The following is a 215934-nucleotide window of genomic DNA, read 5'->3' as shown; positions in this document are numbered from 1 at the left end:
TAGTATACTAAGTGTAACACTAAGTCTAGTAAAGCTACTACTACTCTATATAGTTAAGATTCTAGTTATAAGCGCCTTAAGTAATATAGAACTAGTAGAAATAATAGTAATTTACTTACTATTACTTTTAATTCTCTAACTAATATCTAAAATACTCTTAGCTAAGGCTCTAAGATTATCTCTCTCTCTACTATTTACTATACTAAGCCTAGCTAGTAAAGCACTTTTAGCTACTCTATACTTTCTAATATTATAGAATTAGATTAGCTAGGTAAAGACACTACTTTAGTAGAGCTTATAATAGTTTCTATTACTACTAATAAACTATATAACGTCTATTTTAGTAGCTATTAACTATAGTTAGTCTAAGATTAGTTATAAGTATATACTAAGCTAAGCTATAGTAATAGCTATATATACTTAGAGATCTTTAATATTAATAATAAGAATAATAATAAAACTAAATAGTATAACTTAAACCTAGGCTAAGAATCTATTATAGAAGATACTTACTTTACTATTACCTCTAATAATAACTTATAAGAGCTTACTACTAAGTAGTTTAGTTTACTACGTATGCTCTTTACTAAGATTATATATAAACTTAAGAAAGTAGCTTCTATACTATATATAAGTAAAGGCGCTATCTCTAAGAAAAACTTTAATAAGTATATTAGAGCTATACTAGAATTAGAAGCGTAAAATAAAAAGCTTTTTATTAAAGTCTAATACTTTAAAGCTAAAACTAAAAAACTTTAAACCTCTCTTAGTGCTGCTAAAGCTTAGAACTAGAACTTTAAGAATAATATTAATATTCTTTAAACTCTATTCTTCTCTATAAATATCTATAGTAATTCTATATATACTAAGCTATAAAAAAACTATAAATTTAAAAAGTAGAACGTATATAAGTTCTATATATTATATATAGAATACTATAAGAAGTATAATAACTTTATAAAGTAGCTAGTTAAGAAGAAAGCTTAGTCTAAGCGCTATTATAAATAACGCGCTAAGAAAGATAAGAATTATAAAAATATTTTATAGTAAAATAAAGCTCTAGAATAGTAGCTTATCTTAGCTTTAGATATAAATATAAAGTTAAATAAAGCTACTACTTAGTAGTTACGCTAGTATAATAATATACTCTAATATCTTTAAGTATTTAATTCTACCTTCTAACTCTTTACTATATAATAACGCGTCTTAGTAGAATCTAAACACTATACCTAGTGTATTAACTATTATACTATCTTTCTAAATTCTTACCTAAGCTAATAGAATATACCTTATACACTAGAGCTTTACTTTTCTTAATATAATACTTTTTATAACTAATAGCGTAGTTCTTATAACTTACTATTATAATCTTACTTCTACTTATATAACTACTATCTACTAGTAAATCTATTAAACTTAAACTTTTACTAATATATTACGCCTTTATATAATAGTACTTAAACTATATATAAAGTTATATCTACTATTAGTAGTAAGCGTATAACTACTTTTAAGCTTTTAGATATTAAAGTATAAAAAAGTAGTAATACTAGTAAGAACTACTTAAAGTAGCGCTATCTTATAGTTTAGAAGTATAAAACTCTCTCTATAGACTAGTAGATCTAATACTTAGAGGCTAAGATTAATAGTAACGCTTAGGTCTATATTAAAAACTTTATAGACAACTTCTATTTATATATAGATATTCTAGAGACTTTAGATATTTACTTTAGTTACTCTACTTTTAAGTAGGTCTAAAAGGCCTAGACTAAGATTAGTAATAGTTCTCTTATTATAGGTTATATAGAGAAGTTTACTAACTAGTGTAGTTATATTATAGTAGTCTATTAGCTAACTAAGATAGCTAACACTATTATAATCTTATACTATTAATAGTAGCTCTATCTATATCTTACCTAAGCTATATCTATTAGCTTTAATAATAAATAAAAGAATTTATTTATTAAGTTTCTTAACGCTATCTATAAAGTAGACTTAATATAGTAATAGATTAACTAAGGTAAGACTTTATTAGCTAGTGTAACTACCTATAGTAATAATAAATTCTATACCTCTAAGTTACGCGTCTATTTACCTAATAACTATAATACTAATTAGAAGAATAAAACTATATAAAGTTAGTAGTAAGAAGCTATTTTATAACGTACCTAAGTATAAAAGAATACTATAACTAAGGCGTAAGTTTACTTCTAATATAGTAATAAGAGTTATTAAGTCTATAATAAGAAGAGCTACTTTATATTAGACTAGAATAAAATTAAGGTAAAGATTAGTAGTATCTATCTTAATACTATTAATACTAAATATATAATTAACTTTAATAATAACACTAACACTAACGCTAACTTTAATATAACTACTAATAATAAGAAGAAGTTAGATAAGATAGGTAACCTAGTATTAGAAAACTAAATACTTCTAATACTAGTTGTATTTAGAAGCTAAACTAGTATAAGAATATCTAGTAGAACTATAAAACGCGTAAGCATTATAATTAACTTAAGGTTACTACTACTAGACTACTATTATCTAACTTAGCTCTAAACGTCTACGCTTATAATATTTCTAATTATTATATCTCTACTATAACTACTATAGATAGCTCTAGGTCTACTAACTAGCTGCGCTATAACTTATACACTATAATACCTTTATAGTAATAGTAATATACTAACACTTTTATTAATATAGAAGCTAGCGTCTGCTTTATAAACTAATAATAGATTAAGAATAATAGCTTACTAACTATAATAATATCTATATCTATCTAACTTTCTTTTACTAATAGTAAGATTATTAATACTCTTAATTACGCTATAGAGCTTTCTATAAAGTATAGTAGTTATACTTTAATAGTAATATACTTTATAGCTAATATTAGTAAGTATAATCTTATTTTAGAAATAATATAGCTTAAAAATTATAACTCTATACTTATATTTTTACTATAGAGTATAATATTTAACTTCTATTACTATACGTCTTTATATCTTAATTATAGCCTTCTAGAAATAGTTTATAGTAATAGTATATTCTCTAAATCTAAGTTAAGACGTGTAAGCCTATTAGATAAGATATATATTATTACTACTAAGGCAGCCTACCTAATAGCTACGCGTAACTCTAATAAAGCTATTTAAATCTAATCTAAGAACTAGAAGAAGCTTACTAATCTACTAGATAATAGTAATAACTATAACTTAGAAGCTTTTAAACGTAAGATTATAGATTTTACTACTATAAGTTAGAAAGACTATAACTATTATATAAAGAAGATAGATAGCCTTTATATTAGTAAGGCTAAAATCTATAAGTTAGTCTCTAACTAGTTATATAGTAAGATACTAAACTTATTTAATCTAGTTAATACTAGTAAGCTAGCGCCTTACTATCTAGAAGTTAACTATAAGATTAACACTAATAGATATATCTATAAGCCTAAGATATATAGTCTAATATAAATAGAAACCTACACTATTAAGGTATATATTAATAACATACTTTTATAGAGCTTTATCTAACTATCTACTTTACTATATACTTTATCTATTCTTATTATTAAAAAACTAGATAGTAGTTTTTATATTTATATTAATTACTATTAACTTAACACTATTACTAAGAAGAACTATAACGCTTTACTATCTATTAAGAAAACTCTTACTTATATAGTAAAGGTAAAGTAAATAATAATTATTAATATTATTACTATATTTAATACTATTTATATTAAAAAAGATAATAAGAAAAAAACTACTTTTCTTACTTATTATAGGTTATATAAATACGTAGTTATACTCTTTAGATTATATAATATACCTAGTACGTTTTAGACTTTTATTAATAAGACTTTATATAAATATCTTAATAATATTTACACTATCTATCTTAATAATATACTTATTTATATCTATAATAATAATAAAGCTACTTATTAAGCTAACGTTCTTAAGGTTTTTACTAAAATCTATAATACTAGTCTTTACTTAGATTCTACTAAGTGTAAGTTTAAAGTTAAGAAAGTTAAGTATCTTAGTTTTATTCTTACTATAGATAGCATAGAAATAGACTCTAAGAAAGTTTCTATAGTGCTTAAATAGTAAGTGCCTTATTTAGTTAAGAATATCTAATTATTCTTAGACTTTACTAACTTCTACTATTACTTTATTAAGACGTTCTTCTATATTATAAAAGTACTAATAGAGCTAACGTATAAAAATAGTAATAGAAAGAACTAATATTATTAGTTCTCTTTAGCTTCTAATAGTAAAGTAGTTATTATATTCTATTAGCTTAAGAATACTTTTAAAACTATAGAAGTTCTTATATACTTTAACCTAGATCTAGAAATATAGTTAGAAACTAATATATCTAACTTTATTATAGCTACTATTCTCTTCTAGAAGAATACGCTTAGCGTTTTATATTTAGTTACTTTTCTATTATATAAAATAACACTAGCTAAGTATAATTATAAAATTTATAGTAAGAAACTTTAATTAATAGTTAACGCCTTTAAGAAATAGCGCTTTAAGCTTTCTAGTACTAATAATTCTATTAAGATATTATCTAATTATTAAGCTTTTTAAATATTTATAACTATAAAGTATCTAAACTAATAATAGATATACTAGACTAAGTTTCTTATAGAGTTTAACTTTCTTATTAAGTACTACTCTAGAAAGTAAAAGACTAAGCTAGATACTTTAATAAGACGCTTTAGTAACTTATCTAAGATACCTAATAACGCGCGCTAATAACACTAGCTTTAGATTATTATTAAGCTAGACTAAATTAACCTAGAAGCTTATATTTATTTAATTTATATTACTAAGAATAGAGGCTTACGCTATATAGTCTATCTTACTAGCCTAGAATAAAACTATTATACTTTTTCTAAAAGTATTTCTACTATTATATAAATATTATATTAACTTAGTAAAGAGAATAATATCTCTAAGCGCTATACTTTACTTACTACACTATCTAGAGTTAAGTCTAGAAGAGAAGAAAATAGTGTTCTAGCTAGCTTTTCTACTAACGTTATAGCTAATAATATTATAGTCTTGTCTATTATAACTTTATATAAATCTATAGCACTAACTAACTCTATAATACTATTAACTATAACACTACTAACTATAATACTACTAACTATAATACTACTAATTACAACGCCTATTACTACGCCTATAGTTATACTACTAGTTATATCTTCTATTATATTATCTATCTTACTACTAACTAATACTCTAATTAATAAGTAGCTACTTATTACGCTTATACCTATATCTACACCTACTAAAATATTAATTAAAACCTTACTTAATAATATTAAGAAAGTATATAAGAATAATATAGTACTATAGGTAATTATTAAGGCTAAGAAGAATAGACTACGTAGACTACTATTTAAGCTTATTTATAGTAAAAAATATCTTAGATTAGAGCTTAGTAATTATAAGATTACTAATAATCTACTATATATATAAAGTAAAATCTATATACTTACTAGAGTTATATATACTTAAGTTATTAAGCACGCCTATAAAAGCGTATATAGTAGCTATAGTAGTAAGTATAAGTTATATACTAAGCTCTTATATTAGTATTACTAGCTATATATAACTATAGATATTACTAAGTATATCTATACTTACTTAACCTATAAAAGAAGTAAAGCTTATAAAAAGAGTAAGTATAGTTTACTTTATCTACTTCTAGTTTCTAATAAATACTAGTCTAGTATCTCTATAAACTTTATTACTTACTTACTTTCTTATAAGTATAATAGTTAGATATTTACTAATATTCTTATAATTATTAACTAACTTACTAAGAAGAAGAAGTTTATTTCTATAGCTAGTATAACTACTAACACACTAGTAGTTATATTTATTAAATATATCTAGTAAGAAGAAAGCTTTCTAGAGAAAATTATTTCTAATTATAGGTCTTAGTTTATATTCTACTTCTAGAAGCGCCTTTATTAACGCCTTAGTGTATAACCTAAATTCTTTACTACTTATTATTTCTAAACTAATAGATAGATAGAAAATACTAATTTATATCTTAAGTAGTATCTCTAGTTATATATAAACTATAACTAGAATAACTAGGCGCTATTTTTACTAATAGCTAAATTTAAAGCTAACTCTAGCACTAGCTTAATAACTAGTAAGTTACTATTCTTTACTACTAAGAGCTATAACCTAAGAAGTAGTATTAAACTACCTACGCTAGTTATAACTCTACTTACTATACTTATATATAATAAAAGCTTAAATATAGATACTTTTATAAACTATATTAAAGCTTTATAGAATAAACTACGTAAGTTAATATAGTAGGCCTAGGCTAAGTAAGCTAAGTATACTAATAAAGGCTACTTACCTACACTATTATTCTAAGTTAGTAACTACGTTATATTAGATACACGTAATCTCTAGATACGTTAACTATTAGCTTTCTTAGACCTAAAGAACTATAGTCTATTTATAGTAGTTTACGTAATTAATAATACTATCTATAAGCTAGACCTTTCTATAAATATAAAGCGTATTTATAATATCTTCTATTTATAGCTTCTTTACTTTATTAATAAAGCACTACTTTCTAGATAGGTCTCTAATCTAAAGGTTTCTACTAAATTTAACCTAAATATAGAAAACGCTACTAAGTACACTATAGAAGCTATTAAAGACTATTATATTAATACTAGTCTTAAGAACTCTATATTATAAGTATAAAAGAGTAAAAGTAAGAAAGGCTAAAAGCTTCTTTAGTACCTTATATAGTAGACTAACTATTCTAAAGAACTTAATAACTCTTCTTAGAAACTTTATATAAACTTTATTAACGCTACTAATACTATAATTTACTATTATTATAATTACTCTAATAAACTTACTATACACTAGAAGTTTAATTCTTTTATTAGTAAGTAGAATATGCTAGTTATATAACTTTATAATCTTAACTATACTTAGATAATAGTTATTTAATAACTAGTAGTTATAATAATATTATTAGAGTTATTCTACCTATAATACTCTTAGTTAACTTAGTAACTCTATTATAAAGTAAGGCGTAAATAATTACTAAAAGCTTTATAGTAATAATAGCTAATAATAGTAATAGTAAAACTAGAACTTAGTATTAGTTATACTTACTAATATTAAGAGTATTAACTAGATTATACCTTTATAAGAGACTTACTAACACTATACTTATAGTAAGAATCTTACTCTATTAAGTTACTACTATTATAATAAAACGCTAGAGTTACTATACTATAATAGTTTATACTTACTATATATAAGCTAAACTCTTCTTTATATACGCGCGCTTATATATATAATATTAACTTACTACTATAAATAACTTACTTTTATAAATAACTATCTCTAGTATAATCTAAATAATATAAGTATACGCGTATAATAGTAGTATATATAATATATATAATTAAGACTATAATTAGTATAAATATATATAAATAGAATATAGTAATAGAATAGAATAGATAAAAAAAGTATATAACTTATTTAGCCTATTATAGCTTTTGCAAAATAGATATATCTTAATATAATAATCTTTTTATTTTCTTTATTCTTTAGATAAAATAGTTTAAGTATTAGAACTTACTTTCTTTTTAGAGAAGAGTAGTGTTATAGATTAAACTTATAACCTCTACTTACTAAGGCGCTAGTAGAGAGTCTATATACTAAACTTTAAAGTTTAGTCTATATAGCTCTTTCTAACCTATACGTAATATCTTACTTAGTACTCTACTTAATATAATTATCTTATCTATTAACGTCTCTTATAGATAAAATAGATAATCTAGTGTTAGAAAACTAAATACTTCTAATACTAGTTATATTTAGAAGCTAAACTAGTATAAAGATATCTAGTAATGTAATAGGCTTAGGCTTTGCCTAAGCCTTAGCTTAGTATATAAAGCAAGGCTTACTATAAGCTTTCTTTCTAAGAAATATAATATCTTTACTAACGCTTGTTATAGCTACACTTTAAGGCTAGTCTATAATATTTATATTTTTTCTTCTTATACGCTATACCTAAGTATTGTAATAGTAGAACCTAGTGTATAGAATACCTAAGAGTCTCTAGAGGTCTCTCTTCTTGCGTTACTCTATTAGCTCTCTAAGTAGATAGCAGCTATCTATAAAGCATAGGCCTAGAACTATATTATAATAGTAATGTTGCGCTTCTAGAACAAGAAACTACGCAACCTTATTACTTTAATACGCTTTGCGTCTAGCTCTACAACGTTACTGTCTATTACTATAACTATAACCTTATTAGTACCTACGCTATTCTTCTTAGTAGCTATAGTACTACTACCTCTAAGTTCTTCTACTACTATAGTAGCCTCTGCCTTCTGCTGTAAGGCCTTACCTCTAGAGAAGCTATTTACTAGTAATAGAATGTACTTTTGTTTATAGCGCATTATAATAGAATATAGATTAGATATAGACTAGAAGTTTATTAGAGACGCGAAGGCCTAGTTTATTTATATTTAGTAGTCTCTCTTAATTATAGTGTAGCGCAAAGTTACTCTATTCTATAAGCTTAGCGAATAGAACTATTAGAACCTTATTACTTTTCTAGAGTATCTTAAGTTCTATTATAGCGACTAGCACTTCTAGAAGCGCGTCTAGGTATAGTTAGATTACTTATAATAAGGTAAAAAGCAGAGCTTTACTAACTTTTTTATTTACTTTAGCTAGCTTCTTGCGTAGGTAGGTAGACTTAGCTAGAGTAGTAACTAGAAGCTTACTAGGCTGCGCTAGGCGCTTAATAAGTATATGCAGGTAGTTACTCTTAACTAAGGCGTTTAGCGTTTAGATTTTAATAGCGCTGTCTAGAAGTATAAGACTATTATAGTAGATATTAAGACTACTAAGGTAGAGAGTTTATATTGTAACTTTACGCTCTTAGCGCCTCTAGCTTATAACTATAATAGTAATATCTAGATAGTAAATGTAGGCGCTGTAAAAACTTCTAGTGCCTCTTTAGAGCGTAGCGTAGGTAGCGCCTGCGCTAACTAGATTCTCTAGAACGTTTTTAACGCTAAACGCGCTTTAGAGGCCTATACCTACTATAGTAAGTAGAGGTATCTTTACTAAAGCTGCACTAACGCAACTATGCTATAGGTAGTAGAGTTTAGATATACTATAATAGAAGAGAGACATAGTATTTTAGAAAACTAGTAGCCTCTAGTCTAAGTCTAGACTAGAGGTAAGTAAGTGCTAACTTAGCAGAGAAGTCTATAGGTAACCTTCTTACTAATAATATCTATAAGATCTAGCAGTCTATAGATAAGAGCCTATTTCTTATTCTACTACTACTAGATAGTATTAAAGTAGTGTAGGCTCTAGTAGACTTAGAGTATAAGTGCTATAGCGCTATTAGCGAGGTAGCAGCCTTATAGCTATAGGCTAATTATATTATAATTTCTTCTTAGACTCTTTACTAGGCTGCAGAGTTCTTAGAAAGAACTAATATTTCTAGACTTATAGCTATAATATATAATCTAGATAGTTAGATATTATAGCTAGTAGCCTATATTATTCTAGAACTTACTTATAACATTATTTTAGAAAAACTATAGATACGCTACAAAGGTATTATTCTTAATATACTCTAGAGTAAACTTTGCGTTAGAGTAGTAGAAGGCATAATTATAAAGAAAACTACTACGCGCCTATCTCTTCTAGAGCTTAGGCCTATAGTAGTATCTATAGTATTTACGTTTGCATAGAATATAGAGAATAATAGAGATATAGCGTAAGTGTTATAGGTAATAAACTTTTATAAACTTACTCTTACTATTAATACACTACGCTTTATTATATCTACCTCTATGCTATTTAAGAAGCCTATTATAATAGAGCTCTCTAGTAAGCTAGCAGACTTTTAGAACCTTTTTAATAAATCTAAAACCTTAGAGTTACTCTCTTATAGAGGCGCTATAGACTATTATATTAAGTTAGCTAGGTAGCCTAATAGAAGCTTACTTACGCTCTCTTAGAGCCTTCTTTACTCTATGTTGCGCAATTAACTATTAGAGCTATAGTAGTAGCTTATAGAGCTTATAGATAAAAGCTAGATCTATACTAGCTTTTCTACTATAGGCGCACTAGTACTTCTAGTTAAGAAGGTATTAGGTAAGTAGCGCCTCTGCGTAGATTACTGCTTATTAAACAAGATTACCTAGTCTAACTACTACCTACTTCTGCTAATTAAGAAAACTCTGCGCATAATATTATAAGTATAGTAGTTTACAAAAGTTAATATATAGGCTGCTTTCTATAAGCTCTGCGTAGCTAAAGAGAATAAGCACCTAATAGCGTTCTGCACCTATTTTAGTCTCTTTAAGTAGCTTATCTATCTATTTAGGCTAACTAGCGCCTCTACTACCTTTTAATAATATATTAATAGTGCGCTCTCTAAGACTCTAGAGTAATACTTAACTATATATTTAGACAACGTGCTAATATTTATAAGTAGATTATGTACTAATTATATAGTAAAGATACGCTAAGTACTTTTACTACTTTAAGCTACTAGTCTAAATTTAGATATAGAGAAGAGCGTGTTTATAATAAAGAAAGTGCGCTACCTTAGCTATATAGTTTAGGTAGAGAAGGTAATCTATCTAGACTTTAATAAACTAAAAGTAGTCTAGAATTAGAAGCTTCTACGTACTATAATAGGCGTTTAGAGTTTTCTAGAGTTTATAAACTTTTACTAGAACTTTATTAAGAGATTCTCTAAGGTAGTAGTACTTTTGTATTACCTTACTAGTTAAAATATTCTATTTAAGTAGAGTTCTACTAAGCATAAGGCGTTTAAGCGCCTTAAGGCATACTTTATTATAGAGCTAATATTAGTCTAGTAGAACCTATTCTAGAATACTATAGTTAAATGCAACTGCTTAGAAGTAGCTCTTAGTAGGTATCTATTATAGTATATTAATAGTATTCTTTACTCTATAGCGTACTACTCTGCTACTCTAATAGTAGAGTAGTAGAACTACACTATTTATAATAAGAAGCTTCTTATAGTAGTGTAGTGTCTAAAGGCCTAGAGTAGTAAGCTATAAAGTGTTTTTTATCTATTTACAGTGTTTACAAACTATAAGAACTTAGAGTACTTTATAGGCTTACGCAAACTTAGCAAGCGCTAAAGTAGATAGATAGAGTTACTATCTTAGTTCTACTATAGTCTTAAGTTTAGGCCTAGGCGCTTCTACGCGCAGCCTAACGCGCTAAGCTAACGCCTATAGAATTAGCTCTAGAAGAGCTCTAATAAGGTAGTAGTTATACGCTCTATTAACATTACAGCGCTTACGTTGTTAGAATATACTAGTAATATATATTAGCCTAAAGAGTATCTTCTCTTTATAGATATATATATATAATAGTTATAGAATAAGGCTATTGCGTAGAACTATAGTTACGTACCTAGACTATAGGCTACGCTAGATAGGTTCTAGAAGTTCTCTGCTAAGGCGCGTACTAACTAGTAGGTTAGCAACTATATAGTAAGTGCGCATAGTACACTTCTCTAGCGTAGTATTATATAGCTACTATTATAGAAGCTCTTAACTACTATAGTTATCTAGTGTACGTATAAAGAGAGTCTAGTAGAGTACTCTAGAAAAAATACTATATTCTAGCTACTACGCTATAACTATTATTAGAATAGTATATTAGCTAATGTAGCGTAATATGTCTGTAACTACTACTACTATAGCGTATATATCTTAAGAAAGAAACGTTAGAGTCTTCTATAGCTAATACTAGTTACTACGTAATATTAGACGTAGATCTCTATAGATTTTATAACTAAGCTCTCTTAGAAGTCTTCTAACTTACTATAGTACCTATTAGTAATAATAGACTAACTATTAAAGTATGTATAGTTAGAGGCTATAACGTTAATAGCTATAGAGTATTACGCGCGCGTTTTTTACAACACCTAGTAGCGTTTCTATAGTTTTCTAACTACTATTATTATAGACTAGAGTTCTAACTAGTTAGGCAGCTTTTAGAAGACCCTCTACTAGCTTATAGGTATTAACTAGCTTCTGTCTACTACGTATTACCTCTAGACTAATAGTAGAATAGAGCGCGCAAACTAGAAAGTTTAGGTAGTGCTTTATATAATAGTAAACTTTAAGTAGACTAACTAGCCTGCTTATCTCTCTACGTGTTAATTAGCGCTAAACAATAGAGACTTCTTAGTTATAGGTGTAAGCCTAAACCTGCTTCTAAATAGCTATATAGTAGACCTATTACAAAAGACACTAATTTCTAGTAAGGTAGATACTTCTCTAAGTAGCTTAGCTATAAAGTTTCTAGAATACCTATATAGTAGAGCTAAGTTAGCGCAGGTAGCTATTACGTTTTAGTAGCAGCGCTAGTAGAAAGTAACTAATTATAGCTAATGTTCTGTAGAACGTTTCTAACCTAGTAATAAGGTTTAGTTCTTAATGCGCAATATTAAGACAAATAGGCTAAGTAGTAAACTTAACTAGCTATAGGTTAAGTATATAGTAGTTACTGTGCCTACACTACTTATAGTTATATTAGACCTCTCTAGTAACCTTTATAAAACTATCTATATAGATTTAGTAAAAAAGGCTGCTAAAGACCTACTCTCTAGCTAAGTATAGGCTAATTTCTAGCTAGAGCCTACCTTAGAATTAGAAGAGACTAACCTAGCGCTGTAGAAATTTAGAGTAGAGAAAATTCTGCAAGCTAAGAGCGCGTAGAGTTATAGTAAATATTAAGTACTAGTAAAATAGGTTAGCTACGCTAACCTATTATAGTACTCTCTAGAGAATTTTCTAGATATAGCAGCGCTAGTATAGTTTAAAGCAAAGTATAGAAATATATAATATTATAATAGCGCAACGTAAGTTTAAAGAGAAAAGCTTTCTTTATTACTAGCACTATAAAGGCGCTAGACTTTGCTTATAATAGAGAATAGAGAGGTAAACTAAGGTTTACACTAGAAACTAGTATAAGAATAAAATAGTACTAGACTAAATTCTAGAGTTATAATCTAAGATTGCGCTATATTCTATAAGCAAGAACCTTGCGGCTCTGCCTACTAAGAATCTAGCTCTAACTAAGTCTTCTAATACTACTATAATAGGCCTAGCTAGTTGCGTTAGTAGCGCCTCTCTAAAGAAGATAGTAAATAAGACCTAGACTTAGAGTAACTATAACAGCTACTACGCGCGCTATTATAGAGGTAGCGTATAGAAGAACTAGAATAGCTATAGTAACGTTTATAGTAACTTTAGCGCGAGCTGTAGTGCCTACTAGAACTACTACTACTATAGTAGTCTTAGAAATAGTTATAGCGTAGTAGAGTACGTAAGTAGAAGTAGTAACGTAGAGAGCGCAAACAGTAATAGCTATAGAACCTAGACAAGAATAGAGAGGTAGCCTCTAGAAGGCGCTGCTAGCTAGTAGTACTAGTAGTCTAGTAAAGTTTAAGTTAGTAAGTAAAGCTAGAAGTTTGCTATAACAGCACTTACTATAATATTAGAGAGGTTAGTAATAGCATTGCTCTAGGCCTACTAAACTACTAATATTTGCGCTATTATCTTGCTTATATTACGCGTAATAGTGTTAACTAAGGCTATAGCGTTACTACTACAACTACAAGAAGGTATTAACAGAGCTAGCTAGACTTCTATACTACTACTACTCTAGTTATTACAACACTTAGTAGCGTAAAGAGGTACTAGAGTTATAATAAGGCTCTAGGCCTAAACTATCTTAAGAAGCTTAAAAAACACTCTAGCTAAGTAGTTAAAGGCGGACGTAAAGATAGCCTTCTAGCCTCTTCTTAGCTCTACGCTAGCGCTAATTATACTAGCTATTATAATATAAGAGTTATTGTTGTTAATACTATAATATACTAGTTTAAACTAGTAATAGAGGAGAACTTAAAGCTCTTTATTAGTAGTAAGAAGGTTATTAATACGCTTATAGTGTAGCTTCTTACGTAAGTAGATTTAATAAGTAATCTCTAAATAGTGTATTAGCAGTGCTATAATAGTAAACTTCTAGATCTAAAACTTATCTTTACTATGCAGGCAGCGCTAAATAGTTCTATAATTCTTAGTAAACTTAATGCAAAAAAGACATAGTATATTAAAGTCTATCTCTACTAGAATAAGATCTTTCTTATTACTATTACTATCTACTTTAAATCTATTAATAGCCTGTCTTTTGCGTATAATTCTACTGTTAGCTCTATAGCCTAGTATAGAGTTGCTAAGAGAATTGCCTAGAGGGCGCCTAGAAAGCTACCTACCTAAGGCTAAGCTATAGCTACTATTAAGTGCTGTTAGGTACGCTATAGTAATAGTACAGCGCTAATATAGAGTGTAATTAGAGTAGTAAAGGTGTAGGTAGAGTAGCGTAGTAGAGGTTACGTAGGTACGTTGTAGTAACGTGTATATAGTAGCGTATTATTATATATAGCCTAGAAAGATTCTTATATAGGCCTACTTAGCTAATAGTATCTTAGCAACATAGGCGCGCTAGCTATATACTCTACTACTATAACTTATATGTATAACTACTGCAGCGCGCGCGCTATAGGTTATAGAGTTTTCTAGTACTAGCTATAGTAGTATTATTATATATCTATTCTACTCTTAGAGTATGCGCGTAGAGAACCTATTATAGAGGCTATTTTTTATATTCTATTATTACTGCTTTTAAGCTATAAGAGTTGCGTAGTATCTTACCTCTACTATTATAGTTAAGAATACTTAGCTTTGTTCTTAAGTATTAGTTCTGTATAAGGTATTTTTTAGCTTATAATAGAAAATTATGTAGAATTTTACAGGTACTATAGAGAGTATATAATAGGCTTAGGCTTTGCCTAAGCCTTAGCTTAGTATATAGAGTAAGGCTTACTATAAGCTCTTTCTTTAAGAAATATAATATCTTTACTAACGCTTATTGTAGCTACACTTTAAGGCTAGTCTATAATAAGTAAAACTATAAGATGTATAAGTATTATAATTACTTTAAGGTTACTACTACTAGACTACTATTATTAAACTTAGCTTCTAACGTTTATATCTATAACGTCTCTAATTATTATATCTCTATAGTAACTACTATAGATAGTTCTAGGTTTACTAACTAGTTACGCTATAACTTATATACTATATACTTAGAGTAATAGCGTATAACTAATATCTTTATTAATACTAGAGCTAGTGCTTACTTTATAAACTAATAATAGATTAAGAATAATAGTCTACTAACTATAGTAACGTTTATATCTATTAAACTTTCTTTTACTAATAGTAAGGTTATTAATACTCTAAATAAAGCTATAGAGCTTCTAGTTAAGTATAGTAGTTATACTTTAATAGTAATATACTTTATAGCTAATATTAGTAAGTATAATCTTATCTTAGAGATAATATAGCTTAAAGATTATAATCTAATACTTACGTTTTTACTATAAAGTATAATATTTAAATTCTATTACTATATATCTTTATACTTTAATTATAGCCTACTAGAGATAGTTTATAGTAATAGTATATTTTCTAAATTAGAGTTAAGACGTATAAGTCTATTAGATAAGATCTATATTATTACTACTAAGGTAGCCTACTTAATAGCTACGCGTAACTCTAATAAAGCTATTTAGATTTAATCTAAGAACTAGAAGAAGCTTACTAATCTACTAGATAATAGTAATAACTATAACTTAGAAGCTTTTAAACGTAAAATTATAGATTTTACTACTATAAGTTAGAAAGACTATAACTATTATATAAAGAAGATAGATAGTCTTTATATTAGTAAGGCTAAAATCTATAAGTTAGTCTCTAACTAGTTATATAGTAAGATACTAGACTTATTTAACTTAGTTAATACTAGTAAGCTTTTACTACGCTAATAGAGAGTTAACTATAAAATTAATACTAATAGTTATATCTATAAACTAAAGATATATAGCTTAATCTAAATAGAAATCTATACTATTAAAGTGTATATTAATAATATACTATTACGTAGCTTTATCTAACTATCTACTTCTCTATATACTTTACTAGTTCTTATTATTAAGAAACTAGATAGTAGTTTTTATATTTATATTAATTACTATTAGCTTAACACTATTATAAAGAAAAACTATAATACTCTACTATCTATTAAGAAAACTCTTACTTAAAAAGTACAAGTAAAGTAGATAATAATTATTAATATTATTACTATATTTAATACTATTTATATTAAAGAAAGTAATAAGAAAAAAACTACTTTTTTTACTTATTATAGATTATATAAATATATAGTAATACTCTTTAGGTTATATAATACTCTAGGTATATTCTAGACTTTTATTAATAAGATCTTATATAAACATCTTAATAATATCTATACTATCTATCTAGATAATATACTTATTTATATATATAATAATAATAAAGCTACTTATAAATCTAATATTATTAAAATTCTTACTAAGATTTATAATACTAGTTTTTATCTAGACTTTACTAAGTGTAAGTTTAAAGTTAAGAAGATTAAGTACTTTAGTTTTATTCTTACTATAGATAGTATAGAGATAGACTCTAAGAAAGTCTCTATAGTACTTAACTAGTAGATACTTTATTTAGTTAAGAACGTCTAGTTATTCTTAGACTTTACTAACCTTTACTATTACTTTATTAAAAAGTTTTTCTATATTATAAAAGTACTAATAGAGCTAATATATAAGAATAGTAATAGAAAAGACTAATATTACTAGTTTTTTTTAGCTCTTAATAGTAAAGTAGTTATTATATTCTATTAACTTAAAGACGCTTTTAAAACTATAGAAGTTCTAGTATACTTTAACTTAGATCTAAAGATATAGTTAGAAACTAATATATTTAATTTTATTATAGCTACTATTCTTCTCTAGAAGAATATACTTAGTATTTTATATTTAGTTACTTTTCTATTATATAAGATAACGCTAGCTAAATATAATTATAAGATCTATAATAAGAAACTCTTAGTAATAGTTAATACCTTTAAGAAATAGCGCTTTAAGCTTTCTAGCACTAATAATTCTATTAAAGTACTATCTAATTATTAAGCTTTTTAGATATTTATAACTATAAAGCGTCTAAACTAGTAATAAGCTTACTAGACTAAATTTCTTATAGAGTTTAACTTTCTTATTAAGTATTATCTAGAAAAATAAAGAACTAAACTAGATATATTAATAAAACGCTCTAGTAACTTACCTAAGATACCTAATAATATCTACTAATAATACTAACTTTAGATTATTATTAAGCTAGACTAGGTTAATCTAGAAGCTTATATTTATTTAATTTATATTACTAAGAATAGAGGCTTACGCTATATAGTCTACCTTACTAGCTTAGAATAGAAATATTATACTCTTTCTAAAAGTATTTCTACTATTATATAAATATTATACTAACTTAGTAAAGAGAATAATATTTCTAAGCGCTATACTCTACTTACTATACTACCTAGAGTTAAGCTTAGAAAAGAAGAAAGTAGCGTTCTAGTAAACTTTTTTACTAATGTTATATCTAATAATATTATAGCTTTACTTACTATAACTCTATATACTTCTATAGCGCTAACTAACTCTATAATACTATCTACTATAATATAACTAACTATAATACTACTACTTATAATACCTATTACTATACTTATAGTTATACTACCTATTATACCTTCTATTATATTATCTATTATACTACTATCTAATACTTTAATTAATAAACTACTACTTATTAACTCTATATCTATACCTACTAAAATATTAATTAAGACCTTACTTAATAATATTAAAAAAGTATATAAAAATAATATAGTACTATAGATAATTATTAAAGTAAAGAAGAATAAACTATACTAACTACTAATCTTAGATTAGAACTTAGTAATTATAAGATTACTAATAGATTACTATATATATAGAGTAAGATCTATATACCTACTAGAGTTATATATACTTAAGTTATTAAGTATACCTATAAAAGCGTATATAGTAGCTATAGTAGTAAGTATAAGTTATACGCTAAACTTTTATATTAGTACTACTAGCTACGTATAATAATAAACGTTACCTAGTATATTTATACTTACTTAATTTATAAAAAAAGTAAAGTCTATAAAGAAAATAAGTATAGTCTACTTTATCTACTTTTAGTTTCTAATAAATACTAGTTTAGTATCTCTATAAACTTTATTACTTATCTATCTTTTAATAAGTATAATAGCTAGATATTTATAAATATTCTTATAATTATTAACTAACTAATAAAAAAGAAAAAGTTTATTTCTATAGCTAGTATAACTACTAACACGCTAGTAGTTATATTTATTAAATATATCTAGTAGAAAAAAAGCTTTCTAGAGAAAATTATCTCTAACTATAGGTCTTAATTTATATTCTATTTCTAGAAGTATTTTTACTAATATCTTAGTATATAACTTAAGTTTTCTATAGTATATTATCTCTAAACTAATAAATAGATAAAGAACACTAACTTATACTTTAAATAGTACCTCTAATTATATATAAACTATAACTAAGATAATTAAGCGCTATTTTTACTAATAGCTAAATTTAAAGTATACTCTAGTACTAGCTTAATAACTAGTAAGTTACTATTTTTTACTACTAAGAGCTATAATCTAAGAAGTAGTATTAAGCTACCTACACTAGTTAAGATACTACTTACTATATCTATACGTAATAAAAGCTTAAATATAAATACTTTTATAAACTATATTAAAGCTTTATAAAATAAACTACGTATATTAATATAGTAGATCTAGACTAAGTAAGCTAAGTACACTAATAAAGAATACTTATCTATACTATTATTCTAGGTTAGTAACTATATTATATTAAATACGTATAACTTCTAGATATATTAACTATTAGCTTTCTTAGACTTTAAGAATTATAGTTTCTTTATAGTAGTTTAAGTAATTAATAATACTATCTATAAGTTAGACTTTCTAGCTAATATAAAGTGTATCTATAATATCTTCTACTTATAGCTTCTTTACTTTATTAATAAAGTACTACTCTCTAGATAGGTTTCTAATTAAGAAGTTTCTACTAAATTTAATTTAGATATTAAGAATACTACTAAATACACTATAGAAGCTATTAAAAATTATTACCTTAATACTAGCTTTAAGAACTTTACGTTATAACTATAAAAAAGTAAAGAGAAAAACTAAGGTTTTCTTTAATATCTTATATAGTAGACTAACTATTCTAAAAGTTCTAATAACTTTTTTTAGAAACTCTATATAAACTTTATTAATACTACTAATACTATAATTTACTATTATTATAATTACTCTAATAAACTTACTATATACTAGAAGTTTAATTCTCTTATTAGTAAGTAGAATATACTAGTTATATAACTTTATAATCTTAACTATACTTAGATAATAGTTATCTAATAACTAGTAGTTATAATAATATTATTAGAGTTATTCTACTTATAATACTTTTAGTTAACTTAGTAACTTTATTATAAAGTAAAGTGTAAATAATTACTAAAAGCTCTATAGTAATAATAGCTAATAATAGTAATAGTAAAACTAAAACTTAGTATTAGTTATACTTATAGATATTAAGAGTATTAACTAGATTATACTTTTATAAGAAACTTACTAACACTATACTTATAGTAAGAATTTTTACTTTATTATAAGAATATAGCCTCTATAAACCTTATAGGTTTACTTAGAGCTATCTTCTTACTTTAACTTTAAATATCTCTATTTCTAAAGCTACTAGACTTTACTAAAGCTACTAGACTCTACTAAAGCTACTAGACTCTACTAAAGCTACTAGACTCTACTAAAGCTACTAGACTCTTTAAAAGAGATATTTACTACTATAAGCTAGTACTATCTAGTACTAGCTTCTACTAGCTTTCTCTCTCTCTTTCTATATAGATCTAGCTAGACTTTTTCTCTTTTAGATTCTACGTCTACTATTCTTAACTCTAAATATAAGCTATTTTCTAACTAGCCTATCTCTTTACGCGTAAAGTCTACCTTATATAATAGTAGACTTTATAAGTATTTTTACTTACTATAGACTTCTAGCTTTAATAAAAATAAGTAGCTTTTACTTATTCTTAGTTATTATATAGAATTATAGCTTTAGTTACTAGCTCTTTACTAAGTCTAGTGCTTTTAGATAGTAGAAGAGCACGCTAAAATTTTAGCGCTCTAATTACTACTAGCGTAGATTAGATTTAAACTCTATTTTAGTACGCTATTAGATAGAAAAGAATAGCTCTCTTACTATAGAATAGCCTTTACTACCTAATAGTCTAGAGCTATAGCCTTTACTCTACTTATCTACCTACTTTTACGCGCTTATACGCGCGCGCTCTATTTCTAGCTATAAACTTTTAAGTTTAGTAGGCTAGTAAATTTTAGAAATTTTACCTATTACGTAGATAGGCACTTACCTACTACTACCTTAGGCTACTCTACTTTTGTAGTTTAAGAACCTACGTAATTAAAACTTACCTTTCTCTACCTACGCACTTAGATAGAACTCTTAACTAACTTTAACTTTATTCTAAGTTATTTCTTATAAAGTTACTACTAATTTTTCTATCTTTCTTAAAAGGTACTATACGTAATAGCTAATACTAGTAATAAAGATAAGTTCTAGCGTAGCTATAGCGTTTCTACGTAGCGCTAGATATTCTTTAATAGCTCTCTTTCTAAAGGTTATACCTACGCTAAAATCTACTCTTAGTTCTATAGCTAGTTACGTAAAGCTTCTATAGTTTTCTACTTAGCTTTTTCTACTTCTAACTCTAAGAACTCTATAAATACTAAACAGCCTACTATTAAAGTTACTAAGAAGCTTTTATAAGAGATGTTAATAGATAAGATAATTATATTAAGTTAAGTACTAAGTAAGATATTATATATAGGTTAAAAAGAGCTATATAGACTAAACTTTAATGTTTAGCGCATAGGCTATCTACTAGCGCCTTAGTAAGTAGAAGTTATAAGTTTAATCTATAACACTACCTCTTTCTAAAAAGAAAGTAAGTTCTAATACTTAAACTACTTTTACCTAAAGAATAAAGAAAATAATAAAACTATATATATAAAGACTTATCTACTTCGCGAAAGCTACTATAGACTAAATATATTACTTACTATATTCTTCTATTCTATTACTATATTTCTTTAATATATTTATATACTAATTATAGTCTTAATTACGTATATTATATATCTATTATTATGCGCGTACGCTTATATTAGCTAGATATATTATTATATTAGAGTATTATATATACGTAAGCGCGCGCGCGTATAGACTTAGATCTATTTCTATATAGTAAGCTTATATTACTAGTAGTATAGTAACGTTAGCGTTTAGTTACAATAGTAGTAACTTAATAACTAGTTCTTACTATAAGTATAGCGTTAGTAAGTCTCTTATAAAGATATAACTTAGCTAATACTTTTAATTATTATAAGTATAACTAATTATTCTAGTCTTACTATTATTTCTATTAGCTATTATTACTACAGAACTTCTAGTAATTATTTATATCTTAACCTATAATAGAGTTACTAAGTTAACTAAGAGTATTATAGGCAGAATAACTCTAATAATATTATTATAACTACTAGTTATTAGGTAACTATTAACTAAGCGTAGTTAAAGGCGTAAAGTTATATAACTAGTATATTCTATTTACTAGTAAGAGAGTTAAACTTCTTATATATAGTAGGCTTATTAGAGTAATTATAGTAATACTAAATTATAGTGTTAGTAGAGTTAACTAGGTTTATATATAGTTTCTAGAAAGAGTTATTAGAACTCTTAGAGTAGTTTAACTACTAGACTAAATACTAAAGAAGCTTAGAGTGTTTCTTCTCTTTATAAAAGTAGGTAGTAGAGTTCTTAAGTTTTATATTAATATAATAGTCTTTAATTACTTTAACTATATACTCTATATTATCTTTAACTTCTAGATTAAACTTAGTAGAAATCTTAGAGTTCTAAGTCTAACTAGAAAGTAGGTTGTCTTTAACTAAGTATAATAACTATAGGTAGAAGACGTTATAGATGCGCTTTATATAAGCTAGTAAGTTAAGTTTATATATAGTATTATTAATAGCTTATATAATAGTAAAGAAACTATAGTTTTTTAAATCTAGTAAAGTAGAGAGATAGCGCGTTCTTAGGTTACGCGTATTAAGTATTACTTAGTTACTAACTTTAAATATAAAAGTAGAGAGCCTTTCTTTATTAGTATATTTAGTCTACTTAGTCTAAGTCTATCTTATAAAGAGCTATAACTTATTCTAGAGTACCTTTATCTAATTAGTAAAGATATTAGTATTAAGACGTTCTTATTAAGTAGGCGCTATTAATATTATTACTAGAGCTAGAGCTATAGGCTTAATACCTCTATAAGAGTAGTAGCCTTTAGTTGTAAAGAAAGGTAACTTACCTATAGTAGAGCTAACACTAGAATTTACTTTAAACTTAGCTATTAGTAGAAATAGTATCTAGTTATCTTGCTTATAGTTAATATAGAACCTAAGGTACTATTTAAGATAAGAGTTTACGTTCTTAGTCTAACTATCTATTTATAGGTAGTAAGTAGTAGAAAACTTTAGTTAGATACTTAGTTACTAGTAGAGGTATTTCTAAAAATAAGAAATAAACTATAAGCCTTAGTCTAAAATAATCTTCTTAGAGAAGCTTTTCTTGCGCTAGATATACTTAATAAAGGTAATAATAAGAGCGTTAGTAGTTATACTTACTATTAGAATAAACTTTTTCTTTTTAGTAAGTTAATTAATAATAACAAGAATATCTATAAAGGTCTAGCTATTATATTTATATAGTAGTAAGTAGATAATAAAATCTATAGAAATATATAACTAGTACTTATTAGAAACTAGTAGTAGGTAAAGTAATTTATATTTACCTTTTCTATAGGCTTTACTTCTCTTATATGTTAGGCAAGCGCGTATATACTACGTAACGTCTATAGTTATATATAGCTAGTAGTACTATTATAATAGCTTAGAGTAGAGTTTATATTTTCTACTATAACTACTATATACGCTATAATAAGCTTATTTAATAACTTAGGTTTATATAACACTAGTAGAGACGTAGACTTTATTCTATACGTATAATAAGCTATTAGTAATCTTATAGTTACTAAGCTTAAGCCTTAGGTATTTCTTACTATATATAAGTTTAAATAGTAACTATTATAATCTATTCTTCTTAGCTTAGATAATTACTTATAGTACTACGTTATTTTTATATATAGCCTTAACGTTGTTAAGTAAGGTTTTAATTAGTATCTTAGTAGGCGCAAACGTAGGTAGTGTTAGAGTAGTAGGTAGATTATTATAAAAAGTAGTAAGTAATATAATTAGTAGTGTATCTAGTGTTACGCTAGATAATGTAACGCTAGGTATAATATAGTTTAGTAGTATTATAGTAGATAGTGTTATAGAGTTAGGCGTAATTATAATATATAAAGTTATAGTAAGTAAGTCTATAATATAATTATACGTAATAATATTATTATAATTAGCGTCTTCTTCTCTCTAAGGCTTAACACTAGGTAGTGTAGTAAGAAACACGTAGCGTTTAGAAATATTATACTCTTTACTAAGTTAGTAAAGTATTTATATAATAGTAGAAATAGACTTAGAAAGATTATAATAGTTACTACTAAGGCGCGTAAGATAGAGTATATAGCAAGAGCCTCTATTCTTTATAATACTAATAGTATACACACGTACCTTAGAATTAACCTAGTTAGACTTAATTATAATCTATACTTAGTGCTACTAACAAATGTTATCTAGAGACTCTAGTAGATTACTAGAACGTCTTATTAAAGTATTAGACTTAGTTTCTTACTTTCTAGGTCTATACTTAATAAGAAAGTTAAACTTAGCTAGAAATTTAGCCTAATATACTTATTAGTAGTTAAGTTACTTTATAGTTATAAAGGTTTATAGCACTTAATAATCTAAGAGAACTTTAATAGTGTTATCTATTCTAGAGAGCTTAAACCTCTATTTCTTAAATATATTAATAATTATAAGTAGTTTCTTATTATAAATCTTATAGTTATACTTTACTAGTATTATCTTATAAGAGAGAAATATAATAGACTATAAAACACCTTCTAAATTCTTCTGTAAAAGAATAGTAGTAGTAATAAAGTTAGAGGTATTTATTTCTAGCTAAGTCTTAAGATTAGAGTTAAAGTGTATAAGTACGCCTGCTATCTTAAACGCGTTCTTAAGATAGTAGAAGGTAGTAACTACTTTACTATCTAAAGCTAGAGAAAACTAATATCTCTAATTCTTACTATTTCTATTCTTTTATGTAAGCTTAGTTAAGACCTTAGTAATATATAAGAAGCTCTTAATAAAGTAATAGTAGAAATTAGTAAAACTAAGAAATAACTATACGTCTTTAACTAAGCAAGGCACCTACTATTCTAATATAGTAGCTACTTTCTTAGAGTCTATTTTAATACTATTAGTAGTAAGAATTAGACTAAGGTATTTAACTTTCTTAACTTTAAACTTACACTTAGTAGAGTCTAAGTAAAGGCTAGTATTATAGATCTTAGTAAGAACCTTAATAATATTAGCTTTATAAGCTGCTTTATTGTTATTGTATATATATATAAGAATGTTATTAAGGTATACTATATATATATTATCTAAGTATTTATAAAAAGTTTTATTAATAAATATCTAAAAAGTACTAGGTACGTTATATAAGCTAAATAGTATAATAACGTACTTATACAGCCTATACCTTATAAGAAAGATAGTCTTTTTCTTATTACCTTCTTTAATATAAATAGTGTTAAATACTATAACTACGTTAATAATAGTTATCTACTTAACCTTAGCTATTTATAATAGAGTCTTCTTAATAGATAGTAGTGCGTTATAGTTCTTCTTAGTAATAGCGTTAAGCTAGCAATAATCTATATAGATGCGCAGACTACTACTAGACTTCTTAACTACTAATATAGGTAAGGTATAAGATAATATAGAAGAGTAGATAAAACTATAGCTAAGTATATTATTAATATAGACTTTAATTACGCAAGTCTTAGTGCGCGTTAATCTATACATCTTAGGCTTATAGATATAACTATTAGTGTTAATTTTATAGTTAACTTCTTTGTAATAGAGAGCTAGCTTACTAGCGTCTATAGAATTAAATAAGTCTAGTATTTTATTATATAGCTAGTTAGAGATAAGTTTATAAATCTTAGCTTTAGTTATATAAGAGCTTTCTATCTTATTTATATAATAGTTATAGTTCTCTTAACTAACTATAGTAAGGCTAGTAATCTTATGCTTAAATATATCTAAGTTATAATTCTTATCTAGTAGGTTAGTAAGCTTTTTCTAGTCTTTTAGTTAAACCTAGATAGCTTTATCTAGATTACGCGTAGCTATAAAGTAAGTAGCCTTTACTATAATAATATAGATCTTATCTAAAGAACTAGAGCGCTATAATTTAGATTTTATAAGTATACTATTACTATAGATAGTCTTAGAAAGACTATACTTAAGATAGAAGAAAGTGTAATAGAGTAACTTAAATATTATACTCTATAGTAAGAAAGTAAGTATTAGGTTATAGTTCTCTAACTAGGTTATATCTAAGATAAGATTAAACTTACTAATATTTATAATAAAGCAAGTTACTATAGCTTAGTAACTACTATATTTAATAGGTAGTTCTACTACTTAATCTAATATATTAATAACTTTACTATCTATAAAAGAAAGATAGATAGAAGATATTATAGTTATAGTAGTTAGACTATAGTTCTTAACCTATTACTAATTTATAAAGCTAGCACTTACTTCTATATTAATAAGAGTTATAGTCTTATACTATTATTTAGATAGTAATAGAGTATAAGAGTTATAGTAGAGTTAATTAGTAGAGTAGAAATTACCTTTAATAGTAATAGTAGAAATGTAATAATCTAAGACGCTAGTAGAGTAATTCTAGAAGAGTAGTCTAGTAGTAGTAACCTTAAAGTAATTATAATATTTACACGTTTCTTAATTCTACTATATATTCTTGCGCTAGTTTAGCTTCTAAATATAACTAGTATTAGAAGTATCTAGTTTTCTAACTTAGACTTACCTATATTATTTATATTACTTTTCTTATCTATTATAATATTAGAATTATTAGTATTAGTGTTATTATTATCTTTAATAGTATATTTAGTGTCTACTACGTTAAGGCGCACGCTACTAATCTTAGCCTTAATCTTATTCTAGTCTAAAATAGAGTAGCTCTTCTTATTATAAGCTTAATAATCTTTATTACTATAGTAGAAGTAGATCTAGGCTTTTACTATTATATTCTTCTAAGCCTATATGCGCTATAATATAGCTTTACGCTATTAGCTACATCTAGACTTAGCTTTACGCTCTAAGTTGTAATTATTAGATAACTAGTTATAACTCTTTAGTGTATAGACCTTATTAGTAGTAGTACTTATAGTAGTAGCTTTACTATTATTAATTTACTTCTATATTAGGTCTACCTTATAGATAGTATCTAAGAACTTTATAAAAGCTTCTTCTTATTAATTATTAAAATTAGATAACGTAGAGAAAGTAAGTTATAGGTAAAGCTATTAGTAATAATATAGAACTATAATAGAGTTAGAGAGTTTAGTTAGTTAGTGTATAGCTATAATATAACTACGCTAGTTAATAAACTTCTCTAATTAGCCTATTACTAAAGAGCTATTACTAATCTTTATTTACGCTTCTTGCTAGCGTTTAAAAGTAGATTAACTAAAGTATTTATCTAGAGCTTCTAGAATATTAAGATACTTATAGAAGAAGCTAACGCTATTCTTAATATATATCTAGGCGTTACTATTAATTCTAGTTTCTAAATAGGCTATACACTTATTCTTAGAAAGTAATTTATACTTCTAGAGGGCTATATAACGCTACTTAGAGTAGTTCTTACTATTCTTATTATCTTTCTAGATTTCTACGTTAGAGAGCTTAAAAGAGGTATAACCTATTCTACTAACTATAGACTCTACTAGTTAAGTGTATACCTAGTGTATAACCTAATATCTATTATAGAGTAGTAGGTAGTAGCTATAAGGCTTAGTGTTTATTAGGTTTATATAGTATTATAAGTAGAAGTAGAAGCGTAATAAGAAAAGTAAATATTACTAATAGTTATAAGAGTCTTATTAAGAGTAGCGCTTAGGCTCTTATATATATTAACTTAGGTATAGATTTAGAGAGGTAGTATAATAGTTAATAGTGTAATAGTTAGTAGTTTATTAATTATTAGTATAATAGTTACTATAGTTAGTGCGCTTAGTGCGCTTAGTGCGCTTATTACGCTTAGTGCGTTACTTAGAGCTACGTTATAGTATAGTAAGTAGCTAATAGTTAGGCTTAAAAGCTTAAAAGCGTTAGATAACTTTATTATATTATTACAACTACTAGTTAAAGTCTTTTTTTAACCTATCTATATTATTATTAGCTAAGAGTACTTATTTCTTAAGGCTTTTATTCTAGACAAGAACGTCTTTATAGTCTTAATTCTTCTAAGTATAATTTTAGAACTAACGTAGTAAGTAAGCTTTCTTCTTAGTAAGCTACTTAGAGGTAGCCTAGTGCTTATTGTAAAATTCTATATATAACTTATAGAACTTATTAGCCTCTTTTTTATTAAGAGTAGTATTAGCGTATATAGAATTAGTATATAGAGTATTAGAGAAGAAAGGCGTATATAATATATTAACTTTATTCTAGAGCTTATTACGTTAGCGCTCTAGATTATTATATAACTTAGTAGTTATAGTAAGATAGTTTTAAGTAGTAATAAGATAGTCTTAAAGACTAGTAGTCTTATTCTTATAGAAGTAAACTAAGACCTAAAGCTTACTAAGTTACTTTTCTATTTCTAGAATAATAGAGACAGCTTTATTAAAGTCTTTCTTAGTAATATTACTAGGCTAGAGATTATATAGATTTAGTGTAGTCTTAGATAAGCCTCTTATAATTTTAATAAAGAGAGTTTGTAGTAGATCTATAGAGTATTATACTACTTTAAGAAGGTCTTTATTATTATAGATAGTATAGTAGGTTTCTTCTAAGAGAGATTCTTAGCCTAGGTTTAGACTATACTATTTCTTCTTATTATTAGTATTATTATTATCTTTAAGTTTAATAATCTCTACAAAAGTAAAGTTAGAGTAACTAAGTTTTATATATACTTAGAACTTATTATAAATAGACTAAAGATAATAGCTACTAAAGAAGACGTTATATAGATTTTTAGTAGGTATAGAAACTATTATAGGCTTAATAGAGATAATATAGTTATTTTATAGATCTTCTTCTAGATTTAGAAGAGTAGAGTAGCTAAAAGTACTCTATTAGCTAGGCTTAGTATAGTAGATAGTAGAAATATTGTTAGAGTTACCTTAGCTAATAGTTTATTAGGTATTAGTCTAAGTTAGAAAGTTAGTAATAACGCGATTGCGCTGTTGCTATTACTTATAACTTAAATCTTAACTATAGAATAGCGCTTATAATAGCGTTAGAGCCTAGTACTTATAGCTAGATTCTTAGCTACGTAAAAGAGTAGAAGCTTTACTAGTAGTAGTTTTAGAGCTACGCTTAGTGTAGGTAATTAGACTATTAGATAGAGCTACAGCCTTAGCTACAGAAGAATCTATAGTTAATTAGTAGTAGCTAAGTATAATATTAGTGTTAATAAAGTTATTACTATTAGATATTATAATAGTTAATAGTTAAGTATAATAATATTAGTAGTTAAGATAGATAGTAGAGAGAGAGAGAGAGAGTATAAAGGTAAGAGAGTAGTGCGTTAAATAGGTAGAAGTAGAGTAATTATTTACTACCTATAGTTCTACTTACTTATTATAAAGTAGTAAGCTAAACCTTTTACTATTTACTAAGAAATAGTATAGTAACACTATAAATAGTAACGTTATTAACTATAAACGTTTCTACGTAGTAATATAATACTCTCTTAGAGTTATAATATACTTAGTAATATTCTTTAATAATAGGCTTCTAGCGTAATACACTATCTATAGTTAGTGCGCGTACGCTACCTATATAATAAGTTCTACTCTATAGTTATATAATAGAGCCTTATAGTAGTATAATATTAGTAGCTAATCTAGAGGTATAACTAAAGATAGAGAATATATTATAAGAGTGTAAGATTATTATCTTAAGTATAAAGTTGTAATTAGTAGCTTTATAAAGTTATGTAAATGTTTACGCGCGCGCTCTAAGTTCTTTAGTATAGTTACTTACTACGCATATTCTAGGTACTATAAAGTAGATATAATATAGTGTAAGAGATATTAATAGATAAGATAATTATATTAAGTTAAGTACTAAGTAAGATATTATATATAGGTTAAAGAGAGCTATATAGGCTAAACTTTAATATTTAGCGCATAGACTATCTACTAGCGCCTTAGTAAGTAGAGGTTACAAGTTTAATCTATAACAGCCTTAGCCTATTACTAAGGTTACTAAGAAGCCTTAGCCTATTATTAAGGTTACTAAGAAGTCTTAGCCTAAGAGCTATAACTCTTTTTATAGGCTTAACACTACTAGTTAAGTCTATTTTAGTTAACTCTCTTTTATTAAGTCTACTAAAAAGCTTTCTAGCTTTAACACTACTAGCTAAGCGCTCTCTAATAAGTTTCTATCTTAAGAAATAGCTTTTAGAAAGCTACTTCTACTAGCTACTCTACTCTACTACGTTAACTCTAGTATTAATATAGCTTAGAATATTTAGAGTTATATAATTAAGTTACTAGATTTACCTACTAAAGTTCTAGATTCTAAACTTTTTTACCTTTCTTTTCTATTTCTAGATAAGAATACTTTACAGGCTAGCTACTCTAGCACTTTACTCTCTTACTCTAAGCTAGAGATTACTATCTCTTAGCTTTCTACTACACCTAGCTATTCTAGTAAATAGCTTTTAGGTATTAATAATCTATATACATTTTACCTACGTTCTATAGAGGCTATCTAGAACTACCTTACTAAGTATATAGCTAAGTTTAATCTAGATAAGTAAACCTTTCTAAGCTTTTATTTTATGCACCTACTAGAAGCTACTAATCTATCTACGTTTTTTACTTTAGACTATAACTACCTAGCTACTCTTACCTCTAGTCTCTTTTATACTCTAGCTAACTATACTTTAGAGTATTATAATACTAAGAACTACTATATCTACTTAAGTAAGAACTTTAAATTACTTTAAAAGAACTTTAAGAACGTTTCTACCTATTACTTTTACTTAATTACGTAGCTTAATAAAGAGCGTATCTAGTATAATAATACTACTAATAACACTAAGACCTAGTAAAAGTAAGCTACTAAGCTATTAGCTTTACTTACTAAGATAAAAAATACACTAGATTTTACCTAACGCGATACTTTTCTAGAAGAATAGATAAATTTATAGCTCTTATAACTTTCTTTATCTCTATTAGATAATTTACTTACTTAAACGCCTTTAGTTATACCTATTTCTACCTCTATAGAGGCCTCTCTAGATTTTACTTCTAAATTTCTATCTTTAATTATATAACGTAGTAAACCTACTTTTACTATCTAGCTCTTTTCTTTTACTTAGCTAGTATCTATAGTTACTAAGAATAATAAATTTATTATTATTAAGAGTTAGGTAGTTATTCTTCTACCTACTCTTTGCAAAATAAAGCGTCTTGTAGATAATATATAAGTCTACGTAGACGCTAATAATAGTAGTCTACCTAAGCTACGCCTTTTTAAGAGTAACTCTATATTATTAAACTTATTTTTTTTAAATATATTTACTTACTAGATAGCTAAGAGTAAGTAGTTCTAAGATTCTAAGACTTAGGCCTAATCTATCTACTAGTATACTAATAGATTAGCTTATATTACTCTCTCTTTTCTAGAATTATAGTATAGCTATACTTTCTCTACTAAGATAGAGTGCTTTCTTATTCTATATTAGATCTAGAGTAACTTTAACCTCTTTACTATAAATAAAAATAAGATATTCTAGCTTTAATACCTCTATATACTTATTAATATTTAGACTAACTCTAAGGCCTAGGCCTCTTTTAAGGTTAACTTTAGTATCTTAGCTATAGACCTTTATATTCTCTATAAGTTACGTAGTATTAAGATTATAAGTAAGCTTCTATTACGCTACGCTAATTTTCTTAATATATTACCTTAGGCTACTTCTACGTTAGAGACCTTCTACTAGCTTCTAGAGTCTATTATAGTCTATATATATAACTTTAACTATACTTCTAGAGTAGCTTTCTATAAGCGCTTTTAGAATTATAATTACTATAGTTCTACTACTACTAATAACGCTACTATAGTAGAGAGTTCTAAAGCAAAAGATACTTCTATATATTAAGGTATAGGTTAGCTAGATACTACTAAGCTAACCTTCTTAAAGTCTTGCACTTCTAAGCTAGCTAATAATAAGTCTAAAGTTTATTTTATCTATTACTAGTCTAGTTATATTACTTGTAATTACTCTAAGAAGTTTAAGAAAGAACTAGTTAAAGCTACTTAGCGTTAAGCTAGATTTTTTCTAGAGCCTAACTATAGTAATAACTAGTTTAACCTTTCTAATATAGAAGACGCTTCTAAATCTAATTTAGAAAACTACTAACTTTAGAAGGTAGGCTACTTTCTAGAGTTAAACTATAGCTATAGTAAAACGCTCTAGCTAAGTTATTTATAAGCTTTACTATCTATAATACTAGTGCGCTACTTTAATAAATCTAGGTCTAGTAGTAGAAAAACTACTACTTAACTCTAAGCTTTACACAATTTACTTTTATATCTACTACTAGCTCTAGCTATATTACTCTCTATAATTTAGAATAGTTTACTTTTTCTTTCTTTATTAGCTTTACTCTAGTAGTTTCTTATAGGTATAAGACCTTAGCTAATAATAGCGTAAATAGTAATTTTATTTTAAAGAAGTTTTTAAACTAAATCTACGCCTTTACTTTAATTCTACTATTATAACCTATTATATATAAGAGCTATAATAGTAGAGCTACTAAATTAATTACCTACTAGATTAAATTCTTTCTTAAAATAGACACCTACGTAGAATACATAACTACTTATATAGTAGAATCTTATAGTCTTTTTAATCTTATACTTAGGTTTAAATAGAAGAGGCTCTACTAACCTAAACTTAATTACTATATAGAAATAATTAAATTTACTAACTAGTACTATTACTAGTTATATTAGCTTACTAGAGTTATACTATTAGTTATTTATAAGAAAAAGAAAATAGGCTCTATTAGTCTACTAGATTTCTATTATACGCATAACCCTCTAGAAGTAGAAACTTCTTCTAATGCCTAGCCTTCTAGTTACGCTAGATAGAATTTTAGTTTAATAGACTACAGCGTTACTATTAAGAATATAGAATCTTTACTACTACTCTAGTTTTCTAGTTACGTAGAGGTTCTCTCTAAGTCTATAGATTCTAAAGTGCTAACGCTGCTACCTAAGCCTACTTCTAAAATTAACGTTTAATAGGTTTTACTTAAGGTAATACAAAAGCTATACAAGAAGTAGAATTTAACTATTTATCTAATAGCTACTAGAGAGCTCTAGAACTCTTAATTTTAGCGCGCTATAGTAGATAAAGACTATACTAAGTTTATAAGTACTTCTACTAAGGTTACTCTTAAGAATATTCTAACACTAGAACTTTTTAAAAAATATACTAATTATATTCTAGTATTTAATAAGGCTACTACGTCTTAGTTATCTAAGCATTCTAAGTATAACTATAAGATTAAATTACACTCTAAAGCTAAGATCTCTAATTACTATCTATACCTCTTCTCTAGCTAGCAAGAGAACGCTATCTAAGTATATATTATTAAAATAGAAATAAAGAGTTTTATTAGCCTCTATAACTCTTCTATCTATAACTTTCTACTTATTATTAGTAAGCCTAATAGTAGTATTAGAGTATATATAGATTTCTAGAACCTTAATAACGCTACTATTAAGAACTAGTACCTAATTCTCTTCTTCTATAAGACTCTAGCTAAGCTAAATAAAACTACTATTTTTTCTAAGTTTAATATTATTTACGCTTTTTATTATATTTAGATAAAACCTAGTTCTAAGTAGCTTATAGCTTTTACTACTTAAATAAGCACCTATAAGTATAAGGTTATACTTTTTAGCTTTTGCAACGCCTCTACTACCTTTTAATAAGCTATTAATAGTATACTCTTTAAATACTTAGATTAGTTCTACACTACTTACCTAGATAATATTCTTATCTATTTAGAAACTATTAAAGAGCACGTTACCTACGTTAAGAAAGTTTTAGTCTATCTAAAAGAATAAAGCTTTTATATTAACTCTAAGAAATCTAAGTTTTATATAAATAGAGTTAAATTCTTAGAGATAATTATTACTAATAAGAGTGTAGAGATAGATCTATTTAAAGTAGAAGCTATTTATAACTAGAAGTAGCTATAGAGCGTAAAAGAATTACTAGCTTTTCTTAGCTATATAGGCTTCTACTAGTAGTTTATTAAGCGCTACTTTTCTATTACTTTTCTACTTACTAAGTTAATTAAGGCTAAAGTTATACTAAACGTTAAGAATTCTAGTAGTAAAGTACGTACTATTTATAACCTGCTAGTATAGACCTCTAAGTATTAGAAAGCTTTTAACGCACTAAAAGCTACCTTCTATAAGAGTTTAGTGCTTTAATATTTTAACCTCTCTAAGCCTATCTATATTACTACTAACGCATCTATGTAGACTACTAGTAGAGTTATAAAGTAACTTAATAGCTAGAGCGTTCTGCAACCTATTACTTTTTTCTCTAAGAAACACTTATCTATAGAATATAACTATAATATCTATAATCTTAAGCTTATAGAAATTATCTAGGTATTTAAAGAATAAAAGTCTAAACTTATAGATTCTAGCTACTCTATTATAGTAGTAACTAACTATAAAAACCTAGAAACATTTATAACTACTAAGACGCTTACCTAATATTAGGCCTACTAGTTCTTATTTTTATTCTAGTTTAACTTTAAGATAACCTACGTACTTAGTATTAAAAATGTTAAAGCTAATATACTTAGTTACTAACTCTAAAATGTTTTCTTAGACTCTAAAGATCTATATTATACTATTACCTTAATTATTCTAGAGCTAAAGACACTTTTACTAGGTATATAGCTAGCAATTACTACTACTCTTTATACGCTAGCTTCTACTATATAATCTAATTTCTCTTTAAATCTAGAATAGTAGTATATTCTTTATATAGTTTTTACTAATAAAAATACTATTTTTAATAACTTAGATACTCTACTATCTAAAGGCGTCTATAATTCTAATCTTTCTACTTATAAAGATAACCTCTGCTCTACTAAGAACCTTTTAGATACTACTTATAAGAATAACTCTATAGCCTAGTAAGCTTTTACTACTATTAATAGTTATAATACTAAACTTTCTAAATAGTTTTATAAAAACAGCTACTATTTTAGTATAGCTAATTTTACCTCTATTAGTACTAGACGTAGCTATTAAATTTTTATTAATTAAACTAGGCTTTATATCTCTAGAGACACTAGACTTTAGAGGTAGATTTTTAACCTATACTATAATTATAAGATTACTAGTTATAAGAGTCTCTAGTCTATACTTTATCTAATATACAATTACTACTACTAGCCTAAAATAAGCTAGTCTATTACGTAGTATTACAACGCTTATACTACTTACAAATATATAAAGAGCTTATAGAATAGAAAGTATAGCTACCTATAGCTACTTTCTATTCTCTACACCTAATAGTTAGACCTAACTATTAATTTTATTTAAGACCTGCCTCTATTCTGCCTTAATAGTAGAGAGTATTAAAATATTTTAGTTATTATTAATTACTTAACTAAATAAAAGCTCTTCTACTCTACTTATAAATAAACTACTTATAAGGCCTTACGCTACTTTATAAATGTATTTAAAAATTATAAGCTACTTCTTACTATTATATTTAATTATAGTACTAACTTTATAGCTCTATTTTAGAGGTATATCTACTAGAGGTTAAGAATTAAACGCGTTCTGTCTACTACTTACTACTCTAAGATAGATAGGTAAACTAAGCGCGCTAATTAGTCTCTTAAGACCTACCTATAGTAATATATTAACTATACGTAAGATAACTAAACTACCTAGCTTTACATTACTAAGTTCTAGATAAATAATATAGTTAATTTAAGTATTAGTATAACTTTATTTTTTATAAACTTAGACTACTACCTTTATAGTAGTGTCTACCTAGTTAAAGATATTAAAGCTAATCTCTCTCTATTTACCTAGAACTAATAATTATAGGCTAAGAAAATAATAAACTACTATAGTAACTTAGTAGTCTATTTAAAGAAATAACTTCTATAGTTATAGTAAGAATAGAGTGCTTAAGCTAATTCTACTTACTATATAGTTTTACTATACTCTATTAGTAATAAAGTCTATATAAGTATAACTAACTAGTAAACTAAGTAGCGTTCTAAGAAACTTACATATTAATAGGCTAGCTTTTATATAGTTATCTATATTATCTATAAAGAGCGTGCGTATAAATTAAAACTTTCTAATAAGATACTTTAAAATAGTATATTTCTAGTCTTCTACCTCTAACTACTACGCTTATTAGCTACTAAGGCTCTTTCTAATTAAGCTTACGCTTAACTAGTTAGCGTAGAAGTAGTAGATAGTACTAGTAAGTATTATAAAGAGTAGCTTATAGATTTATTTAAGAATATAGCTCTACTAGAAGTAAATAAAATCTAGAGAGAGTAGGCTTACTTTATTAAGTAGACTAATTTCTTTAAAGCCTTCTAGTACGTAGCTAGTAACTATCTTAGTTACTATAATACTAAACTTTTCTACTAGAAATTCTCTAATAAGCCTAAACCTTCTAGCCTTAATATACCTCTAGACTAGACCTTTCTACCTAAAGATATTAGTAATTAGAAGCTTAATTACGCTAGTAGTAATAAGATTTTAGCGTAAAAGCCTCTAAAGAGGCCTATATACGCAAGAGATAAAAGCTACTTTTATATCTACTATCTAAACTCTACACTATTAATATATACTATACCTAATTATTAAACAGCGCTATAGTTAACTATTAATTACTTAGTATCTCTACTCTACTATCTTAAGTCTTCTAGAATATAGTTTTAATTAAGATACTATTTCTTATAAAGTGTAAAAACGTTATTTAGCTTAAATTTTACGTTCTAGAGTTAGAGTAGTAGAAAATACCTTAGAGGTGCGCTTTTTTATATAAGAAACTATATAGATATACATACGCTTATATAAACTATAAGCTATATCTAAGAATTTTTAATATAGTTAAAATTTTAACTTTTTTCTTTATTTTTTCTTTTCTTTTCTTTTACTATTAGTAGATCTAGCTAGAGAACTAGCTATAGCCTTTTTAAAGAGAGAGATATATATAAGAATATAGCCTCTATAAACCTTATAGATTTACTTAGAGCTATCTTCTTACTTTAACTTTAAATATCTTTATCTCTAAAGCTACTAGACTTTACTAAAGCTACTAGACTCTACTAAAGCTACTAGACTCTGCTAAAGCTACTAGACTCTTTAAAAGAGATATTTACTACTATAAGCTAGTACTATCTAGTACTAGCTTCTACTAGCTTTCTCTCTCTCTTTCTATATAGATCTAGCTAAACTCTTTCTCTCTTAGATTCTACGTCTACTATTCTTAACTCTAAATATAAGCTATCTTCTAACTAGCCTACCTCTCTACGTGTAAAGTCTACCTTACATTTATTAAGTTACTACTATTATAATATAATACTAAAGTTACTATACTATATTAGTTTATACTTACTATATATAGTAGAACTTTTCTTTATATATATACGCTTCTATATATAATATTAACTTATAGTTACTAATAACTTACTATCTATAAATAACTATCTCTAAAATAATCTAAATAATATAAGTATATACGTATAATAGTAGTATATATAATATACGTAATTAAGACTATAATTAGTATATATATAATATATAAATAGAATATAGTAATAGAATAGAATAGGTAGATAAGGTATATAATATATTTAGCTTATTATTACTTTCGCGAAATAGATATATTATTATATAATAGTTTTTTTATTTTCTTTATTCTTTAGATAAAAATAGTTTAAGTATTAGAACTTACTTTCTTTTTAGAAGAAAGTAGTATTATAGATTAAACTTATAATCTCTACTTACTAAAGTACTAGTAAAGAGCCTATATACTAAACTTTAAAGTTTAGTTTATATAGCTTTCTTTAACCTATACGTAATATCTTACTTAGTACTCTACTTAATATAATTATTTTATCTATTAATATCTCTTATATATTAAGCTTAAAGAATATATTATAGTTTTTCTAGTTTTAAAGTAGAAGTTCTTTTTAAATATTAGAAATAAAAGTACTTATAAAGTTTATATAGCGTTACTTTTTTAGATAGTTACTTAGTTTACTCTAAAGTATATTAAGATAGACTAAAAAAGAGTTAGAATTCTAATCTAGCTTCTATTTAGCTTATTTAAGTCTATTATAAACTATAAAGTATTATAATAACTTAGAACTAAGTATATTAAGTATAACTATCTTAAGTTTTTTCTAAGTAAATATTTAAGATACCTTAAGTTTTATATAGTTCTAGAAGTAGATATTCTAAGTAAAGTAAGTAGTTTTATTAAGAAATTTTATAGTAAAGTTTACTTTTTAAGTACTTAAAAAAAAAGTAAAAAGTACTTATTTAAAGATAGTTTTATAATTATATACTTAGTAGTTATACTATAAGTAGTTATATATAGTAAATATCTTTAGATTCTTAGAGTATAAAGCTTCTAAGTTTAACTAGAACTTACTTTTTAAAGTTAAAGTATAGTAAGTAATATCTTTTTTAAGAGCTAAGTAGTTACTTATAAGTATTTTATACTTTAATTCTCTAAAATAAACTATATCTTAATAAGTATACTTTAATTATTTCTACTTATATAATATTTTAAGTTTATAAATTAAAATAGTTTATTTATTTTTATTTTTAGTAGTAGTAGCTTATAAAAGCTTAGTTAGCTTTAGAATAGACTTTAATAGTATATTACTATTTTAAATAATTAAAGCTAAGTTAGTAATACTTAAAAAAGCTTCTAATAGATTTATAAGTTTCTTAGTAAGTAGTATTACTACTTCTAGAAATATAAAAGCTAATTTCTTTTAGTTATTATCTATTACGTATAAAAATAGTATAGCTTACTTACTACTATATTATATTACGCTAAAAAAATTTACTTTAGAGCTTATTATATCTAAATAGTATATATAAGAGTATTATAGAGTAGAGTAATTTAAATATTAAATAATAAAGTTAGTTAAATACTAGATATTTAATATTAAACTATAATTAAATATATTATTTTAAATAGACTATTAATAAATTACTACTAAGCTATAATAGCGATTCTAAGGTATTTATAGCTAGTGCTAAGTTAGCCTAGACTTTTTAGAGCTAGAATCTAATATTTAGATTTATTTAAAAGCTTCTATTCTTTTAATAGATATCTTAGAACTATACTTTACTACTATATATTAGATAGACCTATCTTACGTACCTTATCTACGCGCTTACGTGCATTAGGTAATACTATGCAACTGTCTTATTCCCGGAGACGCTAAAGGTTAACAGGCTTACGAAAACCAACTCGTTCTGCACGTCCCAGATTTCTATTCACTAGCATCCCCCACGGTATTAAACGTCTTTCTTCGCCCGTAGTTAGTCTTTATCGCGATTACCCTGCACAAATGGCCAGTCAACGCGTCGACGCGAAGGAGGTTGCAGACTTGAACACTGTCATGGGTCGCAACCTTCAGACATGGCCTGGCGCGCGCGACATTGGGATACAAGAAGCCACCCTGAATGCTGAAGCTCGCCATCAAGATGCACAGCACACACACGACAAGCCAAGCCAGCCTGCTCTCGCCCGCGTACTTTCGCGTCGATCGGCAGCTTCATTCGACCCAGGCCCCGCTCCCGATGGTGGCCTCACAGCTTGGACCCAAGTCCTATGCACGCACCTAACTATCCTGACCACCTTTGGCTTCTTCACGTCATTCGGCGTGTATCAGACCTACTACGAAAACACACTCGGCATAGCTTCCTCGACCATTTCCTGGATTGGATCGCTTCAGGTATTCCTTCTCTTCTTCCTTGGCACTTTTACAGGCCGTGCTACGGACGCTGGACTTTTTCGCCCGGTCTACATCGCTGGTGCGTGCTTTCAGCTACTCGGTATCTTTACCTTAGCGGAGAGCAAAAGTGTTTGGCATGTCTTTCTCTCTCAGGGCGTATGTCTGGGAATTGCAAATGGGTTGCAATTCTGTCCGTCCATGGCCCTTGTCTCCACTTACTTTGTCAAGCGTCGTGCTTTTGCGCTGGGCTTCACAGCGCTGGGGTCCTGCACTGGGGGCGTCATTTTCCCGGTTATCGTGCAGCAATGTCTACCCAGCTTAGGCTTTCCATGGACGATACGCATCATCGGCTTTATCATGTTGCTCATGAATGCCATCACCATCGGCTTGTACCGTACCCGGCTCCCTCCCAGGAAAAGCGGTCCATTGGTCGACTGGGCGAGCTTCACAGAACTGCCATATGCTCTGTACTGTGCTGGTGCCTTTTTCAGTTTCTGGGGGTTGTATTTCGCTTTCTTCTACATTGGAAGTTATGCGCGAAATGTTCTCGGTGCCAGTTACCAGCAAAGTATCAATCTGCTTCTCGTGCAAGTATGCATGGGGTTTATCTTTCGCCTACTGCCGACCTACTATGCCGACAAGGTTGGTGGGCTTAATGTTCTTATACCGTTCGCGTTTGTCTGTGGTATCATGATGTTCGTATGGATTAGAATCAACTCCATCGTCACCCTGTACATATTTGCTGTCATATATGGAAGCGGGAGCGCCGTTATCCAGGCGCTTTGGCCTGCGGTAATCGGAAGTATGAGTCAGGAGAGAGATCTGAAGAAGTCTGGGGTGAGGATGGGCATGGCCTTCACCGTGGTGAGTATATCGAGTTTTACAGGTCCGCCACTAGCTGGAGCGATTATCCAGAGTCACAATGGCAACTACACGTATGCGAATGTTTGGGCGGGTCTGTCTTTCTTTGTAGGAGGGTTTCTTTTACTTGCTACTAGGGTGTCGCTGGTAGGCTGGGACTGGAAGGCAAAAGTCTAGAGGTAGCTTGCATTGAGCGTTCCTTGGCCTACCTTTCGTGCGTTGCCGCGATGTGTTCAGGATGACTAGGATTGGGGGGGTACAAGGGAACATGTTCCGTGCGATCTATGGGAAGATCATGACTTGCGACGTTCTTGCACTATCCTTCCTATTTATCCTTGAGCGTAGTGACCCTTGCTAATAGGCCGGGGTCTTCTCTCTCTTTGTCCATCTTGGCATGCCAATCCGCCTCGGCCTTGGCTGCATTTTTGCGAACCCGCGCAGTGTTCCACTTCATATAATAACAGCAAAGCGGGAAGAAGATTGAGTCTACCACAGCCCAGGCAGATAAGATTCCAAAGTTCAAGCCAACTCGTGGATGCAGATCGAACAGGATTGACCGTGTGAGCTCGACGATATTGTGCATCGGCCAACCATAGCCCCAGCGATAAAAGCTCGGTGCAAGCTCGAGGGCATAAAACCCAGTGGCGACATTGCTGATGACCCAGAAAATGAGCCACAACGCCGTCCAAGGGGAGCCCAGCAGCATGGCCATATTCTCGCTCGCAAGGCCAAAAGCAATCATTCCGATCCAATTGCCCATCCAGTATACCAAGAAGTTACCTCTGCCATACGCGTTAGGGTTACCGGCAGGCTGATTGTGGGAGGCAGTAGGACGGTCCATGGGCATAAGGTAGGCGAGGCTGACAAAGGAGTAGACGAGAGAGAGAAAGAAGTAAGATGCGACCGTCGCGATGTAGCGCCACACGATAAGCTGATAGAAGTGCAGCGGTGGATGACCTTTGGGCGAGAGGTACTTCAGATGGATAGGTAGGAAGAACGTAAAGCTAAAGAAGGAGATGATGACTAGATAGCGGTGTAAGATATTAGTATATGTCACATGCGGTTCGTACAGGAACATTGCTCACTCAGGTATATAAGGCCAATGCTAACCGCGGGTGTAGCAATAGGCGGTCCAAAGGGGCGCAAGTCGTTGACGGTGAACTCAATGCCGGGAGAGAGAGCTTGGGGTGCGATGTCTAGGCGCATGTCCGTAACTGAAACGTTGTTCTGGAGAAGATGTGCGATCCACGCGCGGCCAAATTCGGTGACTACGCGCTTCTGGAGGGTGTTAATACTGGGTACAATGTAAGTCGAGGTGGTAATTTGATCGCGCGCCGAATTATAGATGATCTGGCAGGCACCCAAGGGATCGTAGCTCGCGTTCCCCAGTTTCACTGCGGCATCGAGCATTGCTGTGGCGTTGGAATTGATGATGACGGCCGCCCAGGCATGGAAGTCGTAAACTTCGTTGCGTACGTTCAGCGAGTTGTTGTTGAAGTCTTCGGGAGACGCAAAGGTGTAGCCAGGCACCACTCCATCTTCCTCCATAATGCTGCGAACAGTGCGAGTGACAAACGGACCCACGAAGGGTGCGACCCCGGTAAACGGTGGCTGGCCATCGAAGTCTACAACGGAGATGTTCAGACCCCCCACGTTTGCATTTTGACGAAACAGTGCACCCCAGAAAAGGCAAAGAAAGGCCATGATGGCAATGGCGAGAATGAGATTTGTACGAAGCCAGAGCCTGATCACGTGTAGCCTGACACCGGCCATGGACGAGTGAAAGAACCCGACAGGCGCCTGTTCTTGCACGATCCTGCGGCTACTCTTTGTGCGGCCACGCTGCAGCGTTGTTAGCCTATTGGGAGCGGCGGTGGTGCCATGCACTGTCTCAGTCTTGACACCCGTGGTCTGCTGCTCCAGAGGAGTAGAGCTGGCGGCGGCGGAAGCTTGTATTCCCAGCTCGGACTCGCTAGATGAGCTGAAATCGTATTCGTGATGATATCGTGGGGCGATCTGACATCCAAGTGTGGAATGAGACATGTTGGGCGCTATGATTGATTACCTACTGGACATTTTCACTGCTTATATTTCCTGAGGCCCTGACACTTAGTGCTTGCTGTGGGTTGCTGACGGATGTACGCTAAAGTGACGCTAGTTCATTTGCAGTGAGATGATTCGACGGTTCCGTCTCCAGTGAACGCTACCTACCTATGTAGTTACCTACCTACCTAGGTAGATAAGCTTCACTCCCGAGGTCTTGAGTTACGGCCGATGTGGCTGATGCCAAAATCATTGCTCAGCATTCTAGGTAAACTGATTCGAGCTATTTGAACGGTTCAGTAGAGTTTCCGCTTGTGAGCCCAACGATCAGAGCTGCGCGTGTGGTTCCCAGATGGTACGAAACCCGAAATCGGTATAGCTTGGTGGCTGACATAAGCCCGGGAGAATCCAGGAACCACCTGAGCACGGATCCGCTCAATCGCGCCGCATGCCAACCGCTCAACTCTCATCATGACGGACGCGGACACCTGTGGCTTCAATTACTGCCTTTGCGGGGAATCGGGCCTTCGGTGCATCGCTTCAGACCCATCTACAGAATAGGCATGTCGGGCAGGGGGCGCAGAGGCGGTCGCAGCGCTAGAGGTGGCAGAGGACGAGGCAGAGGCAAGACGCGAACAGTATGCTACCGCCAAATCGCGAGACAATCGTGAGACAATCGCCACAACCAAACACTACTAAAATGTGCGCAGTGGGAGTGGGAAGCATACACGCCTGGCGCCGAGGTGTACGACCAGTTATGGCGCATTCGCAAGGAGCCTGCCACTGTCACCGCACGACTACCTAACGTCTGCCCTATGTCGAACGCACGAACGCGAATACTCCATCGCCGACAGACCGAGGACCGCTTCAAGCGGGAGCTATACACCGTAGAGGTCACATATACGGGCGGACCGGGGAGTGCACGGGACGGTATTGCCCTTACACAGCTTGAGGATGTGGACCTGCAACGCATACTGCAGTTCGTTTCTCCAGCTGAACTGGAACGATATGAAACTGAGCAGTTCAGGCTCGAGGCAGAGGCAGAGGCCATTGCTATGCGCACCGAGGCCGAAGACCTGGCGCGTCGCCAACTGCGAAAGAATGCCAAAGGGCCAAACGCCAGCAAAGGGAGCCGCATGCTCAGCGCACTCGCCTTCTCTGTAGAGCCGACCCCACGTTCACGGGGTCGACCGAGAGCCACACGCGGAAAATGCAGGGGAAGGGCGAGAGGTGTAGAGCCAACAAGAGGCCTCGTCGTAAGCTCCCGACAGCTCAAGAACGACATGCACGAGCAGCTGGTAGACAGCGAACCTATGGTGTTCGATCGCACAACCGAACACATCGGACAACCCACGCAGACATCGCCCAACACCACACGCTCGGCTTTTGTCGCCAACAGCGCTCTTTCGGTATCACCAATACCCAGGAGAGTATCCATCTCTGTCCCTCGACGGGAACTTTCAGAAGTTTCCGAACCAGAAGATGTGGACTACTTAGCGCTCAGCGACAATGATGCAAAATCTACAAGAGGCGACTTACCATCGCTCGCAATCGAGGTTGGGAATGCGGGCAGCAGTAAAGATCGTCCGTCCTCTAGCCCATCCGGGATCGAGAGCACTCTTCCATGTCAACTTCACCCCATCATACCCGCTTTTTCACCGTCTGCTGATAACGTGCTCCAAGAAGCTCCAACGGCAGCTCCATTTTCCGCGCGAGACTCTGGCTCCCCAGCTCCATTGGATTCCAGGGTGGCGGACGTCCTTCTGCAGACAGCGTCTTCCTCTAATTATTCAGCGCTTGCTGCATCAGACCAAGACGACATAATACCCCCACAACCCGCTTCGCCGCAATTTGAATCGGACGGATACGTCGGCAGCCGAATAACATCTATGCGCACATTGTATCCGGGACAACAGTCGCTCGAACACAACAACGAAGACGATGCAGAAGCGGATGCAACGGAAGAGTTTGCTGTAGAGGCCATCGTGGCGCACTTTCACGAGCACGAGAAGAACTACTACCTCGTCAAGTGGGAGGGATACGAAGACAGCCATGATTGGCTTCCTGAAGAAGACCTTGAGGGCGCTGCAGACCTGGTCACTGAATACAAGGAGCGGATTGGATGGAGGAACAAGAAAGTCGAAATAAGATGACATGATGTAACGAATGGGTTGAATGTAGATATGGGCTTCAATCTCTTAGTTGGTCGTCAGAAGACCAGGCATGTTGCCATGTCCCAATGCCTCATCTGCACCGTATCCATGTGCCTGCATCAGACGTTTCGAATTCCATCCACAGGGCTAGTGTAAAAGAGGGGTGCGTCTCGGACAGACCCGTGTGTTGATCTGCTTACGTATATTGACTTACCTCCCTTGCTTGTTTCAGATCTGATGATGTCGTCGCAGGATAATGTGGTTCGTGGGGCAACAAAGCGAGGTCGTCCCGGTGAACTCGTCAACATTGTAAGTTTGCCAGTAAGTTTGCCACACTGCACACCAACAAGATCGTCCCACCGCGTCATGCTCCTCATCTTCAAGTACTAGTTCCAGGTTCCCATGACGCCCAGGTGAACTCCGAGACGCTCCAAGGATTAGACATGACGCGAATTGATCGCGCCACACTGCAATGGTCCGCTAGAACCTTGCTCCCGAGGTCTGAAGCAGATTGATGATCAAGGCCTTAACAGGCTTCTACGGTAACATAGCAGACTAGGGTGTAAGTTGGAGTATACATTAGATGTAACATATGCAGAACGCGACCGGAGTTCTATAAGCCGCCGGAGCGAGTGCTCATAAGTCAAACACGACACGTGACGCGATGTCTCCAGGGTTCAGCCGAGGTCGTGGCTGAGCTGCGACATGCAACAACACAACACAGCGACCACCGTCACTCTTGTACGCGACACAAGCATGTCGTCTTCTACGCGCTACGCCTACCCCTTTGCCGCCTCTCCCGACATCATTCGCTCGCACCAGAAAGACGCCTACTTCTCCGGCGTGCTTCTCGATCAGCTCTCGACGCTGTTGCGCAAGCTCTATGGCGCGCGCACGTCGCATACGTATGCGTCCGAGACGCGTGTAGCCGGAGAACTCCTTTACCTCGGTCTGACGACGCTGATAGGGAACCGGACCCTGGGCGAGGAATACACAGACATTGTCCAGGTGGAAAGCGAAAGCGGACGCCTGCCGGCGCTGGGCCGCAGAGCTGGATACATACTCGGCTGCATCTTGGGGCCATATGTGCTCGGGAGGGCATTGCCGGCCTTGAGGCGGCGAGTGCGCGCAAAGCTCGAGGCGAATTTGCGGTGGCATGCACGACAACAGGCACAGCAGAGTGGGAGCAAGACACAGATAGGGCGACCGTTGGGCATGCGCGTACAAAACTACCTACTCCGAAACCTCGACACCATTACATCGCCATCACCCGTGTACGCTCTCTCGTTGGCAACGTTTTACTTCTCCGGGAGCTACTACCACCTCTCAAAACGGATATGGGGGCTCCGGTACATCTTCACGCGCCAGGTGACCGAGGGCGACAATCGCGCAGGCTACGAAGTCCTGGGCGTATTGCTAGTCCTACAGATGGCTGTACAGGCTTACCTACACGTGCACAATACTGTCACCTCTTCGACAGCGGCAGTGGGTGGCGGCCACCCGCAAGGCACGTCGGCCATTGTCGGTGGCGGCGCAGAAGTGTCTCTGGATCCCAATGCTTACAGCGCCAACAACGCGCTACTATTCGACGCAGCGTCGGCGGTGCCCATAGCGGCGCCGTCCGACGTGCAAAAGTGGACACAGACACCAGCGTTGGACAAGGCAAGATACGAGCTGGAGGGGGAGGAAACAATGGGATGGATTGGCGGCGGCAATCGGAAATGTACGCTGTGCCTGGAAGAGATGAAGGATCCGAGTGTGACGACGTGTGGTCATGTCTTCTGTTGGACGTGTATCGGGGACTGGGCGCGGGAGAAGCCCGAATGCCCGCTTTGTAGGCAGACGTGTCTAGTGCAGCATGTGCTCCCGCTGAGGGGGTAGGCGGGTGGCGTGTACAATCACAATATCTTCTCGGCCTCATCTATCAGTCGCTCTACCTGGAATGCGCTGTCTCCGCGGGTGAACATGTCGAGAAGCTGGCTGCGGCCCTTGCCCTCTTCCGTCTGCACGTAGAACTTCTGCATGCACATGACGAGCCATCTGGCGTCGTCGACGGATACGCCCCTGTTCTCAGTGACCAAGCCCTGGCCCAGGACCAAGTTGTGGGTCTCGGCGAGCTCGTGGTGGAAGGTGACGGTGGTGTGGGGACTGGCGAACTCGCCCCTGAGCTTGAACTCTGCCAGTGTCGTGAACATGAGCGTGGTGGTATCGACGTGCGGGTGGGAGAACTGGAGATAGTGCAGCTCGGCGGCTTGCTGCGTCTGAGGCGGCTGCTGCGAGGCCGATGGGGCGTCGGCGGGTATCTCGCGGGGGACAGGGAGGACGAACGAGGGGTGCTGTTTGGCGCTGCGAAGGAGCTGGGAGAAGGTGGTGGCGGGGACAGCGAAGTGGATGCTCTGCGGGTTGGCAGCGTGGCGTAGGCGCCACAGGGCCTGGACTTCCTTGCTGGGGAGCGCCTGGACTTTGGCGAGGTCGAGGAACGAGTTGAGCGTCTTGACGCCCGGCGGCGGGGCCGTAGGAGAGCCTGGCGCAGCGGGCGGCGGCGGCGGAGGTGAGGGCCAGGGAGTCTCGGGCGGCGGCGTCAGGGGCGCGGTTGCGCCGGGCACTATGGCCTGCTTGCGCAGCTCCTCGATCTTGTCCTTGTACTGCTCCTTGAGCTCGTCGAGGTCCTTGAGGCCCTGTTGGCGCGCCTTGTGCTCGAGCTTGTCCCGGTACTTGGCGAGGATGCGCTCTTGCGAGTCGTGCGTGGCGAGGAAGCGGACGTCGTGCACCTGCGCCCAGCGGCGCTGGACGGCGCGCGGGCTGGCGAGCGGCTGGCGCAGGGCGTGACGCAGCGTGGGGAGAAGCATGGTGGGCGTCGAGGAAGCAGCAGCGGGGGTGCAGAGTGAAGGGAAATTGCTGCGACGACGACGGCGGACGTGCGCCCATGCCCGCCGCTAGCGCGCGGGAGTAGCCACGGCGCCAATGCTGCTACTGCGACAGATCACGGCATATCGTACATCGCATATCGCATATCGCATATCGCATACCGCATATCGCATACCGCATCGCGCACCGCGCATCGCGCAGACCGCCGACCGCCTATCCATCCCGCCTCCCCTCGTCCGCCTCGACGGGCTGCTGCCAGCGGGCATGGGCGCAGTCAACAGCAAGGCCGGCGACGCAGGCGCCCTCTATCTGCGCGACCAGACTCGATGTAAGCCGCCGCCTCGATCCAGCTCGCCCGCTCGCCCGCTCGCCCTGCTAACCCTCGCGTGCAGTCTCCGTCGCCGCCCTCACCATCACCAACGCCCGCAACCGCACGCTACTCCACGTCTCGCCCAACGCCTTCCCCGCCGCCCGCTATGCCGCCAAGCGCGAGCCGGGCGACGACACCCTCATCGACTTCGTCCAGGACCCCGACGCGCTGCCCTACGCCGATGGCCCGCCCGCCTTCCTGCTGCGCCTGCCCAGCGACGACGAGCTGCTCTTCCACTTCACCTTTGTCCTGCGCCAGCACCTCGCCGTCCCCGCCACCTACACGCCTCCCCCGACTGCCCACGGCGCCCCCACGGGCCTCGTCGACACCCACATCCATGGCCTGACGTTTGTCTTTGCCTCGAGCGAGCGCGACCTCGACAATCTCGTCACGCGCGAGTTCCACGCCAACCCCAACCTCCACAAGAACCCCCAGGTCGAGCTGGTCGGCGACTACTCCACCGCCGGCCACTCGTCGGTCCAGTTCCAGTGGTCGTGGAAATGGACTCCGCCCCGCGCCCCCGAGTCGCGCCCCGGCGGCTGGCGCACCAGCTGCAGTGTGTGTAGCCCGCCTCGTCTGCCACTCCGTCGCCGCAACTGCTGACCCCCTCCAGTTCGTCGAGTATGACCAGCGCGCCCACCGCCTCGAGACGCTGGCGAGCTTCACCGTCTGGGTCCAGAGTCCGTACCATCCCCCGCCCTGCCCCCAACATCCGCTGACTACAACAGACACGCCGCGCCAGCTGCAGAGCCCAAAGTCGCCCTCGCCGCGCCTCGAACTCGGCGTCCCTCCCCGCCTGCGCGTCCCCTCGGCCCAGTCGATAGAGTCTCGCGTCAGCGACTCGGCAGGCGAGGACCGCGAGTGGGACGCGATACCTCCGCGATCGCCCATCTGCGAACCCATACCCGAGCACAGCCTGGGCCTCGTACCGAGCCACACCACCACACTGGCGAGCGGCACCGCCTCAGTCAAGCTCGACGTCTCACGCCCCGGTGAAGACCTCAGTCAGACCGACGATGGGCCGCTGTTTCGCGCCACCATGAAGTCACTCGAGCAGAAGACGGGCAACATGCGCACCAGGTGGAAAAAGGTCCTCAAACGCGCCGAGTCCGCCATGGAGGCCCAGGTCGCATGCAACAATGCCATGGCCGACCTCATGGACGCGCTCAGAGAGGCCTCGTCGTCCAATGCAAACGCAGTGCAGCCGGCCATTGACCACTACTTTGACAAGATTGCCAAGGAGATTCTAGGCTACGAAAAGTCCAATTCCACAAACATCCAAAAACTCATCATTGATCCCATATACAAGCTTTACAATATCGACATCAAGCAGGCCGAGACGAAACGCAAGGACTTTGAGGAGGAGAGCAAAGACTACTATCAATACCTAGGACGATATCTCGGCCAACGGCAAGACTCACTGAAGGAGAAGAAGCGCGCCGAGACCGACTCAAAATACCAAGCCAAGAGGCGCAACTTTGAGCTGAAGCGCTTCGACTACTCCTCATTTATGCAGGACCTGCATGGAGGTCGGAAAGACCAGGAGGTGCTCTCCCACCTTACGCAATATGCCGATGCCCAAGCCAAACGCTATCTTGAGACGGCGAAGAAGATTGAGACCATGTTGCCGCACCTAGAGGCCCTGAGCTGCGAGGTCAAAGAGGCAGACAAGGAGTTTCAGATCCAGAGGACCGAGCGCGAGGAGAAAAGACGAGCGCTGGAGACGATTAAAAAGACTTTCGATGAGGTACCCGTGCCCTCCCTCACATCTCCCGCAGCATCAACAGGCAGTGTGCCGAAAACAACGTCGAGGTCAGATCCAGAGCCGCCTCCTGGCCGCAAGGGCAGTCTTGTACCCATGTTTCAAAGCACAGTCATGCCGCCCCAGACTATCTCATCTACAAGCATTCCCTCCTCCATAGCGTTACCGCAGAGCCCCGAGGCTACCAAGGCGAGCCTGGCCATGGCGGCCCCGCAGCCGGACAAGTTCAAGGGAATCAGAGATCTCGAAGAAAAGGACCCCGCTGCAATGGCCGAAGCTGGTTCGGGTGCGCACCGCAAGGAAGGTCTTCTGTGGGCCCTCAGCAGGCCCGGAAGCCATGTGGATCCCAAGGGCCTGAACAAGCAAGCCTGGCATAAGTAGGTATAGCCTCTTTCAGTCGGAAGCCTGCTGACATTATCCAGGTTCTGGATCGTCCTTGATCAGGGGAGGCTTTCAGAGTACACCAACTGGAAGCAGAGTCTAGAGCTGCACATGGAACCAATCGACCTCCGCATGGCCTCAGTAAGGGAAGCGCGCAACGCAGATCGCCGGTTTTGCTTCGAAGTCATCACCCCCCAATACACGCGAGTGTACCAGGCAACCAATGAAGAAGACATGAAGTCGTGGATCAGTGCAGTCAACAATGCTTTGCAGACAGCTGTTGAGGCGACAGGAAAATCGGATCGGCCATCAACAGACTCGCTGCCTGGACAGACGCACCGAGATATTGCATCAGTGCTCACGGGTAAGAGTCCATCAATGTCAAGTCATCGAAACACGTACGGCTCCAAGGCACCGGCGCGGCATGCCACAGTAGGTGATCGACCTGGCGGATACCGGCGAGAGGAGGCGTTTGGCGATGAAGGTAAGCTGCTTAGGCAGGTAAGAGACGCGGATTCCAGCAACAAAATGTGCGCAGATTGCGGTACGGAGATCAAGGTGGACTGGGTTTCCATCAACCTCGGCATCATCATTTGTATCGAATGCAGTGGCATACATCGGTCACTCGGCACCCACATTACAAAGGTGCGTTCTTTGACTCTGGATGTCACGTCCTTCACTCCCGATATCATCGAGATACTGCTCAAGATCGGCAACCGCGTCAGCAATTGCATCTGGGAAGCAAGACTGGAACCCGGGCTGAAGCCGGGGCCAATGTCGACAAGAGAGCAAAGGCTGCATTTCATTACTTCAAAGTACGCCGATCGGACCTACGTAGCACCCATAACACCGACCATGTCACACTACGCAAATCCAGAGGAGACGCTTCTAGCGTCGGTTAAGAAGAACGACATTCAGAACGTGCTCTACGCTCTAGCTCTGAGGGCAAATGCAAACGCACGCGACCGATCACGAGGCACACACGCCGTGTTTCTAGCGCTTGCAGCCGCCGACCCAGCATCTCCTTCAGCGACGGCATCACCAGCAAGCTCGCCAAGCTCAGCGGCTCGCCCAGGCACAGCGCAGCCTAGCCGCAAAGCGTTCCCCGTAGCGGAGCTGCTGCTGCAAAACGGGGCCGAGCTGCCAATGCTGCCAGCGCCCATTCCCCTCGGCCACTCGGCACGAAGCTATCTTGACTTCAAGGCAGAGCAGCGTGCTGGCAAGCGGCCGGCACCCATGGTGGGCAGTCAGGCCGCACCCAGCGCAGAGAAGGCTCCGTCTTTGCCGCCCATCATGGCGGGCAACGGCAGCTCTCCGTCGGAACGAGCGCGCGAACGGGATGCGCGGCTGCAAAAGCGAGTCTCGGCGAGCGGAAGGTTGGTCAAGACTCCGAACGTCGACTTGAGTGAAGGTAAGCGCGGCTCGTAGAGCTAGCCGATGCTTACATGTTGTGTCTTGCTGTAGTGTCTACCTTCCCTGGGCGGCGTGCGGCCTGGTGCGATGGGCGTCAACGGGCTGAGGGTGTCCTGGTGCATGTGACGAGACGAATGGGGGCAATCTAGTGCACGTTGGATCAGGCGCATTGCGGTTGTGTTGGATAGACCATGTTTCGCGGGCGGCAACTGGTTTTGTTTGGGCGTGTTGTGTGTGTACTGTAGTGTAATGAGTAATTCACGACGTGGCCAGCCTGCGAGCCAGACGGGCGTGACTGTGGTGAAGTGTTGGCGCGGACCTCGCATGGAGCTAACGGGCCCGTGGACCCCACTCGAGGGCTAGCGCGCACCAAAATTACCTGGGTCGCAAAGTTATCCAAACCGCACCCCGCCGCTGTATTGTAACTACGACCGCAACCATCACCGCAACCATCACCGCAACCATGGCCTCGGCATACTCGAACCTGCCCATGGACGGCGACGACGAATTCGACGAGAGCCAGATCGACTTTACCGACATCGAAGATCAGTTCCAGGTGCGGCTCGACGAGGGGCTCGACGCCTTTGTCGTCATCGACGGGCTGCCCGTGGTGCCCGAGGACAGCAAGGCCAAGCTCGTCAAGTTCGTGCTGAGGAAGCTCAACAGCGTGGGCAAGGTCAAGGACGACGGCGTGCACATGCCCGTCGGCGAGGCGGGCAAGACGGAGGGATATGCCTTTGTCGAATACAGCGCGCCCGCCGAGGCCGTCGCGGCGGTCAAGCAGCTCAACGGGACTGCCCTCGACAAGAGGCACACCATGGCCGTCAACAAGCTCACCGACATCGACCGCTACGGCAAGGAGGGCCGCATCGACGACGAGTACCACGCCCCCGAGATCCCGCCCTTTGAGCACAAGGAGCACCTGCGCTGGTGGCTCGGCGACCCCGACAGCCGCGACCAAATGGCCATGTACCGCCAGGACAAGGTCGGCGTCTTCTGGAACGACAAGGAGGACCAGCCCGAGCAGGTGGTCGACCGCGAGAACTGGACCGAGTCCTTCATCCAGTGGTCGCCCCAGGGAACCTACCTCACCTCCATGCACGCCCAAGGTGTCCAGCTGTGGGGCGGCAAGGCCTGGAGCCGCCAGAAGCGCTTCGCCCATCCCGGCGTCAACCTCGTCGACTTCTCCCCCAGCGAAAAGTACCTCACCACCTGGTCCCACCGCCCCCTCCAGGTCGACGAGAACCACCCCGTCCCATCGCTCTCGCTCGAGGAGGACGGCAAGAACTACATCATCTGGGACATTGCCACGGGCAAGCCTCTGCGCTCCTTTGCTACCATTGACGTCCCTGGTGGCATCGATGCCGAGGGCAACCCGGTCAAGAAGAAGCTGCAATGGCCGACGTTCAAGTGGTCCTCTGACGACAAGTATGTTGCACGCATGACCCAGGGCCAGTCCATCTCCATCTACGAGCTGCCGCGCATGAACTTGCTCGACAAGACTTCCGTCAAGATCGAGGGCGTCATGGACTTTGAGTGGGCCCCCGCAACGCCCCGCAGAGAAGGCATCAAGACGTACGAGCAGCTCTTCTGCTACTGGACCCCCGAGCTCGGGAGCAACCCCGCCAAGGTCGGCCTCATGTCCGTCCCGTCGAAGGAGATTGTGCGCACCCGAAACCTCTTCAACGTGTCAGACGCCAAGCTTCACTGGCAGTCGGAAGCTGCCTACGTCTGCGTCAAGGTCGACCGCCACTCCAAGTCCAAAAAGTCTCTCGCCACCAACTTGGAAATCTTCCGTGTCCGCGAAAAGGGTGTGCCTGTTGAGGTCGTTGACTCCATCAAGGACACTGTCATCAATTTCGCCTGGGAGCCCAAGGGCAACCGCTTCGTGCTCATTACCACTGGCGAAGTCATCCAGGGCGCCGCTGTTGGCCCCAAGACTGCCGTCTCTTTCTTCGCTCCCGAGAAGCTCAAGGGTGGCGCGCCAGGCAACTTCCGTCACATCCGAACCATCGACAAGAAGAACAGCAATGCCATCTACTGGTCGCCCAAGGGACGATTCGTCGTTGTCGCTGCTCTACAGTCGCAGCAGTCATTCGAACTCGAATTCTGGGACATGAGCTTCGACAGGCCAAAGGAGGAGTCCGAAAAGGGCGACAAGGAAGTCAATGCCAACTTGCAGCTCATGGATACGGCCGAGCACTACGGCGTCACCGACATTGAGTGGGACCCGACTGGCCGCTATGTCGCCACAGTCGCTAGTGCCTTCCGTCATCGCGTATGTATCATCATCACCATTATGCTCTTTTGTCTCTGCTGACACGCACTAGATGGAGAACGGTTACCACCTCTACGACTTCAAAGGCACGCTGCTCCGCGAAGAAGCCATCGAAGGTTTCAAGCAGCTCCTGTGGCGCCCACGGCCCCCGACCCTCCTCTCCAAGGAGGAACAAGCCGAAATCCGCAAGAATCTGCGCAACTACTCCAAGGTCTTTGATGAACAAGATATTGCGAAGAAGAGCTCCGCCAACAAGGCTGTGGTGGAAGCTCGCCGCGAGATGCTGGATGAGTGGCGCAGGTGGCGCGAAGAAGTTACACAGAGGCTACGCGATGAAGGCGCCGACCTTGAGCTGGCATCTCTCAAGGGTGAGACGCCTGGTCAAGCGGATGATGGACATCAGGAAGAGATTGAAGAAATCGTAGAGGAGATTATCGACGAGACCGAAGAGGTTGTCAATTAGGTGGTTAAATGAGTAGAACCGAGTTGTGTGACAGCAGTTTCAACCAGCATGCTAGCAGCACATTGTTCCGGGCATATGGAATAACGAAGGTTACTAAGCTCACGTCCACTCACATCCGCCTTCTCCAATGTGTCCCTTTGAATGGCGTTGCCGGCTTGTTTTTCGAAGACCGATTATGGTGGAATCAGGACTTACTTGCGTTCTACTTCGAGTACGTGTGATAGTGTAACAATGTGCACACGAAGCTTCAACGCAATGTCTGCAGGAGCTGCAACTTGAAGCAAGGCCTAAGCCGTCGTTTGAGCGTCTGAGCCAGCCTTTGTCTCGCTGATGGTCCGCAGCTCGGGCGTCGCTCTTTGCTTTGATGCTGTCTGACAGCTTCCCGGCCTTACCTTATGAAACAACGTAATGGCAATGTGTACATAGGCGAGGCAGTTAGTGACCAAGCGATGTCCTTTAATTAAGGCTTGTATTGATATAAACTTAGGCTGTATTAAGGGTGCTTACGTGAAGGAGTGGGGACCTACTTTCTATTAGACATTAGTAATATGTAAGAGAGCGTTGCTGCGATTACATAGGATCTAAGTAACCGCTACACAGACTTAATTTTACAAGCTTGTACACCTTACACAGACGTGCTATAATAATTATAAAAGTTACAAGTATGTTACAGTCTAGCGATTAACCTATGCAATGTACCTAAACTTACTCTAGACTACGGTAATCTAGCTTATTTTCTCTTCCGCTCTTCTAATTTTGCTCTATAATCCTACTCGTGTTAGTACACTCTAAATCTCGCTCACTCTTTAGTCTCTGTGTGCTTACCTGACAGCTGATTCTTAAGCCCTCTTCTAAGCCGACTCGAGGCTTATATCCTAGCAGTAACCTCGCCTTCGAAATACTAACATAGCGGTCCCGACATCCGTCACTTACAATGCCCCGACTAAGCACACCCTCCGTCCCTGTCACCCAGCTAATCCATTCGGCACAATAGCCCAAACACCATGTCAATCCTTCTGGAACCCGGACATGGAACTTTGGAACATGGCCGAACTCTTTCCACACAGCTATGCAAAGATCCCTCGCCGTGACCGGCTCGCCGTTGGTAATGAAGATGGCCTCTCCAGCAGCTGTTTGCGAATTTAACAAGTTTCCAACGGCGAGGACATGAGCGTCTGCTATGTTTTCTACGTAGACGAAGTCCTGGAGATTGGTCCCTGTGCCTAGAATAAAGGGTGTCTGGCCGGCTGGGATGCATGAGTGTATCGTAGGGATGCACACAGTGTCGTTGCGACCGAAGATGGGTGCTGAGCGCAGGGCGCAGGTGGCGAAGTCATTCGTATTTGCGGAGAGCACAAGGGATTCAGCGAGTGCCTGCTATGCATGAGTTGGTTATACAGTACGGAGGTGAAGTGTGCGTTGTCGTGGCTAGAGCAGTACAGGGAGGTTTCATACAAATTGGAGGAAGAGCAACGGTGAATCGGCAGTATTCTCTGCACATAGGAAAGAGAACGTGAATAGAGTAAAACTTTGTTACCTTGCTTTGTCCATAGCTCGTATGTACACCTCCCGTGGGCCAATGCTCATCTACATTCCTGAAGTCGCGATCCAACTCGTCCAACACGACAGTCACGCTACTGGTATACACAAAGGCTTTTGTACCGCACTCCCTACTTGCTTCGACAACATTCCTTGTTCCCTCGACGTTTGTCCTGAAGATGGCCCCTTTGCCCTTCATGGAATAGCGCTTCGTCCCCAGAGGGAACACACCCACTGTGTGAATGACGACGGCAGGTCGAGCTTCGGAAAAGACGCTGTACAAGGAAGATGGGTCCAGAATGTCGCAACGAACATAGCGTACAGTGTTGGTAAAGGTGGTGCTACCGAGCGAAGGCGGGTTAACGTCTATGACGGTGATGGCGTATCTTCGGGTGCTCAAGAGTGCGGAGACGACGGCGGTGCCCAGGAAGCCACAGCCACCCGTTACCAGAACGCGTGTTGGCTCCATTACAGCGCATGGAAATTATCGCGGATGTTATTGCATAGAACTTGGTATGTTGTGGTTGCGCGCCGTAGTCGTTGGCGGTCGACGTCGCGGTGGACCTCGGGAAGAGCAGGATACATGATAGAAGCGGGTCGCGTCCGAGGATCGCCGCGCTTTCCCGCTTCGCATCAAACGCTTGTAATGCCAAACGTGCATTATCGTTGCATAGCAAATATACACGTCTGGTATATCATAATTAATTGTACGTCATGCCGGGCAATTTTTAAGCGATGCGAAAGTCTGCAGTTTGTCGCTGGTGTTACACTGCCGCCAAATCAACTTTCCTATAACGTGGACTGAGCAGACAGAGGTTGATAACAGCTATATCAAGCGCAACTCGACGTCCATTTTACGCAGGTGTGCATTTGTTGTAGTGCAAGAATTCTAGTGAGTTGGCTTTTACAGCTTTGAATACCGCCTGTGCAATCTCTGATTGATTTGCGATGCAGGAACAACATCGATCACCAAAGAAAAATATTGCTTGATTGCCGGCGCCATGAGAGTCAACGAAAGCGAAGGCATGTAGTGAAAAGATCTGAACCCATGCTACGAGGCTAATTTTATCTAGCCATCTTGACACCTCGTCTGATCCTTGTGCCTTATAGCTTGCACCATGTCCCCACATACCACGAATGGATGCAAGATGAGGTAAGGCCTACCCAGCCTCCTATCTCTCCTAATATACGGCTGATTAGTGTGTAGGAATTGCAAACGCTTACAGCTTCTGAGCCGCTGACGCTTTCGGAGGAGTACGCTATGCAGTCCTCGTGGCGACGGGATGCAGATAAGTTGACTTTCATCATCTGCACTTCGCCACACACACCGCAAGCACTGTCGGATGTCTCTATACCTATTAGAGTCATTGGCAAGATAGACGACACGCCCAATCGTATGATTGGGGATGTGAACCTGTTTTTGTACCCGTCCGAGGACTGTAACGATGGCGCAGGGGAACAAGGCAAACACGAGACTGGGGAGATGGACGCGGTGGGCGAGTTGGAGATAATGATTGCCCGGCCTGACGCACGAGGAAAAGGGCTAGCAAAAGAAGCCCTACAGGCGTTCATCTGGTACATATCTACCTCGCTGCCAGCCATCCTGGACGAGTACGCGAAGGGAGCCAACAACAAAGACAAGCCCAAGTCTCTGAGCTACCTCCGTGTCAGAATCGACAAGGACAACATCCCGAGCCTCAGTCTGTTCAAAACGTTGGGCTTCAGCCAAGTTAGCGAACCTAATTACTTTGGGGAAGTGGAGCTACGGTCAGAGGTTGCAAGGCACGGGATAGACAAAGCTTGTTTGTTGGCGAAAAGCGTCTCGTACGAAGACTGATGAACAAACATGTCTGAGATGAGTAAATCCAAAATAGGAGATTGCATGACACGACGCAAAGAAATGTCATTGTTAAAAGCACCTGGCAATGTACACGATATAAAACACACGCTTCCGCTACCGGGTCTCCTGAAGCGCGCAAATACAGACCCCCTCTCCGTCTATTGGTTCGTCTTGCCGGAAGTGTTTGGCTTGGGGACGTGGTCGAGAATGCTCTTGTTTGGCGGTGGCTGGTAGACGATCTTCCTCGTCTTCAGCGGGGCCCACTTGTACCTGTCGTGGCTGTTAGTCATGTGGGTAAAGTGGCGGAGCTGCAAATACTTGCCTCTTGACCCAGACACTGAGGGCGAACAGAACACTGGTGACGGCAAGAACCTTCCAGCCCATCTTCTTACGGTCGTCCATCTCGGGCTCGGCGGTCCAGTTGAGGAACTCGACGACGTCCTTGGCCATCTGCGAAGTCGAAGCCTTGGTGCCATCATCGTATTCAACCAAGTCGTCGTACAGAACACGGGCCATGGCGATTCCAGTGCCGGGGAAGTAGGGGTTGAAGTTGAGGCCTTCCTGGACAACGGCACCAGCAGGCGGCTCCTCGGGGTAGCCGGTTAGCAAGCTGAAGATGTAGTTGCAGCCGCCGTGGCGGGCCTTGACCATGAGGGACAGATCCGGAGGCAGGGCACCGTTGTTGGCAGCGCGGGCGGCCTCGTCGTTCTTGTAGGGAGCGGGCATGTAGTCGGACAGCTTTCCGGGGCGCTTCTCGATTTCGCCCTGGTCGTTGGGCTCTGTGTCGTATTCGTTCTCCTCGGCCAGGGCCTTGGCCTCGTCAACCGTCATGAACTTGCCGACGACGGCGCGGTAGGGCACACGCGAGATGGAGTGGCACGAGGCGCAGACCTCGCGGTAGACCTGGAAGCCGCGGCGGAGACTGTGACAGGTTAGGGGGCGGGCATGTGCGGTGCGGTGGGGAAGACGTACGCTCCGTGGTCGAAGGTCTTGTGCCACTTCTCGTGCTCCCACGGGTATTGGGTCGGGTGGAGGCTGTACAGGCACGACGTCAGTACATGGCCGCGGGCCGGGCTATCTGGGGCGCACTCACCCTTCTTCGGCGGGGGTCATGGCATCGACGTGGCGTCCGTAGAGGTGCCAGTACCAGGCAGTCGAGCCGACGGCGAAGAGAGTCGCTCCGGCGGGCAGGGCGTTGTTCTTCCAGGCCGAGGCGGCGCTGTCGGCGGAGGACCATGTCGAGGCGAAGCGCTGTATCACGCACTGGGTCAGCCAGATGATTCAATGGAAGCGGGGGCTGGCCCGAGTATGGCAGCCGGGCCAGCAGGGCGGCGACGCGGCTTGCGCCAGCTGCCGGAAGATGCTGGGCCATGCGGGAGGCGTACCGGTTTGCTCGAGGCATTGCGGGCGGCAGCGGCGGCGGAGCGTGCCGTACGCAGTGGTGAGCGAGCCAACATGGTCGTGGGAAGCTGGCTCGGGGCTGGGGGAGACGCGAGCAATGGGGTTGTCGGCGATGGTGATGCGGCGGAGAACTGGTGCGCGACCATTTTCCAATTTCCAAGCTAACTAATCCACATCACGTGCGCTATCATTGGACGAGGCTGCCATGACGCCTCCGGACTGTATTTTGCTCTCGCACATCGCCTTGCATGCGAAGGCGAGTGTACTCGAGAGGTGCAGGCTGCGACTGGCAGTGCGGCATCACATGGCATGGCAGGCAGTGCAGAGGGTCCCGCGTGGAAGAGACTTCGTCCGTGATACGCAGCAATGTAGCCCTACTTCTATACCCTTTCGCTCATGCAGGAATTGCAAAAGGGCTCAAACGAGGGCTGCTTCTCTCTAGCAAGACTGGCAGTGCCGGGGCAGTGCCAAAACACACGGCGTCCCCAGGAGCGGGAGACGTCGTCGAGCTTCTTGCGTGCTGCCGGAACGCAACGCGACGTCGGCCTGGCTTATATAGTGGACACGGCCCCGATGCGAGCTAGGCTGCATCTGGCCGCGAAGAGAGCGCTGGAGGACCTCGAGCTCTTGCGGCGCAGGGGACAGGTCGCGACACAGCACACGAGAAGCCAGATGCACCGCTTCACCTACCATGGACGTCTTCTGGCCGCTCCCAGCCGCCGACTGAAGCCACGGCGGACGCTACTGCACACGCTCACACCGAACGCGCGACTCTCTCCTCCCCCCACCAACAGCCCTCGCCCGGTCCCTCGTCCCCCACCACCCTCCCGTCACCCTGCCCTTGTCCCCGCAAGGCACTGTTCCCACCGACGAAATATGTGCAAGCACTTCGGCGCAGAGGGCCACGCGTCCATCGACATCACCAAGGGTCGCGAGGTGCTGCCCGCCAACGTCAAGCCCGTCCACTACGACCTCACACTCGAGCCCGACTTTGCCAACTTCACCTACCAGGGCACTGTCACCATCGAGTATGTGCCCGTCCGCCCGTGTGAGGAGGGCCCTGCTGACACTCGGCCAGTCTAGATGTCGTCGACGACACCACGTCCATTGCCCTCAACACCAACGAGCTCAAGATCCACTCGACCAAGGTTACGGCCGGCCAGCAAGTCATTACCGAGTCGCCTCATGTCACCACCGACGACGATGCGCAGACGACCACGGTCAGCTTCGACCAGACCATTCCGGGCGGTAGCCAGGCGAAGCTCACCATGGCTTTCGCCGGAGTGCTGAACGACAACATGGCCGGCTTCTACCGCTCCTCCTTCAAGGCTGCCGACGGCTCCACCACGTACATGGCCACGACGCAGATGGAGCCCACAGATGCCAGGCGGGCGTTTCCTTGCTTCGACGAGCCCGCGCTCAAGGCCAAATTCTCCGTCACCCTCATCGCCGATGAGAAGATGACCTGTCTCAGCAACATGGACGTAGCGTCGGAGAAACAGATCCAAAGCACCATCTCGGGCGGAAGGCGCAAGGCCGTCACCTTCAGCCCGACGCCTCTCATGTCGACCTACCTCCTGTGCTTCATTGTCGGTGAGCTCAACTACATCGAGACGAACAACTTCCGCGTCCCTGTGCGAGTCTATGCGCCAAAGGATCGGGACATTGAGCACGGCCGCTTTTCGCTCGAGCTGGCGGCAAAGACGCTGGCATTCTACGAAAAAACCTTTGACAGTCCCTTCCCGCTGCCCAAAATGGACATGGTCGCGATTCCCGACTTCAGTGCAGGTGCCATGGAAAACTGGGGCCTCGTCACATATCGTGTCGTTGACGTGCTCATTGACGAGAAGGTCAGCGGGGCAGCTACCAAGCAGCGCGTCGCCGAGACGGTGCAGCACGAGCTTGCCCACCAGTGGTTTGGTAATCTCGTGACCATGGACTTCTGGGACGGCTTGTGGCTTAATGAAGGATTTGCAACGTGGATGTCGTGGTATTCCTGCAATGTCTTCTACCCTGACTGGAAAGTCTGGGAAGGCTATGTTACAGACAATCTAGCCAGCGCACTCTCGCTCGACTCGCTACGAAGCAGCCATCCCATCGAGGTACCGGTAAAGCGCGCAGACGAGATAAACCAGATCTTCGATGCCATCTCATACTCCAAGGGCTCGAGTGTCATCCGCATGATCTCCAAATATGTCGGAGAGGACACCTTCATGGAAGGAATCCGCCGGTATCTCAAAAAGCACGCCTATGGCAACACAGAGACTGGTGACCTCTGGGCTGCCTTAGCGGATGCCAGCGGCAAGGATGTTGGCAAGGTCATGGACATCTGGACCAAGAAGGTCGGCTTCCCAGTCGTTACCGTCACGGAAGGCACTGATTCCATCCACCTCAAGCAGAACCGCTTCCTCCGCACTGCCGATGTCAAGCCAGAGGAGGATCAAACCCTGTACCCCGTATTCCTTGCGCTGCGGACCAAGGAAGGAGTTGACGAAGACTTGACGCTTTTCGATCGTGAAGCCGACTTTAAGCTCAAGGAACTCGACTTCTTCAAGCTTAATGCGGACCACTCTGGCCTCTACCGGACCTCGTACACGCCAGAGCGCCTACGGAAGCTGGGCATCTCGGCCAAGGAGGGCCTCTTGACCGTTGAGGATCGAGCTGGCATGATTGCTGACGCAGGCTCGCTGGCGGCATCTGGCTACCAGAAAACGTCTGGTATACTCTCGCTCCTTGACAGCTTCAAACACGAAGCAGAGTTTGTCGTCTGGGGAGAGATCACGGGTCGTATTAGTTCCCTCCGGGGTGCATGGATGTTTGAGGACCAGAAGATCCGGGACGCTCTGAAGAAGTTCCAGTTGGAGCTCAGCGCAGAGAAGGCACATGAGCTGGGATGGACATTCAATGAAAAAGACGGTCACATCGAGCAGCAGTTCAAGGGTCTCATGTTTGGTGCTGCCGGTATCGCTGGCGACGAAGAGATTACCAAAGCATCATTTGACATGTTCGACAAGTTCAAGGCAGGCGACAAGTCTGCCATTCACCCCAACATCCGCGGCAGCGTGTATGCCATTGTGCTAGCGAATGGTGGGCAAGAAGAGGTAAGCAGTGCTACGAGGATGAATGGAATGCAGACTGACCAGACGCAGTACGATGTCATCGTCAACGAGACTCGGAATGCCGCCACAAGCGACGAGCGCAACTCGGCTCTTCGCGCACTAGGCCGTGCCAAGTCTCCAGAGCTCATTCAGCGCACGCTTGCCATGGCTCTCAGCGACGAAGTCAAGGGCCAAGACATCTACTTGCCCATTGCAGCATTGAGGTCACACGCGGAGGGCTGTCATGCGCTCTGGAAGTGGGTCAAGGATAACTGGGAGGAGCTGGAGAGAAGGCTCCCCCCTAGCCTGAGCATGCTAAGTTCGGTGGTTGCCATTACAACATCAGGCTTCACCCACCGGGAACACATAGAGGACATTGAGGCGTTCTTCAAGGGCAAGAGCACCAAGGGCTTTGACATGGCGCTGTCCCAGAGCATCGACGCCATCAGCGCCAAAGCCGCATGGCTTGAGAGGGATGCGGACGATGTGAAGACGTGGTTGAAGGAACACAAGTATCTGCAGTAGGCGCCCCTGTCGGTGCACTGTTGTGAGAAATGGCTGTACAATATAGATGAAGAAATCAAAGACCCATGCCGCCAACGGTATGAATAAGAGTGCGCGATACCCAGGGAGCCGGTGCGTGATGAAGCTAGCATGTACCATGAATCTGTCCAGAAGGGTGGCTACGTCAGCTTGCCGAACGTGGGACCGCCAGTTCGGCCATGCAGGTGGCTCTGTGAAGAGTACAATCGGAACGCCACCACCTCACGTTGACTTTGTGGCGCTCGAGCATTGTATCGCAATAGACACAGCGCCAGCCTCCACGATACTTCCAAGGGTTGTCGGAAGCTCGGTATCGAGTTGCGCGCAGCCGCCAGAGCCGTCATGGCGCAAAGGATGCCGCGATCCGGCACACGCGCAGACGCGAACCCAGACGCAGACGCAGACGCGCTCGCGCTAGATGACACGGTAGAGCTCGAGCAGTTCCGCCGCTCACCCCATCCATACCTGCGTCACGGAGACCAGACACAGAGGCAGTCACCAGGCCCGACGCATCGCGCCCCTCGGCCCTCGCAGTCGCGACCCTCTTCCGAGCCTCCAGGCAAGACAATGCACGACAAGGACCGCAGGACACGCAGGAAACGGGCACCGCACTCCCCGAGCGAAAGCGGCACCGAAGCCGACGACGAGGGCTACAGCCTCGTCAAGGCGCTGCCTGCTCCTCCCCTGCGACCGCACAAAGGCCTCCGCGAATCGCGGACGTCGGGCCCAGACGAATGGGCGAGTCCGCTGCTCACTCCCACACAGATCGACGACGAGGGGAGAAAGCTCTTCGAGGGCTACTTCGCTCGCACCAACCGGACGAGGCGCAAGGGAGACGCATACCACAGCGACGACGACGAGGCGAGGAGGGCCAAGCAAAAGTATCTCCAGCGGCGGCGCAACGAGCTGGTCAGGCGAACGACCGAAACTGCATTGCTCGCGGGCATTGCCACGCTCGCCGTCCGCGGTTGCGACTGCTGGGTCAATTTGCTGGCATGGCATAGAGGTCAGCTCACCCCCCACGCATGGGCCCAAGGTCGTTAACCCGTGTCTAGTAGAATTGTTGACGCACGTTGCAATCATGGCCGGCGTCTTGGGACTGTATCCGCTTCGTCTTCTGTACTACTCATGGAGAAATCACTCTCGTCTCCGGCTTGGCCGTCGAATACATCTACCAGCCGCCTTCGATCCTGCCACCATCCTCTACCCCCCAATACTGCCCGTCCTCATTGCGCTGTCACTCTTTGCCTCATCACCAAAGCCTCTTCTACCCAACATGTTGCTCGGCTTAGCTGCGTTGCCAGCCAGACTTATTCCCTTCAGGAGCGCTACCTTGGGCTACTCTCCTCTGCACTGGCTGGTCTCCATCATGCCCCTGATCGCTGCCGAGAACACCGACATACCGTCTCGGCTGTTTGCACAGACACCATACAAACTCAAGTTACCCCCGCCTAACCAAGGTCTAGATCCCGAACTTCTGGTGACGTTGTTTGCTCTGCATCAAGCGCTGCTACCGCCGCTATACTACCTCACCACTACGAGCCTTCTACAAGCAGAGCTGCACCTGCTTTCAATTGGGCTTATCAACCTCCTCTTGTTCTCAGACACCCCTCAAGCAGCCATACTCGGTGTCTTACTGTGGCTAGGCGGGCTGGGGGTGTTTTTGCTCTGCGGCAACATCTTGAAGTGGGGCGTTGCACTTGCACGCATTCCGCGATGGAGGCTTCGACGTGCTGGCCAAGTCATTCGAGCTCGACAGAACTTCTTGCAGGTCTTGACCCGTAGTCTGGGATCCAAACGCGATGGAAGCGATTCCTGGAAAGATGTGAGTGACAGTGATGCGGATGAAGAACCCAGATTCGACAAGCCCCTCCAAAAGACCAAGAGCCTTAAAGTCAACGTTTTAGACTCGGTCAGACACATCAGACCCTGCATGGAGGGCAGCGAGCCGCGGTCCGCCGCCGAAGCGACAAAGACTGGTTTTCAGCAGTCTACTTCTGCAGCAGGGTCCACTCCTAACAGTGGACGTAAGCGTAGGAATACCCTCCCAGTCCTCGTTGCTGAAGACCATACGTCACAGCATCGATATTCGAACCGAAGACAGTCGGGATCGATTGTGCAGTCTTATTTATCGCTCACGCCCACCGAAGCCACAAGGAGGAAATGGCTCTACGCTGGATACTTCTACGTGATTGTGGTAGGCCTGATACTGGGACCAATTCGGTATAGTATCGGCAAATATGCTCTTCACCAACACGAACCTTTTGGATGGGCCATCAGCTACCTCTTCGGCAATATATCACGCGTGCGGTGGGAAGTGTTCACGTGGGATTTGAACTGGTGGGTTCCTCTGCCGACAAGACGGCACGCAGATGACATGGCCCGACTCACACACCATCTGTCGTTGGCGGAATATGTTCGCCGCATAGTACTGGGAGAAGCGACTACGCGTCTCTTGCTGTGCGTGTACTGTGCAGGAACCATACTCGCTGGCCTCGTAGCGGTCTTTTCGCTTTCTGCAGTGGTAGAAGTCGACACACGCAGAAAGGTGTTCCACGGCACCATGGTGGCGATGCTCCTGCCGACCATCTTCATCGACCCTTGTTTTGTTGCGCTGGCGCTTGCACTGGTACTTGCGATATTCCTCCTCCTCGATCTGATTCGCGCCTCGCAGCTTCCGCCGCTGTCCAAGCCCATTGCCAGGTTCCTGACGCCGTACGTGGATGGCCGCGATCTCCGAGGCCCCGTGGTGGTGTCGCACATCTTCCTCTTGATTGGGTGTGCGATCCCGCTGTGGCTATCGCTCGCAGGAGTGGAACGGGCTGGCGAGGAGCCGTGGCAAGGCTGGGAGGTGGAAGACAGGGACGTGAGTATGGTGGCGGGAGTTATATGTGTGGGCATGGGCGACGCAGCAGCATCCCTCGTCGGGCGGCGCTACGGGCGGCGGAAATGGCCCTGGGCGGGCGGCAAGTCCCTGGAAGGGTCCTTGGCGTTTGCAGTCGCAGTGTCGGCTGGACTCGTGGTAAGTAGAGTGTGGCTCCGCGTCGGGTGGGAAAGCGGTGCGGCAGGGCACAGGACAGAGGGCGAGTGGGCTCACGACGCATTGCTCACGCTGGGCAAGGCGGCTCTGTGCGCGACGGGCGCAAGCCTCAACGAGGCGGTCCTCACAGGCGGCAACGACAACGTGATCGTGCCAGTGATACTATGGGTTCTTGTGAGGGGTGTCAGGCTGTAGGCAGTCGACGCCGCCGCATCAGGCGGGCTGCAGGTACGGCGTAGATAGACGGGTCGACCCGACCATGAAGCCGGCCACATGGTCGTTCGCGCAGGGGAGCATGACTTGCATTCAGAATGCGTGCGACCAGACAAGAGGCATGTTGGAGCGTGCAGGCGGGCGATGTGGTGCTAGCGCATGAGGGGCACGCGTCGTTATCAAGCATCCCGGCCGGCTTCCTGCATGTGACACGCGCACGCCTGCCTCGAGCCACGGCGTCGGCCTCTTGTACTGCCTGTGGTGCTCCTCGCTCCCCCGACACGCTGCGCTCGCGATACCCTACATACCCTCCCACTCGTCTCTGCCGCCCTGCGCCGAACCTCTTCTCTCCCGCGCCCAGCTGCTCGTCGCGCCCTGCATCCCCGTCCCTCGGCCATCCATCACCACCATCGGCCGCCCTCGACCACCGCCCACCGCCCGCCTCCCGCCAGCCCATGTCCAACGCCCTCACGGCCGCGCTGTACCCACGTCTTCGCTGGTAGCTGACGCCCGGCTGCTCAGCCAGCGCCGCCGACCATGGCAACACCCCCCAACCCGCTCGCCCCCAGGCGGTCGGGCGCGTCGCCGCCAGTGTCGACGCCCGCAGCCACGGGCTCGGAGCAGGTCATCGGAAAGTTCAAGCGCCTGCATCACATTGGCAAGGGCAGCTTCGCCGAAGTCTACCGCGGCATTCACATTGTACGTTGCTGCCCTCCCTTGCCCGGGGCGTGCACCGAGTGCTAACTGTCTCGCCGCACAGGAGAAGCGCCAGTCCGTCGCCATCAAGTCGGTCAATATGAACAAGCTCAACAAGAAGCTCAAGGACAACCTCGTCTCGGAAATCTCCATTCTGCGCAGTCTGCACCACCCGCACATAGTCTCGCTCATCGACTGCCACGAGACGCCGTCCCGCATGCACATCATCATGGAGTTCTGCGAGCTCGGCGACCTGTCAGCCTTTATCAAGAAGCGCGCCGACCTCGTAAACCACCCGCAGACGCAGCGCATGATAGAAAAGTACCCGAACCCGACCGTTGGCGGCCTGCACGAGGTTGTCGTCCGCCACTTTGCCAAGCAGATGGCGAGCGCCCTGGAATTCCTGCGGTCCAAGAACTACATTCATCGTGATCTCAAGCCCCAGAACCTGCTCCTCAACCCCTCCTCCATCTTTTACTCGCAGAGTGGCACCCTCGAACGCATGCCTCTGGCTGCCAGCGCCAATTCCTTGATACCCGCCACCGGCATCGCCTCGCTGCCCATGCTCAAGATCGCTGATTTCGGCTTCGCTAGAATTCTGCCGACTACCTCGCTGGCCGAAACCCTGTGTGGCTCTCCCCTCTACATGGCACCTGAGATTCTGCGGTATGAAAAGTACGACGCAAAGGCCGACCTGTGGTCTGTGGGAACTGTGCTCTTCGAAATGATGTGCGCCCGACCGCCATTCAGGGCGAACAACCACGTAGAGCTACTGCGCAAGATTGAAGAGCGCAAGGACCAGGTCAGATTTCCAGAAGGCCTCGTCTGCACCAGGGCCATGAAGACCCTTATCCGCGCACTCTTGAAGCGAAAGCCAACCGAACGCATGTCATACGAGCATTTCTTCTCAGATGCCGTCATTCGCGATGAGATTCCAGACATGGTCGATGAGGACCTTCCGGGTTCTATGCAAGCGTCTGAGCGCATGCAAACCTCCGTATTAGAACCACCCATTGAGCCACCCCAGCGAGTCCACAAGGCGCCCCTCGAGCTGGAAGCTAGGCCTACTGACAGTCCATACTCGATCTCGACCAGGGACAGGACGACAGGCCTTGGGACAACACCACCTTCACGGCCGGCTTCTCGACCTGTATCCGGCAACTTCTCAGGCACTCCACCGCAATATCTGCCTGCAAGACGAGCTAGTAACGCCCCTATTGAGCCCAACGACGGACGCACTCCAACGCGTGAGCATCGTCGGCCTACGCTCACCAACGCTGCAACCGCACCAGGACGTACTGCGACGCTGCAAGACCAGACGACAGCACCTACTGCCACCAGCCACAGGCGCAAGTACTCTCGCGACGAACAAGGCCCGCCACACATCGGTCTCAAGGAGCACCTGGATCGCGAGCGAATCCCACAGAGGACGGAAGCAAACGTGTTGAAAGAGGCGGCAGAGCGAGCAGCACAAGATAACGCGCTTGACGAGGGGTTTGTCTTTGTGGAAAAACGCCGTGTGGAGATTGACGCACTGGCAGACGAGATTGCGAATAGTCCACAAACACAGCGGGATCGTCCCCTCCACCGGGAAGCAGCAATGAAGCGACGATCGACAACGCAAGGGTCGCCAACATCAACCACTGGCGCAGTCCCCTCGAAAGCCATCCAGATTCAGCAAAAGCCTACCATTACGCACCAGCGCACAGCTTCTTACAGCCGGCGACAATACCGCCCAAGCTTTGAAACCGCCACCTCTGCTCTTTCCAAGGCTATGAACATGGTCAATATCCGAGGGCTTGGTCTGTCTCCGCCGGTCATGAAGGGCGTCTCACCCCCACAGGGCTATTCCGCATTCCCAGCCTATCCCACTGCGCAAAGCAGCATGCTAATGGTCGGCGATGGAGGCAAATCCGTTGGCAAAGATGAAGATACCATGACGGTCAAAAGGATTGAGGATCTGGCCCAGCTCAGCCACGTTGTATATGGCTTCGCTGAAGTCAAATACAGTCAGCTTGTTCCGGTTGCACCAAGCGACCCAGCTTTAGGAGTCGGTTCCACTGGCGTTGCTCGCAAGCCCAACAGCGATGTGATCGACGATGACGATGACGACGAAGATTTGACGCCTGATACTATTCTCATCATTTCCGAGGAAGCGCTGGTACTCTTCGTCAAGACGTTGGCAATGTTGAACAAGGCTATGGACCTGACTGGCAGCTACTGGAATCGCGCCCGCCGTAATAGTGGCCCCGACGGAACAAGCCGAACCAATGCAAAGCTGGGTCAGGTGGTCTCATGGATGCGAGATCGATTCAACGAATGCTGCGTCAAATCTGAGATTGTCGCACGTAAGCTCAAGCAGGCACAGGGGCAGCTACCGGCAGATCATCCAAGCCATCCTCACAATCAATCGGCGGCATCCAGCTCTGCAACTGCTGTAGGTTCCGCGGAGAACATTCTACTTACGACTGGTGTTACCGCTGAGAAACTATTATATGACCGGTCGCTAGAGATGAGTCGCCAGGCAGCCATTGATGAACTCACTGGACACAACCTGGCGGACTGCGATATCAACTACTGGACTGCCATCACGATGCTTCAAGCTGTTCTTGAAGAGGAAGAAGAATCGTCCAACGAGAAGGCTGATGCCGAGGAGATTAATGGCCTCGACGGCGAAGATCGGCGCTCGATCCAGAAGCGTAAGTCTCGCTACAGTGTCCCCAAAGTGTACCCAACTAACCAACGCAGTCCTTGAACAAATGAGAAGCCGGCAACGGGCTCTTAAGAAGAAACTCGACGTTGTCAAGACTCAAAAGCGCACTTCTATCACTAGTGCGCCTGCACAACATTCCGTGGGACGCAGCTCTTCTTCCCAAGGTGTCGCAAAGTAGTCATGCATCGTACAAAACCACCTTTTCAAGTATCAAACTTACAACTGCTTGTTTTCGCACCTAGGGACGGCACTATCCTTACGAGCCCCTGCTCTCTGTGTATGGGTTTATCATTCGGTATTCTTTGCGTGGTTTGGGACAACGGGGCGTCATGAAAGGCATTGGCGCACTCGCATTCGTTCGCATATGATACCAGGATCTTGAATAGCAACGACGTGCAATTTTTCTCATTATCAGGCGTTTGAAATGAATAGCGGGTTCAGGCGCACGGTTGGGTTGGCATTCTGCTATGGAGGGACAGTGCTTGCATTGGTTGTGGGCTGGCCTTTGAAGCAATAGAACGTGTATCGAGACTTGCACGAATTATTAGTAGCTGGGGAATAACAAGAAGTGGTCAGTGTATCGAACTTGCAGACCATGCAGCAGACATGAAATGTGACACCTGCAGTCTGAATTCCCTGTTTACCATCATACGCGCAACCTCAGGTAGTGCCAGTAGATACCGGAGCTTTGCAAATGTTCAGCCCACATGACCATCCAAGCTAATGTACAAGCATGACGTTGCTCCACGCAATGAGCTCGGGCGTCCGTCTCGAGACCGCGTTTTCAAGAAATGGAAATGCTTATGATCTTAATATCCTCCTCCGGCTTCTCTTTGTATACTTTGGTATTCTCGATTTTGTGAATAACATCCATCCCAGCAATCGCTCGTCCGAAGATGGTATGCTTGTTGTCAAGCCAGGGCTGCATACATGTCACAGTCAGCGCACCGCCTCATCGTGAAACTGAAAGTAAACGAGAAGACAAGGACTTACCGTCTTTTCGGTGGTAATGAAGAATTGACTTCCATTCGAATTTGGGCCGGCATTCGCCATGCTCACTGTGTAGGCTTTGTCGTGTCTCAAGTTGGAGAACTCATCTGCAAACTCCTTGCCCCAAATACTCTCTCCACCAGTGCCGTCACCAAGTGGGTCACCAGTCTGTATCATGAATTTGCGGATCACGCGGTGGAATATGACGTTGTTGTAGTAGTTGTTGCGCGCGTGTGTGACGAAGTTTTCCACGGCCTTGGGAGCGGCGTCCGGGAAGAGACGGATGGTAATATCGCCGTAGGTGGTGTGGAGAGTAGCTGTAGTGCCTGTTGCGGCGAGTGCTTTGTCGTCTCTTTGTTTGCTGGAGGCAGCAACGCGAGGCTTTTCGTTCTGCACATCACGGGTCGACTTGGTAGCGCTGGCATCGTTAGTGTACATGTAGAAACGGACCTTGCTAGAACCTGTAGTGACGAGCATGGCATCTCTGGCCTCGGCTTCCTGTAGTAACGGGTTCTCGCTCGCTGCCATTTCGACAGTGACAACACCCTTTTTCTCTGGTTGCCCTTGGTAGAGGCACAGCCATAGCGGTCTGATGGATTCTTCCTGGCCGTACAGCTTCACAAGCTTGTTGGTCAGTGTGTTGATCACTTTGACGCCGTACATGCTGCCGTATAGGATGAAATTGCTTGTCTCATCAAATGTCACATTCATGCGACACCTCGTCATAGGCTGGTCGAGCTCTCTTTCGATGGCTATGCGTCGACCAAACTCCATGTCTTCCAGATGCTGGACAGCGGTACCAGCCTGTTGCATGCTGGTGATGGTCTCGATTGATTCGTCGTACGTGCGATGAAGTTTGCCGGTGGCAAAGTCGAAGACGCGGACCTTGCGATCCGGGAATGAAAGCGTCGCAAACTGCTTCCCCGTGGGAGATATGGTAAGCGACGAGGGCACACTTTTTGACTTCTTGAAGTCGAACAGACTGGTAGAGCTCTTCAGCCTCCAAACATTGTCTGGCTTCTCAAAGTTTCCATTGGGCCTCCAGTATTCCACCATACCACCTTGATCGACGCTCACAACACAGTCGAATTCGCTATTGTATGCCATTAGGTTCACTGACACCCTGTGAACGCTCCTGAGCATGTGTAACGGCTCTGGATTCTCCCCTCTGCCATCGTAAATGCGGATCCAACTGTCTTCTTCGGAGCTGACGGCCAGTTGAGGAAAGCTTGCGCCTCGGCCGTGCAGCCAGCAAACCGCTCTAGGCGTGTACTCGACGCTCAGCATGGCCAGCAGATCGAAGGTGACGACATCGAAGATCTTGATTGTCTTGTCCGAGCCGGAGGTAGCAAAGCTACGGCCGTCGGCGCTCACGTTGACAGACTTGATCTCGCCGGTATGCGCCCTGAATTCTTTGACAAACTCTACGCCGCCAAAGTCCTTTTTCCAGAACTTGACCACGCCGTCGACAGAGCTCGTTATGAGGAAGTCGGTGTGGGGGGTAAAGGTGGTAAAGCACAATTGCTCGCGGTGCATTAGCGATTTGGAGTAGCGGGTCGCGCCGGGCAGCGCAGCGACGTAAAGCTTCTCGTAGGGCAGTTTGCGCTTTTTTCGCTTCGGCGCTGAAGACGGAAGGGCGGGACCAAAGTCATCGTCGGAGGAGGAAGTATCGTCTGGGGAGGTTGTTAGGAACTTGACGCGCAACGGATGCACAAGGGACATACCGTCGTCCAGAGCCTGCACAGGAGCTTTCTTTGCAGAGACGGCGCTGTCAGCCTCCATTTCGGTACGCGAGCGCTTTGCCTTGCTCGGCGACTGAGACCCGTCCATTTCCATCATGGGCATGCAATTGAGACCGCCGGGGTGGTGCGGGTTGGTTGTCGCAGGCCCAAGCTTGGGATGATCGAATGATGCCGCGTCTAAACGCGTGACGTTGCACTATCACACGCGCTTGTCGGACAGTCGGAGAGTTTTGCGGGATACGTCAGGTACGCTAGCACGCCGTTCACGGGTATCCATGCATTGTGATCACGCCTCAGCAGAATACTGTTGTCATGTTCGCAGACGGTGTGGAAAGCCCACCCATTGCTTTCTTTTCTCTTGTTTCAATTTCAAGTGCTATCATAACGCAAGGGCATCGCCTGCTCTTCTGGCGCTGTGCGAGGAAATGTATGTACGCATTGGACTCATCACGAATCGGATAAACAGAGTGGGGCAGACGAATCATTGCTCCAGCCTCTTTCTATGATGCTATCGTACATGATGCCCATGGCTAATCTTCACATCATCATTACCATCCAAGCGTAGGTGCTGGCTCATAGCTTCTGGTAGTCCAGCTTGCCCTCTAGCTTCTTCGACTCGGCCATCTTCCGCACTGCCTTGTTGAAATCGTCCTGGTTGATCGAGTCTCGGTAGTCTTTGATGGCGAAGAGGCCGCTGCGATGTGTTAGCCATGTCACAGTTACACGGAAGAGACACTTACGCCTCGGTGACAACGTTGCGAAGGTCGGCACCGTTCATGCCATCGCTCATCTTCACAATGCTCTCGAAGTCGATCTCGCCATCCGTCACTACGCTGCCAGAGTGAATTTTCAGAATCTCGAGACGGCCCACTTCGTTGGGTAGGGGGATTTCGAGTTTGCGGTCAAGACGCCCGGCGCGAAGCAGAGCGGGGTCGAGCGTGTCGGGTCGGTTCGTCGCCATGATGATCTTGGTCTGCCCTAGGTAGTCGAAGCCGTCGAGCTGGTTCAGCAGCTCCATGAGGGTTCGCTGAATCTCACGGTCTGCCGACGTTCCCTCGGAGAAGCGACGACCGCCAATAGCATCAATCTCGTCCATGAAGATGATGCAGGGCTCGTGCTCCTTTGCGTACCCAAACATCTCACGGATGAGACGCGCCGATTCTCCGATGTATTTGTCGACAATGGCAGAGCTGACGACCTTGAGGAAGTTTGTCTCGAGACTGCTCGCCACGGCGCGTGCCAGGAGTGTCTTGCCCGTGCCTGGCGGTCCGTAGAGTAGCACTCCCTTTGGCGGTTTGATGCCTACCCGCAGAAACAGCTCGGGGTTCTTCAACGGCAGTTCGATGACCTCGCGTAGCTCCCTAATCTGCTCATTCAGGCCGCCGATGCCGCCGAAGCTGACCTGCCCTGGGTCTTCGAGCGACATGTTGTAGACGAGCGGGTCGACTTCGCGGGGAAGCATGCGCATGATGGTGAGTGTCGTCATATCGAGGGCCACGCGTGTGCCTTGCTTGAGCTTGGCCTTGTCGACCTTGGACCGGCATCCGACGACGTAACGGGGCCCCGAGGATGCCTTGACAATGACTGCGGCGACGTTAGTGTGGCGTCTTTTGGCAGGATGCACACGTGCACGTACATCGCTCCTCGTCCAACTGCTTCAGCACCTCTCCTATTATCTGGCCGACGCTCTGCAGCGCCTTGATGTTGTCTTCGGATACGTCGAAGTCGTGCTGCAGGCCCTTGATGTCCAGTCGCAGCGCCTTGAGCTTGGCCTCCCATTCTCTAGACTCGAGCAGCTTGGACTTGTAGGCCTCGAGAGCGTGCTCGCGCTCCTGGTCGCCGCTTCCGCTCATGGTGGACATGTGCGGCGGCGTGGGTGACGTTGCGGAGGAGCGGCGGCGTGTGGAGGCGGAGGTGATGGCACGCGTGAGGGCGGCGGGCGGTACTTTAAGGCAGCCGAGTTTGCTGCAGAGTCAAGACGGCGTGAATGTGTGCGCAGCCAGCGAAAGGGTCTGTCCGCGTTGGGTGGAGTGAGTGTCGGAATGGGAGACGTCGGTGGTGATGGCCACGGCGATGGCCTTGGTGTTGTCCATGTATGTGAGCGAGCTTGGACCAAGACGCCATTTCCGCGGCGAAAGTTAGCCTTCGAAAAAAGTTGGCCGATCAAATTCCTGCAACCACACCCGCAACCGCAATGTCGTCGTCCTTCTTCACCGCGCCGGCCTCACAGCGGAAACGCAAGCGCAGCGAAGCCACCGCCGGCGCCCCCAAACGACGCACCACAGACGCGCATGCTCGCCGCATGCAGCGCGAGGAGTCCATCAGCGGCAGCGACACATCCGAGGGCGACGGCGCACCCACGTTCGACGGCGGCGACGATGCAGACAGCGGCGCTAGCTCTTCGGAAGACGAGCACGAGACGGCGGCGGACAAGCGCCTCAGGCTGGCCGAGCGCTATCTCGACAACATCCGCAACGAGGTCGAGGAGGACGTGGGCTTCGACGCCGAGCAGATCGACAAGGACCTGATCGCCGAGCGGCTCAAGGAAGATGTTGCGGAGGGCAAGGGCAGGATATACCGGTCCATCGCTGCTGAGCTTGGGTTTGAATATGCATCACACGCCACGGCCTACTCAGGGCTGCAAAAAGCCACCACCGGATGCGCTGTCAAGCTGCCGCACGCCTGGACCATCAGCAAGGATCTCGTCGTCGAGAAGTGGGCAATTGCAGACCCGAAATCGTATGCGCCCGACCCCAACCGACCGTCCAACCTGACGCCGCGCACCACTCCCAAGAGGCTCCTGTGGCGCAAGGGAAACAAGAACAAAAAGGGCGACCGCGCCTTTCTGGGTCACACGGGCGAGATTGTGTCTATAGCCATCTCCGACTCGGGAAAGTACCTGGCCACGGGCGATGTGCATGCGCGTCTGGTCATCTGGGACGCCGACACCCTCACGCCCCGACACCTCTTTACTCGCCATCGAGATGCCGTTCTCTCACTGTCCTTCCGGAGGGGCACCGAGCAGCTCTTCTCTGGTGGCGCAGACCGAGCAGTCATTGTCTGGAGTGCGCCTGAATCTGCGTACATTGAGACACTGGTCGGACACCAGGACGCCGTCATTGGTGTCGCAGGCGGGTTGGAGATGAACCAAGAGACATGCGTCAGTGTAGGCGCCCGCGATCGCACTGCGCGCCTGTGGAGGGTCGTCGAGGAAAACCAGCTCGTCTTCCACGGAGGCGGTACAGCCAGGCAAAAGGGCTTGGACAAGCTGCGCAAAGGCCGATTTGGCAAGACTGTTGACGGAGACGACAAACAGGATCAAGACGTCGGCGCCAACCTCGACGACGATGCGCCCATGGCATATGCCGAAGGCTCCATCGATTGCGTCGGCCTTCTCGACGCCGGCTTGTTTGTCACAGCATCGGACAATGGAGCCTTGTCGTTGTGGTCTGTCAACCGGAAGAAGCCCCTTTTTACATATCCACTTACCCATGGCCGCGATCCACCGCTCTCGCCCGAGCAAATGTCAGCCAACGACGACGCCGCAACATCGACAAAGCCCGGTCCGCGGCTACCGCGCTACGTGACTGCGCTTGCTACCGTTCCCCTTGCCGACTTGATCCTCACAGCGAGCTGGGACGGCTGGATACGCGCCTGGAGGATTACAGCCGACAAGAAGAGCATTGAGCCCGCGGGCAAGATAGGACGTGTGCCGATTGCGGAAGACGAGTCCATGGTCAATGGCAGCTCTAGGGACGATGCTATTCTCATACGAGGCATTGTGAATGGTCTTGCAGTTCAGGAGAGAGGAGACAGAGGCAAGGATGGGCTGTGCGTGGTGGCTGCCGTGGGCAAGGAGCCCAGGTTAGCCAGATGGATGTCTGCAAAGGCCAAGAACGGCATTCACGTTTTCGAGGTACCGAGAAGAAGCCTGGCAAACGGCACAACTGAGGGCGAGGAGGAGGGTTAGGAAGCATAGGCGAGAAGTCACTTGCATTGCGAGGCGTTTGTGGATGCATATTAGATACCAATTCTCATGACGCATTTAGTGACGACTTATGGTCGCCTTCTTACACTGGGTGCAGCGAGACTCGGTCTCACAGATGGCTAGGGTATGCGTGATGAATGGCTCTGAGCTTGCTGTCTTGACGTTGGGTGTCGTGATGGTGGGCGGGAACTCGTTGCACGCCAGGCCCACAGCCTAGGCCAAGTCGACTGCCGCACCGGTGACGTTGGTGTCGAAGAAGCAAGCAGTGGGCGCTACACGTGGCCGTCGGCATGAGTGCATTTGAGTCGGGCAGCCAGGCGGTCAGTGAGGCTGCTGAGCTGGACACGTAGCCGCCTAGACGAGGCGTGGATAACTCGCAGCAGTGCGAGGCGGGTTGGGTGAGGTTAAGAGGCAGATGGCCGTCGTCGTCGTCGTCGGACTCCAGCTGCGTCTGCCCACGGCTACATCCACGGCCCGTCGCCAGACCATGCACGCGTCGGCACACAGCTTTGCCCGACATCTGCATCAGAGTTGGAGAGTTGGGGCAGCATCGCCTTTTCCGTGTTGGCCAGGTGGACGCGCTAGCACAACGGCAGCGGCCCAACCCAACTGCAGTGCTGGACTCGCTTCACCCGCTCAGCCGCCCAGCGCTCTCTGCTCTCCTGCCCGCCCCAAGACACCGACTGTCCCGCACGACCGCCGTCTGCCGGTCGCACCCAGCGTGTGTCGTTGCTGTAACTGCTGTACAGACTGTTGTAGTGCAGCGCTTCTGGCCCTCGCGCCCGCACTTCGCAGCCCCTCGACTGCTCCACCTTGGCCGTTGCATTGCTTCCCATCCCCGCCCCTCCCATCCCATCCATCCCATCGCCCGCACCCCGCCGCCCGGACAAGGTCATGCCGTTAGTCCTAGCCCATCTGCCCCACGGTCGCGCCCTGCCCCAGGCTGCGTCGCGCCGCTATCATGTCAAGGGCGACACTAACGTGGCCATCAGACTCCGGAAGGGAATCACTGTCAACAACCACACGGGCGCCTTCGAAGACGACGACGACGACTTCACCGACGACGACTCGGCCGGCATCCAGGTAGTCTCGGCCAGCGAGGACGAGTACAGCACCTCGGACGCGACCGACGAAGACGCCGAGGAGGAGCAGAGCGACGACGACATCCCAGAGGACGACACAGACGACAACGAAGAGGACGAGGGCTCGTGGGACTACATCGACGAGATCAACCCTTCCGACTCTGCCTCGCGCCCTCGCCTTGTCCACCGTCAGCCTGCGCCGCACCACGCGATCCCCCCACCTGCTGTAGCCCCCCCGCGAGCACCTCGACCCAAGCCCTCGCACCGCGACCGAGCCTCTTCGCGCCACGCAGCCCCCGTACCAGACCCTCCCTCGCGCCTCCCGAGCCACAGCCGCAGCCGCAGCCGCAGCAAGCTGGAGCGCGCACGCAGGCCGCGGCGGCCAAGGCCCCAATCCGTCCACCACCAGGACCCTCTCGACGGCGAGGATGACGACGACGACTACCCATACGCCCCGTCGGCCCGCCCTGGCCACCCTCCCGGCCATCCCAGTGCTGGCTGGGGCCACATTCCCCAGCATGCCCCCAACGGCTACGCCCCAAGCTTGATGTCGGATCCACGCTTCCCATATGCCTTCCCCGGCGGCGGCACCCAGTCGCCTGCGGGCCAGCTGGTTCCGTTTGGCCACGACACACACGCCGCCTATGCCCAGAATCCCTTTGCGCCCAATGGCCAGAATCCCTTTACCCAGGGCCCCCCTTCGGCTGCAGATCCGCGAGCCGGCTACTTTCCCGAATACCAGGACTCGCGCCATCAGGACTCGCGTCCGCCACGCAGAGGCCATCGCAACTCCATGCCGCCAGCGCCCCCGGGGGACATGATGCCTTATTCGCCAATGGGCTACTACCCACCATACGGCGCCCCGCCGTATGGCATGCCGCCTCACATGTATCCGCCTTATGGACATGCACAGCATCCCTCCCCTCCGCCGCAGCACCCTCCCTCGAAGCGCCCTACCCCGAAGCCCCAGCCCGAAGAAGAACACCATCCGCCCGCCGCGCCTGCTCCACCCCCACCACCCCCACAACCCCAGCCCCCTCAAACTCCGGCTATGCAGATGCAGCTCCAGCCAATGCAGCAGCCAATGCAACAGCCAATGCAGCAACAACAGATGCAGCAGCAACTCATGCAGCAGCCCATGCACCAGCAGCTCATGCAACAGATGCACCCCATGGCCATGATGCCTCCGCCACCGCCTCAACAATCTCCGCAACCCGACCCAAAAGAAGAGGGCATGCTCTCCAAGCTTGAGAAGCTCTTGCTAGGCAAAGAGGAGGAAGAGAGAAAGGCAGCCGAGAAGGCGAGAAGAGACGCCGAGCTGGCCAAGTTTGATCGCCTTGAGAACCTGCTCATCTCTCAGCAAGAAGCCAAAATAGAGAAGGAGAAGGCAAAGAAAGAGGCGGCTGAGAAGGCTGCACAGGAAGCTGCCGAGGCAAAGAAGAGGGGCGACGAGGATAAGCTCGCCAAGCTCGAGAGCCTTATCCTTGCCCAGAAAGACGAGCAACTCAAGCGTGAGGCGGCCGCGGACGCGGCTCGTGCAGCCGAAAAGGCAGCCGCAGATGCAGAGGCCACCAAGATTGCCGAGGAGAAGAAAGCCGCTGCGGAAAAGGCAAAGTCACTGCTCGAAGCAGCGCAAAAGGCACGCGAGGAGGCCGAGAAGAAGGCGGCCGCGGAAGCCGAAGAGACCAAGAAGGCCCATGAGAAGGCTTTGGCAGAGGCAAAGGCTGCTGCAGAGGAGCTTGAAAAGGGAAAGAAGGCCGCGGAAGAAGAAGCTGCGAAGCTGAAGCCTTCCGACGCTCCAAAGGCCCCGATCAAGTTCAAGGACGCCGTTGGCCGCAAGTTTAGCTTTCCGTGGGAACTATGCAAGACTTGGAAGGCATGTCCCACCAACAACGAGTTCAAGTCCAATGCTAACATTCTATCAGGGTATGGAAGAACTGATCAAACAAGCTTTCCTGCATGTCGATGTGATTGGTCCTCATGTGCATGAAGGCCACTACGACCTCGTCGGACCTGATGGCGAGATCATCCTGCCCCAGGTTTGGGAAACCATGATTCAACCCGACTGGGCCATCACCATGCACATGTGGCCAATGCCTGAGCCTCCACCACCTCCGCCCGAGCCGCCTAAGGAGGCATTTCCTCCGCCACCGCCCCCTCCACCGGATGCTCAAATGTTCATGTCAAGCCATCTTCCACTAAAGGGAAAGGGCAAGAGGGACAAGAGCCGGAAGCGAGAATCTCTGTCACATGCACACATTGTGCAACTCCCACCTCCTCCAGTCGGCTTGCCTGCGGGAGCAATGGCTCCTCCACCACCACCACCGCCACCTCCTGGGCATTCTGCTGGCGGTCCGCTACCACCCCCACCTGCAGTTGTTGTCATGCCTAGCGGTAGTGGCAGCTCTGGGAGTTCTTCCCGCAAGAAGCCCGCCCCATCACCGTTCTTCAGATGGGCTGCTGGTACCACCGCTCGCAAGGATTCTGTCAAGAAGAAGAAGTAAGATTGAAACACATAGAAACAAAGCAGTTGCAATTGCAGCGGTGGTATATTGCGATCGATCCCACGGCACACCCTGTGTTGTGTTCCTCGTTCGCGCCTTGTTTGTCATCGTGTACATGCGCTTGGCTGGTCTTACGTCTCTTAGCCGTTTCCTCCGTGCTTCCTTCGCTCAGCTATGCACATGCTGTGGCAGCGTCAGGAACAGCGTGTTTTTGCTTTGCAAATTATTGTATGTGGACTTGGGACTGTTTGTTTATGATTGTGCAGAAAAGCTCAGATATACCATGGTCGTTTAGCGTTGTACATTTCGTATTGCGTATCGCTTTGGCTTCTGGAATACGCCTTCTGCTTCGGCGTTGTGCTCAAGTTTGATTCGTCCTTTTGCAATCGCAAACGAACGCACGGACGACGGACTGGTGATTTTGATTATCGCGTGCTGGGACTGATGAAAGGTGACGAGAATATGAGAAATGGATCTATACAAACGAAAGCGCATGTTCTCGCTCCCATTGCACCGTGACCGGGAATATACGCTTGAAATAAGAGCAACATCACAACGTTGCCCAGATAGGCGTATTGAATAATGTCGAACTAATATATAGCCGCCCGGAAAGTCCACCAGATCGCTTTCAAAGCTGCTCTTCGCAACCCCGCTCATTCCGATCTCCTAGTTTTGGAAGAATTTCTAGCAACAGACGCAAAGGTATACATGGTCATGACACCAGAGCGGAGCTCCAGAATGTTCATAGCCATGAAGTCGGCTATGAACATGTTGGTTGTGATGGGGAAAGTCCTGGAGCACCAGATACAAGGAGTCAAGAAAGACAAGCCAGGACTTGCGGAGAGAAGGAGCAAGTGGGACCAGGACCGCAAAACGCAGAGTGGAGGAGAGAAGCAGAGGCCAGACAACCGAAGGCGATGACGAGAGGTTGGGATTTGGAACGGTGTAGCGTGGCGAAGGGCAGGACACGTGAAGACTGCAGGTGTCCACTAGCGGGGGTGTGAGGCAACGCAGGCTGTTCTATTTGCAGCATTCCAGAAGCATGTATCACGCATCTAGGTAGGTAGCATCGGCGACCAAATCTTGGAACCGACAGGTAGCCAGAAAAAGCTTGTTTGCTTAATTACTTCTGCCCGGTATTGTTTCTGCGGGGTACCTTACCGTACCAAGCTTCCGGAAGGCAGGCTCCGCCCCTGAGCTACCAGTCGTGCGCGACACTTCTACCACATTCCGGGCACACCTTTACGCTCGAGCAACATGTTTTTTCCCGATTCTGCGTCTCCACTCGTGTTTCTTGTCGCGAGAATCGTTTCTGCAGCTGCATCATGTAAAGGAGGCGCCTCCGTCCGTGACGTTCGGATGTGGAGCTGAATCTCCCTTGCACAACATGCAGAAAGCGACCCTGGCGCTGATCACTTCCTTTCTTGCCTACCGCGTGCGGCAAAGCAACAGTGTGATGTTATTTTTTGAGGCTGCTCAACAAACCGATGTCTGAGGCATAGCTTCTCGTCGCTAAGGACGCGAGCCAGCCACGGGGATGCGCACGCACGATGACAGCACGAACGCCCCTAGACCTACCGTGTTACCACAAAGGCATGGGCCAGTAGACGGGCATATAATCTGCAGAGGTCTGCACGTCGGAAACGGCACGCTCGTTCCATTTCGTCCTGCTCAATATGAAGTGGACTTCTTCTTTAACGCTTGGTGCTGCCGTCTTGGTCACCTTCTCCACAGCGCAGGATAACACGATCAACGACCGCCAGCCCACAGTGAGTGCACCGCATGAAAACCCGTGGAAGACCCTTTCCGAGGAGGAAGCTGCTAGTGTCAATGAACTTCTCCAAGAGCGAATGAGCTTGACTGGCAACCAAGGATCTAGCCGTGATAGTTACGTGTAAGTCGACCATTGCTAGACACCTCCCACTCGCCGGACACTAATGCGATATCAGAGTACAGCTCGCTCTTCTTCATCCCAACAAGACGGATACTCTTCCCTTCCTTGACAGCAATGCTACGGCTCCAAAGCGCTATGCGCGAGCTACTGTTCAAAGCGGTACCACCAACTCGACAGACAAGCACTGGCAAGAGTACATGGTGGGACCATTGCCAGCAACCAATGCGACTGCGGTCGAACCGTTGACTTTCCCGTTCCAAAACTCCCAACCAGGTCGAACACAAATGCATCCCATGTATTCACCCAGCGACGCGACGAGTTTCTTTACGAGGTTCGCGACAGAGACTGAGGATATCTCAATGCAATTGTTCAACACTGTGAGTGGAAGCCAGCCACAACATACAACAGCAAAGGCTTACATGCATGCAGACTTTTCTTACTGGTAGCATTGGTCTTAGATTTGGAAGCCCGTTCTGGGATGAAGAGGGCCGAACCATCTCCTGGGCAGGAGCATTTGCGGACCCTGGCACCAATCTCAGCAGTGTTACCGTCGAGCCACTCGGATTCGCTGTGAAATTTGACTTGACCGGACCAATCTCGGATACCTGGAAAGCTGTCGGTTGGTACTCGTATGGCAAATTTTATGCCAGCACAGAAGAGTTCCGTGCCGCAATTAACGCTCCCGACTATGAGACGCCACCACCAAACGTACTGGGAAACTGGACGTCTACCGACAGGCAGGGAACGCCCATGCCTTTGGACAACCTACCGCCGCCGGCTTCTGTCGCTGAGGGCGACCAGCGATTCAAGATCGATACGGAAGAGGGATATATATCCTGGATGGACTTCACCCTCTATCATGCCGTCTCTCAGGACCTTGGCCTGTCGTTGTTTGACATCAAATACAAAGGCAGACGCATCATTTACGAGTTGTCCTTGCAGGAGGCTCTGACATCATACTCCGGCTCCGACCCTTTCCAATCACAAGCGACCTTCTTCGATACCACGAGTGGTATGGGATCGACCTTGCAGCCTCTTGTCAGAGGCTATGACTGCCCTAGTCATGCTACATACCTACCTGCAACATGGACAGAAGGCGACACGGTCAAGACACAAGCCGACGCTATATGTTTGTTCGAATTTGACGCGGGCTACCCAATCCGTCGCCATTCCTTTTCACCATCCGCGCCACACACTAGCGTAGCAAAGAACATCCAGTTTGTCATGCGCACGGTAGCCACAGTGGGCAACTACGACTTCCTCATCGACTACAGCTTCTTCTACGATGGCGGTATCGAGGTTTCTTCACGCTTTTCTGGATACATTGCCGCTGCTTACTGGGAGGATCAGCCTGAGTACGGCTTCCATATACACGACTTCCTTTCGGGTAGCTCGCACGACCACACCCTCACTTTCAAGGTCGATCTTGACATCAACGGCAGGAAGAACAGTGTACAAAAACTACAGTTTGTGCCGACTTCGACAGCGTATCCTTGGAGCCAGGGTCGCGTATACAATACATTCAAGGCTGAGCGATCTTGGGTAGCCGACGAGAGCGAGTCCATGATCAATTGGGCCGAGAACGATAACGTGTTGTACGCCATTGTCAATAGGGACACACCGAACCCGTATGGCGAGTACCCAGGTTACAGAATCAAAAGATCTGCCGGCACCATCCACCTTACACAAACAAACTCGACAAACACTGGCAAGACAGGTGCCTTTGTGACTCACGACTTCTATGTCACACAGCAAAAGGACACTGAGCCAAGGGCTGCGGATGCCAATAACCAGTTCTCCAAGGACGATCCGCTTGTCAATTTTGAGACTTTCTTTGACGACGAGAGTCTGGATCAAGAAGATTTGTTCGTAAACCCACCTCCTTTCTCCATCTATTGTTGATACTGCGCCCCGTAATATATCAATTACTAACAGAACACAGAGTGCTTTGGTTCAACCTCGGCATGCACCATCTTCCGCACACCGGCGACTTGCCCAATACTATGTTCAGCTCTGCTCATTCGGCCATGAGGTTCGAACCGCTCAATTACCTTGTAGGCGATCCCTCTGTCTCGAGCAACCAGCAGGTCAGGATTGAATACGATGCAGAAGGTGCTGTCCTGAATGTGGATGAGTTCGGCAAAATGGCTGCCAACAAATCCTGCATTTGATTTACTTCTACATGGATGTCTACATACTGTTGATCGCGCAACATTCCGTCATTACTGTTCATGGTTCTCATTATTCAAAAGTTCTACTACAAGCTGATACCCGCTCTGAAGTGCTTCCGTCATGGTTCCAAGCTGTGATAAACGTGATGAAAGGTGGCTTTTTGTAATTATCTAGCTCTCGCCCTAACTCCCAATCAGATCATGACTGCTTCAAATATGAGGGGTACATCTTTCATCGGAACGCCTTCTCGTATACGTACATGCGAGAACAACTTGATGCGGGTAAAATGAAATGTGCCGCCCACAGGATCCAGGCCCTCGCCTTCCAACCCTTCGCCCTCAACAATGAGTCGGACTCGCTTATAAGTCCTGCTACGATCACATGTAGGTTTCATTCCGCGGACGATGCCTTATTGCATTTCCCAACGTGTCATCGCTGAGTACATCATAGACCGATACGTAATACATGTGCAGCACCCGAATTGGATAAGCGCAAAGTCCGTGCGGACGACGTGTCATGCGCATCCGTGGTGCCCGCAATCAGGTGTTTTCGATCGAAGCCGTGCACACTTCTTCAATAACGAGGCAGTTTTGTAAACTTTGTGATTGTCGCTACTAGCATTACAAAGCGATGTTCGTCTCAATTAGATTTCGTGAAGCTTTACAACAACTAGTATGCCCTGTCTGTGCTTGACAAGACGACTACATTCACTTTGGAGCCTTTCTCATCGCACACCTCTTGTTCCAAATATTAATCTTCAACAGTCCGTCTGCTTGGAAGGTCGGACTTCCGGATATCTGTGCATAAAACCACGGTACAGTGCAATGCGCCCTGTACTTTCTATCTGCCCATTGCAATCTTCAGGACACACTCAGCGGCTTGACGTACTGTTTCCAGATGTCTAAGAACGCCATCCTGTCCTTCCTGCTCTGGAACTTGATCTCTAACGCCGAATACCCAAACCGATTCAGATTAGCAGCCCTCGAGAAACCACCACCACCTCCCGATATATCTTTCAAAGGAATCGGCGAGCCGCTCAACGACCCTGAAGTAACGCTGTCTGATCGAGAAAACCGTAGCATTTCCATAGAGTCGTTGCGTTTCTTGCGAGACGGATTCGCTGCTTCGGAATCCGTCTGTGTGGATGACTTGCGGCGTTTGAAAAGCTTATCAGTCGCCCAACGCGGTGCGTCTTTTGAGAAGAGAAGCGTAAGCTTGTCACTGTCTTTCTTATAGACCGACTCCGTGAGCCATTCGAATGCGTAGTGCGGCTCCTCGACCCAGTGCCCGTCCTCTTCCAATGCGCTCGTGTAAAACAGCAGGATCAAGACCTCAGACGTAACGAGCCCACCATCCGCTAGATGCGTCTCGGTACGCCGCCACAGCCGCAAATTTCTTCCACGACATTCAGTCGGATTGTGATCCGAGGATATGCTCAATATGGGTCGATCAAATTCGAGATTAGCAGAGTCGGCACCGTTGTTGGTGTACAACAAGGTCTGGAATCTGTTTGCTGATTCGTGGCCAATGAACGTGTACTTAATGTCAACATACTGCTTGTTGAGTTTCCCGAACGAGCTGCGCGGAAAATCGACAGATACTGCACCGTCAACATACGTGGTAGTCAAGGGTATCGCTGGCCCGGTAGCAGGAAAGTGCTGTTCAGTCCATGTTCGAAGCTTCCCGTCTTGGCTAGAGTGATAGACTGTTCGCAGCGAGATGCCAGTATCTTCTCGATATCGCCACCGAACCTCGCACTCGTGATTTTCGGATCCGTACTTCAGAGACTTTCGTTCGACCTGAACGTTGCGACATATTCGCTTCCAGTCGAGTGCAGCGTCTCCTAATGCCATGGTTGCCAGGGATGTGCGCGAGAGACTGCGCCGCAAAGTGGGAGATAAGGGCTTCTCTGAGGCAGTACCCGTTGACGACGGTGATGCGGGCGAAGAGCTTTCGCTACAGGCAACTGTGGAACTAAAAGGTATCCTATTAGGCTCAAGCGATGTCGGTCTAGGCGACTGCGACCAATCGACTGATCCAAAGTAATCTGGAGACGATGGCTGTAGACTCAAGGTCGGGCGGTTGCTGCCCGTGGAGTCACTCAAGCTGTCTTGGCCAAACATGGTGAAGTTCCCGGAGTGATCTGTCTCGAGGGTATAGGTTCGCAATGGAGCTGGTGGCATGTTGCGGACCTGCTGCTTCATCGCGTCGCTTGGGACCAAGTGTGAGCGTTTCTCCGCCGTAGCTCGCTTTGCGCGATTCTCCTCGATGAAAATCGCGTCATCGACCTGCCGTCTCAGATGATATAGTACAGCAGCTGTCTGAACATCACCAGTAGAAAACGTAGCAGGTGTGTCTCCCAGAGAAAGAGGCCGCGATAGTCCCGCTTCTTGAGCAACACGTTCGTCCTCACTTTGCAGCCATCGATCAAAGATTTTCCATTCGCTGAACAACGGGTGTTCGTCGGAAGACGCGAGTGCCAGTGGTGCGCGGTTGCTTGGAACACTAAGAGTGTTTGTGGAGTAAGCGCGGCCGCCTAGATTTACTGTACGAGACGGCGCAGCGTCGAGAAGACGCTGAGTCTGCTTGGTTGCCTCGAGATGTAGCCGCCTAACGACGGTCAGCGACTGTTGTTTCGAGTACGAAAGAGGCTTACAATTGCAGAAAGGAAATGCACATGTTCAGCGCTTGGTAATGGCCGCTGATCTGTTTCCTCAGCCCATCGATCTCCTTTTCCATCCCGATGTATCTGATCGTGAAGATGAACTTCTTGACGGTCATCTTCTTATCGACGAGATGTTCAGCGTATGGCTCCAGGGTCTTTTCACACTTCTTCAGCGTGTCTTCGAAATCCTGGACAGGGAATGCTGCGCGTTGTTATCTCGCGTCAGTGCATGCCGCAAATGTAGTACACAGATGAACGCTCACGTAGCGGCTGGCCATATTGTTTCATTAGCTCGCCCAGCTCTTTGAGACAGCCATGGAATGTGGTGAATTCCTTAACAAGCCCACTGACTTGCGCTTCCGAATTTTCGTTGGCATCTAGTGGCAATGATGAGCGAGGTGGTCCCTGATGACTGCCACCAGAGGGGGGTAGCTGGCGCCATACCTTTGAACGCAAGATATACACGGGTCGAAATCTCCAACAATTTCAGAACATCGGACGGACTGCACCCAACCTTGGAAAGGACATATTCGTAGGGTTGCGCCGCGCTCAAGCGCAACAGAGTTTGTGTAAAGACTGCTCATACGTTATAGAACTGTTGGTGCACAGTAGGGACAATCATCGTCCAAGCATCAGGCTTCCATGAAAAGGACAAGCAGGTGTAGTAAGAACCACCTGAGCTTACGGCGTCCGATAGAGCTAGCCTAAGGTAGACCGCTCCGGCATCTGGGGGGTGGCTCACGGCGCTGCTGACATCCTGCTACCGCTCAGGCACGCAAACTCGTCGAAGCCTTCTACTGTCGGCAGCAATCAGGGCAGCCCAGGGCAGCCATGAGCTTATCCAAAGGTGGCGGACAGCTCGTGTTTGTGCATGTGGCGGTATTAGAATGGTACGCCTAATTCGGCATAGTAGCTTTTGGCGTTCAATGAGGTTGCGAAGATTAACACGTGGGGGAGCGAACGGCCATGGTCGACTACCAGACGGGCCAGCCAACTCCAGGGCTCGATTCAGCCACGCGTGGCTTTCCCTTGGAATCTCGGAACATGTTTTGATGCAGCCTGCACGAACTCACAAGGAACCGGATTTCATAAAGCAAGATGCTGTTGCCCACTCATCGCAGCGTTCGCAGCTGAACGACCTCGGAAGCATCGCAAACGGGAGGAGCCGGAGAATGCACCATGATTTAGACATCAGCAGCAACCACACATTCCAAAGGACTCCAGTGATGAAGGCCTGGACGCTTGGATCGCGGCAATGAACGCCACCAAGCCTGACTTCGGCGAACCAAACGAGATTGGATGCGCTGATTGAGAACGCACGAATAGCGCCAGTTCGCATGCGTCCTCTTCTGTTGACCGGTTTGCCTTGTGGTATCGGGCTATGCACGCTGTCTGAAATCTGCCTTCGGTAGTCCGTGTCATGGTGGAGGCTGAAGCTTTGCGCATTCACAATATGAAAGATGCTGCCCCAAGGCGGTTCTGCACGACAGACCCCGTTACATACTGACTATTGCCGAAACCCTCGCACGTAGGTACAACTACCATACTGTTACAGTTCTGTCACCCCTATCGCTACAATGGGCCTCCGTAAATGGATCATGCGTCCAATGAGAGGCCATCAAGTTGGGGTGCCGGACATAACAACAGGCGGGAGCGGTATACCGGTAGGTTTCCCTCTGCCACTCGTAGTAGTCCTAGGATCGATCTTCTCTCGCTAATCCGATGGACAGGAGATAAGGCGTCGACGGTGGACTCTCGCGACGATTGATTCAGCGCCCTTCCAAGTCTGGGTAGTAGTAGTAGCTGGGATCGGCTTCCTAACAGATTCGTTCGGCCTTTTTGCTTTGAATGTCGTTACCCCCATGCTCGGTTATGTCTACTGGCCTAATCGCAACGAAGGCGGTATACCCTCGGTGCCGTCCTCTGTCAAGACAGCCATGATGTGTTCCACACTAGCGGGTACAATGGTCGGCCAGATAGGATTCGGCTTCGCGGCAGACATATTGGGCCGACGAAAAATGTATGGTCTTGAGCTGGTAATCGTCATCGTTGGCACAATGCTGCTGCTCATGAGTTCGAACGGGGAGAAGAACAGCATGGCAATTGGAGGATGGCTGATCACCTGGCGAGCGATCATGGGTAAGAAGCGAATTGATGTACGAATGCATCGTAAGACTGACGATAACTAGGGATCGGTATCGGGGCGGACTACCCTTTGAGTGCTGTAGGTATTGTTTCCAACGTGACCGTGCTGATGCTAATCGTGGGTTCAGGTCATTACTGCCGAGTTCGCACCTCGCAAACATCGTGCGCGAATGTTGAGCTGGGTTTTCTTCGCCCAACCTGTTGGACAGCTGCTCGCCAATGTTCTATCACTTGCTGCAGTGGAGTCGTACAAGCCATGGATCAAGGAGGCCACGCAGTCTTGTCAGCCTGCCGACTTGGAGTGCTTCCGAGCTATCGATCGACTTTGGAGGCTCGTAGTTGGGATCGGCATTGTGCCGGCTCTCATCGCTCTGCTGTTTCGATTCACGATACCAGAGAGTCCGAGGTATACGCTGGACATCTTGCAAAACACAAAAAGCACCCTCGAAGATACGGCGAACTACTTTGGTGCGCCCGGAACAGACCCCGAACATGGCGAGAGGGAACTGCTAGATCTGGCTGCAACACAGGAAGTTTCGAGGCCTGTATCGAGGCAATCGACCAACGCTTCGGTGATTGCACCCGACGAGGAGATTGAGAGCGACAGTGACTCCGGACACCGACTCAGTGACGTACATCTTCGTCCCGCCGCAGCGCCTCGCGGCCGGCTTCCTCCAGGCGACCCGGATTTTGTTCCTCCACTTGCCTCGTGGGCCGACGCAAAACAATTCTTTATAGCGGAGAAAAACTGGCAGTACCTTCTAGGAACGTCGTTGGCCTGGCTGTTTCTCGATTTCGCGTGTAGGTACACTGCCAGACCACTGCGGTAAAACCACTAACTTTGAGACAGTCTATGGGTTGGGCCTCTCTTCACCAGAAATTGTCAGCCACATCTGGCAGGGAAACAACAACAGCAGATCTTCCGTCTACCAGACGTTGAGTGATAATAGCAAACACACCCTGGTGATGGTTTCCATAGGGACAGTTGTCGGCGGCCTGCTAATGATCAAGATTGTCAAGCATGCTTCGCCAAAAGTGATTCAGTTCTGGGGGTTCTTGGTTCTATTCGTTCTCTTCATCGTAACCGGAAGTGCTTGGACCAACCTACTCGACAGCAGTCGCTCGGGACTCATTGTGCTTTACGTGCTCAGCCACATCGCCTTCAACCTGGGACCGAATGTGACGACTTTTAGTAAGTGATATCCGTGTGCGACCTGTTGTGAAACATCTACTAATTTCGTGCATCAAGTTATCCCTGCCGAGATATTCCCTACGAGGTACCGGTGCACCTGCCACGGCATAGCTGCGGCTAGTGGCAAACTCGGGTGAGGACAAACCGCGGAAGAACTGCATATGAGACATTTACTGACTTCGAAAACTCGCACCATAGGTCTTGGGTGGTGCAAGTCTTTCTGGCATATGCATTCCAATCCGACAAATCCGAACCCACAAGCGATTTTGAATGGGAACGCAAGAATTTCGGACATATCCTGCAAGTAATGAGCGCTTTCATGCTAGCAGGTGCCGTAACAACATATTTCTTGGTCCCGGAAACAAGAGACCACGATAACAAGAGTCGGACACTGGAGGTTTTGGCGTGTGGCAAGAAGGTTATCGATGAGCTGAACCGCCAGCGGAAGAAGGAAGATGAAGACGACTGAGATGGATTGTACCAGAATGAACTTGATGAAGTTAGGGAAGATACGGTAGTCGGTTGCAGATGATGAAGCAATGGACAAGCGTAGTAGCGTAGTCGGCTGAATGTTGATGATGCGGTACCCAGCCACCCGGCCCCACATCCCTCCAGGGCTCGTCAATGACGCAGGAGGCACGTTTGGCGCTAATTTCGTCCGGAGCTACGCAGCTTCTTCTGACCCTCACGTGCTGCTATCTTGAGTACCCACCATTGCGAAGCCTGGGCCCCGAAGACGATGGTGTGCTTCCTTCCATCAGATTCCATCGGAGGATGCTAGGAAAATGACACGGACATGTCTCCTTCTCTCAGTCAGGACGTTACGGGACCGTCCGGGAGGGGGATATAAGAGAAGAGGCTTGATGGGCAATGTCCGAGATGTTGCATAATGAATGATAGTAGAACAAAAAGATGACTTGGGGGAACCGATAGCTGCCTGCCCCTGTCGTACAGCTCTTCGAAGCGCCTTCGCGTCTATTGCCAAAGCAAGGTGATTTTCTTCCACCATGGCCCTTTCATATTCATTGTTCGCGCCGGCACCTCCTCAGCAAGCACCTGATCCATACCCGTCTTCAGATCTACCTCTGCTGGATCATAAGCCCAACTATCGCTCCAGGCCCAAATCCGATGCCCCCCATAGAACAGGAAGAACATGGGAATACCCACGTACGCAGTAAAGAAAGAGCTAACGTCCCACTTCTCAGGCCAGAAGACATCGAACCCGTTGACCAAACAGAGAATTGTAAAGCTGATGATGACGCACCAAGCACCCCACTTGTTCACCGGTGAGCGATATGGAAGATCCGTGATGTTTTGCGTTTCGCAGGCTTTCCGGAAGCGCAGAAAGATGATGCCGCAGCAGATCCAGGAGATGAATCCAGACGTGTTTGTTAAATTCACGAACCAGTTAAAGACGACCGCACTCTCGCTGCCTACGTTTAGGTATGCCAGAACGCAGAACAACGAAGAGGCAGTAACAGCCCAATACGGTACACCGGACTTGGTGCATGCTTTGAAGACGGAAGGTGCGTTGCCAGACAGGGCGAGCGCGTATAGCGAGCGCGAGGACAAAAATAGGAAGGAGTTTCCGGACGACCATGCACTGATGATGATACCTGCGTTGATGATGCTGTCCAGCACGGGGATGCCAGCGTTCTTAATTCCCGCAACAAAGGGCGACGAGCCAGCTCCAGAACCACCAGACGTAATGATGGGGTCGTCGGAGGGGCAAATGATTCCGATAGCCAGTACGCTGCCAACATAGAAGAAGAGTAGGCGGTATATGTATCTGCGTGCCGCAGTAGGCAAGTTGCGACGCGGTGACTGCATCTCGCCACCTGTTGCAACGAGAAGCTCGGGAGCAAACGTGAAGGGGAACTAGACATGAGGGTCAGACAAGTAGATATAAGGCTTCGCCGGAAGCATGCTTACAGCAGAGAGTACCATAGTGGATAAGAGGGCCACAAATCGCCCAGCATTTCCTTCTTCTAGATACGTATTCGCCGCGCCAGGGTTCTTCCAGTACCGGAAGCCGAGTCGGTCATGCTGTGGACCGCCGCCTTTAAGATAAATGTATAAAGTCAGTGGTTGTATCATACGCAGTTTGTGCAGGGGTATTACTAACCCCAAAACAAAACAAATGACAGAATCAGGAGCCCTAAAATCATGATAACCTTTGTTCCGGCAAACCAGAACTCTGTCTCGCCGTAGAACCTGACTGGAAAGCAGTTCAGTCCAACGATGACAATGATCATGACTGTGATCCACACTGCGATGTTCACGGGCGGGTTCCAATACTCAATGACCAACCCGGCTGCCGTGATTTCGTAAGGCACAAGGATACCGAGCGAGTAGAAGTATAGCCAACCCAGGCCGAACCCCATAGAGCGCGACACATAGCGGTAACCGAAAAGGTTCTGAAGGTACAAGGTCAGTCGTGTGTCACATGCCTTGGGTACGGCCACAAGTTACCATGGAAGACCCCGGGGTCGGCAGATAGGCCGCGACTTCAATGATACCCGCAACGGTACAAAAGATCAAGAACGACATGGCGATGTACGTGGACAGGATGAAGGCCGGGCCGCCACGAGCGAGGGTTTGGCCTGAGCCGACAAAGAGCCCAGTACCTATTGTGCCACCCAACGCAATCATTTGAGCATGTCTACGTTCCGTCAGTCTTTGAGGATATAGGGTATCAAGAGGGGTCTACTGACCGTGACTTCAGACCACGCTGGGTAGTCTCATAACGCTCGTCGAATATCTCTCCCGCAATAATCTCTGGATCGACCGCGGAGCTTTTCCTGCGACTCGCCGTATGCGACTTGCGAACATGGCCAATGCCATAGTCCACGCTCTGTTCTCCGATAGCCGAGTCTTCTGCCTTCTTCTCGGACATGACTGCTTTTGGGACTCTGACGGTAAACAATCAGTCAAGAAGTAGAAAAGGGAGTTGAATTGTAGATAAGAGTCTTGCATGCAGTCGGATCAAGTAAACCCGGTCAGCATGCTAGCCGTGTAACCAAGGAATGCTTGTCCAGCTGCGATACGTAGTCCCACGCGGATTCACCAAGCCGGACATGATAACCCCAGATGAACGCTGATATGGCTTTCTCCATACGCTCACGTCAAGCCGCGGACGATGGTCCGGTGGAACGAGTCGAGACTGGCAAGGATACGAACCAGGGCTGAAGATAGGCGCCGATAAGGACAACGGCAAGAGAGTACAAGAGCTGATAAGCTTCTTCAGTGTTCATAGACGAGCTAGGCTACTTGTAGAGATGTTCGATTCCATCTGCACATCCATGGGTGCAGCATGGAACTGCGCAGCTGCGTAGAAGTGCTTGTGTGCAGGTGGTCTCGGAAGGCACGACAAACACGCTCGCACATAGAACATGCCCAGGTGTGCTTGGCGAGCCTTACATCTTGGTATCGAATCAGGAATTGGAGTACGAGATATAGGCCTACAAGAAGTAGTGATGCACCAGGGATGCCCACTAACACGGCGTGTTGTTATCGCAATCGTCCGAACAGCGCCGTCCAAGCCTGTTTCGGCTAGCAATCCATCTAGCTGAGAGAGGCAGCTACGGTTGTCATCATTCCGCCATACATGTTCCAAGCGTAGGCAACACGCTTAAGTTTCGGAATATGAGTGATGTAGAGCAGCTGTCGTAAACGCGACCAGCAAGATTAGCGCACTTTCCGCCAAGGGCTTTTCGCATGTGGAGTAGACGGGCCAAGGTACGATGGCTATTGAGCACCATGCCAAGAAGGTGTTACTGCATGGATATGGGAGTTGCTACAAGATTTCTACCTAGCTACATCTCGAGTCCACGGGTGGTGTTCTAGGTGTCGGGATAGACAGGCGTGTCGGAGACTCTGTGACCGATGCAACCCGAGTGTCTTTGGTGTATTCCTGCAAGAGTATGACTTGTTTCACGACACAACTTGATGGTTTGTGACTACAATAAACATCTCACGTTACTGTCTGGCATCAACTGACAACCTCCTGGCCTCACCATGTCAATTCCTTCTGCGGTCTCTTGACCATGTCTGGAGGTACACAACCCCACGAGCATACGCTAACTCTCAGTGGAAGAAAGTCACCTGAGCCCCGACTCCAGAATTCAACCCACTCGGCGCGTGCCACAACGTAATGCTTGCGACAGGCATGGCACTCGCGGAAGAGACCGTATCCGTCGGCAGCGTTCGCTTCTGCTCGCGAGAGAATGGCTTCCACCATGGGGAGAGCACACGGGCTGAGGTAGTCGCGTATTTTGTGGGGCTCCAAAGAGTGAAGTGCCATATGCAGGGTCGTTGTGAAGAGGGAGGAAACTTTGCTTGTGCACGGAGGGACGAACCACGGTGAGGAAGGTAGGCCGTATGTACCCTGATTCGTCTCGATGATGACCGGGTAGTGTTCCTGGTCGGAAGTAGGGAGCTTTGGAGAGCCCTTGAGAAGCTTGCCATCCTGCCCATAGTAAGAAACCAGAGTCCGAGCAATGTACCGTGGCGCGTGGGCAACGGCATCGCCCTCTACTAAAGCCTCTAGGCGCAACGAAGGGTGGTGCGGATAGAAGCCAACATCTTCAGCGGCGCACTCTCGGGCGTCGTCTGCACCGCCAAAAGAGTTGGCCCAGGACTCGAAATAGCGGATGCGCCAGACAGCCTGGTCGCGATCTTGGCACGTTCCCAGCGTTGGATAGAGATGAGCGAGCTGCTTATTTGCGTCTTCTCGTACGTCATCGAGGTGGCGAAGGGGCCCTTGGTGTTGCTTCTGGTAGTCGGTGAGGGAGAAGCGGCGGAAGGACATTGGCTGGAGCAGATCGGTACCCATGAGAGTGAGGCGGGTCATGTTTCCATGTGGGGCAAGAAGAGTGACGATGTCGAAGGGGAGGTAGTGAAGCTTGTTGAGGGATACATCGAGGGCCTCGAGCTTGCGCAGGCGGCTGATTTGCTGGGGAAGCTCGTCGATGTCGTTCTGGCGCAGATAGAGGCCAGTGAGATCGTCGAGGTGGAACAAAGCGGGCACGAGGCGACGGAGCTTGTTCTTGCCGAGGTTGACGTGGAGCCTGGGGAGCAGAGAGCGGTACTGGCCCGCCGTGGGGAGCTCGTTGTCGTAGACGGGAGGGTGGCTGATGACGGAATTGAGCTCGCCAATGCGTGTGATGTCGCGGTCGGCGAGGTCGAGGCCAACGAGGTCGTACGACTCGCGGTCCGCGGCAAGGCCGTCGTCGATGTGCCGGTTGAAGACGGCCGCTGGAGCGGCGTGTCTCGCCACGTCGACGTCGACGTCCATGGCCTCATCGTCGGCAGCTCGCGCGTGGAGCGAGCGGGGGAGCGAGACGGCGGCGCGGAGAGAGGCTGGCGGCATGTACGGGGGCAGGGGCAGGTCATCGCAGCTGCTGGTCGCGTCGCTGAGCATGTAGATGCCCGAGTCCAAGTTGCGCGCGAACTTGGTCTTCTTGACTTGGGGGCTGGCGTGGGCAGACGCGTGCGTGTCCCACCACGCGCCCTTGCGCTTGTTCTTGTGTATGCGCGGGGACTCGTAGTTGGCCACGTCGACCGACTCGCACGAGTCGTCGCTGGAGAAGACGGGCGGAGGGGAGCTCGACTTGGTGGTGAAGGCCGTGGGGTGCCGCTCAAAGAAGGGGCTGGGCGCGAGGTCGTCGGTGCCCGCGCACGGCGGCGAAGAGGGCGGCGGCGAAGAGGGCAGCGCCTCGTCAAAGTCCATGGCGAGCTGGTAGTCGGCGTCGGCGTCGTCGTCGTTGCGCAGGAGAGATGCCGCTGCTGTGGGAGGAGGCTGCGCCGACGCGTGCCACGGCCTCGGCAGCCACGAACCCCCCGTCATAGCTTCGTCCAGGGTGGCCGATACCACCCCATCACGTGACTATCCCAGATGAGCGATAGGTCCCCACCAGACCTCGGGAATCTGGAGAAGAGCTGCGTGCGTGACTGGGGCACACGAAGCCGAGCGGACAAGCATATCAAGACGCAAAGGCCTGGGTGAATATTCAACGGACCCAGAATTGATGTTGACATTTGGTTTAGTCTTCAATGTTCTCCTAGCATGAGGTGAGGTTGCGGCGACGGTGCACTGTAAACCACGCTGTCGGCACACGTCGGCCCGTCTGGGGCAGGTCATGGCACGATGGCCCTACCGCGTCGCACACAATCGATGACGCGACGGCAGACAGGACAGGAGGCGCAGCGATGCCAGGATGTGCACGCGAGGCTTGTCATGACTGGGCGCTGTCTGGGCGGATGCAGTCGCCGAGCCGCGCTCGAACAGCGTGCTCAGGCAGTGCCAGCTGTGGTAGACAGGCGTCGCGACAGACACAGACCTGGACCCAGCTACGGGAGCAGGCTGAGGTAAGCCGGGCCGCTGGGCAGGCACGCAGCGTGTTGGCACTTTCCAAGCTTGGCGCCCCATGTGGATCATGGCGACGGCCCTGGAGGGCTGGCGCGGGTCCAAGACGTCGGACAAGACGTCGTCTGCTCGGCGTCGTTCCGTATACGCTGGGTACGGGGCGCGGCATTGGCGTCGTCTCTTCGCCATCCATGCTTCAAGACGCTCTCTGCGCCCTTCCACTCTCCCAAGAGAAGCAGGATGCTTCCACGCGCGGCCTTGTAGCGACTGCGACCCCATCTCGAGACGACGCTCCAAGACTACAAAGCCACCATGGCGGGCGCAATCGTGAGCCAGACATGGATCCTCACCAAGAAGACGCTGCTCGTCGTCTTCGTGCGCCACTGGTTCTTCACGAGTGTCCGCGCATTCTGGGCTCCCATTATCTTTGTATGTCGACGCCTTGTCGCCCCCCTCCGCACAACAATGGCTAACCAGGGCTCTGCCGCAGATGTTCTTCATATCTTATGCGAAAAACTTCTTTGTCCCGCCGTCAGAGTACGGCATCGGTGAGCCGTCTCTCATCCGCTCCTTTCCCGACGCCCTCGGTGCTGCCCAAGGCGGCCGTGACAAGGTCGTCTTCGTCAACAACGGACACACTGGTGGCGACATTCAAGACGTCATTGCACAGCTATCCACCCAGGTCCGCGACGCTGGCCTGCAGGCCGTGACTATTCAGCAGGATGTTCAACTGCTTTCGACGTGCGAGAGCTCGCTGCGGGGCGCCAGCACATGCTATGGTGCAGTGTCCTTCCTTTCCAGTCCGAGCCAAGGCCAGGGCGAGAGCTGGAACTACACCATCCGATCCGACGGAGCGCTGGGAGAGGAAATCTACGTGGGCCAGGACGACAACGATGTCCAGATCTACATTCTGCCCTTCCAGCGCGCCATCGACCAGGCCATCGCCTCCGTCGAGGGCTCTGCTGCCATCCCCGCCACCGACGAGTACCCGTACACAGAGCGTACGCAGCAAGAATACGACGATCGCATCAGGACCCTGTACATGGGCGCACTCATCAACATCATGGGCGTGGCTCTGTACATTGGCGTGTGCGGCGTCACCTATCAGCTCACGGGGCAAATGGCCGAGGAGAGAGAACGCGGCATATCCCAGCTAGTCGAAGCCATGTCGCCCGCCAAAAAGCCATGGCACACGCAGTTTGCCCGTCTTCTGTCCATGCATATTGCTTTCGACATCATCTACTTCCCGGGCTGGGTCATTATGGGCGCCATCCTTTGGGCTCTGGCTTTCCAAACCTCCAACCCTGCCATATTGATCATCTTCCACATCCTTGCTGGCCTGTCCTTGACCAGCTTCTCCATCTTCGGCGCAGCTTTCTTCCGCAAAGCCCAACTATCTGGTATCACCATCGTCATCGTCCCGATCCTCCTGGCCATCATCGCCCAAGTCGCTGGACCTTTCAGCACAGCTGCTGTATACGTTCTGAGCCTGCTCTTTCCGTCCATCAACTACGTCTTCTTCATTATTTGCGTGGCCCGTTTTGAGCGACAGCTCGTTGGAATGAACCTCGTCCAAGCCGCGCCCGACTACCAGGACCACATCTGGACTACTCCCGGCATCGTCTTCTGCATATTTGCCATTATACAGACTTTTGTGTACCCTGTTCTGGGCGCTCTTGTTGAGCGCTGGCTCTACGGCACCGTTTCGGCCGACCGGAAGACTACAACGTCTTCGCCGGATCACAACATCATCCTGACAAACTTTTGTAAGCACTGGACTCCCAGTTGGTTTCGCAGCAACGTCCTTACCAAGTTCGGCGTCAAGCCACCGGAAACAGTCGTCGCCGTGCAAGACTTCAGCATGAAGGCGCGCAAAGGCCAGATTATGGTTTTGCTTGGTGCCAATGGTAGTGGCAAGTCCACCACGCTGGACGCCATCGCGGGTCTCAACTCCATCACTAGTGGAGCGATCGAGATTGATGGCACCGGAGGCCTTGGACTGTGCCCCCAGAAAAATGTCATGTGGGATGAGTTGACTGTTTACGAACACGTTCGTATCTTTAACCAGTTAAAGTCAACCGGCACCTACGATACCAAAGATACCATCGAAAACCTGATACGCGCTTGCGATCTGGGGCACAAGATCAGAGCACAGTCCTGCACACTTTCTGGGGGTCAAAAGCGCAAGCTTCAGCTGGCCATGATGTTCACCGGCGGTTCAAAAGTCTGCTGCGTCGATGAGGTGTCGTCCGGATTGGATCCACTCTCGCGAAGGAAGATCTGGGAGATTCTACTCGCTGAGCGGGGTGACCGCACCTTCTTGCTCACGACACATTTTCTCGACGAGGCAGATGTCCTTGCCGACTACGTTGCCATCCTTTCCCGCGGTATCCTCAAAACCAAGGGTACTTCGGTTCAGCTCAAACATGAAGTCGGCGCTGGATACCACGTTACGTATCCGAAAGACGCTCCTGTCAAGCCCCCAGTGGATGCCATCAAGAAACCGGCACCTTCCGAAGGCATGCTACAGTACCAATTCGAGAACGCACTGCCCGCCACCAAATTCGTTGATATTCTGAGACATCATGACGTCAAGAACTACGACATTGTTGGCCCGACATTGGAGGATGTCTTCCTGGCCAATGCTGAGGAAGTCAAGGAGTACAACCTAATGGACGCTGACCACGGTGGGCAAGCTGGAACCCCAACGTCGGACAAGGATCGAGACGTACCTTCAGATCACTCTGACACCGACAAGACGCTAGAAATGAGCAAAGGTCGTGGCACTAGTCTACTCAGGCAGATACTCATACTTGTACAGAAGCGTATCACCATTGTCAAACGCAACTTTTGGCCCTACATATTCGCTTTACTCCTTCCGATTGTGGCGGCGGGACTAGTCACACTGTTCCTAAAGGATTACGAGGCTGTGGGATGCGATCCTGGAGCCAGCGCTAACGACCCTACCATATTCTCGCTTTCCAACGTAGACGATGTCCCTCTCATCCCCATCGGTCCGGCAAGTACCGTCGGTCCTGCTATCGACACCATCATTCAACGAACAGGAGTCTCCGAGGACAGTTTTCACCTCGTGGACACACTCGATGAATTCAACGACTACGTCAACACGCGTTTCCGCAACATCACACCCGGTGGCTTCTTCCTAAATGATAACGGCCCGCCACTCATGGCTTACCTTGCTAATGGCGGTGTCATCGGTGGCCTCATCACACTGAATACTCTCGACAACATCTTGACAAACATCACCATCTCCACACAGTACCAGCAATTCGCCGTGCCATTTGCTCCTAATATGGGTGACACGCTACAGCTGATTTTGTATTTTGGCCTGGCCATGTGTGTCTACCCAGCGCTATTTGCTCTATATCCGACACAAGAGCGGCTTAGGAATGTCCGAGCGCTGCACTACAGCAACGGTATCCGGGCTGTGCCACTGTGGCTGGCATACACGGCGTTTGATTTCCTGTTCGTGCTTGTGATCTCTGCCGTCACTACAGGGATCTTTGCTGCAGTAAGTTCCTATTGGCACATACAAATCTGCATGGCTAACGTTGCTACAGGCTTCCGATGCGTGGTATGCACCAGGGTACCTCTTCGTGGTGTTCTTTCTCTACGGCCTGTGTGCGACGCTCTTTGCTTACCTAATCTCCATTGTCGTCACGTCGCAACTGGCGGCATTTGCCTTCGCTGCTGGAGGCATGGTGTCGCTCTACCTGATATACTTTATCGGTTACATGGCCATACTGACTTACGCACCCGCATACGCCATTGACTCCTACATTCAGTACTTCCACTGGACTGTCTCGTTGATCTCGCCCTCAGCAAGCCTACTGAGGACGCAACTGCTTTCTCTCAACTCTTTCAGCGTACTATGCGATGGCAATCAAATTCCCAGCTATCCTGGCGCTTTGACAGTGTACGGAGGACCCATTTTGTATCTCATTGTACAAATCATATTGCTTTTCACCGCTCTCGTGTGGTGGGACTCGGGCTACCGACCCGCGTTTCTCAACCGAGAAAAAAGCCGTCAGCAGCACTCGGAAGAGAACGTGGATACCATCCCTCCTGCTGTCGCTGCCGAGATAACACGCGCTGAGCAGAGCAAAGACAGCCTACGTGCGCTGCATTTACACAAAACGTTCGGCTCCAATCACGCTGTGAACGACATCACCTTTGGCATCCCCCAAGGCCAGGTTTTCGCTCTTCTTGGTCCCAATGGTGCTGGAAAGTCCTCGACTATCTCGCTCATCCGTGGAGACATTCATCCTACGACACACATCAACGGAGGTGGTGACGTTCTGATCGAAGACATCTCAATCATCAGCAAGCGTGCAGCCGCACGAGGTCATCTCGGTGTGTGTCCGCAATTCGATGCCATGGATTCAATGACAGTAACGGAGCATCTGTACTTCTACGCTCGCGCTCGCGGCGTCCCCGACCCAAAGACCAGTGTTGATGCGATCCTCCAGGCTACCAGTTTGGGGCGCTTTCACGACCGTCTCGCGTCCAAACTCTCGGGTGGTAACAAGCGGAAGCTCAGTCTGGGCATTGCATTGATGGGCAATCCGTCTGTTTTACTGTTGGACGAACCGTCCTCGGGTATGGATGCAGCTGCGAAGAGAGTCATGTGGCGCACACTGCTCGGTGTAGCGGCACCTGGGCGTGCCTTGTTGATCACCACTCATTCCATGGAAGAAGCGGACAAGCTCGCCACCCGCGTCGGTATCATGAAGCGCAAAATGCTTGCGCTGGGGACAGTCAGTGATCTAGGGCAGCAGTATGGCGATGCTTGGGTCGTACAGCTTGTGCTCAAATCTGCACCCGAAACCACAGAAAAAGAGATGGAAGCCGTAAAGCAATGGGTTCAGAGCAAGATTCCCGGTGTTCAGCTCGACAAGTGGGGTTCGCGAGGTGGAGGCCACGGACAACTCCGATTCAAAGTACTAAAGGCTGCTTCCCCCGAATCGACTGCATCGCCCGCGCATCTTGACAATGCTCAAGATGGCAAGGTCACCGAAGCAGAGGTTCATCAAATCAACACTTCGTCCTCAGCTGCTTCAGCATCTGATCTAGGCGGCATTCCCGGCCTCATCCAGTTGCTAGAATCTAATCGCCAAGAGCTAGGCTTGGAATACTACTCGGTTTCGCCTACCACCTTGGACGAGGTGTTCCTCCGTGTTGTTGGCGAGGAGGAGGAAGAGACGAGTGGAAAGAAACCAAAGGGTACAAAGAGGAATGGATGGGGTCGCTTCATATGCTGTGGCTTGCTGCCTGCTTAGAGTGTAAACACTGTCGCAGAGACAAGCTGCCAGGCAAGCAACGAGCAGTCAGGATAATGAGTGATTGGGAAACTTCTCCCTGAGCCTTGACGTTGTATGATACCACAGCATTTAGCTTCTGTATATAGCTTGTCTAGTTATCCCACTTTATAATAGTCGAGCCCTAGTCTTTTCGCCTTGAAGCTTGTTGAGCACGTTCCGCAGTCCTCACACGTCTTTTCCCAAATTCTCAGAATCGACTAGTGGAGTCTATGGGATGCTGGTGTTAAGATAACCCGACTTCGCCGTGAGTTCTCGGTAATCCTCAGCCCTTCTTTGTAGCGTCGCGCACCTGCTCACTCAACAGGCCATGTTGTATCACTCACTATCTGGTCGATATACTTCTTCCCAATAAAATTCATCATGCCTCTCATTTGAGTCATAGCTCTTACTGCTGTCGAACAGTGTCTCGGTGTATATTGCAATCTTCTCGGTACTGAGGTGCTGCTACGGGATTAACTGCTCTTCCTTTTCTCTCAGATGCAGCCAGCTCTCCAAGATATCGAAGATCATTGAGTAGACTTCATGTCTTGACCGTTTGTTCAAGCGACCCCGGTCGACAAGCGTTGCAGTTCGTATGCGTGTTCATCAGACGGCTCTACACACATAGTCAAGTCCAACCCAGGTTGCGAATGAGCGCTCCAGACATATCGAGGAAGACGCACATGTGTGGTGACTCTGGGGCAGGGGAACTCTAAAACGGATTTGAAGATTTATTTACTTATAATTATGTAGACAACGTAATGTAGGCTGGCCTGCAGCTACTATAATAGAGGAGATATAGATATATAGCGCATCATGTGAAGAGGAGTCTACACACCGACACTGGGGTCTAAGAGATGAAGTACTTTGCTTGCACCGCGCGAGTGGCAGCCCCCTTAGTAGCCCCCTTGGCAGCAGCAGCAGCAGCAGCTCCTGCTCCTGCTCCTGCTCCTGCTGCCGCTCCAGCCGCCGCACCACCAGCTGCCATGTTGCTCATAACAAATCGCGCGGCCTGAGCCGCGTTAGCACCATACGACAGGTGAGGTGCCAAGATGATAGGCTGGCCTGCACAGATGAGGTCGCCAGGTGCGCAGATGATTTTAGTGTTTGCTGCTGCGACTTTGCCGACCGGTTTGCCGTTGTTTGGGTCACCGAATATGACTGCGCTAGACACAAATGCCGAGTCCTCGGCACTAAGCATATCAGCAGCATTGTGGACAAGCTGACCACCTTGTCTAGATCTCTTGTTAGACTTGCGAATCATGTGAAAGATATTGAGGGCAGTGTGTTACTTACGAGTAGCCTGCCATTACTAGTGTAGTGTCCGGGCATTGGGCCCGAACCTGTCCGACCATCTGTGCCATGAGCTGGCTGCCTCCTTTGTCTCCACCAACAAGAAAACCAGGCACATCTGCTGGGTACTGGATGCCCTGAACAGCGACGTTACCAGCACCTCCCATCATCGCGCCAAGAGCGATAGCAAAAGGTGGTCCAGCAATTGAACCCATATTGCCCAACTCAGTCGTTCCGCGGGCAAAGAGGACAGTCATGGGCTTGCAGCCGCCGCCGCTCTTCACATCATTTTGTGAGATTGAGGCGAGGGCGGCAAGTGTGACTGATGGTAGGAAAAAAATAAGGAATTTCATAATGATAGAGTCGTCTCGCTATGTTCCGTCAAGGAAGCGATATTAGGGTATTACAAAGTATTATGCGAATATGGATAAAACAAGTACGGGTATTGGAAGAGAAGATGTGGAATGTATGGACTGCTGTTCACCACAAAAAGCATGCGACAAGCCCCTTTATAGTATCATGTAGCAAGATGCCATGGTTAACGCTGTTCATTTAACCACCGCTTTTTATGAGTTTGAACATGTAGTATACTCACCTGTCATGTTTTCACTTGTTTTCCAAAGACACATCAAACGTCATGCCAGACCGCATGTAGCACGCATACTGGCAGTCAAGAGTGTCGTGCGACATATTCTATGAGCCCTTCCATGTCGGTTCAAGCTCGTCGGGAACGGGGTTGGGGCTAGAGCTACATGCCAGTAGCCGTTGTCCCCACGCACCTGGCCAGGTCTGCGACAGCTGTTGCCGAGGTGGACGAGCGATGTGCATGGGCAGCAGGAACGATCGAGGCGACGAGCTTCACATGGCGAAGCTGCCATGAGATTTGTGGCGGTGTCTCCTGTCCCTGAGTCTGGTGCTCTGTCGTTCGCGTTCCTTGTCGTCAACTGCCCTCTGGATTGCGCTCAAGGCTCCCGACTTTGCGCTTGGACAATGTGAAGGGCCAATCGCATCCACATAAGTATGTCTGAGCTGAATCAGAGTTCTCGACATCTCACAACGTCATCGGCAACCTGGTGTTCGGCCAAAACCATGTCTCATGACTTTGGGAGTTGTCGCATCGCGTCACATGCTGTGGCTGTTTCAGAAACCCGTTCCATGCCTCCACACCTCGAATCGTCGTGCGTTCCAGAGTCCAGGCCAAGCAACGTTCCAAGCCTACGGTAGCACAACATGCCGGCGATGGAAACAACATGGTGCGCATATATCGTCGCGAAGATGCCGCGGTCCGCAAAAGCTTGGTGGAGTCTTGCAGTCAGCCATGCGGCCAAGGACTCGGGGAAGGGCGATGTCGAAGTAGCTGTGGGCCGACAGATCATGGCCCAACATCCTTGGCCACTGCTGTGAGTCTGCGCTGATCAGGCCCGTGCAATATGTCTCCATTTTGGACGTGTTGAAAAGGGCTGAACGCTGGTAGCAAGGCGAAATAAAGGGCGGCAGTGCCTCTTTGGTGTTGCGCGTTGGCCGTAGGAACCACCCCGCCTTCGCCCTAAGAGGAAGGTGCTAGCGACTGTGCAATATCCCCGTCTGTGGTGGTCCATTTGTATAATTGTCTACGACGCAGCCTCGAGTCCAAGTGTTGGTAACACACAGGCAACATGCCTCTTCAGGTCCACCGCATAACCTCGGCAGCCGACTTTGAAACCTTCGTCGCCATACAGATCGCCGCCTTTGCCAACGGCGGTGGTATCACTTCCCTGCTCACGCCTAACCCCATCACCGACGAGTACATCCAAAAGTCTATCGAAAAGCACGTCAAGTCTTGGCGCGACGAGCCTGACGTTGTATATCTCAAAGTCATCGATACCGACGCCCATGGCAAGATGATCGCAGGCGCCAAATGGCGCATCAACGAGCGGGAGCGCAGTGAGGAAGAAGCCAGCAAGATGTATCCAGTGCCAGATGATGAAGCCAAGGGAAGACAGGGCTTGCTAGACTTCATGGTATTCCTGAGTCGAGTAAGAAGGGAGTACATGGGAACGAAGCCCTTTTACTGCTAGTATCCAGCGCGCTACGTCGGAAGGTGTTGCTGACGGACAGCAGTTTTGCATATCCTCGTAACGCACCCAGATCACCACCGCCGAGGTGCAGGATCTATGTTACTTGAGTGGGGTACCAAGCAAGCGGACCGCGCGAGACTACCTGCCTTCTTGGAGTCGTCCCCGATGGGCAAGCCTTTGTACGGGAGAATGGGATTTCAAGCTAAAGAAGGTAAGTCTTGAGCCTGAAAGCATACATGTGCTACTACTTCTGCGTGTATGGCACACGCTAACTCTATGCTCTCAATGCTACAGTGGTCACGTGGGACTTGTCAAAATATGGCTTGGAGGGGACAGATACCAGTACAGTGATGCTTCGTGAGCCCAGCATACACGCGATATGAGGTGCTATAGATGCGACCTCGTGTGAAAGAGAAGCCGAAGGTTGTTGGAAATGGCGGGTAAGGACACGGCACCTCCAAGACGTGTGCGCCCGCACTATTCTCTCTAGCAGCCTCTCCACGAAAGCGACGTCGCTCCTTCTACATGATATATCTGTTCCCCACGCTGACTTGGACTTTCACGCCTCTTTTGCTCAAAGCCTCGACCCTTCTTGTGAACTCGTTCTGCTCTTCACTCTTTTCCAACGCCAGAACCTTCGCGGTTTCCTCCAAAACAACTTCGGTCAACTGGTCCATCTTATCTAGCGCAGCTAGGAAGCGCTCACTCCTATCTCCGCTTTGTTTGCTTTTCGGAGCAATGCAGGGCTGCACAAGAACAAAAGCCTTGATCTCGGAGATGGCTAGTCCCGCACACCAAAAGAAAAGATCCGCAGTCTGCAGGCCAAGGAACTTGAGGGAGAAATTGGCGCAAATGTAGGAGAGACATTCGGCCCGTATCTGGCGACAGACGCGGAAGGCAGAAAGATGCAGCACAGATGCGGCGAGATGCTCCGGCTTAGTGCAATTTGCGATCACGAGCGAAGAAAGCTCTGGGTAGATGGCCATGGCGTAGATCATATTTCGTATCTCGCCTGGTAACTCGAGAAATGCACCGTGTGTCTTTTGTGACTGCATTGGATTAGCTGGCTAGATTGACTCAGTAACGACACGTTGGGTGTATGTTATGTACGTGTGACGCTAACCCACTGACGCGGAGCTGTTTGTGGCGCAACCATTTGGTCCTCATCGTCTTCATCATGTGCCGGAGAGAGACGTTTCTGGTGGCAGGACAGGGACAAGGGATTGATACAGCTTTCGCAATGATGGGGACTGCGGGCAGCTGCCGCCTTACCGCATTAGGATAGTCCACCTTGATGATCGCAGCGCGCCTGGGTAGCTCTCTTGTTAAGGCGTGACAAGCAATTGCGGAGTTCTCGGAGGTGCCAAGACAACGTCACAAGTTTGAGACAGCGACTTGGCACTCTCGCTCCTCAACCAAGCTCGCCACGATGCTCTCGCGCGCGTGTACACGCTCAAGCGCTTTCCTGGGAGCTCGCGCTACACCATGTCCTTTTGCTCGCCCCCCACCAGTGCTGCTCCGACGCGGAAAACGCACCAAAGCCAGCTATCCCGATGGGTCGGAGCACGATGCAACGACGAAATCCAAGCCCTCGCTCCTAGGCCGGCTCAGAGGCTCACGCTCCATCTTCGAGGATGACGCGAAAATGGATCAGGCAATGCGTCCGCTGTCCGATGCCGAACTCGAACGCGACGATCTGCCCGTCATCAACTGGTACGAGCAGGACTTGGACAAAGGCACGCCGCAGCGCCTGATTGAGCGCATAGCCACGCCCGAAGACCGCAAGAAGGACAGAGACATGTACCTGATGATAGAAGAGTCTCGGAAGAACCCCGACCATGACGACGCAACTTTGAACCGGCGGCTCATCGACAGCCTCCTGACAAATCCAAACTTCGCCGAACTGACGGATGAGCTCCAGCTCATCAAAAAAGGCATCAAGTCGAGGGAGGAGCTCCAGCAACTGAAACAACAGGGCGCTGCCAAGGCAGAGGCAGAGAGCAAGCAGTTCAACGCCGGCTTACGGATGGCGACACTTGAAATACTACAAGACGTCCTCGAGGACCCGGACATCGGAGACGCAAAGGCCGACCTGCAAGCGTGCATCGACCACATGCCTGAGGTGGAAAACATAGACAATCCCGTGTTCCAGGCTATGCTGAACAAGGCAATGCACAAGCTTGAGGGCAACGAAGCTATGCAGAACAAGGTCGCCGCTATGCGTAAACGCCCCGACTCCGAATTGGAGCGCGAGTGGCAGACTTATCAGAGAGAGACCGAAGACGCCATTGCTCAAGCAGAGACTCCAGACGAGGACCTGACTATGGCGACACCCGAAGACATGCAGGACGTGGACAAGCTCCTGCACCAGATGCGGGATGTCATGAAGTCGTTGGGTGGCGATACCGGGCTCGAAGCCGAACTCGACGCAGCGATCAACGAAGACTCCACATCGGGCCAAGATGAAGAGGGTGTGTTCGAGCGTGAAATGGACCCCCAAGAATTGGCCGAAGAGCTGAAGAAGCTCGCCCAGTCCAAAGCATCGCAGCCCGGAGAGCTTGTGGAGGACGAAGAAGATGTTCCCGCTGAGCTCCAGGCCAAGGTTGACGAAATCATGAAAGACCCGAAGCTGATGGAGAAGCTAATGTACATACAAAAGCTCATTTCCGAGAACAAGCAACAGCAAGGCGATCTGACTTCTATCGCCCACGAAACTGCGCCTGACCCCTACCAACTCGCTGACAGCCGCACTGCGCCGCTCAGCGAGCGTATGGCTGCTGCCCTCCAAGACCCAGAGCACGTTGCCGCTCTCCAACGCCTCCGCGTCGACCTCCCCCCACCGTTCAACATTGCGCCCGCCCTGAAATCGTTCAATAAAGCCATTGAGCTTGCCTATATCGGCGCAAACGATGACATCCGCCGAATACTCTGGCGCTCGTACCAGAAAGCGCGATCGTTGCCCACGTTCCTACAAAACATTGGTGACGAGGCGTGGGACATACTGTACTACTCGCAAGCGGTCACCTGGGGCAGTAACCAGAACCGAGAGAATCATCTCAGGATGCTGCTGGCCGACCTTGAGAGCATAGGGAGAGATGGGCCACCTACCCATCCCAGTACGCTCGCTGATGGAGGTGTTGAGCAACTAAACACATGACCGGCTTGAAGACCAGGTGTAACTGTACGATATGACGATTTATATATGATACCCCACCCAATATATTCGCAATGGAATAGCCCTTTGCAAACGTTGCGCTGTCTTTACAACGCCCTCATCCGCATTCGTTTGCTCCACCATCTACCTTTGGTCTCTGATACCAGCTCTCATGCAGATAATCTTTCTTTGGTCCGTCCACCTTGTATCTGATCATGAACCGATCGATCTTTGCACCACAAAACTTGACATCGCAGTCATTCTGATACGTGTCGGGATCGCACCAATGGCAGCCCGTAGCCATCCAGCCGCCAGCCTGGTCATCAGGCGCGTGGAAGCGCCAGGTATTGAATAGCTTTCCGACGCTTTTTTCGTCGTCTTCAACAAACCATGCGGTGATCTCATCGCTTGTTTCGTTGTACCGATAGACGTAACGACGGGTCGCAGGGAATGACAGCCCAGCGTCCATGGTGAATGTCCCTTGTTCGATATACAAGTATTCGGAGGCGTAGGTCGCTGCATCGGTAGATTGACGCGGATGGAAGTGAGCTGTACCCACGAATGTGCCACCGGGTGTCTGGGTGCGTGAATCAATTTTGCGCGTCATCTTCCAGACACCTTGCATGCCTGCGAACACGGCCGCTGCAACAAACCGAGCATGCTCCTGGGATGCCTCGAGTATTCCGGCAACTTCGCTGACTACTGCCTTGGCTTGCAGACTGCTATCTCTGTGTCGATAGCGCGATGGGAATGCGGGACCCGATTGGCTACCGAATAGGGTGTCGTCACGTGAGACGCCCGTTTCTCGTGCGAACTCTTCCATTAGTCCAACGTAGTCGGCCATCCAGAACTGCGGCACTTGCAAGGACCTCTGACCCATGGCATTTTGCATATGCCTCGTATCATCATACGTGTACAAGGCGGATGAGAGAGACGCCGACTGCTCAGGCTCTCGTTTGGCCCAGCGTTGTGCCAGAAGTCGAGCCTGCATTTCCATCACGCCCCAGTAAGGGCCTTCGTAGAAACCCACGAACCCAATTGTAGGTATTTGCTGCGAAAAGACGGAACCACGTGACAGGAGATATGGTATGCGCGGATTCGGGTTGTCGCTGCCGTCAGCGAGAAGGGATTGGACACGGGCGTCGAGCCAATCGAGGTCGGCTTTGTAGCCTGTGGCTTCAATGATACCGACCACATCACTCAGTCTGCTCTCGCCCTGTAAAGTGTCAGCCTTTTCGATGCGCCTAGGCTCTCGAGTAAGCGGAGTACCATAGCTTTTGCGCCTGGCCCATGGAACCAGGGCTCATATTGGCCAAGACGAATCCCTAGGCAATCACCGTTGGCTGCCTGCTCGACGTGTTCAACCCATCCCCGGACTGGCACAATGATGCCACTTCTGACAAACTCCATATACGTGTCGGTTATACCGGTGTAGCCAGGGTGTCGTGTCTGGGTCGCCGTGTACGCGAGCTCTGAGAAGCCGACGTCGGCGTGATGGCAGCCTATACTTGATCGTAAGAAGTCGTGGCCTTTCTTTGCTTTTTCTGGTGGAACGGTGCTGATAGCTGCAGAGATGTCACCATGGCCGCGACGGGACAGGTTGTAGAGAATCAGATCAAGGGGAAGGAATCTGGGTGCTGGCTTGAAATGCCCGTCGTGGGTCTGAGGGTCTTGTGGAAGGTAGCGGGGCAGGCAGTAGAAGGGACGATTGATGACGTGGAAAACCCTGCTGTCGGCGTGGGAGGGTGTTATTCCACCAGGCGAGTGCTTTGCGTTGGAGATCTGAGAAGCAGCCTGAGAAGCAGCCTCTGAGCCGCTGATGCCGCCTCCAATCACGACTATCTTGCCGGGGGTTTCCGTCAGGGCAGAGAGAGTCCGAAATCGTGAGGAGTGTTGGATGTTTGAGAGAGGGTGGGAGGGAACGGGATTGAAGGTGTGGGCTGGCTTGTTAAAGAAGCCGCTGGCGACGACGAGTCGATCAAAGGTACGGCATGTTAGCTGACGGGTGCCGTCGGCACTGACCACTCTCCAAGTATGATCTTCTTGCAGTGATGCGCTGACAACTCGGTGCTCGAGGAGTATGTCGTCAGTTAAGCCAAGGGTTTCTGAATACGCCGCAAGATAGCGGCCCACGTGCCTAAAGATGCATGTACGAAGTCAGTAACTGTCTCACAGCATGCTGTACACGGATTCTACCTGCCACGCTTTGGGAAAGACAGGCGGAACAGCTAGTGGATCGGCAGCAGGGTTCGAGATATCTACATGTACCGATGTCCAAGCCAGATCAGAAAAGGCAACAGTGTATCTGCTCAGGTTGGTGCGCATCTCCGGACTGCACTTGTCGCCAAATTCCCCGCGGTCATGTCTCCACATGCCGCCTACACGGTCTGCGGCCTCGTAGACGGTGACTGCGAAGCCGTGCTGTCTGCAGATGTGTGCAGCCGCCAGACCCGCGGGCCCAGCGCCGACGACGCAGACGGACTGTTGCTCGACCGGGGCATCCATGGCCAGGACGGGGTTGGGAATTCGGGGCAGCAGTGTCTGAACAGAGGCTATTCGGAGAGTAGGCCAGCGTTGATGAGGGTGCCTTTGATGGTCTGGAACTGTGTCTTTCCATGCTGGGTAGGCGTCAGCAAAGGGCCAGGGCACGCTGCGGGGGTTCTGGGGCGGCGGACTGAAATCAGATATCGAATGTGGCCCAGGTCAGTGACGGAGCGGTGTTGGTCGAACTCGGAGCGTGCAAAGCGGCGCATGTCTCGTCGTGCGCCTGCGTCGGGGATGCTGGCGGTGCTGCGGACAATGTCTCGCCACAGGGCCAGGGCGCGCTGGCGCTGGATGAACTGCAGGACCGTCAGCGGGCGTGGCGCCGGGCCGGATGCGTCGTGGGACAGGTACGTGGTCCAGGCCCACGGGGGATTTTCCTCGTGCGCGCAGGCGGGAGGGCGGCTTGGAGGCGACGGTCGCGTAGGCGCGCAGCATGGCGGTGCGATGTGTCGAGGGCGCGTCCCAGTGCCCAAGGTTGGCGGTGGGCGGTGGGCGGTTGGTGGTGGGCGGCTGGCTGGCGGCGGAATCGTCACCTTACCTCACCACCATGCACTCGCCCCAGGCCCTCGCGCGCATGCAGACGGTGCAGACGCTGCTGCGCCAGGACGCCGCCCTCAGTGCCTACGAGGCGCCCCAGCGACCCTGCCCCGTCGCGTTCCACTGGGTCCCCTCTGCTCTCGACCTCCGCCCGGGCGAGCTCGACGCCTGCCTCGGCCTCGTCCACGCCACGTCGGGCCACGACTACGCGGCTTCGGCCATGGGCTGGGACCCGCGCAGGAAGCGCGACGAGATGCTCGACGCCGACATGATGTATCTGCTGCTGCGCCCGGCCCAGGGCGGCCCCGACGCCATCCTCGGCTTCACCTCCTTCATGTTCACCCACGACGACCCCCCGCACCACGACCGCCCTGTCCTCTACATCTACGAGATCCATCTCCACGAGCGCCTGCGAGGACAGGGCCTCGGGTCCCGCCTCGTCCAGTTCGTCGAGAGCGTGGCGCGCGCATGTCACATCCCCAAGACGATGCTGACCGTCTTCACCGCAAACACGCGCGCAAAGAGCATGTACCACAGCCTGGGCTACACCAGGGACGAGTGCAGCCCCGACGACAGGATCACGAGAAACAGCGTCATCCCCGCCGAATACGCCATCATGAGCAAGTCGATGGACTGAACACCATACATTGCTAGTCTTCATCAGCCCATCCTCACTCTACGGGAACAAACACCCTGTCAATGTCCGGCCCCCAGCCCTCATCCACCCCGCCAACCTTGACTTCGTTGACGCCCTGCTCCACGTTGACGTGCACCACTGAACTTGCCGGGCCTCCTCCCCCGTCTGGCAAGAACGCCGCCCTCTGCGATTTCCCATTCACACTGATGGCTGCATACCTTTGCTGTTTGTCGCCATTGAGATGCTTGATTCGCAGAGTCGTGCGCGTCGTTGCTGAAGATTCCACCTTGGAAAACGTGGCGGACCCCGAGGGCACGCCGCCAATGTACCCAATTGCCTTCGAGCCCGAGCACGAGGAGCATGCTTGAGATATAGCTCCGTTAGCAAGCTCTGCCGTCTCGCCTTCGTACATGTTTTCTTTGGGCCCGGCCCTGCTGGCTCCAGTACCGGGGTCCAGGATCCAGTTGACAGCGTTCTTCATGCTAGCCGTCGTTCCAGATATCTCAACCGGTAACCATACGTATGTGCTTCTCATCAGATTTTCACTGTGCCATCGGTCCCCCATGTACACGTACCCATCCCCCACAGACAGTACAAAGCTTGTTTGAGAAGCGTACGTGTTGGACCCAGAGTCGGCGAACTTTTGCCACGACGACCATGGACCCGAGAGAGACGTCGACGTGCTGTAGTAGTTGTCATTCGGGCTCCACCCCGTAAGCTGCGAGGCGAACATGAAGTAAACGCCTTCGTGTTTGATCATGGCCGGAGACTCGTATTTTTCTTTCCAGACGTAGACATTGCTGGAAACGCTGAGATAATCATCAGACAGTGCGTTGATGCGTAGGCCGTTGCGGCGCTGGCTTCGTCAGAAACAGATCCCTACTGTGCTACGAGGCAGTCATACGTCTTCGGTCAGTAGATAGCCCTTGCCGTCGTCATCGACAAACACGCCAGAATCTCTACTCTCGAAGCCCAGTGGTCGCTCGCTGCGTAGATACGAGTACTTTCCGCAAACGCTGTCGCCTATTGCGACCCCAATCTTCGCCTCACCATAGTCGGCGCTGTCAATGTGAGCCCACAGGACATACTTACCCGTTCGCTTGTTGTGCATAACTTTTGGTCTCTCAATAACACGATCGGGCCCTGTGTCGCCAGATGCAGTCCGCGAGATTAGAGCGCCTTCATAAGACCATTCGACAAGGTTGGTAGACGAATAGCAGTTGATGTTTGTGAAAGCGGTTCCGTTTGTTTTATCTTCGCCAATCCTGCGGGCGCATCAGCACCGGTAGAGGCCGCCCTTGCGCGTAGAGTTATTTACCAATACCACTTTTCGCCATCTTTGATGATGCCGGCGCCGTGAGCCTGAATGTGCTGGCCTGTGTTGGTCTGGTGTAATGTCAGTTGCCATTTGCTCATGGGTACGACGAAACGCACTGCTGTCCAAGTCGCGCCAGGTACAATCTGGAGCGTCGCATTTACGATCAAGCCGGACAGGCCAAAGCCTACGAGTCTGAGAAGTCGCATGGCGGTATTGTAAGATCAAGTCTCAGATGCCAGCCAGAGCAATTGTCTATGCAGAGTGCCTGGAATTTATAGGCGCATCAGCAGATCCTCCCGCAAGTTCCTGACAATCTGCCAACTGGGTCGACCGCGAAAGGCTCGTCGCTCATTGACGGAAAAGGGGCACTGCGCTACATAGTGTCACGAGCAGACATGACTGTTTCAATAATTCTGGTGGCGTATGACTACCGGGACAAGGGTAATAGACGAGTTGTGGGGAAGCTTTAGTCCCGGAAGCTATGCTTGATCGAACGTTACCCGTGTACTGCACGTACTATACTGTAAACTCTGCACACGACGCTGCCTAGGTATGCATCGCCTGGATTGGCAATCACCCGATGTCCGTGGCTCTTTCAACATGGATACACACTGGCCTCGGTAGCAATGGAACAGGCCGCCCTCCGAAGCGCAGATACTACTGGAAGGGGAAAGCATGCCGCATCCAGTCGGCACAATACTGCGACCGAACCTTGGAAGCAATGGGACATATGGGCTAACGAGTGTATGCTCAACGTATAACTTGGAATGCCTGGCAACAGTACCGAGGTAGTTTGCACCGGTCGAAAAAGGCACGTTGCTAGTTCTGCATTGGACAAGATGTTTGCTGCACTCGTACCAACGTTGCACCTGCGCAGGCAGCGTACGCAGCGCACCCACGATAGCGTCTTCGGGCTTGCTCATGCTTCTCGCCCGCAGTTTGACCCGCTGCTTCCTTTTGCGAAAGCTTGCCAGCGCCACGACCACAGCCTTCTGGGCGCGATTCCACGTATATCAGATACGGCCCAGCAACCTCAGCAATGATGTAGCGTTGTGTTAAGTTTACTGATCATGCATCTTCAGGGAACCTAGGGACCTGGATACTCTACAAGACATCAGAGATTGAACGTCAACAGACGACCATCGTTCACGTCCCTGATTTGAGCCATTCGCAAGTACCTTTGATGATCGGATAATTGCGAAGGGCCAACGACTTCGACATATTCCATACATTTGGACTGTCTCAGTACAATGCATTCCAGAATGTCCAGCACGTTGCGCTCTCATGTAAGATAACGGCACATCGTCTAAATAGGAGATTGTGTGTTTTCAAATCAGACGCCTCAGTTTCACATTCGAGCAAACCCGTGTAAGAATACCGTAAAGACTTTGTGTCAAATCGTTGAGCAGCAAGCAATATTCCACAGGCGCCAGGGAGCTTCCGAGCTAGCGTTTCCCGGTGGATCCATCCTGCTACTTTTGTCACAACCTTTGGTTACGTTATTGCACAATATCCTTGGCCACTCCGACATAGCCAGATCCATTCTCGATCCACGTATTCTTCCAGATCTGCACCAGCTCTTGCGAAAGTCTTGCCATGCCGAGGTTCCTCTCACTTGAACTCGCTAGTACCTTCCAGCCTTGCTCGTGTTCTGCGCTCACATCATCGATCATGTATGTGTACTTGTCGAAATTGTCGGAGCCCGCAATGAGCATGTCATTCACACCATTGGCGAACCCGAATGTAGCGAGAACTTGGTTGTAGCTGACCCAAGCGGCGTCTGTCATGGGAATGCTGACCTTGTAAACGATATTGGGAAGGATGCCATCGCGTTCGACAACAGTGTGTAACGAGTCGGCCATGTAACCGTCGATGAAACAATACAGTTTTTCCCGGTCATCCTCACAAAAATGGACCCCTGCTCTGCGAATCATGCGGAGGGGGGCAATGAGAACAAGACGTTCCCTTGCCTTGGAAGCAGTCAGTCGCGCAACTCAAGCAAGAAAAGGACTTTGAAGCTTACATCAGGACCAGGTGTAACCGTACGGCACAGTGAATCGGATTCAGGTCTGGGCTTCATCTCGTATGCAGGCGTCGCAAGAGGCGTCGAAGTGTAGAGTGGCGTTATGCTGTGAAGAGGCGAAGGCGAAGACAGCCCCGCAAAAGAGGCATGCGAATTTGATCTACCAGGAGGCGTGTCTCTGCCACCTACGGTATGGCCAGGGATGTGATAGTCGAAGGGTGACCGGTATGATCCCTTCTCCCATCCATGCTTTGGCGCACCGGGCGGGATCAAGGCAGCCCGCCGAATCGAGTTGGCGACTTCAGATGCAACCGAACCTACAGCGGTTGTATGTTCTGGACGAAGAGAAAGGGAGGGCCTCCGCGTGTGTACGAGGTTGCGCGCGTCGGCCAGCCGGTTGCCAAAGCCGACGTCTGCAAAACGCGTATAGTTGCGGTTCTCCACCAGTCGCGGAATTGTCGGTGAGGACGCTGATGGGGAAGTAGAATGTATGCGAGGGGGGACCGACATGCTTTCCTGGTTGCTGATGGCGGAGAGTGATTGCAACGCGTGTTTCGACTTCAATTTGATGGTAAGGAGCTGAAGCAGAAGCGAAAGGGGAAGCGAACATTCTAGAAACACGCTCTCAACTCGCTAAGAGGAAGCAGCCAAGCCTGTGACTGTTTGTGGTGACAAACACAAAGCTCCAGTGAAGGTGTAGCGCCATTCATTGAACCTTCAATATGTGTTCTGCTTTGGGAGAGGCGACATGATCGATCTAGTTGCACGAGAAAATATCGATGGGTTTCGTTGTCACTACAATTTGTTAATGATATTCAGATTGTGGTCCGTGTTGTTTACCTAGGTAGTCACTAGCACTAGCGAAGAGGACTCGACACCCGTGCTGCTATATCCAGTATAGTCTGTAGAAGCCAACTAACACAGTCCCAGTGTGAAATTTGGTATTCAGCCACCGAATGCGAAAGCTTCCCTTCGCCTTTAGAAGAGAGAACTCAGATTCGATCGCAACTTGATGTCTATACTGCTTCCTAGACCATGCACTGGCGTCATATCAAATGGCGGGCACCATGGCAAAAGCGCCATCTGTCGGTACTAGAGACTTTCAGGGCCGAAGAAGCAGCGAAGGAAAGCGCTGTTGTTGTTCGCAGAATTCGGGACGGGAATATTGAGGTATGTCCTGAGTGTTTTGATAGGGTCTAGAACATTCGTTTCTCTAACGCTAGCCAGTATGTCACTTACGGCCGCCTTGAAGACCAAGCAAGCATTTGGAATCGTTGCAAACGCTCACTACGCTACCTCCAGAATAGGCCGCGGCGGGTTTCATCTCAACAGTACTTTGAGCATGACTCAGGCTCAGTGAAGAGCGGTAGAGAGACTGTGACAATGAACGTAAGAGAAGACGCGCACAACGAGGAAACACAAGAGTCTGGCAGTGAGCCCTGGGAGGGCGACTATACTAGCTTTCTAGCCGAGTATGGTATACGATAGTTGCCCCATAGTTTCCTGATGGCTCCTCCGCCTTTATTGCGTCTTATATCATACCCAGGTAGTCATGTACACCACCACATTCTGTACTAGATAGACAATGCAAGATTCATGTAGCTACCAAAAGCACGCTTTGTCACTATGCTATTTGGATAATGTCTCTGCCGGTGTTGTCAAATAGGAAAAGCGATATGATAACGCGGCGAATCCCATCTGGGTACCCCCAAAGCAGCGACGAAGACAAGATCAACTACACCAGCATAAGTAGCTAGGAAATAGGAAACAATTTCGCATTCGAGTATAGATCTTCCAGTACTCCAATCACGTACGACCCTAATCTGATAGTATCAATGCTTGACTGTAATGAAATTGAATCCGGGCCTGTCTCGTTTTAGCAGCCGTACCGCTCATAGATGACGTATACTTTCCCTGGCCAAGACATTTCCCACCTCTGGATGTGGCCTCTGAAGTAAAGCTCACATCTATCCCGCTCCTTGAACCGTCGACTCAGCTCGTAGAGCCTTTACAGCCGTCTTTAGCCACTCTCTCGCTCAACTCGCGCGTCCTGCCTACGAGATGGACTCGCGGCTACCGCACCCTCGCCAAATTCAAGCACAGCTCCAGGCACTCGGCGACGAAATCCAGAGCATCCGCGAAGAACACGATGGCCACATTGTCGGGCTAAGCCAGCGTCTGCAACAAGCTGAGAACCGCCAGCGACAACTCCTACATCAGCTCCAAATTGCTACGAACCACTTTCCTGGACCGCCTGGCAGTAGTCATAGTGGTTACTCGAGTTCGACTGCCAACCTAGATAATCCTCTCCCTCTCTCGGAGTCTCTTATCGGTACTGGTCGCATCACAACACCTCCACGAGCACATACCGGTGGCGCCACGAGTAACGACAGGTATGATCGTACCCGCTTCTTATCATCAGGGGAGGCTTCTTCTAGACACAACAGCTATTCTAGTCGCCCATCCCCTGTTCAATCGGTGGATGCGAATGCTACACCACGCGCACAAAACGCTGCTCCCCAACTGAACCCAGTCCGCCCTCAGCAGCCAGTCATTGGTAGTAAAGACAACGCAGCTTATCTTCCTATGGTCATGGAGAATATCATGTCCGAGCACCGCCGCCACAAACGTGAGGGCACCTTGAGATCTTGGTGAGATGCTCTCTGAGCGAGCGCTCATGAATGAGTGATAGTGGCTAATGCATATCAGTGGATTCGTTTTTCCAGAAGGGCGGACCAACGATGTCAAATGCTCTCAAGACTCTTTCCATATACCCTGCTTTCGTGCCAACCACTTCTACTATTGCCGACAACACATGCGTGTCATCCCTGGTGGGAAGACGGTTTGTAGCCATAGGAACAAGCAGGACTGCTTGGTGGTGATATTTGGTACGTGTTCCAAACGTGGCTCTTGTGCTCATACGTCAAGACTGTTAGTAATCATCCACAGAAGATCACGATGACTGGGACCTGATCGTGGATGCTGCACTCGCGGCAGGCAACCTTGGCAACAAAGGAGTGGATGTCGAGGATCTGAAAGAGGCTCTCTTCCCTCCTCAGAACTACTCTGATCGATACATGAGCGCCCCTGGCTGATTTGGAAGAAGATAAAGTACCCGGTGGTATGAGAAGGGTTTTAGGGCGAGGAAGGGCAGAGAAACAGTTGCAGCGGTGGATCAGCTCTTCGCGTAATCCCCCTTATGACCCTATCTGAGCAACTACATCGAGCGTAGTGTTGCATACAGCCTGAATACGCACCTAGAGACAAACATTGAGCGTAGCGAGTGTCTTTCGCGGCACAGCCTCGGTGTCTTGGAGATGTTCATGTCTAAGGCAAGGTTCGGCGTTGTGTGTCGTTGGCGATATTTCAGTTGCGCCTCCGGGGCTATTGATCCCACGTAAATCATGGATACCGAGTATGGCGACGTTGGGAAGGTTTGCTGAGCCATGCTTGGTGTCGTTAAGATTGTAGGTTGCCACGCACGCTGTGGTCCATGTTTCGTTTTTTGGCAACGCCAACACGCAAGAAGAATACCTACGCACGGCTGCGCGACGCAACCAACGTAGGTGTTATCGTTCAACGGTCGGACAAAGCGCGCTCACATTTGGACGAAGTCGCCCATGCCCAGCTGAGTTAGACGAGAAGCGCGCGTCTTTGACACGCGCTCATGACGCTTGGGCCTTGTCGCGTGATTTGTCATCCCTCAACAAAATATCAAAGGGGGCCGGGGTGCACAGAAGAATTTGCTCTACATTGCAAGCTGCATGCAGACGCGCCTTGGATTCTTCTGCCAAGCGAACGACTATCGCTTCAGTACGCGACAAACCATGTGTATTAGACCACGCTCTCATGTCCCCCGTTCTCCCGACCTCGGGAACTGGAGGTCATCTTTTCCGCTGCAGCTCCCTCCCTCCACTACACTCCCTCAACCGAAGGTCGAGTTCAGTGGCCCGAACTTGATGTTGCTGTAGACAACAGTGGCATCAGCATGTTGGCTCTCAATGTCTGCCGGCACACCGCTCGTCGTCTCGCATTCTCCCCTGCCGGTACCTAGATCCGTGTCTGGATTCTTGTCTGTGGGATACGTAGAGTCAAGCCAAAGCATGTTGCTGTAATGGTCATCCCACAGGCTCATGACGAGGACCATGCCGTTTGCGAGAGCCTTTGCCATGTTCGCCATACCGCCCTTGTCTTTGAACGTGTATGTATCGTGGAACGCAGCTTTCTGTTCGTCGCAAAACTTAGTTGTGATGGAGTTCCCGTCTACGCCAGGAATAGTAGATGCAGGCTGCGCAATAGTCTTGCCGTTCTGGACATAGAAACGCTTGATCTCCATAGCGTCCCCGGTACCGACAAATTGTGTGACCACGGTGAACTTCTTTGAAGTGTCTACCGTCTTGCCCTTGCCATAGAAGTCTTTGACACCCATGCGGTAGCTGTTGAAGTCACAGCCGTCAGGATCGCAAACCCCGGCATAACGGTCGGCCGAATAGGTACCTCCGCAACCGTCGCCGTCACAACGAGACTGCTCGATTGTGGAGCACGAGTGTGGGGTGACGGCTGTGCTGACAGCGTTCGCTTCCCAGATGTCCATCTCTGCGCAGCACGAACCATGGCCCCCAACCCCTGCATTCGCATCGTTGGAGGACGGCTGCCAACCTTCGACATTTCCCTGCAGCATTCTGAGTAGCTGAAAACCAATTCCTGGAACCGAGCGTGACTTACCTCGCCGTTGATGAACTTCAAATCCCGTGGGCACTGGGCGTCGCAGTACCCTGTGCCGTATTTGGCGCCAGCCTTGTTCGTCGAGAATTTCTTCAATCCGCCATCTGCATCCATTGAAACAAAGTACAAAGCGCCATTGAATCCGCATGGCAGGTTCGACACGTCCACATCGAACGTGAACTCTTGGTTGCCGGTAAACTTAAACATCTGTTCAAATCCACGGATCAGTTGAGTCACTGTTTGTACCTACGAGAACGTTACTTACCTCGTAAGTCGTATCATCCTTCATGAGATACGTCCGAGAACCGATGTTTGTGGAGTAGGAACCCTTCGTAATGAACTTCAACTTCAGGGAGTTACTGCCCGCGGTGATGCCGTATGTGCCACTGTAGTCTGCGCCGTCAACGGCACAGTTGGCCGCACATGCCTTATTGTCTGGGCAGGCAGTTGCGTTCCACTCGTTACCTGTGTAACAGTTGTCATAGCTAGTCTTGTGTTAGCAGCTGAGTCAACCCAACAGACTGTGCCTATGCCATTACCCTCCTTTGACATGAAGCCATCGCCAATTGGCGTCGATGACAATTTTACCGTTCTTGGTTGTGCAGCTACCCTTGGCGGTGCAAGACTGCCATGTCATTCCTGGATGGGTTTCGGTTTGCTGAGTACCAACAAGCTGTGCGTGAACGACGTGGTAAAGCCACGCGGCAATGACGAAGTAGTGATACATGCCCAGATGGTGAGCAGTACAGGCTTTGGGGTTTCAGTAGTATCGTGGGCGAAGACTGACAAAGGGTTGAATCAAGATCATGGCAAGTGCATCGGCAGGCGTCTCTTATGTCCCTTTTCGCGGAGCCTTCTAATTACCCTTGGGCGTATGTACTCTATGTTCCATCTTTCAATCAATGTGTCAATAAATGCTAAATCACGCCCCAACTGCTGCAATTGGCGTTCAAAGCCTTTTCTCGCATACCGATAATGCGCGCCCCGTACATGCCATGTCGAGATTCATCTCACTGGAGGCTAGAACATGTCCGACCACAGACGCGGACAGCTTATGAGATGAATTGACTGCTTAGTGCGACGCGGACACCCATAGGTTTACAGGGCAATCTCCACGCAATGTAGGAATCATTAGACATCGTCATCGCAGCCAGAAGGTCACTCGGACAGGCGATGTGATGCAACAACCCTTTTGTTCGGCTGTCTGCCCGGCTAAGCATACCAAGCATCTTGAAGCTCACTGCCATGAGCTGGGCGCTGAGCACTATTAACTGGGTATTTCAATCCCAAGTCAAGAGCAGCTCCTGCACAGATGCATGCGCCTCGGCGCCTCAGACCCGGTCCCGTAACACCCTGTTAAACTACGAGTAGAATGCGTCTTAGGTCTTCGATGGGTCATGCTGTCACTGCACAGCGGAGAGTTCAACTGCCGAAGAAGATATGAAGGCAAGCCAAGCTGATCATCAATTATATGAAAAACAAGTACCGGAGAGGGGTAGATTGACGATACTGTTGATACCACGAGACTGGAAATGAGACATGACCAGCATTCCCCGCATTGGCACAAAGAGGGCCCGATGAGTGCGTCGAAATGCCGGCGATTCCATTTATTAATCGTCAGCACTGGTGACGCTACACTATCGACAGGATGGGTGAATGCTACCTAGCTGGAGGTATGGCGGCCTGAGCGTACCTGGGGACGCAATGGTTAACTGGGTCTGTTGCATCTCCGTCTTATATCCGAGTCTGTGCGCTCCAACCCATTGCCTCATCTCCACCTGATCTCCGCCTTGTCCGACCTCCAGCTGTTTCGCCATTGTCAACGCGCATCGCAGTCCCTAGTTGCCATCCGTCATATGCCATGTCCGCTCCCGGCGCCGAGTGGATTAGCGACAGGTCTCGCGAGGAATCCCCAGAAGGTCACGATGGCTTGTCGCAGCGACGCACGAGCAAGAAGCGCAAAGTGTTGTCGTGCTACGCTTGTCGCAACCGCAAGATGAAGTGTGATCGCGTCTTTCCAGTATGTGGCCGATGTCAGAAAAACGACAGAGGTCACGAGTGTACATATGACCCCCGGCTACTTCAAGAGTCCCACCGTGACAGGGGCGCTGCGTCTCTTGCGCTTACAGAGCTGCCAGTCGAGAGCGAGCCCTCCTCGGACGCATCGAATGCATTACAACGAAAACTCAAAACACAAGAGAGACGAATTGCCATTCTGGAACAGAAACTCATCAATCGAAATGGCGGTGGTAATCCCCCGCAATATGGGGAGTTTGTGCCCCATGAACCCAAGATCACAGAGGAAATCATGTTCAGAGGAAAGGGTTTCAGATCCCAGTTCAACGGCGCAACGAGTATCATGAGCATGATCTCCACGGTACAGTCCCAAGCCTGACGTCAACGTGATAGAAACTGACCACCACTAAGTATCACGAGCTACAAGCTTTTACGCGAGAGGCTTTGACCGTCGATCACTCCATCATGCGTGTCAAAAACGACTTCAAAGCCTTTCGCGATCAGAGCAAGAAGTCTGCGAAGAGGCAGGCCACTAGATGCTCTGACATCGACTCTGAAATACTCGCTATCCTTCCGGAAAAGAGCATAGTTGATACGCAGGCGGCTCTCTACTTCCAAACGTGGGAAACAAGTTATAGAATCCTGCACGGGCCGTCGTTCTGGGAGGATTATCGAAGTTACTGGGAATCAGATCGGGACGGAAAAGGACCGGTGAGCTTCGCCGTCTTGCTCGTCTTGCTCGTCGCAGCCACGAAGTGCCTTAACCCGAAAGATGATGTGTTTGTTGGTGACACGACTGCCGACAGGCAAGCGGCTCACGAGCTTATTAATTTATGCGACAGCTGGATCGCTGATCAGCCGCGCAAGCGGGTTACTTTAGCTTTGTTCCAGCTACAGTGCCTGTCGTTACTCGCGAAGCGTGTCAATTGCGTGCGCCTGAAGCAAGACTGGGTCGCATCGGGTGACCTACTGCGACTCTCCCTTGCATCTGGTCTACATCGTGATCCCTCTCTGCTCGGACATGGTACGATGACAGCTTTCGATGAGCAAATGAGGAAGCGTCTGTGGATTACCGTCATGGAGCTGGAGCTCCAGTCGTCCGTTGAGAGTGGCATTCAATCTTCGCTCTCCGGACTATACTGGGACTCGCCTATCCCTGATAATCTTGGCGATGAATCCTTTTCGCCAGATATGCAGCACATGCCGGCGGTATGTAGAAACGAACCTCGGAAGAAAGCGTTCCCTGTGAGACTGACACCGTGCAGTCCGACGAGAACTTCACATCAGCTTCGTACCTCATCGCAACTACAAAGTCACTTGCACTCCGTATCCATTTGACGCAAGTGTTAAACACCCCTTCCAGTGCTCTCGATTACGACGACGTGCTGCACTACGATGCACGGATCCGCTCTGCATTGGCCGCACTACCCGTCTGGAACGATGATCGCGCACTCGTACCTTCCGCACTCCTCCAGTTGCAGTTGCGACAGTATCTCTTATTGGTGCACAAGGCCTACGCCAGACTAGCCTGCACAGACAATCGCTACTTGTACTCGTTCACAACTTGTGTAGAAACGTGCAGCTCTTTGGTCACCACGCACGATCGCCTGCTATCAAGAGGCGTTCTAGCGCTGAACAACTTCCGCAACGACGTCATCAGAGCTGGTCTGACACTTTCGCAGATTGTCTACCACAACTGCACTCTTCGAAAAGTAAAATCGTCCCGTACCCCTGCAACTGATTCTACGAATCACAGTGCAGACCATCACACTCATTTTGCAGACCTGAGTAGGCCACGGCGCTTGGCAGCCTCCGATACATGTCTAGACCTGTATCTCACGGCACTACCGCAGGAGTCGTTCCTTGCAAGAACACTATGTATATCTTCGATGGACATCCTAGAGCGAACGAGACAGATATTTGAGATGAAGGTCTTCCGGCTTGGTACAGGATACATGGAATGCTGGCTGTAAGTTATGTGTCAACAATTCACAGCAAGAATTCGCTGATTTTGGTTCTCGTATGCACAGCATGTCTGCTGCAGTAGGCATGCTACCTCCTCCATCACCTGCTACATCCATAGCCTACATCAACAACATCCACGATGACGTACTTTCAAGATGTCACAAAACGCTCGACTGGTTTACCTCGTTGGCTTTCAGAGTACTAGCTCTACAACAAGATCCCCTGAGTCGCTTGGCGTCTTCCCTTCGCAGTACCATGAGTACTAGGGAAGAGATCGTCTCGACGTCAATGACCGCTGAGAGTGCACCTACCACGTCACCAGATGGGGTTTGCGTAGAAGCCAACACAAGTAATAGTACGAAAGAAACGTATGGACCATTCGATTCACTACAGGACATACAGTCAGATATGAGCGGCTGGTCATTTCCTGACTTCTGGGCGTTTGACCTTGGCGGAGACTTCTGATCTTCATACATGCAATGACGTCAGATAGATACCGCAGCTATAACTACGTCTTCGCACATGTTAGCAGGTGTATATCATCAAAGACATTGCATCGCCCTAGCTCCTACTACTCCATGCTATTCCGGCGCCGTGAGTCTTCGAAGTGTGCTTGTTTTCTACTCCACACATACTACAGTTGTTCTTTTTTTTCAAGGTTATGTAGAGTCTCTTCACAGGTTCTCTTATTAAGTCGTGCTTTTCGACAGTACTCTATTATCATCTTCAAGAGGTATAATGAGCATTTACCCAAGACGCTTACGATGTCATCTAGCATTGCCATTATTAAAGGAAGCTTTATAGTTGCATGTTAGAGAGCTTTGTTACGTCGTACTAACAACAACTAGTGCGGCGAGCGGGATAGAGCTGTATCTACCGAAAGGACACAAGCTTATTAAGGCGCACTACCGCGAAGATTTTGAAACATACAAAGATTCAAAACGCCTAGACAGACTTATGTAGGGTTATCAGAGCTTGCTTCGTTATTTCCGTAGGCATTAGTTTCGCTGTAGAGCACATGGACTCAGCTCTCTACGCGTCACTGTGTTCGCAATGTGTTGGTTAAGACCCTGTCATTTGATTCACTCAATAGCGTCGCCCCAATAGTATATATACATAGCTTCCTCCCTCTTTCATAGGATACCCACATTGTACATCTCTTCTTGTTCTATACGATGCGCAGCTCTGTGCTGCGTCTAGTTTGACAATTTTTCTACGACTGGGGTCAATTAGCCCTTCTGGTTTCATCAAGCCACTGGGAAGGTAGTTCTTGTCCGGCAAGCGCAGACAATCAAGAACAAACAGTACATACGTAGACGGTGGAGGGCAGTCACTGCTACATGCGTTTAAACTACGCAAAGACTGTGAAGTCGAAGGGGACAGTGCTTGTTTCGAACTATGTCGGACTTTTTTAGTGGTATGCAGTTCCGTATCAGGTAAAAATGACATGTAACAAGCTAAGCGTTCTGCACTACATCCTAGAGAATCTTATCTAATCCTGCCACGAAGGCACAGTAATCGGCTCGACACATATCATCTAAATGTGCGTTCTGGGTTCCTATTTCGTCCAGAGCGTTCTCGTCTTGTCTAGATGCCCGCACGTCTTTGTAGTTGCAGGTTTCTGTCTTGTGCCGGGCAGGTACCTGGAGGCGCCCAATGACTGCGCGTGTACTTCGAGCTTCTATCTTTTCTGTTTTCTCGCGCAGGACAAAGAAAGACCCTGACCGTTCGAACAGAAGATCTTCTATTTTCATCCCATTTGGCGGAGGTGTCGGCGGCCAAAGCACAATATTCGGCACATCTGAACGGTCAAATTTCTCGATCAGTATCTTGTATGGCAGCGGCTTTGAGGCTTGATTACCCTTCCGACCGTGGCCGTATTTTCGCACAAGATGCGGCACAAGATCATCACCTGGTAGACTTGCCGTCTTTTTCTGGCCTCGTTTTGAGATCAAGTCCTTGAATGACTTCATTTTTTTCGACGGTCTTGTAGGTAGTAGTACTGCAAGCTTGAACAAGAGAACTTCGGCGAGGCAATTTAATACTGTTGGTGATGTGTTGCTGTTACAGAACAGTGTGATGCATTAGTGCATGCGCAACGCTAGCAAACACTTTGGAGCCTTCTCACAATGCTAGTCGTGAAATTGGAAGTAGCAGCGCTCCAAATTATACACTCAAACTTATTCTGGATTGAAGTTGAGTCCCAATCTTTTGCCATATGCAAGGAGTCGCGGAAGCAATAGACGTGGGTTGAATAAAGTGCATGCCGGTTTAGTCCAAGTGTTGGTCTTGGGACACTGTAAAGATGAGGTTTATTGCCATCACTCGCAAGACATGTACAAGACTACTGGCCCCAGACGACCGCTTACAAAGTTCATCATCACTTCCAAATTACTTGTGTACGCCTGTTTCATTCTGCGCGTCCCTGAGACCCGTGCAATCGGTACAGTTGGAGCAACTATCGCCGTCAGTCTTTCCGTCTATCGCATTGCTTCATACGCAGAATGCGCCACTTACTTTGTGCAGTCGTTGCAATCTACACAATTGCTGCAGTCTTCACAGTTATCACATCCGGTACAGTTGTGGCAGCTGCTACTATCATTGCAGTCGGTGCAATTTCGACACCCCGTGCAGTCTATATTCTGGTTAGCAGATGCTCGAAGTCTGTCAAAACTTCCAAGAGTGGCGAGTGTACGAATGCAAAAGTAGCCTGACCTTTGCAATCCGTGCAGTTTCGGCCTGAATGTGAGGGGGAAAAGTCAGTGTTGTTCTTCTCGAGACATGGTTTCAAACCTACAATCCTCGCAACCTGTACAGTTGGTATTGTTACGGTTACCATTGTTTTCGTCGCTGGATACGCGAAGCGATGACTGACGACAGCCCATATTTAACGTACGTGATGGGCGAAACGACGATTGCGTGTGCAGGTAACAGGACTCCGAATGTGAATGCAGGCAAAGTGGACATGTATGTATCAGTTTTCATGGTGGGGAAAATGAGACGGCAAGAGTATGCAGCCACGACGTCATTTCTGACGCACCTGGAACGAGTGTTGGCGAGCCCGAACACAGGTATCGATCCGAACAAGGCAGGCTAGAAGTGCATAATCATGATAGACACATGTAAGCTTGGCGGAACTTGGACTAGACGCCTGCGTCCATCTTCCAACAAGTCTTTCTACCCAAGAAATCACAGTCGATATAGTGTATAGCTGCTGTGGATTGTATATAAGAAAAAACAATGTTTAGCTAACATTGCTGCTATAACCTAGAACTTCTACAGCTACATTAAGAGTGGTGCTAACCAACCACAACGCGACTAGACTCCACCCAATTCTCTTGTCCATTCGCCACTTGCGCAAAGGCACTGCAAGGAGAAGTCCAGCTAGCGTCACGAGCAGAGTGCCTCCGGAAATGACCAAGGTGGTACTCACGGCAATGTGGTAAGGTCTGAAATGAACCGACTGGTCTGGGTGCTTCTCATGGCGGTGCTCGCCCTTGGTGATGATCATGTAACATCCGCTGAGGCCTACGCCGAGCAGGATATTAAGCATTGGGCCACCGAAGCAGGCTGAAAGTGCCATGATAGGAAACCCGAGCCGCGCAACGGTGATGTCGGCGACAAGATCACCAAGCGAATTGCCAACTGCGAAGATGGTCAAGCCGAGAATCGCGTCGGACATGTTGAGAATAACGCCCAAGGTACGCAAAACACCGACAACTTCGTTGGCAATAGTGCTAATCCATGCAATGGCAACGGCAAATCCAAGAAAGCACAACGCGGGCCGCCAATTGGGTGCTTGATTCGAGGCAGTGGTCAAGAGGAGGAAGACAAGAAGGCAGAGTGAGACAAGCATGCTGTAAAGCGAGTGGCGAAGCAACACAACTGGGTTGTCGGGTTCGACATTTACCCAGACGACTAGTACCAAGAAAAAGGGCGCCGTAAAGATCTGGACGATCACCAGCCAGCGGTTCCATTGCGCTGGCCCGATGGATGTGGAGGTTGCCGGGAGCTGCTCGGGCGATTGCGCTACGTTGTCGGAGCTTGTTATGTACACTTGCGGTGGTTGGCTGGTGGTGGTGCTGAAGGATCCACCGTCCAGCTGTCGAGGAAGGCTCGTAGACGATTTCGAGTTCGACAGGCCCGAAATGGTGGGGTCGTCTCGTGGCAAGACAAGGGATACACTGGGAGTTTGCGATCTCATGCTTGCATCACCTGGTGTAGCTGCGTGTGGCATACCGAGATCCAGGGAAAGCTGGGCATGGCCTCCGTCGTTCTCGTCTTTTTGCGGCTCGACCACCGGAAGCGTTATAGTAAGCAGGAATACAGGCAGACTTGCGACTAGCCCCAAAAGCTTATCGAAAACGTTCTTGTCACGCCAGTTGGTCAAAGTGGGAAAGAGGGTAGCAACCAGACTATGCGGGGTCGGTAGGAGTGCCGAGGGCCACCACGTGGGAACTTTTGTTGGTTCGAGCTGCCCAAAGGAATCTCGTGGGAAGTAGGTAGATTCGAGTGACACACTTGGCGAAGGCGGACGTAGACTCTGAGGTCTGGAAGTGGACTGTGCTGACCAAGGGTAATCGGTGTAAGGCGGGAATGGTATGGGTGGGGAAGTCGCATCTGGTACGGCCAGCTTCAGACTAGGCTGTTCGCGGCTATGGCCGGAGTTTGATGCCGGGCTTGATCGTAGATTCGGCGAAGGCAGGACTACACGAAGGGGCGCTCCATCCTCGGCACCTGGAGGCGCCAAATTGTTGGGTGAAAGCAGCCTATCTCTCGGTGCCGTAGGACTCGGGGCTCTAGAAGAGCGGGAGACTGGCGAAGATAACGAGATAGTTGGTGAGGGCGGCGCTTCCAACAATCCGTTGCGCTCGCTGGGAGTGGCAGACGCAAATGTTATGTCAGGCACGCATTGTCCTTGTAGGGTGCTTGGCTGTAGTTGAACATTGTCAATGTCATTGGTGGAGACAGCTCGCGCTCGGTTGCCTAGACTCTGCTGGATCTCGAGATTCGGTCGGCTCAGGTGGGGTGAGGTGGAGATGTTGGAGGCAGAAGAAGGCAGGTCAAATGGAGGCCGAGTCGCTGGACCTGTAGTCTGTCCGATGTAGGATTGCTGCTGGGCAGTAGTGTAGGTAGGGTCGTCGGAATACCGTCGCAGGCTGATTGGCATAGACTGGATGTTGCGCGACTTTTGCAGTGAGGAAAGTACGGCTCGGAACTCCAAAGCTCCTACTAAACTGGGTCGGATCGGGGTATGGGTGTTGCGCCGCGACACGCTTGGGCGGTTGACGCGCATATTGTTGGTCAACTCGCCCATCCAGCGCTCACGTTCCTCCTCGTTGTCATCGTCATGTATCGTATTGTCGCCTCCTGCGCGTTCGAGCATGGAAAAGTCGTCAGCGGAGGCGCCGTACGCAGGGGTCGCAGAAGCAGCGCTGATTTCGTCGTCGTGGTACTCTGGAAACTCCTCCTCTTCACCGCCGGGTGTTACGTAGTGGCTCCTAACAGCGGCTGCTCGCGCGCGTCGGGCTTTCCGTAGGTTGAGCCACCAGTGCCAGGCCACAACAAAGGCGACGTAGAAGATGTAGAAGGCCACCATGCTAACGGACTCCCACAGGTGGAGTTTGCCGTCGACAATGAAGCCCATGCTAAAGGCAGCAGCAACAAGAAAGAAGCCGACGTCACGGACAAAGCTTTTGCGCGCAACCTGAAAGGGGCGGATCAGGGCCATGGAGCCCGAGACGACAGCGGTGATGAAGCAGGCAGCACCGATAAGCTCGCCGACAGCCAGACTGGCAGCGTGGGTGCGGAAGGCGGCAAAGGTGGAGAAGACATCGGGGCTGCCGTTGCCAAAGGCGAGCAGGGTCACGCCGGCCAGGCTCTCGCTCATGCCCAGCATGCGCGCTATGGTGTTGAGGTTGATGCAGAAGAAGTCGCTTGCGGCAATGCCAATGGTGCTGAAGAGGAGGGCGAGCCAGAGCGTCAGCAGGACAAAAGCGACGGGCTTCGCGTGCGGGAGGCGGCAGTAGTAGAGGGCGAGGTAGGACATGACGCCAGCCTCCTCATCGGGGCAGTTTGCGCGCACAAAGTCGCATTGGTCCAGCGCATGGTGGACGAGGCGGCACTCGGCGTCCTTGGTCGAGACGGCCCCCCTCGTGTGCAGAGCACGCCCGGCTGGGGCTTGCGACCGGGCCCATGCCAGCAGCGAAATGAGGGATATGGCGAGGATGGTGAGGGCGAAGGGGCGCGCCGAGTAGCGGGGGCGGCGCAACCGCTGGGCGTGGGCGAGGATGGTCAGGTCGTCCATGGCCGAGGCATGTTGGTTGACGAGTCGAGGAGAAGACGGGTTTTAGGCGGTGCGAGGCGTGAAGGCACAGCGGGCGGCGAGCCAGCGGAGGGCGGTGCGTGAAGCGTTTGGGCTGGCGGCTGGTCCGGGGAAATGCCGCCACTGCGCTAGCGCGTGGCGGTGCTGCCGCTGCCTGTCTGGTGATAGCGGCGGGGCATCTGTGGCGCCCAAACAAACAACAGCAACAGGGCATCGACGCCAGAACGGCTGTTGCAGCACCACACCCATCGCCCAGCATGGCGCGCTCCACCAAGTATACCACGGCCGCCTCGCCCCAGAAGACGCCTGTCAGGTAGGCCCCAACGCTCCGCGCGGGCGCATTGCTAGGCTAACCCGTCGCTCGCAGAGTGCCGCTCAACGACGACCGCCAGGAAAAGGCCGCCCGCCGCCATGCGCACCAACAGGCCCAGCGCGACTCGATGCGCGCCTCGACTACGACTGCGACTCCCGGACGCCGCCGCGTGTCGCTTGCCGCCGCCCACGACACGCCACGCACCCCGTCGCAAGATGGCGACGACATGCCCGATGTTACTGGCACTGCTGTCACACCGGGCACCCGCGTTATGCCGCTGCTGGCCAACTTCGAGGAATGGATGAAGATGGCGACGGACAACGTAGGCATGCGCACGCCCGTCGTCGCTGCTCCAAGCTAACGCCCCGCTCAGAAAATCAACGCGAACAACTCGTGGAACTTCGCCCTCATCGACTACTTCCACGAAATGTCCCTGCTCAAAGAGGGCGACGGCGTCAACTTCCAGAAGGCTAGCTGCACGCTAGACGGCTGCGTCAAGATCTACACCAGCAGAGTCGACAGCGTTGCGACCGACACGGGCAAGCTGCTCAGCGGACTCGCCGAGAATGTGGGCAAGAAGCGGAGAGGACACGGCGACGATGCCGATGGGAGCGACGAGGACGAGGGCGACGGCGAGGAGGCTGAAGCCGGAGAGCATGGCCAGAAGAAGCGCAAGAAGAGGGCTGCTCGCTCTGCAGAAGCCACGCTCGCGTCGTCCTTTGCCCAACTGCAGAACAAGAAGATGGAGCTCGAGTTCTCGGTTGATCCGCTCTTCAAAAAAGCCTCGGCCGACTTTGACGAGGGCGGGGCCAAAGGACTCCTTCTTAACCACCTGGCTATAGACGGGAGCGGCAGGATTGTCTTCGACAGCAGCGATGACGCCAACGATGCCGCCACCCAAGATTCACTCCCCACTCATGACCATCAACTGGCCCCCGACGCCATCGATGTTGACATATCCGGCCTGACTGCCAAGTACTTCCACGATCTTTCCCAGCTCGACCGGCAAGACGTGTGTCCGTCGATGAAGACGTTCGATCTCGGCGATGTGAATGGCTCTATGGACCTTCCCTTCCTCAAGGCTGCTGACAACTCCTCCGGTGAAGACGGAGCCAAGCACGGAGACGACAACGCAGGCAGCCAATCAGGTCTTTTTCTCGGCGACGATAACCCCATGGAATTTGACGACGATCATGACCTGAATATGGGCGGGTTTGATCTGCCTCCAGAGACGGGCTTTGGCGAAGGCGGGGAGATCTGGGCTCGTGAGGCTATCCAGCATCCACAAGCTCGCATCCACACCATGGACCTGAATGGCGACGAGAACACAGACAGTGCCGACGCTCAGTATGGCGTGTCCATGATGCACGGCCGCGACCAAGAACAAGAGAACATCCTTAGCTATTTTGACCAAGCTCTTAAGAAGAGCTGGGCAGGGCCTGAGCATTGGCGCATCTCACGCGTCAAGCATTCCGCAAAGACAGCACCGGCGACGAAACGGAAGGAAAGGGAGCCATTCGAGATCGACTTCACAGCTCCAATGACACAGACACTAGCAGATGTGCTCTACACGCCTGCGACATCCAACTCCGCGATATCTCTACCCAAAGCACAATGGAAGTCCAGGTCGCGCAACCTTCTCCCAGACGACAAGCACTTCAACTCCAAACAGCTGCTGCGTCTTTTCCTTAAACCCAAGGCGCGTATGGGCTCACGCAAGGGAGGACGCCGTGCACATGCACTCCCTGGAGATTCAGCACGCGTGGACGAAGCATACTGGGCTCACCAGGGTCAAGAAGGCGACGGTGACGATGCACAGGGAAACTACGACGCCGACTTTTTCCAGGATGATGGTCTCCAGATACCTAGTGGCCCTCTCGACGATGACGATGTGTTTGCAGATGCGCGCGATCACTTCTCGCCGCCGCCTGACGCACCTGAAGCTACACTACCACTCGACGGCATGCAACCGGGTTCGCAGACCGACGCATTCGGTGCTCAGCTAGTGACGCAAAGCCGACGATTTCGGCCTGAATACGTCCAGTACGCAAGGGTCGCAAAGAAGGTGGACGTGAAAAGATTAAAGGACGAACTCTGGCGGGGTATCGGGTTCGATGGCGTAAGTTGTATCTAGCCGTCTTCATCTGACTCGCAAGCTCACAACCATCAGATTTCTGCGCCTCCTCAGCCCAATGTTGCCGACGATCCAGCAAACAAGGCCGTGGATGGTTCGTTGACCTTTACCGACGTTGTCAACAGCCTACAGGCCGTCTACCCAAAACAAACCCTGGCTGATATCTCCACGAGCTACTGCTTTATTTGTTTGTTGCATCTGGCCAACGAACAAGGCCTGGTCATCGAAAATCAGGAAACCTTTGAAAATTTGACGATTCGGAAAGACTTCACGGCGGACTTGGACGTTGGAGGATCGTGAGGAGATTTTGGATAGCTTGCATGAATTGTGTAATAATACGAAGAGAAAGCGAACTATTCTGCCCACAAGTCCTTTCCATCACTGATGTCGCAACTTACTTTTTCCTGCTAGAAACCCGACGTTGCGCCCTAGTTGTGGCTGTATTAGCCTTCAACGCGGGTTCCTTAGCGGCCTTGCTCCGAGGTGACACCCGACGTTCCGTCACAGCTTTAGCCTTCTTCTGGATCCTCTCCACAGGTTCCTCGTCCGCCTTCCTCTTGGGCGCTGTCTGGGTAGCTTCCTTGTCCTTCGTGGCGTTGATAGCTTCAAGCGCATCTTGCAGTCGCTCTTTGTAAGACTTCGTCTTTTTCACCCGGTGGCGCATGCGGCGATCCCTAGGATCGTTATTTTTGCCGTCGATCCACGCCTTACACTTAATCAACTTCGGGGTTACTCGGATCAAACGCCGCAGATTCTCTGGGCAAGTGTTCGAACAGCTCCGGTGGCCCAGGCAACGATGCCCAAAGCCAGGTGCGTCTGGGATGTCGCCGCAACGACATCGCTCGCCACCCTCACACTGCTGTCTAGCCAGGTTCTCGAGATGAAGCTCGATGATGATGTGCGAGGGACGCACGCAGTGGCTGTGGCCGCACAGATGGGATACATCCCATCTCAGACCCTGTCGTCGCGTAGTACAGTATTTCAGGAGATGTCCATACCCGCGTACAATCATCGAGAACCAGTTGTAAGGTACATGTACATCTACTTTGGACTGCTAGAAATGCAAAGTTAGTATAGTTTCGGTATTTGCACCGAAAATGTAGTACTTACCGTGACATGAAGCCTAGGGCGATCCTTCGAGCGAAATCCGTACGGGTAGTCCTCGCAAGCCGTCTTTTTTGCAATCCAGCACCCGCCATTTACAACGTTAAAGTTGTCCTCGAGATAGGCCCACGCCTTGTCCATCATCCAGCCAGCCCTGCTGTACATATCGAGCATCTTCAACGCCCGGATCTGCGGCGTCTCACACTTTGGCAGCTTTGGGAGGAGACCCTTATACGTCTTCTCAAAGTCGCTCGGTGATGGATGCTGCAGTTCCATTTCCTTCAGCACTTCCATCTCCTTGGCCCGATCAGGCCTCTCGAACACATCTCCAAAGCCGATGTGGTTGAGATGAGCGTCCTCCAGGTGTCCCTTCAGCCAAGAGGATCTCTGGCCGATCGGGACCTTTGATCCTATATACTTCACCAACTTCTCGATTTGCTTAATCACCTCGGATGGCAACTTCCCACAGCGAAGTAAGGGCAGGTTGTCGAGTGTGTATGTTCCCAAGTTCGGGTCAACGGGATCGCCGACGGAAAGATGAGGTGCTCGGACGGTCGATCCGGAGCCAGAACGCCGGCGAGAGGGCTTTCGCGAAGTCTGGGTAGAGGGCATGGCTGACTTTTTCGGAGGCTTGCGCGACTTAGGAGACTGAGGACTTCGAAGCGGCGCTAGGGGAGAGCGCCGAGACCTGAGGTTGTACGCGCGCGGAGACTTGCGCGAATTCGGAGACTGAGGGCTTCGAAGTGGTGCTGGGGGAGGGCACCGAGACCTGAGGCTGTACACGCGCATTGTGCGATGAGAAGAGAAGAAAGTAAAGGTTACGATGAAGTTGGGGGAACAAGAACAATAGGACGGGACTACAGGCAGAGCTCTACAAACAGCAGCTGTTTAATTGTTATAGCTGCTTACACAATGCGTCACGCCGCCACGCTACCTAGGTAATATCAGCCCTTCAGGAACTTACCGTGCGTCGAACTGTGATAGCCAAGCCACACAGGTTCCAGCACTGCAGCATTGGCAGGGGACGGGATGTTCTCGGCTAGCAAGTCTCTCCTGAAGCTATCAGTGCTCGGGCTACTGCTTGGAGGCAACATGCAATTGGCTTCGACATTCAGTAAGGGATTGCCTTCGGTGCGGCTGCGAACGATATTGATTCTAATGCAGAGTAGATCAACAACAAGGTAACAATACATGCGGTGTTTCAGACATATCAGTGGCGTGCGTGCGTGCCTCCACTACTCCACTATCTCTGCATAGTCGCACTTGTCAGGCCGGTGGCCATCTCGCTTCAACTGCCGCTCCACCTCTTTCAAACGCTCCGGGCAGAACTCAGGACATTCCTCGTGCCCGAAGCATTTCTGGCCGCGTCCGCGTGCATGGGTACAGCCATGGCCAGAGCATCGCGATCGTCGCAAGTTGACTTGATGTGAGTCAAGCACCAGGTGGGACGGCCGATAACAATGCGAGTGACCGCAAAGATGTGACACTTCGAACTGCTGGGGCACATCTCCCACTATCGTCGTGAACTTGAGCGCCCACCTGAAGCCCATGACATTCATAGCAAGGTGGGTGTATGCTACCTCGCCTTTCAGCTTCTCGTTGAGACATTTGCGATCGACGTGGTATACGCGGTACGCGTTGGCAGCACTCCCGAACGGGCGTTCCAAAGTCGGCGTTCCTTTCGCAACCCAACACCCTTTAGGACCCACAACTTCAGTATCTCGCGTAAGCACTTCCCAGCACTCTGGGTCTCTAATGCGCCTCGAGATCCTGAACCTTGGCGAGCCGAGTCGGTACTTGTGCTTGGTCACCAGGCCCTGGTATCGCTTCTGATTCTTTTGCTTTTGTGGCGCTATGATTCGCTCCTCCAGCAATCGGTTGGGCATGACGGTGGCCTTTCGTGGAATACGGACATGGAGCATGCGCTGTACATGGAGTGCAGGGGTGTTGTGGACTATTGGCACGTTGTCTACGGCGGGAGAATGCACCTGTGGTACATCGCGTCGGCTACCATGACTTTGGGCTGAATCGTTGACAGGTTGAGAAGCCAAGCTGTGTCGTGCATGGCTGTTTGGGATTGGACTTGATCCAGATCCAGATCCGGATCTGGTGGTTGGTGCCATTGTCTGCAGGCAAACCTTGAAATATTGATTGAAAGTAAGAGACGTAAATGGAAAGGCAATGAGAGCCTGCCTTTGCTGTATACTGTTGGCATCAGGATATATACGCAAAGTCAACTCTCCAAATATCATATGGCTGGAGGAGAGGGTACGAGAAGACAGGTATCATCAGCATTTCAGAACTGGTTGCGAGTTGTAGCATGATGCATGGTAACTCAAGACCGCGATGACTTTGGCGCCGCCGAATGAGATGTTCGAAAGCGAGATGCACTCGGGATGGGGCGCTGTGGAGCATCTCGAGACGCAGTTCACGAAAAGACTGATAGCCAGCGGGCAACGCACTGGGAGTTGGTGACCCGCCAGCTCGTGGGCAGCCTTGGAAATTACCACTACGATCGGCTGCTGGCTCTTCTCGTTTGTCCGGCACCAGTCGCCGTCCTTCTCCGTCTACATGGCCTGATGTGGCACAGGCGTGGTATTGCAGCACCTGCAAGCGACAGATCGTGTTCGGCGACAGTGACAATGTTCCGTCGCTAATCCTTGCACGCCCGACAAGACAATCGTCTCACCATGTCTCGTCGAGGCTGATACTCCAGGTCGCAAACATCTTACCACCTGGGCAAGCTGGAATGCGCTCACTACCGCTTTGGCTGCGCGTGGAATCCATGGGTGTAGTTGAGCTCCAGATCAGCAGTGTCAAGACCGTCAAGTGGCTTCTTTCCTCGCTCGATGGAGTTGGCATTCCTAAACGCGCACCGCACCGTCGAGTTCATCTCCGCGTCTCCAAATTGCTGACGCCCAAACCGTTAGCGCTTCGCGTGGAGGCCGAGGTTCTTGCGCGCCAAGTCATGGCACGTTCCGCAGCCTGCAGGTACCTAGGTAGGCCGCAGATCCTCTTGCACCGTTGAACGGAACTAACAGCTGGCCGGGAAGTGAAACCTACGCTATGCTCGAACCCGCAGCCGTTTGTTCAACTCGGCGCATAATCGGCTAGGCTGGCGTCCTACTCGAGCCTCGCAATACTTATCCGTGGTGAGTGACGATACGTCATAAGAGGTGCCGTTCATCCGTGTGGGCCTGGCACTCGTTTTTGGCCACTGTCAGTACAGTTCCCCCCTCTGGTTCGGGTGCCTAGCGTCTATGGGGTGTACGGATCTTACAAAGAGAGTCCGAACAACACCAGGCACCCTGACTTGGGGGGGGGGGGACTGTACGCAGCTGTCAAACTCATAGGGGTAAAGGCAGAGCAGCCCGTGCGACCCCTGCCTGATAGGACGTGCGAAAGTGCAAATGAAGGATGAGTACATAGGAGTACATTGCACAACTGGAAGCCTGCATGTAGTGACATGACGCATCGCGCGATATGTCAGCATGGTAATTTCCTTGCTCGCGAAAGCGGAGCGAGCGTGCACCGTGTTTCTGCTTTGGCGCGCAATGGTGCCAGCAGGCGCCCAGGCGATGACATCCATGGATAGGCCCTCCTCACGTGAGTCAAGCACTACGGACCAAAAGCCCTAAACAGAAACCCGGAGGTGACATGATATCGGACCCATCGAGCCAGTCACATCTTGGACATTGAATCCACAGCTTGAGTGATCTTCTGGTAGAACGGGTCGATGTCGAGGAGGCTCTCGACGACGCGAGTGCACTTTGCTCGGCGGGCTACCTCAACCATCGACGTGACCACCCCTTCCCGCCCTGTGTCTGAAGTGGCCTCGCTTGAAAGAACCGGGCGCGTGCTGCCTTGCGAATGCCTTGATAACACGACATTGCCGCGTCTGAACAGGCAGTCTCGCTGATTTTGGCTTGCGAAGACTGGAACAAAGAAATAATGGAGACACTCAGGCACAGTGGCAGTAGATGCTGGTGTTCATTGGAGACGAGCGTGAAATCAACAAGGCGAGACGCTGTTATTCAGCAAACAAGCAAACAAATCGATCGGCTGCACGTGTGGAGACGCACATATTCATCATCCATCAATCGCATGCGTGGGCAACTTCGGCATAACTCCCAGCATATTATTCAGTAAGAAATGCACTGCGGGGTCGGAGTTGTGTGTCGACGCCAGGAGCCAAATGAGATGAGCTCATCATCAAAATACTACCATTTGGTAAAGTTGCGCAGACCACGTCCTCGAGGACAAAGGCCAATGTCAGAATATGCAGGTAGTTCCGGGCTCAGATATGTCGTGTCATGAGGAAAGCCATGAGTCTACTATCAAGATAGACGCGGTTGCCTCTGGCTGAAAACACCACTAGTACATAGCCAGACAATGTCATAGCCCGTTTTCATGGCAAAGATATCTTGAAGACCTCCATACCCCCTGATGGTAACAAAACTCATCCCAACTGGCTCTCGGCGATCGACACGAACACGCCTTCTATTTCACCCATCTTGAGTGTCGCAAAGGGATTCGAATCGCTTGACCTGCGCTTGACTCCCGCAACGACGTTCTTCGCGACAAGCCCAGACGGTGGAGTAAGCGCCCGGGGTCGGTAAGAACTGCCATTCTTCATGAAGTCGGCATGTTCGATGGCTGCCGCCTCTTCCGCTGTCATCTGCTCGCCGGCAACGTCCTCGTCTCCAGCTTCGTCTGGAATAAGGACAGGCTTCCGTGCGTCGTACATTTCGCCGTCTGGGGTGTGTAACAGAAACTTGGTCTGCTTGGCTTTCCCTTCTTCGAGACGCTTGTGCAATTTATCGACCCGCTGTCTTTCAGCCTTCCTCTCCGTCTTCGTTTTGGGTTTTTCGATTCTCTTGCCCTTTGCCACTACGCTTTTCACTGTCCTGACCCTCTGCCGGGGCTGCCAGTCATGCGAGTCCTTGGTCTTCAGCGCTTGATAGTCGGCCTTGACGTCGTCGGGTATCTTGACCTTCCGCTGCTCGAGCAAACCCCAGAGGCGCTCGAGCATCTGGCGCGTTGCGGGCAACTCATCACGTAGTTCCTTGAGAGCATCTTCTTGAACAGATTGTGTCTGTCTGTCGACGCGGTTCTTACGAATCTCATTGCGAGCTTGTTGAAGGTCGCGCCGGAGAAAGGCGTTGATGCGACAGACGCGGTATCCTTCTGATGCGACCTCGGCCGCGTCTGCGCCACCTTGGAGACAATTTCTGATTCGCGCGATGTCGCTATTTTCTTCGGGTGCTAGCTGTGTGCCCTTCGTTTTTGGTGGCCGATTCGCAGTGGCGGAGTCTTGTGGGATGGCCATGTTCGTAGGTAAGAGAAGGTTCGATTTGTAGTCGAATATATTCAGGTACGCAAATGTGTTCAGCCAACGTGCAATTGTGATTGTGGGGACATTAGATCTGGAATAGAAAGTCGAAAAGTATGGAGCAATCGTTGATTCCTTTGACCAAGATAACGAGCTCGTGCAGACTATAGTAAAGTAAGCGGGACAATTCCACGGTCACCGCGACCTTCTGCCGGTCTTTCACTTTGACGTCATGACGGCTGTATCGCCAAAACAGCAGCACCAGGTAGCAGCGAGCATTTTTACGTACACCGCAACAGGTTGCCTGAGGAGGGTGCAGGCCATGTCTACGGAACAATACAGCGTTCAACATGAGTTCGTCGAGCACAACACCGCCAGGCCAAGCGCCTGCATCTATCACCCCATCCGCTAATGCAGGAACCAAGAATTATGCCGGTGCTTCGGTAGTGTGCTCAGCTGAAGATGCCCGGGTCCCAATTGTACGTCGCTTCTCATGTACTTCAGCTGGTTTGACCACGAAGCCAGCTCCCGCATACCTGTTGCAAAGTACAGCTTGCGTAGCAGCTCTGATAGCCGCCTAATCTCGCGGGAGATGTAGTAAGATCCAGGGCCATGTTGGTCGAAACCACGCTTGTAGTGGTAGTGGATGTCCTGGTAAGCTTCCAGGACGTGGTCAAAGTAGGGAGGCGCCATCATCCCCAGCTCAAACAGACCTTCCTCTAGACTTGGCTGTAGATGGTCAGACGGGCGCGGCGAGGGGTCAGGTGGCCAGCGTGTAGCGTACAATCTTGTCATGAGAGACACAAAACTCGCAACATGGCCCTACTGCGAGCTCTGAAAATGCCCATCGAGGAACGCGCGACCTTCGAGACGATCGTCGACTGGTATAGCGGTACGGATAAGCCTCTGGGAAGAAGTCCAAGCCATGTGACCACGACGGATATGTTGGGTATGGCATTTCGCGCTCTTCTGTTGGCAATGCCCCGCACCGCTCGGTTGGCTCGGGAGGGGTGATGCGGGAACTGGGGAAAGGGAGAGATGGCCATTGATGTGCACTGGGTGTGAGGCCTTTATGCTACCAGGTTTCCCGATTGCCCACGTCGTACGCTTAGTACCAGCCCTGCTTCTTGCACCACCCGTAGGACCGTGGAGTGCCAAGAGCACCCCAATTGTACCACGCAAACGCAGTGGCAGTGGAGCGGTGGCGACCATATTCTGCGCGTCTTTCCGGGATCACTAGATGTGCACCAGACATTAAACGGGGGTGATGTCGTTGGAGAGCGCCATGAGGCGCAGGGGTTCTTAGCAAACAAGTCGACAGAATCAGGGTGACACACTGAGCGCTGTCCGACCGACGCTCGATCGCTACGACAGTACATGATGGAAGACTGCCGGTGACTTGCTGGTCTCGCCTGGTGTGTGCTTGCCGTGAAGCCTCAGCCCGGATGGGCCTAGGTGGTGCTGAATGCGGGCGTGGCACTAGGCCAACCTTGGGGCACTTAACGCGATATCGCGTCGCGCGTGCCTGTCGCGTACCTAGGTAGCTCCTTCCATCACTGTGCTTCGCAACTTCCACAACCACGCATCACACCTTGCCGCCGCACAACACGATGGCGCCTACCGTCCTTGGAAAGAGAACGCGTAGTTCTGCACGCATCGACGACGGGACGTCCCTGACGCGCTCTGCAGAATCCAAGCTCCACCTCGCAACACGCGCAAAACGGAGGACGCAGTTCGTGATACACGATGAGGGCGAGATTGAGAACCCCTTCGTCACCCCGAAGAAGCAGCATGTGGACGAGCCCGGAGACAAGGCGGCGGCGAGACGCGGAAGGAAGGCGCGCACGAGTCCTGCCCAAGAAAACTCTCCGCAGAAGGCGCTCGTCGACCTGCCAGACAAGTTCGCGCCTACCCCCTCGACGCCCAGGCATCGCGACACACTTGCCGGCAAAGTGGCCGTTACACCCAGACACCGACTCATCATCGCCGGCCGGCCGCTGACGCCTCGCACTCCCCACACCCCAGGCACTCCGCGCAGCACCGCGCCCACCATCTACCACGAAGCGCGCCAGGTCTTCGCAAGAGGCTCTGCCCCCACCGCGCTGTTCGGCCGCGACACCGAGAGGAGGGAGCTCGCGGCCTTCATCACAAGCCGAACCAAGGCCAAGACCTCAGGCTGCATCTACGTCTCGGGCCCGCCCGGCACCGGCAAGAGCGCCTTTGTCAACGATGTCTGCCGCACCGTCTCCGCGGACGAGTCTGTCAGAACCGGCTACATCAACTGCATGAGCGTGAAGAACGCTACAGATCTGTACAGGACGCTGCTCGAAGACTTTGTCGACATCACCGAAGTTGCAGAGGGCGACGAGATGGAAGCGCTGCGGACCGTCTTCATGCAGCGACAGACGTCGTATGTTGTTACCCTCGACGAAGTGGACCACCTGCTCGAGCTCGACGTCGAGCTCTTCTACAACATCTTCGAGTGGTCACTACAAAAGGCATCGGGGCTGGTGCTGGTCGGCATTGCCAACGCGCTGGATCTCACGGATCGCTTTCTCCCGCGACTCAAGGCCCGCGGTCTCAAGCCACAGCTACTGCCTTTCCTCCCATACAATGCCGCCCAAATCTCCTCCGTCATCACTGCCAAACTCAAAGCCCTTCTCCCAGCCGGCTCAACACAGCTGCCCTTCATCCACCCAACCGCCATTGTGTTCCTCTCCAAAAAGGTAGCCGCCCAGTCCGGCGACCTGCGCAAAGCCTTTGACATCTGCCGGCGAGCAATCGACCTCGTCGAAGCCGACACGCGCGACCGACACGCGAAAAAAGCCACAGAAATCACACCATCTCCCACACCTTCGCCCTCGAAAACACCGCTTGTAGAGAACATCAACTTCTCCTCCCCGGCCATCCGCTCTCCCGCCAAAACCAAAGACCTAAACAGCGTCATCGCGGCTTCCCTCGCCTCGCTCACCGTCGAAACTGCACCGCGCGCCACCATTGCCCACATGGCCAGAATCACAGCAGCTGTCTTCAGCAACGGCACCAGCCAACGCCTGCGGAACCTCAATCTGCAACAAAAAGCCGTTCTCTGCTCGCTCTCTGCTATTGAGAAGAAGAAGCGCGCCACTGCCGCCGATAGCATCTTGGCCACACCTTCCCGATCCCACACTACATCCCCTAGCATCAAGGAACTCTTCGAAGCCTACACCGTGCTATGCAGACGAGAAAACATACTGCATCCTCTGACGAGCACAGAGTTCAGAGACATTGTGAGCAGTCTGGAAACGCTCTCGCTTGTCTCAGCGGTGGAGGGCAAAGCAGGGTCGCTGGATGTTGGCGCTGGCACGCCGAGCCGGAGAGGCAGGGGCAAAGCCTTCCCCGGGGTTGCGGTAGAGGATCGCAGGGTTGCTAGTGTTGTTGGAGAAAAGGAGTTGGCGGATTCACTCGTAGGACCTGGAGCAGGGATTCTCAAGGGGATTCTTGAGGGGAACTAGACGTGCGCCGGGAAGTTTTGTCATGATTGTGGACTGGAGGGTAGGCTTTGCACCGGTTCTTGTGATACCCTCGATTGAGGCTCTATAGGTGCTGGTTCTGGAAAGCGCAGCATTGGGTGTTGGGTTCGCATCATAGCTTGTATCACGAGCCTAGTAGTTTAGCGTAGCATAGCGGTCTTTGTCTCGTGGTACACCACAATTCAGTGCATTTTCGACCAAAGGCTTTTTGCATCTGCTGCTGTGTATGATCCATGAGGCCCACGAGGCGGGAGACAACACGACGGGTCAATCAAGTGTGCTCTCTAGCGCTGCTTTCTAACCACAACAGTGGTTTGACGCATAGTATACTCTACTATTACAACGTCTTCTCTCTCATATGTCATGGTATCATTCATCCCCACTACAGGCCACCACTGCAACTTTTGCATTCCACCCTCACGATTCGGACCCTCAAACCTTAACGCCCCCTACTTCCACTGCATCCTCCTTTCCCACGCCACTCTGCCCCTCTTCCTCTTCCTCTGCAGCGTCTTCTTTGTCCTGCCTCAGCGTGCTCGTTGGCACCTCGCTCTCCATGCCTGCCTTGCGAAACACAGCCTGCATCCAGCACCTATACATTTTCAGCCTCCTCTGCCTGTTGACCAGCATCCGTCGGTCGACGCCAATGTGCGCAATTTCAAAACCCGGCCTGGGAGTGTCCAGATCGTTGACGTCATCGTGGCTCTGCTCTCTCGTCTGCATGCCAGGATCGTGGAGAGACAGACTCTCCATCTTATCCGCGATGACACCCTCGGCCTCGGATTGGGATATGGTGGTGTCCGCCACGTTGCCAATGGTAGTATCGCGTTTTCTGGCGCCGCCCCAGATATCCTCGAGTTCAGACTGCTCGAAGAAGTAGACGCGCGTACCGTCGCCGCGGACGTAGAAGTTTTCCTCCATGTAACGGCCTTTTTTAAAGCGGACTTGGGCGAGGTCGCCGCGGCCGTAGTCGCGGAAGAGGACTTGGCCGCCCGGCTTGAGAACCCGCCAGATGTTACGGACGGCTTGGTCCCACTGCTTGGGACTCAGCGCGCTGAAGATGAAGATCATGAGCACAACGTCTACGCTGCCTTCAGCCAGACCTGGGGGGAGCCCGCCGTTCTCCGAGTCGGGAGCGGCGGCCACGTCCCAGACGTCAGCTTGTATGCGCTCCGGGTCGTAGAGTTCGTGGTTGCGGATGAGCTCGACTGCCTTTTTGGAGAAGTCGCACGCGTGTATCTTCAGCCGCTGGTTCCGACTTCTTTGCAGGATGGGAAAGGCGCTGTTCCCTGCCCCGGCGCCGACCTCCAACAGCGTAGCCTCTGGCCCATCCTCGGCGCCCACTTCTTCTAGAATAGGAAACTCCTGTGCCAGCCATTTGCGGTTCTTGAAGAAGTTGGTCTTGTTGTTTTTGTAGAACTGGTTCCACCACTTCTCGGGCTGTGCATTGTAGCGTTTGCGATCAAAGTCGGAAACCGGCTCTTGCCGTTGTCTGGAATACTGTTCTTCTGAAAAGGCGAGGTAGTTGGAGTCGACGGTTACGTGGTCCCAGGCGTTGAACTCGAAGATGTTGTCGCCTTCCTCCAGGTAGCGCGAACCGAACGCAAAGGGATCGCTGCGCTTCTGATTGTTGTCTGGGTCGTGGGAGCGAGACGGTGGGGCGCGCACGGGTTGTAGAGAAGCAGGCACTCCATAAGCGTCGTTCTCGGCGGAGTCGAGGGCGGCTGGCGATGTGGCCGTCAGAGCCTCTGGTGGCGGCGTGCAAGCTGGAGTATGCGGAACAGGATCGACTGTGACTGCGAAGCGCATGTGCTCCATTGCTTTGGAGAGTTGCTGTTTCGGTTGTGGTTTCCTGGACATGGTGTTGTCTGTCTGGAATCTCGAGTCGCCGGCATCGTGGACACTCGCGCCACTGGCAGTTCCCGCGTGTGCACCGTTCATGCTGTCCGTCTTCGCAGCCATCTCGGACTCCTGACAAAGTCGCGTAAGCGGGGAATCTTGCAACTCATGGAGGGGAAATTTCGAGCGCTAGCGTCCAAAGGAGTTTGGTTCAGCCCTGGAGGTCCCTGACAGCCTTGGAGATCCCATGCGTCATGCAGAGCCGCAGCCGCATCAATATCTTCTCTAGGGCTAGCGCGGATCTGCGTCAACTGGTGTGCCATCTGGAGCGTGATGCGCTCATGGGCTCTGGGCTCTCAAACCGCTCAGCCACCATGTCGAGGTGACACCGATCAAACTCTGCACATACACAACTCCACCATATATCGACGCTTGGCCAACCCGTAATGGCATCCCTGCGATTCACCCGTCCAACGACACGCTGCGCGCGCCCACGCCAACCCCCCTCGCAGCGGCGGACCTTCCTGCCCAACCCCTTCGAAGCCCTGAACTCCGCGCTGCCTTCTTCGTCGTCGCCGCCACAGATCCTGACTGCCGTGCGAACTCTGCCCTACCCCTCGGCCCCCGTCTACTCCATAATAGCCGACGTGCCCAACTACCAGCACTTCCTGCCTTACTGCCAGCGCAGCGACATAACCAAGTGGTCTGCACCGGACAAGGTCTACGGCCGGCGCTGGCCATCCGAGGGCACCCTGACCAGCGGCTTTGGCGGCATAACCGAGAGTTTCGTGAGCAGGGTGTACTGCATACCGGGGCGCTATGTGGAGAGTGTGGGCGGGAATACCGAGACGAGTTTGAAGACGGAGGATATCGCGCATCACCTCGACGGCGGGCAGCAGGTGGCGGAGCGAAGGGAAGGCGAGAACGGCCTGCTTACCCACCTGCGGAGTAAGTGGACTGTTGAGGCTATACAGAACGACCAGACACAGGTCAGTCTGGCAGTCGAGTTTGCATTTGCGAACCCCATGTATGCCGCTCTGAGTGGGGGCGTCGCGCCCAAGGTGGCAGAGTTTATGATCAAGGCTTTCGAGAAGAGGGTCCAAGAGCTGCTGAGGAACAACTCCGACATGGTCAGGGCGAGTCTAGCGGAACTGGATGGTAGTCGCTTGAAGAGGTAGCCATCACAGTCAATCCATGAGCAAACGAGTCACGTTTAAATCCAGCGTTGATTGCTAATACCCCCACCTACCCCCTGACTACTTCATGCTCTCGAAATACTTCCTGAACCGTGGCTCATGCTCCAGGTCGCAGGCCAACACCGCCTCGTAACAAGCCATGAGCAGTTGCGGAAATTTGACCGTCCAATACCTGAGATAACCGCTCGGCAAAGGCCCCACCTTTGCTTTGATTGCATCGTCCATATCCTCATAGTGATTCTTCTTGTTCCTGAGCGCCCTTAACAAATCCAGCATCTTGTCGCCTGTGTATTTGCGCTGTTTCCCGAGCGAGTTGATGAAGCCCTGATCGAGCTTGGCGAGAAAGTTGCGTCTGTGGTCGAGCACGTCTTGCGAGGCTTCTTCGAGCACCGACAGGTGGGCAGATGGCGGGTCCCGAGGTTCACGTTCCCAATGATCGGAGCAGTCGCACAGGAAATCAAGGCGCTTCTGGTCATCCCAGAAAAAGGGATGGTTCATCACTTGGAAGGCGTTGGGACGGTCTTCGGGCCTGGGTCGCAGCATCCAGTGGATGAGGCGATGTGGCTCCACAGAGTCTGCACCGAGAAGCAGGCGATCGAGGTTCGACTTCTCCTTCTTGATGTTGTATTCACGGATCTGCATCCAGCCTTCTTCGTCGTCAAAGGGATGGCAGCCGCCGGTGAGCACGTAGTAAAACACGCAACCGAGAGAGAAGATGTCGACGGCCCGCTTCACGCCTTGCGCGACCGGGTCCGTGGAGCTCGACGAGTCGCGAGAGAAGCCCTGCGAGCTGCCGTTGGCTAGTTCCTTGGGCTGCGAGATGAGCTCAGGCGCTTTCCAGCCAACAGTGCCTGCATTGCCCGTCGTTCCGACAAGGGTACTAACGTTATCGGGCAGCGTCTTACAGAGTCCGAAGTCAGAGATGACGAGCCGTACATCGTCCTTGGACGTGATCAACGGCTGTGCGATGAGTATGTTCTGGGGCTTGATGTCGCGGTGGATGATGCGAAGATGATGAAGATGATTCAATCCAGCGGCCAGTTGGTACAGACAAGCGGCAGCTTTGCCGCTGATCTTGTTCACCAGACGCTGATGGCTTTCGGAGAGTTCCTCGCCTGGACGGCCGTCTTTGTAAAGGTCGAACAGGCTGGCCTGGCAGAGTTCGACGGCGATGTAGAGGAAGTTTTCATCCCTCTCGTCGTCAAAGTAACGGATGACGTTCGGGTGGGGATCGCTGTTCTGCAGAAGCTTTACTTCTTGCTCCGCGAGTCCAAAGTATTGCGGTAGCATGCGCTTGACAGCCACCTTGACCTCCTGAAGCGGCGTTAGCACAAGAAATTGAGAGCGAACGGAGATTCAGCGTACCTTCCATTTACCCTCAAAGACAAACGTTCCTCCGCTCCCGTTGCCAAGGAGTCGGTCTTGGTCTATTGTCAACTTGCCGATCCGCTTGATCTCGGATACGTTCTGCACGTCGCCGCCGCTGACAGTGAGCTCATCTGGCTGCAGGCTCGGTCCTACCTCGAGCTGCTTGGCTGCATCTACAATTCGATTGACCTCGTCTTCCTCTTTCTGTTGGTTCTTGCTGAGTTTACGTCCGCCACGTCTGCCTCGGTGTGCTTTCTTCTTCTTGGGAGTCGTGGGCGCGGCTGAGGAATCCTGAGAAACATCATCGGTACTGCTAGTCATCGGTTGAGCGTCCACGTTGAGCGGAGTGCCAGGCAGGACCTCGTCTTCGGCAGGGGGGCTACGTTCGACAGTTGTGGTCCTGGAAAGGGGCGCGAGATCTTCGTCTTCGTCGTCTGGGACGTCAAAAGTCACCTTCTTCTCCTTGACCTCCTCAGCAACGGGTGCGGCAATGTCAGCTTTCGCTACAGTTCCCACCATCGGCTTCTCGGAAACGAGGTTCTCGTCGACTATGAGAGGTAGCGCCTCTTCTTCTACAGCTTGTACTTGCGGCTCGGCAGAGGCGGGCACAGGAGCGGGAGGCAACTTGGCCTTGGCCGAATGCAATAGTCTCTTCAGGTGGCTCAGACATGATTCGCGTAGTGTTGGTTTCACGGAAGCACCAACGAATAGGCCAGCTGCAAGGAAAAAGACCAAAAGCTTCATCGAAGCCATTCTGTCCTGCGTCTGGGCTGTCGCGTCTATGGTCGGTGGTTGGTGCTGCTCACGGTGCGACGTCTCCGGCTGATTGGACACGGCCTGGTCGTTCAACGTTGGGTAGTACGTCGTGGCAGGAATGCCTGGCAGCTGTGCCTGCTGGCTGGGAATCCGGTAGTCTAGCCTGTGAACACCGACGAGGCTGCTCTTGTCCGGCAGCAGGTAGGCCGAGTCCCAGTCGTAGGATACTTGATCCTGCTTGTAGCAAGAGGCGTCCGGTGCACCGTCGGTGACTGCGGGGTAGTTGACTTCGGACAGGGCATACCAGGCGCCGGACTCGGTGGTGTTGAGCAGGACGTGGTTGGCTTTGTCTTCGGAGAAGATGGGGCCGGCTGGCTGTGGGAGCAGAACGAGGGGCGGCTCGCTGGATTGGTCGTTCAGGGGGCGGGCAACGTCGAAGACACGGGCGACAGGGTAGGGCAGGCGTTGGCGGTAGAGGGGGCGCTGGTGGGATCGCGGGCGCTTGTAGTCGAAGGCGATGACTTCGCCGTTGTACATGGTGTAGATGTACTGCTTGTCCAGGGTCTGGTCGTACTGGGACTGCAGGTCCTTGTCTCTGCTGTTGGGATTCCACTCTGCATACTTGAGGGTGCAGATGAGCTCGTTGGTCTTCTTGTTGTGGATGGTGATGGTGTACTGGGTCTGGCCAATGTCGATGACGCCGCGGCAGTCGCGCTCGCGCGTGGTGAAGAAGTTCTTGGAGTCGGGGGCGCAGCTGTCGTCGTAGGGGAAGTTGCCGCCCGGGGTGAAGCTCTGCTTGACAATGCCCGAGGCGGCGTCGACGAGGAGCATAAACGTCTTCTTCTCGACGTTGTAGACGACGGGGAGGTCCGGGTCGTCGCTCGAGTAGGGGGCGCTCTCGGCGAGCTGCTTGACGGTGACGCCCAGGTGCTGGAGCTGGGGGTGGGGCCCGGGGGTGAGGAGGTACAGGGCGCCGTCCTCGCGGGGCTCGACGATCCACACAAAGGACTGGTGCTGGGGGCCGGGGCGGTCTTCCGAGACGTTGTAGATGGTCTCGAGCATGGGGCGGCCGCTCAGCTCCCAGATCTCCTCCCCGTTGTAGCGGTCGCGTGCGTGCATGTGGCCGTCGACGGTCGCCAGGAGAACAAAGTCCTCGACTTCCCAATCGTGCAGAGAGCGCGCACTGGGGACGAGGCCCCCCGAGGCAGCGTGTCTGGCAGGATGGGCTCTGACAGCGCTGATGGCTGGAGCAGAAGGAACTTTGGTAGCTACGGCGCGCACGTTCTGGTCGTTCAAGGGCGTGTAGGCAGGGCGGCCGGGGGCGTCGCCTACCGTGTCTTTGCGGCTGGCCTGGCCGTGGTGGGGTGCGAGCATGTGCACCTCGGCGCGGGCAGACGTCTGGTGCACATGGCGGTCGAGTGGATGCTGCTGCTGAGCGGCCACAAGCGTGACGAGGACGAGGGCGAGTGTCGTGAGCGTCGAGCCAGCTCCGGGCGGCCGGCGCGGGCGCGGCATGGCGCGGCGAGGGTCCTGCGTCGATGGAGCGGAAGCCTAGACAAGGCGGCGAGGGCGAGCGAGATGGAGCATCCGTGGGTGCCGATGGGCGTGGGCAGGAGGAGGAGCAGTGTCCGCTGCCGTGATGCGGATTTTGGCCTCGATGCTAATCTGCGGGGGCTTGGTGTAAACTGGGGTCTCGCCGCGTCTGCTCTCGTTTTAGTCCCACCCTTGGCACCCTTGCGCCGCTGCCCACGGCATGAAACCGATGATGTGAGCACTTCAGTAGCACAAACCGACACGTGGCTGACACTGAACAAGACATGCTGCGAGGGCTGAGCATGCCCGCGAGTCCGTAGAGACACCTAGCGAACGGACATGTATGAGGTCCGAATGCCGGTACACCATCAGGCGTCGCAATACTCGATTTGACGTCACTTTCTCCGTTTGATGTGGGCAATTTCAACTCCCTCACTGACGTCTTTGGTTTGGTAGACGCGCTAGATACTTCAGATGATGGCAAGTGTAACTAAGTGGTCTCGGTATCATTATATTATCTCATCGTGCCTAACTCAATACACCCGTTTCGGGCCATATTTTCATCTCTTGCAAGATATGCTCGGGCCCCGCTGAGCAGAATCTCCTCCCAGCCTTCTCGAGATATTTTGTTGCTGTGAGGGATCTGTTGGAGAATTCTCTCTAGACAACAAACATTGCTATGGGGACCGCGAACACAGAGAGGGAGATGCAGACAACGCTGCTCTAAACAGCCGCTAAGAATATCGCAACGCTGCGGGCCTTGACATTGCCTCCGTGAATTGTTCGTTATTTTGTCTTCAGCGTACAGGTGATCAGGGTTTATACACGACCGAGTATCGCATAAGTGAGAGCATTCTAAACCCTCAGGGACGTCGAAGCCATAGTAGTATGCAAATGTGGCTTTGCTGACGAGATACGAACGTGTTGTGTAGTATCCTTGTGGCGTATACACGTGACGAATTTGCAATTGGGGATATCCATCCTCTGTACGACCTCCCTGCCATAGCCAACACCCCTTGGCATTAAGCGTGACCTTCCTTCCACGGATGAAGCGTTTCTCAATCTCGTAGGTAGTAAAGTCTTTTGTAAAGACTATGTCGTTCTTCTTTCCCGCAGGATGTTTTAGATACCAAGCCCCATCTCTTAACACGCTGTTGCCGTTGTTTGCAGTGCCTCTCGGGCATAAAGCTTTCCGATAGGGCAGTGCTTCCAACAATGGAGAGTCTTGAGTAACAGGGATGAGCCCAGCGACGACGGGTGTACGGACCTGAAGCCACTCTGCCTGTGTCGGTAAAGTACGAACAGAGGCCTCCTCGTTTTGTGAAACAAAGAGATCGAGCGTTGAGGAGCGCCGTTTTTTTACTATGCTCGCTAACTGCATAACGTTGTTCGCATCAGTCACAGTAGTGATAACTGTGGTGGTAATGGTGACAGTGGTGATAAACGGGACGTTATGTTTCGATAAAATGTCCGGTGTCGAAGGTACTGCAACGATGGGGCACAGCCAGCATACAATGCTTTGCTCCATCTGTTCCTTGACTCAATTACGAGTGGGTGGGCTGCATAATGCACTAAGTCTCAAAGTACCGTGGAAAGTTTCGCAGCGGACTGCTCCATGTACCCGGTCGTCAATGCCCTGTATAGTCTAGGCTTAGGTAGCGGATTGCGCGTTCGCTACTCGAATCATATACATAAGCTGCCATTTGTCAGTCTATCAGAAGCGATTGTCCGGGTTTTGCCATGTAGTATATCTCGGATTGGTAGGCGGAGTGCTTATATCGTAAACTAGGGGTGACAGAACATACCAGAAGTCCAACGATACAAGACAACGTTTCCAGAAAGGCTCCATAGTCCTTAAGCATGCTGAAGACCATATTCTCTTTGCGTCATGTTCTATGTTGGGAAATGAGCTCGGTTACGATTCGTGAACAACGCAGTACTGGTCTCGCCCGTTTACATGATGCGCGTGCGGATGCCGAATTTGATGCGCGTATAGTCTGACTGCATTCATGAATTCCGTAGTTACACCTATCTAGTGTCGACCCCTTCACGGCATCACGCTTGCTCGTCCCATGCCTACATGCGCTCACGTCTCCGCGGCGCGCTTCGGATAATGTTGTCTACGCGCAGCAGCAGCTAGATCGTGTTAGTCGGGTCCCCAGCTCAAACAATGGGCAAACTCACCTCGGCAGCCTCCGACGCCGACGACACCACCGCGCGCTTCAGCTTGTAGCTCTCGATGACGCCCAGCTCCCTCATGTCCGTGATGCCACCTCCAGGAGACAACAGATCCAGGCCCGAGCTAGTCAAGCCCGAGTAGACGGCTTTCCGGAGGCGTGTAACGAGGTCGCTTGAGTCGAAACCGGCATTGTCGGCCAGAATCGTGGGCAGTTGCTGGAGTGCCTTGGAGAAGGACTCGACGGCAATGGCCTTCTTGCCAGCCACGTTTTGTGCAGCCTCCGCCACCGCCTTGGCCATGTTCATCTCGGCACAGCCACCACCGAGCGTTGTCCTGGGCTCCTTGATTGTTTGCGACAGAACGGCAAGGGCATCGTGTAGCGACCGCTCAGCCTCGTCCAGAAGTTGCTCGGTTGCGCCTCGGAGGACAATGGTGCATGCCCGTCCAGCGTTGATGCCCGAGAATCTGATCAAGACATCCTCTCCGATGATGACCTCTTCGACCAGATCGCAGTGGCCGAGCTTGACGTTCTCCGGGTGGTCGAATGTCGATGTGATTTCTCCGCCCGTGACCAGTGCCAGGCGCTCGATGCCGTCAAAGTCGGCATGCTCGATGGAGCAGATGCCGGCGTCCGCAAAGAGCTGCTCTGGCCAGTTGTAGATGAGCTGCCGGTTGACGAAGCAGTTGATGCCGTGTGCCTTGATGCGCTCGACCTTGGCCTTCATCTTCTCGCGCTCGGCCTTCTCCAGCTCCGCGAGCTTGCCGGTCGAGTCGACCTTGACGCGTGCACCGAAGATCTTGATCTTGTCTGTGTCCATGGCTGTGTTGGCAACCAGAATCTTTGCGTTTTCTATGCGCTTGGGCTGGTTCACACCGAACTTCTTGTCCAGGATGAAGCCCTCGTCCAGGTACGAGTCCTTGAGCTTTCCGCCAGCCTTCTTGATGATCTGGATGTGCGTGAGGTCGGTCGAGCCTCCGAGCTTGAGGACGGCGTCGACGGCGAGTTTGGCAAACTGCTGTCGGTCCTGCGAGAGCACCTTTGAGCTGAGGGTCGTCCGGGCGATGGCCTCGAGGTCTTTCCTGAAAGCCTGCTCGTCGCTGCTGTGGTCTACGGCAATCTTCTCTAGCGCCTTGAGGGCCGCAGAGCTCGCTATCCTGTAGCCCTCGATGATGGTCTGGGGGTGGATCTTCTGGTCGACCAGCTTCTCGGCCTCTCGCAGCAGCTCGGCGGCAAGGACCGTGACTGATGTGGTGCCGTCGCCGACCTCGTCATCCTGGACCTTTGAGATGTTGACCAAGACCTTGGCGGCGGCGTTGTCGAGGGCAATCGCTTTGAGGATCGTCGCGCCGTCGTTGGTGACCATGATCTCGCCGGTAGAACTGCACACATTAGTTGCAGCACACTGTGCACGGCGCGGGGTCACGTACGCCGACTGTAATATCTTGTCCATGCCCTTGGGGCCCAGTGTGCTCTTGACCAGGTCGCCGACGGCGATGGCGCCTACAAAGGCCGAGAGACGCGCATTCTCGCCCTTCTCCTCGGTGACGTCCTCCGCAAAGATCTGGGTGGGGTTGGACTGTACGGGCGTCAGTACTGTTGCGCCTCTTCGCGTGCGGCGGGCGGCATACCATCTTGCACGCACTCGTAAACAGGCAAGGAGGGGAATTCGGGAGGGCGTGCGGTGGGTGGTGGGTGGTGTCTGAACGCGACTTTTTTCTCGGCCTGCCCGCGTTGGAGCTGTGTTTGCGGTGTCTGCGGAGCTTCCCCGGCCAATGGTTCCACCGGAGCCCGTGACCGTCTGGATGCCTACCACTTCTGATGCCTACGACTTCTGATGCTTCACCACCGCACCGGACTCTGCCGTAAGCCTGATGCTGTAGGCGCACGCTCTCCCGCCTCTCGACGCACCGCACCTCTTTCCGCCGCGCACAATGTCCAAGCGACCCGCGCTGGAGCCTCTCGAACAAGTCTACGACGCGCCGTCGCCGGCACCAAAGCGCGCCAGAGTCGAGGATGAAGACATGGAAAGCCCCCAGGCCAATGGCGCGACCAGCAATGGCCGCCTCACGTCTCCGCGCCAGCACGACCGGGGGCAAGTAGCCGTCGCAGGCGCACACCAGGAGGAGCATGCGGAGCTGGACGAAGACGACAACGAGCCCGCCGTCGCTGCGCCGAGACGCCAGACCGCCCCAGAGGCTGGATACACCGACCTGTACCTGGACACGATCAATCGCAAAGTCCTCGACTTCGACTTTGAGAAGCTGTGCTCCGTCACTCTGTCCAACATCAACGTCTACGCCTGCCTCGTATGCGGCAAATACTACCAAGGTCGCGGCCCAAAGTCACAGGCTTACTTCCATGCTCTGGAAGAGGGACACCACGTATACGTCAACATGGAGACGAAGAAGGTCTACGTGCTCCCCGAAGGCTACGAAGTCACGTCCAAGTCGTTGGATGACATCAAATTCGTCGTAGATCCGCGCATGACCAAGGACGAGGTCGCGAAGCTGGACAGGGAGCCCAAAGTGTCGTGGGACCTCTCAAATCGAGAGTATATACCTGGCTTCGTCGGCATGAACAACATCAAAGCGAACGACTACTTCAACGTTGTCGTGCAAGCTCTCTCCCACGTGGTCCCCTTGCGGAATTATTTCATGTTGGAAGACCTGTCGAGTCGGCCGCAGCTCGCGCAGCGCTTCAGCACGCTTGTCCGCAAGATCTGGAACCCGCGGGCGTTCAAGACCCACGTCTCGCCCCACGAACTGCTCCAAGAGATTGCGTTGCGGTCCTCAAAACGGTACACGCTCTCTGATCAGTCTGACCCCGTCGACTTCCTCTCGTGGTTTCTCAACAACCTCCATCTGGCCGTTGGCGGCTCGCGAACAAAACCCAACAGCAGCATAATCCAGAAGGTATTCCAAGGCACGCTGAAGATCGAGCAGCAAGAAATCACCGCTCGTGCAGATGCCGGCGACCGTCTCCGTTTTGAGGATGCAGCCGTGCAGACCGAGATATCGCGCTTCCTCGTGCTAACCCTCGACCTGCCCGCAGCCCCTCTCTTCCAAGACGCACTCGAGAAGAACATCATCCCGCAAGTCCCCCTCGTCAACATCCTCTCAAAATACAACGGTGTCACGCCGCAAGAAAAGTCCAAGAACCGGGTTCGCTACCGCCTCCTCCACCCCTTACCGCCGTACCTCCTCTTCAACATCAAGCGCTTCTCCAAGAACAAGTTCGTCTCGGAGCGCAACCCAACTATCGTCACCTTTCCCGTTCACTCCCTCGACATGTCGCCCTACGTCGAGCCGAACCCCAAAGAATACCCACCCGGCGAGCCCATCTGGTATGATCTCGTAGCCAACATCACCCATGAGGCTGTCAAGAAGAAGGACGATAGTGTCGAGGGTGAGCAGGAGAGCAAGGTGTGGAGAGTGCAGGTCAAAGACCGAGCGAGAGAGGAGTGGTACGGCATTCAAGATTTGTACGTCGAGAAGGAGAGGGGTGAGACGCTGTTTACCAAGGAAGCATACCTAATGGTCTGGGAGAGGAGAAGAGGGCAGAAACCAAAGGCAAGGTAGCAAGGAAGAAGTAGAGCTTTGTATGAGTAGTTTCCGGTGGGGTGTTTGATTTGATGTCTGCCGGGTGCTTGGGAATATACCAAAGGCAATCGAGGTGCTTGCTTGGATGTCCTTTATGATCATCCCCCCAACCGCTATTGCTCTCCATTGTGTCTCTCGTATAATGCTCTCAATACCGCCTGATGTCTGTCCTAACTTCGCTTCGATTCGAGTGATTCCGCTTACTGGCTGTTTGGTCTCACTCTCACTCCAATAGTTCACATGTAGAAGAGGGCGGTTTCGAGTCAGACCTGGCGACTTGCTCCACACTGGCTCGATAAGAAGACAACAGGTGAAGAGCTGGGCAGCTTAATCAACACTTGGTAATACATCAGCCCACACATGTGACGTTGCCAGGTGCTGTCTCTAGCAAGGATTACGAATGCTCACCTCACATTTCAAGCTCAATAGCAGAAATAAACAAGATGGAGGGAGAAGGCAATTTTCGGCTGTTGCTATTCATACCTACACATGGCTCCGGCGCTAACCCACCCTCCTACATCCATGCCTCCACCTAAGTACCCCAAAAAGGCACACCCTCTACCACATAATCCCCTTCCACTCAAACGTGCCATCAATATTCCGCCACTTCTCCTCCACAATCGCACTCTTCCACCCCATCATGATAGCCAACAGCCTACAGCTCGTACTACTGACCGTGCATACCACCGTGTCCGCCTTGCCCAGTACACTCAAATCCAGCAAATAAGCGCGCCCAACCAGTTCGCGCAGTTTCATAGCGCCATCAGGCACATCGACGCTTTCGTCGTTGACCTTCTTCATGTCCTCCGCGTTGCCCACGGGCTGGCCCAGAGAGAAGAAGACGTCGCGGTAAAATCCGCCTTCCCAGCCCGTAATCTCGTCGATCCACGTGTTCTTCTTGGGCTGCGATTGTGCGGCTTCGAGAGCGGCTTTGGTGGCGAGCACGATGCGGTCTTGGGCTCGGATGCTGTTGGGACCTAGTTCGGGAGAGTCGTAGACCAGCGGGTCGTCCGAGGCTAGTATCATCTTGGAAGTTGTGTGGCGGGGGACGAGAGGGTCGGTGGAGGACGAAAAGGGGGAGGAGAGCAGGCTGCGCTGGGCTTTCTTCTTGAGACCGCCCTCTACCATGTCAATGTAGAGGTCGCGCGCTGTGTCCACGTAGCGCGCTAGTGGGATGTAGTCTTTCTGGTATTGGTATTCCATGGGGTGCTTGTCGCCGTGTCGGACGTGCATGGCGATGCTGAGGCCGCCTTCGCTCTTGACTTCGCCGTACAGTTCTAGTGCCCGTTGCAGGACGTAGGTCTCGTCGTCTGAGCGAAGTCTGAAGAGTGCTTCGTAGCCAGTCCTAGCCAGGCCGAAGATCTTTGACTGCCGTTGGACGCGCATCTTTGTTGCGTCTTCCCACTCGTCTGTGAAAGAGTGGCCGAACGTGGACTTTAGCGTTGCCCCACTGACGACGATGTGGCGGGCGGTGTGTGGGCATGGTACGATGTGGGATGGAGGAGGCGGGAGGCAGTTCGCAGAGGGCGGAGGCTGGAAGTAGGACGAGTATTTGCCATAGGGCCTGGGAGTGTCAGTGTCGAGTAGCAGCGGTACACGAACGAACATACCAACGCGTGTCATCGATGAAGAAGGCGCGCTTTTCAGCTTTGGCCAGACCGTACGACATCCACATGCGCATCAGCGTGTTGCCAAAGCCTGCATCCTCCGTCTCCATAGCATAGGTCAAGGTCCTGTCACAGACCTTGAGTCCCGCTGTAGAGATGCCATCCTTGATAGCCTCGTCTTCCACAAAGCCCTTTGGCCTTCCTGCAGCCTTGGATGGTGGCAACAAGCCTTGTTGTTCCGCTTCTTGGACGTCGATGTAATACTGATCCTGCTGGTAATAGTTCAGCATCCTCTTCGCGAACCCGGACGAAGCATGCGCCTCCTGCCTCAGACCCTTTGAGACTTCCATGGACTGGTGGCAGATGTCGCGGTACTGTACCGGTCGGAGCGGGAACTCATAGTCGGACGGTATCGACACGGTCCACCTCATCTTTCCCTTCGCATCCTGGAGGGCGAGAGCAACTGGCTCGTGAGGCAACTGACTGCCACCAACCATCTCCCACTCTTCCTCGTTGCCATCCTCGTAAGCAGCCGCTCCTTGTGAGTGTGCGTATATCTGCCTCAGCACAATCCACAGTAGAAATGCTACTCCACAGCACCCTATGAGTATCCGCTTTACCAGTCTTGAATGACTCGGCTGGGTCGTCTTCTTGCCGTGTTTCGGTAGCAGGCTCGGAAGGCTCGGACTCGGCGGCGGGGATCTCGCAAGCAGACCGCGTCTCGAAGGAACCGTGGGAGAGAGGAAAGCACTCGAGGTGGCAGACTGGGGCGGCGGGCTTAGTTGTGAGTAGTGAGCTGTCGACTGTATGGACAGATTCGGATTCCGTCTAACATGCATCTTGGACAGCTTCTTCGCAGCCTGGTTGAGCATGTCGGTTGCCGTAGACCTGCTGGATTCAGAGGACGGTGTAAGATATCGGCCAAGTCGGGCGGCCTCCTGCAGTGTATGGTACCACTGTGATGACGAAGCTGTACTGCTAGTATATGCAGTCGGTAGACGTCACTGACCCTGCAGCGAACGCTCCAACAAGCAAGTAAAGATGTAAGTAGTCAAAGGAGGGGACGTAGGCACCGCCTATCAAACAAAGCAAACAAGCAGGTAGGGGTAAATAACTACAAGAATGTAACTCGGTCTCTTCGGTTCCTCAAGATGCGAATCAACGGAGAGGGAGAAGCAGACGTTCAAGAAGCCGTTCAAGAAGGCATTCGAAAGGGCGGCAACCTAAGGTGTCTGGACGAAGGCCCCTCCTGGCGCAGGTCGAGTTTCACAACCAGAAACAATCCGACGTCCGAGCAGGATCCCGCAACGAAATGATCTCCATCCAGGAGCGTCCGAGTCCTTAGCAGGAGAAGGGTCAGCAAGCGATCCAAGGGCACCGAAGCGACGATTCAAGATGCGCGGCAGACACCAAGATAGGATCAAAGGTAAGATTGCGCGAGATGGCACTTGCTGGATCCAGGAAAATTGCAGTGTAAATGCGGAAGGCGCAGGAGGGTGCCTCGATTTGTCGCATGTGCGCGGGCCACGTCGTTGTTTCAGAATGGCCTTTTAGTGCAACGTTGTTGACGCACTGGTGCTTGCTAAGACGACCCGTCTCCGGCGCCAAACGCCTTCGATGCTAGGGTCGAGTAGCCAAAACCACATGACAGTGACACCACTGGTCGCTTACACCAGTAGCGGCCTGGGACTTGGGCATGTAGACTGGTTCGTTTACTGCGAGTTTGAAATAGACAGTGTGTAGTCAGATGGTGTGAGGTGTATTAAAGGAAGTCTGTCATGCGCATGCAAGTAAGACGATCTCGGGAGCTCGGGATCGGAGGTATAGTACTCGGGGTCCTGTGAGATGCAGCTGGTAAGACGGCACGGGGTCTGAATGCAAAGCACACTTTCCATCGAGAGGGTGTGGAAGCTACTCTCCATGGCTCCATATCGTATTGCAGGCAAGAAAGATGCGCGAAAGCTATGTAAAGGGGGTATCAGATCGAAAGTCCCTCGGCACAGGAAGATGAAGAAAGAAAAGTGGTAGTGTACAATCCTCCGGGGCGCATCGCAATGAGTAAACAAGCAGAAAGCCGCCCCTGCATAGCATGCGTACGTGTCCCGTACGCTGCATCCGATTTTCCAGTCCATTCCTGGGCCATGATTACTCCGTTGCCAATAAACGCCTGTCGCTAATGTGTTCCTCGCAGTTGAGGATGTTGCTGAATGAGAAGAAAAGTTGCAAGTACTGTGCCCCGCGCCGCTCGTGCCGACATCTCATCTCATCTCATCTCATCTCATCCTCATTACCGTACTTCGTTTCATCTCGATCGAGCTGATTCATCGGTTCGCCTGGGCAAAATCATGGTCCCTCGGTGACGGGCCTGAGACTGCTTCGCCTTGCAGTCTTCTCGACGCGGCCGGTTATCATCTCGTCGAGCATACGCGTCATCTCCTCGATGTTCTTGGTTGAGCCATTGGAAGCTGGTGGAGGCAGGAATGGCGCTTTCACGCTGAGCGCGGGCGATGTGGGACCCTTGGGCAGAAGACTGACTCCACTGCCGTCGCTGCCGCTGCGTTGGTAGCCCGAAGTACGCCGGCTGCCGGGCGACTCGCTGCCCATCTCGTGTGCGTTGTCGTTCTTCTTGCGAGCCGACGTGAGGGCGCCAATCATGCGCTCCTTGTCTTCCAGCTGCGCCCGCAAGTTGACTATCTCGTTGTCTCTCTCGGCAAGCGCCGCAATCATGCCGCCCTCCTCGCTGTTTGTGAGTTTGTGCGACAAGGACATGGAAACTCGAGAATGGCTGGAGCGCCGGGCATGCAAAAGGCGCTTCTCAAGGGTCGCGATGTAACGGTTCTTATCCGCAAGGTCAGCCTGCAGGGCTTGGATCTGCACGGTCTGACTCGCAATGCCGTCTCCGTTCTCCCCGACCGAGTCGTCTTCCTCGGAGCCGTCCATGTGGAGATGTGGCGTGCTCTGTCTTTTGCCTGGGACTTCGAGGGTGGCGTGGCTTGCCGAGGAGCGTATGGAGCTGGGGCGCATGTCGTGGTGGTGATTGCTCATGACGGAACCGCGCTGGAAGCTCATTGACGAGAAGGACCGACCGTTGTTCACGCCGAGCGATTTGGAGCTCAAGATCAGCCTGTTGAGATGCTCAATCCGCTCCTTCAGGGCAGTCCGGGCGAGCTGCATTTCAAGCATCTGCTCCTCATGACGCTGCTTGTCTTCCAACTCGCGCGCCTTCTCTTCCTCTTTGTCCTTTTTCAGCTCGTCGTCTTCTTCTTCCTTGGGCTCCTTGTTCTTGCCTTCTGCCAGCTGCTTTTTCAGATCCTCAATCTCCAGGCGGTAGCGATCCAGAAGTGCTCGGCTGCCGGCATCCCCAGCAGCGCCCATGGACTCGTCGGCCTTCTTGGCGTGGCTGACGATGTTGTTCTTGGCTCGAGAAGCGAACTTGAGCGTGTTCAGCGTCTCGCCCGTGTGGCTGTTGACAGCAGCGGGACTCCCGCTGGCTCCGATCTGGATAGTGCAGAGGATGCTGACGAGCGAGTTTCCGGACAGGGCGGGCTGGAGAAGTCGGGTGAGCTTGCTGTCTCGGTACGGCAAGTGCTTGTCGCCCTTTCCTTTGTCCTTTTCCGACTTGTCCTTGTCCGAAGCCAAGCGGCCAATGACTGTGCCCAAGGTGAGCAGGCTCTTGTTGATGTGGGAGCCCTCTGTCCGCCGCTCCTTGTTGTCCGCCGCCTTTTCAGAGCCAGCCAGATCGATCAGACTGAGCGTCGAAACACGGACGCCGCCCGGGACAATGGCTGAGCGCTTGTCGCCGTTCATTGCAGGGCCAGGAGCGCGTTCCCTGCTCTCGACGACGATCTGGACGACAGCGTGACTCCGGGAACTGCGCGCGTTGAACTGCGTGCCCGCCACCTTTCGCGAATTGTCACCCCGGGCGATGACCCTCAGGAGCTGGGTCGGGCTCTGCACAATCTCTTCCTTGAGCGGCGACGCATAGACGCCACGCTTGCTGTCCTCGCGCAGCTTGATCTCTTCCACGGGCCCGGTCTGGCCGTTGATGCCCACGACGGGCCCCGCCAGCAGATCGATAATCTTCTCATTGTAGATCTCGATGTAGCTGACCCTCAGGAGGAACTCGCGCTGGGGCGTCTCCCGGATGTAGGAGAATATGTCGGTGATGGCCAGGGGTATGACGCCGGGGTTCGTCGCAGTTCCTTGCATGGAGAAGGTCTTGCCGGTTCCCGTCATGCCATAGGCAAAGACGGTGCCGTGATAGCCCTCCATGACCCTCCGGACGAGTCGCTTGGCTGCAGCATCGTACACGCGCGCGTTGTTGTCTTGGGTATCGAATACGTTGTCTAGGTCAGGCCAAATTAGCTCCGGTGCAGCGAGCCTCGCCGTGTGCAAGCATACCGTAAATGTAGTCTCCGCCCTCCTTGCCCTTGTAGGCGATCAGGGCCTGCTTGTTGTTGACTTGCCACTCGACGTCGTGTTTGGGTTCCTTGGCGCCGGCATCGGGGCGGACGCGGACGCTGACAATGACATTGCCTTTGCCGTCCTTGGGTGCCTTGGCGTCGGCGCGTCCGTCGTCCCCGTCTTCGAATGTGGTTGCGCTGGTGGCGTAGGAGCCCTGCGGCGAAGAGGTGCGGCTCTGGGGCGGCGAGGGGAGGCTGAGATGGGCCGTCTCGACGGTGACGGAGTCGGCGCTGCCGTTGAGCAGGCTCGGGGGCGACAGGGGCGACTTGGGGAGCAGGCCTCGCGCGCCGCCCATGTTGGAGCTCCGCGGCTTCTTCAGACTGTTGCTCCGGGCGGGCGCTGGGCCCTTGGATATCGACGACAGCCTCCGGTCGACCGTGTCTCCGCCGGGCGTGGAGCTGGTGGATAGCGGACTGGTGGGATTGGAGCGTCCGCCGTGCCTGGGCGGCTGGGGAAAGGAGCCGATGCTGACCGTCTTGCGCAGCGACTTGCCCACGGGCAGCGAGCCGGCCGCGCCAGCGTCGGGCGGGAACGAGGGCACCGAGGGAGACGTCAGATGCTTCGACGTCGGGCGGTAGGGCAGCGACGACGACGACACAGCGCGTGTGCTGGCGGCGCCGGGGAGCAGCGAGCTGCGCGTCGTCGGACCGACATGGGAGCTCCGTGACTTGGGGACGGGCAGCGAGGGCAAGGGACCGGTGGGCGGAGCGATCGAGGGCCGCGACGGGCGAGGCAGCGAGTTGGCGGACATGGTGATGGGTGGCGCGCCTGTACGAGTGCTACGGCGGGCGGCAGAGGTGCTGGCGCTGCAGTCGTGGGCCCGACAGGCTTTGTTTTTGCAGGTGGCCTATGCCGCTGTGCACATGTCCGGCGTGGCCCTCCAGCAACGCGACGGGGCCTCGCAAGGTAGGCGGGGACGAGTACGTCGCGGACAGGCAGGGCCCTGGGCGCGGGAAGCAAGCGCAAAGGCAATGCAGCGGAGACGGGTAGTCGCAGTCGAGGCGGGGGAGGCGCGCTGGCAGGCCTGGGGACGTCGTGGGCGCGTCCAAGGGGGCAGCGAGGCGATGGGATGTGGCAGCACGCAGCGTCTCTCAGCGTCGCTCAGCGTGAGGTCGGCCGGCAGTGTGTTGACGTGGTGGGGAAAAAGGAGCGGTGATGAGATGGATGGCAGGATCCCCTGGGACTCGGGGCAGGTGCAGGTGCTGGTGCAGGGGCCCGACGAAGGAACGACCGACCGATGAAAGCGCCGTGCCAGTGCAAGCAGAACGGGCGGGCGGCGTGGCTGTTCGCGCGAACGCACCAAAGACGCAGGGCCCTGTGTACCTGGGAAAAGGGGTTCACTACTGTCGGCACCCACAGCAGCTGCCATCTGCAGACCCTGGCCCGGCTACCTCTATGTACATACTCTCTGTGCGCATGCTGTTCTGTCGGCATCTCGCAGCGCCTCTGGGAGCGACGTTTCTGTGACGCTATACAAAGACCTGCTGGCGATCCCTGCTGATCCGCCCGTCTACATACAGAACCATCCGCAGTCTCCGCCTCACTGCACCAAACCCCAATGTCGCCGCGTCCTCTCCAGCCAGAGACTAACGCGCTGGTGCTGCGGGAGCGCGCCACATTGCACGTGCTGCCGCGTTTGCCTTCCGAGCCACCACTACTCCTACCAACGACTGCCGGCCCAACAAACATCAATGACCCGCCGGCGTCGGGAAGCCTCGCTTGAATGGCCTCGTGATCAAGCATGCTCCAGCATGGTGACCAACCAGAGACCAACCCACCGGTATTGCGGGGACCTTGTTATCCACTGTTCCCCTTCGGAGCATTGTCCATGCCGGCACTCGAGTCTACTTACTCGTGAAACAACACAACCGCCAGAGGTGCCACTCCAAGGCCACTGCATCGGGTGCTGCCGAGCATGTCACTGGCCATGGTGCCGTCTGCCAAGCGAGTGATACGCTCAAAGCGTACCCCATCCGAAGACACTCTGCCCGAATTTTGTAATGGCCAGATATTGCAATCCCCACAGGCCAAGATCGATAGTCAGCTCCAGTGCACCACAGAGCGCTACGCGTGAGAGCTGGGTGCCAATGTTCCGCCAGCCCACACCCTCACCGAGACCCAACCCACCCACAATGCGGTACGACCCTGCATGCCCTTCTTGCCTGGCTACAAAATGTGAGGCAATCGCTCGCAAAGTGGCCATCCTCAATGGGAGCATGACAAGGCCGACAAGCTGGGCTCTGACCATTGCACTGATCATCTGCGCCGGCTCACACGAGAGTTGCGTGACGCGGTGGTATCCATGACCGTCCATTGAGCGGGCTCGGTTACTTGGCCCGGCAGCTGCGTCGTCTTGCAACGAATCCGAGCCTTCTGCGACGTGCGTGTGCGTGGAAAGTATCCTAGGCGGGAGACGGACTTCCATCTCTACGATTCCTTCCCTCGACGTTATGCGTATCCGGGGACCGTTCTCGTTCTGCTCCGATTGTGTCGGCGACCCTGGCGGGGTGGTAGATCGCACCAGGTCCTCAAATGCATCGATCGGAACGGCAATGACATCTGCATCGAGCGGCTCTGCGGAAGGGTGATCTGTCGAGTGCAGGACGGGGAGATTGAGTGGGGTAGCGCCGGTAACCTGAGTGCCACCAACTTGTAGCGTCTGGATCTCGCTCGAGGCGATTGCGGGTGCAAGCTCCATTGCCCGCTTTCTTTGTGCGCTCAGAGGGGACACCGGCCGGGCCCACCCAAGCACTGCGAGCAGGCTGTGAACGGCGTCCCGAATCAGGGGCGGTGACTCCCGTCGCAGCCCGAGAACAGCCAAGGCCCGGTCCTTTCCACTGGCGTCCCGGCTGGGAATGTCGGGCTCGTCAGGACGGATCATGGCCGTCTCGACAGCTTCGTAGACGCAGGCGTAGACCCAGCGCTCGATGGAGTGCTCAGCACACAGGAGGATGGCGGGCGAGGTCAAGATTGCACCGATGCAGTCCGCCATGGACTCAGACGCATTGCAGTGCAGAGAGAACGGCAGAGGCGACGAGTCTGAGAGGGGATTGAGGGACCGCCAGGCTGGCAGCAGTGGGCGGGCGGGCACTAGTCCAAGGCGTTGCAACGCAGCGTGGTAGAAGAAGGGATAGCACAGCATCTCGAGGCCCAGGCGAAGGCTAGACCTGAGGGCTCTCCTGGCGTGGCGGAAGAAGTTGCGTGTCCTTGCGGTTGCGCGTGTGGCATAGAGCAAGCGCTCGACAGGCTGATAGACAAAGGTGCTGTAGACAATAGCTTGGATGTGCATGGTCGCAAACACGCGCGCGGCAAAGCCGGCATAGACAATGGGGGCGCCAGAGAGGGCACGCTCGGCGGCGGCGATTTGGGCAAAGGTGAGGGCATGGGGATAGTGGAACGTCTGCGCCGGTTAGTGGATGCACGAGAGGGCGGCGGCAGGAACGTGCCAGAATCCTCTCCCTGAGAGTGCCTATCCACCAGGTGCACAGGTTCTCGGTGAGCGTGGTCGCCAGTGCAATGGCATTCCCAACGGTGTCCTCGGCTTCCAGCAGCTCGAGGCGGTCGTGGCTGGCGCGCGGGAAGGCTCCCGCCGGGGCGTGTCGCCGCTCGACGACGCCGACCGAGGCCAGCACATCGTTCTGGGCGCCTCGCAGCTTCTTGCCGTACTGGTGGGAGCGCGGGTTGATGGGGCTGCCGCGCTCGTCGTAGAGCTGGACGTAGCTGTTGGCGGTCGCCTCGTGGTAGCGCGGCGGGACGTCAGCCTGCGCCGACTCGAGCTGGACGTACGCGGCCGACTGCGATGCGGCCTGCGTGGGCGCAAAGGCCGAGCGCCCCTAGCACCGTGTTAGCCATCATGTGCGCGCGGCGCTGGCGGGGTCCGTACAAAGGCCATCTTGTCCAGGTAGGCTTGGCGGCCCATGGTGGTGGTGGTGGTGGTGGTGGTGGTGGCACGGTGCGTGTGCGGGAGACGCGCCGCCACACGTCAGCGCGCGGTAGGGCCGCCTTATCGATAAACTTTTTTCCTGCGCCCTCAGCTCGCCCAGCACACGCTTCCCGCTGCCGCTGCCTCTGCCTCTGCACCACACGGCCCATCATGTCGGCGCAACGAGCTGCCGTCAAGACCACATACAGCGTCGCTCGCACCCTGCAGCCCATCTACGCGGGCGGCAGCCTGGCCCTCAGCGAAGACGGGCGCATCTTGGCCGCCAGCTTGGGCGAGGATGTCCTTCTGTCCGACCTCACCAACGGCCAGGAGCTGGCAAGGGTCGAGGGCGACGGCGAGGCCATCACGGCCCTGGTGCTGACGCCAGCTGCATCCCACCTCGTCGTGTGCTCGCGGTCGCTGTCGATGCGCTTCTTCGCCCTCCACCCCCCGGCCACGGACGACGACACCATCGAGCTCGAGCTTCTGCGCACACTGCGGCCCCACACATCGCCCGTAGTCACCCTGGCCACAGACCGCAGCGGCACGCTGGTTGCAACCGGAGGCGCAGACGGCGTCGTCAAGATCTGGGACATTGTCGGCGGCTACACGACGCACGCTTTCCACGGCCACGGCGGCGTCGTCTCGGCGCTGCACTTCTTCGAGGTAGAGGTGGCGGAGCGCCCAGACGCCCCCGACAACAACAGGAAGAGGAAGAGGAAGTCGCGCCCAGACGCTGCCGAGCTGGAGCACGCCCAGGGCGAGAGCCAGATGCAGTTCCGCCTGGCCTCTGGTGCCGAAGACGGCCGGATACGCGTCTGGGACCTGCACAAGCGCAAGAGCGCCGCCGTGCTCGACTCGCACGTCTCCGTCGTGCGCTCGCTACAGTACTCGCCGCACGAAAAGGCCCTCGTGTCTGCCAGCCGAGACAAGACGCTGATTGTCTGGGACTCGCACACGTGGAAGGCGCAGCGCACCATTGCTGCTCTCGAAGGCATCGAGAGCGCAGGCTTCCTCCCCGACGGCAACACGCTGTATTCGGGTGGAGAGAACGGCCGACTGCGCCTCTGGTCCGCGTCCAGCGGCAGAGAGCTCACCCGAGAGCAAGCGCCTGGAACCGAGACGGACGAGATTGTCAACATTCTCTGCTATCCTTCGTTACCCTACTTGGTCTCGGTCCATGCCGACCAAGTGCTCAACTTCTACACCCTCAGACCAGCCGAGTCGCTCGGCGTGCAGGACACCATCGACCCGCTCCCCATATTCCGCCGCGTCTCGGGAACGCACGACGAGGTCATCGACATTGCCTACGTTGGCAGAGACAAGTCGCTACTGGCGCTCAACACCAACTCGGAGGACATCCGCATCATCACGTTGAACGAGTCTGACGGAGACGACGCAACCCAGGGCAGATACTTCGGTGCGGATGTCGGCTTGCTCAAAGGACATGAGGACATCGTCATCTGTCTGGACGTAGACTGGTCAGGCCACTGGCTTGCTACAGGTGCCAAAGACAATACGGCGCGGTTATGGCGAATCGATCCCGCAAACGAATCCTACACTTGCGCCGCAGTCCTCACTGGCCACGCCGAGTCGCTCGGCGCGATTGCATTGCCGCATACAATACCTCAGGAATCGTCAGCCGCCTTTACCGACCCCCTCTCGCATCCTCCCGCATACGTCGTGACCGGATCGCAAGACAGGACCGTCAAGCGGTGGGATACTACCAAAGAGATGAAGGGCAAACTGCGAGCCAAGTACACCCGCAAAGCACACGACAGAGACATCAACGCCATCGACATCGACCCCTCTGGCAGTCTCTTCGCATCCGCATCGCAGGATCGCACCGTCAAGATTTATTCCGCCGCAGAGGGAGAGGCCATCGGTGTCCTTCGGGGCCACAAACGCGGCGTATGGTCGGTCAAGTTCGCACCCAAGGCGTCGCAGGCGCCAAACTCGGGAAACAAGGGCCTGATCGCAACAGGCAGCGGCGACAAAACCGTCAAGATATGGAGCCTAGCAGACTACAGCTGTTTGCTCACCCTGGAAGGCCACTCCAACAGTGTTTTGAAGCTGTCGTGGTTGCCCTACCGGCCCGTCGATGCACGAGACAAGCGCGGTCCGCAAGTAGCCTCTGCAGCTGGTGATGGGCTTGTCAAGATTTGGGACTCACTCTCGGGCGAGGCCATGACCACACTCGATAACCACACCGACCGTGTCTGGGCGCTCGCCGCACATCCAACAACAGGCGCCTTGGTTTCTGGTGGTGGAGACAGTGTCATCACGTTCTGGGAGGATACAACAAGCTCCACGCTGGAAGCTGCGACGACTGCAGAGACAGAACGCGTCGAACTCGATCAGAAACTACAAAACTACACGTATGCCGGCAACTACCGCGAAGCCATCGTACTCGCCCTCCAAATGGACCAGCCAGCCCGCCTCTTCTCCCTCTTCAAGTCGGTAGTAGAGACTGAGCACCCAGATGCAGACAGCCTTTCAGGTCTCCATACCGTTGACGAAGTACTCGCCTCTTTGGCAGACGAGCAGCTGTACAAACTGCTCATCCGCCTCCGTGACTGGAACACCAACGTCCGCACCGCGCCGATCGCTCAAAAAATCCTATGGGCTGTGGTCAAGTCCTACCCTGCTTCTCGGCTAGCCAGTCTGAGGCCGCAGGGGAAAGTAGGGGCGAAGGGCAGTTTGAAGGACGTGCTGGATGCTATCAAGGTGTACTCTGAGAGACACTACAAGCGGGTAGAGGAGTTGGTAGACGAGAGCTACTTGCTGGACTTTACTCTGAAGGAAATGGATGAAGTAGCTGGGGAGGTAAAGGCCATTACGAATGGCACATCGCAGCTGGAGAGGGACATTGTAATGGTTGATTGAAGGCACTCCGAGGAGATCCTGTTCAGTGATGAGTTCAAGGCGAGTAGCTGTGTTATAGGCGCAGGGTAGATACCAAAGTTTGTCATTATCGAACTACGTGTCCGGCTGTTGCACTTGCTTTGCGTGACACCGAAGATGATGGTCGCCAGCGCATCCTCCAGCCCTCAGTCGCAGGGAATATTCGGCGTAAAGCAACAGCTCCTCGGATCTTGCATATTCTTTGACAGTGACCAGCATCTCTTGGAGCTGCCAAATCGGTGTAAGTAGATGACGGCCTGCGAATAGATGGATCGCCGTCTGTGCCTCGGTTATTCTGACCGGCTATGAGATCACCGGTCCCGACTCCTCACCCAGCACCTACATACATAGGGCATGGTGCCAGGAACAAAGTCGCACCCCCTGTCTTATCCCCACAACAGCTCCCACAGACTCGCTCTCTAAGGAAAGCCGGTCATGTCTCAGCCGAAGATTACATTCTACGTGGACATTGTGAGCCCGTTTGCCTACATTGCTTTCCACGTCCTCAAGGTGAGTTTGTCTGGGTGGTGGTATAGGTTGAAGCACGTTTGAGACGTAGAGGTGTAATGCGGTGCTAATCGAAGCGTTTGTGCAGAATTCAAAGGCCTTCAAACAGGTCGAGGTGCAATATGTGCCGATCCTGCTTGGGGGTTTGATGAAGGTCTGTGGGAACACACCGCCGCTGAACATTAAGAGTATGTCAAGTTTTGTTCTCAGACTTGCCACTGTCTACCCTGACCTCTAACATCATACAGACAAAGACAAGTGGATCAATACGGAGCGCCAGCGCTTGTCGAAACAGTTCAACGTGCCCATCCTGCAAGATGCTCCGCCTGGCTTCCCTGTCAGCACATTGCCCATCCAGCGCGCCCTGGTATCTCTCTCGCTCTCTCACCCACAAAAGCTTGAACGCGCAATAGAGCTCTGCTACGAAAATTTCTGGGCGCACTGGAACGACCCGACTAAGCCGGAGAATCTGCAGGCTATCCTTGGGACTGTTTTGGGCAGTGACGAAGAGGCGCAAAAGGTGATCGCGAGGACGAAGACCGATGAGGTGAAGCAGGCTCTGGGCGGAAACACTACCAAGGCGTTTGAAGACGGCGCCTTTGGGCTGCCATGGTTTGTCGGTAAGCGCAGAATTGGTGCTATGTCGGATAATCAGAAAGTGTTTGTTGACAATGTGCGACAGCTACCAACGCGAGAGGAGAGACCGAGGGGTACTGGGGCGTCGATCACATGGGTCAGCTATGTGACCATTTGGGTCTGGAGAGGCCGCCTAGCAAGGAATGGCGCTCATTGCTGTAAGAAAAGCTTTACCATCGGCCGACACGACCATGCATACAGTCCCGGATTATGTATTCCACGACGAATTCCAGCCGACCACAGCGACTGTCTCCCATTGACCATGCTAGCTGTAACGAGATGCTCGTGACAATTTCAGAGCTGACAGGGGCTATGGTATTGGGGATTCGCGCTCCTTTCACTTTAAACTGCTGTCTCTAGGCCACCACCTGGTAACATCAGGGTTGACACAGCAACGAAATCTCAGTGGGCCATAATTACGCCTTCCTGGCTTGGCCCTGCGCAATATACAAGTGTGAGTCCTCCGCCTGAGCGCGAGTTGTCGTTGAAGTTTCGTTCTCTACTCGTCATTCATCCTACGTCAGAAAGCACAGGTCTCCATGTGATTTTTCCTCTGGTGCACTTGCAAGTCTGCCCCACAAGCTTAATCTGCCGCCATCAGTCCTCCTCCCCGTCTTTACTGTCGCCGGTATTCAGTTCCTCGGCTGCAGATCCAGTCTACTGAAGAAATGGATTACTACCGACAAAATGAACTCCCCGAGACGGTCAAGCGTTACAAGACCTACACCGACCAATTCCAAGCGTGGTTGCTCCAGACAGCCTTCCAACGTGGCGTGGAGATTGCAAATGTGGTTGCAGACCAGGCTAAGAAGAAAAAGAACAAGAAGGGCTACAGAATACCGCTACAGAAACAGGAGCAGCTCGTCAACGCCATAGCCGCCACGAGCGTTCCGCTCGCGGACACCAGTGGTATCGACGACCTGGGAGACGCTATCCGGTCAAGGAAGGAGGTAACACAATATCACAAACACAATAACACGGCGGACCTAGGTCATGAATACTTCAATGGCAGCTTAGAAGCGCTCATGGCGGTGCTGAAGGATCTTGTCCCCGGTATCAATAAGGCTCGAAACGGCAAGACTGACACGCCTACCCTTGTCTTCATCCAGTTTTCCGCCGAGTCCAACAAAAGCCAAGACGAACAGGACGATTTACTTGAGAAGATGCGGAAGCGGGACCAGGTTGACATGGATGATGGCAGCCAGCAGCAGCAGCCTCTGACTTCCAAGACGAAGACGAAGGCGCCGATACCAGAGGAGAACCTGCTGACTGCAGAGGAAGAACAGTTGCGCCGTGACTTTCTTGTACTCTGCTTCCTTTACAAGTTCAACCGCATACGGGCTGTCATCTACGAGGTGTGGGTCGCTTACCATGAGGGCCATGTCAATGCGATGACCGCAGCGCTAGTGACCGACCTCGCCCAGGGTAAGTGTCTCTGTACAAATTGCATGTGAAGTAGATACTGACTTCGTCCACCTGCGTTTAGATCATTTGCACCAGAACGTCAAGGCACTGATGGAGGAGCTCGATTTGCTACCAGGAGACCTGGCCACACTCATCCGTCAGCTTTTCGATACGATCAAAGCAGCTCCCAACACTGGAGCACAGAACGCAGCAATACCGCTCACTGAAAAGGCACTGCGTCACCTGTTTTGTCTGGATGATGCTGCCGTCTTGATCAAGAGCTACGTCACGAATAAGCGCCCGATGAAGGACAGTATTGGCAACGACATCCAGGAGCACCCTCTCATGATATTTTTGAGGTTCTTCGACGTTATTCGCAAGGGCAACCTCAAGCTTCCAAAGTGGGATCACTTTACCGCAGAGATGCTGTTGCATCAGAGTACATCACAAGACTACCTACCCTTCGGCCTTGCCATTGTTCTCGACATCCAAGAGGCAGTGCGCGACGACTGTCGTCGGATGCTACGCGACCTCACCGAGCACGGCTTAGACATCGCCAGATGTATCCGTTGTCATGTCGACTACGAAGACCGCATGTGGGCCAAGGGAACAAAGCCTGACTACATGTGCAAAGAAGAGATCAAGTTCAGTACCCTCCTGTTGAAGCCTCTAGACAGGCTGTTGGACTGGCTGCAAGATGTTCTGAATTCGCGAGAAGTGCCGATGGCTGCTAGCGTCTTCATCACCGTTCATTCGACGCTCGCGGGACTTTCAATGTGGCACTACAACCAGATCTACCACCATACTACCATTGCCAAGATACAGTGGTTCATCAATGGCCTCGCTCACCTCTACAACGCCGCCTGCCAAATCGGCGGTCTGAACATCCAGTGGCCAGACCTCGACTATCTGATCAAGATGCATGGGTAAGATTTTCAGCGTATGAACTACATGTGAGACACGCACTGATTCTGTGCTCAACGCTTAGGACAAGAGCTTTGTTTCACGGCGATCCACCGACCCACCCTAACGACTTTCTCAATCGCTATCTCCTCTCGGGTAGCACCAGTAGCCGCGCTATGGCCACGGACTTCCGCCACACTTCCAGGTACCTCCCTCGGGTGTCGAAACAAGTTGGAGTGAAACGCGGTTTACGGAGTGATTTGCCATTGGAGGCTAAGATTTCCGATTACTATGGCCCGAACCCGGACAATAACCGTTGGCTGAGGCGTCATGCAGTCTTCAACCATCTCTACCGACGGAAAGAGACTGTTGGAGGCGCATCAGACGATGACTGTAAACAGGCTAGGCGGATCTCAGAGGACTTGCGAGACACGTTTGCCGATCTAGCAACCAAGATCACGCCCTCGAAGCCAAGGCGAAAAGGCAAGGACAAGGCCAGGGTACGCAAACCCGATTTCGACAAGCAGGATGAGACACATGCCAACCTGCTAGGTACCATGAGGTCAGAACTGCAGGAGAACGAAGTACACAGTAACTTTGACTTCCTCTCCTTCTATCGTCGCGCCTTCGGCCTCGTTCTACGCCTTCGCGAGGAAGTTCTCATGAGCGACGATGTACGGCGCTCCCGGGCTGAAGACATCAATGCAAATCCCGAGCCCCACAATTTCCAACTGATAACAGATCTCTTCCGCGATCTTCGAATTGAGCCCAAGACTAAGAAAGAAGAAGAGGCCGAAGCTAAAGAGGGTGCTGGACAGCAGCTCTCAGCCAAAGTCGTACCGTTGAGGCAGATTCGACGTGTCGCTGAGATGATGCATGACTTGACCCTTGCCAAGGGCGATGTGGAGTTGAGGCGCGCCAAGTTACGGGTCAAGGGGGATTGGGAGAGTCTCAAGGCTTCGTATGCTGCTGAAGAAGCTGAGAAAGAGGCTTCTGGTGTCGAAGAGAGCGTTCCACAGGCAGAATCCGAAGACGAAGTGGTGACTGAGGTTTCCGATGCTTTAGATGGCCTTGCGCCTCCGCTGAGCATCGTCAACGGCACCAAGCGCACGTTCGAGGCAGATCGAGACTCAGAAGATGGTGGGACGTATACGCTGGGGTCTCAGATCTTGGGACAAAAGCATACACAGTGCGACACGAAAAACTGGTCAGACGAGCCTGATAGTCTAGAAGTCCTTGATGTCGCTATCGATACCCAGGATATGGAGGCCCTGTCACGCTTCGAGGACAAGAGAAATGACATCAGGCGCAAATGCGAAGCGGGCGTTGACTCCGCGAACCGCCCAGTTCACTTGCTCAACTCAGGCGGTTGGAACGGCGCATGTGTAGAAGTCGCTGCGGACGAACACATCCCCACTTCCATTGCGCCCGAAGCAGACCAGCGCCATTCCTTGGGCGCGCAAATCAGTCAGGTCATGGGCACTGCTGCCGCAATCTCACTCGCAGCACCCATCAACGATGACAACAAACACAGCGGCACAAGATCTATAGGGTGCGTTTCATTAGCTACGGCGACCAGGAACAAGCCAAAAGGAATATACCACCGCATCACATATTCCAGCACTACGTCTCGCAAATCCCGTATCACGGCCATCTTTCCTTCGTCATCGTCTAGGAACACCAAGCTTCTAGCGCTAACCCAGCCGCGAAAGGGCTCATTCCACCGTCTCTCTGGTACCGCTAGGAAGCATTGCATCGCCTTTCACTGCTACACGCGATGCGCTATGGCTCGTGCCCTACATGGCCAGCAGACTCGTCTGCAGCGACGAATGGCGATTGCCGTTACGGAGCTGAGGAAGAAGGTCAGGAGGGATTCGGCCGGTAAGTTTTGACGGTATGAAGTGCATTTGAGATATATACTGACTTCGTATCTCCACCTCTGCAGAGTTGGAAAGAGTCTGGTCGAGCGTTAGGGATATGGAAATTGGCAGGGTTTGGGAGACGGAGAGTGATGTGAGTTTGGACTGAGGGGGAAGGAGAGTGCTTGGTAAAGAGGGATCCACGAACAACGAGTTGCGGTCGCGTAGATTCGTACTTTTGAGTAAGCATAGCATAGCAGTGCGATGTGATGCCAGCTAAGACGTCCAGACAATGGCACAAATTCTCTTCACAAACGGTCTATAAACACATTTCTAACGGCCGTTACGCTCTTAGTAACCCCCCATCAGCCCGTTTTCTTTTACAGTCTGACCCACATCACGCTATACTCATCCCTCAAACATCTTCGTAGTACTAACGTTAATCCGACTCCACGCCTTCCCTGTCCTCAAAGCCTCTAGAAACTTCGCAGGCCAATAGATATGATACAAAACGAAAAAGGGCAGAGGGTCTTCGAACAAATACGTCCCATCCTTCCAACCGACAACATGACTCCAAAATGTCGCCAAGTCATTAAAAGCAGCCTGGAAGGTCGCGACGCCGAAAAGTAAATCAAGAAGCGGCAGGACAACAAAAGACACCAAGTCATGGCCGATCCAGTAATAGCTGTATGTCGGGGAGCGAGGGAAAACAGGACCAATCTTGTGTTTCGATGACAAGGGGTTAGGGCTGTTGAAAATGGAGAGGTAAGCTTCTGCCATTTCGGGAGTTTGCTCAAAGAGCACGACGGCCGTGTGGGCGCGCGGGTTGGATTCAATAGGGTAGAACTTGGCGGCTGCGCCTTTGTCGTCGTTCTCGACTAGGAAGTCGAAGCTTAGGTGGCCGGTGAAGCTTTCGCCGCCGTCCTTGCACACGCGCTCGGTAAAGCCAAGCATCTTCTTGCTGAGGGGCGACGAGGCAGGCAGCGGCTCGTAGTGCATGAGGAGTTCTAGGCTGGGACAGCTGGTGAAAGCTTTTACTTTTCCACGGATGACGAGGGCGTGCGTACAGTATTCGCTTCCTTTGATGAATTGCTGGAGCTGGAACGGGTTCTCTTTGGTGATGTTGAGCGAGTGGATGTATTGGGCTGTGGCGTCTGGGCTATTGAATGGCAGCAGCGTCATCATGTTGTTCCTGGCCTTGTCGTCCACACCGATGGGTTTCATGATGAACTGTCGTCTTGGTACCGTTCTTCCTGATTTCGTTGGCGTTCTGTGCAGCTCACCCATGAGCACATCGAGCGCTTCATGTGGGTTGGTGCAGCGGTGCGATTCCGGGATTGGGAGACCAAGCGACTCGATGTAGTCGATGAACTTGTCCTTTTCATGGAACCTTTCGACAACGTCTTCCCGGAACTGGATGGCTTCGAAATGGCGGCCTTGTTCTCTTGCTTGCTTCTCTGCTAGGCGGACGACTTGGCCATCTTCTACGGCTGCGACAACGCTGGAGCAACTGATCCATAGGTCCACTTTCTCGCGTTGGATGATCGAGAGAATGGAGTCAATGTATGGCTCTGCATCATCGCCACTCGGTGTGTCCAGACAGTAGTACTTCGCAATAGCGCTGGAGAAGCGGCCTGGTGATAAAGAAGAGATGTCGGCGCCAATGATGCGATGCGGTGTATGCTGCGACAGGATGCGCGCAATCGTCAGCCCTTTGGTCATGGACACCCCAGTGACGAGGATAGTTTTCCGTCTTCGTGCCGCCGCCACATGCTGCTTATCCTCGGTCGAAAAGGTTGCGTTGTGCTGCCCATGGAGTCGCGACACTGCAAGACCGAGCAACACCAGCGCTGCCGACACAGGCGCGCAAACAGCGCTCAGAGCCAGTAGAAGCACATTCTTCCACACATGGCTATAGTAAAACGGCACCACGGCATCCTTCTTTCCCTCTGCCATGTCTTCGCCGTCGCTGTTGATGGAAGAGAGGTGCTCGTGACCTCGGCACTTGTTCTCGCACAGTCTTCACCGTTCAGACGTTTCCCAACACACCACCAACGGCGTTACCTTATCAAAAAAAGGACCGAGAGAGGTCTCAACTATGCCCTCGCAAAAGCCTGCAAGCTGCGCTGCACTGCAATGCGGGCTGCAAGTAAGTAGGAATTAGCGGTGCAGACGGACGGCTCGTAGTCACGCAATGCGTTCATGCATAGGCGAGGTGATTGATGTGCGTGCGGCTACGTTCGCCCAGACAAAGCTGTTGGCCTGAGAAGGCTGGCTTTGCTCGCTAGTCTAGACGTCATCGTTACTTCACTCATGTACGACATTGTGGAACCCTAGACTCCATCCTGTCTGCGATCTGGTCGTAGTAGATCCTGTTTGCGATCTGGCCGCGATCGGCGGATGGGGGTTGAGGGGTTTGGGCGGCGGATGCAGGGCTGATGGTTATTTCCTCGACCGCGACGTGTCATGCCGTGGTCACAACATCACCACAGTCTGTCAATGTCGGCCTCGCAGAGATGCTTCGCAGAATTTATGAAACTATAGATTCATCTGTTTATGCCGTTTGTTTTTGCAAGCATTGAGGCATTGCTGGCACCTGTAGCTGGTAGCAGCCGGGTACCGTCGCCGCGCCGAGGCGCTCAGGACCCACCAGCACTGAAACTCGCGATTCATAAGATTGCAACGCGTCATGTACCAAGTTATGATGCCTTCTTCTAGCCAACGCATCGTGTGATTTCGATGCCGTCCTGTGCTCGTCAGTAAATGCGCGTGAGAGACGGCCGGCGCTCCAACTCACAGGTACGCCCGTTGGCTCGTAGCTGTTTACCAGCTTGCTCTCGTACTTGAGATTCGGGTTGCCTTTGCTCTCGCTGAACTTGGCCTTGCCGTATCTCTTCTCGTACATCTTGACGTTCGTCTCAGCAATGCCGCTGAGGTTTGTCTGACCACCCTCTCCAGCCTCCTTGACCTTCTCCTCAACGCTCGACCTGACATACTTCAAGTACGGCGGATTTCCGGGCTTGATGACATTGTCTGCTGCCAGCACGGAGCCTTTTGTGACCAGGCCAAGCTCCTCGCAGAGCTTCAGGTCTGTTGTGTAGGCAGGCTTGTAGTGGTCCAGGAACATGAGATCGACTTGCTTCAGTTGGCCCGATGCTGCCAGCCGTGCAATGCCTTCGTCGCTTGAGCCCACAATCACCTTTACAAGGTCGGTGAGGCCTGCAAGGTCGACCAAAGACATGATGACAGCCGCAAAGGCGGGATCGCGCTCGAAGCTGAAGTATCGCTCGCCGCCTGCTTTTCGTACAGCATCTGCGAAAAGAATACATGAATAGCCTACGTAGCCGCCGAGCTCGACCTACGTGCTGTTAGGGATGTAATTCGAGTGCAGGGACATTCATACCATGGTTTTTGGCTTTACTTCCGCGATCAAGTCCGTGACAATGCGGCCCTTGTCCTCTCCCACATTCATGAGATACTTCTTTGTGCGTCCATACTCGTCAATGGCTGCCAGAACATGTTCTGGTGATCCTCGTATCTTCTCGATATTGGGATGTGAATAGACGAAGTGCAGGAGCTCGATTTCGCGCCCATCGTCGAAAAACGCACCCTCCTCCTCTTGCGCTGCATATGCTTTGCTTTGATCAAAGCTGCCCATTGTTGCTGTTGTTCAATGGCAATCTGAAATTGTGCGGACAGTCGTAAGCTCGACGCGTCCGAGCTACCACAGTTGCCCCTCAACGCGTCCGGTCTAGTGCGGGGCTGTGATCAGTAATGACGAAATACATGCAGGAACATGTACGAGTGGCGCTTAGTCCATTCGACTGCTTTAGCACCCAATCTGCCTCCGTGGAGGCGTCTAGATGTCACTCCTTATGTTAGCACATTAGCAATTGACATCGCGCAAATTGCTTTTCCTGCAAAACCCCATTATTGAGGGTGGGATGCCAATGTAGGTGTGACGCCGTATCCTGCCTTTTCCATGCCACACTCCCGTGTACGCGTCAAAGCGCCCTTGGCACCGGTTGAGGCGAGTTCGCACTATGCCATGCGGATACGCGACGCTCATGTGGGGCGGTTCATTGGTGCATACACGGTCCTGTATAGTGTTGACGTTGAGTTGGGTGTGGCTGTCGTCAACGATCTAGAGCTCGCTTTGTCCGCTAACCGACTACGGAGCCACAAGGACTTGCCATGACAACGTACGCTTACCTCTACCAGGCAATATACCTCAACGATCCTGGATCCGCCAAACTCTATCTACCCGAAGCGGGAACTAGAATCGAAAAGATCTCGCTGAATGTCACAATCTTCCAGCTTGTCCCTGGACTGAGGGGTAAGAAAGTGCCGCTGTATGGCTACCGGTAGCGCACTATCAGCCCTGCGCACACACTGCACCTCTTCTGACTCGCTGGCAAATGAGGACTCTGCCACCATCTGCCACAGAGCGTCAGCAATCGAACGATGTGAATCCTGAAGTGGATATGAGGTGATTTCAATGGCTGCCCCGCAGTTGTATGTAGTGTATCTCATTCACTCCACCACGGGAGAGACTCCGTTGTTGGCACTAGATGGGTTCGCGGCTTGTGCTACGCCGAGTTCGTCCTTGGCCGAAGGCAAGTAGGATGGTTCTGCTGTGCCCAAGCCCGCAAAAACCCATGTTGCATGAGTAAAGTGCATATCCCATGTGCCGGAACCGGGTTTTACCGCTGGGAGGGCAATGTTGTTGAAGTCATTTCATCATGGCTGGCCAGTAGGAGCCTAGTTTGGCTCGAAGTGAAGTGGCACCAAGTCCAAACAACAAGGGATCCACGAGTGGCCGCATCATGAACGAGAATAATGCGTATGGTTGACGTTGTCTGGAGCGCTGCCGACCTTTGAGAGCCAATGGAGGCAGAGCGTGTACCGCGAGCTATGTGAGTAGTCCCAGACGATATCGGTCTGTCGCCATTTATATAGAGCAGTCCTGTGTACGCAGACCCCGCAGAACTCAACGTATCTCATTCACACCTTTTCCACCTCTTTTCACCATGTCAGACCTCAAAGCTTCCGTTGTCGAGACCCAAAACGGCTTCCACGTCGAGGGATACGAGAAGATCGAATATGACTTCACCTTCCTCGATGGCGTCTTCAACCCTGCCAACAACAACCTGGCTAAGTGCTACGAGCGTTGGGGCCGCTGCCTGGCTGTCATGGATCTTAACATCTACAACGTCTATGGCGACGAGATGCAAAAGTACTTCGACCACTACAACCTGCCCCTGACGATCCACAAGACCATGATCGGCGAAAAGGCCAAGTCCATGGAGACTCTCCTGAGCATTGTTGACTCGATGACCGACTTTGGCATCATCCGAAAGGAGCCCGTACTTGTCGTGGTATGTTCTCCACCCCGAATGACGTGTTGCAGAATGCTGACCTATCGCAGGGTGGTGGTTTGGTGACTGACGTTGCTGGGTAAAAAATAGCTCTAAGGCACTCTGGCCTGACTGCGCTGTAGGAATGGAGTTAACTCGTGACCTAGATTTGCTTGCGCGGCATACCGAAGAAATACCAACTTCATCCGTATCCCAACCACCGTCATTGGCCTGATCGATGCCAGTGTCAGCATCAAGGTCGCCGTCAACTACGGCAACTACAAGAACCGTCTCGGAGCGTACCATGCCCCGATGCACACATTCCTCGACTTCTCTTTCTTGAAGACCCTGCCAGAGGGCCAAGTACGAAACGGTTTCGCAGAGTTGATCAAGATTTCGACCTGCGCCCACAAGCCAACATTTGACCTGCTGGACAAGTACTGTGAGAAGCTAATCACTTCTCGGTTCGGTCGTGAGGGCAACGACAAGGAGGTTCTCCAGGCAGCGGATGAGATCAACCGTGCTGGTATCCACGAGATGTTGAAGCTCGAGACGCCCAACCTCCACGAGATCGGTCTCGACCGTGTCATTGCCTACGGTCACACCTGGAGTCCGCTCCACGAAGTAATGTTACCGCACCCTAAGCACGTTGCCTTTGCTGACTCTTCCGAAGCTTTCACCCAAGGTTCCGCTCCGTCACGGACATGCCATCTCCATCGACATGGCCTACTCGGCGACATTGGCAAACCAGCGCGGTCTCCTCAGCGACGAGGAGCACAGGAGGCTGTTGAACCTGTTCTCCAGGGCTGGTCTGTCCATGGACCACGAGCTGTTCGACGAGGACATGCTCGACAAGGCCACCAAGGCTATCCTGAAGACTCGTGACGGTCTGCTCCGTGCTGCCGTGCCCAACCCTATCGGTACCTGCGTGTTCCTGAACGACGTCTCTCCCGAGGAGATGAACAAGGCTCTGCGACGACACAAGGAGCTGATGAAGGAGTACCCTCGCGAGGGCGCCGGTCTCGACGCCTTTGTCGATGCCTCCGACACTGGATATACCATGAACGACAAGCCCATCGAGGATGCTATGCACGAGTCGAAGAAGACTATGAACGGCATGAGCAATGGCGCGGTCAACGGTACTGCCAAGGGCCAGGCGAACGGTCCTCCCCAAGGTCTCCAGGAGGTCATGGCCAACGGGTACGAGAACGGATACAAGAACTAGGCGCGACATAGCTGCGAATAAGTCCGACTAGGCAAGCGCATGTCCGACGGTTGCGATGACTAGAATGTGAAAGCGGTTGTTTGAAGCGGCGGCACTGTCTCCAGGCCGCAGTGGTGGATCGCGACATGCTTCAAGCTCATCAGCTTCCCCAAAATGAAAAAAACAATTCACTCTACACAATACTCTATGGCCTTTGACTCCGTGAAACATGTTGTGGCCCGTGGGACGGGTGAGTGCGCGGCGGTGTCGATGTGTGCAGTCGAATGAAGTGGGCACTGAAGATACGTTACGCGGTTCTCGATTGGGTGTTGCGGTTGCGCCATGGTCTTTTCTGCAGCATCATGCCGTCGCCAGTGTTGGTGTTGGTGGGCCGCACGCCTCGTCGCCCTCGTCGCTGTTGCCGCTCCATCGCACGGTGGTGCCCGTGCCCGGAAAACCCTTCTGCCCGTGCACCGGCTTGGCGCCCCCACACGTCAGTATAAAAACTCTGCGCCCCTCGTCCTCCTTTATCGCTCCTTGATCAAAAAATACAAACGATCCCAGCCACGACTATCAGAACATCTCTGTCTTTTAGTTGCCAGTCACTACGGTGGCGTGGGATCGGAGAGCGATACTCCTGTAGGAAGCTGCTTTCTCGTTGGGTCGTCTTCAGTGATGGCGATGAGTCTGCGGTGTCGATTTATTTGGAGGACATACCCATGTCTCGTGCATGCGTTATGAGTGTGATGTACTTGTCAGTCTGTCATGGTTGCTCTGACTCTTTGATTCCATGGCTCGTCGTTGTTGGATTCGTGACCTTTAGCCCTATGTCATCGTGCACGGAGTTGGCGAAGAGGTCTGCAAGGTTCAGAAGCAAGAAAGAGACAGAGCACGACACGGAAGTCATTAATGTCAATTGACTATTTGTCGTCGTTATCTATCATGCCCGAGTGTCATGATCGTAATGGCACCCGTTTGCTGTGCATAAATCATCTGGTAGAATGGTCTAGCCTCGGCTGACCCATGGCCTTCTATGGGATCGCAACCTTTACGTCGTCTTCGTACTCCACGTCTTTGATGCCATCCTTTGTTATGACCTTGACCAGTACGCCCTTGAAATCGATTGGAAGACGTCGCTTCAGCTCCTCGGTGCACATACGCAGGATCTTCATGCCTTGTTCGTAGTCGATGTCAGGATGGTGATGCTTGTCGAGCAGAGAGAGGCAGTAGTACCTGGCAGTACCGTGTTAGCATGGGCCTGAACGTGCGAGAGGTGCTGCATTGGAGAGGGCAGCGGGTGGGACGTACTGTGCGTATCCATGTGCGGCGTATGGGAGCGGTGCTTGACTCGCCAAGTAGTCGATCCAGTAGAGAGTTGGCTTGTCGGCAATCGCGTCGTATCCACCCAGGAGCAAGTTGACCGTGTACGGTTTTCTTGATCGCAGCGCCGACGCCAGTTCTCCTCGGACGAAGTTGGCAGTTGCAGCGGGTGACAGCTCCATGTTGTTGCGCATCGAGTATAATTGTACGTTTGCCTGGATGTATTCGGCGAATTGGACTGCACCACCGTCAGCTACCGCTAGTCGCCGTGGCCGCTCCTGTCATACCCGTATCGCCGGCTTCTCCAGAGAATGCCATCAGCGTGTGTGTGTTGAGTACTCGGGTCTTGTCGTCAGACGCCTTGAGGATGGTGGCGCCACGCATGGCGGCTTTGGAGGCGGCGATGAGGGTAAAGTCCTTGCCGGTGATTCCTAGCAAGACCTCCCTGTGCAAGAGTCAGTATCCAGATAGCGCGTCTTGTGAACGACGTACATGGTGATGAGCTTGGGGTGGTGGCTGTGGGGAGGGAAGGCGACTGTCGTCGGGCGTGGACAGGCGGGCGGGGAGGCGTAAGATCAGGCAACGTCAGCGTCCGGATTCACGGTCGTGGTGGTTCAGCGGCAAGGACCGTTTGGTGTGGTTATGGCTGTGGTGGTGTTGACGCCGCACGCGAAGGCAGCTCCCAGCGTCGCGGCTGCCGTACACATGAAGCTTGGGCCAGCTCGGCCTTGGCAGGACTGGACTCGTCGCGCACCCGCTGTGCCCATATGTCGCCTGCACAGTCGCAACGTCTACAGTGAACTGCTCGAATACAAGCCACGGCTACGTGTGCTTGAGCTTTTCCTCCGCCGCCCTTCAGATGATACACAGACGGCCGCGCATGACTTTACCGGTACCCCCGAGGCACCATGAAACCTGTGACAGACGCGGCAGGTCGGTCTTCTGTTGGTTAGGCATCCATACACGTGATCTACCTATTTACTATATATTTACTTACTAGCGTTACCTCTCTACTATATATACTAAAGGTTTCTCTCTCTATATAGAATATTAATATATTATATACTTTTCTCTATTTTATAGGTTATAAGTCTATTAATACTTTTAAGCGTAACTTAGCTACTTATATTACTTTTCTTTACTAACTATATAGCACTTAACTATATTATTATTTATACTTCTAACTATACTACTTTATAAATATCTTTTACTCTTTATTAAATATAACTACTTTTTATAGTATTACTACTATTCTTAGTAAGAACTTTAAAAAGCTTAATAAACTTAATAACTATAATAAGTAGTTTAAGGCTTTTAAAAAGCTTACTTTTTTTAATAGTTATTTTAATATTTATAATAGTTAAGTTACTTTTTTTTTTAAGCCTAAACTTCTAATCTTTACTACTTCTAAATCTTAGTAATTTATCTATTCTTATTCTAATAGTAATATTATTTTATAAATTACTATATTATACTTACTAAATAACGCTACTAACTAACTTACTATTTACTAGACTTAGCTAAAAAACTAAAAAAAGTTTAATAAAACTTCTTACTTTACTACTACTTTTCTTTATACTATAGTTAAGCTTTAGATTTAGAAAGAACTTACTACTAATAAGTCTCTTAATCTATATATAAGAGTTAAGTTTAGTAATAAGTAAGATTCTATATATAAGTCTATCTAGGTATAGAATTAAACTTTAATATTTTTTACTTAATTAGCGCTAGGCCTAATTAGGTAGAGATTATAGATTTAATTTTTTATACTACCTCTCTTTTTAAAAAGAGTAAGTTCTAATACTTAACTACTTCTTTTTTACTTTATATAACTTATAGTTAGTATAATTATAATATAAATATAATACTTATATTATAAAAGCTATATAGACTAATATAGAATAATAGCTCTATTCTTTAAGTCTCTATTAGTTCTTTATTATATCTTTTATTATATTTTTTATATATAAACGTATTAGTTAACTAATTAGTAGAATAGCGTAGTATTAGAGAATCTAGTAATTAAGTAGTAATAATATAGAGTAGTAGTAGTATAATAATATAAATAGTATAGAATATACTATATTCTAGATTTAATAGTTAGTAGGTAAAGAGCTGCGTATTCTAAAGTACTTTTTATTATAGCTAGACTTTTTATAATTTATAAGAATATAGCTCTTTAAAGGTAAGACTAGTTTTTTTATAATATATAGTTTACTTCTATAGAAAGGTTATACTATTAGAATAAGTAGTTTTTTTAGAGTTAGTAATTTTCTTTTAAGTAAGAATCTAGAAGGCTATTATAGTATATAGTAAGATATAACTATAGAAGTACTTTTCTCTCTATAGATTAATATATATAGAAAGATATTACGTAAGTACTTATAATAAGCTATTAGTAAGGTAGTAACTAATAGAAGACTACTTAAGTATTAGTATTACTAGCTTCTATTACCTAGCTAGCGTTCTAAACTTTAGATAAGTAGATAGTTTATTAGAATAGTAGTAATAATACTTTTTAATTATCTCTACGCTACTAATAAAGTTTATATATAGTTTTTATAAAAGGTTATTAAGTTCTTCTAAGTAGCTAGCCTACTAAACTTTATACTATAGAAGTTTTTTCTTCTATCTATTCTTAAGGTATTAATTAATATAATAGTTTTTAATAGACTCTATAATATAGTTTTTATTATTTTTAATATTAGAGTAAACTATTATAAGCTTTTCTAGGTTAATCTATTAGCTTAGAAGAAAGTCTAAAGAAATAGAGTATAGTAACTAAGAATAAAAGACGTTATAGACCTTTTCTATCTTAGATAGTAGTTATAGTTTATATATAAGATTATTAATTAAGTATATAATTTTAAATAGGCTATAGTTTTTATAGTTTAATAATTAGTTAGGCTTTATTATCTAAATATTTTAAGTATTTAATATAATAAAGTTACTTACTTTAAATAGTAGTATAGAGAGATAATTATTATTTACGTAGTTAGCTTACTTAGCCTATACCTACTATATAGAAGTATAGAGCTTCTTATATAAATAGTTAAGATACTAGATAAGTTAGTTTACTCTAGCCTTATCTATTCTAATAGAAGTAGTTATATAACTATTAAAAAAGAGTAGAGATTCTAGTTCTAATTATAGTAGGTACTCTTTAGTAGCGTAGAAAGGCAATACTCTAGTAGTTATACTTACTATTATATTAGCTTTAAACTCTATAATAGATAAGTATAATACTTAGTTATTTTATTTATAGTTAATATACGCGTAAAGATATTATTTAAAGTAGATATTTATATTTTTAGTTTAACTATTAGTTTATAAATAAAAGGTAGATAAATACTTTAGATATATTTCTAAACGCTAGTAAAGGCGCTTCTAAAAGTGTAAAGTAAATTAGCTACTATAGTTAGATATAATCTTCTTAGAGTAACTTTTCTTATACTATATATACTTAATAAAGGCTTATATAAGCGTATTAACTATAAGTAAAGTTATAGAAATAAACTTTTTCTTCTTAGTAAGTCTATTTACTACTACTAGTATATTTATAAAGACTTAGCTATTATAGTAATAGATAGAAAAGTAAGTAATAAAGTCTATTAATATATAAAACTAATACTAGTTAGAGATAGGTAATAGATATAGTAAACTATACTTACTATTTCTATAGCTTTTAGTGCGCTTATATATAAGGTAGTTATATAAGTATTAGAAGATATTAGATATTATCTTTAGCTAGTAGTACTATTAAGTAAGCTAGAAGTAGAATTTATATTTACTACTATAGCTTCTATAGAACGCGTAGTAAGATTATTTAATAATACGCGTTTTAATATTATTAGTTTTTAGAATATAAACGCGCTTATTAATATATAAGAAGCTATTAATAACTTTATAATCTTCTAGTTCTAGATATATATAATAGCTACTATAAATAAGATTATAGAGAATATAGTAAAGGCTATTAACTTTAGCTTTTAAAAGTTTTTTTAAAATACTATTCTTCTCTTTAGTATAGACTTATCTTATAGCTAGCTATAAGTTCTCTTAGGTAGGCTAAGCCTTATTATTCGTATTCTTAGAAAGCTTATTATCTATAGTATTAGTAGTAAGTAAAGCTATTATAATTAAAGTCTTAGCGTAGAAGTTACTAATATTATCTTCTTTACTAAGTTAATATATTATCTATATAATATAAATAAAGTTATTAATAATATAGCTAAAGAAATAGTAAGCTAGGTAGATAGTGTAGTTACTTCTGCTATTTTTTTTATAACTAAGAAAAGCTACCTAAAGTTTAGAGTTAACTTAATTAGATTTAATAATAACTTATACTTAGTACTTATAGCGTTTATCTTTATAGTTCTTTAGTAAGTTACCTAGCTATTAAGTAAGTATATTAGGCTTAGTACTTTATTTTCTAAGCTAATACTTAATTTAGAAATTAAACTTAGTAAGAAATTTAGCCTAGTAAGCTTAATATTAATTTAGATATTTACTTTCTATAAAAGTTTATAAAGCTTAATAATTAGATAAGACTTTAATAAAGTTTTTTATACTTATAAGTTTAAATTACTATTTCTTAAAAGCTTAGATAATTATAAAAAGTTTCTTATTATATATTTTATAATTATACTTAGTAGGTATTATCTTTTATAATAGAAAGGCTATAAATTATAAAATACTATTAAAACTTATTTATAATAGAATAGCTATAGTAATAAAGTTAGATATATTAGTTTCTAGCTATAACTTAAGCTCTAGATTAAAATAAGTAAGTACGCTAGCTTTAGAGAAAGTATTCTTAATAGTATAGAACGCTTTATATACGTTTAAGCCTTCTACTAGTAGAAAGAACTTTCTAGAATTAATAGTCTTTATTATAAAAGCTATAAGTACCTTTAATAGGTATAAAAAGCTTTTAATAAATTAGTAGTAGAAGTTAGTAAATTCTAAGAAAAATTAAATATTCTTTACTATTCTAGGTAGAGACTAGTCTAAAATAGTAGATATCTTCTTTAAGTCTATTTTAAAGCCTTTAGTTATAAAAATAAGTTTAAAGTACTTTACTTTCTTAACTTTAAAGTAGCACTTCTTAGTATCTAGGTATATACTAGTAGCTTATAGCTTCTTAAGTACTTTTAGAATATATTCTTTATATAAACTTTTATCTTTACTATAGATTAAAATATTATTAAAGTATATACTATAGAAGTTATCTAAGTACTCTCTTAGTATTTTATTAATAAATATCTAAAAAGTACTTAAAGTATTATATAAACTAAAAAGTATAATAAAGTACTTATAGAGTCTATAGTAAGTCTAAAAAACTATTTTCTTTTTATTACTATTCTTAATATAAACTAAGTTAAAAGTAGTAATAACGTTAATAATACTTATAATATATACTTTATATATTCTAGTAAGTATCTCTTTAATAAAAAAAGAAGTGTTATAATTTTTCTTTATAATTATAAGAGTTATATAGAGATTAGATAATAATATTATTGTAGTAAAGCTTAGAAGAAGTACTTAGAGATTAAATATATATAGTGTAGACTATTAGCCTAAAGTAGGCCTAACGCCTAAGAAACTAAACTATTATATATTCTCTAGCTAAAACACTTAAAGTTCTAACTAAGTAGATAATATAGAAAAGAAATTATAACGTTTATTAATATTCTTAGCGCGTATTAATAACGTAGCTATAGATTATATAGCACTATAAGTAAGTAGAGAGTATAGTGTTAGCAAAGTAGATAGCGTAGACTTATAGCTCTAGTATAGCTAGAGTACTTATATAGAAAACGCTATACTAGATATAAATATAAGATTATAAGTAGAGTAGTTAAAATTAACTACTTTAGAGCTAAGAATATCTATAGATATCTTAGTTAGGTAGAGACGTACGCTATAATTAGCTTAATAGGCTTTAGAAGTAATATAGTTAAGAGAATTTATAGATAACTAGCTAGTTCTTTCTAAGCTCTTATCTAATAGATAAAGTAAGATAACTATAAGCTTTCTATAGTTATTATATACGTAGAATATATTATAAGGTTCTAGCTTACTAGAGTTATAGTTATAAAAGTTCTAGACTAATTTCTTACTACTATAAAGATTAAAGTAGAGCTACTAACACTAAGACTAATTATTATCTACCTATTTAACCTTATATTAAAGACACTCTTAGTGTCTAGTATAGAGATTATTTATTATATTACGTATATATAAATTAAGAACCTAGGTAATAGTATACTTAGAGTCTTTATTATTATTAAAGTATACTTCTAGTAGCGCGTAGTTACCTACTTATAGCTAATTTAGTAGAGTATTATTCTTATATAGCTAGAGTAGTAAAGAGTAGAAGGTAAAGAATAGGTTTTTAAGACTATTAGAGAGATCTAGTTTATAAGCTATATTATTAATAATATATATAACCTAATAGAGATTTATATTTTTATAGTTTAATAACTTTACTAGTTATTTAGTGCGTATATACTTTATATTAAGTAGTACTTAGTTTTTAACTATAAATTAAGGTATAGAGTAGTAGTAGATATTAGTAAAGTTCTTTATCTTAGATTATAACTAGGTAATCTTATTATGTAGATATTAACGTATTACGTTAATATAATTAATAAGAGTATTAGTAGCGCGCTGCTAGAGCGTAATATTATTATTAGTAATAGCGTAGGCTAGTTCTAAACTAGAGTAGAGATTATAGCTCTTTATAGCCTAGAATAGAGAAACCTCTATTACTAAGCTAATAGCTAAGTTAGCTTTAAACTTAACTAGTAGTAATAGGTAAGCTTAGTTATTCTGTAGGTAATTAATATATAATTATAAGTATTACTTAAGATCTATATTTATATTCTTTATCTATCTATTAGTCTTAAGATAATAGGTAGTAGAGAGCTTAGGCTAAGTTTCTACTCTATTATAAAGTTAACGCTAGAAGTAGAACGTAAACTACTAGCTATAGTTAGATACTAGTATCTTAGAGTAGCTCTCTTCTCTCTAGATATACTCTAAGAACTTATTAATAACTATTAGTACTTCTATATTTTCTATAGTAATAAACTTCTTCTTCTTAGAAAGCTAGTCTATAATAACTATAATATAGTAAAAGAACTAACTATACTAGGTAGACGCTAGTAATAGTGTAATAAAGTTAATAGAAAGATCTTTCTAGTAACGCTCTAAGATAGAGAGTAAGTGTAGTAGACTATATTTAGCTTAGTAGTTAACTTTAAAATACTAATAAGTAGTATAGTTATTTATAAACTACGCAACTATATTAGTTATCTCTTACTAGTAATACTATTAACTAACTTACTAATATATTATAGTTTAACTACTATAGTCTTCTAGAAGAGAGTTATAGATATCTTTAATAATATAAGTTTTTAGCTTCTTACTAAAGAGAACTAAGAGATAATTATTACCTAGAAAGAGCTTACTATTATTACTAAACTCTAAGTTACTAAGCTCTAGTTAAACGCCTTTAGTAATAAAGTAATATAGTATATATTAGTTACTATTATTAAAAGCGTTACAGATAGTAGTAAGCTAAGCGTTATCTAGATATAGCTAGTTAATAATATTCTAGATAGTAAGCGTATTTACGCTGTCTAAAGTATTATAAAAGTTTAGTTTCTCTTAGAGTAATAGGTATAATAACCTAATTATAGAAACGCTAGAGTAAGAAAAGCTATTATTATACTTAAGTTCTTTACTAGCTTTATATATAAAAGTAAAAACTAAAAGTAGATTATAGAAGGCTTTCTAGAGGTAGAGGCTAGTAAGTTAGATAGTATTATAGCTACCTCTATTCTATTAGTAGTTACTAAGAATAATTTAATATTAGTGCTATATATAATTATCTATAATATATTTAGAAAAGTCTCTAGTATATTATATTAGACTATTAAGCTTTATGCCTTATTTCTCTAAATAGTATTTAACCTTAAAGTTAAATTTCTCTAGAAACTCTATCTAGTAGGCTTAATAATAGTTAAGGTAGCGCTTTATATAAAAGTACTCTAAGCTTTAATAATTAGTTAAGACTTCTACTATATTAGTAGCTCTAGTAAGCTTAGGTCTCTATTTCTTAAAAGCTCTAATAATTATAAGAAGCTCTTTATTATAGATTTTATAATTATATTCTATAAGTATTATCTTTTTAGATAAATAAGTAACTAGCTAGATAGTATTATTAGCTTATATCTAGAATAGCACTATAGTATATACGTAGTCTAATATATCTATTTCTAGAATATACTTAAGATTAGAGTTAAAATAGGCTAGAATAATATTACTATAAAATACTTACTTTAGTTACTTAAAAGCTCTAGCAGCGTTAGGTATTATCTAGAATATCTTTAGATTACCTTAGGTAAGGTAAGTAAGAGGTTTAGTAATATTAGAAAAGCTATAAATAAAGCGTTTATAGAAGTTAGTAAATTCTAGAAATACCTATACGTTCTTAAAAGTTCTTAGTAGTTACTATTCTTAAATAGCTTATATTTTAATAGAATCTATTTTAATTCTATTAGCTATAATAATAAGTTCTAGAAACTTTACTTCTTATTAAAGAAACTTAGACTTTAAGATATCTATAGGTAGGCCTACGTCTATAAGATAAGTAACTACTTATAGTAGGTAATTATTATAGTCTTTAAGTGTCTTACTAAATATAATTATATTATTAAGATACGCTATATAGAATTTGTCTAAGTACTTATAGAGAATATTATTAATATATACTTAAAATATACCTAGGCTATTATATATACTAAATAGTATAATAGTGTATTAATATAGTTTATAAAGTGTAATAAAAGTAGAAAAATACTTATATTTTTCTATAATATAGATCTTATTAAATATAGTAATTATATTAACCTTAGAAAAGTAGTAAGCTTTTAATAGCTTAGTAAGTATATTATAAATAAAAAGTAGTATATTATAGTTCTTAATAGTATGTATATTAAGACCTTAATAGTTAATATAAATTTAAATACTACTGCCTAGTTTCTTTACTACTAGAAGAGGTATAGCCTATTTAGACGTGCTATACTTAATATATCTCTTCTAGAGCATGTTATTAATATATAGCTTTACTACTTAAGCTTTATCTCTTAATAAGAGCTATAGATATTATAATAATAGCTTAGATAGTTAACCTATATTAGAGTTAAGCTAGATATTAATAGTATAATTAAGTTTATTATAGTAAGAAGAGACTTTATCTACCTTACGTAGATTAAACCTATAGTATAGAAAGTAAAGCACCTTTAGAAGTTTTACTAGAATCTTATTCTTAGTTAATAGTAGTTATTCTATATAGTTATAGAACTTTTTAAAGTTTTTAGATAGAACCTTAGCTCTAGCTATACGTAAATATTAAGTGTTAGCTTATTTCTAATCTATTATATTATATAGGCGTTCTACTTTCTCTATTAAAGTAATATAAACTTTATTATTACTTTAGATAATAAAGATAGTAGCTACGTAGCTAGTTATAAAGCTAATATCTATAGAAGAAGAAGCTTTAGAATAATAAGCCTTTTTAAGCTTATAGAATAGAGGCCTAGAGTATTTATAATACTAGCTACTAGCTATTATATAAGGTTTATAATTATAAAGGTAGTTACGTATATAATAGTTAGAATTAAATATTATTAATATAGTCTTCTAGTTTATCTAGAGGTTATAGAGCTAGAACTAGAAAGTTCTAAGAATTATTTAGACTCTACTAAGTTTTATAATATATATAAGAACTTATTTATTATAATTATTAAACTTAACGTTTACTCTAGTTATATAGATAACGTTGCTAATAAAAGAACTATCTACTAATTTAAGAATAGTAGAGTTTTATAGTATAATAAGATTATAATTATATACGTAAGCGTAAGATTTATTAATAAAGATTAAAGTATAACTAGAGTTATCTATAAGTTTAATATAGGTAGAAAGTTATAGAGGTAAAGATATAATTTCTTTAAAGACTAGCTACTAATCTATAAGAGATTTATATATATTACTACGTATAGTAGTAGCTATAATAGTAGAGATATAAACCTTAGAAACTATAGAGCGTTTAAGAGTCTTAATCTAATCTAGAATAGCTTATAGTATAGAGTTTAAGTTTTTATCTTTATAGACTTTAATAAAAGAAAAAGAAGAAAGTAGTATAGGTATAGATATAGAAGTCTTTATTATTTCTTTATTAGGTTTCTTAGGCTTAGAAAGTTTCTAGAGGTAACTATTACTAAAGACTACTTATTTTCTATATACGTATTAGTTATAGTAACTAAGAATAGTAGAGTAGAACTTTATACTAAGTTAACCTTAATAAAAGCTTTAGAGATAGAGATTTCTATAGTAATACGTGCTTTATTAAGAGTAGTAAGTACTTTCTTAAAGTAGTTTATAAATATAACTATATTCTAACTCTTATAGAGAGCGTTATTAGCGTTAGACTTATAGTCTCTTTAGTAGTACTTAAAGTAGTAGCCTATATCTATAAGAACTTAAGTCTCTATTAGAGTATAGTTCTTATAGAGCTTATTAATAATAAAATAAAAAGCACTAGTTTCTCTAGAGTTACTAGTACTATTATAGAAATAGTTATTATTTTAGCTCTTTTCTCTACTCTAGCTACTACCTCTACTACTATTACTAGTGTTCTTAGACTAGGTAGGCTAGATAGTAGAGTAAAGCTATTCTAGGTAGTAAAGCTTCTAGCTAAATATAGTAAAGTTATTAGTATATTACTTATTATTAAGAAGAGGCTTAATATAAGTACGCTACTATAAGAGTACTTTCTTATAGATCTAGAGAATCTTTTCTTTATTATTCTAGTAGAGAAAAGTAATACTAGCCTAGAAGTAGGCTAGAAAGAAACTAATATTCTCTTCTACCTTTATAGTTCTCTTCTTATTATAGAAGTTATAGGCATTATAATAGATATTAAGATAGCTATAGTAGGTATTAAAAATATTCTAAGCTTACTTTACTTTAGTAAACTTCTTACTAGAGACGTACTATCTAATAAAGATACTCTACTATATAGTACTACTTATTTTTATATAAATAAAATCTAGCTACTCTAACTTATTACCTTTAAAGATAGTAGCGTACGCGTAGAACTAACTTATTATATCTAGCTTCTACTTCTAATATATATCTATAGAAGTACTAATAAAACTATTAAACTTCTTAGGCTTAGATTACTTAGAGTAATAAGTATTATAAGTTAGCGCTAGTAATAGTAATTAAGTAGGTAGACTAGAGTAATTAATTATAGAAGCGTAATAGCCTAGCTAGAGTATACTTATAAAACTATTAGAATTTTCTAAATTAGAGCTATTAGAGTTATCTACTAAAGCTATAGAGGTAGTTTAGACTAGAGCTTTAAGGTAAGCAATTTCTATATATACTTTAATATAAGTAGTGTACTTATTCTTATAAGCTTACTTATAGGTATTTTTACACTTATATACTTAAGTAGTCTAGTATTTAGTAGTAATATAATAGTCTTTAAGCTTTACTATTAAGATATAGGTATTACTCTTTATAGTACATAACTATTCTTATAGAATTATAATCTTACTATTAGAGTTAATAAGCTATTACTAGATAATAGTAAGTAACTTCTAGTTCTTATTATACTTAAGGTAGAGATAGTAGATAAGGTTACGCTTATTAGTAAAGTCTTCTTAAGTTTCTATTAGATAGCTCTAGTATATAGCTATATTATTATTAAAGTAGAAGATAGTATTAAAGAGAAGCTTATAAAGCTTAACGCTATTCTAGAATATAAAAGCTAGACTACTCTTAAAGAAAGTCTTATCTAGTTTACTAATATATTTAGCTTATTTTTATATATTAATTTTATATATAGCTAGAATAGATTAACTATTTTTAGAAAGATTAGGCTTTAGAATAATATAGCTAGTAATATTATAGCTATTAGAGACGTGTAATAATACTTTATAGTAAGAAAGTACTACTTCTAGTAATAGAGTACGCTATAAAGGTATTAGTAAAGTAAAGCTTTACTTAACTTTTAATATAGTAGACTATTTAGTAACGTAGTATATAAATAAGTTAAAGTTAGTGTTATAGTCTATATTACGCTAGACGTTACGCTAGTAATAGATATTACTTTAGTTATTAGTTTTAATAATACAAGACGCGTTATTAGAGCGCTAGAGAGAATCTAGATAGTACGCGCTGCTATAAGTAATATAACTAAGTAGAGTAGAGAGAGACGCGTAATAAGGCTACTTATTACTACTACTATAGCTCTTAGTAACGTTAAGTATACTCTTAGAGAAGAAAACACTTTTATTAGTTATAAGTAGTTTAACTAAGTTATTATAGTTACTATTATAGTTTTTATTAATATTATAGATATTATAGTAGATCTAGATAAAGTTAGTGTTATTATTATTCTTAGCTTTAGAGTTTATAAGGTAACTACTACCTATCTTAATATACTAGAAGCTGTTCTAGAAAGTACCTAGAAAGAAGAAAAGACTACTCTTTTATAGGTTAGAGAATTTATAAAAGTAAAGAAGATTCTAATAAGAGTTCTAGAAGCTAAAGGCTATAGTTATAAAAGACTCTTAGATAGGCGTAATAGGCGTAGTGTAGTATAAGAATAGAAACTACTATAGCTAGCTACTACGCTAACTATAAGTAGTAGAGGCTATAGTAAACTTAGTAAATAAGAAGACGCTACTACTAAGAGTAGTTACTACTAGGTTAGTCTTAATTATAGTAGAACTAGAACTAGCAGCGTAAGAGAGAATATAGAAGATATCTCTAATTAGAGAGTTACTAATAGAGAACTAGAGAATTAATAATATAGTTATCTTATATAGATTTTATAGAAGTAACTAGCTACGTTACTAGATTACTATTAGAGAATTATAGACTGTAATAACGTGTAAGAGTTATATAGAGATTAGATAATAATATTATATTAAATTATAATATTATTATAGTAAGGCTTAGAAGAAGTACTTAGAGGTTAAATATATATAGTGTAGGCTGTTAGCCTAAGGTAGACCTAACGCCTAAGAAACTAAACTATTATAATAATACTATTAAGTTTATAATAATTAATATATATTTATAATCTACTTTCTAGCTTTTTAATAATAAAAATAGAAAAGATATATAGTAATACGCTAGAGCGTATAAAGCTCTTTTCTATTATTTTATTAATATAAGCCTTTACTACTTTTATTTCTTATTATATAAGTCTATAAATATAGAAGTATAGAGGCTTATTTTCTTTAATATTAATAGTAAAGTCTACTCTAAGTTATTAGAGAGAAAGGTTATTTATAAGCCTTACGCTAAAGATATTCTTTATCTTAGAGTAGAGCTAATTTAGAATAAGTTTCTTAAGCTTTTTATTAGTAAGATTAGACTTATTATACTTCTTTATATACTTATTAAAATTCTTTTATAATATAGCTAAGTAATAAGTAATATTATTATAAAAGAATTTAAAAGTATTTTAGTTAAAAAGCTTTTTAAAATATTTCTAGTAATAGAGTTTAATCTAGATAATCTTATTAGAGTATCTTTTAGTATTAAGATAAGCTACTCTAGCGCTAATAATTATAATAGAAACTTTAGTATTAGGTTTTCTTATTTTACTATCTAGAAGTCTTTTGTTATAAATAGTTTTAGTAATACTATACTTAAGATAGTTTAAGTAATAGTGTATAGCGTTAAATATTATAGACTATTTATTACTAAATCTAAGAAAGATATTATAAGTATCTATCTAGTTTATACCTAGAATAATATTATACTTACTAATATTTATAATATAGTAAGTAATAGAGCTTTAATAAGAGCTATACTTAATAGGTAGTTTAATAGCTTTAGAAAGTAACTTTATAACTAAACTATTTACTAGTAATAATTAAATAGAGAAAGTTTATATAGTCTTAATAAAATTATTTTTAATCTAGCGTTAACTAATAAAGTAAGCGCTAGCGCTAGTATTAATAAGACTAATAGTAAACTTCTACTCTTAGCTTATCTCTAAGTAATACTTAAAGTCTAGTTACTTAGTAGAATAAAAGTTTTTATAGATCTCTAATAAGTTAGAGATAATAGTAGTAGAAATATAGACGCGTTATTAAGAGAAGGTATTAGCCTCTAGTATCTTTATAGTAGCTACTTATAGATAATTATAATACTCTATAGTTTATTATATCTATTTTAGAGATTTACTTTATTTTAGCTTCTATTTATAATTTTATCTAAAAGTGTCTAAAAACGCTACTTAGAGTTACTAGAGTTAATAATATAGCTTTCTTTATTAATATTCTTCTTATTTTTAATATAAGTATTATAGCTATTATTATTATTTTCTATATTATCTTAAACTCTATAGCCTTTATTATTAGTAAAGTTAGTATCTATAGTATTTAGTGTTAGTTTTTTAATTTAATTAAAAAGTATAGCTTATATCTTTATATAGTTACTACTATAGTAAGCTTTATTACTATACTTAAAGTATACTTTATTTTTATAAAGAATATTATATTATATATTAGTATAACTAAAGCCTATAAACTACTTAGCTATTTAGACTAAGCTGCGCTTATACTTAGGTAAGTAGTTATCTAGTAATTAATAGTAGGTTTTATAGGTATTCTTCTTAATAGTACGCTTAGATAAGAATATAGTAACTAGAGAGGTATATTAATTAATCTTCTTATTATCTAGATCTTAGTCTTAAGCTTAGTTAAGAAATATAACTAGTATCTTACTATAGACTAAGCTAGCGCTTATAGTAGTTACTAAACTAGATTAAAAAAACTAATAGGCGTAGAAGATTATTTTATAATCTAACTTCTTAAGAATAGCGTATACTTTTATAAAGTATTACTTTTAGAAAATAAAGATTTTTTTACTTTTCTATAATAATAAGCTATCTTAGAGAAAGCTTTTAGCTTCTATTTTCTTTTTATAGAACTTAGCTATAAAGTAGTAGTTTAGAGCTTTAAGAAGGTTAAGATAGTTTTTAGTACTTTTAATATTATAATATATAAGATTCTATATATTTTCTAAGATATAAAACTCTAGATATACTATAGTAGCGTAGTTATTAGTATAGGTCTTATACTTATTAATAGTAGAGTAGCACTACTTCTTATAGTTTTTTTTATTATTATTTTTACTAATAAAGATAGTAATATTAGAAAGATAGAAGATAATACTTCTACTAGAGTTTTCTACTAAAGAGACTACTTATATATATATACTAGGTGCTAGTATACTACTATAGGCACTACGCTTATTATTATATTAAAGTTACTATAGAAAGTTACGTTAGTGCTCTAGGTTATTATAATATAAAGTAAAAGATTAGTTTTAGTAGAAAGTTAGTAAGTAGTCTTAGTAATTATTATTAATATCTTTATAGTAGGCGTATTTAATAGTAGAAGTAGTGTAATATTCTTAAAAGTTATAGTCTACTAGTTTAGAATAGTGCTCTTTATAGCTAGCCTAATTAGTGCGCTTATAGTAGAGAATAGTATATAGATAGTAGCTTAGTTTATATATCTAGAGTTTAACTATAATAGTATTATACTTATACTATAAGTATTCTTAGTCTTTATAAAGAGTGTTACGTTTTTTTTTAAGTAAGCTATAGTTAGCGTCTTTATTCTAGTAGTTAACGTAGTACTATATAGCTTTTTTCTTCTTTTCTATAATAAAGTTACGCTAAGTAGTAGTAAGCTATTACTACTTCTTAAGTTATTACTAGTAGTAGTTAGCTTTACTCTTTTTATAAGTAAGATTACTCTTAAGCTTAGTAACTTTATTATAGAGGTTCTTAATTCTATTCTTATTATTAAAATTATACTCTTTAAAAGTAAGTATAGCCTAATTATATTTATAAATAATATAGGTATCTTCTTTACTTTTAAGGTAAAGCTTATTATACTTTTTAGTAAGTTTAGTAAAGTTAGCGCTACTATTATCTACTAATTATTATTCTATAAGCTTAAGCTTTTTCTTAAAGTTTTATATATAGTTAAGCTTTTTATTATACTATATATAGAGAATAGTATTAGATAGAAGCTTAACTTACTTTAAAAGCGCGTTATATTCTTTAGTAAGAAGTCTAATAGTAGTTATAAAATAAATAGTAGTAGCGTAGAACTACTATAGATATTAGATAACTATACTACTATAGTAAAAGTTATTAGAGATAGTAATACTAGAGATAAGATTCTTATTAATAGCGTTAATACCTTTTTTAAAGTCTTAGCCTATTATAATAGTAAAGCTATTACTATTATAGAGAACACTAAGTTCTAGCTACTATTCTAATTCTAAAAATATATAAATACTATCTATATTCTTATTAGAACTAATAACTTTAATATAATCTTCTTTAATATCTAGATTAATATAGTTATAGTTATAAGTTATAAGCTTTTCTAGTATAGAGCTAGTTACCTCTTCTATATAGAATAGTAGAGAGTATAGATCTAGAAAGCTACTATAGTAGTAGTTAGATTACTAGATTTTATATAGTATAGGTATTTTCTAGACTATAGTGTTTTAGGTATTTTAGAATATAGTAGCGTTCTTATTTATAGACTATAGAAGAGATTCTAAAAGTTTAGAAAATAGTTATCTAGATATATTAAGTAGTAATAATAGAAAGAGTGCGTATAGTATAAATAGTGTAATAAACTTCTTAACTATTATATTATTATTTACTTATAGGTATTACGCGTCTTAGTACTTAATATATAATATATAGATTTGTTTTAACTACTTACTCTAAATAAAGTAAGCTAATTCTTTTTCTTTTATATTATAATACTTTTAGCTATAAAGTGTAAGGTTCTACGTAAATACTTACTTTCTTTAGCTTACTAAGTACTCTAATAAAGAGCTTCTAATAGTATATATTAGTTACTCTACTATAAGTATTCTCTACTTATATATTCTATAGGCGCTAATAGTAGTGTTATAATTAGTATAATTATCTTTTAAGTACGTAGAGTAGCTACTTAATTTAGATAGTATTAGTAAAACTATAGGCGCTTTATCTAGTAGTTTATATAGTTATATAATAGTTTCTAATATTACGTAATATTAAGTAACGTACTCTAGTATTATAATTAACTAAGAGTAGTAAATATCTATACCTAGGTATAGAGCAACGTAGAATAGTATAAGAGTTAAGTTTAGTAATAAGTAAGATTCTGCGTATAGGTCTATCTAGGTGTAGAATTAAACTTTAATATTTCTTACTTAATTAGCGCTAGGCCTAATTAGGTAGAGATTATAGGTTTAATTCTTTACACTATATAATACTTTTATTACTATTACTACTAATAATAAAGTATCTTATACTATTATACTTAATTACGCTCTTATTAAGCTTAATTAAATTAAAATATAAAATCTAGCTAATATTTAACTTCTTTTTACTTAGTTTAAAGAACTCTATTATAATATTAGTACTATAAAAGATATATTATTTTATACTTAGCTTATTAGTAAGATTAGAGTCTCTCTAACTAAATACTATAACTTATTTCTTAACTACTAGAAAATATCTTACTATAATATTAAGATTACTAATACTATATTTAAAAACTTTAAGTTTTTTTTTATTAATTTCTATAATAAGTATAAGAACTTCTAGAATAATACTAAAGACACTAAGCTTTAATAAGACCTCTAAGAACTCTACTATAACTTTTACTAATACTAATATTACTATTTCTAATTTTAACTTTAACTTTAGTATAGCTTATATTATTACTTCTACTAATAATATATACTTTTATAACTCTATAAACTATATATTTTTATTTCTCTTTATACTCTATACTACTAATATATTATAGAACTATAATTATAGTAATAGAATAGACTTAAAAAGAGCTACCTAAAGTAGCTAAAACTATAGTTCTAGGCGTATATATATAGTTAATAGAATAATAATATCTTTTACCTTTATAGCTATTACTACTACTTTACTATTTAATCTCTAGATTTATAACTCTAGTATAGTATATTATATTATAAATAACTCTTCTCTCTTTACTTATCTTAATTCTATTACTAAAGCTATTAGTAAGTATAAGAAAGAATCTAAACTTACTATATATAGAAAGAGCACTATTGATATTATTATTACTAATTCTAATAGTAATTACTTTATTCTTAAGCTTTATAATATTTACTATATACTAAATATATATTATAACTTACTTTTTATCTCTATATTATTAATATTTAGATAAAGTTTTAAAATTCTAATTAATAGATAGAATATACTTATCTATAGTAAGAGCGCTAACTATAATATTATACTTATATTTTTATATCTAAGCACTAATATTTATATATTTTATATAAAATAATCTTCTATATTATCTACTACTACTATAGTAGTTAATTTTAATAACTTTATTTAGTTAGAGTTTTACTATCTTAGATATCTAAGTTTAGATAGTATACACTATTTTCTTAAAATTAGTAATGTACAGGTGTTAGAGAGTATAAAGATATATTACTACAAGAACGCAAGGTAGTTAGCATAGGTAAGAAAGCATATAGACGTTTGTTTAGTAGAAAGAAGTTCTATTATAAAGAGATTCTATTATCTAAAGTATTATACAAGAGTCTAATACTAAAAAGTATAAGTAAAAGATAAGATAGTAGATAATAAGATAATTCTAAAGAGCTCTTGTTAAAAGACGTTCTCTTTCTAGGTAATTCTTAGGTTATTAAAGATCTAATTTATATAAGAACACCTTATACACTAGTATAAACTTTCTCTTTCTAGTAGTATAGTTCTATTATACTATCTAGAACGTGTTACTTACTTATAGTATAAAGAAAAGATAAAGAAAAAATATAGAAAAGAAAGCATAAAGCAAAACAAATAATTAAGTAGAGATATTAGTAATGCACTACTATAGTGTAGTTAGTAGCTAGATTTTAGGTAAAATAAGAAGCTTACCTAAAATCTAAGTACTAGCAACGTTACTAGCATGTCTAGTCTACTTTATATTTTGTCTACTATAACGTAGCTTAAACAGGCTAGCAGCAAGAGCTAATAGAGCTAGTGTTAGTATCTTAAACTAAGAAGAAAGTAGTAGAACTAGTAGTAGCGATATTGTTAGAGAGCGCAAAGAGCTAGAGGGTAATAATAGAGTAGATACTAGACTACTAGCGCGAGCCTAAGAAGTCTTAAATAGAAAGAAAGAAGTAGATATAGTATTAAGGTTAGTAGTGTTGTAGAAGTAGTAACAAATATCTAGTTCTATATTAATCTTGTTAATAAGACGTCTAATAGCATCTTCTATACTATAATTATAATTCTAAATATACTACTACCTTTTATAAGAAGAAGGTATGCTCTTATTAGTAAAGAAGAAAACGTCTAGATATTTGCTATTAGCGCTCTTAGTAAAGGTAGCCTTCTTAAGCTCTTTAACTACTAGCTATAGTATCTTAATCTCTCTAATAATATACTTACGCTCTTTCTAGATATACTCTAGAATACTATTCTTATTCTTACTAAGAAGTTTATAGATCTTCTTGCGTACAAAAGAGTTATTCTAGAAGACTTGCGCAAGAATAGCCTTCTAGATCTAGAAGAAGAAGTTAATGTGTACATCTACTAGAAATATCTACTTAATACTACTATACTTATTATAATGTCTAGATAGTGTTGTAGAAGATGCTATAAGATTATAATAAGCCTTTAAGATCTTATTATACGTTTCTATAGCTAGAATCTCTATAACGCTCTAGCGTACTATAATATACTATAGAAGAATTATTTAATAAATTTTAGTTACTAGTTCTATAGAGCTATAGAGCGTTATAGAGTAGGTAATGCAAATGTCTCTTTCTCTATAAATAGACTTCTTCTACTTTATACCTAGAGCTATTGCTTATACTTCTTACGTCTAATTAACATTATTATACTATTCTTTAATAAGGCTAGTAGAATCTTTCTTAGTAGTCTTGCGCTATTATAAGTATAGCTCTATATATTAATAGAAGCCCTCTAAGACTTCTGTATAGTTCTAAGAGTTCTTATTATTAATTAAGACTAATTCTTAGATTATATCTACATCTTAACCTTAAGCGTAGACAAATACTAGATTAAGATTAATATAGTAGAAGAACGTCTTATTGCCTAGTATAGTGTACTTAGCGTAGTAAAGGTAGAAAACTATAGTGTATTCTTTATAAAGTACTAAGTAGAGCATCTAGTAACAAAGGTTAGTATAGATAGCTTATTAAATAAGAGAATAGTATATAATATAAAGCTAGCTAAGGTTCTTATTACTATTAATGTATTAGAGGTAGTAATAGTATATCTTAAAGAATTCTTTAATAATCTTCTTAAGTTTCTTATTATTAAAGAACAGCTACTTAAAGTTCTTAGTAGTAATATTACTTTTCTACTTAAAGTCTTCTACTAGCTTACTCTAACCTATCTTTTTACTAACTACCTTCTAGAAAGAAATTAGGTATAGATTATAGACTATCTAAGAACAAAAGCAATAGCTAAGAAAGTTAGAGTCTTATTTGCTAAGCTTATATTGCTTAATAAAGAGAATAGATGTAACTAAGTAGGTTTAGAGTTTATGCTACTTGTCTTAGAAAAGATATAGAAGAAGAAGAATATTATTTATAGCTTTTGTATTTATAGCTTACTTAAAGAGACCTATATAGGTAGCTATTGCTTATATATAAGTCTAATAGATATAAGTACTATTAATTAATAAGCTATTAAAGTAGTAACTAATATAGACTTCTTAATACTACGCTTAGATAACTTTAATACGTTTGCAGTTATTAAGTTTAGTGTACTTAGAGTAGCTATTAAGAATTAGTTAAAGGAAATTAGAAGTTCTATCTAGATATTTATAGTTCTTAGCTATAGTTAAAGCCTTAAGCTTATTAGAATTCTAGTCTTTGTCTTCTAAATTGTCTTTATTAAGCGTAGTGTCTATCTTCTTAGACAAAGATTAGTAAGCTAGAGTAGATTTTAGAGCGCTAGCGCTAAGTAGTAGTAGTAGTAGTAGAAGACTAGTTTGTATACTATAAAGCCTTAATTTCTATAACTTAGCTACTGCTGCTCTCTTCTTAACTACCTTAAGACTAGCCTAGCGCTCTTAGTGTGCTCGCTTCTCTAGGTTTATAGAAGAAGTAACTAATCTAGCTCTACTTAGTTACCTTGCTCTAATCTTCTTTAGCTCTACTTTAATATAATTACTACTTTTATTAATTGCTCTTAACTTATATAGAGATAATCTAAGTTCTGTTATAATAGAAATAGCTAATTAATAGGTAGAGTAAAGCTTTATCTAGTATCTAGCTATAGTATTAGTAATTATTACGTTATTACTACTATAAAGAGTGTACGCAATCTAGTAGTTCTTGTTAGAATACCTATTAGCTATGTATAGAAAGATATATTACTAAAACTTATATTAACTATTGCGAGTACTATCTTTCTTGTACTTGTAAGCGAAAGAAACTATAATATTTCTAGTAGTAAGGCTAAGTATACTTAGCGTTATACTATACTTATTATAGTTCTTTTTTAATACTTTAATAGAATACTTTAAAAGAGATAGTATCTTAGAAAGTAGGTTCTTCTTAGTAAACTAAATAGTTGCCTTAATAGAATCTCTTAAGGTAGCCTAGTCTTATATAATAATATTAGTCTTAGTGCTTTTACGTAGAGTGTAGACATAAATAGCTACTACTTAGACTAAGAAAAGAGCTGTATTACTAATATCTAGACGCCTAAGGTAGAACTATATATTAGATATAGTCTAGTAGTTATATAGAACTTTACTTAAAAAGCAAGAGACGTAGCTTATAAGACTAGGCTCTAATACGTTAACGCTCTTAGTAGTAGTAGTTAGCTCTGTAATACACTTATCTTTAGTATTCTTAGCTTAGCTTAAGACTTAATACTAGCTATTAAATGCTTTAACACTACTATACTTATCTATAAGCTTTAGTAGTGCCTTAACTATATTAGATACTTTAAGAATAAGGTTAGTAATCTAGTTAAATAGAAAGGTTGCGTTAGTTATAAACGTATTAAGAATAACCTTCTATTACTTAGAAGACTACTATTTAAGACTAGTAATAAACTCTATTACTTTACTATTAATATTTAGATTCTAGAGATCTTAGTTCTAGGCTAAGATAAGAACTTAGTTCTTAGCTTTAGTGTATAGAGCCTAGATAATTATAAGAGTGTCTTTCTTTAGACATAAACTAGAAGAAGTAGTAGAGAAAAAGCTAGTGTTACTTTCTAAGGCTTAACTATAGATACCTAGAGTAGTAAAATTCTTAGTTAGGCTAGGTATGTAGAGCTTAAAAGGTAGATCTTTCTAAGAAGAGGTCTCTTATAAAGAAGAGCTTTAGCTATAAGAAGAAGTTAACTTTCTAGTATCTATAGCTTTGCCTTTACTCTTATTCTTATTACTAGCTATCTTCTACTAAGCCTCTAGCAGCGCAGGTGTCTTTCTTTAGTAATCTAAAACTAGCTCTTATAAAGAAACTCTTACTAAACTAGCTTAGAGTATAGAACTAATAGTACTAAGCTTATATATATATGTATATAGTTATACTTATACGCTTATTTGCGGAATTAGTTATAGATATAGTAGACTAAGCGCGCGCTCTTATATATAGAGTTAATAGTAACTAGAAGTTATAGAGAAGGTTTAAGTAGCCTATAGACTTATTATACTTCTCTACGCTAGGCGTAGTAGTTATAGTTATAGTTATAATTGCTAAGGTAGAAAATAAGAAAGGTTAGATTAATAAAGAGAGAAAGAAGATATAGCCTACTCTTAAGAGGTAACTATAGTATATAGAAGTAATAGAGAATTAGTTACTAAAGACAAGGTAGTTATAGTTATTATAGTAGTTTCTAGGTAGTTACGCGTAGGTTGTGGCTAGTTATTATGCGCAGAATTGCAGCTACTGCGTCCTCTAGGCGTTCTAAGTGTATTAAGATAGTAGTAGAATAGATACGTTCTTATCTACCTAGTAGTAGTTGCTTTCTAGAAACCTAACTATAGGTAGGCTAATATAACTAGAAATTACTATTCTAAGCTCTAATTTAAGTAGCTTAAGAAGCTTAGAATAGTAAATTAACTAAGTCTAGATAGTTATTGCTAGGTAGAGGCAACGCCTTAGTAGTTGTACAACTCTATAGTCTAGTAGACTAGTAGTAGAGAATCTAATATAAGATAGAATATAGCAAGGTAGTAAGAGTAGTAGTAGCTATCTTCTCTACTTTATCTTAAAGTTTATAGTACTTATACTCTACTAAGAGTATCTAAACGTATACTACCTAGCGCTTATAAGAGAGGGTATCTCTATACATAGTAAACTCTTTATCTATATTATCTAGTATTAATATTATAGTAGAGAAGTTAGAGGTAGCAAAAAGTACTTAGAGTAGCGTTTACCTTAGACTCTAGTAGTAGCTTCTAGCTAAACGCTGCTATAAGCGCTACGCTATCTTTATTACTACTTATCTTATAGTTTATAATGTGTTTATCTAGTGTAGTTTAAGACTATAGAGAAATTAGACGCTTCTCTTGCTAGTAGTAGTAAGAGTTAATAGAAGCTAGAAAGAGAGTATAATAAGTAGAGACTTGTTATTACTATTAAGGTGCAAGTGTAGTAGAAAAGAAGCTAGAATAAATTAAGGTTAAAAGCAAGAAGAGCTCTATTTCTCTAGTTTTAGTAGAACTTACAGAATACTTCTCTATAAGACTAATATAGTCTATATATATTTACAATATTAAGATTCTTTGTAGTATAGTTAACGTAATAGAAGAGAAAGAAATAATAAGAAACTAAAGAAGTGTGCTTTAAATACTTAGTAATAGTAGACTATATATTATTAAAGAGGCTTTTAGACAGAAGAGCCTATAGTAGACTCTCTCTTCTCTTTCTTAAGTAAAGGCTATTCTATAGCCTAAGCTCTTTCTCTATCTAATACTAATAATATATTAGAATTAGAGGAAGAAATAAAGTCTAGTCTAAATACTCTTTATTCTTCTTCTGTAAGGCGCTTAGTAATAACTACACTTAGCTAACTAATAAGCCTTAGAAGAATACTTAGCTAATTAATAAGCCTTAGAGCGTTGCTTACCTTCTCTTTCTTAAGTTATAGTTAGAAAGAGGTGTTCTAGCTATCTTCCTTATTATTATTAATAGAGCTAGCTAGCACGTTAGTAGAGACGTTAGTATTCTTCTAGTTATCTAGGTTATAGAGCTTTATCTAGCTATAATATTGCTTAGTAATATTCTCTAGCGTTTATTAGCAAAAGAGCTTTAGCTTCTTGCCTAGAATAGTATATAAAAGTAGAGTTCTATTAAGATTCTTAATCTAGTAGGTATCTTGCTCTAGCTATAGTTATTAAATGTAATAAAGACCTATCTACCTAGCGTTAAGCTTCTTATCTCTAGATATATTAATCTTCTATATAGAGTTTTATAGAAGAACTAGGTTACTAAGTTAAAGCTTCTTGCAGCGTATCTTCTTAGTGTTATTCTAATAATTCTTTTTAGCTTAACGTAGTTAATTTGTACAGGTAATAGTATTCTTAGTAAACTAGTTCTAGAGGTCTAGTTATATTACGCGTATTGCTAGAAGCTGTGCACAATTCTTTACTTTCTAGAATAGAAGAGTCTACTATATTAGAAGCTCTAATTCTAACAGCAGAACTAGGTTTTAACTAGTAATTAACTAGTATAGTAAATAGCCTGTCTAAGACTAAGTAGAAATATAGTTAGTAAGAAAAATAGTAGATAAGTTATTTACTTATAGGCCTAATAGCTTAGCAAGAGCATTAATAATAAGCTTATATCTACTTTTAATCTTACTTATAGCCTATAGGTTGTGTAAGAATAACTAGATACACTTAATCTTATAGTTAGCTGCAAGATACTTTACTACCTTAGTAAAGTCTAGCCTACTATTAACTAAGAGCTTACGTATTATACTCTATTAATAGATAATATTCTTGTAAATAAACTTAGTAATAGTGCTAGACTTATTATTAGAAAGCGCTCTAGCCTCTAGCTATCTACTTAAGTATTCTCTAGCAATAATAAGATACTTCTTACCTTAGTAGTAAGGTATATAAACTACATTAATTATAACTAACTTCTAGATCGCGAAGCTATACATATTAGTTAATATATTAACTTTTCTCTTTAAGAAGCAAAGCTAGTATTTAGAACAACGCTAAATTCTTCTTTAAACGTCTTTATATATATTAGGCTACTAGTAACGTTAGAAGAGTATAGAGTATATAGTGTTAGTTCTGTAATAGCTAATAGTCTTATATATTAACTATATAGCTTATAAGTAGATGTTAGCGTTATTAACAATATAGCGTATAGCTACGTTTCTTAAAGTCTTATAGAAGAGCGCGTAATTACGCATAAAGAAGTTTAAAGCTCTCTTCTTCTATACGCAAAGCTCTTTTAGTGTTATACTCTTAAGAACTTTAAGGTTAATAAGAAACTAGGTAATCTACTTAGATTATTTAGCGTACTTATGCTTAAGTACCTAGAACGCTTTAATAGGTAGTAGCTCTTCTTCTATACTTCTAATTATGTAGTTAATAAACTCTTTAAGATTATTCTTAGGTTCTTCTAGTAGAATCTAATTATTAGGTTTAGAGTAGCGAGAGAGAGCGTCTATAATAACGTTCTTTTTTCTAGAGACGTAGATAATGTTAAAGTTCTAAAGAAGAATAGTAGAGATCTACTAATTTATAACTAATTCTAGGTTATTAGTAGAAGAGTAATTAAGCTAGGTAATAAGTATTACTGCATTAGTTTTAATAGTAAAGTATATCTTATATAGGTATATACAAAACTTCTTTAAAGCCTAAAGCACTACCTTATATTCTAACTTAGTAGAATACTAAAGACGTTCTCTTGCTAACTAGAGTATACTTTTAAATTAAATAGAATAGCGTCTACTATTAGCTTATAGCTATTTAAAATAAGCTTCTTCTCTATCTTAACTAGCGTTAGTTATAAGAAAGACCTTGTACTTTAAAGTGTTAGAGTAGTTAAGGCTTACTAGCGCTAGTGCTAAGTATATAGCATGCTTAAGTGTATACATTACTTAGTTCTAATCTAGACTCTACTTATACTTTATATCTCCGCGAAGAAGATAGAAGAGAGGCTTAGTAATAGTAGTAAATTCTTTTATCTAGATATAGTAGTAGATATATAGCCTAAGAAAAGAGTAAATATTACATATATTGTAGTAAGGTAGCTAGTCTAAAAGCTTCTAAACCTTTTTGCTATTAGAATAGCGTCTTTTAGAGCTAATCTTATAGCTAATAACTTCTAGGCGTTCTATAAGAAAGTAGTACTTCTTACTAGAGACTATCTCTTCTACGCGCTTAACATCTGCAAGAACGTAGTTAAGTTAGAGAATGTATTTATAGACGTAGCAACAAACACTAGGTATAGCTATCTTACTACTATAGTCTGTCTTAGAACCTCTATAAGTAATATTATTAATAAACACTATAGTGTTTAGCTAATAGTTCTTAAGAATCTTTATTATAACGCGCTAGAATACTATAACTAAGTTAGTTGCTTCTATAACTATAGTATATAAACAAAGAAGACTAACTAGTATCTAAAAGGCTGTTATGTTCTAGCTTGCAGTATAAAGAGTAATCTAATTATAACTAGAATAGAGATCTATAAGAGAGTTAATAAGATATCTAGCAAAGCGTTTAGAGAACTTATCTACTATTAGTAGTAAGTTTATATTGCGTATACTAATAGCATTAATCTTTTACGCATTAGAGATCTATTAAGCTCCTCTATTCTTCTTAGAAACTAGGTACTATAAGTTATAATACTAACTATTATAGCGTTTCTAGGTACCTCTATTAAGACAAGTATTAGCTATATTAACTATAACCTACTTAAGCTTCTTAGAAATAGCAAAGCCTTGCGCTTACTAAGCTTTATGTTTAACTATATAGATCTTATATAGTAAGTATACGTTAGAGTGTATTCTACCTAATTTAGTAAATTTCTATAATAAAGCTGCTTCTCTATTATAGAGTATCTAGATAAAGAGATCTCTCTCTTCTTATATAACTTATAATCTAATGTAAAGGTTAGCTAGTCTCTTAGGTATAAGGCGAGTTTCTTATAGAAATACAGCGTATTATAGTTTAAATATTTTATTATATAGTTCTAGGTCTAGTTTACAAATAGATAGGCGAAGTTGTTAACGCTAAATAGCTTATTTCTTCTAGTCTTTCTGTCTAAACTCTATTAGCTTATCTACTTAGAGAATATTAACAAGTTAAACCTTCTTATCTATAGTCTTATACAAAGTAGTAACCTCTAGTTACTATTAAGTTCTACGCGCGTAATTAAGTATCTTCTTATAGTTAATCTTATATATAATAGTATACTTAGTAAGCTTCTATTTATACTAAACTATTAGCTTAGTGTTCTTATCTACTTAAGGTACTTCTGCGCTATTATTAAAGAGAGAGCGTATCTACCTTCTCTATATCTATTAGATGCTTACTAGAAATAGTATATTGTATTACCTAAAACTATACGTTAGATTGCACTACGCTTTCTAGTATAGATACTAAACTATAGAAAGATCTTAAGGTAGCTCTAAAGTAGAGTTAGTTATAGCGCTAACTTATACGTGTTCTATAGTATTATTATTCTTATTCTCTTACTTATAATTTATAGTAGAGAATAAGTATATAGGCTTAGAATCTAAGGCAATAAAGAAAACTAACTTAGTTCTATTCTTAGACTAAATATAATATTACACTCTACTAAACGCGTTGTATTATATTCTAATATATAATACTATATACTATAGTTCTCTAAGTATAGCTAAGCGTGTAAGGTTCGCGATAATACAGAAGGTAGTATAAATAACTATAGTACTAATGCGCATAGAGACGTTAAACGTAGTACTAATAAATAGTTTATAGCTACTATTAGTAGAGGTAACTTCTTATAGTAGGTTACTAAGCTTCTATATCTAGTATTTATATAGTATTTTTAGCGCGCGCGCTGCGCTAAGGCAAAAGATATTTATCTACGCGCCTATATTAATAAGACATTTAATAGAATTGCTATAAATATAAATCTAGGCCTCTAGTAGGTTTATCTAGACAAACGCGCGTCTAGCGCGTCTCTATACTCTACGTACTACCTTAGTAGGTATATAGTTAAGAGTGTTACTCTATAAGTTACTATAACTAGTAACTTTATATTAAGTTTGCGTATTTAAGTAGTATATATTAATAGTATTATAGAAGGTATTAGTGTTGTATTAACATAACTATGTAGTTAGTAGAGGTTACAATAGGTATTTATAAGAAGCGTAATAGTAGAGTATAAATATATAGAAGAGCGTATAGATTTTAGGTAAAAACAGAGCCTACCTAAAATTTATAGCGCAGCTAGCCTTAAAGCTATTTACTATTCTAACACTATCTACACTAATACTATTCTTCTTTAGAAGATTGCGCAATTAATTAGCAATATTATTCTAACTAATTAGGTTAGAAACTATTACTTCTTATACTTTCTAACTTAGAAGCGCTATTATAATACAATTAGGTTGTCCTTTAATAAGCTTCTTAAGTTCTAGGTTAGAAAAAGCGTTTAAAAACTTAACTACCTTCTTTTTATAGCCTTATAATAAGTATCTAGAATTAGCTAATATACTATTATTAATGTAGATATTAGTAAGTAGACGCATAACTATAAATAGTGTGTTAGAAGCTTATAGAAGAAATAGCTATTCTAACTAACTATTCTCTAGTATTATAGTAGTATCTAACGCCTATAAGTTAGAAACCTGTCTAATTATATCTTTCTTAAGCAATAGCTAAGAGCTCTGCAACTACTTAGAGAGTCTACCTCTCTTCTTAATATAGCTATTATAAACTTAATTAGAGTTGCTAAGAATACTCTTGTTTAGGCGTCTAATAGCATTACCTTTAGTGCTGTAGAGAAACGTAGTATTCTTGCTACTAATAATAATACTATTAGAATTAATATTATTAAGTAGCTAGGCCTTCTTAGAGTACTTAACACCTTTCTAAAACTAGATAAACTACTATTAAGTATTCTTATAACTAACGTAATAGTCTAAATAGATAATTATATTAGCTAAGTTTAATTACTTAAGAATGTACTTAGAGTAAGAGTCTCTCTTAAACTTCTTAGAAAGAACACTATGCGCAGGCTATTCTATTATATTATTAGTAACGTTAAAATACTTTTTAATCTTAGACCTAAGCTATTTAAGCTTATAGGTTAATAGAAGAGCACTAGAGATTTAGTTAAGGCAATTATAGAGCAGGCTAAAATAGTACGTTTCTTACTTGCGCTTACTGTTCTAATAGTAACTAATCTAATCTAAGTTATAGAGGTTATTATAGAGTTTGTAATTAGTAATCTTATAACCTTTCTTATTATATATATAATAAGTATTAGTGTACTTAGCCTTTCTATACTAAATAGTTCCTCTCTTAGAAGCTATATTTCTAGATGCTTTAGTAATAAAAGAACTATTATTTCTCTTAATAGAGGGCTCTTTCTTAGTTATATAGTCTATAAAGTATAGAGCATTATAGAGGTTCTTAAAGATTAGAGTAACTAATAAGTAGACTATAAAGAAATAAACTATATCTACGTTAAGCCTTAGTCTATTTAGCAAAGTTATAAGTTATTCTACCTTAGAATCTACGTTAGAAAGAAGTAGAGATTCTTGCTTCTTCTATTGCTTCTTAAGATTAGTAATAACGCTCTTTACCTTCTCTAGGTTAAAAGTAGCGCGTTTATTAGTAAGTATAATACGTCTTATCTTAGCATCTATACTACTGCGTTCTTAGGTATGTATATTATTAATAGCGTTATTCTTTCTATAGTGTTTCTTAAGAAAGGTATAGATCTTATCTATATAGTACTTAGCCTAATTATTACCTTTAGAAGCGTTAGGTATTATAAAAGTAACTATCTACTTATTATACTTTAGAAGTCTATAGTAGAAGAGAAAGCTAAGTTCTCTCTATAGAACTTACTTATTAGCAACGTAGGCTTCTACTATTGCGTAAAAGTAAGTATAATACTTAGTAAGACTAGGTAGATTATTTATATACTTGTAGATAAAAGCTTATAAGTATAAGCGCTTACCTATCTTAATAGTAGTATTCTTATCTATCTAGTATTTCTTTATATTTGCCTTAAGCTTAGCCTAGTCTTTCTTTTTATAACTAGTAAAGAGCTTAACAATATAAGCAATAGAGCAATTCTTATTACTAATGTAATCTAGAAGAATAAAGACTCTTATTTTATTAGAGAGGCCTCTATTATTAGCTTATTAGTTATAGTCTTTAAGAAACTTAGTAATGTTATTACTAGTAAAGACTAGAGTAGCGTGTCTAGAGTAAACTATAGAGACTACACTATTAGTTGCTATTATAAACAACAATGTACTCTCTACTTTAGAGATAGTTCTAGAGGTTAGTGTCTTTAGTGTTAAAGTAGTTAAAGAAGTAGTAGATAAATACTTAAAAGAGAAGATTACTAGATCTCTTAACGTCTTACGCTTCTTCTATTTCTTTAGTAGTTATTATAGTTCTAAATAACTTATAAAGAAGCTAATACTTCTTTACTTAATAGCTTAAATACTAAATAGATATTATACTATAGAAATTATGTAATTAAAAGATAAGTTCTAAATGCTTATTAGTGTTTAATACTCTCTACCTAATAGTAGAGAATACTTTCTAAATACCTTTATAGTTAGCACAGCTTAGCGTTTTACTTACTATAATACTCTATTAGGTTGTTAGTTCTATTAAACTATAGTTCTACACTAGTGTACGTTCTAAATATACTATTATAGTGTTATATTAACCTAGCTAGCCTAGCATTTTATTATTCTTCTAATGTTACTATTCTAGGTATTAGTTAAATTAATATTTTCTAGTGTTTCTAAGTAGTTACCTTGTCTACGCGATTATCTTATCTAATATTGCTTAGTAGTAAGAACGCAGTTAGCCTAAACATAACTACTATTATAGTTCTAGCTAACCTAAAGAAAAGAGCTAAGTCTATACTTATTACGTTTGTTATAGTTATTATTACTGTGTGTATTACATTAATATATGCTAACTACTTCTTATACTACGTAGTAAAATATATCTCTATAGACTTTACTATTTATATAGGTATTAGAGGGTATAAAGATGTATTACTATAAGAACGCAAGGTAGTTAGTATAGGTAAGAAAGTATGTAGACGTTTATTTAGTAGAAAGAAGTTCTATTATAAAGAGATTCTATTATCTAAAGTATTATACAAGAGTCTAATACTAAAAAGTATAAGTAAAAAATAAGATAGTAGATAATAAGATAATTCTAAAGAGCTCTTGTTAAAAGACGTTCTCTCTCTAGGTAATTCTTAGGTTATTAAAGATCTAATTTATATAAGAATACCTTGTGCACTAGCATAGTAATAGTATTAAAGTTACTAATAAGTAGATTTAGACTAAGATAAATAATCTTTATTTTATTTATTATACTACTTAAGCGCTTTATAAAATCTTTTATAAATCTACTTAATAATATTATAATACTTTTAGATAGCTTATTACTATTAATATATAAAGTCTCTATCTAACACTAGAGCTTAATAGTAAGTGTTACGCTCTCTACTTAATTAATAACACTACTTATTTTACTTAGATTAAACTATTTCTAACTAAGAACTAGATCTCTATACTTTTTATAAGTTTTCTTACTTATTTAGTAAATAAATATAGTTATCTAATAGTTTAAATATAATATAATAATAAGTTTATTACCTATAGTATCTAGACTTACTATATATCTAAAAGTATTACTATTAAGAATAGTATTCTTTATACCTATTTTAACGCTAGCGTAATAGAGTATTCTTACTATTTAATATAAAAGCGTGCTTCTACTATAATTAAGAACTTTTAATCTAGCTTTAATATAACTAAAGCTATTATTAATTAAACTAAAGAAATACTATATAATACTACTTTCTTTAATAAGCTCTAAACTTACGCTATTTATAAAGCTATATATAAAAAGAATTAAGCTCTTTCTAAAGCTTTAAAGTATATAAAGATACTCTAGAAAGCTTTTTATAGCACTAAACTTAATTTTAGTAAGAATAATACTTAGAGCGTATAGATTTATATAATAATACTACCTAAGCTCTATCTTACTACTAAAGCTAGAAAGCTATATATTTTTTATATATATATTACTTATTTCTTATATATAAATAGTAAAAAGATATATTAAATATAGTACTTAGATAAGTATATTATAAAGTAGATTACTATAGCTTATATTAATAATAGTATAGGTATAAATAATTCTTAGCCTTATAGTTAGTATATTAATAAGTAAGATCTACGCTCTATAGTTTCTATCTTTACTAACGTAACTAATAATAATAATAGTAGTAATATAAGTAGTAACTATACTTCTATTCTAAGTAAGGCTTTAGAAGTAGCTATTTTTATTACTTTCTTTAGTAATTTTTACTATAAGAGTATACTAACTTATCTAAGTAATTTATATAATTTTATAAAAACTTAGTAACTTTATAATCTTATAGAGAAGTGTAAGAAGAGATAGTAAGTATAATTATAGTAGCTATAAATAGAATAAAAGTATAAATATAGTAAGTAAGTAAGTTAAGTAGCTAGAATATAGTAGTTATTTAGATTAATTTAAGTTATATATTAAACTATAGTAGCTAAAAAGCTAAGAAAGAAAAAGCTAATTAAGAGTATAGTTATAAAAGTATAGTAGTAAAAAGGTATACTTTAAAAAAGCTTTATTTAGTATAAGAAAATATATTCTTAAATATCTTCTATTTAAATATATTTTATCTAAAGTCTAAAGTAGAATAAAATAATATAGATAATTTTTATAAAGTACTTTAAGAAGCTAGGTAAGTAGAGTGTATACTACTATATATATATATAGGCACTAATTAAATATAGAAGGATTTAAGCTCTTATAAGTAGTAAATTTTATAAATCTAAATATAGTAACTATTATAAGAAGAAAAAGTATAAAAATAGTAAATACTAGAAGAATAAGCTTACTATTAAATATAGAGCTTATAAAGTTATTTAAAAAGTTTATTAAAGATATTAAAGTATAAAGTATATATATATATATATATATATATATATAGAGTATAAAAGTAAGTAAGTACTAATAGTATATAAAAGTTTATAATTTCTTTATAGGTATAAAGCTTTAAAAGTTAAATAATTTAGTAAAGCGTATTATAAGTATTCTTAACCTAAAAAGTAAAAGTAAAAGTAAAGTAAGTAAAAAGATAAAAGTAAGTTATAAGAAGTAGGTAAAAGCTATAAGAAATTAGAATAGCTTAGTATTATACTTAAGTATCTAAGCGCTAAAGCGCGTAGTATAATATATTAGTTAAGTTTTATATTAGTATAAGTATTTATATAGTAGAGTAATTATCTATATTAAGAGTAATAGTATTATAATATTACTAGTAATAGTATTTCTATAAAAGTAGCTAAATATAAAGCTATATTTAGTATATTAGTATATATATATATATATATATATATAATATAATATAATATATATAGTATAAAGTAATTACTTTCTCTAGGCCTAAGAGATAGAGTCTATAGCGTACTTTTTTAAAATTAAGTAATTAAGTAATTACGTAATTATATAATTACGTAATAACGCGTTATAGTAGAGAGATTAGAAGTATCTCTATTAGAATAGGTACTTAATGTAGTTAGTTATATTATGTGTATCTTGTTATTGTTCTTATCTAAACGCTGTTTAGACCTAGCTTTCTCTAGCGCACTAACTCTTAAGCCTAATAGCTATTTAGCCTATTATTATATTACTAGTTTTACTACTATATCTCTTCTACACTTAAGAAGAAGGCCTTCTCTTCTTCTTAAGTATAAATAAGAGAATAGCTCTTAGACATTCTCTTCTACTTATTATATTACTAGATTCTATCTACTTAATCTAAATATACTATGCGCTAAACTTCTGCCTAGAAATCTAAATACAAAATCTCTTTAGGCTATTTCTATTCTAGTACATCTCTCTTTATTACTCTTCTTGTTTTAATTTAATCTCTTCTACTAGCCTATAGCCTCTTTCTCTATTTCTCTAGTGTATTCTAAATCTTATCTTAGTTACTTTTAATATTAGTAGCTAATAATCTCTTAGGCTTAGATCTATATCTTTCTTAGGTTAGATCTTTGCTTTTCTATAGCGCCTACCTGTCTAGCGCTTAACTCTCTATAATATTAGCCTTTTCTCTAATAAATATTCTACTATCTCTATTATATTACTAGTATATCTATAGAGATATTCTAGAAGGTTTGTATATACTATACTAGCGTTAGAACCTATACGCTAGTTACTCTACTTTTTCGCCTAAGAGCTCTTTAGCGCTTAGTAACTAGGCTATTAAAATAATAATATTACAACTTTTCTTCTTACGTATAGTAATTACTACTCTTAACTCTACTTTTACGCGCGTAGCCTTCTACTATTTTCTCTCTATCTTCTTCTCTTCTTCTACTCTACTCTACCTTAACCTTCTTTCTCTACTATAGCTTTATCTACGCGCTCTAAAGGCAAGTTAGCTACTATAAATATTATACTAGTTACTATATCTACTCTCTACACTTAGAAGCTTGCTACTAAGCTAGCTATTATATCTAAGGCTAATAATAGCTCTACTACCTCTACTACTATACTTACTTTTAAGCTTACTATAGCTAAGTAAGCTACTACTATTACTACGCACGCGCTTGCACTTTCTAGACTAACTTCTACTAATAAGATAACTATTAAGCCTAAGGCTACAGATAATTCTACTACTATTACTGCTTAGCCTATAACTAAGAGTACTAGTAATAATACTGCGCTG

At 45.4% G+C, this 215934-nt stretch overlaps 48 protein-coding genes across 48 annotated transcripts; 23 read left to right on the top strand and 25 right to left on the bottom strand.

Annotated features, from left to right (window-relative positions):
* Positions 1-39145: 39145 nt before the first annotated feature.
* Positions 39146-40570, top strand: J4E88_006866 (uncharacterized protein; the record flags this gene model as incomplete). Its single annotated transcript, XM_049400488.1, has 1 exon — positions 39146-40570. One exon carries the CDS (start codon positions 39146-39148, stop codon positions 40568-40570), a length of 1425 nt encoding a protein of 474 aa, XP_049254107.1.
* Positions 40571-40718: 148 nt separating this feature from the next.
* J4E88_006865 (uncharacterized protein) lies at positions 40719-42097 on the bottom strand (the record flags this gene model as incomplete). Its single annotated transcript, XM_049400487.1, has 2 exons — positions 40719-41416; positions 41479-42097. 2 exons carry the CDS (start codon positions 42095-42097, stop codon positions 40719-40721), a joined length of 1317 nt encoding a protein of 438 aa, XP_049254106.1.
* A 4390-nt stretch (positions 42098-46487) lies between these two features.
* On the bottom strand, positions 46488-47438 carry J4E88_006864 (uncharacterized protein; the record flags this gene model as incomplete). Its single annotated transcript, XM_049400486.1, has 1 exon — positions 46488-47438. One exon carries the CDS (start codon positions 47436-47438, stop codon positions 46488-46490), a length of 951 nt encoding a protein of 316 aa, XP_049254105.1.
* A 283-nt stretch (positions 47439-47721) lies between these two features.
* Positions 47722-51398, top strand: J4E88_006863 (uncharacterized protein; the record flags this gene model as incomplete). Its single annotated transcript, XM_049400485.1, is given in 6 exon segments — positions 47722-47730; positions 47743-47785; positions 47850-48385; positions 48441-48507; positions 48556-49966; positions 50012-51398. 6 exon segments carry the CDS (start codon positions 47722-47724, stop codon positions 51396-51398), a joined length of 3453 nt encoding a protein of 1150 aa, XP_049254104.1.
* A 448-nt stretch (positions 51399-51846) lies between these two features.
* Positions 51847-54124, top strand: PRT1 (Translation initiation factor 3 subunit b; the record flags this gene model as incomplete). Its single annotated transcript, XM_049400484.1, has 2 exons — positions 51847-53661; positions 53714-54124. The coding sequence occupies 2 exons, from the start codon at positions 51847-51849 to the stop codon at positions 54122-54124; spliced, it is 2226 nt and encodes a 741-aa protein (XP_049254103.1).
* A 2687-nt stretch (positions 54125-56811) lies between these two features.
* J4E88_006861 (uncharacterized protein) lies at positions 56812-57500 on the top strand (the record flags this gene model as incomplete). The annotated part of the gene is made up of 2 exons (XM_049400483.1): positions 56812-56816; positions 57026-57500. The coding sequence occupies 2 exons, from the start codon at positions 56812-56814 to the stop codon at positions 57498-57500; spliced, it is 480 nt and encodes a 159-aa protein (XP_049254102.1).
* A 161-nt stretch (positions 57501-57661) lies between these two features.
* Positions 57662-58960, bottom strand: CYT1 (cytochrome c1; the record flags this gene model as incomplete). The annotated part of the gene is made up of 5 exons (XM_049400482.1): positions 57662-57766; positions 57822-58425; positions 58476-58538; positions 58597-58754; positions 58889-58960. 5 exons carry the CDS (start codon positions 58958-58960, stop codon positions 57662-57664), a joined length of 1002 nt encoding a protein of 333 aa, XP_049254101.1.
* An 820-nt stretch (positions 58961-59780) lies between these two features.
* On the top strand, positions 59781-62527 carry J4E88_006859 (uncharacterized protein; the record flags this gene model as incomplete). The annotated part of the gene is made up of 2 exons (XM_049400481.1): positions 59781-59932; positions 59983-62527. The coding sequence occupies 2 exons, from the start codon at positions 59781-59783 to the stop codon at positions 62525-62527; spliced, it is 2697 nt and encodes an 898-aa protein (XP_049254100.1).
* A 360-nt stretch (positions 62528-62887) lies between these two features.
* J4E88_006858 (uncharacterized protein) lies at positions 62888-65780 on the top strand (the record flags this gene model as incomplete). Its single annotated transcript, XM_049400480.1, has 2 exons — positions 62888-63512; positions 63604-65780. The coding sequence occupies 2 exons, from the start codon at positions 62888-62890 to the stop codon at positions 65778-65780; spliced, it is 2802 nt and encodes a 933-aa protein (XP_049254099.1).
* Positions 65781-66335: 555 nt separating this feature from the next.
* On the top strand, positions 66336-69385 carry ATG1 (Serine/threonine-protein kinase; the record flags this gene model as incomplete). The annotated part of the gene is made up of 3 exons (XM_049400479.1): positions 66336-66497; positions 66559-69193; positions 69243-69385. 3 exons carry the CDS (start codon positions 66336-66338, stop codon positions 69383-69385), a joined length of 2940 nt encoding a protein of 979 aa, XP_049254098.1.
* A 606-nt stretch (positions 69386-69991) lies between these two features.
* Positions 69992-72033, bottom strand: J4E88_006856 (uncharacterized protein; the record flags this gene model as incomplete). Its single annotated transcript, XM_049400478.1, has 2 exons — positions 69992-70129; positions 70201-72033. 2 exons carry the CDS (start codon positions 72031-72033, stop codon positions 69992-69994), a joined length of 1971 nt encoding a protein of 656 aa, XP_049254097.1.
* A 479-nt stretch (positions 72034-72512) lies between these two features.
* Positions 72513-73792, bottom strand: RPT4 (26S proteasome subunit rpt4; the record flags this gene model as incomplete). Its single annotated transcript, XM_049400477.1, has 3 exons — positions 72513-72633; positions 72680-73523; positions 73576-73792. The coding sequence occupies 3 exons, from the start codon at positions 73790-73792 to the stop codon at positions 72513-72515; spliced, it is 1182 nt and encodes a 393-aa protein (XP_049254096.1).
* Positions 73793-74133: 341 nt separating this feature from the next.
* J4E88_006854 (uncharacterized protein) lies at positions 74134-75909 on the top strand (the record flags this gene model as incomplete). The annotated part of the gene is made up of 1 exon (XM_049400476.1): positions 74134-75909. The coding sequence occupies one exon, from the start codon at positions 74134-74136 to the stop codon at positions 75907-75909; it is 1776 nt and encodes a 591-aa protein (XP_049254095.1).
* Positions 75910-76821: 912 nt separating this feature from the next.
* Positions 76822-79513, top strand: J4E88_006853 (uncharacterized protein; the record flags this gene model as incomplete). Its single annotated transcript, XM_049400475.1, has 3 exons — positions 76822-76826; positions 76920-78837; positions 78935-79513. The coding sequence occupies 3 exons, from the start codon at positions 76822-76824 to the stop codon at positions 79511-79513; spliced, it is 2502 nt and encodes an 833-aa protein (XP_049254094.1).
* Positions 79514-81189: 1676 nt separating this feature from the next.
* Positions 81190-83578, top strand: J4E88_006852 (uncharacterized protein; the record flags this gene model as incomplete). Its single annotated transcript, XM_049400474.1, has 4 exons — positions 81190-81407; positions 81463-81784; positions 81837-83272; positions 83350-83578. 4 exons carry the CDS (start codon positions 81190-81192, stop codon positions 83576-83578), a joined length of 2205 nt encoding a protein of 734 aa, XP_049254093.1.
* Positions 83579-84439: 861 nt separating this feature from the next.
* On the bottom strand, positions 84440-86561 carry J4E88_006851 (uncharacterized protein; the record flags this gene model as incomplete). The annotated part of the gene is made up of 4 exons (XM_049400473.1): positions 84440-84936; positions 85681-86189; positions 86236-86432; positions 86556-86561. The coding sequence occupies 4 exons, from the start codon at positions 86559-86561 to the stop codon at positions 84440-84442; spliced, it is 1209 nt and encodes a 402-aa protein (XP_049254092.1).
* Positions 86562-88379: 1818 nt separating this feature from the next.
* Positions 88380-90050, top strand: J4E88_006850 (uncharacterized protein; the record flags this gene model as incomplete). Its single annotated transcript, XM_049400472.1, has 6 exons — positions 88380-88383; positions 88434-88468; positions 88518-89190; positions 89240-89581; positions 89639-89714; positions 89780-90050. 6 exons carry the CDS (start codon positions 88380-88382, stop codon positions 90048-90050), a joined length of 1401 nt encoding a protein of 466 aa, XP_049254091.1.
* A 3543-nt stretch (positions 90051-93593) lies between these two features.
* Positions 93594-95429, bottom strand: J4E88_006849 (uncharacterized protein; the record flags this gene model as incomplete). Its single annotated transcript, XM_049400471.1, has 1 exon — positions 93594-95429. One exon carries the CDS (start codon positions 95427-95429, stop codon positions 93594-93596), a length of 1836 nt encoding a protein of 611 aa, XP_049254090.1.
* Positions 95430-96260: 831 nt separating this feature from the next.
* On the top strand, positions 96261-101248 carry J4E88_006848 (uncharacterized protein; the record flags this gene model as incomplete). The annotated part of the gene is made up of 3 exons (XM_049400470.1): positions 96261-96377; positions 96439-99480; positions 99530-101248. The coding sequence occupies 3 exons, from the start codon at positions 96261-96263 to the stop codon at positions 101246-101248; spliced, it is 4878 nt and encodes a 1625-aa protein (XP_049254089.1).
* Positions 101249-102119: 871 nt separating this feature from the next.
* On the bottom strand, positions 102120-102915 carry J4E88_006847 (uncharacterized protein; the record flags this gene model as incomplete). The annotated part of the gene is made up of 2 exons (XM_049400469.1): positions 102120-102504; positions 102566-102915. The coding sequence occupies 2 exons, from the start codon at positions 102913-102915 to the stop codon at positions 102120-102122; spliced, it is 735 nt and encodes a 244-aa protein (XP_049254088.1).
* A 1302-nt stretch (positions 102916-104217) lies between these two features.
* J4E88_006846 (uncharacterized protein) lies at positions 104218-104619 on the top strand (the record flags this gene model as incomplete). The annotated part of the gene is made up of 1 exon (XM_049400468.1): positions 104218-104619. The coding sequence occupies one exon, from the start codon at positions 104218-104220 to the stop codon at positions 104617-104619; it is 402 nt and encodes a 133-aa protein (XP_049254087.1).
* A 1553-nt stretch (positions 104620-106172) lies between these two features.
* Positions 106173-107776, top strand: J4E88_006845 (uncharacterized protein; the record flags this gene model as incomplete). Its single annotated transcript, XM_049400467.1, has 2 exons — positions 106173-106176; positions 106221-107776. The coding sequence occupies 2 exons, from the start codon at positions 106173-106175 to the stop codon at positions 107774-107776; spliced, it is 1560 nt and encodes a 519-aa protein (XP_049254086.1).
* Positions 107777-107891: 115 nt separating this feature from the next.
* Positions 107892-110278, bottom strand: J4E88_006844 (uncharacterized protein; the record flags this gene model as incomplete). Its single annotated transcript, XM_049400466.1, has 3 exons — positions 107892-108989; positions 109043-109615; positions 110042-110278. The coding sequence occupies 3 exons, from the start codon at positions 110276-110278 to the stop codon at positions 107892-107894; spliced, it is 1908 nt and encodes a 635-aa protein (XP_049254085.1).
* Positions 110279-110325: 47 nt separating this feature from the next.
* J4E88_006843 (uncharacterized protein) lies at positions 110326-110752 on the bottom strand (the record flags this gene model as incomplete). Its single annotated transcript, XM_049400465.1, has 3 exons — positions 110326-110391; positions 110449-110613; positions 110669-110752. The coding sequence occupies 3 exons, from the start codon at positions 110750-110752 to the stop codon at positions 110326-110328; spliced, it is 315 nt and encodes a 104-aa protein (XP_049254084.1).
* A 112-nt stretch (positions 110753-110864) lies between these two features.
* On the top strand, positions 110865-111491 carry J4E88_006842 (uncharacterized protein; the record flags this gene model as incomplete). Its single annotated transcript, XM_049400464.1, has 1 exon — positions 110865-111491. One exon carries the CDS (start codon positions 110865-110867, stop codon positions 111489-111491), a length of 627 nt encoding a protein of 208 aa, XP_049254083.1.
* A 34-nt stretch (positions 111492-111525) lies between these two features.
* Positions 111526-113015, bottom strand: J4E88_006841 (uncharacterized protein; the record flags this gene model as incomplete). Its single annotated transcript, XM_049400463.1, has 4 exons — positions 111526-112347; positions 112396-112756; positions 112810-112877; positions 112926-113015. The coding sequence occupies 4 exons, from the start codon at positions 113013-113015 to the stop codon at positions 111526-111528; spliced, it is 1341 nt and encodes a 446-aa protein (XP_049254082.1).
* Positions 113016-114308: 1293 nt separating this feature from the next.
* On the bottom strand, positions 114309-114671 carry J4E88_006840 (uncharacterized protein; the record flags this gene model as incomplete). Its single annotated transcript, XM_049400462.1, has 1 exon — positions 114309-114671. The coding sequence occupies one exon, from the start codon at positions 114669-114671 to the stop codon at positions 114309-114311; it is 363 nt and encodes a 120-aa protein (XP_049254081.1).
* Positions 114672-118757: 4086 nt separating this feature from the next.
* On the bottom strand, positions 118758-120194 carry J4E88_006839 (uncharacterized protein; the record flags this gene model as incomplete). Its single annotated transcript, XM_049400461.1, has 4 exons — positions 118758-119504; positions 119558-119764; positions 119823-120042; positions 120097-120194. 4 exons carry the CDS (start codon positions 120192-120194, stop codon positions 118758-118760), a joined length of 1272 nt encoding a protein of 423 aa, XP_049254080.1.
* A 1394-nt stretch (positions 120195-121588) lies between these two features.
* J4E88_006838 (uncharacterized protein) lies at positions 121589-123361 on the top strand (the record flags this gene model as incomplete). Its single annotated transcript, XM_049400460.1, has 5 exons — positions 121589-121608; positions 121661-121934; positions 121985-122782; positions 122839-123285; positions 123335-123361. 5 exons carry the CDS (start codon positions 121589-121591, stop codon positions 123359-123361), a joined length of 1566 nt encoding a protein of 521 aa, XP_049254079.1.
* A 3444-nt stretch (positions 123362-126805) lies between these two features.
* J4E88_006837 (uncharacterized protein) lies at positions 126806-129845 on the bottom strand (the record flags this gene model as incomplete). Its single annotated transcript, XM_049400459.1, has 2 exons — positions 126806-126814; positions 126843-129845. The coding sequence occupies 2 exons, from the start codon at positions 129843-129845 to the stop codon at positions 126806-126808; spliced, it is 3012 nt and encodes a 1003-aa protein (XP_049254078.1).
* Positions 129846-130120: 275 nt separating this feature from the next.
* Positions 130121-132610, top strand: J4E88_006836 (uncharacterized protein; the record flags this gene model as incomplete). The annotated part of the gene is made up of 4 exons (XM_049400458.1): positions 130121-130176; positions 130231-130498; positions 130550-132295; positions 132347-132610. 4 exons carry the CDS (start codon positions 130121-130123, stop codon positions 132608-132610), a joined length of 2334 nt encoding a protein of 777 aa, XP_049254077.1.
* Positions 132611-132704: 94 nt separating this feature from the next.
* Positions 132705-134026, bottom strand: J4E88_006835 (uncharacterized protein; the record flags this gene model as incomplete). The annotated part of the gene is made up of 2 exons (XM_049400457.1): positions 132705-133268; positions 133421-134026. 2 exons carry the CDS (start codon positions 134024-134026, stop codon positions 132705-132707), a joined length of 1170 nt encoding a protein of 389 aa, XP_049254076.1.
* Positions 134027-137873: 3847 nt separating this feature from the next.
* Positions 137874-138980, bottom strand: J4E88_006834 (uncharacterized protein; the record flags this gene model as incomplete). The annotated part of the gene is made up of 2 exons (XM_049400456.1): positions 137874-138840; positions 138976-138980. 2 exons carry the CDS (start codon positions 138978-138980, stop codon positions 137874-137876), a joined length of 972 nt encoding a protein of 323 aa, XP_049254075.1.
* Positions 138981-140356: 1376 nt separating this feature from the next.
* J4E88_006833 (uncharacterized protein) lies at positions 140357-142240 on the top strand (the record flags this gene model as incomplete). The annotated part of the gene is made up of 1 exon (XM_049400455.1): positions 140357-142240. The coding sequence occupies one exon, from the start codon at positions 140357-140359 to the stop codon at positions 142238-142240; it is 1884 nt and encodes a 627-aa protein (XP_049254074.1).
* A 450-nt stretch (positions 142241-142690) lies between these two features.
* Positions 142691-144220, bottom strand: J4E88_006832 (uncharacterized protein; the record flags this gene model as incomplete). Its single annotated transcript, XM_049400454.1, has 1 exon — positions 142691-144220. The coding sequence occupies one exon, from the start codon at positions 144218-144220 to the stop codon at positions 142691-142693; it is 1530 nt and encodes a 509-aa protein (XP_049254073.1).
* Positions 144221-144543: 323 nt separating this feature from the next.
* On the top strand, positions 144544-145275 carry J4E88_006831 (uncharacterized protein; the record flags this gene model as incomplete). The annotated part of the gene is made up of 1 exon (XM_049400453.1): positions 144544-145275. One exon carries the CDS (start codon positions 144544-144546, stop codon positions 145273-145275), a length of 732 nt encoding a protein of 243 aa, XP_049254072.1.
* Positions 145276-145353: 78 nt separating this feature from the next.
* On the bottom strand, positions 145354-148932 carry J4E88_006830 (uncharacterized protein; the record flags this gene model as incomplete). The annotated part of the gene is made up of 2 exons (XM_049400452.1): positions 145354-146607; positions 146659-148932. The coding sequence occupies 2 exons, from the start codon at positions 148930-148932 to the stop codon at positions 145354-145356; spliced, it is 3528 nt and encodes a 1175-aa protein (XP_049254071.1).
* Positions 148933-151026: 2094 nt separating this feature from the next.
* Positions 151027-152761, bottom strand: CCT2 (T-complex protein 1 subunit beta; the record flags this gene model as incomplete). Its single annotated transcript, XM_049400451.1, has 4 exons — positions 151027-151086; positions 151135-152509; positions 152558-152706; positions 152759-152761. The coding sequence occupies 4 exons, from the start codon at positions 152759-152761 to the stop codon at positions 151027-151029; spliced, it is 1587 nt and encodes a 528-aa protein (XP_049254070.1).
* A 300-nt stretch (positions 152762-153061) lies between these two features.
* J4E88_006828 (uncharacterized protein) lies at positions 153062-154708 on the top strand (the record flags this gene model as incomplete). The annotated part of the gene is made up of 1 exon (XM_049400450.1): positions 153062-154708. One exon carries the CDS (start codon positions 153062-153064, stop codon positions 154706-154708), a length of 1647 nt encoding a protein of 548 aa, XP_049254069.1.
* A 579-nt stretch (positions 154709-155287) lies between these two features.
* J4E88_006827 (uncharacterized protein) lies at positions 155288-157208 on the bottom strand (the record flags this gene model as incomplete). The annotated part of the gene is made up of 2 exons (XM_049400449.1): positions 155288-156293; positions 156340-157208. 2 exons carry the CDS (start codon positions 157206-157208, stop codon positions 155288-155290), a joined length of 1875 nt encoding a protein of 624 aa, XP_049254068.1.
* A 1471-nt stretch (positions 157209-158679) lies between these two features.
* Positions 158680-161551, bottom strand: J4E88_006826 (uncharacterized protein; the record flags this gene model as incomplete). The annotated part of the gene is made up of 2 exons (XM_049400448.1): positions 158680-160682; positions 160738-161551. 2 exons carry the CDS (start codon positions 161549-161551, stop codon positions 158680-158682), a joined length of 2817 nt encoding a protein of 938 aa, XP_049254067.1.
* Positions 161552-162757: 1206 nt separating this feature from the next.
* On the bottom strand, positions 162758-164719 carry J4E88_006825 (uncharacterized protein; the record flags this gene model as incomplete). Its single annotated transcript, XM_049400447.1, has 3 exons — positions 162758-164200; positions 164331-164633; positions 164684-164719. 3 exons carry the CDS (start codon positions 164717-164719, stop codon positions 162758-162760), a joined length of 1782 nt encoding a protein of 593 aa, XP_049254066.1.
* A 174-nt stretch (positions 164720-164893) lies between these two features.
* Positions 164894-167608, top strand: J4E88_006824 (uncharacterized protein; the record flags this gene model as incomplete). The annotated part of the gene is made up of 1 exon (XM_049400446.1): positions 164894-167608. One exon carries the CDS (start codon positions 164894-164896, stop codon positions 167606-167608), a length of 2715 nt encoding a protein of 904 aa, XP_049254065.1.
* A 453-nt stretch (positions 167609-168061) lies between these two features.
* J4E88_006823 (uncharacterized protein) lies at positions 168062-172930 on the top strand (the record flags this gene model as incomplete). Its single annotated transcript, XM_049400445.1, has 7 exons — positions 168062-168136; positions 168222-168321; positions 168382-168753; positions 169406-170194; positions 170256-171099; positions 171282-172628; positions 172789-172930. The coding sequence occupies 7 exons, from the start codon at positions 168062-168064 to the stop codon at positions 172928-172930; spliced, it is 3669 nt and encodes a 1222-aa protein (XP_049254064.1).
* A 413-nt stretch (positions 172931-173343) lies between these two features.
* On the bottom strand, positions 173344-174891 carry J4E88_006822 (uncharacterized protein; the record flags this gene model as incomplete). The annotated part of the gene is made up of 1 exon (XM_049400444.1): positions 173344-174891. One exon carries the CDS (start codon positions 174889-174891, stop codon positions 173344-173346), a length of 1548 nt encoding a protein of 515 aa, XP_049254063.1.
* Positions 174892-175649: 758 nt separating this feature from the next.
* On the bottom strand, positions 175650-176593 carry J4E88_006821 (uncharacterized protein; the record flags this gene model as incomplete). The annotated part of the gene is made up of 3 exons (XM_049400443.1): positions 175650-175682; positions 175733-176293; positions 176339-176593. 3 exons carry the CDS (start codon positions 176591-176593, stop codon positions 175650-175652), a joined length of 849 nt encoding a protein of 282 aa, XP_049254062.1.
* A 1372-nt stretch (positions 176594-177965) lies between these two features.
* On the top strand, positions 177966-179517 carry J4E88_006820 (uncharacterized protein; the record flags this gene model as incomplete). The annotated part of the gene is made up of 4 exons (XM_049400442.1): positions 177966-178313; positions 178364-178392; positions 178460-178916; positions 178966-179517. The coding sequence occupies 4 exons, from the start codon at positions 177966-177968 to the stop codon at positions 179515-179517; spliced, it is 1386 nt and encodes a 461-aa protein (XP_049254061.1).
* A 1010-nt stretch (positions 179518-180527) lies between these two features.
* Positions 180528-181310, bottom strand: PCB4 (putative proteasome subunit beta type-4; the record flags this gene model as incomplete). The annotated part of the gene is made up of 4 exons (XM_049400441.1): positions 180528-180729; positions 180805-181054; positions 181104-181257; positions 181305-181310. The coding sequence occupies 4 exons, from the start codon at positions 181308-181310 to the stop codon at positions 180528-180530; spliced, it is 612 nt and encodes a 203-aa protein (XP_049254060.1).
* Between the last annotated feature and the right edge of the window lie 34624 nt (positions 181311-215934).

This window comes from Alternaria novae-zelandiae (genome assembly GCF_023758075.1).
Source record: "Alternaria novae-zelandiae strain BMP 2774 chromosome Unknown scaffold_13, whole genome shotgun sequence".
Classification (NCBI taxonomy): Eukaryota; Fungi; Ascomycota; class Dothideomycetes; order Pleosporales; family Pleosporaceae; genus Alternaria; species Alternaria novae-zelandiae.
The sequence above is the reverse complement of the archived record's forward strand: the minus strand, read 5'-3'. Positions and strand labels throughout refer to the sequence as shown.